Genomic DNA, 267,500 nt, shown 5'->3' with positions numbered 1-267,500 from the left:
GGGGGCACATGCCCGGGTTTCAGGCTCGATCCCCAGTGTGAGGCGTGCAGGAGGCAGCCGATGGATTCTCTCTCATCATGGATGTTTCTATCTCTCCCTCTCCCTTCCTCTGTGAAACCAATTTAAAAAATAAATTTTCTGCCGAAACCGGTTTGGCTCAGTGGATAGAGCGTCAGTCTGCGGACTCAAAGGTGGTGGGTTTGATTCCGGTCAAGGGCATGTACATTGGTTACAGACACATCCCCGGTGGGGGGGTGTGCAGGAGGCAGCTGATCGATGTTTCTCTCTCATCGATGTTTCTAACTCTCTATCCCTCTCTCTTCCTCTCTGTAAAAAAATCAATAAAATATATTTCTTAAATAAAAAAATAATAATAAAAATAAATAAATGTTCTTTTTTAAAGAAATCTCAACCTGCAAGGAAGCCCTTCTGAGAAACAGGCCTATCTATGGTTGGAGTCTTGCTCGAACCCAGCACCCTCAGGCCGTGAGCCTTTCGTGACCCGGGAGGCAGTAACCCGGCTAACCTCAAGACAGAAGCGTGAGCGTCTGCGGCGGCCGTGGTTTAACAGTTCGTGCCAGACACAGGGCCGCCCACGTGAGCCCCACTGCGACGCGCCGCCTGCATGACTGTGAGCAGAGACCACGCGCCGTCTGTCCCCGGCGTCCCCGGCACCCAGCCCAGCCCCCCTGCTCCTTCCCAGCGCGCTGAGCGATCTTTGCAAGCTCAGGCCTCACCGAGCCTCGATGCAATGAACATCATGCCAGCTCCCTGCCTCCCAAAGTGGTTGTGGGCACTCTTGTGGTCAGATTCTCCCATCAGCCTTTGGTGGCCAGGACACGGAGACCCAGGCCTAGACCTGGACCTCAGGGGGGAGGTCACAGTCAGCGAGGGCCACGGCCAATGCTCTAAACACCCCAGGAGAAGATCAGGAGCACTATTGGGGAGTTGGGGTGCATTGGGAGCCCCCAGCTGAGACCCAGTCCAGTCTGGGAGTTGCAGAAAGTGAAGTTGGAGCCGAAACGGGTTTAGCTCAGTGGATAGAGCGTCAGCCTGCGGACTGAAAGGTCCCAGGTTCGATTCCGATCAGGGGCATGTACATTGGTTGTGGGCACATCCCCAGTGCGGGGTGTGCAGGAGGCAGCTGGTCGATGTTTCTCTTTTATCGATGTTTCTAGCTCTCTATCCTTCTCCCTTCCTCTCGGTGGAAAAATCAGTAAAATATATATTTAAAAAAAAAAAAGAGAAAGAAAAGTGAAGCTGGAGCCTTGAAGAATGGGGAGGAGTTGAGAACAGAGACGACCTCAGGAGAAAGGGAAGTGCAGAGGGAAAAGGCTAGAGGCGGGAGGGAGCAGGGCCCATGAGGGGACTGCCTAGGGCTCAGGACAGCCGGAGGGGGCAGATGAGCCTGCAGAATTGGTACTGGCTGAGGAATGTGGCCTGGTCTCCAGGGGAGGCCTCAAAACAGGAGAGACAAGGTCTGATCTGAGCAATTAGAAAAATTGCTCTTACCCAGGGTCACCGAGGAATTAAAGAGGGTGGGGCGAGCAGGCAGCTGGCCCTCATTTGTCTCATTAGTCCAACAGCCCTCAGGGTAACAGGTGACGGGAATGGACAGATTCCCCCTGGCCAGGGAAGGGAAATGGGGGAGGGTGGGGCTGTATCATGCTTTGAGGACACCCCAAAAGGTGATGTTCCTCAGCAGTGAGACCAGCAGTCCCTGCCCCCCTCCCAATCATGAGAATGTATTGTTGCCTGGGTGGTCCATTTGGGGGCCCCTGCTCCAGGTCCTATTCAGCCCCGTGGACAGAGGATCTCCTACAACAGTGTTTCCCAAATTTCTCTCACGATGAGAATCCCCTGGTGGAGTTGTTAAACTACAGATTCCTGAATCCCAACTAAGAAGTGCTAAACTAGAATTTTTGGGAACATATAGGTAAAATTGTATACTTAAGCTTAGAGCACTAATTTTACCTATATGTTCCCAAAAATTCTAGTTTAGCACTTCTTAGTTGGGATTCAGGAATCTGTATTTTAACAACTCCACCAGGGGATTCTCATAGGGGTGTGTGTGTGTGTGTGTGTGTTGATGTTTTGGGTTATCACTGTCTTATTCTCAGAAATCCCAGTTCCCCCATTTACTCATCTAGAGTAATCCCCAGCTTTGGTTTTTCCCAGCTCCCTGGTCTCCTTTGTACCTGGCGTCCACTCCCGTAAGGGGAAGGCTTTGGGGGAGACCAAGATGCATGTCAGGGGTGAAACTCCAACTTCAGTCCTTTCTACCCGTGCAGAGCTTCCCATTCCTTGCCGAGAAGGCAGAGGCCCAGGCAGCGGCTTTAACAGCTTGGAGTCAGCGGGTCTGCGGTGGGGCCTTAGGGCTCGCGCTCCTAACAATTTCCTGCTGATGCCCGCCTCGGCCCACGTTTTCAGAACCACCGGCCTCAGCAGAGCAAGGGGACCAGGTGTCAGCCCTCAGGGTGAGTGCAAACCTGGGCTCCTGGGAGTTTTCGCTTTGGGCCTTGGGATGGTGCCCTCTCCTTTGTCCCTGGTTTCCCGCGATGGCTAAGCTGCCTCCCTCTGCAGCCAGTGAGACGGAACTGTCTGCAAGGTGTTTAAGGACGTGGAGCAGGCTTGCTCGGGGGGAGCCATTTGCAGGAAAGGGTCTGGTGCCATGAGAAAGCCAGGGCTCTCAAGCCGCTTCCAGCAGCAGCAGCAGCAGCAGCAGCAGCAGCAGCAGCGTGCCTCTTAAAGGGACACGCGGCCACAGGAAGTGGAAGCAGAGCCTCCCCGCCCTGCAGGAGGTTGCTGAATGAACTGGAGGCAGGAATGAGTGTAAGCTGACATTTCCCAGGCCTCGCCAGCCTGTGGGGTCAAATGGGGTCATATTACCCCCCCAAACACGCCTGAGAGTGGAGTTCTGTCTCCCTGCCAGGCCAGGCAAATGCCACATCATGATATGATCCCTGACAGGGGGCGTGGGGTGCCAGTGTGTTAGAGAGGCTTTCCAGAAAAACATCTTTCTTTTTTTTTTTTTTATTCCTCGCCCAAGGATATTTGATTTTTAGAGAGAGTGGGGAAGAGAGAGGGAAAGACAGAGAGAAACATCTATTTGAGAGAAACACATCAATTGGCTGTCTCCTTCACATGCCCTGAGTAGGACCCAGGCCTGGGAGGAGCCTGAAACCGAGGTATATACCCTTGACTGGAATCGAACCCGGGACCCTTTGATCTGCAGGCCTACTCTCTCCACTGAGCCATACCATCTAGGGCTGGGGAAACATCTTTTTTTGTGTGTTTACTTAAAGCCTGACCTCTACCTGGATCCAATAGGACCCAGCTGCCCAACTGGGAACAAAAGTCTCAGAACAGAATGGGGACAGCCTCCCCCAGCTGTGAGTACCCCCAGTTCATAGGCAGAAGGACTATGGCTCTGCAGTCAGAGTGCTTGAGGGTAAAGGCCAGTGGAGTCGACTTACTGTGTGATCTTGAGTAAGTTACTTAACTTCTCTGTTCCTCAGAGATCATAATAGCATAACCCTATGGCGTTGGTTTGAAGCATTTAGCAAGACATTGAGTGGTCAGCATGTAGCACAGGGCCTGCCACTCTCTAAGTGTGAGCTGTTGCTATTGCATAGACCCATGGTAGGCAAAATGTGGCTCGAGAACCACATGCGGCTCTTTGGCCCCTTGAGTGTGGCTCTTCCACAAAATACCACTGTCTGGTCGAGTCTATGTTGAAGAAGCAGCATTAGAAGAAGTTTAAGTTTGAAAAATGTGGCTCTCAAAAGAAATGTCAATTGTTGTACTACTGATATTTGGCTCTGTTGACTAATGAGTTTGCCGACCACTGGCAAAGATCCACTCTACATATTAGTTGTTGGGTGCACGTATTTGTGCAGAAGTTGACTGGTGAGTAAACTGGACATAGTTTTCACTCATTGGGTTCACCATTCTCGAGTTCATCCTTTTATAAGATCTCTCTTAGAAAAAGAAGCCTCCTTCAGGCATGGCCACACCCAGCTATCAAACCATCATAAGCATCTAGATTCCAGAGATTGGCAAATGGTACCCCAATCCAGACCCCTGGGTGATCAAAAGATAGGTATGAGAGGGTGTGTAAACCCTTAAATTATATGCACCGGGTTTGTGTGTCTATGCAGGTTTCTGGAAGAGGGGCCATGGCTTCCATTAAACTGGCCCTCACCAGGTTCCCTGGACAGTGCAGCCACGCCCACAAATACCAGTTCCTTTCCAAAACCGAGACACTGAGCCAAAGATGGGAGCAGCCCAGATCTGCATCTCCTCCCATGAGGGCCAGGCTTTCTCCAACGTGAGCAGGGAACGTAACACAAGAAAAACGGTGAGAGCAAATTAGAAAGTGTAAAGCCTCCGGCAGAAAATGTGATGACAATTAGCCGTAATAACAAACTGTCCGCAATGTTGTCAGGGAGATAAGACTCGTGGATCCGTGAGCAGACCTGCCCCATCACAGCCCCAGCGAATGGCGTGCGGGGCGGCGTGGCCATAGAGGCCAGGAATCAAAGGCGGAAGGGCGTGTGGAGTCCATGGTGCAGCTCCTGCAGAAATGGCCAAAGCACTTGCAGAATGGGTGAGTCCAGGCTCTGTTGCTCCTTAGCCACATGAGCCTTTAGCTTCTCTGAGCCTTTCTTTCTTTCTTTTTAATATATATGTACTAGAGGCCCGATGCATGAAGATTTGTGCAAGAGTGGGCTTTCCTTCCCCTGGCTGTCAGCACCGCCTTCGCTCCGGCCGGAACTACCTTTCCGCTTTCCCACTCTGCCCAGAGGCCCGGAGTGGCTGGGATGGTGCTGAACGCCTGTGTTGTCGCCATGGCCACTTTTGTTGGGTTAATTTGCATACTTATTCCTGATTGGCTGGTGGGTGTCATGAAGGTATGGTCAATTTGCATATTTTTCTTTTATTAGTGTAGATTAGGGGTGTCGAACTCAATCAGAGAAGGGGCCAAAATCTAAAATCCAGCCTAAATCGCGGGCCGAATGGTTTACTGAACAGTCATAAACTGTCATGGTGATGGAAACGCAGCGGAGTGCAGTGATGACAGCGCGGTGCGGGCCACATTGCAAGGCCTGGCGGGACGGATTTGGCCCGCGGGCCTTGTGTTTGACACATGTGGTGTAGATAATATATTTTATTGATTTCAGTGAAGAAAGGAAAGGGAGAGAAATTGAAACATTAATGATGAGAGAGAATCACAGATTGGCTGCCTCCTGCACACCCTACAGTAGGAATTGAACTCATAATCTGAGCATGTGCCCTGACCAGGATTCAACCTTTGACCTCCTGGTTCATAGGTCCCAGGTTCGATTCTAGTCAAGGCACATCCCCAGGTGGAGGTATGCAGGAGGCAGCTGATCGATGTTTCTCTCTCATTGATGTTTCTAACTATCCCTCTCCCTTCCTCTCTGTAAAAAAATCAGTAAAGTATAGTTTTAAAAAAATGAAATCTCAGCTTTGTGGCCATGGTAAGGTTCCTTTTCTCAACTCCTCACAACAATCTCCAATGAACTCTTTCTTGATGCCTGGTGGAATGGCTCTGTTTTGAGCCCAGGGCCTCCATTACTGAGCGCGGGTGCTGCTTGCCTGCCTCTCCAGGAAATAGTCCCACCGCACCTGTGGAGAGTGCCCTTTGTTTTTCCTGAGGCAGCTGGGGCGTGGAGGGCCCTGCGATGAGTAAGAGATGGGTCCATTAAGGGTTTGTTACGGGCTTCCTGGTATCTGTCACTGGGCTAATGGGGCAGAATGAGGACACAGCCAGGGGCTGGCAATACCCAGAACACCCCCTGCAGCCTGGCCCCACGCCATGAGGGCCCCAGCCCAGGCCTCTCATCAACCAGACGTGGCCCAAACTGCTCTGCAGCCCCTTCCCTCTCAGACCCAACCCCTCTCCAGTGCTAGCCCCACATCCCCCACTTTCCTTTTTCTTTAAAAAATATATTTCTATTGATTTCATAGAGGAAAAGAGAGAGAGAGAGAGAGAGAGAGAGAGAAACATCAATGATGAGAGAGACTCGTTGATCGGCTGCCTCCTGCATGTCCCACACTGGGGATCAAGCCTGTAACTTGGACATGCACCCTTGACCGGGAATCGAACCGTGACCTCCTGGTTCATAGGTTGACGCTCAAGCTCTGAGCCACGCTGACGGGGCTTCCCCACTTTTCTGATGCTGCTTTCTAAACAGGATGGCTCCATTGCCACCTGGCCCAAGGTCATCACCAGGCCCTCCTCGTGCTAAGAGCAGGGCCTGGTGATGACCTTGGGCTGCCTAGCAGGGCTGCCAGGCAGTGGGTGAATGGGGTGAGGCAGGCATGAGGGGAGGTGGGGTCATTCCTCCGGGGAGTGTTCAGCTTAGTGGTTGCCTCCTCTCTGGCCACACCCCAGTGGGGCTCAAAATTCCCTAGGGGCAGGGCTCCAACTGTGTCCTCTCTCCGAGACCCAGAGGTGAGAGGTCGCTTCCTGCCGCCGACAGAGCCCTTCCTGCCGACGGGTTAGGGTACGCTGATCCCCCGTCTCCAGCTCTGGGGTCTGGCATTTCCAGCCCTTCAAGCCCGTCTGTGGCTAATCTGCTGTGTGATCTTGGGCAAGTCACTTCCCCTCTCAGTGCCTCACCAATAGGATGAATGGTCCCATTTGCCCGCCCGCCCGGACATTCCAGAACTGTGAGATGTTCAGAGTCAGGTCATCCCTTTAATCTGACAAAAATGCAAATGGCTCTGGTAGATGACTCAGCAGTCCCCAGCCCCGAGGCTGCACACCCACAGGGCTCTGGGGGTGGAGGGACAGGCCTCACCCGGAACCACAAGATCAGAATCTCTCTGGGCCTCTGGGGGAGCAGCACCTGGGGATGTGCATTTTTTGTTTTGCTTTTAAATATATTTTTATTGATTTCAGAGAGGAAGGGAGAGGGGGAGAGAAATAGAAGCATCAATGATGACAGAGACTCGTTGGTTGGCTGCCTCCTGCACACCCCCTACTGGGGATCGAGCCCACAACCCTGGGCACATGCCCTTGAACAGAATTAAACACAGGATCTTTCAGTCCAGAGGCCGGTGCTCTGCCTACTGAGCCACACCAGCTCGGGCAAGATGTGCAGTTGTAAGAGGCCGCCTAGCAGAAGACTACAGACTTCAGAAAGCAGATTGAGCCCTGACCGGTTTGCTCAGTGGATAGAGCGTTGGCCTGCGGACTCGGGGGGCCCCAGGTTCGATTCCCGTCAAGGGTATGTGCCTTGGTTGCAGGCACATCCCCAGTAGGGGGTGTGCAGGAGGCAGCTGATCGATATTTCTTTCTCATCAATATTTCTGACTCTCTATCCTTCTCCCTTCCTCTCTGTAAAAAAAAAAAAAAAAAAAAAAAAAAAAAAAAAAAATCAATAAAATACATTAAAAAAAAGAGCAAAAAAGAAGGCAGAGTGAGGGGAGAACATGCTCTCCCTATCTCAGTACCTGACACGGCGCGTCACAATGATAAATTGTTTATGAAAAGAATGTGCTAATGAACCAGGAGACAGTTTCCACAGCGGCAGCCTCCAGGGCCCTCCGTCCGCCCGATCCCGGCCGCTCTGTGGGCGAGTAGGACACGCTGCCCGCTGGACAGGGGGCCCGGGGAGCAGAGTGTGTCGGGGACGGCAGGCAAGCAAAGACCTGCGGACCCCAGCGAGGGTGGCCTCGGCGGGCGGCTCTCCTCTCCCCGCCTCCGGGGCATCGGAGGGGAACGAAGCCCAGTTCCTGTATCAGAATGAGTAGGGTGTCTGCAGGAGTTGCCACATTAACGGAGCGAGAGGGAAAGGACATGCAAGGCCACCCCGCCAACTGCCGGGAAAGGGAAGGAAATCACATGAGGGCACGAGTTGAAAGGGATCAAAAGCAGCTTCCTCGAAACGAATGGCTTCAGGATAGAGAGACACGTTAACAAGAGTATGCATTAGACATAAGAAGAGACGGTTTAAAAAATAACATCGTGTGTGGCTCAGTGGATAGAGCTTCGGCCTGCGGACTGAAGGGTCCCAGGTTCGATTCCGGTCAGGGGCATGTACCTTGGTTGCGGGCACATCCCCAGCAGGGGGTGTGCAAGAGGCAGCTGATGGATTTTCTCTCTCATTGATGTTTCTAACTCTATATCCTTCTCTCTTCCTCTGTAAAAAAATCAAAATATATATACTTTAAAAAAAAAATAACATCAGGTCAAAACTGGTGTGGCTCAGGGCATAGAGCGTCGGCCTGCAGACTGAAGGGTCCTGGGTTCGATTCTGGTCAAGGGCACATGCTCTGGTTGCGGGCTCGATCCCCAGTAGGGGGCGTGCAGGAGGCAGCCGATCAATGATTCTGTCTCATCATTGATGTTTCTATTTCTCCCTCTCTCTTCCTCTCTGAAATCAATAAAACTGTATTTAAAATATATATAGATATAGATAGATATATATATATATATATATATATATATATATATTTGGACCTACTTACCTTTCTCTCTACCTAAACCTCTCTCCCTCTCCATAGTGCTCTGTGGAAATGACAGTCGGCCAATGTTAACGCTGCGTGATGGGCTTATGAAGCACCTACTCTGAGCCAGGCAGGCCCAGGCGCTGGGAAGACAGCAGAGAACAGAACAGATAAAAATCCACCTCAGGAAGCGGCTTTCTAAGAGGTAGGGATGTGTTGCTTCCTTCTTTGTACTTTTCTATATTGCTTGTTTTGTTTGAGAGTTGAGCATGTATCATTTTTTTTTAAATATATTTTATTTATTTTTACAGAGAGGAAGGGAGAAAGATAGAGAGCTAGAAATGTCAATGAGAGAAATCATCGACCAGCTGCCTCTTGCACACCCCCCACCAGGGACGCGCCCACAACCAATGTGAGCATGTATCATTTTTATAAAAACAATGTTCACTGCTTTCACACACACACACACACACACACACACCCCTCAGATGATTGTTCCAAACAGCCAGAGTTGAGAACCACTACATTTTAAGATGTATATGTCATTGATACCTCGGTGTAAATACAATACCTTTTCAAAAAGATAGCATTTGTCTGCCTGAGGCGCCTCTCACTGTCATCCTTTGAAAAGAGATAAAATCACCTGAGCTGGTGTGGCTCAGAGGACAGAGCACTGGCCTGTGGACTGAAGGGTCCCGGGTTCAATTCCAGTCAGGGCACATGCCTGGGTTTCAGGCTCGATCCCCAGTGTGGGGTGTGCAGGAGGCAACCAATCAATGATTCCCTCTCATCTTTGATGTTTTTGTCTCTCTCTCCATCTCCCTTCCTCTCTGAACTATATATATATATATGGTAAAATCACGACTGTCATATATATATATATAAAGTGAACACGTGTTAAAGAGTTTATTATAATCCTAAATTGGTGAGAGAACCAAGCAGATATTATTGAATGTGAAGAACAGACACACTTATTGATCTGGAATATTGAAATGAATGTGCAAATGGAGGCAAAACTGGGGAGGGGGAGTCAGTTGGTTTTCCATAGGACAGCTCAGAATCTGCAGTCTATAGACAAGAATGGTTTGGTGTCAGCCTGCGGACTGAAGGGTCCCAGGTTCGATTCCGGTCAAGGGCATGTACCTTGGTTGTCGGCACATCCCCAGTAGGGGGTGTGCAGGAGGCAGCTGATCGATGTTTCTCTCTCATCGATGTTTCTAACTCTCTATTGCTCTCCCTTTCTCTCTGTAAAAAATAAATAAAATATATATTTTTAAAAAATACGTATCCCTGTTCTCTCTCCCAATTTTTTTTTTGGGGGGGTGGGAGAGGCAACCAAAATTTTTGGTTGGCCTTGCTTTGGTGAGGCTTAAAAAAAAAAAAAAAATACGTACCCTGCGAGTGCCTGGATCAGGATGCTGTGTGCCGCCTCAGCGCTCCTGTGGCCTCGGATCAGTCCCCTAACGTCCCCACGACCCACTGCCGCCCTCTGTAATGTGGAGCCAGAGAGAGAACGCGCTCCTCGATGCTGCTGGGACGATTTAGTGAGGCGTTGAGAGGGGAACGCTTGACACAGAGCCTGGGACAGTGCGTACCCAATAAATGTCAGCCGTGAGAGCACAAGGTACCACTTATTACTGCCTCCTCTTGCCTGACCCTCGCCACAGCCCTGAGGCCGGGGGAGGAAGAGGAGGCAGAGGAGGATAGAAACCATGGGAGGCGAAGCCCCTGGCTCGAGGCCTTAGAGCTGGCAAGTGGCCCAAGTCCTTGGACCAGGCTCAAGGCCCTAAGAAGAAGCCAGCCGAGGGCTTGGCATGAAGGAGGTGCTGGATAAAGACTGTATTTTTTCTTTCTTTTCTTTTCTTTTTCTTAATATATATATTTTATTGATTTTTTTACAGAGAGGAAGGGAGAGAAATAGAGAGTTAGAAACATCGGTGAGAGAGAAACATCGACCAGCTGCCTCTTGCACACCCCCTACCGGGGATGTGCCCGCAACCAAGGTACATGCCCTTGAAGGGAATCGAACCCGGGACCCTTCAGTCCGCAGGCCGACGCTCTATTCACTGAGCCAAACCGGTTTCGGCTAGACTGTATTTCTTCACTCCTGCCCTTCTCCCTCCTTCCCTTCCAGCCAACAGCCATGCCAGGCCCCCATCTGAGGGTCACCTCTGGCCAGGGCTAAGGTGGGGATGGACAGTGCTCAAGACCAAGGCTCCCAGGTGCTTGGGCAGGGCAAGACATAGGCTAAACCCGACCTCCATCCCAGCTGAGGTCCACCCTTCCTTCCTCTTTCTCCTCTTCCTCATGCCTCACCCTCTGAGTACTCCCTCAGGTATTATATTTGGGAATGTGAGAATCCAGGGGTCCCTCCTCTTCAGCCATGGCAGGGCTCCACTCTCAAAACACAGGAGGGGCCAAAGCCGGTTTGGCTCAGTGGATAGAGCATCGGCCTGTGGACTGAAGGGTCCCGGGTTCGATTCCGGTCAGGGGCATGTACCTTGGTTGCGGGCACATCCCCAGTAGGGGGTGTGCGGGAGGCAGCTGATGGATGATTCTCTCTCATCGATGTTTCTAACTCTCTATCCCTCTCTCTTCCTCTCTGTAAAAAAAAATAAAAATAAAAAATAAAGAATCCTGGACCCAACACGGAGCCAGGGGCAGGGTGGGGAGGAACTGGCACCCAGGCAGGGAAGATGCCCCTCCCCCCCAGCAATGACAGTCATTCTTGGGGACCGTGACCCAGATGCACTAAAAGAGCTAAATTGTGAAACAGGGGTAGTGCTTCATCCTCCCGAAGACTCAGAAGTAAGGGCTGCAGGGAAGTGGGCGGCATTGCCCTCACTCACCACCACCCGCCCCCCACTCCTCATTCACCCTTTCTGTCCTTTATTTTTTTTATTTATTCATTTTTTACAGAGAGGAAGGGAGAGGGATAGAGAGTTAAAAACATCGATGAGAGAGAAACATCCATCAGCTGCCTCCTGTATGCCCCCCGACTGGGGATGTGCCCGCAACCAAGGTACATGCCCTTGACCTGAATCGAACCTGGGACCTTTCAGTCCGCAGGCCGACGCTCTATCCTAGGGGTGTCGAACTCAATCAGAGAAGGGGCCAAAATCTAAAATCCAGCCTAAATCGCGGGCCGAATGGTTTACTGAACAGTCATAAACTGTCACTGTGATGGAAACGCAGCGGAGTGCAGTGATGACAGCGCGGTGCGGGCCACATTGCAAGGCCTGGCGGGACGGATTTGGCCCGCGGGCCTTGTGTTTGACACATGTGCTCTATCCACTGAGCCACACCGCTTATGGCTGTAATGAAACTTTTTAAAGAAATGAAGCAGACCCACTTGGGCATCCGGCTCTAAAGAGATGAGATGAACAGAAGAAGGGCCCAGGGGCAGAACTGGGCACAGATGAGAACTTGCTATGTGACAGTCAGCACCAACCAGTGAGGAGAAGACCTGCTCTTATAAACGGTATTAAAACAAGCGGCGATCCACATGGAGGAAGTAAAATTAGATCCCCACCTACGCCCACACACATCTCCAGGTGCACTCAAGGCTTACACGTGACGAACAAAGTTTAACACATTGAGGAGAAAATCTAGGAGAATATCTTGATGGCCTCGGGATAAGGAATGATTTTTAAATAAATGTCTTGTTAGTTACAATAGGCGCGACAAAAATGCATGTCGTCAGTGTGCAGCTCAGTGAAATTTCACCATCTGAAAAGAGAATCCAAACGCAATACATACAACCAGCAGGAGTTTAGTTTCCAGAATATGTAAAGAATGTCTGCAAATCAAGAAGAAAGATAGGAACCTTTGTAATAATATGAACAATAAAGATTGATTTAAAAAAAAAATTAAAAAAAGAAGAAGAAGAAAGACAAAGGACCCAAAAGCTAATCATAAGTTATGAATAAGCACCTCATAGAAAGAGAGACCCAGAGGGCCCTAAGAAGTTTGGCTCAGTGGATTGAGAATCAGCCTATGGACTGAAAGGTCCCAGGTTCGATTCCGGTCAAGGGCATGTACCTTGGTTGTGGGCACATCCCCGGGGGGTGGGGGGGGTGTGCAGAGGCAGTTGATTGATGTTTCTCTCTCATCAATGTTTCTAGTTATCTATCCCTCTCCCTTTGTAAAAAAAAATCAATAAAATATATATTTTTTAAAAAGAACAAGAGATTATGTCTCATCCACTAGATTGACAAAAAAAAAAAAAAAAGAATTTGATGCCACCACTTGGACCCCGCCCGGCCTTAACCATGCTGGGACGCTGGGTAGAGTGGCACAAGGTGACACCTTGCCAGGTTGGAGGTGAGCATATCTGTGACTCAGGTCTTCTTTCTCCAGGTACGGACTCTCACAGGAGTGCACCCGGAGGGGAACTGGACGCACGGCTGAATTCTGACTCGGTCACAGTCACGCAATGGAGATGGATGGCCTGGCGAGTCAACACAACAAAAGTGAGTAGTCAAGCCTTAACGGATCCGGCTCAGTGGATAGAGCATCGGCCTGCGGACCGAAGGGTCCCAGGTTCAGTTCCGGTCAAGGGCAATGAGACAGTCTTGCATGAAGAATTATCCCCTCTCCCCCCCCCGCAAAATGCCAAGAGCATCCATCATGGAACAGCTGTGCAGCTCTCTGACCTCTGCAGCAAAGGCAGCGGAGAAGGAAGGGCTGGAAGGAGGGTTGGGTCCCCCAGCCCGTGGCACCCACCCCTGCGCCCACCTCCCGGGCTGCCGTGAGGAGCCTGGGTTGGTGCTCAGGTCCGTGCACAGGCAGATGCTGGGGTGCCCTAAAGATCTAGAGCACATGTGTCAAACACAAGGCCCACGGGCCAAATCTGTCCCCCCAGGCCTCGCAATGTGGCCCGCACCGCGCTGTCATCACTGCCCTCCGCTGCGTTTCCATCACAATGACAGTTTAGGACTGTTCAGTAAACCATTCGGCCCGCGATTTAGGCTGGATTTTAGATTTTGGCCCCTTCTCTGATTGAGTTCGACACCCCTAATCTAGAGGCTGCAGAGGAGGTGCTCAGAAACCATCGGGGGGCAGAGGGACCTGCTGGACCTGTGGCCGAGGCCTGAGGGGAGGCACTTGCAAAGAACAGCCGCCGCAGCCCGGGAGGCGGATGCACGTGGGACCGCGTCGCTGCTCGCTCTCGCCGTCCTCAGGGCTTCTCGCCTCTCCGGGGCCTGCCTGGCACTCGATGGCCGCCCAGCGTGCCCTGCCACATCCGACAGTGTCACGCCCCATCTCTCCGTCAGCCCCCAGAGGGACCCTGACTCAGCAGGCTCGGCAGGGCAGGGCAAAGGAAGTGGGGAAAACGTCACTGCAGCTCGTCACCACGTCCGTCCATCTGGCCCGGTTCCCGGCAGGCAGGGAGTCAGCCCCCCCCCATGGGCGGGCGTGGGCCAAAGCCACAGCTCCGCCCGTGGGCCAGCCACGTGGCTGCTGGCCCTGGGGACGGGAGAACCGTGGATCTGACACACACACACACACACACACGCACACGCACACGCACACACACACACACACACACACGCACACGCACACACACACGCACACACACACACCGCCTCAGGGCTGCTCCTCAAAGAGAGCCAGTGGTTCAGTGGCTGTGCATCAACCTATGAACCAGGAGGTCACGGTTCGATTCCCGGTCAGGGCACCTGCCCGGGTTGGGGGCTCCATCCCCAGTAGGGGGCATGCAGGAGGCAGCTGACTGACGATTCTCATCATTGATGTTTCTATCCCTCTCCCTTCCTCCCCGAAATCAAAACAGATTATATATATATATATGTATATATATATATATATATATATATATATATTCCTAATTCCCTGACTAGTAAATTGCTTTCAAAATAAAAGAGAGAGCACCCTAATCTCTTCTGCCCTTCCCCAGACTCAGGAGGAGAAATCCGCGTTCTCCCCTCCAAACGTGGCCACGTTCTGGTGACTGCCGAGCCGGCGTGAGATGGTGGCTTTCCCACGGGAAGCTGAGGGTCACAGGCGGGGTTCTGGGAGCCGGAAAGCCCTCAGGCCATTCCTGCTGCCCTCCCTCAACACCTGGCGTGCGCAGGGCCCTGTGCCAAGCATTTTACAGCATTAGTTCATCCCATGCTTACGACATATGACATACTCGCAGGGGAGGGGTCACTGCCCACATGCGATGGATGAGGAAACCGAGGCTCCGCCAAGTTCAGCCACGGGTTATCGTCCTCGTTGATGGATCAGGCCTCTGAGGTTGACCCGCCCCACGTGGGGACCACACAGCAAGGCTTGTCTCCCTGGGGCTGGGGCTAGCTGATCGGTCGGAGGACATTTGTCCTGGACAGAGGCCAGGCACTAAGGCCCGAATGGACATGTTGGGCCAGCAGCCAGGGTCCAGGCACCAGGCCTCCCCGACGTTGACTCACGGAGCCCAGAAAGTGGAGATTTTATAAGGTCAACCCCAAGTACCCGGGGCCTTTACACTCGCCGCTTGTTGTTGACATGCAGGGCTAGAACAGCTTCTTCCCATTGGGTGTGTGGACATGGCTCACACACGTGCTCTCTGTCTCGTAGACCCGTGGTCGGCAAACTGCGGCTCGCGAGCCACAATGAGGCTCTTTGGCCCCTTGGGTGTGGCTCTTCCACAAAATACCACGGCCTGGGCGAGTCTATTTGGATGAAGCGGCGTTAGAAGAAGTTTAAGTTTAAAAATTTTGGCTCTCAGTCGCTGTCCTGTTGATATTTGGCTCTGTGGACTAATGAGTTTGCCGACTAATGAGGCTGTCCTAGACCAACATCCAGTCATAGGGGACAACTTCTGGGCCAGGCGTGGAAAGACCAGAGCTTCAGGCCCAGCTTCCCCCTCCAACCCTGACCCGGGCCAGGTCTCACTGTCTCCCTGAGCCTCAGTCTGCTCGTCTGAGGAAGCCTAACCGGTGATTCCCAAAGGGCGGGGAAGGTGAAGGCACCCTTCTCCTTTTGTTAAATATATTCTTATTGATGTCAGAGAGGAAGGGAGAGGGAGAAGGAAAAGATAGCTGTAGAAACATCAAGGATGAGAGAGGATCATGGATCAGCTGCCTCCTGAACACCTCCACTGGGGATCGAGCCTGCAACCCAGGCAGGTGCCCTGACCCTGGGTCGACACTCAACCGCCGAGCCACACCCTGCTGGGCTGGAGACACATTTCTTTTGTTCCACCCTCAGCGAGGTCTCTTGCACCACAAATAGCCATTGCATCTCACCTCCCGTGCAAATGCTGGTAGGTTAGTAGTTTGGGAGGCTGGGGAGAAGGATGCCGCAGCGGTTTGGGGATGGATTAGCCATGTCTGTCGTGGGCCGGGACTGAGGGGTGGCCGATAAGTGTGCCGTGCGTTTACCGTAACTGCGATCCCCGAAGCGTGCCGTCCGAAGTGAGCCCTCAGGGAGTTCCCCGGATGCTCCCCAGAGATAAGGTGCCCCGGTAACCCCATTTCTGTGAAGGCCGAGTCCTTGGAGAAATTACGCAGCCGCTGAGAGGAGGGTTTTGCATCGGCTCAGGCCTCGCTTAGCCACTTCCTGTTCCAGATAACCGGCCCCAGTGGCTGCTCTGGGGTTTATCTGTGAGGTCACAGCTGCTGCCTCGAGGCTTCCAATTTTCCTGTCGGAGAACAGTGCTCACAGGCTGCCTGCTTTCCTGGCAGTGCCCCCGCTTCTAAATGCCCCCATGACCCAAATGGCCCCCCCCACGCCCCGCCCCGTGACCCATTCTCTGCTCACATGCAAACGTAGACCTGGTTTATGGGGCCAGAGGTGGCAGCTGCCTTCTCAAGGCAGAACCCCAAGTCTCTCTAACGATGGAATGCCAGACATTGTGACGGGTCCGCGGGGACACCTCGGAGGCTGCGGGGGCGGCCTGGCATTCCTCAAATCGGCCAGGCTGGTGAGTGTCCAGGTCGGCCTGACCCCGCCTGGCACTGTTTGCCAGCCCCGAGCAGGTCTCTGCCGTGCTCCCTCCTGGGACAGACTGGCTCGGTCCTGATGGGAGATCCCACTCCACCCTGTTCCCCAAGCTTTCTGGGGCGAAGGGCTCCCCACCCAGAGGGCCGAGGCCCAAGGGGAAAAAGCCATGTGCTGGTCATTGGCTCTAAATCACAGACAACGCCCTGGCCGGTTTGGCTCAATGGTTAGAGCGTCGGGCTGCAGACTGAAGGGTCCCGGGTTTGATTCCGGTCAAGGGCACGTGCCTGGGTTGCGGGCTCCATCCTCAATAGGGGGGTCATGCAGGAGGCGGCCAATCAGTTATTTCTCTTTCATCTTTGATGTTCCTATCTCTCCCTCTCTCTCCCTCTCTGAAACCAGTAAAAACATACATGTAAGTAAATCACAGAGAATGACTCGGGGTGGTGGGGAACATTTTGCAGGATCCCAGAATTTTCCTTAGAGAAGGAACCCATCTCCACCCCTTGCACCCGTCCTTCCCACAACCCCTCGCCAAATGGACGTTCAGCTTCCACTTAAATGGCTCAGTTGGGAGGGCTGGAAATTCTAGGCATTCCTCTTTTTTTAAAACATATCTTTATTGATTTCAGAGAGGGAGAGAAACATCCATGATGAGAGAGAATCATGGATCAGCTGCCTCTTGCACGTCCCCTTACCGGGACCGAGCCCACATCCCCAGCATGTGCCCTTGACCGGAATCGAACCCGGGACCCTTCAGTCCGCAGGTCGACGCTCTATCCACTGAGCCACACCAGCTAGGGCCATCGTATGGCTTTTGTCATGCAAGAAACCAATTTTTTTTTTTTTTCAACAGGAAAGAGTTGGATTCTAGTAGAAGCTCAAACCCAAACAAAAAGAAAACCCAAATCCGGTCCCAGAGGGTCAGGGTAGCTGAGTGTTTAGGATCAATTGTATCGATCCAGGAAAACGGAAACCAGAATGACTCTGTGAGGGAAGAGGCCTGACGGAAAGGGCTGGGCTTCCCGGGGCACAGTGGGGGGGTGCAAGCGGGAGGGTGTCAGCATTCTCAGGCCTGGACCTGAGGAAGGGGGCGGAGGTGGGCATGGACTGGTGCCCTCCCCTGCCCGCTTGGGCCAGTGAGTGACTCCCAGGGCCAGTCTTTGGCAGGGTCCAGGCGTTCGTTACGTGAACCTTCGTATGAGCCAGGCCCAGCAGCCAGGCCTGCCCGGGGATCCAGACCCCTGGGGGCCAAACCCCCACCCTGGGCGGCCACCACTGGGTCTTCATGTTCTGTACCCGACCATTGATACGCTCACTGACCAGGAAGCGCAGGCCACTTCGATGGGCTCCTTGGAGCTAGCCTAGGCGGTGACAGGGAACAAGGACAGGCCCCGGGGACAAGGAACAAGCCAGCGGGCAGCAGCAGGAGGGACGGTGGGCGATGACGAGGCAGGGCAGGAGTGGAGGGAGGTGGCCGGCCACAGGGAGCCAGCCGATGGCCACAGGGCAGCCGGGCAGGGACCGCGGGAGAGAACGTTCAGAACTCCCAGTCCCTCGCCAGGAGCGAACAAAAGTCATTGTTACGGTCACGGACACAGATCCTTATCTCCTAAGTGGTATATTTTGGCGTGTGCGTGTTTATTCTCTTCGATGTTGGAAGAGAGGAGGCGGGGTCACGTGGCCAGGCTTGGCACACTCTCACCCGGAATGGGCGCCGGGCAAGAGTTGGAGGCCAGGCCCTAACGGGGACCGGGGATCCCACGCTCCCCTCTTCACCCTCTGCCCGAGATGCCAAGCATCCTGCCCAGGGCCCGCCCCGCAGGGCACAGACCGTGAGCAGTAATGGCCAGGACCCGAGTGCCAGTGAGTCCCTGCCCCAGCCACCAGCCCTTGGCATGGTCACTGGGGTCAGCCTGGTACGGGTCCACCTTCTGGCAGTGCCACGTTCTGAACACACGCTCCCTTGACAAGTTTTTTAGTTTTGTTAATCCTCAATCCTGAGGATATTTTTCCATTGATGTTTTAAAAATATATATATATATTTTATTGATTTCAGAGAGGAAGGAAGAGGGAGAGAGAGAGAAACATCAATGAGGAGAGAGAAGCATGGACCGGCTGCCTCCTGCATGCCCCACACTGGGGATCAAACCTACAACTGAGTCACGTGCCCTTGACCGGAATCAAGCCTTGGACCCTTCCGTCCACAGGCTGATTGCTCTATCCACTGAGCCTTGGCAAGTTCTTTATTTTATTTTAATATATTTTTATTGACTTCAGAGAGGAAGGGAGAGGGAGAGAGAGAGATAGAAACATCAGTGATGAGAGAGAACCATGGATCCGCTGCCTCCTTCACGCCCCCTACTGAGGATCAAGCCCGCAACCCAGACACGTGCCCTTGACCAGAATCAAACCCGGGACCCTTCAGTCCGCAGGCCGACGCTCTATCCACTGAACCACACCGGTCAGGACATTGTCAAGTCCTTTCATCCAAATGCCCTCCTCTGTGAACCGGGTGTGCATTATAGGGTTGTTTGTAAGATTACATAAGACCGCGCAAGGGAAGCACTCAGCCCAGTCCGGCCAAAGAGCGGGTTCCGAGTGACTGTTGCCATCACGCTTATTTTCATCATCACCGCTGCCGGCGTGACCACCTCACCATCTACTGTTGACACAGGATTTCACTGCCCGCGTGTGCGTCTGTGTGGATGATTTATGTTGGCACCGGGCAGCCCTTTTTAATTGCTGCTGGCTCACAGGAGAGGAGCAGAGGCGGGCTTAATGGGTAAATGATGTGGGGAAGCCAAGAGGAGGCCAAGGGATGGCACAGCCAGCGCGCCCCCCCCCCCCCCTTGCAAACAGACGTGTCGCGGCCATTCAGAGAGAGAAAGGGAGCGGGAGAACTGAGTCAGCCCTGCACGCGGCAGCACCCACAGGCCCGTCATGTTCCACAGGGGCCGCCCGCTCTCATTGGCCAGCCCCCTGTCTCCGTGTGCGGCAATTTGGTCTCAGCCAAACAGCATCCTCCTTCCCATTGAATGAATTGTGTTGAGTTTGTCATTTTGTTTGTTTTTACGGTGTCAGTTTCTCTAGAAAGTGTGGCTAAGTAAAAATAAAAATTAAAAAAAAAAAAAACAGCTTAGCCGAAACCGGAGTGGCTCAGTGGATAGAGCGTCAGCTTGCGGACTGAAGGGTCCCAGGTTCGATTCCGGTCAGGGGCATGTACCTTGGTTTCAGGCGCATCCCCAGTGGGGGGGCGGGGGGGGGCGGCGTGCAGGAGGCAGCTGATCAAAGTTTTTAACTCTCTATCCCTCGCCCTTCCTCTCTGTAAAATATCAATAAAATATATTTTAAAAAGTAAATTAATGCCCGGCTGGCGTGGCTCAGTGGTTGAGCATCACCCTATGAACCAGGAGGTCATGGTTCGATTTCCCGGTCAGGGCACAGGCCCCAGTTGCGGGATCCATCCTCAGTGGGAAGTAGCCCATCTATGATTCCTTCTCATCATTGATGTTTCTATCTCTCTACCTCTCCCTTCCTCTCTGAAATCAGTAAAAAAAATATATTTTTTTTTTTGTTGTTTAAAAAAAGGTAAATTAATGGACACAAAACTCTGGGGAGGGAGAGGATGTGTGGGAGGGAGGGAGGGGGGCAAAAAAAATCAATAAAATATATTAATAAATAAATAAATAAATAAATAAATAAGGTAAATTTATGAAATTCTCCAAAAACTGTCCACTGCTCTGAGAATTTAATTCAACATCCTGGCCGGGCTGCCACATGCTCCAGGCTCTTGTCCTCGTCCACCCCTCTCCCCCTCTCCACACGCTTTGAGAAGTGTCTGCTCGCCAGGTGCATGAGCGCACGTGCCAGGCCTGCCGTGGACGCCCTCTCGTCACACCTCACATATCACTTCCTCCCCAGCACCTTCGCTGACCACCCAAGGGACAGTCCCAGGCATAACCGCATCACCCTCCGTGTGATTTTTCCCCAGAGTGCTTCCGACGAACTGAACTTTCTCTGATGAGCTGGTTTATGGTGGTGCCCTCTGCCTCCCTCCCCACCACTGGAGCCCTGGGGGGCGTCCCGCACCCAGCGGGCTCTCTGTCAGTGTCTGAGAGGTGAGTGATGCACTGCCTGGGGCACCGTTCACTCTCCACAGAGGTTCTTATTGTCACCCATAACATATCCCCATTCTAAGCCCTCTTTTTTTTTTTTTTAATATATATTTTATTGATTTTTTTTTTTTTTTTTACAGAGAGGAAGGGAGAGGATAGAGAGAAACATCATTCAGCTGCCTCCTGCACACCTCCTACTGAGGATGTGCCCGCAACCAAGGCACATGCCCTTGACCGGAATCGAACCTGGGACCCTTACAGTCTGCAGGCCGACGCTCTATCCACTGAGCCAAACCGGTCAGGGCCCAAGCCCTCTTTTTTTTTTTTTTTTTTTTTAATGTATTTGTATTGATTTCAGAGAGGAAGGGAGAGGGAGACAGAGAAACACCAATAAAGAGAGAGAATCATTGATCAGCTGCCTCCTGCATGCCACCCACTGGGGATCAATCCTGCAACCCGGGCATGTGCCCCTCCCTCACCAGAATCGAACCCGGGACCCTTCAGTCTGCAGGTCGATGCTCTATCCACTGAGCCACACCAGCTAGGGCCCAAGCCCTCTTCTTGCTCCTAAGCCTCCCTCGAGCCTCTGGGAACTTCGGTGGAGGTCTCCTTCAGCTAAAAAAGCACTCCCCTGTCCGTGAGAGGCCCTCACCGCTTGCCACCCACGGCGCTCTCACCTGGCATGGTTGGCACCCTCTCCGCCAAGGGCAGCCCCTTGGGCACCAGCCGTACTGGTGCCCGTTCACGGTCTGGTGGCTCAGGGCGGACTGACTGCTCCCCAGGTGTTTGCACCGCTGAGCCCAGGGATTAGCTGACGTTCCCCCCAGCAATGTTTGTTTTGGGGATTCAGGTTATAGCGGTAGGCCTATCATTTCCAGAATCATTTCTTCCTTCCCTGGCAGCCTGCAGTACATTTGTTATTTTATTTTCCCCAGACCCTGATCACAGCGCCCCAGGCAAGTTAGTTGATAACATTATCCGATGGAGGAGAAAACTTGCCAATGCTGCGCTTAGCCACGGGCAGACTTGCTGACTTCACGAGGTGGGAGGCCTGGACCCAGAGTGGCACCCCTTTCGCTCCTCTTTCGCGTCAGCCCTCCTGAGGCCCAGTCATTTCCCCCTCGTTTCTCTTTTTCTTTTTTTAAATATATTTTATTGATGTTTTACAGAGAGGGATAGAGAGCTAGAAACATCGATGAGAGAGAATCATCGACCAGCTGCCTCCTGCACACCCCCCACTGGGGTTGTCCCCACCACCAAGGTCCATGCCCTTGACCGGAATCGAACCTGGGACCCTTCAGTCCGCAGGCCGACGCTCTATCCACTGAGCCACACCGGTTTCGGCTCTCTTTTCTTTTGAGGTAGTGCAGTAACCCCCACCCAGACACACCGCCTTTATCTGGTCCACTGCAGAAATGGGCTGCCCCAGCCGGTTGGGCTCAGTGGATAGAACATACCACAGTGGCAGGCTGCTTCCCAGCCGGGGCCGTGGTGTGTGTATATAACGGTAGGGGTGCGTGTGTAGGAGGCAACCAATCAATGTGTTTCTCTCACATCGATGTTTCTCTCTGCCTTTCCCTCTCTCTCCCACTCTCCCTAAAAATCAATGGGAAAATATCCTCAGGTGAGGATTAACAAAACAAGCCAAAACCGGTTTTGGATCAGCGGTAGAGCATCGGTCTGCAGACTGAAAGGTCCCAGGTTCGATTCTGGTCAAGAGCATGTATCTTGGTTGCGGGCACATCCCCGGTAGGGGGTGTGCAAGAGGCAGCTGGTGGATGTTTCTCTCTATTCGATGTTTCTAGCTCTCTATCTCTCTCCCTTCCTCTCTGTAAAAAAATCAATAAAATATTAAAAAAAAAAAAACACACAAGAAACTTAACTCTAGAAGAAAATTAAAGAAAGGACACGGACTATGCCATGTTAGTAAATTTTCAAAATAATATCTTTCAGGCACCAACTCTTGGGACAGATATATTTTATAAACAGCCTTGCTGAGGTGTGACTGACACGCCGTACACTGACGTGTTTACCGTGTACAGCTTGATCCGTGTTGACATCCCTGTACACCCGTGCAGCCACCACCACCCTCTAGATTAGGGGTGTCGAACTCAATCAGAGAAGGGGCCAAAATCTAAAATCCAGCCTAAATCGCGGGCCGAATGGTTTACTGAACAGTCATAAACTGTCATTGTGATGGAAACGCAGCGGAGTGCAGTGATGACAGCGCGGTGTGGGCCACATTGCAAGGCCTGGCGGGACAGATTTGGCCCGCGGGCCTTGTGTTTGACACATGTGCTCTAGATAATCCCCAAGAGGCTCCTTCCGCCCCTCGGCCCCCCTCCCCTCCGCCTTCCAAAGGCACATTGGACGCGGATCTACCTCACCCACTTCCCCACCCTGCACCGAGGGCGATTCGCTCCATTGTTCCCGCCCTGGCTCGGCGCAATCATTAACGTTACTGAGAGCCGTGTCCTCAGATGTCGGGGAGAGGCGAAGGCTGTTTGCCGCACGCGCTAAATGGCCCCATTGTTGCCCTGCCATGCCTGGCAGTTTGGGGTTTGGGCGTTTCTCCCTCGCTGCCAGCTATCTCGGCGGCAGCAGAATTCCCAGAGGACCACTCCTGGGGCCTCGTGGGCTGCCCACCCCCACCTCCTCCGCCCCATTCCCACTCCTCACTCCCCGCTAGTGGTCCTTTTGCCCCCCAGGGGACACTTGGCAATGCCTGGGGGACATGGTTGGTTGTCCTAATGGCGGTGGGAGTGCTGCTGGCATCTCCCAAGTGTTGAGAGACGGAGAGGTGTTGCTAAATATGCTACGCGCACAGAACGGGCCCACTCCGAGGAAAAAAAACAGTGATCCAGTCCAGGATGGGAGAGTGCTGAGGTTGAGAAACCCCTTCCAGGTGCCAGAACTCGCCGGGAAAGGGGACAAGAAGTCATGACAAATTGGCTGCTTTGCTTTTCTGGATCAAGAGGGAGGAGCCCTGGCTGGTGTGGCTCAGTGGGTAGAGCGTCGACCTGTGGCCTGAAGGGTCCCCGTGATGGTTCCGGTCAAGGGCATATGCCCAGGTTGTGGGCTCGGTCCCTGATAGGGGCCGTGCAGGAGGCAGCCGGTCCATGATTCTCTCTCATCATCTCTCTCTCTTCCTCTCTAAAATAAATAAAAATATATTTTTTAAAAAGGGAGAAGGTAGCCGAAACCGGTTTGGCTCAGTGGATAGAGCCCGAAACCGGTTTGGCTCAGTGGATAGAGCGTCAGCCTGAGGACTCAAGGGTCCCAGGTTCGATTCCGGTCAAGGGCATGTACCTTGGTTGCAGGCACATCCCAGTAGGGGTTGTGCAGGAGTCAACTGATTGATGTTTCTAACTCTCTCTGTAAAAAATCAATTACATATTTACATATATATATATATATACATATATATATATATATATATATTATTTATTTATTTTTTTTTTTTTTAAGGGAGAAGGCAGAGGTTTATTGGAGCTGCAAGGCCACACAGTAGGACAGGGTCAGGAAGACCTCACCTGCCTCAGCTCCCCCTTCCAGGCGCTGGCTTCCAAGGACTAGCTCTGAGGGACTGAGCTTGAAGCTCCAGGGCCCAGCACCCAGTAGGTGCTCAATGAATGTCTATCCGATTGTCTCATTGCACCCAACACACCTACTCGGTGCCCGGTCCTGGGGAGCAGTGGCTAGCCGTTGGTGGCAAGGCAGGAGACCCAAAAGGGAGCCTTTAAACGGGCCAGCGGGCGTGGGGCTTGGCAGAGCCCGCCGAGGCAAGATCAGTGCGGCCCATCCAGTTACCGGGAACAGGAGGGCCCGCGGGATGGGATCCTGGCCCAGTGACCCAGCTATTTCACCACCGGGCCCCTTCTGGCTCCTCCCCCCGCCCACAGGCACCCTTCTGCTTGTCATATAAAGGAGACTTTCCCAAAGCCGTTCAGCCAGAACGGGCAAGGCCCTGCCCAGGCTGGGGGTGGGAGGAGCCTGGCCGTTGCCCAGCAGCACTCAGGAGGGACTCCAGGTGTCGGGAGCTGGATGGCGACGGGATGGCGAGGTATGGGCATGCTTTCTTCCAGTCTGCACGACTTCCAAGGTTTTATGGCTTTATTATAACTTCCTGTAGACCAGCGGCCGCCCACCTCTCAGACCTCACAGACCACCAGTTGGCGACCCCTGCTGTAGACGCTCCCGGAAACGCACGCAAGCAAAAAAAAGAAAGCTCACAGATCCTACCCTTTCAGAGAAAACCATTTTTTAAAAATATATATATATTTTGTTGATGTTTTACAGAGATGAAGGGAGAGGGATAGAGAGAAACATCGACCCGCAACCAGTGTACATGCCCTTGGCCGGAATCGAACCTGGGACCTCTCAGTCTGTAGACCGACGGTCTATCCACTGAGCCAAACCGGCTTCGGCGAAAACCATTTTGTTGTGTGGCCTTCTATGCAAGTATGAAGGTGGTGTAGACATTTTTAATATACATATACATACATATATATATATATATATATATATATATATATATATATATATAAATTGATTTCAGAGAGGAAGGGAGAGGGAGAGAGAGAGAGAAACATCAATGATGAGAGAGAATCCTCGATGGGCTGCCTGGCATGTGTCCTGACTTGGAATCAAACCGTGACCTCCCGGTTCCTAGGTCGATGCCATGGAGCATTTTTATGAAAACCAGGGGTGGGTGCTGCTACCAGAAGCTTGAGGTGCGGAGAGGGAGGAGGAGGTTTTGAGAGGAGGGCACCACCCAAGAGCACACCACAGGAACACTGGCAGTGCCCGGGGTGGTGAGTGTGACCGGGTGGGTTTAGCTGGGTGCTCGCTCTACAGAGCCTCCCCCAAATCCGGAGTGAAAGAGGCCTCGCAGGCTGGGTACCTCTCTCCGGGTCTCTGCGGGAAAGGTGAGAACTCCCTCACAGCCTTCCTTCCTTTGGGCCTTCACTAACCATCAGGCCCTGCTTCTCCCCACAGGTGGTCACCCCTCCGGTTTGCCGGGCTTCTGTCACGCGGTGCCCCATCCTACTGACCTCTATGTCCAACTGATCAAGCGGGATCCACAGGTCAGTATTGCTCCCACAGCCCCACGTCCAGACTCCCGGGCTTCGGAGGAGTTAACGTCCTACGAGAGCATGTCAAACTCAAAGGCTAACATGGGCCAAACAAATGAGGCATTCGGCCCTCGGGCCGGTGAGTTTGACATGCTTGTCCCTAGGGCCTTAAGGCCTCTGATACAGATATCGGATATCCGATGGGAGTGACAAAGAGAGCAATACCTGCCCACGGGATTGGCTCCAGTGAGATATAGGACCAGTTGAAGCCAGCTGGGACTCCCTGCAAAGGGGTTTCCAGGAGAGTGGCTGTAACCTCAGAACTGTGGTAAAACACCCCCCCATGCGAAACCCTGGGTGAAGCCGGGACAGGTGCTCACTTGCTCAGTCCGAGCCTCGCCCCTCCCTCCAGCAATGCACCTTGGAGCAGCACCGGTTCAGGATTTCATGTCAAAGTGCCACAGGCAGGCCTCAGGGGCCAGGCTTGGAGGATCTGGGACATTCAGTGCTGCCTCTTCCTTCACCCAGACCCCCCCCCCCCAGAGGCTCCCCTGGGGACCAGCCACCCGGATGGGCGGGGCGCCTGGAGGCGGCCAGTGCTGCTTTCTCTCCAGCTTGACCTTCTATGTCAGAGGACCAGTGGGAAGGGCACTGGGAGACTGACTCCCAGGCGAGATGGGGCCAGCCCTGGCCCGGTTTCCCCTCAATGGGGTTCTCTTGCTCAGACTAAGGAAGAACCGTTGACTCACTTCCTGCCTCGCTGGGTCTGACAGCAGGAGTATTGTTCCCACCAACAGCGGCGGCGGCTGCTGCTGGTGGGGCTACCCCAGGGTTGCCCCTGCCAGCCAGTCCCTTTTTGGGGGGCGTCCCCACTCCCAGACTTCTCCCCCAGCTAAGCTTTTGGAACCCCTCCTTCTTCCCCAAGTTTCCATTTTTTATTTTTTATTTATTTATTTATTTTTTTTGCAGTCTTTGTAAGGATGCCTGAATGGTACCTTATCCTGTTACCTGAATATTATCTCCATTTTTAAAATTAATTAATTTATTTAAAAATACCCAAGGAGCCGAAACCAGTGTGGCTCAGTGGATAGAGCGTCGGCCTGCGGACTGAAAGGTCCCAGGTTCGATTCCGGTCAAGGGCATATGCCTTGGTTGCGGGCACATCCCTGGTAGGGGGTGTGCAGGAGGCAGCTGATGGATGTTTCTCTCTCATTGATGTTTCTAACTCTCTATCCTTCTCCCTTTCTCTCTGTAAAAATATCAATAAAATATCTTTAAAAAAACATACCCAAGGATATTTTTTCATTGATTTTTTTTAGAGAGAGTGGAAGGCAAGGACAGAGACAGAAGCTCCCCCGACCAGGGCCACAGGGATCAAGCCTGCCCTCGAGGTACATGGACATGCCCTTGTACCCTTGACCAGAATCGAACCCGGGACCCTTCAGCCCGCAGTCCGACCGTCAAACCGGCTAGGGCTATTATCTCCATTTGAGAGGGGCAAATTGAGGCTTAGCGATTGTGTGTCTAAGGTGGCGCAAAACAGCACAGCAAGGGTTTGAACCCAGGTCTGCTGATCGCATGTGTCACAGGGTGAGTCCTTAGGAATGTCACTTAACCTCTCGGGCCCCAGTTTTGTTCCGTGGGAAAGGTCGTGATGCATAAAGCTACCTGAAGGAGCCTGGCCTGTGTTGCTCAGTGGTTGAGCATCGACCTATGAACCAGGAGGTCACGGTTTGATTCCTGGTCAGGGCGGATGCCTGGGTTGTGGGCTCGATCCCCCTTAGTGGGGGGGCATCAATGATTCTCTGTCATCATTGATGTTTCTATCCCTCTCCCTTTCTCTCTCTGAAATAAACAAAAAACATAAATATACACACGTATATACATATATGTAGATATATGTGTATATATTAAAGATACCTATAGGAAAATGTATTAATTACATCTATTTCATAGGGCTTGTAGTGAGGGAGAAACAAGTTACATGGAAAAGAGCATATTTTATTGATTTTTTTTACAGAAAGGGAGAGGCATAGAGAGTTAGAAACATCGATCAGCTGCCTCCTTCACAACCCCTACCGGGGATGTGCCCGCAACCAAGGTCCATGCCCTTGACCGGAATTGAACCCGGGACCTTGAGTCCGCAGGCCGACGTTCTATCCACTGAGCCACACCGGTGGATAACCTGGGCCCTGTTCATTTTTTTGTCCTTATCCCCAAACCTGTGTTGAGGAGGCCGCTGGACAGGACTGTGCCGCCTGCCCGGTTATCTCCCAGTTCCCAGGAAGGGATGGGCAGACTGCTTGGCGACCTTGGAATAACCCAGCCTGGGGAGCTCTTGGCCACAGTCCCCCCTCTTTTCTCTCTCTCAGCTCCAGCTGGGGTGGCCTGGCCAAGTGGCACAGACGTTTTCTAGGGCAGGGACCCAGGGGGAGAGCCCAGCCGGCTGGCACCTTTGCAGAGGACAGGGATCTATGCTCTGCCCCAGGCCCCTCGGCCGGCCTGCCTGCCTGCTGGTTTGGGGACTCGGGACAAGTTATTTAAACGTCGTCCGAGTCAGTCTCCTTATCTGCAAAATGGGATTAGCGTCAGCTTGAAAGGATTATGTGGGTTAAATAATGTACATAAAGAGGGAGATAATGCAAAGTGGCGGGCGGGCCCGGTGCCCATCTGGCGATTCCTGGAAAAGGCGGCGGGCTTCTCGTTCTGCTCTTATCCACCTGTCTGTGCACAGATAACAGGTTCAAAGCAGATCCTGGCTCCCTGAACCGGAGGTCCGAGGCTTGCCGCCTACTGCGCAGTCCGATCCCAGGTGGGGAGCAGTCAGAGCACACACAGGCCACCTCCCCTCGGTCATGCTCAAACTCACAGCTCAGCCGAAACCCATGTGGCTCAGTGGATAGAGCGTCGGCCTAAGGACTGAGGGGTCCCGGGTTCGATTCTGGACAAGGGCATGTGCCTTGGTTGTGGGCACATCCCCATTAGGGGGTGCGCGGGAGGCAGCTGATCGATGATTCTCTCTCATCGATGTTTCTAGCTCTCTGTCCCTCTCTTTTCCTCTCTGTAAAAAAATCAAAATATATTTCAAACAAACAAACAAAAAAACCTCGCGGCTCAGGAGTGGCAAGTGGGGGGCGGGGGGTATGTGAGGGCCGGTTCCCCCCACCATCCAGCCGCCTCTGGGCTCCCAGATGAACTCCTCCAGCCCTGCCCGGCCCAGGCCCAGGGTTTGCAGGTCCCGGCGCCTCCGGCCGGAGGAGCTCGCGGCGCGGAGAGCGGAGCCGGGGCGCGGGGGGCCTGGGGGCTGCCCCCGGAGCCCGCGATGGCGTGGCGATCGCTAAGCCCGTCTCCTCCCCGCCATCCCGGGGAGGCTGCAGGGCCTCGGCCGGGGGCCGGGCGGCCTGGGCGGCGGCGGGGCGGCCCGGAGCGCGGAGGTGGCGCCGCGCGGGGGGAGGGGCGCGGCGGAGGCGGCGGCGGAGGAGGAGGAGCCGGGGCCGCCGCAGCCGCTGACAGCGGCCGGAGTAAACAAGCCGCCGCGCCGCCCGCGGCCCGGCCACTGCTCCCCTCCCCTCCCCCGCCCTCCGCGCCGGAGCCCGAGCCCAGGCCGAGCCCTGCCCTCCTCGCCGCCGCCGGCCGCGCCGCCCGCCTCCGCGCGGTGACGCCGCTGCCGGGCGCGGGGAGCGCGGGGAGCGCGCGGAGCTCAGGCCCCGCCGCCCCGCCGGGCTCTCCGCTCGGCCGAGGGCGCCCGAGCCCGCCGCGGCGATCGCCCGGGAAAAGTTTCCCCGCCCGGGCTCCCCGAGGTAAGCGGCGATCGTGCCGGGGGGCCTGGGAGCCGGGGAGCCGGGGAGCCGCGGGCCGGGCCGCGCTGGAGAGGCGTCCCTCTCCCCCGGGCGCGCGCGCGGGGCCCGGCCTGGCCGCGTCGGTACTTTTCCGCTGGGGCCGGGCGAGCCCTCTGACCCCGGGAGCGAGCGCCGCGGGGCCGCCGGGGCGGGATGGGGAGGGGATTCCAGAGGCGCCGGCGGCCCCCCTCCTCCCGCCCCGCCGCCGGGCCCCAGGGGCCGCCCCCGGCTCGCCTCCTCCGCGCCGGGGCAGGAGGAGGAGCTGCTGTTGAGGGGCGGGGGGTGGACCCGGCTTGGCCTGGCCTCGCCCCGCCCGCCCCGCACACCTGGGCAGCCGGAGACTCAGGTGCGGGACCCGCGGCGACCGGAGGTAGGTGCTGGGCTGCCTCCCGCCGAGGCCTGGCCGCCCCGGACGGAGGGGAGGCCTGCCTGCCTGCCTGCCTGGCTGGCTGGCTGCGGGACAGGTCTGACAGCCGGCGGTCAGGTCGGGACCTGCTCTCCCTCCGTCCCTGCTTCCTCTTCCCCCCGGCTCCCTCCGGCCCTGCTTTCCCGGGAGAAGGAAGGGAGGAGGGTGTTGGAATTCTCTGGGACGTGGACACCGGCGATGTGGCCTAGCCGGGGCCGGGCAGCTGTGGCCAGGTGTGGACACGGCCAGCTCAGCCCCAAGTGGCCCCAGGGCTACTATCTGACTATCTGCTACACTGGGCTTCCACGTGTAAGATTTGATGATTTGATTTCTCCCCCCTTCCTCCCCCCCCCCCTTCAAGGATTCTGTGGCTTTAGAAAAAAAAAAGTTTGAAAAATCTCTTGGCTAGCAGTTTTCACCACTGAGGAAACTGAGGCTCAGAGAGAGGAAGTGACTTATCTAAGATCACACAGCATAAGAGTGAGCGGAGCAGGGCCTGGCGGTCACCATTTCAGGGGAGCCTGGCAGTGTGTGTAACAGGACCTGGCCTGGTGGGAGAGACCGGAAGGAGAGCCGGGATCAGGTTTCCCCGGGCAGCTCGGCCCGCGCCAGACCCCCAGCGCCTGGCAGACAGCGGCCGGACCGGACCCGGGGGCAGGTTCGGTGTGGGTGCCTCGGAGGGGCTGTCCGTTTCCAGGGATTCCCGGGGCTGGGAAAAGGGAGCACACAGCCGCCAGGAAGAGCACCCACGGCTCACTCTCTCTCTCCGGCCACAGCCGGGAGCCGGAGTCCCATGTGAGAGGGCATCACAGGGACTGGGGTGAGTCAGAGTCTGGGGTGGGGGCGGGGGCGAGGAGAGAAGCCCATTCATTCATTGTTCTCAGCGCCTGCTCTTTTGGGAAATGGGGGGGGGGGGGTCCCGGCTCCCTCGGGGATGCTGAGGCAGGGCTGTCTGGGGGGGCAGAAGGGGGGTGTCGGGGCTCTGTGGAAGCCGAACCCCCCCTTTCTGTGGTCCCCGCGGCGAGCACGCCCTTGCTTGGGGACTGTTCGTCAGCGCCTGTTTTCTTTCCGGGTGCTGCAAGGTAATTAAATAGTTGGTTAATCACCTCTAACGCCAAGCAGCTGCCGCTCGCTCGCTCCCTCCATCCCCAGTCTGCCTGCCAGAACTTGGGCTCGACCCAAATGAACCCCGTCTGAGGGTGGGGGTTCCAGCAGCAGGGCTCACAGCGCTTTGGGGGGCGGGGGGTGTCTTTGTGTGACACCTGGACCCAGGAGGCAGCTATCGTGGTGGGGAGAAGAGGCCTCTTTCCCACCTGTCCCCAGAACCCCAATATGCCCTGTGAATATTGGGGTCCCTTCGCCTCCTGGGGGTCTGGCTGTCCGGCCATTGCTTAGACCAGCTTTCTGGAACCTGGAACCCGAGTCTGTGGCTCCTGAGCCTGTCCCGGGAGCCGTTTGGACTTTGACCCTCCCGGGTGAGGAGCTGGGTGGTGGACGCCGCCCACCATCAGCTGTCAGGTTATTTTGGTGTGAACTGAAAATACGCCAGGAATAGCCCGAGGCCCCCCTGCCTGGCCTGCGTGGTGGGGCTGCCACAGGGGCGGCAGAGTAGCCGAGGACGGAGGCCGGTCTTGGCTGAGGGCAGCCCTGGAGAAGTGATGGGTTCTCAGGGGTAAGCCCTCGGGGAGCAGGGAGCTTCTGGCAGAGTGGCCTCCTGTGGCGCTGGGCCTTGGGAGGGCATCCTGGGCCCCGTGGGCAGGCCCTGGCACCGAGAGAGGACACCTTCAGCAGCCCCACAGGGACCTCCCCCAGCTCTTTCCCCCCCCCCCCCCAGGTGGCTGGCTTCTGGGTACTTAGGGGCCCTCTGCAGGGACAGTTATGTGGCCCTGGGCAGAGAGGTCCCCCCTGTCTGTTTGCTGAAGGAGGAAAAACAACACGGGGCCTATTGATTCAGCCTCACCTTGGTGCCCCTGGCTCGGCAGCCAGTGTTTGCCCTGGCTGCCCGCTTGCCGGGATTGCGAAAGGCTGGTGGGCGTGGGAGGAGCAGAGGGGGTGGGGGCTGCTGGCGACCTCCAGGCCCAGGGGGGCATGGGGCTGGGCAGCCCCAGCGTTCCCCAGGAAGCAGGAAGAAGGAATCTGGGCCCTTGACTTTGATGTTGGCCGAGGGTCCTTGGAGATCCCTGCCCTTACCCCCGGCCAAACCCCCCTCCCACGTGGGCTCATCAATATTTCTCCCTCTTTGCAAGGTACTCGGGGGCTGGGGCTGCTGTGCCGAACCAAGAAACCCCAGTGAACTTGGTAGAAACTTTTAAAACGCCAACATTTTATTCCTTTATAAAACATACCTGGCAATTTGGGAAAGCAAAAACAGTGACACAAAGGAGAAAACACAGTTCCTCGTCGTCCTCCCCATTTTGAGAGGGGCATTGTTAACGTTTCAGCGTGTGTCTGCCAGACTTCGTTTTGTGGCTCTCTATAAACATACGTGTTGTATAAATAGTTTTTTTTTTTTTTAAGACAAAATGGAATCACTTGTGCACGCTGCTTTGTACAGCCCATCCTTTTCTGCTTCGATTCTGGCGAGCGCTTATGTAGCTGTTCTCATCCCCAGTGACTCAAGCCTCGATGTTCTCCGTCCCACTTGCGTGTTCTTGCGTGGAGAGAGGCTCGGGAGCTGCGCGTGTGTCTGTGTGTGTGTGTGTGTGTGTGTGTGTGTGGAGGGGTCCGTCTGCCTGCCTCGCTGGCTGACCTTGGGGGCTGGTGTTCACGCCTCTTCCCCCAAGGCCGCGCCCGGAGGCCTGCACATGTGGGGAAGGAGCTTGAGCCCGGGGCTGTGGGGGGCTCACTCTCTTCCCCTTTCTTTCCTCCCTTGTCCCTCTCAGAGCCTGCAGCCCGCGTCCTCCCGCCACAGCCCTGCCCGTCTCGGCCCCATGCCCCCGCCAGCCGGCCCCGGGCCACAGGCAGAGCGTCGTCGTAGGCACGTGGGAGCCGCGGCCCTGTGACCAGGCCGAGCAGGCGAGGGCTCTGCGGTCCCAGTCCCCTGTCCCCCCCATGGAGCTGAGGCCCTGGTTGCTATGGGTGATAGCAGCAGCGGGACCCCTGGTCCTGCTGGCGGCTGGTGCCCAGGGCCAGCAGGTCTTCACCAACACCTGGGCCGTGCACATCTCCGGAGGCCCGGCCATGGCCGACCGCCTGGCGCGCAAGCATGGCTTCCTCAACCAGGGCCAGGTAGGTGTTACTGCCAGGACCTTTGGGGGGAGAGAGGGGGGTGGTGAGGGCAGGGCTCTGGCACTGGGGCCTGTCTTCTCGGGGGGCGGCATGTTCCCAGCTTGCCCTGCCCCTGGGCTTCTGGCCTCTGTTGCTCAGAGAACCCGTGTGCCCCAGGCCGGGGGCAGCCCCCCTCGGCCTTCTGCACCTTCTTGCTGCATCCTGGGCAGGTGCCCCGCCACGCCCTGCCAGGGTGTGCCTCCCCGGAAGCCCGGTGCCCGCCCCCCCCCCCCCCCCCCCCCCCCCACCTCCCCGGGGACTGGCAGACGGACAGCCCCGCCCCCTCTCCCCGCTCGGTTGCAGATCTTCGGCGACTATTACCACTTCTGGCACCGGGCCGTGACCAAGCGCTCCCTATCGCCTCACCGCCTGCGGCACAGCCGGCTGCAGAGGGAGCCCCAAGTGAGTGCCGCCTCGCCCCTCCCACCCCGCCCTTTCCTTCCTCCCCCCCCCCCCCCCCCCCCGCCCCCGCTCGGGCACCCACACCGGCTCCCTCGCCCCTGTCCTCGCAGGTCCAGTGGCTGGAGCAGCAGGTGGCAAAGCGGCGGACCAAGCGCGACCTGTACCTGGAGCCCACGGACCCCAAGTTCCCCCAGCAGTGGTACCTGGTGCGAGGCTTGCTTAGGCTCTGGGTCCCCCCCCTCATTCTTCCTCTTTCTGCCTGCTGAGCAGCCTCTCCCTAACCTTCCCCGCTACGCTTTGGGGTGCCCTCCCAGAGGTGTTTTTTGTTTGTTTGTTTGTTTGTTTAAGGTAAACCATACTTTTTATTATTATTATTATTTTAATATATATTTTATTATTTTTTACAGAGAGGGATAGAGAGAAACATCGATGAGAGAGAAGCATCGACCAGCTGCCTCTTGCACACCCCCCACTGGGGATGTGCAACCAAGTAATAATATATTTCATCGATTTTTTTTTTTTTTTTTTTACAGAGAGAAAGGAAGAGGGAGAGAAAGTTAGAAACATTGATCCGCTGCCTCCTGCACACCACCCACTGGGGATGTGCCCACAACCAAGGCACACGCCCCTGACCGGAATCAAACCTAGGACCTCACAGTCCTCAGGCCATCACTCTATCCACTGAGCCACACCGGTTTCGGCAACCATACTTTTCTTTTAAAAAGTATGTTTTTATTGATTTCAGAGAGGAAGGGAGAGATAGAACCATCAGTGATGAGCGAGAATCATGGATCGGCTGCCTCCTGCACCACCCCAGCTGGGGCTTGAGCCCGCAACCCAGGCATGTGCCCTTGGCTGGGAATCGAACCCAGTGCCCTTCAGTGCTCAGGCCGACGCTCTATCCACTGAGCCACACCGGCCAGGGCTCCCAGAGGTTGGTGTTTTTTTTTGTTGTTGTTGTTGTTATATATTTTATTGATTTTTTTTTTTTTTTTTTACAGAGAGGAATAGAGAGTTAGAAACATCAATGAGAGAGAATCATTGATCAGCTGCCTCCTGCACCACCCCCCTCTCCCCCACTGGGGATGTGCCTGCAGCCAAGGTACATGCCCTTGACCAGAATCGAACCTGGGACCTTCCAGTCCGCAAGCCGACGCTCTGTCCACTGAGCCACACCGGCCAGGGCTCCCAGAGTTCTTTAACACAAATCCGTGGAGCCCAGACAGCCAGCTGTGCCATCCTCACGGGAGCAGCCGTGGGTGGAGGTGGCGGCGCTGGGATGGTGAAGGGACTCTCCCGGGTACCCTAACCGTCACCCCCGTTCACCACATCTCCTAAGCGCCGGGTGCCGGGGGCGGGTGTCCCCACAGTCGGGCGTCGCGCAGCGGGACCTGAACGTGAAGGAGGCCTGGGCGCAGGGCTTCACGGGGCGCGGCATCGTGGTCTCCATCCTGGACGACGGCATCGAGAAGAACCACCCGGACTTGGCAGGCAATTATGTGAGCAGGCGGGGGAGGGGGCCGCGCCGCCCGCGGGCGGGGCCGTCCGGGGCAGTCCTCCCCCGGCCCGCCCGGCTGGGCCGCCCCCGACGGCCGCCGTGTCTTTCCCCCCCAGGACCCGGGGGCCAGTTTCGACGTCAACGACCAGGACCCTGACCCGCAGCCGCGGTACACGCAGATGAACGACAACAGGTCAGAAGCCGCGGCCCCGGGCCTCTGCCTCCCTCCTCCCCGTGCAGACGTGTGCTCCCCTGACACGTGTGTCTCTCCTGCCGTCCGGGCCCTGGGGGAGGGTCTGGCCACAGCCCAGGCGGAGGGGGTGGCGGGGGACTTGCTCACACGTGGGACAGAGGTCATGGGTGGAGGGGCTTGGTGACCTTTCTGCTCTGTCCACATTGACACTGCGCGCTCGGCCCCGGCAGGCATGGTACCCGGTGTGCGGGCGAGGTGGCCGCCGTGGCCAACAACGGCGTCTGCGGTGTGGGGGTGGCCTACAACGCCCGCATTGGAGGTGGGTGTGGGCCTTGGGGCTCCCCCTGTTTTTTTTTTGGGGGGGGTGTCCCTCTGGGTGGGGTTTTTCTCTGTCCATTTTCCCACCTGGATCCTTGTGGCCATATGGCTAATCCTTAGACGGCTCTTAGCGACTCAGAGAGCCGAACCCCCAGTGCTGGAGGCCCTGGGCTGGGGTGGGTGAGTGTCTCTTAGCAGGAGTCTCCCTCCTTTCTCCCCATCCGTTCCGAGTCCTTACATGGCAGGCTCTGACCGCCACGCTCCTGATCCAGAGCCTGATCCAGAACAGTCTCTCCCTCCCCTCTCCCTGGGTCTGGTCTTTGAGAGGAAGAGTCAGGTGCGGGAGTTCAGGCTCCGGGTCTCCCTGCACAGGCTCTCTCCTCCCTGCCCATCCTCCGGGTGCAGGGTGGGGGTGCTCCGGGTGCAGGGTGGGGGTGCTCCAGGTGCCCCCGGCAGCGGGACCCATGCAGCCTCCCTCCCCCCCGTTGTGGCCAGGGGTGCGCATGCTGGATGGTGAGGTGACAGACGCGGTCGAGGCACGCTCGCTGGGCCTGAACCCCAACCACATCCACATCTACAGCGCCAGCTGGGGCCCCGAGGACGACGGCAAGACCGTGGACGGGCCGGCCCGCCTCGCCGAGGAGGCCTTCTTCCGGGGGGTCAGCCAGGTGAGAGTGCTCTGCTCCCCATGGCCTTCTCCCTCGTGCTTTTCCGTTTCTGTTTGTTTACTTTGGGTATTGATTTTTTACAGAGAGGAAGAGGGAGGGAGAGAGAGAGAGAGAGAGAGAGAGAAACATCAATCAGCTGCCTCTTGCACCGCCCCCCACTGGGGATGTGCCCGCAACCAGAGTATGTGCCCTTGATCGGAATCGAACCCAAGACCCTTCAGTCTGCAGGTTGACACTCTATCCACTGAGCCAAACCAGTTTCGGCTAGGGCTCCATTTTAATTGTACACAGAGCATGTTTATTAAAATGTTAGGCGACTAGAAGGACAGAAAAAGAGAAAAAGCAAGTTAAAATCACCCACAACGCCACCCCCCGGAACCACCGCTCTGAGCCTCTGGTGGTCCAGGTGTCCTGTTGGTCTGTGCACGGACAGACGGACAGACATCCGGGCGTGTTTACCCACCAGGGGGATCTGGGGCGGCGGGCAGGGGGTCTCTGAGAAGGAGGCCCCAGCCTTCCCCATCTCCTGCTGCGTCTCTTCCTGCCAAGTCCCCCTCCCTCCCCGCCAAGGCCCGTTCCCCAGTGACCCCATCCCCCCCTGTCCACAGGGCCGCGGGGGGCTGGGCTCCATCTTCGTCTGGGCCTCGGGGAACGGGGGCCGGGAGCACGACAGCTGCAACTGCGACGGCTACACCAACAGCATCTACACGCTGTCCATCAGCAGCGCCACGCAGTTCGGCAACGTGCCCTGGTACAGCGAGGCCTGCTCCTCCACGCTGGCCACCACCTACAGCAGCGGCAACCAGAACGAGAAGCAGATTGTGAGTCTCGCCCGCGGGCGCCGGGGAGCGGGCCGCCTGCCAGCTCTGCCCAGACCCATCTGCCTCCCACCCGCCCGCCCGCACGAGCGCGCGCCTGGTGGCTGCATCCTGGTGTGGGAGTCGGGGGGCTCGCTCAGACTCCTGGGGGCCGTGGAGCCCCTGAGAAGTGCAGACTCTTCCTAAAAACAGTCGGGGTTTCTTTTTGGTTTTAAAGTGTATTTTTAAAAAAATATATTTTATTGATTTTTTACAGAGAGGAAGGTAGAGGGACAGAGAGCTGGAAACATCGATGAGAGAGAAACCTTGACCAGCTGCCTCCTGCACACCCCCTCCTGGGGATGTGCCCGCAACCAATGTACATGTCCTTGACCGGAATCGAACCTGGGACCTTTCAGTCCGCACACCGACGCTCTATCCACTGAGCCAAACCGGTTTCGGCTTGTTTTCTTTTCTTTTTAAGTGTATTCTTTTAATTGATTTCACCGAGAAAAGGAAAGGGAGAAAGAGAGAGAAACATCAATGATGAGAGAGAATCGTGGATCGGCTGCCTCCTGCACGCCCCCTCCTGGAGATGGAGGCTGCAACCTAGGCCCCTGACCTCGATCAGAATCAAACCCGCGACCCCCTCAGTCCTGAAGCTGACTCTATCCACTGTGCCACACCGGCCAGGACCAATCGTTGCTCTTAATGATCTCCGACCCCTGGTGCAATCCTCGTGTTCCCTGGGAGACTGGGCAAGAGTCCAGCATTGGCCTGTCCCCAGCAGGGCAGCCCTGGGACACGGACTGGCCCTGGCTCACCACCCCCCACCCTGTGGGCTCAGGGCCTGTAGGAGAGGGAGGGCAGGCAGGCGGCCGCTCTGGCATCCACCCACCACGTGCCCAACGGCCCCGTTGCCCCTGCAGGTGACCACTGACTTGCGGCAGAAGTGCACCGAGTCTCACACGGGCACCTCGGCCTCTGCCCCCCTGGCAGCTGGCATCATCGCTCTCACCCTGGAGGCCAAGTAAGCGGTGGGAGCGCAAGGGGAACGTTCGTACGGCGCCCCCTGCAGGGCAGCCCCGTGTCTCCGGCGCCCAGAGACCCAGCCCCGCCTCTCCCTCCCTCCTTTGCAGTAAGAACCTCACCTGGCGGGACATGCAGCACCTGGTGGTGCAGACCTCAAAGCCAGCACACCTCAACGCTAACGACTGGGCCACCAATGGGGTGGGCCGGAAAGGTGAGGACGAGGTGGCCCGGGGGGCCGGATTGGGGGCCGGTGGGGGGCACTCTGTGCTGACCCCGCCTCCCCCCGCCACCCCCCCCCGCAGTGAGCCACTCCTACGGCTACGGGCTGCTGGACGCGGGCGCCATGGTGGCCTTGGCCCAGAACTGGACCACGGTGGCCCCCCAGCGCAAGTGCACCGTCGACATCCTCGCCGAGCCCCGGTGAGGCCTGGGGCTTGGCTGGGGGGCAGGGAGGGAGGCCCTCGGGCCCCTCCGGGCTCAGCTGAGGGACTCCTCCCCCCGGTGCTCTCTGCTCAGGGACATCGGGAAGCGGCTGGAGGTCCGGAAGACGGTGACCGCCTGCCTGGGCGAGGCCGGCCACATCACGCGGCTGGAGCACGCGCAGGCCCGCCTCACGCTGTCCTACAACCGCCGGGGCGACCTGGCCATCCACCTGGTCAGCCCCATGGGCACCCGCTCCACCCTGCTGGCCGCCAGGTGCCCGCCCTGCCCCCTACCCGGCCCGTCCTCCCCTCAGGCCCACACGCATTTGCTCATTCATTCACTCACTCATTCACTCACCTAGCCCTCATGGTCACCGAGTGCGCCCGCTGCTGGCATTCTGGCGGGGATGGCTTTGTCCCGTGGGACCGTCCTTATTGCAGGAACCCCCGATTCCGCCCACCAAATGCCACGCACGTCTGTGTGCCTTCCCCTGCGCACACATTTCCAGAAACTTCCTGTTAAGAATATCTGGCCGAATGGGAGTCGGGGCCAGCAGTCATTGCCAGCCCTGCGGTGGGAGTAGGGTGTGCGGTGGGTTTGGGGTTTGGGGCTCCCGGCTGGGGTCCCCCCCGGGGCTTGAGATGGCTGTGTGCTCCCCGCCTCCCCCAGGCCACACGACTACTCGGCAGATGGGTTCAACGACTGGGCCTTCATGACAACCCACTCCTGGGACGAGGACCCCTCTGGCGAGTGGGTCCTGGAGATTGAGAACACCAGCGAAGCGAACAACTACGGTACGGGGAGCCCCGGGGGGAGGGGTACTTGAGGGCGGTGTGGGGGGTGGAGGGAGAGAGCCAGGGTCCCCGTGGGGTCCTCATGCCGCTCACCCTGGCCTTCCCGCCCCCCCCCCCGCCCCCCCGCCCCCGCCTGGAATAGGTACGCTGACCAAGTTCACCCTCGTGCTGTATGGCACGGCGCCCGAGGGGCCGCCCACGCCGCCCGAGAGCAGCGGCTGCAAGACGCTCACGTCCAGCCAGGCCTGTGTGGGTCAGTGATGGGCGCTGCGGGGTCTGGGGCCCGAGGCTGGGGGACACGGGGTTGTTCTAGGAGGAGAGGGGGTCTGAAGGAATGCTGCATCCCATGGGGTGGCAGTGCCGGGGCTAGGGGCTCCGGGGGGGCTGCTGGGGCCTCACCCGCCGCCCCTCCCGCCGGCAGTGTGCGAGGAAGGCTTCTCCCTGCACGAGAAGAGCTGCGTCCAGCACTGCCCGGACGGCTTCGCCCCGCAAGTCCTCAGCACGCACTACAGCGCCGAGAACGACGTGGAGCCCATCCGCGCCAGCGTCTGCGCCCCCTGCCACCCCTCGTGCGCCACGTGCCGGGGGCCGGCGCCCACGGACTGCCTCAGCTGCCCCGGCCACTTCTTCCTGGACCCCCTGGAGCAGGTCTGCTCCCGGCAGAGCCAGAGCAGCCGCGAGTCCCCGAAGCAGCCGCCGCTGCCGCCCACCCCGCCGGCCCCCGAGGAGGCGGAGGCGGAGGCGGAGCCGCGGCCCCGGGCCGGCCTGCTGCCCTCGCACCTGCCCGAGGTGGTGGCCGGCCTCAGCTGCGCCTTCATCGTCCTGGTCTTCGTCACCGTCTTCCTGGTCCTGCAGCTGCGCTCCGGCTTCAGCTTCCGGGGCGTCAAGGTGTACACCATGGACCGCGGCCTCATCTCCTACAAGGGGCTGCCCCCCGAGGCCTGGCAGGAGTGCCCGTCGGACTCGGAGGAGGACGAGGGCCGGGGCGAGAGGACCACCTTCATCAGGGACCAGAGCGTCCTCTGACGAGCGCCCCTCGCACCCCGCCGCCAGGCCCCTCCCCTCCTCGGGCACTTTTTAACTCACCAAAGTATTTTTGTATCTCGGACTGGGCTCGGGCCCCAGCTGGCGAGGCCCGGGGAGCAGGGGTGGCTTCCCACCTCACTCCTGGGCCTCCTGGCTGCCTGAGGTGGGGGCCCGGGGCCAGCTGGGGGGGGGGCAGGGGAGGGCCCCCCACACACACACCCTCCGCACCCTCTCCGCGAGGGGAGGAGCGACACCTTAAGGACAGCTTCCCGAGCTCGTCCAGGCCCCAGCCGGAGTCCCTGGGGGGCAGAGGCGATGAGGGCCCCCCTCGGGGCTCCTGGCCCGGCCGCAGCTCTGGCTTCTCCCCGTCCCTCTAAAGCAATAACGGTCCCCAAGCAGGCAGCAGGGAGGCTGGCCCAGGGACACAAGGAGGAGGCGGCCACCTCTTCAAGGGCTTGAGCATCCCTGACACCGCCCCCACCTCCGATGAGCCTCAGGCAGAAGCAGTGATGGAAGGAAGGAAGGGACCAAGGCGAGGCAGGTGCTTCAAGGGTGCGGGGGCGCGCACACGTGTGTGTGTGTGTGTGTGTGTGCGCACGCGTGCTCACACGTGTGTGTGTGTGCGTGTCTCTGCTCACCACAGCTGGCTGCCCGCTGAGCGAGGCCGGCCCAGCCCCCCACGCCGGTGTCCTGACCACCACCCCCTCCTCCTGCCGGGGCCCACGTCCCTGTTTTTTTCTGAGCCCGGGGCTGCCCGGGCTGTGGGCACTCAGTCCCGGAGCCCCCGGGTGGGTGTCGGGGAAGGACGGTGGCCCAGCCAGCCTCCCCCCCGCCTCCCACCCAATGCTGCTTTCCCCTGTGGGGATCTCAGGGGCCGTTTGAGGATATATATATATATATATATTTTCACTCTGTGATTATTTCACTTTAGATGCTGATTTTTTTTTTTTTGTATTTTTTTAATGGGGGCAGCAGCCGGACCACCATCTCCCCACACCCACTTCTCCACCCTCTGCTGTCCCCCCAGCTGCTCTGACACCAGAGGTGTGTGTGGGGGGGGGCGCTGCAGCAGGTTGCTGGGAAAGTGCGGTGTAGCTGAGCCCCCAAGTTCTGAGGAGGCTGCCCAGGGGGGGTCCTTGGAAATGGGGGTCGCGGGAGGAGGGGCGACGGGTGTCCCGCTTCAGATGGGCCTCGCCGTGCCGAGCCGAGGGCTCATGGGTCACTGGTTCTCTAAGTGCCAGGGGCGGGCAGGCAGCGCCGTGCCCCCTCCCACACTGTGCCCTGGTGGAGAAAGCGCTGTCCCAGCCCGCCCCCCACCCCCCCGCCCAGCCCCCCGAGTTCCACTCTTCTGACGTGCCTTTTGCACCCCTCCCACTAGGACAATCAGTCCCCCTTCTGTTCGGGAGCCCTCTTCTTTCTCACCCCGAACCCCGTCCTGGCACCCAAGCCACCTGCCCAGGGGTGCCCGCTCCCCGCCCCCCTCCCCTCCCCTCGTGGCCAGCCCGGCTGGTTTTGTAAGATACTGGGTTGGTCCACAGTGATTTTTTTTTTTCTTTTCTTTCTTCCTTGTAATTTAAACAGGCCCAGCATTGTTGGTTCTATTTAATGGACACAGATAACGTTAGAAGTTTTAAAAAGCGATTAAACTTGCATACCTATGCAATCGAGACCCGGTCTTCTGGTGTGGTGGTACCGTTTCTTCCCGGGACCGCGGGGGGCGGGGGGATCAGCTGCCCAGCGTGACGTCCTGACTGCTGAGGGGTTCCAGGGCCTCTATTGGGGAGCAGAGGGGTCTCAAAGGAGCCAGCATCCCGTCCCACAGGCCTGGTGGCCAGCAGGGGGCGCCCCGTTGCTCAGGGTCTCCCTCGGCTGGAAGAAGGGGCCTGGCCCCCAGGTGTAGGCTGAGGTGTAGGGACCAGGAAGGCCAGCGTGCTCTTACTGGGGAGACCCTGAGCCCCAAGCTGGGTGAACCCTACTCCCCTCCCAGCCTCACCCCCAGGTCTCCCTGGAACAGGAAGCTCCTGTCTGGGACCTATGCTGGCAAGCAGGCCTCTCCTTGGTAGATTTCCTGGGAAGTCTTACGTACACGGAGCCTGCCCCTGAAGGCCCCTCGGGGCACCCCGGGGTGGGGAGTCCCTGGACTGCTCCCCGTCACCCTTCCGGCCACTGGGCAGCTGCTAGGACTGCCCACCTGCCCCAGGACTCCCAGGCTCAGAGGCCCAGCGCCTGCCCGCAGCCTCTCCCAGTGCCCGCCCCTCCTGGGCACCCTGGGGCCACCCTCCGCCCCCACCCCCAGGCCCTGGGGATCGCCGGCCCAGGCTGCCCTCTGCAGGGCTATTCTTCCCCGGCCCCTCCTCCCTTCCGTTTCCTCTGTGGCCGGAGCTGGGGCCGTGCAGGAGGGCCTGGCAGGCAAGGGGGCTACTGCCCGCCCCTTCCCCTCAGCGGCCCGCCCCGGGGCCTGAGCCAACTGAAACCGCTGGAGGAGGAAGCACCGAATCAGGAACTGGCCAGTCAGCCGGGCCTAAGCCAGCCAGCCCTCGGCGCCCCCCTGGAGCAGTTGCCCAAGCCGTGGGTGAGTGGGAGCTCCCAGCCAAGGCCCCGGAGGCAGGCGGAGGGGGGGAGGGTGGGGGGTAGCCCCGGAGCAGGGGGCTGAGGCTCAGTAGGCAGGCAAAAGACTTGACCAGGACCGGGTTGGGCAGGAGTGGGGTGCAGGGGCAGGGCCCGGGCTGTGGCTACCTGGGGCACCTGCTGAGTGGGAGAGCTTGGTCCTACCAAGGGCCCAGGGTGCATGTGCCCCTATAATGGGTGCTGGTGGGGGGAAGGGCCCGGGGAGGAGATCCCTCCTGGTGGCTTTGCTCCAGGACTGGGGAGCGGGTCCCTGGCCCCAGGCCTAGCCCTGGCACAGGGGAAGCAGAGAGAGTCGGTCCCCAGCCAGGTGACGTTGGTACCTAGCTCCCACCCTCCTTCCTCCTGCCTGTCTGCAACTTCTCTTGGTCCTCAGCCCCCAGGCCTCCCTGCCCTACTCCTCCGGCAGCCTGTCCTTCCCTTCTCTGTCCCCAGACCAGCGCCATGGGCTTCTCCTCCGAGCTGTGCAGCGCGCAGGGCCATGGGGCCCTGCAGCAGATGCAGGAGGCCGAGCTGCGGCTGCTGGAGGGCATGAGGAAATGGATGGCCCAGCGGGTCAAGAGCGACCGGGAGTACGCTGGGCTGCTGCACCACATGACCCCGCAGGACAGCGGGGCCCAGAACCGGCCCGGCTCCGACAGCCCCATCAGCCAGGTGAGCTCCAGTGGGGCCTCGGGCCTCCCCGCCCCCTCCCGGCTCTCACCCAAGGAATTCCTGTGGCTCCAGGGTTATCTGCTCCCAAATGCCCCTGGGGAGGGTGAGAGAGGGGCGGTCCCAGGCTCTACAGCCACGGTCCCCTCCCGCCCTGACCCCTCCTGCCCTGTAGTCCTGGGCAGAGATCACCAGCCAGACGGAGGGCCTGAGCCGGTTGCTGAGGCAGCACGCAGAAGATTTGAACTCGGGGCCTCTGAGCAAGCTGAGCCTGCTCATCGGGGTGCGCCAGCAGCTGCGCAAGACCTACAGCGAGCAGTGGCAGCAGCTGCAGCAGGAGCTCACCAAGGTGGGTGGGTGGCAGTCGCCTGGGCCTCTCTGCCAGGACTCGGAGCTGAGAGGGCCGGCTTTTGCACAACGGCCCCTGGATTCACAGGGAAGTGGAAGTCCTGACCGCAGGCCTGGCCCCCGCAGCTTCCTTTCCCGCCCGGTGTGCTGCCTCGCCGGCCTTCCTGTGCGTTTTCTGTCACTCCAGAGTGCTGGGAGTTCAAGGACGAGTGGTCCCACCATGGCCTGGGGAGTGCTGGACACCAGCTGGCTCTGGGGCTGGGAGACGGGGAGAGGAGTGAGGGCTAGCCTGTCTGTCCTTGTCCTGGGGGGGGGGGGGGGGGGGGATTCCTCCCAGGGCCCAAGAGACACCGCAAGGTGAATACAGAGGGTAAAGACTGGGGCTGTGGCCCTGACTGAGTTGGCTCAGTGGATAGAGCATCGGCCTGCGGATTGAAGGGTCCCAGGTTCGATTCTGGTCAAGGGCATGTACCTTGGTTACGGGCACATCCCCAGTGGGGGGTGTGCAGGAGGCAGCTGATCTATGGTTCTCTCTCATCGATGTTTCTAACTCTCTATCCCTCTCTCTTCCTCTCTGTAAAAAAAAAAATCAATAAAATATATTTATTAAAAAAAGAAAGAAAGAAAAAGACTGGGGCTGTGAAGTCAGCCTGCCTGCATTTGAATCCAGCCCAGCTCCTTCATCTCTTGATCTCCCAGCCCCTGGCGCTGTTGATCAACCTGCAACCCGGGCATGTGCCCTTGACCGGAATCGAACCCGGGACCCTTCTGTCCACAGGTCGACGCTCTATCCACTGAGCCAAACCAGCTAGGATGCAACAAGTATTTTTAGAATTGCAATACCTGACAGTTTAGTCAGGGGCACTGACCTCTTTCCCTTAGATTGTCAAGTAAAAAAAAAAATGACAGCAGCTATCCGGCGTGAATGCCTTGTCTGGAACCATAAATATATAAGTCATGTAATGGGGTGTGTCTTGCTGGTCATGTCACATAATAAGGTTGTGTCTGACTAGTTAATTCTTGGTACCAGAATCCTTATATACAAGTATAGACACCTGATTTTTTTTTTCCTCCTTTTTTTGGCACCTGATTTTTTTAAAAGTCACTTTGGAGAAAGAGGGCAGGTAATTACTTTTTTAAATCCTCACCTGATGTTTCCCATTCGTTTTTAGAGAGAGCAGAAGAGAGAAGGAAAGACAGAAAGAAATACAATATCAATGGGATTGAAATACATCAATTGGTTGCCTCTGGCACATGCCCCAACCAGGGCCAGGAAGAAGCCTCTAATGGAGGTGTATACCCTTGACCAAAATCGAACCCGACACCCTTCAGTCCGCAGGCCAGCACTATCCACTGAGCCACACCAGCTAGGGCAGTAATTACTACTTTTTATTAGTAGTAGTAGTACTTTGTAAGTCAATCAAAATTACCCCTCTTTCTCTTGTCAGACCGGCAAAAATATATTTTTCGGTGTGCCGCAGAGTTTTGGTGATGAGTTAATGTGTGCCACGAGATGAAAAAGGCTGAAATAGCCTTTCTAGTTCAATGTACCAGTCAGGTCCCTGTACCACCCCCTTCTACCAGCTCAAAAGCCAGCCTTGCTATGGACCCACAGCGGCCCCTGGTGGCCACTGTCAACCCACTTTTCTCTCTCCCCGAAAGCTTATCTAAAAAAACAGGGTTAGCCAGCCCTGGCTGGTTTGGCTCAATGGCTAGAACATCAGCCCTCAGACTGAAGGGTCCCAGGCTTAATTCCAGTCAAGGGCTCATGCCCAGGGTCGCAGGCTTGATCCGAGTAGGGAGCATTTAGGAGGTAACTGATCAAGTATTCTCTCTCATCATTGATGTTTCTAGCTCTCCCTTCTCCCTTCCTCTCTGAAATCAATAAAAATATATTAACAATAATAAAATAAAATGTTCGCCAGCTGGCCCTCCCTTGAAGGAAAAGGCTGTTACAGATGGGAAAACTGAGGCTCAAAGAGGCTGGGACTGGCCCGACAGCATCGCAGTATCTCAGCAGGGGAACTGGGATGAGAACTCTGGTCTCGACCATCTAGTGTTCATGCCATCTTGCAGGACTCAGTGCAAAATGAAAATGTGGGGCCCTGTCCAAGAATTATTTCCGCTCCCCCCCCCCAAGAAAGTCATTTTGGTCTCATGAACTATAATAAAACTATTTAAGCTATGCTATTTTGTTATGGCAGCCTGAGTTAAGTCATTCACTCTGCCAGACTCCTTTATTTATGGTGATTTTTTTTCTTTTCTTTTTTTTAGCATTTGTATAGGAATTTCTTTTCTTTTTTAATCTTTATTGTTGAAAGTATTACATATATCCCCTTTCTCCCCTCCCCCACCCATTGACCCCTTCTAGCTCGTCCCCTGCTCCAGTCCCTCATCACCCCATTGTCTGTGTCCATGGGCTATGCATATATGCTCCCCAGGTCTTGTCAAAGAATTATTGTTTTTTTTTAAATATATATTTTACTGATTTCTCACAGAGAAGAAGGGAGAGTTAGAAACATCGATGAGAAAGAAACATTGACCAGCTGCCTCCTGCACACCCCCTACTGGGGATGTGCCCGCAATCCAGGAACATGCCCTTGACCCGAATCGAACCTGAGACCTTTCAGTCCGCAGGCTGACGCTCTATCCACTGAGCCACACCGGTTTCGGCTGTCTTGTCAAAGAATTACTGATCATTTCAGGATGGCATCGGCGGCGAACGTGCCTCAGTGTGCAGTTCTGTGTGCCTGCAGTTGGGCCTGCTGCCACCAGATACCCCTCTGGGCCGAGGAGGGGCCGTTGTAACTACCTAGTCCTCTCCCTGCCTCCCCAGGGGCTGTCCTAGGCCTGGCTCCTCTGTCACTGCCTTGGCTGCAGAGGGCAGGCCCCGGAGGCCCGCCGGCACTTCCTGGGGGTCAGACAACCTTGGATTTGCTGCCCTCGGGAGCTGCTGGCCACACCGCCTCTTCTCTCTCCCCAGACCCACAGCCAGGACATCGAGAAGCTAAAGAGCCAGTACCGAGTCCTGGCGCGGGACAGCGCCCAGGCCCGGCGCAAGTACCAGGAGGCCAGCAAAGGTGTGTGTGTGGGGGGGGGGGGGGGGGCTTCCCTGGGACCCACCCCCAGGTGCCCAGGGAACTGGGACGGCTGCTCGGGCCTCTGTGCTGTCACTCACACCCTGTTTCCTTTCCCCCCCGGCAGACAAGGACCGCGACAAGGCCAAGGACAAGTACGTGCGCAGCCTGTGGAAGCTCTTCGCGCATCACAACCGCTATGTGCTGGGCGTGCGGGCCGCGCAGCTGCACCACCAGCACCACCACCAGCTCATGCTGCCTGGCCTGCTCCAGTCGCTGCAGGACCTGCACCAGGAGATGGCGTGCATCCTGTGAGCCCCCGCCCGCCCCGGCCCGCCCCGGCCCCCTCACCCCGCCACCCTGCCCAGGGGCAGGCTCCTGAGACTTCAGACCTGTACAGTGCTGGTTGTAGAACACATGTGTCAAACACAAGGCCCGCGGGCCAAATCCGTCCCGCCAGGCCTTGCAATGTGGCCCGCACCGCGCTGTCATCACTGCACTCCGCTGCGTTTCCATCACAATGACAGTTTAGGACTGTTCAGTAAACCATTCGGCCCGCGATTTAGGCTGGATTTTAGATTTTGGCCCCTTCTCTGATTGAGTTCGACACCCCTATTGTAGAATCACATGAGACAGGCCTCGGGTGGAGGGTTGGAGCCGTTCAATTTATATCTGAATTAACATTATCCCAGGGCCCCTTATTCCAGGGTTGGTTATATATACATATATATTTTTTAAATATATTTTATTGATTTTTTTTTTTTTTACAGAGAGGAAGGAGGGGAGAGAGAGAGAGAGAGAGAGAGTTGGAAACATTGATGAGAGAAACATCGATCAGCTGCCTCTTGCACACCCCCTACTGGGGATGTGCCCGCAACCAAGGTACATGCCCTTGACCGGAATCAAACCCGGGACCCTTGAGTCTGCAGGCCGACGCTTTATCCACTGAGCCACACCGGTTTTGGCTGTAGCTCACTTTTTTAAAAATGTATTTTTATTGATTTCAGAGAGGAAGGGAGAGGGAGAAAGAGAGAGATAGAAACATCAAGGATGACAGAGAATCATGGATCGGCTGCCTCCCACACGCCCCCTCCTGGGGAGTGAGTCTGTAACCCGGGCAGGTGCCCTTGATTGGAATCGAACCCGGGACCCTTCAGTCTGCAGGCCGACGCTCTATCCACTGAGCCACACCGGCTAGGACCGTAGCTCACTTGGAACCAGCACGTTCCTCATCGTGTGTGCCGCACACCGTGCACAGTCTCAGTGGGCCCCCATCCCCACTCCCGGCACCCCCCTTACACACAGACAGAGGGCAAAGGTCAGGAGGCGGTCCGTCGTTGGCCTTGTGGACTGGGAAAGGAGGAGGTGGGGGCTCAACCCCACTGCTGACTCCCAACCCGGAGTCGAGCCCCCCCACCCCCAGCTTCCCGGCCTTGCCAGACCCAAGGCCCTGCTGACCCGGTCCCGTCATGGGGGGGGGGGGTAGGAAGGAGATCCTGCTGGAGTACCTGGAGATCAGCAGCCTGGTGCAGGAAGAGGTGGCGGCCATCCACCAGGAGATGGCCGCAGCCGCTGCGCGCATCCAGCCCGAGGCCGAGTACCACGGCTTCCTGCAGCAGTACGGGTACGCCCCTCCCTCCTCGCCCTGCCCGGCCCCGCGCCCCCGGGGCTGCTGGCCTGTCCCCTGATGGGGCCCTGTGGCCCCCCCCCCCCGCCCCCCGCAGGTCCCCCCCTGATGTCCCTCCATGTGTCACCTTCGATGAGTCGCTGCTCGAGGAGGGCGAGGCGCTGGAGCCCGGGGAGCTGCAGCTGAACGAGCTGACGGTGGAGAGCGTGCAGCACGCGTGGGTGCCCAGCACGGGCGGGCCCTGTCCACACAGCAGGGGCGGCTGCTTGCCTGGCCCTGCAGGGGGCATCCTGGCCCTGCAAGGGGGCATCCGAGGAGCAGCTCCCAGGCTCCAACCCTGCCCTTCCTCCTGGCACAGGCTGACCTCGGTGACCGAGGAGCTGGCCGTGGCCACCCAGCGGGTGCTCAGCAGAGAGGAGGCGGTCACACAGCTGCAGCGGGAGCTCCGGCACGAGGAGCAGGCCGTCCACCCCCGGCAGCGGTGAGCGGTCCCACCAACAGCACCTCCCACCCCTCTCCCTCCCTCTGCCGGCCGCTGCTGCAGGCTGAGCCCCCCCCCCCCTCTCTCTCCGCCCCCCTCCACCGGCCTGCCTGCAGGGTTTACCTGCTGAGCAAGCGGCAGGTGCTGCAGGAGGAGCTGCAGGGCCTGCAGGTGGCGCTGTGCGGCCAGGCCAAGCTGCAGGCCCAGCAGGAGCTGCTGCAGGCCAAGCTGGAGCGGCTGGGCCCCAGGGAGCCCCCGTGCGTCCCCCTGCTGCAGGATGACCGCCACTCCACGTCCTCCTCGGTGAGCGTCTTCCTCCCCCACAACCCCCACCCACTTACCCCCGCTCACCCCCACGGGGCCGCCCTGCCGGCCTGCCCGGGCCGAGCTCCTCACTGTCGCCCTCCCCATCCCTCCCCAAGCCTGGCCACCCGCTGACGTCTGTCCCTGGCCCCAGGAGCCGGAGCGGGAAGGCGGAAGGACGCCCACCCTGGAGATCCTGAAGAGCCACATCTCGGGAATCTTCCGCCCCAAGTTCTCGGTGAGTGAGGGAGTGAGCAAGCGAGGCCTGGCCGGCCGGGGCCTCTGTCTGCCCCTTCTCCGAGGGAGTGGGCCAGCCAGGATCTCAGAGATGCCCCCTAAGCTAAGGTGACCAGACATCCTGCTTTTGGCGGGACAGTCCCGATTTTTAACAATTTGTGCCCTGTCCCGCGGTGTTTTAAAAAAGTCCCAATTTTTGGCCGAAACCAGTTTGGCTCAGTGGATAGAGCGTCGGCCTGCGGACTGAAGGGTCCCGGGTTCGATTCCGGTCAAGGGCATGTACCTTGGTTGCGAGCACATCCCCAGTAAGGGGTGTGCAAAAGGCAGCTGATCGATGATTCTCTCTCATCGATGTTTCTAACTCTCTATCCCTCTCTCTTCCTCTCTGTAAAAAAGCAATAAAATATATTTTAAAATGTAAATAAAAATTAAAAAGTCTGAATTTTTGGAAAGATTCTTTTAACTCTTTTGGACTTTTTTTTTCAGAGAGGAAAGGAGAGGATAGAGAGCTAGAAACATCGATGAGAATCATCCATCAGCTGCCTCCTGCACACCCCCCACTGGGGATGTGCCCGCAACCAATGCACATGCCCTTGACCGGAATCGAACCGGGGACCCTACAATCCGCAGACCGATGTTCTATCCACTGAGCCACACCGGTTTCGGCTCTTTTGGACTTTTTTAAAACACCGCAGGACGCGGGACAAATTGTTAAAAATCGGGACTGTCCCGCCAAAAGTGGGACGTCTGGTCACCTTACCCTAAGCCCATCCCGCGTGGTGTCTGGGTGGTTCCAAGAAGAGAGGAGGCTCTGCCCAGGCTGCTTTTATTGGGTGTCCGGGCGTAGGTGCCTCCCGATTCTGCCAGCCCCTCTCCCCTTCCTTCTGCCTTGGTTACCTCACTAGCTTTTTCTGCTTTGGGCGGGAGAGCGGGGAGGGGGGCTGTGGCCTGGTGGAAAAGGCAAAAGCATGCATAGTGTGGGGCCAGCCAGCCCGGCTTCCCACCGCAGCTCTGCCTGGAGCGAGCCGAGCCCGGCGCCAACCTCAGCAGCCTGCCCTGGGGCATGCGGACGGCTCTCCCCGCTCCCTCCCGGGGTGGTTTGGGAAGACTGAGGGGCACGCACGTGAGAGACAGACTCCCTGCTGACCCCACAGCCGGCCTCGTGGTCACGCCCCTCCTCGCTCTCCCTCCGCCCGGCCCCTCCCCAGCTCCCCCCGCCGCTGCAGCTGGTTCCCGAGGTGCAGAAGCCGCTGCACGAGCAGCTGTGGTACCACGGGGCCATCCCGCGGGCAGAGGTGACGGAGCTGCTGGCGCAGACCGGCGACTTCCTGGTGCGGGAGAGCCAGGGCAAGCAGGACTACGTGCTGTCCGTGCTGTGGGAGGGCCAGCCCCGGCACTTCATCATCCAGTCCGCGGACGTGAGTGCGCCCCCGCCCGCCCCGCCCCGCCCCGCCCCGCCCCAGGGGACGGGCCTCGCCACGGCGGGAGGGGTGCCCACAGAGACCCCCACTTCCTGCCGCCAAAGAGGCTTAGGCCTTCAGTGCGGGTTCCCCCCGAAGGAGGGGAGCAGGCATATCGGGAACCTTGAGGTTATGCCTGCCTTCCTTTTTAAAAAAAAAATATATATATATATATATATATATATTATTGATTTTTTACAGAGAGGAGAAGACAGGGATAGAGAGTTAGAAACATCCATGAGAGAGAATTGTCCATCAGCTGCCTCCTGCACACCCCACATTGGGGATGTGCCCACAACCAAGGTCCATGCCCTTGACCGGAATCGAACCTGGGACCTTTCAGTCTGCAGGCCGACGCTCTATCCACTGAGCCAAACTGGTTTCGGCCTCTTTTGTTTTTATTTTTTAACACATTTTTATTGATTTCAGCAAAGAAGGGAGAGAAAGAGAGAGAGAAAGAAACATCCATGCTGAGAGAAGAGAATCATGCACGCCCCATCCTGGGGATCGAGCCCACAACCCGGGCCTGTGCCCTGACCGGGAATCGAACCCTGACCTCCTGGTTCCTAGGTCGATGCTCAGCCCCTGAGCCATGCCTTCCTGCGGTGTCTCTGCCTTTCATCCTGGGCAGACCCTTTCTCCCTGCTGCTCCCCGTCCCCACCCCCGGGCTCACGTCCCCTCAGCAGTGGAGGCTGCTGACCAGGACCCCCTGCGCCCCCAGAACATGTACCGCCTGGAAGGCGACGGCTTTCCCAGCATTCCCTTGCTCATCGACCACCTGCTGCGCTCCCAGCAGCCTCTCACCAAGAAGAGCGGCGTTGTCCTGAGCCGGGCTGTGCCCAAGGTAAGCTGCACCACCCACCCCCCCCACCCCCGACGCCCACCCCGCCCACAGCAGGCCTGGGGAGCAGGGTCCAGGCCCCAGGATCCAGGGCAGGAGGGCCCTTCCAGCTCCCCCGTCTCTGGTCTCCGTACTGGGCAGCCACCTGCTGCATTTGCAAGGTCAAGGCCACTCCCCACCCACAAGGTGGCGCTCTCCCAGCCCCTTCCTGGTCCCCGAAGTTGTCCCAGTGGGATCCTGACAGGGCCCAACCCCCAGTGACACACCGAGGCGCCAGGACATGCCAGGTGGAGCCTTGGGGGGAGGTGTGCAGGCTCCGCAGGGCCCAGCACGCCTCCCCTTCACTAGCTGACACCCCCCGCCCCTTCCTTCCTCAGGACAAGTGGGCGCTGAACCACGAGGACCTGGTGCTGGGCGAGCAGATCGGGCGGGTGAGTTCCCCCCATCCCCAGCCCCTGTGAGTCACACCGAGGCCCCCCTCCCGGAGCTCCTTGGCCTTCATCTCTCTCTGATCCCCAGCTTGGACCCTGCTCCCCGCCCAGCCACCGCCATGCACCATTCTGCAGGAAACGAGGGAGGTCCCTCCTGCTGGCACCCTCCCCCCTATACCAGCCCTACCTCCCCACACGCACCTCACAGACCCTGCCTCCCCACCCCATAGGGCCCCTGCCCCTCCCCCGCCCCCCGGAGCTCTGCTGTGAGGGGCGATACATCGTGTTCCGGGAGCTATCAAACACCTGCCTAGGAAAGAAGGCAGTTTCCTAAAGATCACAGGCTTTTCCAGCCCAAGGAAAGGGGCTTTTGCTATTTTTGTTGTGTTTTTAAAATATATATATATATATTTTTTTATTTATCTCAGAGAGGAAGGGAGAGGGGAAAAGAGAGAGAGAGAAGCATCGATGATGAGCCTCCTGCACACCCCGCATTGGGGATGGAGCCTGCAGCCCCGGGCATGAGCCCTGACCGGGAATCAAACCGGGACCTCCTGGTTCATAGGTCGGTGCCCAACCCCTGAGCCACACCAGCCGGGCGGAACGTGGCTTTTGGGTGATCCGTGTCACTTCCTTTTAGTGCACCTGCTGGAGGTGGCATTCTCTGCCTGTCCCACGTGCATTCCCTCGGTCCCCCAGCTGGGGGTCAGCGCGAGAGCCGCCGGATGGCGCGCTGAGGGGCGGGCGGGCGGGTGGGGGGCCCCGGAAGGGCTGTCCCCCGAGAGGATGGCCTGGAACCCAGGGCCGTGCGTGCAGGGGAACTTCGGCGAGGTGTTCAGCGGGCGCCTGCGCGTGGACAACACCCTGGTGGCCGTGAAGTCCTGTCGAGAGACGCTGCCGCCGGACCTCAAGGCCAAGTTCCTGCAGGAAGCCAGGTAGGGGGCGGGGCGGGGCGGGGCGGCGGCCACGCTGGCCCACGCCAGGGCGTCCTCTCCCTGCGCACGGTGCCATAGCGAGCTTGGCTTCCTTGGTGTCGTGTCATCCTCACAGGGGGGATGCAACCAGGGCAGACGGGTTGGGGCTCGGTGACCCCCCCACCCCCGAGGTCACATGTCCAGGCCTCCCGACCTCATAAGCCACGTTCGCTCTTCTGCTGCCCTTTCCCGCCCTCCCTCGGGCTCCCTGGGGTTCCCTGAGGCTCCTTGAGGATCCCTGGGGGTCCCTGGGCTCCCTGGGGTTCCCTCAGGCTCCCTGGGGTTCCCTGAGGCTCCCTGGGGTTCCCTCAGGCTCCCTGGGGTTCCCTGAGGCTCCCTGGGGTTCCCTGAGGATCCCTGGGGTTCCCTGAGGATCCCTGGGGTTCCCTCAGGCTCCCTGGGGTTCCCTCAGGCTCCCTGGGGTTCCCTGGGCTCCCTGAGGATCCCTGGGGCTCCCTGGGGTTCTCTCAGGCTCCCTGGGGTTCCCTGGGCTCCCTGGGGTTCCCTGGGCTCCCTGGGGTTCCCTCAGGCTCCCTGGGGTTTCCTGAGGCTCCCTGGGATTCCCTGAGGATCCCTGGGGTTCCCTGGGCTCCCTGGGGTTCCCTCAGGCTCCCTGGGGTTCCCTGGGCTCCCTGGGGTTCCCTCAGGCTCTCTGGGGTTCCCTGAGGCTCCCTGGGGTTCCCTGAGGATCCCTGGGGTTCCCTGAGGCTCCCTGGGGTTCCCTGAGGATCCCTGGGGTTCCCTGAGGATCCCTGGGGTTCCCTCAGGCTCCCTGGGGTTCCCTGGGCTCCCTGAGGATCCCTGGGGCTCCCTGGGGTTCCCTGGGGCTCCCTGGGGTTCCTGAGGCTCCCTGGGGTACCTGGGGCTCCCTGGGGTACCTGGGGCTCCCTGGGGTTCCTGAGGCTCCCTGGGGTACCTGGGGCCGGGGCAGGATGGATCAGCACCCATGGTGGGAGCCTAAGCAGCGGTGCCCCCCCAGGATCCTGAAGCAGTACAGCCACCCCAACATCGTGCGTCTCATTGGCGTGTGCACCCAGAAGCAGCCCATCTACATCGTCATGGAGCTGGTGCAGGGTGAGCCCAGGGCCCGCTCCCCTGGGGCGGGGACCTCCGCCCCCTGGGTCTCCCCCGCCCTCCCGTCCCCCCTCCCCGCTGCCCTGCAAGGAGGCTCAGCAAGGCTTCCCCCACCCACCCCCAGGGGGCGACTTCCTGACCTTCCTCCGGACGGAGGGAGCCCGGCTCCGGATGAAGACGCTGCTGCAGATGGTGGGGGACGCGGCCGCCGGCATGGAGTACCTGGAGAGCAAGGGCTGCATCCACCGGTGAGCGAGCGAGCGAGCGAGCGGGGAGTGCCCTCAGGCCGCCCGCAGCCCCCGCAGCCCTCCGCGTAGCCCCCCGGGGTCCAGGCTGTGCTGCCACCCAGCACCCCTCGTTCACCGGCAGGTCCGGCTCCAGGTCCGGCTCCAGCGCTGGGGCTCGCCTCTCCTGTAGAGCATGAGTCCCAGGCCAGAGGGCATTCTTTCTTTTTCTTCTTTTTTTAAAAATATATTTTATTGACTGCTTTACAGAGAGGAAGGGAGAAGGATAGAGAGTTAGAAATCGATGAGAGAGAATCATCAATCAGCTGCCTCTTGCACACCCCCCTACGGGGATGTGCCCGCAACCAAGGTACATGCCCTTGACCGGAATTGAACCCGGGACCTTTCAGTCTGCAGGCCGACGCTCTATCCACTGAGCCAACCGGTTTCAGCTTTTTTAAAAAAATATATATTTTACTGCCGAAGCCGGTTTGGCTCAGTGGTAGAGCGTCGGTCTGCGGACTGAAAGGTCCCGGGTTCGATTCCGGTCAAGGGCATGTACATTGGTTGCGGGCACATCCCCAGTAGGGGGTGTGCAATAGTCAACTGGTCGATGTTTCTAGCTCTCTATCTCTCTCCCTTCCTCTCTGTAAAAAATCAATAAAATATATTATATAAAAAAATATATATATATATATATATATATATATTTTACTGATCTTTTACAGAGAGAAAGGGAAAAGGATAGAGAGATAGAAACATCCATCAGCTGTCCCCTGCACACCTCCCACTGGGGATGTGCCCGCAACCCAGGCATGTGCCCTTTGTCGGGAATCGAACCCGGGACCCCTCAGTCCGCAGGCCAGCTGGGGCAGAGAGCAGCCTTTGTTCCTGGGTGTGTCTCGTGGTGGGGGAGGCAGGTCAGGCAGGCGACAGGGGCAGCGAGGACGGCGGCTGAGGGAGCCCCTCTCCTGCTCCCCCCCCCCCCCCCAGGGACCTGGCCGCCCGGAACTGCCTGGTCACGGAGAAGAACGTCCTGAAGATCAGTGACTTCGGCATGTCCCGGGAGGAGGAGGATGGCATCTACGCCGCCTCGGGGGGCCTCAGGCAGGTCCCCGTGAAGTGGACGGCACCCGAGGCCCTTAACTACGGTAAGCTCCGGGCACGGGGGCCCCGGGCCTCCGGCCTCCGGCCGCGGGCGGCCCCCCCTCACGCCTCCCGCCCCCCTGCAGGCCGCTACTCCTCCGAGAGCGACGTGTGGAGCTTCGGCATCTTGCTCTGGGAGACCTTCAGCCTGGGGGCCTCCCCGTACCCCAACCTCAGCAACCAGCAGACTCGCGAGTTCATAGAAAAGGGTAAGGCACCCCTGCTGCAGGACAGCAGCCACGCGGCCACGTTTTTGGGTGGTTTTTGTGGGTTTTTTTTTTAAAGATATTTGTATATTTGAGTTTTATTTCCATTTTTTTATTTTTATTTTATTTTATTGATTTTGTACAGAGAGGGAGGAGGGGAGAGAGAGAGAGTTAGAAACATCGATGAGAGAGAGTCATCGATCAGCTGCCTCTTGCACACCCCCTACTGGGGATGTGCCCGCAACCAAGGTACATGCCCTTGGCCGGAATCGAACCCGGGACCCTTCAGTCCCCAAGCCGACGCTCTATCCATTGAGCTAAACCGGTCCCGGCTGTATTGAGTTTTAGAGAAGAAGGGAGAGGGAGTGAGAGAGAAACATCAATGGTGAGAGAGAATCATGCATCAGCTGCCTCCTGCATGCCTCCTACTGGAAGATGGAGCCCGCAACCCCGGGCAGGTGCCCTGGACCGGGAATCGAACGGTGTGACCTCCTGGTTCATAGGTCAGTTCTCAATCACTGAGCCACACCGGCCGGGCCCAAGTTTTTGTGTCTATGCTGCAGGGGGACGCCCCCGGGTCCCCCTCACCTTCCGTTCGTCTCACTGGGGCGGAATAAGATCAGTCCGTCCTGTAGCTGCCACTGCGCAGGCCCGGCAGGTGAGGCGGGGACACACACACACACACACACACAAACACACACACACGAATATGCCCCTTTCACAGAAGGAAAAACTGAGGCTTGCAGAGGTCATACGGCTTGCACACAATAGGGTTGCAATCGGGACTGCTGCGTCCTCATGAGAGAGAGAGGCCCCTTTAAGAGCGGCACGGTTTACTCCGTCCCCATGGCTCACGGGTTGCCCCGGGGGGCTGCGAGGGGACCTCAGCCCCCCTCCCCCCTCACGCCCGGGTGCCGTGCTCGCCCTCACAGGGGGCCGCCTGCCCTGCCCGGAGCTGTGCCCGGACGCCGTGTTCCGGCTCATGGAGCAGTGCTGGGCCTACGAGCCGGGGGAGCGGCCCAGCTTCAGCACCATCTACCAGGAGCTGCAGAGCATCCGGAAGCGGCATCGGTGAGGCCGGCCCGCGGCCTCCGCCCAGGGCGCCGTGCCTCCTTCCCAGCTCCGGCTCACCCAGCGTGGGGGCTCCTCACAGCTCTGGACTCCAGCCGTCCCCCGCGCCGTGGGGACGCGGGCGCCCCCGTGTCTGCTGTGCCCTCCGTGCTCCTGCCAGGGCCCCTCCTCTTCCAAGCAGAAATAATAAACCACTTGCGCCCGTCTAGTGCTCTTGGCATGTGCGCTGCCCTTGGAGGGCAGAACCCACGGGGTTCGAGGGGCCTGCGCGGAGGTCGGTGTGGCGTCCAAGTCCGGAGACGCAGACGCAAAGAGAGGCCTGCGCGTGAGGCCTGAACGCCGGGCGCTTGTCAGTGTGAGAGAGCCGCTGGCACTGCTGACGTGTGCATCCGTCACGTGAGATTGGGGGGAAGAGGAGCTGGTCGGGGGCAGTTAGAGGTTCCCTCTGAGACCGCCGTGGCTACAGGGGAAGAATTGGCTTCTCAGAGTGTCGCTCACACACAAGCTTACCGAGCAGTGGGGTACAGAGCCTGCCCCGCCTCCCTTGAGTCCCCCTGAGATCCACAAAATTATCTGAAACGGAACCAGCAGCACCAGTGAAGGCCCAGCAGAGGAGGAGTCTGAACGCACTGAGAAGCATCAACAGGAAAGATGTAAAGAAGAACTAAGTCCTGACCGGTGTGGCTCAGTGGATAGAGCGTCGGTCTGCGGACTGAAAGGTCCCAGGTTCGATTCCGGTCAAGGGCATGTACCTTGGTTGCGGGCACATCCCCAGTAGGGGGGTGTGTGCAGGAGGCAGCTGATGGATGTTTCCCTCGCATCGATGTTTCTGACTCTCTATCCCTCTCCCTTCCTCTCTGTAAAAAAAATCAATAAAAATATATATTTAAAAAAAAAAAAAAAAAAAGAACGAAGCAGAACTTTGAGGCCAAATGGCCATCCCCCCAAGATGGTTTAGGAAGTAGTTGACATCTCTTGTCAAAGACATAAAAGGCCCTAGGACTTCTTTCAATAAGAGGAAGCGAGTTCGCGTGTGACTATGTGGAAGTGTTAAGAAGTCAAACCCCGTCTTCGTTGGAAGTGGAAGAAAGCAGAACTGAAGAACTTCTGCTTCTGAGTCGAATGTGGTAGGTCCGTGCTGGCCGCCGCGCTCATTGCAACAAGGAGGACGAGACAAGATGACAACCACCATTTCTTAAAGAGAACGGAGAGTGTTAGGAGATGTAAGAACCCGATGAACTCCAGTGTCAAGTTGGAAAGGGCCCTGCCTGGGTGGTTACTCAGATCCCTGAGACATTCCATGACCAGAATGGCCCCAAACAGAGAGACTGTAAGGAGCAAAGGAGCAGTGAGCCGTTTCTGTGTTAATGGATTGGGCCCAAGAGGAGGATAAAACTGCAAAGCCAGTTTTTCCCTGGGTTCTGGAGCCCTGGGGCCATTGGAAAGGGGCTGGGCTGGGAAGACAAGTCCCACAGCCTTGCAGAATTTAGAGGGGGAAAGCTGAAACAGATAAACCCCCCACTTAAGAGATTGGCCAGATCTTGAACCTATGGATTGGGAGGCCAAAGAGCTAACCCTAGAATCTCTGAAGAGCAGAGTTTGAAAGCCGAGAGAGACGGAAGCTGGCCAGGTTTTCGACCCCCAAGTCCAAGAGGGCCACTCCTAAGGGACAGAGACAATCCAAGGGAGGGCTGAGACTCACAGAGTTTGTGACTCTGCCCCAACTTAGCTCAGTGCTTGACTGCTGACTACTACAGGAACAAGAAAAATATCTCCAGGTGGCTAGCTCCTCGGGGTTGGGAGGTGTGGGTCAGGGAGAAGAAAGGAATAACATAAGCTGAAGTCCCTAACCTTTTTCTTCCTTTAAAAAAAATGTTTTAAATTGATTTTAGAGAGGAAAGGAGAGGGAGAGAGAGAGAAACATCAATGATAAGAATGAATCATTGTTCAGCTGCCTTGTGCACTCCCCCTATTGGGGATGGAGCCCACAACCCGGGCATTTGCCCTTGGCCAGAATCGAACCTGGAACCCTTAAGTCTGCAGGCCGACGCTCTATCCACTGAGCCAAACCACCTAGGGCTCCCTACCCTTCTTTTACACCCAATATGCAACATGCAAACAAAAATTATGAAATGTGCGCCCCCCCAAAAAAGATAAAAATGGGGCCAACACCCAAGAGAAAACATAAACAACAGAAGCAAGACCACAGATGATCTAGATATTGGAGTTGGCAGGTAAAGATTTTAAAAAACGACGGTTAATTTGTTAAATTGGGGGGGGGGGTGTTGGACAAAATAGATGGAAATATGGAGACTTTTAACAGGATTGTAATTTACTTAGAATCGAAAGGAGCAGGTAGAACTGAAAAATGCCATCCCCCAAACTACAAACTCATTGGATGGGTTTCATGAAAAATGAAGGAGAAAGTCACACTTCTAGAGACTGAAGACAGATTTAGTGAACTTGAAGATAGATTAATAGAAGGTATCTAAGTTGAAGGTATCTAGAAAGAGAGGGAGAAAGAGAAACAAGAAGGGGGCAGGGAGCAGCCTAAGGCACAGATGGGACTTCATTATAAGAGTGATTGGAGCTGCAGAAGGAGAGAGAGAAGTTAGAACCAGAATAAACTGACAATGACTCCAACAGGAATAAGAAAGACCACGGATACACAGAGCAACACCGATGAATCTCAAAGATGATGAGTACAGAAGTCAGACATGTTTGAATCTCACTTATGAAATCTCATGCACACAAAAGTCAGACATGAAGGAGTGCAACCTTACAATCCCATTTCATGAAGTTCAAGAACAGGCAAAAACTAAGCAATAGAGAAGTCAACATTGTGGTTATGTCTGAGGGGTACTGCTGATGGGAAGGGGGGTGGAATTAATGGAGATATTCATTGCAGTATGATTTATTCTGCTTCAAAATTACAAAACTGCCTGGCTGGTGTGGCTCCGTGGTTGGGCATTATTAACCTATGAACTAGAAGGTCACGGTTAGATTCCAGGTCAGGGCTGGATCCCTGAGGGGGAGGAGGGGGCATGCAGGAGGCAACCGATCCATGATTTTCTCTCATCACTGATGTTTCTACTCTCTCTCCCTCTTCCTTCCTCTCTGAAATCAATTAAAAAAATAATTTTAGCCGAAACCGGTTTGGCTCAGTGGATAGAGCGTTGGCCTGCGGACTCAAGGGTCCCAGGTTTGATTCCAGTCAAGGGCAGGTACCTTGGTTTCGGCACATCCCCAGTGGGGAGAGTGCAGGATGCAGCTGATCGATGTTTCTCCCTATCCCTCTCCCTTCCTCTCTGTAAAAAATAAATAAAATAAAATAAAATATATATTTTTAAAATAATAATTTTAAAAACACCAAAATGAGAAAACCCAGACGCCCAGTAAAAGGAGAATCACCCAGACAATTCTATGATGTTTTAGTCGTTGGGTGTGTTGTGGGGTCAAACCCTGGAGTCAAAATAAGACCCCTGGACGCTGCTAATTGATTATTAAAAAAAAAAAAAAAAAAAAAAAAGCAGGCAAGGATTTATTGAACTGGCCAGGACCACCGTGAGAGCAGCACTCGAATGTGGACTCCACACTCACGACCGCACCATTCCAGTGTAGGCAGCCCTTTCAAAGGTCTAAACCACAAAAAATTTCCTTCGTTCTAAATTCTAAATGCTGGGAACAGCCCGCAGAGTCCTTCCCAGCCACATCCTGCTGGATGTTGGAATGTGGCCCTGTCTTGCGAAAGCAGACAGTACAGAAGCAGAACTGAGCAAAGGTAATCTCTAAAGGTTATCTGCAGTGTCTGTAACTCCTGGAGCTTCTGAGTCAGTGGGAATCCATCGCCCGTGGTCCTGGTCCACAGGCTCAGGAAAACTGCCTTAGCCTCCAGGTCTCCACCTGGAAGCGGAGATAACTACCCTATTGTTGAAGCAAGTTAGCAGAGTGCTGCAGCCAGAATAGCAGGGTTAAAATTCAAACAGCATGCCAAAACCGGTTTGGCTCAGTGGGTAGAGCGTCAGCCTGCGGACTGAAGGGTCCTGGGTTTGATTCTGGTCAGGGGCATGTACCTTGGTTGCGGGCACATCCCCGGTGCAGGAGGCAGCTGGTGGATGTTTCTCTCTCATCGATATTTCTAGCTCTCTATTGTTCTCCTTTCCTCTCTGTAAAAATCAATAAAATATATTTTAAAATAAAATAAAATTCAAACAGCAGTTTGTACCCAAGTATGGTTGCTCCCATACTTCAGGTGGCCAGCTGGGAAAGGACTGGGGCGGATGCTCCGCACCCACAGGAGGCAGCACCCCTGGGCCCTGAAAAAGTAGCATCCCCGTGAGGTTCTCTGGAGCGGAGCCGGCGGGCGGGTGCATCCAAGGAGGGATGTCCCCTCTGCTCTTTGCACCTAACGGTTCCGCTCTCCTGCGCGCCCGGGCCGGGCCAGGACTGCGCCTGCGCACTGTGGCCGGACTCGGGGCGGAAGGGAGACTCGGGGCGGAAGGGAGGCGCGCGGCTGTTTCCGCCCCGCACGCAGCTCCGCCTGCGGCCGCTGGAGGAAGGGCCGGGCGGGCGCAGGGGAGCGCGCCGGCGGCCCTGGCCCCGCGGGAGCGCGGCTGCGGCGCGCGGAGGAGTCGGGGTGACGGGTGGGCGGGCGGCCGCCTTCCCTGCGCCGCTGCCAGGCGCGGGGCCGCCACCCTCGGGGATGCGGGGGGCAGCGCGAGGCCCGCGGGGCCCGGAGCGGCGCGAGGCCGGCCGCGGACGGTAATGCCGCCGGGCGGACACTGGGGAGGGTCCTGCGGGCCCTTCGGGGTCGGAGGCAGCCGGCGCCCCGCATCCGGGCAACTGTCTCGGACCTGGGACCGGCAGGGTGGAGGGAGCGGGGCGGGTCAGGGACTGGCGGACCCGGCGCAGGTGCCTGCCTCCTGAGTGAACCCACCCGTGTGTCTCTCTCCAGCTCCACCCCCTTTGGCCCGGAACCAGCCTCCCAAAGGCTAAAAATACTGCCCGGAGGCCTCTGAGCAGAGTCCAGTCTGCTAAGTGGGGCAGGAGGCACCGGCCACAGCGCTCCCGGGCAGCCAGCGGCCTCTCTGCACGGAGCAGGCAAGTGGGGGGGCCTGTGGAGGGTGGGGGGGCAGCCGGCGGTCGCTGGTCGCCCCAAGTTAACCTTGCAATCCAATCCAGCCTGTCCACTCCCTCCCCAGGGTGGGGGATCCCCTCAGCATCCATCACTGCCGGCCTCCCAGGGGGTCCTCTACTTGCTGCCCAAGCGGAGCGTGCAAGCGACCTCCTGCGGCATCAGAACTAAACGGGGAAAGGGCGAGAGGACTCGGTCTGTGTGAGACACAGAAGCTGCTTGTTTTGAAATCCATTCTGTAATTTCAGGGAGAAAGAAGGCTTTCCTGTAAGCCTCTCTGGGTCTTTTAAATCCAAATAGATTAGTAGCTGTTTTATTCCTCTGGCACTAGACCCACGTGGTCACGGAGCCTGGGTGCCCGCCCGCTGCCTTCCCCCATCAGCTCTCTGGGGAGGCTGGCTGTTTGTCATCAGGAGGTTGCACGGTGACCTCTGGAGTCAGAGCTGGGAAGTTTGGTATCTCGCATGTTTGTTTTTTTATACTTGCCTCAGCCCTGGTGGAGAGAGATTCTGCTTCTCCCTAAGGGAAAGCTGCTCTCCTGAGGCAGGCGAGGCAAGACCAGCCTCGGCTAACAAGTCTGTGTCTCAGCAGAAAGAGTAAGATCCCGCTGGGGTGGGTGAGGGCGCACGCTCAGCGCTGGGACTCCCTGCTCCTTGCTCTTCTTGAGAGCTGGACCAACGAAGGTGTTTCTCTCTTTTGCGAGCATCCAGTTCCTGTGTAGAGGAGCTGGGGATTAAGAAACGAAAGAAAGAAAAGAGACCAGACACGGAGATAGAAAAAGCTGGGAGCCAGGTGGGATGCCGTCCTCTCTGATGGAGGGGACAGGGACCCAGAACCAGACAAAGCAAGTTTATTTTATTTTTATTTTTTAAATATATATTTTATTGATTTTTTTTTACAGAGAGGAAGGGAGAGAGAGAGAAAGCTAGAAACATCGATGAGAGAGAAACACCAATCAGCTGCCTCCTGCACACCCCCCACCGGGGATGTGCCCGCAACCAAGACACATGCCCCCGACCAGAATCGAACCCGGGACTTCTCAGTCTCCAGACCGACGCTCTTCCACTGAGCCAAACCAGCCTCGGCAGCAAGTTTATTTTATATTCTCCCAAATACCAGGGGGTTATTACCAGAACTTAGAATCAAAGGAGCTTATTTGCTATTCTTGAGTAGGCTCCAGCATTCCTGGGTGCTTGACTGGATTTTAAAAAATATATACCGTATATTTTATTGATTGTTTACAGAGAGGAAGAGAGAGAGATAGAAAGTTAGAAACATCAATCTGCTGCCTCCTGCACACCCCCGACTGGGGATTTGCCCGCAACCAAGGTACATGCCCTTGACCAGAATCAAACCTGGGATCCTTGAGTCCGCAGGCCGACGCTCTATCCACTGAGCCACACCGGTTAGGGCTTGATTGGATTTACATATCAAAGTCCCACTGCCTGGACCCCTGGGTAAAAGGTAAGAGTCAGTACTGATAACACATCTGCCTTTTTTGGTGAATGTGTATCTAAGTCACAGCTTTTGCCTGTCACCTCGGAATCACCTGACAATAACTTAAGGAAATGCCCGTAACAGTCTGCGTCTCAGCCAAGAGAGTAAGATCCTGCCGAAACCGGTTTGGCTCAGTGGATAGAGCATCAGCTTGGGGACTGCAGGGTCCCGGGTTCAATTCCGGTCAAGGGCATGTACCTTGGTTGCAGGCATATCCCCAGTAAGGGATGTGCAAGAGGCAGTTGATCGAGGACTCTCTCTCATCGATGTTTCTAACTCTCCGTCTCTCTCCCTTCCTCTCTGTACAAAATCAATAAAATATATTTAAAAAAAAAAAAAAAGAGAGAGAGAGAGAGAGAGAGAGTTAGATCCCCCAGGGTGAGCCGGGCAAACAGATGTCCCTTGGGAGCAGCTCTTGGGATCTCATCGGAGCATCGGGTGGCCAGATCCCCACAGGGATGTCGGCTGGGGGAGCTGAACAGGGCGCCCCTCCCGCCTGCAGGTGCGCGCGCGGAGGCCAGGATGAAGCTGAAGAAGCAGGTGACCGTGTGCGGGGCCGCCGTCTTCTGCGTGGCCGTCTTCTCGCTCTACCTCATGCTGGACCGCGTGCAGCACGACCCCAGCCGGCACCAGAACGGCGGGAACTTCCCCCGGGTGAGCACGCCCGCCCGGGGCCGGAGGTCCTCGCCAGCCCGGCCTCAGGGCGCAGCGCCCATCCGAGACGGGAACGTGCAGCCCAGGCAGGACGAGAACAATCCTTCCCCGGGGCAGCCTTTCTAGGAGGAGGCGGGGGCAATGGCACGATGGACTGCTGCTCTGTCTTAGGAGTTTTTTTTTGTTTGTTTGTTTTTAAATATATTTTATTGATTTTACACAGAGAGGAAGAAAGAGGGATAGAGAGTCAGAAACATCGATGAGAGAGAAACATCGACCAGCTGCCTCCCACACTCCCCCACCCCCACCCCACCCCGCACTGGACTGGAGATGTGCCCGCAACCAAGGTCCATGCCCTTGACCAGAATCGAACCTGGGACCCCTCAGTCCTCACTCAGGCTGACGCTCTGCCACTGAGCCAAATTGGTTTTGGCTGTCTTGAGACTTGTTTATTTTTATATATTTGTATTGATTTCAGAGAGGAAGGGAAAGAAAGAGAGAGAGAGAGAGAGAGAGAGAGAGAGAAACATCGATGATGAGAGAGAATCACAGATCGGCTCCCAGGCATATGCCCTTGGGCAGAATTGAACCCGGGAGCTTTCGCGAGCCGATGCTCTATCCACTGAGCCACACCGGCTAGGGCGGTCTTGGGGATTCTCGGCAGCTGTTGCTAACGGATGGCACTGCGCATTCCTACGGAGCCCCGATGCAGTCCTTGTGGGCACGTGATGGGCGTGTGAGGCGAAACCTCGGCCTCTTAAAGCTGGGGGGCGAGGGTGCTCCCCGCCCACGTGGATTGCAGTCCTCCCGGGCGTTTGCACCGCGCCCCTTCCCCGGCCGGGGCCCCAGCCGGGCGTCCGGAGGCGGAGCGTGACCGCGCTCTGCTCTCCCGGCAGAGCCAGATCTCTGTGCTGCAGAACCGCATCGAGCAGCTGGAGCAGCTGCTGGAGGAGAACCACGAGATCATCAGCCACATCAAGGAGTCGGTGCTGGAGCTGACGGCCAACGCCGCTGCCGCCGCTGCCGAGGGCGCGCCCGGCCTGCTGCCCTACCACACGGCCAACGGCTCCTGGGTGGTGCCGCCCGAGCCCCGGCCCAGCTTCTTCTCCGTCTCCCCGCAAGACTGCCAGTTTGCCCTGGGGGGCCGGGGCCCGAAGCCGGGGCTGCAGGTGAGAGCCGGAGGAGCCGGGGTGGGGTGGCGGGGTGGCGGGGACGGACGGACAGACGGACACACCCTCCGCGGCGCGAGGGGCCCCGCTGAGCCGGCCGGCGCCTGCCCCGCAGATGCAGGCCGTGGCGGAGGAGCTGCCCTTCGACAACGTGGACGGCGGCGTGTGGAAGCAGGGCTTCGACATCTCCTACGGCCCCCACGACTGGGACGCCGAGGACCTGCAGGTGTTCGTGGTGCCGCACTCCCACAACGACCCGGGTGAGGGCGGGCGCCCCCAGGTGGCGCGGGGCGGGGGGGGGGGTGGCTTATTTTTCAGAGAGGGAGAGGGACAGAGAGCCAGAAACATCCATCAGCCGCCTCCTGCACACCCCCCACCGGGGATGTGCCCGCAACCAAGGTACACGCCCTTGACCGCAATCGAACCCGGGACCCTTCAGTCCGAAGGCCGACGCTCTGTTCACTGAGCCAAACCGGTCTTGGCAACAGGCTTGCTTTAAAAAAAAAATGAAAATAACACACACACATATATATATATATGTATATATATATATATATATATATGTGTGTGTGTGTTATTTTCATTTTATATATATAAAATCAATATATATATTGATTTTATATATATAAAATGAAATTTTATATAAAAATTTATATAAAAATCAATATATATATATATATTGATTTATATATATATATATTGATTATATATATATATATATATATATATATAGATTGATTTTTTTACAGAGTAAGAGAGAGAGAGATAGAGAGTTAGAAACATTGATGAGAGAGAGAGAGAGAAACATCGATCAACTGCTCCTTGCACGCCCCCTACTGGGGATGTGCCCGCAACCAAGGTACATACATGCCCTTGACCGGAATCGAACCTGGGACCCTTCAGTTCTCAGGCCGACCCCGTATCCACTGAGCCAAATCAGGGCAGACTTGCTTTTTAAAAAATATTTTTTTACTGATATAAGAGAGGGAGAGAGAGTGGTGAGCAAGAATCATGGATCAGCTGCCTCCTGCACCCCCCCACACCGAGGATTGAGCCTGAAAAACCCGGGCCTGTGCCCTGAGCGGGAATCAGACCGTGACCTCCTGGTTCATAGGTGGACGCTCCACCACGGAGCCACGCGGGCCGGGCTCCGCGGGCTTTCTGGGGGCCGGGGGGACGGGGAGGCGGCGGAAGAGGGGGTGGCGTCCTCAGGGCGCCCCGTGTCTGTTGCTCGCTCCCCAGGCTGGATCAAGACTTTTGACAAGTACTACGCGGAGCAGACCCAGCACATCCTCAATAGCATGGTGACCAAGCTGCAGGAGGACCCGCGGCGGCGCTTCCTCTGGGCCGAGGTCTCCTTCTTCGCCAAGTGGTGGGACAACATCAGCGCCCAGAAGAAAGCCGCCGTGCGGAGGCCAGTGGCTGGCTGTGGGGAGCCGAGGGGGGGCCTGTCCTCTGGGCCCAGGAGGGGTGGGCAGTTTCCCTAAAGCTGTGGTCCCGCCGCCGTGGCAGGAGAGGCGAGGGGACGCATGGCGGGGGCGAGGCGTGAAGGTGAAAGGGCCCAGATGAGATGGGCGGGGCCTAGGTGAGGTGGGAGGGGCTGAGAATGAGATGGGAGGGGCTAAAATGAGGTGGGCCATGATGAAATGGGAGGGGCCGAGGTGAGGTAGGAGGGGCTGAGAATGAGGTGGGAGGGGCCGAGGTGAGGTGGGAGGGGCCTGGATGAGGTGGGCTGGCCCAGGTGAGATGGGAGGAAGGGGTTGTAGGGTCTCTGTGTGAGGAGAAGTCAGAGTTGTGTGAGCACAGGGAAGAGAAAGCCAGGAGCCAGGCCCCTGGACGCTCAGGTGGCGTCCATAGGTCAGCAGGACAGGGACAGCAGGGACATTGGCCAGCGGGAAAGACGGCCACGTCTGTCCCCTTGGTCCCAGGTTCGTGTGAGCTGGCTCAGTGAGGCCAGTGCGCTCAGGTCCCAGCCTGGGCAGATGCCCCCCACGCCCATGCCCACCCCGCACCCCACACCCCGCTGAGTGTGAGCCCTTCCCTGCAGGCTGGTGGGCAGCGGGCAGCTGGAGATCGCGACAGGAGGCTGGGTGATGCCCGACGAGGCCAACTCGCATTACTTCGCCCTGATCGACCAGCTCATTGAGGGCCACCAGTGGCTGGAGAAGAATCTCGGTGAGGCTGGGCCCGGAGGGCGGCCGGGGGCTCTGAGGTGCCGGGTTGGCAGATGGTGGTGCTCTGTGCGCTGATTCCCCCACCCAGGGCCAGGGTGCTGGCAGGAAGGGAGCCGGGCCAGGCCCGGGAGGCCGGCAGGGGGCGCTGAGGGCTCTGGCTTCCGTCCCCCTGCCCAGGGGTGACCCCACGCTCGGGCTGGGCCGTGGACCCCTTCGGCCACAGCCCCACCATGGCCTACCTGCTGCGCCGTGCCAACCTGACCAGCATGCTGATCCAGAGGGTGCACTACGCCATCAAGAAGCACTTCGCTGCCACCCACAGCCTGGAGTTCATGTGGAGGCAGAGCTGGGGTAAGGCCGGGGAGGGTGGGGGTGACAGTGGGAAGGGCAGGGGCCTCTGGATGGGGCCCCGGAGCCGCTCTGTCCCTCAGGGCAGGTGGGGGCCACGTTGAGCCGTGTGCCTCTGAGCCTGCCCTGTCCTCCCATTTTTTTTTAATCCTCCCCCGAAGATATTTTCCCATTGGTTTTCAGAGAGAATGGAAGAGAGGGGGGAAGACAGAGAGAAACATCGATGTGAGAGAAACACATCGATGGGTTGCCTCCTGCACGCGCCACCATCAGGGCCAGGGCCAGGGCGGAGCCTGCAGCCCAGGTACGTGCCATTCGACCGGAATCGAACCCACAGGCCGGCGCTCCAGCCACTGAGCCACACCGGCCAGGGCCCAGGCTCCCCTCCCTCGGGGGGGTGCCCCCGACGCCGCCGGCTGGGGGCTGGCTGACCGCCCGCCGTGTCCCCCGCAGACGCGGACTCGAGCACGGACATCCTCTGCCACATGATGCCCTTCTACAGCTACGACGTGCCCCACACCTGCGGCCCGGACCCCAAGATCTGCTGCCAGTTCGACTTCAAACGCCTGCCCGGCGGGCGCATCAACTGCCCATGGAAGGTGCCTCCCCGTGCCATCACGGAGGCCAACGTGGCCGAGAGGTACGGCCGCCCGCCCGCCCGCCCGCCCGGGCTCCGCTGCAGGGGGCTTCGCAGAGGGAGCAGGTGCGGGCGCTGAGTCTCCCCGGGGGAGTGGAGGGGCCCGCGTAGCCGTATTCCCTAAGTGAGCACGGCCCCCTTTGTCCTCACGATCTGTCAGAGCCCCGTGACTGCCTCGGAGGGAAATACTTCCCAGATTCACACAGTTCTTTCCAGCCTTCCCTTCGGCCCGACGTGACCTCAGGCAGCCGGGACCCTCCATGTCCCGGAACCCCCCTCAGAGGTGCGGGGGGAGCCGCCCAGCAGCCGCCAGCCCCTGAGAAAGCAGGCTCGTTCCCTCTGGGACCGGCACTGGGGACCCCGAGAACGTCCCTGTGGCTGACATGGCCCCCTGGGAGCGTGCAGGTTAAGAGGGATCAGAAACGGCCTCACGAATCCAGCAGGTTGGACTGGTTTTCGGGTTGCGGCCTCTGGTTTCCGCGATGTCCCTGGAGCGGTGGAAGCGCACGTGACCGGAGGGAGAGAAAGGGGCCCTTTGTTTCCAGATCCAAACACACAACCGGCCTCGGGCTGCGGAGGCAGGACTTTCCTTTTGTTATTTCTTTTAGTTAAAGAAAAATTATTATCGCCAAAGCCGGTGTGGCTCAGTGGATAGAGCGTCGGCCTGCGGACTGAAAGGTCCCGGGTTCGATTCTGGTCAAGGGCATGGACCTTGGTTGCGGGCACATCCCCAGTAGGGTGTGTGCAGGAGGCAGCTGATCGATGATTCTCTCTCAAAATTGATGTTTCTTTACTTTTTTTTCTTTTTTTTAAATATATTTTATTGATTTTTGTACAGAACAGAGAGGAAGGGAGAGAGATAGAGAGTTAGAAACATCAATGAAAGAGAGTCATCGATCAGCTGCCTCCTGCACACCCCCTACTGGGGATGTGCCCGCAACCAAGGTCCATGCCCTCGACCGGAATCGAACCCGGGGCCCTTCAGTCCCTAAGCCGACGCTCTATCCATTGAGCCAAACCGGTCCCGGCTGATGTTTCTTTTTTAAAATATATATATATTCGATATTTTATTTTATTTATTTATTTATTTTAAATATATTTTTATTGATTTTTTACAGAGAGGAAGGGAGAGGGATAGATAGCTAGAAACGTCGATGAGAGAGAAACATTGACCAGCTGCCTCCCACACACTCCCTCTACTGGGGATGTGCCGGCAACCAAGGTGCATGCCCTTGACCGGAATTGAACCAGGGACCCTTCAGTCCGCAGGCCGACGCTCTATCCACTGAGCCACACCGGTTTTGGCTGGTTAGGGCCTTGGGTGTGTTTGAAGGTGGATCACAGGGCAGGAGGACTGGTCTGTTGTGTGTGGGGGCAGGAGACGGAAGCCATCCCTGCAGCCCGGCCCAGGCCAGGCCTCTCTCTTCCGGTCAGCACCGCGGAGAGCGCCGGGCTCCAGGCCGGATCCCACCCCGGAGGCCCGAGGCCGGGCACCTGCTCAGCCTCCGGGCCCTCCCCGCAGGGCGGCGCTGCTCCTGGACCAGTACCGCAAGAAGTCCCGGCTCTTCCGCACCAACGTGCTGCTGGTGCCGCTGGGCGACGACTTCCGCTACGACAAGCCGCAGGAGTGGGACGCCCAGTTCCTCAACTACCAGCGGCTCTTCGACTTCCTCAACGGCCAGCCCGACCTGCACGTGCAGGTGGGCCTTTCCGTGCGGCCCCCCGTCCCCCACCCTCCCCCCGGGGCTTCGCTTCTCTCTCCTCTCTTTCTAAAGGTTCATTTTTTATTTACCTATTTATTGTGTTTTTTAAACCCTCACCCGAGGACGTTTATCCATCGGCTTTTAGAGAGAGTGGAAAGGAGAGGGAGGGAAACATCGATGCGAGAGGGACACCTCGGTGGGCTGCCTCCTGCTCGCACCCGGACCAGGGAGGGGGAACCTGCCACCGAGGTCCGGGCCCTTGACTGGAATTGAACCTGGGACCCTTCATTCCGCAGGCTGATGCTCTACCCACTGAGCCAAACAGGCTAGGGCCATACTTTGTTTGTTTTTTTTAATTACTTTTAATGTTAATTTTTTAAAATACATTTTTATTGATTTCAGAGAGGGAAGGGAGCCAGAGAGAGAGATAGAAACATCAATGATGAGAGAGAATCATGGATCGGCTGCCTCCTGCACACCCTCCACTGGGGATCGAGCCCACAACCTGGGCATGTGCCCTTGACCGGAATCGAACCCGAGACCATTCAGACCGCAGGCTGATGCTCTATCCACTGAGCAACCCGGCTAGGGCCGTATTTTTTATTTTTTTTAAGTAAACTTTTTATTGTTGATAGTGTAATAGATATTTCCCCTTTCCCCTTTTTTACTCCCATCCTCCCAACCCTTAACCCCCGCCCCTCAGGTCTTCCCCACCCCATTGCCCAGTCCATGGGCTCTGCATATAAGTATATAAGTTCTTTGGTTTGTCTCTTCTCGTCCCCCCAACCCCACATCGAGCTGTGTCAGGATGTCCGTGCCTCCTATTTTGTTGGTCAATTCATTCTGTTCATTCGATTGCACAGATGAGCGGTGTTTGTCTTTCTCATCTCCCAGAATTCCCAACCAGGCCCCCAGCCGGGGCGTGGGGCCAGAGGGCGCCCGGCAGGGACAGGGCCTGCGCCGGCGCCATGGCACTGAAGGGCGGCTTTTCGGGGTCCCCGCAGGCCCAGTTTGGCACCCTCTCGGACTACTTCGACGCCCTGTACAAGAGGACGCGGGTGGAGCCGGGGGCCCAGCCCCCGGGGTTCCCCGTGCTGAGCGGAGACTTCTTCTCCTACGCCGACCGCGAGGACCATTACTGGACCGGCTACTACACCTCCCGGCCCTTCTACAAGAGCCTGGACCGCGTCCTGGAGGCCCATCTGCGGTGCGCGGCGGGGAGGGGAGGAGGGGCCCTGAGGCCTGCGGGCGGGCGGGCGGGCGGGCGGACGGGCGGACGGGCGGACGGGCGGGCGGACGGATGGGCGGACGGGCGGGCGGACGGGCGGACGGGCGGGCGGACGGGCGGGCGGACGGGCGGACGGGCGGGCGGACGGGCGGACGGGCGGGTGGACGGACGGATGGTCGGACGGGCGGGCGGACGGATGGTCGGACGGGCGGGCGGACGGGCGGGCGGACGGACGGATGGTCGGACGGGCGGGCGGGCGGATGGGCGGGCGGACGGATGGGCGGGCGGACGGGTGGACGGACGGGCGGGCGGGCGGACGGGTGGACGGGCGGGCGGGCGGACGGGCGGACGGGCGGACGGGCGGATGGGCGGGCGGAAGGGCGGGCGGACGGATGGGTGGGTGGATGGGCGGGCGGACGGATGGTCGGACGGGCGGGCGGGCGGGCGGGCGGATGGGCAGACGGGCGGATGGGCGGGCGGGCGGATGGGTGGGCGGACTGGCGGGCGGGCGGATGGCAGACGGGCGGGCGGACGGACGGACGGTTGGGCGGACGGGCGGCGGGCGGCGGGCGGACGGGCGGACGGATGGTGGGCGGATGGTCGGGCGGGCGGGCGGACGGGCGGGCGGGCGGGCGGGCAGGCAGACGGATGGTCGGACGGGCGGGCGGGCGGGCGGGCGGGCGGGCGGGCGGACGGCGGATGGGCGGGCGGGCGGACGGTTGGGCGGGCGGGCGGACGGATGGGCGGGCGGGCGGACGGATGGGCGGGCGGGCGGGCGGATGGGCGGGCGGGCGGGCGGATGGGCGGGCGGGCAGACGGACGGGTGGGCGGATGGGTGGGCGGGCAGGCAGACGGATGGTCGGACGGGCGGGCGGGCGGGCGGACGGCGGATGGGCGGGCGGACGGACAGTTGGGCGGGCGGGCGGCGGGCGGGCGGACGGGTGGGCGGACGGGCGGGCGGATGGGCGGGCGGGCAGGCGGACGGATGGTCGGACGGGCTGGCGGGCGGGCGGGCGCTGACTCCCCTCTCTGCACAGCGGGGCGGAGATCCTCTACAGCCTGGCAGCCGCTCACGCCCGCCGCTCCGGCCTGGCCAGCCAGTACCCGCTCTCCAACTTCGCCCTCCTGACCGAGGCCCGGCGCACCCTGGGGCTCTTCCAGCACCACGACGCCATCACCGGCACCGCCAAGGAGGCCGTGGTGGTGGACTACGGCGTCAGGTGCGGCCCTGCCCCCCACGCCCCCAGAGAAAGGCCGTGCGGGCGCCCGTGGGCAGGCCGCCCGGAGCCGTGTCCCGCGGGCGCGTGGACAGCGTGTGAGGCCGTGTCCCCACGGTCCCTCTCGCCCCCCAGGCTGCTGCGCTCCCTGGTCAGCCTGAAGCAGGTCATCGTCAACGCCGCCCACTACCTGGTGCTGGGGGACAAGGAGGCCTACCGCTTCGACCCCGAGGCGCCCTTCCTGCAGACGGTGAGTCCGCCCTGCCCTGCTCGGCCCCAAGGCAGGGCGTGCGGGTCTGTCCCCCTTCCCTGCCCTGTCCGGGGGCGAGTGCAGCTGCACACGGGTGGGGAGGCGGCAGGATGCTGCCTCAGGCCGAGCCCCCTGATGGCTGTTCCCTGCCCATCATTTTTTAAATACATCATTTTATTGATTTCAAAGAGGAAGGGAGAGGGAGAGAGAGAGAAACATCCATGATGAGGGAGAATCATGGATCGGCTGAATCATGGATCGGCTGCCTCCTGCACGCCCCCCTTCTGGGGATCGAGCCCGCAGCCCGGGCATGTGCCCTCGACTGGGAATCGAACCTGGGACCCTTCAGTCCACAGGCTGACGCTCTGTCCATTGGGCCACACCAGCTAGGGCCTTCCCACCGTTTAATTCCAGGATGACACCCGCTTAAACCATGACGCCCTGCCGGAGCCCACACTGATCCAGCTGGACGCCTCGCCCAGGTGAGCCGGCCCAGGCTGTGCCCAGGGCAGAGCCGCTCCCTGACCCCCCACCCCCACCCCACCACCGCCCCCACAGCTGCCCCGGGCGCAGAGGCCTGCTGGCAGCTCCCCTTCCGCCCGCAGGTACGTGGTCCTCTTCAACCCGCTGGACCAGGAGCGGCTCAGCGTGGTGACCCTGCTGGTCAGCTCGCCCCGGGTGCGCGTCCTGTCGGACGAGGGCCAGCCCCTGGCCGTGCAGCTCAGCCCGCACTGGAGGTCCGCCACCGACGTGGTCCCCGAGGTCTACCAGGTGACCCAGCCCTCCTGGCCTCCGCCCGCCTCCCTCCGCCCTCCCCCGGGGTGGGGCCGGGCCCTGGGGGCAGGGATTGCCCAGAGGAAGGCGAGGTCTGGACTAGCCCTGGAGAGAGGGTGGCTTTGTGTTGCCTGTCACTCGTTCTTTCAGAAAGAGATTCTTTGTTGTTGTTGTTTTTATTTATTTGTTTTAAATAGCAATATTTACTTTTTTTATTTTTATTGATTTCAGAGAGGGAGAGAGAGAGAGAAACATCAATGATGCCCTGACTGGTTTGGCTCAGTGGATAGAGCGTCGGCCTGCGGACTCAAGGGTCCCAGGTTCGATTCTGGTCAAGGGTATGGACCTTGGTTGCGGGCACATCCCCAGTGGGGGGGCGTGCGGGAGGCAGCTGATCAGTATTTCTATCTCCTCCGTGTTTCTAACTACCCTTCTGCCTTCCTCTCTGTAAGAAATCGATAAAACATATTTTTTAAAAAAGAAAAAGAAACATCAATGATGAGAGAGAATCATGAATCGGCTGCCTCCTGCATGCCCCCTTCAGGGGATTGTGCCCGCAATCCGGAAATGAGCCCTGACCGGGAACCAAACCCGGGACCCTTCAGTCTGCAGGCCAATGCTCTATCCACTGAACCAAACTGGCCAGGGCTCAGCAAACCTCAGCTTTGGGGTTTGCCACTTCGTAGTTTTTCCAGTGTCATTTGAGATTCGTAGCAGTCTGACGGGGACAGTAACACCACCCCCCCCTTGCGGAGGAGGGACGGAGGCCCCAGGACCCGAACCCAGGCCTGCGCCCCCACTGACGCCGGCTGTGCCTTTCCCCCCCCCGCCCCCCCCCCCCCCCCCCCCCCCCCGTGCCGTAGGTGTCTGTGCCCGTCCGCCTGCCGGCGCTGGGCCTGGGCGTGCTGCAGCTGCAGGCCGGCCTGGATGCCCACCGCACGCTGCCCTCCTCCGTGCGGGTCTACCTGCAGGGCCGCAAGCTGGCCGTCAGCCGGCCCGAGGCCTGCCCCCTGCGCGTCAGCGACTCGGGCCCTGGCGACTTCGCCCTCAGCAACCGCTACCTGCAGGCGCGGTTCTCGGGCCCCAGCGGGCTCCTCAAGGTGTGGCCCGGCGGGGGCGGGGCCGGGGCCGGGGGCTCGCGGGAGGGTCCGCCCTCCCAGGGGGCAGGCCTGACATGCCGGCGTGGGGCCAGGGGTCAGGGCTGTGTTTCTCGGCAGAGCGTCCGGAGGGCGGACGAGGAGCGGGAGCAGCGCGTGGACATGCAGTTCCTGGTCTACGGCACCCGCACGTCCAAGGACAAGAGCGGCGCCTACCTCTTCCTGCCTGACGGCGAGGCCCAGGTACCCGGGGGCGGGGCCGCCTGGCTGCCTCTGGGAGGTGGGGGGAGGTAAGGGGGTGGCCCAGCTCAGCAGGGTCTCAGGTCACTACCCCTCCCCGGCGGGCCCTGGGCTGGTCCCCCCCGCTTTGCTCTGTGCCGGGCTCAGTGCCACCCGCTCGCTCGTTGCCAGCCCTACGTCCCCAAGGAGCCCCCCGTGCTGCGCGTCACCGAGGGCCCCTTCTTCTCGGAGGTGGCGGCCTTCTACGAGCACGTCCACCAGGTGGTCCGGCTCTACAACCTGCCAGGTGCGCCCGCGGGGGGGGGGGGGGGGAGGGGGAAGGGGAGGGGGGGAGGAGGAAGGGGAGGAAGAGGGGGAGGAGGGAGAGGAGGGGGGGAGGAAGAGGAGGAAGAAGGGGAGTGGGAGAGAGAGGAGGGGGGGAAGGGGGGGAGGAGGGAGAGGAGGAAGAAGGGGAGTGGGAGAGAGAGGAGGGGGGGAAGGGGGGGAGGAGGGAGAGGAGGAAGAAGGGGAGTGGGAGAGAGAGGAGGGGGGCGGGGGGGGAGGAGAAGGAAGAGGGGGAGGAGGAAGGAGGCGTGGGCCTGGGGCTGTGACACTCACTTCCTCCTGCGGGGGGCGTGGGGGGGGGCGCAGAAAGGTCATCCAGGGAGAGATGGCCCGGGTGGCACCGCCCGCCCAGCTGCCTCCCGCCTCGCTCGGCCTCACACGCTCCCTCTGTCCGGGCAGGCGTGGAGGGGCTGTCGCTGGACGTGTCCTCGCTGGTGGACATCCGGGACTACGTCAACAAGGAGCTGGCGCTGCGCATCCAGACCGACATCGACAGCCAGGGCGCCTTCTTCACCGACCTCAACGGCTTCCAGGTGACGCCGGGCCCGGGGGTGAGGTCAGGGGTGTCCCCGGTGGAGAAGGGGAGCCAGGCGAGAGGCCAGGGACCCCCCAGACTGGGGTCCCCGGGCCCCGCCGGGCCTGGTGCCCTGACCGCTGGCCGTGCCCACAGGTGCAGCCGCGGCGGTACCTGCGGAAGCTGCCCCTGCAGGCCAACTTCTACCCCATGCCCGTCATGGCCTACATCCAGGACGCCCGGGACCGGCTCACGCTGCACACGGCCCAGGCCCTGGGCGTCTCCAGCCTCGGCGACGGTGAGTGGGAGCAGGAGCCGCATGGGGGCGAGGGCGGGAAAGGAAGCACACCCTGCCCCAGAGCCTCTCCGCTCTGTAGTCCCCCCTCCCCTTCCAGTTCGCACCCCCCCCACCCCCGTCCTGTCCCCCATTTGCTAGGGGTGAGCCATTACAGCTGCCAGTCACAGGCGCCTCTGTCACCCCCCCCCCCAATGGAGGCACCCCTCAAGAGCCATCAGAATATCGAACAGTGATTCTTTTTTTAAAGAAAAAAAAAATTGTCCTAACCAGTTTGGCTCAGTGGATAGAGCGTCGGTCTGCAGACACGAGGGTCCTGGGTTCGATTCTGGTTAAGGGCATGTACTTCCCCAGTAGGGGCTGTGCAGGAGGCAGCTGATTGATGTTTCTCTCTTATCAATGTTTCTAACTCTATCCCTCTCCCTTCTTCTCTGTAAAAAAATCAAAACATATTTAAAAAGAAGAAAAAAAGAAGAAAAAAATTTTAATTGATGTCAGAGAAGAAGGGAGAGGGAGAGAGAGAAACATCAGTGATAAGACAGAAGCGTGGATCAGCTGCCTCCTGCACACCTCCTGCTCAGAATCGAGCTGCAACCGGGCATGTGCCCTGACCGGGAATCGAACCTGGGACTTCTTGGTCCATGGAATGGCGTTCAATCCACTGAGCCACCACAGCCGGGCTGAACGTGGCTTCTCAGCCCGGGTGTGCAGTCCCCTCCGGCCGGGGATGGGAGAGGGACCGTTGGGAAGGGCATTGGTGTTGGAATGAATTATTTAGCAAAGGAGAAAAAGACGTACCGTCTTCCTGCTCATGGTCATTAAAAAATGAGAATGATACTTTTTTTTTTAAGATATATTTTATTAATTTTGTACAGAGAGGAAGGGAGAGAGATAGTCAGAAACATGGATAAGAGAGAAACATTGATCAGCTGCCTCCTGCACATCCCCCACTGGGAATGTGCCCACAACCAAAGTGCATGCCCTTGACCGGAATCGAACCTGGGACCCGATTCTCCAGGTTTGACACTGGCCGACACTCCATCCACTGAGCCAAACTGGTTAGGGCTGTTTCACTTATTTATTTTTATTCATTTGAGAGGGGGAAAGGGGAGAGAGAAAGAGATAAAAACAAACAAATAGTAATTCTTTCTATCACTTATTTGTGCACTCTTCGATTGATTCTTGTCTGCGCCCTGACTGGGGATTGAGCCCACAGCCTGGGCACGTTGAGGTGATGCTCTGAACAGCTGTCCAGCCAGGGCCCAAGAAATGGCTGTTCTATATGCCGGGAGGCCGTTTCAGGCTTTCTGGCCACCTTTCTGTGATTGCCTGGGGAAGACTGCAGGACCTCCCACATCAGAACCGGGGCTGGGAGGGGGGAGAGGCGGAGGGCCGTGTGTGTGTGTGTGTGTGTGTGTGTGTGTGTGTGAAAACCCTCTAGAGTAGGGGTGTCGAACTCAATCAGAGAAGGGGCCAAAATCTAAAATCCAGCCTAAATCGCGGGCCGAATGGTTTACTGAACAGTCATAAACTGTCATTGTGATGGAAACGCAGCGGAGTGCAGTGATGACAGCGTGGTGCGGGCCACAGTGTCTCTCAGTGTCTCTCAGAGAGCGAGCGAGCCCAGGCCACCTCTGCCGTCTCTGTTCCCCTGGGCAACCCGAGGACCCCTCCTCCCAGCCTCTGCCTGGCTGTCCTCCCGCTGCCCTCCTGCCCGGGAGACACGGGGCCGGGCTGAGGTCTGCCAGGCCTCGACTCCGGTGCCCTCCTCTGCGAGGCCAGCCCTTCAGGGACACCCCCCCGCCCCTCCCAGCTCCACTCCCAGGGCCTCTCCCCCTCCCAGTGACTCGGCTTCCGGCCACCCCCACCCCCGCCCCCGCCCCGGCTCCCCCGGCCCCTGAGGTCACTGTCTGCGGGGACTCGCCGTGCGCCCCGCAGGCCAGCTGGAGGTGATCCTGGACCGGCGGCTGATGCAGGACGACAACCGCGGCCTGGGCCAGGGGCTCAAGGACAACAAGCGGACCCGCAACCGCTTCCGCCTCCTCCTGGAGCGCCGCGCCCTGGGCAGCGGGGTGAGGGCCGTTTGTGTTTCATTCTCTTATTTGTTTGTTTGTTTGTTTGTTTGTTTTATGCGCTTTTTATTTATTCCAGAGAGGGAGAGGGGGAGAGACACATCAATCGTGAGGGAGAATTACTGAACGGCTGCCTCCTGCACGCCCCACCCTGGGGATCCAGCCCGCAACCCGGGCCTGTGCCCCGACCGGGAATCGAACCCTGGCCTCCTGGGTCCTAGGTCAGTGCTCACCCACTGAGCCACCCTGGCCGGGCAAGGAGCCCTTTCCCAGTGGTGTGCGGTGGGAAGTGGCCCTGGAGCCGGACCCCTGTATCCAGACCCATCAGGGAAGCTCTCTCCAGAGGAACTGGCCTGGTTGTATTTCTTTTTTTTTTTTTTTTTTTTTTAATATATATTTTATTTATTTATTTTTACAAAGAGGAAGGGAGAGGGATAGAGAGTTAGAAACATCCATGAGAGAGAACCATCGATCAGCTGCCTATTGCACACCCCCTACTGGAGATGTGCCTGCACCCAAGGTACATGCCCTTAACCGGAATCGAACCCGGGACCCTTCAGTCCACAGGCCGACACTCTATCCACTGAGCCAAACTGGTTTTGGCTGGCCTGGTTGTATTTCATCCTCACCGTCCCCCTCCCCCTGGCTCTGTCCCCTCACCTGCATCTCGGGCCCGTCTTGCAGGTGCCAGACGGCCGCTCCACCAGCTACCCGTCCCTCCTCAGCCACCTGACCTCCGTGTACCTCAACGCCCCGGTGCTCGCCCTGCCCGTGGCCACGCGGCAGCCCCCAGCGCCCCGCCTGCGCCCCTTCCAGCCTCTGGCTTCCTCGCTGCCCTGTGACTTCCACCTGCTCAACCTGCGCACGCTCCAGGCCGAGGTGAGGATCCGCCCAGCCTGCACCTCCGGGACCAATCCGGCCTGTCCTCACCCAGCTCCTCTGTCCCAGCACCGCCTTCAGGCAGAGGTGCTGCTGCACCTGTGAGCCCCGGGGAGCAGCTGTGAGCTCCCGGGGAGCACCTGTGTGTGAGCCCCAGGGAGCACCTGTGAGCCCGGGGAGCCCCTGTGAGCCCTGGGGAGCCCCTGTGAGCCCCCGGGAGCATCTGTGAGCCCAGGGAGCCCCTGTGAGCCCGGGGAGCCCCTGTGAGCCCCCGGGAGCATCTGTGAGCCCGGGGAGCCCCTGTGAGCCCGGGGAGCCCCTGTGAGCCCCCGGGAGCATCTGTGAGCCCGAGGAGCCCCTGTGAGCCCCCGGGAGCATCTGTGAGCCCCCGGGAGCATCTGTGAGCTCCTGGGGAGCCCCTGTGAGCCTGGGGACCCCCTGTGAGCCCGGGAGAGCCCCTGTGAGCCTGGGGAGCCCCTGTGAGCCCCGGGGAGCCCCTGTGAGCCCGGGGAGCTCCTGTGAGCCCCCGGGGAGCCCCTGTGAGCCCGGGGAGCACCTGTGAGCCCCCGGGGAGCATCTGTGAGCCCCCGGGAGCATCTGTGAGCCCCCGGGGAGCCCCTGTGAGCCCGGGAAGCACCTGTGAACCCCCGGGGAGCATCTGTGAGCCCGGGGAGCCCCTGTGAGCCCCCGGGAGCACCTGTGAGCCCGGGGAGCACCTGTGTGTGAGCCCCAGGGAGCACCTGTGAGCCCCCGGGAGCACCTGTGAGCCCCCGTGACCCCCCGGGAGCACCTGTGAGCCCCCAGGAGCACCTGTGGGTGAGCTCGGGGAGCACCTGCGAGCTCGGGGAGCACCTGCCTCACTGCCTGGTGCTGTCTGTCACCAGGATGAGCCCTCCTTGCCCTCGGCAGAAGCCGCACTCATCCTGCACCGCAAAGGCTTCGACTGCAGCCTTGAGGCCAAGAACTTGGGCTTCAACTGCACCACAAGCCAAGGCAAAGTGAGCGGGGCCCCGGCGTGGGAGGGGGCCGAGGAGAGGAGGCGGGGGGGGGGGTGAGGCTGCAGTGAGGTCAGGCAGGGGTCAGCGGGGGGCGGGGGCAGGGGTCACTGGGTATTTTAGAAAAGTGGAAGCTGCTAACATTTGTTTTCAAAGCTACGGAGGCCCGGTGGGGCAAGTTCTAGACGAGAACAACTGTTCTAGCTGGACCACTGCTCACGCGTAGGGATGTCCGTCTGACACAGAAATTAAAAACCAGCAGCACCGCGGCCGGTGCGGCTCAGCGGACAGAGCGCCGCCTGCGGGCCGAAGGGTCCCTCCCGGCTCAGTTCCGGATATCTGATCGCAGGCTCCTCCCCAGCTCGGACCCTGTTCTGGGCTCATGCAGGAGGCAATCCATTGATGTGTTTTTCTCACATTGATGTTTCTGTCTTTCCCTTTCTTTTCTATTCTCCCTTAAAAAAAAAAAAAATCAATAGAAGAGGATTAACAAAAAACAAACACACAAAAAAAACCCCAAACCATCAAACTGTATTTGTTGTTTGAGCCGGCACCCACAAATGCCTCAGAAGAGGACAGACGTGGCCCCTGCCCCCCGAGAGCTCCCCGCAGTGGTCCCGACCTCAGGCCCAAGGTCAGGCTCGGGCTGAGCACGCCCCGGTGAGCCCGAGCCTGAGTACGCGGGCACGGCGCCGCCGGCGGGCACAGCGGGCCTTGGAGGAAGGGCCGTCCCCCTGGCGGGTCAGCACCCAGCGCCCTCTCTCTCCCCCCCTCTCCGCACAGGTGGCCCTGGGGAGCCTCTTCCACGGCCTGGACGTGGGCTTCCTGCAGCCGACCTCGCTGACGCTGCTGTACCCGCTGGCCGCGCCCTCCAACAGCACGGACGTGTCCCTGGAGCCCATGGAGGTGGCCACCTTCCGCCTCCGCCTGGGCTAGGGCTCCGTGGCCGGAGGGGGAGCCGTCTTCAGAGCCGCCGCCACCGCCGGCATCAGCTGGGGCGGACCAGCCGCACCGGGCCCGTCCCGGTCGGCCTCTCAGAACTGACGGACTGAGCCCGGCCCGGCTTCCTGTGTGCCGGGCGGCCAGGGCAGACGCCGGTGAGCCCCGGGAGAGAAGGCCCTGGTCAGAACGGGCAGGACCTGCCCCGGCTTTGGGGTGAATGGCCGCCCCATAAGGCACCGGCTCAAGCGCCCATCCTTTTCCCGAAATGGGATGGAGGAGGATCAGGAGAGGTGGGGGGACTGGAGGGCTCACCTCCAGCCTCGGTCGCTGGTCCTGGGGGATCCTGTGGTCGTGTAGGGACTGTGTCCCGGGGTGACGAGCAGGAGCAGAGGGGTGCTGGGAGGAGGGGGTGGGGCCCGGAGCTGGCAGCGGGTGGAGGAGCAGGAGGACTCCTGCTTCCTGTGAGGGCTCCGCTCTGAGTGCTCCCTGCCCGCACGCCCTGGCCAGGGGCTGCAGCGTGGTGGAAGGTGCAGAATCCCCAGCTCAGACGGGGTGCCTGGTCTGAGTGTGATCTGGGGAATGGTGGCCAGGGCCTGGGGGCTCTCCCCACTGGGGATTCCTCTCTGGTTCCTGTCCTCTGCACACCACGGTCCCCGCCAGCCCCTTCCTGCCCCTTCCAGCCATGGGGGTTGTGACTCGGTGCGTCTCCGGGAGAATCGGGGTCCTGGCCCAGGGACCAGGGACATGTGGGTGACGGGGGCCCCGTGGCTGCTCAGCAGCCTTCCCCTCAGCTTCGATCAATAGAGAGCCTTTTGTGATAGTCTCTATAGACGCTGAAACGGCATTTGGCAGAATTTACAATCTCTCCCTTATTAAAACTCTTCAGATTAGAAAGAGACGGGTTTCTCTGGGCAAAGGTCTCTGAGAAACCAACAGGTTATGGCATCCTAAAGGGGCCGACTCCGGGCGTTCCGGTTCAAGCCGGAAACTGGCCGAGGGCTCCCGTTACTGGGGAAGTCCCTGCCCGGCTGACCCCGCGGCAGGCAGACGGCGGAGAAGAGAAAGTGGCAGTTGTCCTTGGCAGACGATAGGAGGGCCGGCCTGTAAAATCTGAGTGTGTCCGTGGAAGGCCCACTAGCAGCTTCCTGTAAGCTGACCCAAATGACACACATCCATTTCCCGTATAGATTCTGGCTCTCTCCACCCAGCCCGTTCGTTCATGCTGTCCCCGTGATTTGGGTACTTTTTGGAATGTGGCAGGCTCTAAAGTTCATTTGGAAGAGTAAATGTGTGAGAGTACGAAGCGAATCTGAGTCCTGATGAGTCTGGGGGGCGGGGGGGGGCTCCGTGCTGGGGTGGGGGTGGGGGGGCAGCCGGCACGTGTCCTTGGGGATTCCCCAAAGGACGCTCAACGCGTGTCGCCTGGAGTGGGAGCCGCGAATGGACGGGACACACACACACACACACACACACACACACACACACACATGCGCAGACCGGATATTTGGGGATTTAGGATAAAAGGGGTATTTTAATAAAGTTAAACTATAAAATTCCTGAAGAAAATACAGGATCTTTTCAAACCTCTGCTATGGAAAGGCCCGTTATAAACATGACAGGAAACCTAAGAGGGTCATAATCATAAGGGAAATGATATAATGAGGGGAAAGAAAGATTTTACCACGAAATATCCAGGGTTTCTGTATGACGGAAGATATCAGGGTTAAAATGCAAAGGACAGGTTTGGGAGACAATATTTGCCCTAGCCTGTTTGGCTCAGTGGATAGAGCATCAGCCTGCAGACCAAAGGGTCCCGGGTTCGATTCCGGTCAAGGGCACGTACCTCGGTTGCAGGCTCCTCCCCGGCCCCGGTCTTGGTCAGGGCTCATGCAGGGGGCAACCAATCAATGTGTTTCTCTCACATGAATGTTTCTCTCTGTCTTTCCCTTTCTCTTGCATTCTCCCTAAAAATCAGTGGGAAAATACCCTCAGGTGGGGATTAACAAAATAAATAAATGGGTGAGTACCATTATTTTAGGGGAAAGCTTGCTGTGGGGCCCTTACAGAGAGCCACTGGGCCTGCTAAGCTGCTGCCTGAAGTTTTGGGGAGACAGCAGAGTTCTTCAGGCCACCTGAAAGGTCCCGGGTTCGATTCCCGTCAAGGGCATGTATCTCTATTGCGGGCACATCCCCAGTGGGGGGTGTGCAAGAGGCAGCTGATGGATGATTCTCTCTCATTGATGTTTCTAACTATCTCTCTCCTTTCCTCTCTGTAAAAAATCAACAAAATATATTTAAAAAAACAAACAAACAAAAAAAAAACCCACACACACAACAATCCTCAATCTCTAAAAGGTACTGCACCTGGCACTGCCTTACGAGGTAAGAGGATTACACTGAACTTGTGAACTTGATCGGTTTTTCAGGGACTGTCCGGAAACTCATTTCCTTCTTGTTAATCCTCGCCAGAGGTTATATTTCCCTCCATTGATTTTCTTTTTTTTAATCCTCACCCAAGGATATTTTTCCATTAAATTTTTTTTAAGAGGGAGTGGGGGTGGGAGAGAAATTGTGATGGAAGAGAGCCACAATAATTGCTTGCCTCTCACACAAGGGATTAAACCTGCTATTTTTAAAAAATTTAATCAATTTTTTCCATTGATTTTTAGATTGGAAGAGACAGACACCAATATGAAAGAGACATATCAGTCCTGGCTCAGTGGATAGAGCATCAGCCTGCGGACGGAAGGGTCCCAGGTTCGATTCCCAATCAGGGGCACATGCCCCAGGTTGTGGGCTCGATCCCCAGTAGGGGGCGTGCAGGAGGCAGCCGACCAGTGATTCTCTCTCATCATGGATGTTTCCCTCTCCCTTCCTCTCTGAGATCAATAAAAAAATATTTTTTTAAAAAGAAGGAGAAATATCAATTGGTTGCCTCCAGCATACCCCTTCCCCGCCCCCTCATCCTCCCAAATCAGGGCTGGGAGCCTGCAACCAGGGCATGGAATGGAAACTGGCACCCTTCAACCAGCCAGGGCGAACCTGCCATTCTTGAACGGAATCGAACCCAGGATCCTCCTGGAGGCGGATCAAGGCTCTAACCACGGCAAAACTAATTTCCTTTTAAAGTCATCATTTTGTTGCCCTTTGTCTTTCCCCCCTCCCCCCCTGCGGAGTGCACTGGGCCTGCTTTGGGCAGAAAGAAGTGGCTGTGAGCTAAGGGCCCCCCAAGTGCACCCTTCCCAAGGGGCTCATAAACTTCAGCGGCTCCTTAGACCCCAAAACTCCTCGTGCGATAGGCCCGCCCCCCAACGCACTTGCCACTCACAGCGCCGCAGCCGCCAGGTCCCGCCCACCCGGGCTAGGTGGGAGGGGCCGCTTCCGGAGCAACCGTAGCTTAGCAACCAGGTGACAGGCTGCGACGCGGGCCTATCCTGTGGCTGGGCCGGAGCTTGGAGCAAGCCGGCGGGCAATCGCCTTTCCCAAGGAGGACGACTCCCATTCATGGAGCATCCGTCAGGCTCCTTCAAACACGTCGCGCTATGGAGCCCTGGGAGTTCACCGCCCGCCTTTCTCAGCGATAGGAAACGGGGCTGAGGTGAAGGCCCTCGACCCGAGGGACCTGGCTCAGGGCGGGAATCCCACCTGCGGGTTCGTCCTTCCAGCGTCTCGAGAAGGAGCAGCAGCTCAGACTTGACCGGAAATGCTTTATTTTCCAAAAACGACTTTGAAACGAGCGTCCATCTAAGCCCAAGTTCCCCGGGGGGACCAGAGGTCCCACTTCTGCAGAAATGGCCAACAGACCCAAGGCCTGCAGGGCAGTGGATGCATCCGACGTGGACGGGGTGCGGCCGACCCCCACCATCCAGGCTCAGTTTACTTGGCAGGAGAACCCTCAGGGTGAGAAAGGGCAAATGTTTTTGGGGCCGCTGGGCTCGAGAAGGCGCCCAAAGGCTGGAGAATGAGTCCAATGAGGCTGGAATCTGCGATGCCGGCTCCGGGCTCCGGGCTCCGGGCTGCGGGCTGCGGGCTGCGGGCTGCGCTCACAGGGCCAGCCCCCGCTCCCTGAACAGCTGCTTCAGCGCCTCTTCCAGCTGCGGGTTCGTGCCCTGAAGCCCCTTCACCACCTGTGCCGCCCACTCGAAGTATTCCTGGACCCGGTGCTCCGACCAGCCTGCAAGTGAACGGACAGAGAACGGCTCGTGCAACGGACAGAAAACGGACTCGAGCAACGGACAGAAAACAGACTCGTGCAACAGACAGAGAAAGGCTCGTGCAACGGACAGAAAACGGCTCGTGCAACGGACAGAGAACGGCTCGTGCAATGGCTCTGCCCACTTCCTGGAGGGCTCGGTGGCGGGCCTTGTCCTGAAATTCCCCCTGGGGCCCAGCTCCTCTGCGTTTTTGCCCGATGCAAGCAGATCAGTGTGGGGCCTCGTTTAGGGAAATGGACCAGAACGCCCAGGAGGCTGTCCCCTCCTCCTCACACCCCCCCCCCTCAGGGGGACGGAGCCACCTGGGCCTCCAGAAGATGGGCCCTCCCTGTCCCCTCCGAGCAGGTGAGGGGAAGGGAGGGGACAGGCTCCTACCCGTCGGGGTGCAGCGGTTCAAGTCCCTCAGGTTGTACAGCTTGTCCGCCAGCTTCACCAGCTTGGCCCCGGGGCTGCTGTGGGGGGCGTGCTCCACCTGCAGCCGCTTCCTCTCGGGCTTGGGCAGCGTCTTGTCGTCCGTCACCTCCTCCACCAGCCGCCGCACCCGCGCCCCGAAGCGCAGCTCCAGCTCGTCCAGGGTGGTGTCCGTGTCCTCCACCGTGTCATGGAGCAGGGCGGCCTGGGGACAGGCCCCCGCTCAGCCCTGCGGCGCCGGCCGGGGCCGGGGTGTGTGCCCAGGGCTGAATGGGGGGGCGGAGGGTTTACCTGTAACACCGCAATGTCAGTGATCCCCGCCTCGTGGGTCAGGATCCGAGCCACCCCTGCCGGGCAAAGCAGGAAATCAGACCGGATAAGGGGGGTGCGGGGGGGGGGTCCCAGCCCGCGGGTGCTGCTGGGGTTTTCTGGAGCCAGAGGAGGCCCCTCACTCACGGGGTGTCCTCGGACCTGTCCTGCACTGAGTGTCCATCGTGCACAGGGAACAGCCATGCACACCCACACCCACACCCCAGATTGTTGGAGGTGTCACCACCCCCAATGTGTGGTGCAGAGTGGGTGCTCCATGAGGTGCACGATCCCACTCACCCCGTCCCCTCCCACCCCCCGCGCCGCCGAGGTTCCTCCCGGGGCTGCGCGCCCACCGATGGGGTGGTTGATGTATGGGGTCCCTTCGGGGTCCATCCGCCGCTGCCTCCGGTGCTTGTGAGCCGCGAAGTCGGCGGCTTCCAGCAGCTGCGCCACCTCCGAGCCCATCGCGCCGGTGGGGCCAGTGGCTGGGGGTTCCGAGAGAGAAGCTGACCGAGCGCCACAGCGCCCCCTGGCGCCGCGGAGGCCGCGGGGATGGCGGAATGTCGTTCAGAAGACGTCCTTTTGGGGGTGCCGCTCCCGTGGGGTTGTGGGGGGCCGGGGGTGGGCAGCCCCCGGTTCAAGAACACGTCCTGGGGCTCTGAGGCCACCCAGTGTGCGGATTCCAGGGCTGGAAGGCACAGGCGGCTGTGACGGAGGCGGCAGGGCAGTTAGGCCTAACCAACCTCAAGGTCAGAGCCAGCTTTTCCCAGGAGGGACTTGTGACCCCGCCAGGAAGACAGTCTCCAACTTATCCATGCTCTGGAAAATTCCCAAAGCGCTCTAAAAATAACTCTCCCTGCAGGGCCGGGCCTGGTTGCTATGGGCACGGACCAGAAGACCGACCTTCTAGAAATGGGAGCCTTTGCTGGGAGCCCTGCTGAGATTCAGGCTCCCAGCCAGCAGTGATAACTGTCTTTCTTTTCTTTAAAAAAAATATATATATTTCTTTATTGGTTTCAGAGAGGAAGGGAGAGGGAGAGAGAGATAGAACCATCAATGATGAGAGAGAATCATTGATTGGCTGCCTTCTGCACGGCCCCTACTGGGGATGGTGCCCACAACCCAGGCCTGTGCCCTTGGCCAGAATCGAACCGGGGACCCTTCAGTTCGCAGGCTGACACTCTATCCATTGAGCTAAACCAGCCAGGGCTCTTTTTTTTTTTTTTTTTTTTTTCTTTTTTTCTTTTTAAGTTAGTGATTAACATTGGAGTTAGTTGCTGATTTGTTAAAAAATATATTTTTATTTTTATTGATTTCAGAGAGGAAGAGAAAGGAAGAGAGAGATAAAAACATCCATGATGAGAGAGAATCATTGATAGGCTGCCTCCTGCACGCCCCCCCTTCAGGGGATTCGGTCTGCAACCCAGGGCATGTGCCCTTGACCGGGAATGGAACCGTGACCTCCTGGTTCCCAGGTGGACGCTCAATCACTGAGTCACGCTGGCTATTACAGGAACTGCCTGCTTTTCTCTCAGGTGCCGGGACAACATTTGCATGTCTTGTGCCATAAGAGTTCGTGCTTCAGTCCCCGGGCACTGACTATGGGCTCTGGGGTGATGTGTATTGCCACTGCTGTGATTCCGGTCAAGGGCATGTACCTTGGTTGCAGGCACATCCCCAGTAGGGGGTGTGCAGGAGGCAGCTGGTCGATATTTCTCATCGATGTTTCTAGCTCTCTATCCCTCTCTCCCTTCCTCTCTGTAAAAAATCAATAAAAAAAAAATATATATATATATATATATATATATTTATTTATTTATTATTATTTTTTATTATTTTTTTGCAGCTCTGAGGTAAACTTTTATTTCTTGGCTGACAGGACTTTCACACCCACACTCCTCCCAGCACCTTTTACCTGCCCAAGCAGCGGCAGCCTCGTCCAAGGGTGCCATGGCCAAAGAGTTGGGAGTCATTTCACATTCTAAGCTGGAGGAGTGAGGGGGTTTGCAGATACTCCCCCCCACAAACCTTTGCCAGCAAGAGGCCATGACTCACCTCAATCCCAAATCCTGCATCCTGGTGGGAGGTGACAATGCTCCCTTCCAGCTCTCCCCACCTGAGGGGCATGACTAGGCAGGGCAAGACACAGGCCCCAGCTCCAGTAACGGTAGCTCCCCGACACTGCCCCTGCCCAGGTCACAGCCCCAGCTCCCATCACAGGGCAGCACAGGTCTCTCCCCTGCTTGGTCCTCAGCAACTATATAGATATATTTTTTTTTAAAAAGGGAACTCCCAAGTGTGCTCGAGCTCTCTTTAAAAAAGAAAGTAGTCCTTCTCAGGGGAAGGCGGCTTTGAGGTATGAGGGGTAAGAGCATCTGCAGTCTGCAGGGGCTCTGGATGCCCCTGGGCTGACCTGTCCACTCCTCAGCCTCAGCCCATCCCCAGGTGGCAACTCCAGCCCCAAAGCCCCGGGTACACTGGGGCCAGGATCTGAGGCTCTAAATTCCAGGACGGGAGGCTTGTAGCTTACAAACTAGTGAGACAGACAGACCTCACACCTAAAATCACGAAAACACACGGATTGCAAATTCAATTCGGTGAAGAAAAAGTTCCGGGCCCGGAAAGCAGGTAACAGGAGCCATGCATACATTGTGGGGGCGAGGGTCAAGGATATTACACACATGATAGCCGGGGGTTGCAATCCTGAATCTTCCCGTGGATGGCTGCAGGGCACCTGTGAGCCCCTGAATTAGTGTTGACAGCTTCTGCATTTAATCCGGGGAGGGGCCAGATTCCTCCGAACTCGCACCTCTCGCCTGGCCAGTGGCTGCCCTAGCGAGAGCCAGCCTCCCGGCACTGTCTCCTCTCCCACGGGCCTCCACAGGCTGCTGCTCGTGACCTTGGTGACCGCGGACCTCCTGCACGCTGACCTCGGTCGGGGCCGGGTCCCGAACCAGGGCCGCTGAGCATCTTTCTCCGGGTGTTCCCACGCGCGCCCCCTGCAGGTCTCTGTGGGAACAGCCGAGGCGCGCCCCCGGCTCCTCTGCGCATGCGGAGCCGGCCGGGCGCCCCGCCCCTTTCCTCCCGGCGCGCGCGCGCACGACGTCGCCTCTGACGTCACGAGGGCGTGGTCCCCTCAGCGGATTCGGAGCCTGGACTCCGCCCGCCTCAGAGTCCGCGAGACGGCGCGCGCCCCCGGGGAGCCCTCAGCGATGACGGTGAGTGGTCCTGGGACTCCCCAACCCCGGCCACCGTCCCGGGGACCCCCCCAAACCCGGCCACCGTCCTGGGGGGTGGTGGTGAGGGTGAGTGTGCCCATCCCCCGCGCCTGCACCCCTTCGCACCTGCTCGGACCACTCCCGGCCGCCCCCCTTCTCCCCTGTCTTGGCCCTCCATGGGGAGCGGGGGGATGGTCCCCGACCCCCCCCAAACCCCAAGCCCACGCCCCACGCCGACCTTTGCACCGCCCCCCTCCGCAGGCCAGCTCCGTGGAGCAGCTGCGGAAGGAGGGCAACGAGCTGTTCAAATGCGGGGACTACGAGGGCGCCCTGGCGGCCTACACCCAGGCCCTGGACCTGGGGACTGCGACGGCCCAGGACCAGGCCATTCTGCACCGGAACCGGGCCGCCTGCCACCTTAAGCTGGTGAGGGAGCCCCCTTTCCCCCCCACTCTCTCTGCTCTTCCCCCCGGGGCCTGCCTGTCCGCCTTGCATATCTCGCCGCTGCGAGGGAGTCCTGACTGGACATTCACCTGTGGGATGTCCTTTTTAAATATATTTTATTGATTTTGTACAGAGAGGAAGGGTAAGGGATAGAGAGCTAGAAACATCGATGAGAGAGAGTCATCGATCAGCTGCCTCTTGCACACCCCCTACTGGGGATGTGCCCGCAACCAAGGTACATGCCCTTGACCGGAATCGAACCCGGGACCCTTCAGTCCCCAAGCCGACGCTCTATCCATTGAGCCAAACCGGTCTCAGCGTGTGGGATGTCTTTTAAAAAATATATATATTTTATTGATTTTTTACAGAGAGGAAGGGTAAGGGATAGAGAGCTAGAAACATCGATGAGAGAGAAACATCGATCTGCTGCCTCCTGCACACCCCCTACTGGGGATGCGCCGCAACCAAGATACATGCCCCCAACCGGAATCGAACCCGGGACCCTTGAGTCCGCAGGCCGATGCTCTATTCACTGAGCCACACCGGTTTTGGCTTATTGATTTTTTACAGAGAAGAAGGGAGAGAGATAGAGAGTTAGAAACATCGATGAGAGAGAATCATCGATCAGCTGCCTCTTGCACACGCCCTACTGGGGATGTGCCTTCAACCAAGGTCCATGCTCTTGACTGAAATCGAACCTGCGACCCTTGAATCCGCAGACGGACGCTCTATCCACTGAGCCACACCGGTTTCGGCTGATGCTCTTGTTTTTTTTTCCTTTTGCAGGAGGATTACAGCAAAGCAGAAACCGAGGCCTCCAAAGGTAGAGACACGTGCCCTGTGTGTGTGGAGGGGGCCGTGGGGCTTCGGTGGCGGGCCAGGCCCTGGGACCACTGCACCATCACCTTCTCCTCTCTGCCCCCCCTGAAGCGCACCTGCCTTCTGTCCCACTTCCTCGGGCCTTTCCTTTTCTGCAGCTACCCTCACCTTCTCTGAGGCTGGAGTGCTGAGCCCCCCCACGCGTCCCCCCGCCACCTTCCTCTGGCCCTCGAGACCTGTCCCTCCTGCTCCCGCCTGGAGACGGGGGCCTCCCTGGCGCTGACCGGGCTCCCGTTTGTGCTCAGCCATCGCCGAGGACGGCGGGGACGTCAAGGCGCTGTTCCGGCGGAGCCAGGCCCTGGAGAAGCTGGGCCGCCTGGACCAGGCCGCCCTGGACCTGCAGCGCTGCGTGAGCCTGGAGCCCAGGAACAGAGCGTTCCAGGAGGCCCTGCGCAGCCTGGCGGGCCAGATCCAGGAGAAGGTGCGTGAGGGAGGGGCGTGGGGAGCACGGGGGCGGAGGGATCCCGGTGAAGGGGTGTGGGTCAGGGGCGGAAGGAAATAGTTCTGCACAGTCGAGGGACAGCACGCCAGCTTACAGAACGATGCTCAGCCTCGCCAGCGGGTAGGGAAATGCAAACTAAAATAAAGGCAAGGGCCTTAGAGCGTCGGCTTGGGGACTGAAGGGTCCCGGGTTCGATTCTGGTCAAGGGCATGTACGGTGGTTGAGGGCACATCCCCAGTAGGGGGTGTGCAAGAGGCAGCTGATCGATGATTCTCTCTCATCGATGTTTCTAACTCTCTCTCTTCCTCTCTGTACAAAATAAATAAAAAATATATTTAAAGGCAAGGGCCAAAACCATTGTGGCTCAGTGGATAGAGCATCATCAGCCTGTAGACTGAAAGGTCCCGGGTTGGATTCCGGTCAAGGGCATGTACAATAGCTTGGTTGCGGGCACATCCCCAGTAGGGAGTTTGCAGGAAGCAGCTAATTGATGTTTCTAACTCTCTATCCCTCCCTGTAAAAAACAAACAAACAAAAAAACCATATTAAAAAAAAATAACATAAAATACCGGCTGACTTCTTGTCGGTCTGTCTGGCACTACTTATTTTTATTTTTATTTAAAAAAATATATTTAATTGATTGTTCCAGAGAGGAAGGGAGAGCGATAGAGAGTCAGAAACATCAATGAGAGAGAAACATCGATCAGCTGCCTCCTGCACCCCCCCCACTGGGGATGGGCCCGCAACCAAGGTACATGCCCTTGACCGGAATTGAACCTAGGACCCTTCAGTCCGAAGGCTGACGCCCTAACCACTGTACCACACTGGCTTCGGCTCCGCATCTCTCTTAAAACAGTAAATAAGCAGGCGCCGTGCTCCGGTGTGTTTACCTGTTGCACCTATCGCCTTCCCCGTGTACACGAGCTGGCGTGTGTGTTTATGGCAGCCTCGTCGGTCTCAGTGGAAACCTGGAGCTCGCCTAAATGCCCGGCGGTAGGGGGATGGCTGACTTCGCTGGGCGGCGTCCTACCCGGCAATTACCGAGAGCAGAGAGTAGGTGTATCCACATGCGTAGACATGGAAGGCTGACGCTTAAATGGAAAGAAAAAAAACATGCAATCACACAGGATGATGTCATTTGTGTCAAACTGTTTTTCCCACATACACACCCAAGAACATGCCACATTTTTTCTGCACGTACACTTGGGTATTTAAGTAGGGAGAAAAATGACTTTAAAAATACATGTCAAGCCGAAACCGGTGTGGCTCAGTAGGTAGAGCGTCTGCCTGTGGACTGAAGAGTCCCGGGTTCGATTCTGGAAAAAGGCGTGTACCTTGGTTGCGGGCACATCCCCAGCAGGGGGCGTGCAAGAGGCAGCTGATCAATGACTCTCATTGATGTTTTTCTCTCTCTCTCCCTTTCTCTCTGTAAAAAATCAATAAAATATGCTGGAACCGGTTTGGCTCAGTGGTAGAGCGTTGGTCTGCAGACTGAAAGGTCCCAGGTTCGATTCCGGTCAAGGGCACGTACATTGGTTGCGGGCACATCCCCGGTAGGGGGTGTGTAAGAGGCAGCTGGTCGATGTTTCTCTCTCATCGACGTTTCTAGCTCTCTATCTCTCTCCCTTCCTCTCTGTAAGAAAAATCAATAAAATATATTAAAAGAAAAATACACATCAAAATGTTACACAGAGCCCTGTGTAGAGCAGGATCAGGGAGCGCCTGGGCCGGGCGGGAGCGGGTGCTGTGACTGATGAGTCATGTTTGCTGTGGGTGCCAGAGGGCAGGGAGCCAGGACCGTGGGGAGGGAGAGGCCTGGGGTGATCTTGATCGTTTAGATTATTTTATTTTATAAAATATATTTTATTGATTTTTCACACAGAGGAGGGAGAGGGATAGAGAGTTAGAAACAATGATGAGAGAGAATCATCGATCAGCTGCCTCTTGCACACCCCCCACTGGGTATGTGCCTGCAACCAAGGTACATGCCCTTGACCAGAATCGAACCTGGGACCCCTCAGTCCGCAGGGCGACGCTCTATCCACTGAGCCAAACCGGTCCCAGCCGTTCAGGTTATTTTATTTTATAAAATATATTTTATTGATTTTTCACAGAGAGGATGGAGAGGCATAGAGAGTTAGAAACATCCATCAGTGCCTCCTCCCCACTGGGGATGTGCCCGCAACCAAGGTCCATGCCCTTGACTGGAATCGAACCTGGGACCCTTCAGTCCGCAGGCTGACGCTCTATCCACTGAGCCACACCCGTCAGGGCTGTTCAGATTATTTAAAAAAAAACAAAAAAAACTCCAAAGGAGGACGCTCTGCCCTCACCACCTGCTGGCTCCCAGCAGAGATGGCGCCGCTGGGCGGGGTGGGCCCTGTCTGAGAGGATGCCTCCTCGGAGTGGCACTGCCCTCCGCACGGTGCCCAAGCAGAAGCCGCTCAGGAGGAAAGTGGCCGAGGGGAGAGGGGGAGAAGCTGCCAGGCGAGTCCCTTCCTGCCCGCGGGAGCAGGAGCCGGAGCCGGAGCCGGAGCGGGAGCGGGGTGCCAGCCCGAACCGGGCACCTCGCCTGGCCTCCCCCGGCGGGAGCCAGGCCCGGGAGGGGCCGTGCGTGTGTGTGTGTGTGTGTGTGTGTGTGTGTGTGTGTGAGTGTGTGTGTGTCTCTGTGTCTGTCTGTGTGTTTCTCCCTGTGTGAGTGTCTCTCTCTGTGTGTGTGTTTGTGTGTGCGTGTGTGTTTCTCTGTGTGAGTGTGTGTGTGTCTCTGTGTGTGTCTGTGTGTTTCTCTGTGTGAGTGTCTCTCTGTGTGAGTGTGTGTGTGTGTGTGTGTGTCTGTGTGTTTCTCTCTGTGTGAGTGTGTGTGTGTGTGTGTTTCTCTGTGTGAGTGTTTCTCTGTGTGAGTGTGTGTGTCTGTGTGTGTCTGTGTGTTTCTCTCTGTGTGAGTGTTTCTGTGTGTGTGTGTGTGTTTCTCTGTGTGAGTGTGTGTGTGTGTCTGTGTGTGTGTGTGTTTCTCTCTGTGTGAGTGTTTCTCTGTGTGAGTGTGTGTGTGTCTCTGTGTGTGTCTGTGTGTTTATCTCTGTGTGAGTGTTTCTGTGTGTGTGTGTGAGTGTTTCTCTCTGTGTGTGTCTGTGTGTTTCTCTGTGTGAGTGTCTCTGTGTGTGTGTGTGTTTATCTCTGTGTGAGTGTTTCTGTGTATGTGTGTGTGTTTCTCTCTGTGTGTGTCTGTGTGTTTCTCTCTGTGTGAGTGTCTCTGTGTGTGTGTGTGTTTCTCTCTGTGTGAGTGTTTCTCTGTGTGAGTGTGTGTGTGTCTCTGTGTGTGTCTGTGTGTTTATCTCTGTGTGAGTGTTTCTGTGTGTGTGTGTGTGTTTCTCTGTGTGTGTGTGTGTGTGTGTTTCTCTCTGTGTGAGTGTCTCTGTGTGTGTGTGTGTGTGTTTCTCTCTGTGTGAGTGTTTCTCTGTGTGAGTGTGTGTGTGTCCCTCTGTGTGTGTCTGTGTGTTTCTCTCTGTGTGAGTGTCTCTGTGTGTGTGTGTGTGTCTGTCTGTCTGTCTCTGGCCCACAGTGGCGATGGCCCACGCCTGTCGCTGTCGCAGGTGCGGTACATGTCCTCCACGGACGCCAAGGTGGAGCAGATGTTTCAGATCCTGCTGGACCCCCAGGAGAAGGGCACCGAGAAGAAGCAGAAGGTGAGGGCCCGGGCCGAGGGCGAGCTGGACTTCCGGGGGGCTAGCCTGCTGAGTGCCCTGAGTGCTGGGCTCCTCCCAGAAGCCCCCGGGCCCTCGTTCCTGCCAGGGGCTCGGGACCCACGTTCTCTACCTACCAGCCCCGAGAGCAGGCTCTTCCCCTGCTTACAAAAAAGGGCCCGGCCAGTGTGGCTCCGTGGCTGAGCGTCAACCTATGAACCAGGACGTCACGGTTCGATTCCCGGTCAGGGCACATGCCCAGGTTTTGGGCTCAATCCTAAGTGAGGGGCGTGCAAGAGGCAGTATATCAGTGATGCTCTCTCATCATTGATGTTTCTCTCTCTCTCTCTCCCTCTCCCTTCCTCTCTGAAATCAATGAAAAAATATTTTAAAAATTCAGAGAAAAGAACAAACCAAAGAGCTGCACTGAGGTTGGTTGAGGTCACATCCGGGCCGGAGTGCGGGCCTCTGCCTGCCCAGTCCTGTTTGCGTGCGCGTGTGTGTGCGCGCGCGTGTGTGCGCGTGCGTGCGTGTATGTGTGCGTGTGTGCGTGTGTGTGTGTATGTGTGCGTGCGTGTGTGCATGCGTGTGTGTATGCGTGCATGCATGCGTGTGTGTATGTGCGTGCGTGTATGTGTGCGTGCGTGCGTGTATGTGTGTGTGCGTGTGTGTGCGCGCGCGTGCGTGTATGTGTGCGTGCGTGCGTGTATCTGTGCGTGCGTGCGTGTATGTGTGCGTGTGTGTGCGTGTGTGTATGTGTGTGTGCGTGCGTGCGTGTATGTGTGCGTGTATGTGTGTGTGTGTGCGTGCATGTGTGTGTGTCCCCGCGCTGAGTCCGTGTCCCCGCGCGCCCCTCCCCCGCAGGCCTCCCAGAACCTGGTGGTGCTGGCCCGCGAGGAGGCGGGGGCCGAGAAGATCTTCCGGAGCAACGGCGTGCCGCTGCTGCAGCGCCTGCTGGACACGGGCGAGGCCGACCTCATGCTGGCCGCGCTGCGCACGCTGGTCGGCATCTGCTCCGAGCACCAGTCGCGGGTACGTGGGGGGGGTCTGCCGACAGCCCGCCCTCCGTCCGTGCGTCCCTCCATCCGTCCCTCCATCCATCAGTGCGTCCCTCCATCCGTCCCTCCGTCCCTCCATCCGTCCCTCCATCTGTCCATCCTGCTTTCCCCTCCTCGTCGTACTCCAAAGACCGCTTGAGACAGAGTACACGGAGAGCCATCAGAGGAGAGGAGAATACAACACAGCTCCAAAAAAGCCAATATAATGCGGGCCGGGAAAGGGCACAGCCACCCGCCGAGACCAGATCGCAGGGGCCTGTCCCTCAGCCGCCTCTCGGCGCAGGCGCGTCGCGGTGGGGGGACAGGCCGGGCGGGGAGGCCGGCCCCCGGGGCCGGGGCGGACCCTCAGCCGCTGCGCTGTGCTCTCTCCGCAGACAGTGGCTACGCTGAGCGTGCTGGGGACGTGGCGGGTGGTCTCCGTCCTGGGCGCAGAGAGCCAGGCCGTGTCGCTGGCCGCCTGCCACCTGCTGCAGGTGATGTTTGACGCCCTCAAGGAAGGCGTCAAGAAGGGCTTCCGCGGCAAAGAGGGCGCCATCATCGTGGGTGAGTGCAGGCGGGCCGTGGCCGCCGGGGTTGGGCATGGGGGGCCGGGGTTGGGCATGGGGGGCCGGGGCTGGGCATGGGGGGCCGGGGCTGGGCATGGGGGGCCGGGGTTGGGCATGGGGGGCCGGGGTTGGGCATGGGGGGCCGGGGCTGGGCCGCCAGGCCTTCTGGGAAGTGGCCTGGTGGCTGTTTCCCTCCACGTCCCGAGCAGCCGGGGCTGGCGGGGAAGCAGGATGGGGTCCCCTCCCTCTTTTTAAATTTAATTTAATTTTATTTTAAATATATTTTATTGATTTTTTTTTTACAGAGAGGAAGAGAGAGGGATAGAGAGTTAGAAACATCAATGAGAGAGAATCATCCATAAGCTGCCTCCTGCACACCGCCCACTGGGGATGTGCCCGCAACCAAGGTACATGCCCTTGACCGGAATCGAACCCGGGACCCTTCAGTCCGCAGGCCGACGCTCTATCCACTGAGCCAAACCGGTTTTGGCTATTTTTTTTTCCGGCTATTTTTTTTTTTTTTAATATATTTATTGATTTTGTACAGAGAGGAAGGGAGAGAGATACAGAGTTAGAAACATCGATGAGAGTCATTGATCAGCTGCCTCGTGCACACCCCCTACTGGGGACGTGCTCGCAACCAAGGTACATGCCCTTGACCAGAATCGAACCCGGGACCCTTCAGTCCCCAAGCCGACGCTCTATCCATTGAGCAAAACCGGTTTCAGCCGGCAATTTTTTTTTAAAAATATATTTTATTGATTTTTTACACAGAGGAAGGGAGAGGGATAGAGAGCCAGAAACGTCGATGAGAGAGAAACATCAACCAGCCGCCTCTTGCACATCCCCTACCGGGGATGTTCCTGCAACCAAGGTATATGCCCTTGACCGGAATCAACCTGGGACCTTTTAGTCCGCAGGCCGATGCTCTATCCACTGAGCCAAACCGGTTTCGGCTCTGGCAATTTTTTAAAAGATATTTTTATTGATTTCAGAGAAGAAGGGAGAGTGAGAGAGAGAGAGAGAGAGAGAGAGAGACATCAGTGATGAGAGAGCATCATGGATTGGCTGCCTCCTGCACGCCCCACACTGGGGATGGAGCCCACCACCCGGGCCTGTGCCCTGACCGGGAATCGAACCCTGACCTCCTGGTTCACAGGTCGATGCTCGACCCCTGAGCCACGCCGGCCGGGCCCCCTTGCTCTCTGTCTCTGGCCTCTTGGGAAAGCTCAGAGGTCACTCAGGGCTGGGCCTCCGGGTAACCTCGTCTTCTCGCTGGCAGACCCCGGCCGGGAGCTGAAGGTGCTCATCGGCAGCCTGCTGGAGCTGCTGGCCGAGGCGGGCGTCTCGGCACAGGGCCGGGACCACGCGCTGGGCCTGCTCATCAAGGTCGTGCCCCGCAAGTCTCCCAAGGACCCCGACAACAGCCTGGCCCTCTGGGTCATCGACCAAGGTAGGCGGCGCTGCTTCAGAGAGAGCCGGGACCGAGCCCCCGGGGCCTCTTCGCCTGGAGGGGCCGCGCCAGTCCCGGGTCTGCCCCGAGCACAGCCCGAGGCCTGTGAGGCAGACCCTCCAGCTGGCGCTGTGCCCACGCACGCACCCCGGGCAGGTCCGCCAGCCGGTTTCCGGGAGGCGGGATCCGCTCTCTGTGTCTGAAGGCTGTTCAGGGAGCGAGTATTGCTTCTGTACTGGGGGAGGAGGGGAGAGGGAGTGAGAGAGAGAAGCAGCAATGATGAGAGAGAACCATGGAGCGGCTGCCTCCTGCACGCCCCACACTGGGGATGGAGCCTGCAACCCAGGCCTGTGCCCTGACCGGGAATCGAACCCAGGACCCTAACCCAGGACCCTTCAGTTTGCAGGCCAACGCTCTCTCCACTGAGCCAACCAGCTAAGGCTGTGATTGCCATTTTTCCCTTCAGTTTTTATTTTTTAAATACATATATATATAATATATATTAATAACTTTTAATATACATACATTTTAGCCGAAACTGGTTTGGCTCAGTGGCTAGAGCGTCTGCCTGCGGACTGAAAGGTCCCAGGTTCGATTCCGGTCGGGGGCATGTACCTTGGCTGCGGGCACATCCCCAGTAGGGGATGTGCAGGAGGCAGCTGATCGAAGATTCTCTCTCATCGATGTTTCTAGCTCTCTATCCCTCTCCCTTCCTCTCTGTATAAAAATCAATAAAATATATTTAAAAAAAAATAAAATAAAATACACGGGGTGGCTTCTCAGGTCTGAAGAAGATCCTGGCGGTGGGGGGCGCCCTGCAGGAGCCGGCCGGGGAGCTCGCGGTGACCGCCAACAGCCGCATGAGCGCCTCCATCCTGCTCAGCAAGCTCTTCGACGACCTCAAGTGCGACGCCGAGAGAGAGAACTTCCACCGCCTGTGCGAGAACTACATCAGGTGAGCGAGCGGGCGGGTGAGCGGGCGGGCGGGCGAGGCGCCGGCCCCAGCTCCCGGGGGTGGGAGAGGGATGGGGGGCAATGAAAGGCTTTCCACTCGGGCAGCGGCTTGGGGAGGCCCCACAGTGGCCACGTGTCCAGGCCCACGCCTGTCCCCACGGGGGCCCTCTCTCTCAGATCTCTGTGAGGCCGCCTCACGCCCAGACTCAGCGTTCACTGGGCACTCGCTGTGTCTCTCTGAACACAGCAGTGCCACATGCCAGTTCTCTCCTCTCTCTCTCTCTCTTTCTCTCTCTCTTTTTTTTTTTTAATATATTTTATTGATTTTACACAGAGAGGAATTGAGAGAGATAGAGAGTTAGAAACGTCAATGAGAGAGATACATCGACCAGCTGCCTCCTGCACACCCCCCACTGGCGATGTGCCCGCAACCAAGGTACGTGCCCTTGACCGGAATCGAACCCGGGACCTTTCAGTCTGCAGACCGACGCTCTATCCACTGAGCCAAACCGGTTTTGGCTCTCTCTCTCTTTTTTTTAATAATTAAGAAAAATATATTTGGCCCTAGCCAGATTGGCTCAGTAGATAAAGCGTCGGCCTGCAGACTGAAGGGTCCCAGGTTTGATTCCGATCAAGGGGCATTTGCCTTGGTTGCGGGCACATCCCTGGTAGGGGTTGTGCAGGAGGCAGCTGAATCGATGTTCCTAGCTCTCTGTCTCTCTCCCTTCCTCTCTGTAAAAAAAAAAAAAAAAAATCAATAAAATATATATTAAAGAAAAAAAAAGAAAAGAAAGAAAGAGGGGCAGTTTCAGATCTCACTGGGCACAGGGGACAGGCAGGCGGCGTGGGCAGAAGGCGGGAAATGGCCATGGTCCCAGCCCCGGCGGGAGGGAGGGGGGGTCCCTGTGCGGGGCCCGGTGTGACGGCCGCCCCTGTGCCCGCAGGAGCTGGTTCGAGGACCACGGGCTGGCCGGGAAGCTGCGGGCCATCCAGACGGTGAGCTGCCTCCTGCAGGGCCCCTGCGACGCGGGCAACCGGGCGCTGGAGCTGGGCGGCGTGATGGAGAGCGTGATCGCCCTGTGCGCCTCGGAGCGGGAGGAGGAGCAGCTGGTGGCCGTGGAGGCGCTGATCCACGCGGCCGGCAAGGCCAAGCGCGCCTCCTTCATCACGGCCAACGGCGTCTCGCTGCTCAAGGACCTGTACAAGCGCAGCGACAAGGACAGCATCCGCATCCGGGCGCTGGTGGTGAGGCGGGGCCACCGGGCAGGGTTCCCTCCCCCCGGCCCCCCGCTGGCGTCTCCGGGTGCAGCCCCAGCTCCCGCTAGGGGATCTGCAGGGTGTGTGTCCTGTGGCCACCCAGTCTCACCTCCTGCTGCCAGATGCCCCAGGGGGCGGCCTGGCGGGGGGCATGGCCTCCGAGAGCCTGGCAGGGGCCAGGGCCGGCCCACCCCGGGGGTGCAGCTGCCCAGCTCTGCCTCCGTCCCCCGAGGCCCACCGGCCCTCGCCTCTCTCCCCAGGGGCTCTGCAAGCTCGGCTCGGCCGGAGGGACGGACTTCAGCATGAAGCAGTTTGCCGAAGGCTCCACCCTCAAGCTGGCCAAGCAGTGTCGCAAGTGAGTGGCTCTCGGCCTGCCCTCAGGAGGGGCCCTGGGAGGGGGTGGGGTCTCCCCCGGGGACTCCCCCTGGTTTTGCCCTGTGAGCTGGTTCCTGTCTTTTTTTTTTTTTTTTTTTTAATATATTTTATTGATTTTTTACAGAGAGGAAGAGAGAGGAATAGAGAGTTAGAAACATCGATGAGAGAGAATCATCGATCAGCTGCCTCTTGCACACCCCCTACTGGGGATGTGCCCGCAGCCAAGGTACATGCCCTTGACCGGAATCGAACCCGGACCTTTCAGTCCGCAGGCCGACGCTCTACCACTGAGCCACACCGGTTTCGGCTGCTTCCTGTCTTGAGCAGGTGCCCAGCCTCTGGCGTCCCCTCCCTCCCATCCCGGTTGTCTGACGGCTGTTCCCGGCCTGGCCCGTCCCCCCCCAGGTGGCTGTGCAACGACCAGATCGACGCGGGCACACGGCGCTGGGCCGTGGAGGGCCTGGCCTACCTCACCTTCGACGCCGACGTCAAGGAGGAGTTCGTGGAGGACAAGGCGGCCCTGAAGGCTCTGTTCCAGCTCAGCCAGGTAGCCCGGCTCCTGGTCACCGGGCGCCAGCAGGCCTCCCAGCGCTCGTGGCCCCGGGAGGGAGGGCTGGTGTCTGGAGCGGTCCCACTGCGTGGCGTCCGGGGTGGTCCCACTGTGTGGCGTCCGGGGTGGTCACACTGCGTGGTCACACTGCGTGATGTTTGGGGTGGTCCCACTGCTTGGCGCCCGGAGTGGTCCCACTGCGTGGCGTCCGGAGCGGTCCCACTGCGTGGCGCCCGGAGTGGTCCCACTGTGTGGCGCCCGGAGTGGTCCCACTGTGTGGCGCCCGGAGTGGTCCCACTGTGTGGCGCCCGGAGTGGTCCCACTGTGAGGCGTCTGTAGTGGTCCCACTGTGAGGCGTCTGTAGTGGTCCCACTGTGAGGCGTCTGTAGTGGTCCCACTGTGTGGCGTCCGGGGTGGTCCCACTGTGAGGCGTCTGTAGTGGTCCCACTGTGTGGCGTCTGGGGTGGTCCCACTGTGTGGTGTCCGGGGTGGTCCCACTGTGTGGCGTCCGGGGTGGTCCCACTGTGTGGCATGGACATACTGGCCGCCCCACGGTGTGGAAATGATGAACACTCCAGAGGAGTTGGGGTCACGTGCTGGAGCTCCCACTCTCGAGCCAGGCTGGGCCTGGGCACGTCCCCACATTCATGCTGGTGCCATGCGGTGCAGCCAGGGGCCGAGCTGGGGTCCTGGGCGCGGGCGGCACTGGTGTCAGCGCGGTCTCCCCCCCTCTCCCATTCCCCCCGCAGTCCGAGGAGCGCTCGGTGCTCTTCGCCGTGGCCTCGGCGCTGGTGAACTGCACCAACAGCTACGACTACGAGGAGCCCGACCCCAAGATGGTGGAGCTGGCCAAGTACGCCAAGCAGCACGTGCCCGAGCAGCACCCCAAGGTGAGGCCGGGAGGAGCCGGGGGGAGGCGCTTCCCGGGACCGTGGCCCGGGGCACCCACAGCAGACCAGCCTCACCTTAGGGGGTTTCTCCCCTTTGTTAGCATGTCCGTCCATCCGTGCTGTGAGGGGGTCCCCTCTCCCTGGCTAATGAGCCCACCCCCTTTTGTTCTCTTTTAATACACTTTAGTGATTTTTCACAGAGAGGAAGGGAGAGGATAGAGAGTTAGAAACATCGATGAGAGCTGAAACCGGTTTGACTCAGTGGTAGAGTATCGGTCTGCGGACTGAAAGGTCCCAGGTTCGATTCCGGTCAAGGGCATGTACGTTGGTTGCGGGCACATCCCTGGTTGTGGGTGTGCAGGAGGCGGCTATTCAATGTTTCTCTCTCATTGACGTTTCTGGCTCTCTATCTCTCTCCCTTCCTCTCTGTAAAAAATCAATAAAATATATATTAAAAGCAAAACAAAACAAACAAAAAAACATCGATGAGAGAGAAACATCCATCAGCTGCCTCCTGCACACCCCCCACTGGGGATGGGCCCGCAACCAAGGCACATGCCCTTGACCGGAATGGAACCTGGGACCCTTCAGTCCGCAGGCCGCTGCTCTATCCACTGAGCCACACCGGTTTCGCCTGAGCCGAGCCCCTTGCTAAGCCGCCTCCCTCCCCAGGACAAGCCGAGCTTCGTGCGGGCCCGGGTGAAGAAGCTGCTGGCCGCGGGCGTGGTGTCCGCCATGACGTGCATGGTGAAGACGGAGAGCCCCGTGATGACCAGCTCCTGCCGGGAGCTGCTGTCCAGGTGAGCCGCGCCGTCCGAGGGGGCAGGGCCCGGGGCCGCCCCTCCCCTGAGCCCGCCCCCCACCGCCGCCTTCTCCCGCAGGGTCTTCCTAGCTCTGGTGGAGGAGGCGGAGGACCGAGGCACGGTGGTGGCCCAGGGCGGGGGCAAGGTGAGCCGTCCGCCCTCCCTCCCTCCCTCCCTCCCTCCAGGGTCTCCCCTGCAAAGCCTGACTCCTGGTCAGTGTCAGATGTGGAGCAAAAAGCATTATAATGGGCCCTGGCCAGCCCGGCTCAGTGGGCAGAGCGTCGGCCTGCAGACTGAAGGGTCCCGGGTTTGATTCCCATCAAGGGCACATGCCCGGGTTGCGGGCTCGGTCCCCAGCAGGGGGCGTGCAGGAGGCAGCCGATCAGTGATTCTCTCATCATTGATGTTTCTTTCTCTCTCTCTCCCTCTCTCCCTTTTTCTCAGAAATTAAAAAAAAAGAGCATTATAAACTGGGGTGGGTGGGGAGGAAGGCCCTGCTGTTGAGTGGGTGATGCTAAAGGGCTGGGTCTCCTGTGAAGATGCTGAGTTAGCTTTTCCCTGTGTGTCCTGGACCTCCTTAGCCCCCTGCCCGGCCCAGCCATGTCCAGCCCTTACATGGTGTTTCAGGAAGTGCCTGGGTGGCCTAATGGGACCTCAGAGGCGATGGACGAGGGTCTGAGCCCCGTGATCGGCAAGCCTTGGTGGGGTGCAGCGTGGGGAGGGGGCGGGGAGAACAGTGAGGCGCGCAGTCGGGGCCTCGGGGCCTGGCAGCGTGGGCCTCGCGCCCGGGCTCGCCGTGACCCCCGAGGGCCTGTCCCCGCAGGCTCTGCTCCCGCTGGCCCTGGAGGGCACGGACGTGGGGCAGACGAAGGCGGCCCAGGCCCTCGCCAAGCTCACCATCACCTCCAACCCCGAGATGACCTTCCCTGGAGAGCGGGTGCGTGTCCTCCTCCCGGCCCGGCCCCCGCCCCCCCCCTCGCTGGGCCCTGGCGGCCTCTGACCCGCGCTGGCGGCTCCTCCTCGGGACCCACAGGAAGTGGGACGGGGCGGGCGGCCTGCTGCTGGTGTGTGTGTGTGTGTGTGTGTGTGTGTGTGTGTGTGTGTCCGTGGGCTGGCGGGGGCTGGGCCGGAAGCCCTGACAGCAGGGGCCACGTCGCAGGTCTATGAGGTGGTCCGGCCCCTCGTATCCTTGCTGCACCTCAACTGCTCAGGCCTGCAGAACTTCGAGGCGCTCATGGCTCTCACCAACCTGGCGGGGATCAGCGAGAGGCTGCGGTAAGGGGGCTCCTCCTCGGGGTGCGGCCTGGGCGGGCTTCAGGGCGCAGGTTACCCCCCCCCCCCCCCCCCCCCGGGAGCACCTTGCCGTCTGGAAAGCAGTCTTTTTTTGTCATTTTATTGGTTTGTTTTTTGTTTTGTTTTTTTACAGAGAGGAAGGGGGAGAGAGGGTTAGAAACCTCAATGAGAAAAACATTGATCTGCTGCCTCCTGCACGCCCTCTACTGGGGATGTGCCCGCAACCAAGGTACATGCCCTTGACCGGAATCAAACCTGGGACCTTTCAGTCTGCAGGCCGACGCTCTCTCCACTGAGCCACACCGATTAGGGCTGGAAAGCAGTCTTTGTGCTTGTATATGTGAGAGCCCTCTTCATGCCGCCGAGGGGATAGTTCCATGAGGTCTGGGTTCTCAGCCATGGACTGGCCCGTAGGGCTCAGCGGATGGAGTGTCAGCCTGCAGCCCGGAGGGTCCCGGGTTCGATTCCGATCAAGGGCATGTACCTCAGTTGCAGGCTTGTTCCCCGGCCCCAGTCAGGGCACATGTGGGAGGCAAGCAACGATGTGTCTCTTTTACATCGATGTTTCTCTCTGTGTCTCTCCCTCTCCTTTCCACTCTCTTTAAAAACACACACACACACACACACACACACACACACACACAAAAATCAATGGAAAGGTATCTTTGGGTGAGGATTAATGAAAAGAAGAAGAAAAAAAAAAAGGGTATTGGCCATAACTGCAGGCTCCAGAGTCAACTGCCTGGGTTCGAATCCTGGTTTCTCTGGTTACTGGCGTGTAACCTCACCCAAGTTACTTCATCACCCCATGCCTCGGTTTCCCCTCTGTGAAGCGGGATGGTTGTAGTACCTGCCTCGTCGAATCGTGGTGAAAAGAATCCAATGAGAAAGAACATCTAAAAGCTCTTAACGCGAAGGTGCCTGGCTCCCAGCGATGTGCCCGGCAGATGCGTATTAGCTGTTATTACTTACGCCCAGCTCGCTCCACAGCCTTGGCTTTCTCTTCCGCAAAGTAGTCATGCCAGTCACACCAGCAGGGGGCGTGGGGAGGCTGAGGTCAGACAGCCCGAGGGCCAAGTCCGGGCTAGGGCTCCAGGTCCGTGCCAGCAGCGCCATCACCCCCACCCTTGGCCCTGAATTCCTCATCCAGAGCCTTTCCCACGGTCCCACGTGAGCTCCCAGGCCTGGTGAGACGGTTGGAAGCCACTGCCGTTCACACCTGGTGCCGGAGGGCCCGTGGACACGGCCCCGGGAAGCCCGGGGTCCGGATGGCATGGGGACACCCCAACCCGCCCGCCCTCGGCCCCGCAGGCAGAAGATCCTGAAGGAGAAGGCCGTGCCCATGATCGAGGGCTACATGTTTGAGGACCACGAGCTGATTCGCCGCGCGGCCACGGAATGCATGTGCAACCTGGCCATGAGCAAGGAGGTGAGGCGCGCCCCCGGCCGGCCGGCCCGGGGGCAGGGAGGGGTGCAGACGGGCCGTGCTGAGCGGGCATCGCCCCCCCCCCCCCCCCGCCCTCTTCTGGCCGCAGGTGCAGGATCTCTTCGAGGCCGAGGGCAACGACCGCCTGAAGCTGCTGGTGCTGTACAGCGGGGAGGAGGACGAGCTGCTGCGACGGGCGGCGGCCGGGGGCCTGGCCATGCTCACCTCCCTGCGGCCCTCCCTGTGCAGCCGCATCCCCCTGGTGGTCAGTGCCTCTCCTGGAGGGCGAGGGGGGGCGGGCTCGGCCCCGGCTCGGCATCGGTGGGTGGCTGTGCCCCCTGCCGGGCTCTGCCTGTGGCTCGGAGCTCACCCGACTGTCCCCCCGCAGACCACGCACTGGCTGGAGATCCTGCAGGCCCTGCTCCTGAGCCCCAGCCAGGAGCTGCAGCACCGGGGCGCCGTGGTGGTGCTCAACATGGTGGAGGCCTCGCGGGAGGCGGCCGGCGCCCTGATGGAGAGCGAGGTGCTGGAGATCCTGTCCGTGCTGGCCAAGGGCGCCGAGGGCCCCGTCTCCAAGGCGGCCGCGGCGTGCCTGGGGAAAGCCGTGGAATACGGGCTCATCAAGCCCAACCAGGACGGGGAGTGAGGGGCTGTGGGCACCACCGCGCTTCGCAGCCCAGGGGACCAGCAGCCAGGGGACCAGCACAGCAGCTGTGGCCAGGGGGGCTGGGCTGCCCTCTGAAGCCCTCTGTCCTAAGTCAGGGGCCACACTCCACAGCCCTGCTGCACCAGCACTACCTCCGGCCTCATGCAGAGGGCTTTCCTGCCACCACAGACACTGGCACAGACGGGGCACTGCTCACCCAGCCAGGGCTCCCACAGCCAGCGGCACATCCTCACAGGCAGCGAGCATCACCGAGCCGCTAGCAGGACTGCCCGCCCCAAATAAAAGCGTGTGGAACTCAAGCGTGTGCCTGGAGGAAGGCCGGCTGCGAGTCCGGCTCTGGAGCAGGAGCTGGTGGGCCCAGTGCCCCCCGTGGGAGCCACTCTGCCAAGGAACCCCATGGATTCCCCATCCCGGGCCAGTGGGTCGCTGCGTAATCCCGTTGGAGGCTCAGGGGCTAAGCCTGGAATCGAACCAATAAACAAAGGAATGGGTACAGACTCCCGGGTTACAGACTCAGCGGCCACACTCAGTGCTGGGGCTCGGGTGGGCGTGTCCCCGGGCTGTTCCTCCCGCCCCTGGGCCGGCGGGCCACGCCCATCCGAAGCTCATTGGCTCATCGGGATAGATGACAAATCTCGGAGCCAATGGGAGGTTTGGCGGCGGAGGCGCCCGCCTACTGCAGCTGCTTCCGGTCGGGCAGCAGTCCAGACGGCGTGAGGGAGCCTGGGCGGTGGGGTGCTCCCTCCCTCGGGTCGCTGCTCGCCACTCTTTCATCTCCGGTCCTTAGGGAGCCCCCTGGGCTTCTAGTCTGTGCCCCGCGGCGGCCGGGACCCACGCCCACCGGAGGTTCGCCCACTTAGCAGCTTGCGACCGACCGCAGGCACCGAGGTGAGCACCGCCCGGGCGCTGACGTCACAGCCGTGCGACAGTCAATGGGCGCCTCGCACGGCGCGGGCTTTCCTAGCTGCACCCCCTGCGCGGTCCGCAGGCCCTGGGCAGGTGACCCCTTCCTGGGTGCCTCCCGCCCCCCGCCCTGCATTCTGCCCCCCGGGGGGGCTGCCTGAGGGGATGGAGGGCACCGGGTCAAGATCAGTCATCCCGTGCGCCGGGGTGGACCCGGAAGGAGTTAGGGACCCAGGTCCGAGGCTAGGAGCTTTGGTCTCAGGGGAGACCCAGGATCCGACCCCAAAGTTCTGATCACGCTGCACGGGAAAAGCGGGGTGCTGCTGTAAACCCTGGATGCCTGTCTTCTCCACCGATGTGTGGGCTCCTTGGGACAGACAGCCGTCCCTCTCGGGCCAGAGTAAAAAGATCAATACATGGGTGCGGAATGAATAAAAGACTAGATGGGGTGCAGTTGAGAATGTGCTTATAGAGGTCCCTGGAAACCCTACAAGCACCCGGTCATTTCAATCTATTCGACGGACTGGATGGAATGGTTGTGGCAGCCCTCGAACCCTTTATTTGCACCCAGTCCACAAAAGGGTTACAAATATCCCCCCCTCCCCCACCTCCGCCTTTGCCAAACCAAAGAAACGGAATTGAGCCCAGAGAGCTTAAGCATAGCTGAGGACACAGGCCCTGCCAGCTGCAGAAGCGAACATGTGAACCCGGGATTGAGGGGGGAGGGAGGAGAGGAGGGCTGACTGTCTCCCTGTGGCTTACAGCTCAGATTCTCGTCCAAGGCCCGAGGAAGAGGGCGCTTAAAGCCCGTGGGCCCACTTTGTGGGACGCTGAGCTTGCTTGAGCCAAAAGGGAGGACAGGGACATGGCCCCACTCCACGCAGCTGAGTCCTCCTGAGCCTGGTGGGACCTGAGCCGAGGCTCGGCTCCGCGGACGTGTGGAATGGCCGCCGTCTCGCTCTGTGGTCAGGGGGGTGGTACTCTCCCCTTTCACAGGTTCAGCCAAGGGCCGCCTGCGAACGAGGTTCCAGTCCTGGCGCCTGCCCAACCGGGTGGCGGCCAGCAGAGCGCGCCCGCGGGCATGGCCGAGGAGCGCCCAGGGTCCTGGTTCGGCTTCGGTTTCTGCGGCTTCGGGCAGGCGCTGGGCTCGGGCCGCGGGCGCCAGGTGCTCAGCCCCGAGCCGCTGCGCGTGCCGGACGCGGGCACCGACATCTGCGACATCGGCAGCCTAAGCGCCGCCTGGAGCTACACCGCCATCGTGAGCAGTGAGCACCCCGTCCCTTTCCGGGTCTGCCCCTCCCGGCCACGCCCACTCCAAATTCGGCCCTGCCCACTCCGCAGTCAGGCCCCGCCCCCGCTATGTGTCCCCGCCTCCTGTCCAACCCGCTCCCTTCAAGGCCCCGCCCCTCTACGTTCCCCGCCTCCTGCTCTCCTGCTCACCTGCTCTCCTCCAGGCCCCGCCCCCGTTATGTGTCCCCGCCTCCTGTCCAATCCGCTCCTCTCTCGGCCCCGCCCCTCCAACCTGGCCCTGCACCCTAGGGCCCGCCTCCTGCTCCCCTCCAGGCCCCGCCCCTGCACGTGTCTCCGCCTCCTTACCCGCCCGGGCGTGACGTCGGCCCAGTTCAGCCAATCCGCTCCCCTCCAGACCCAGCCCCTCCCTCCAGGCCCCGCCCCCGCACGTGTCCCCGCCTCCTCAGCCCGCCCTTCCCTCAGGTGCGGGCCGGCTGCTGCTGTCGGGCTCGGCGCGGGGCGCGGCGGACGGCTGCCGGGACGCGTGGGCCTCGGAGACGCTGCGCGCGGTGCTGCGCGACGGGCCGGGGGGACCCGGGCCCGGGGCCGAGCTGCAGGCCTGGGCGCCCGGCGCGGCGCTGCGCGGGGAGCCCCTGTGGGCCCGGCCCGCGGGGCCGGAGGAGGCCGGGCGGGAAGACGACGGGGCGGCCTGTGAGACCCGGGCCGGGCCGCTGCCGCTGCTGCCGGGCGCGCGCGCCCACCTGAGCCCGCGGCCGCCGCTCTGCCGGCCCCTGTGCCCGGCGCTGCGGGCGCGGCGGCTGGCGCTGGGCGCGGAGCACGCGCTGCTGCTGGACGCGGCGGGCCAGGTGCTGTCCTGGGGCGGCGGCAGGTGAGTGGCCGCGGGCGGGGCGGGCGGCGCGGGGCCCCGGGTGCGGCGGCGCTGACGGGCCCCTCGCGCAGGCACGGGCAGCTGGGCCACGGGACGCTGGAGGCGGAGCCCGCGCCGCGGCTGCTGGAGGCGCTGCAGGGCCTGCGCGTGGCCGCGGTGGCCGCGGGCGGCTGGCACTCCGTGTGTGTGGGCGGTGAGTGACGGGGCGCTGGGGGCTTGGGGGGCCTCGCCTTCTCCCTGCCAACTCATCCCACGTCCTCCTCTCCCAGGTTTTGGGGGGCCCAGCCAGTGCTCCTCGCAGGCTCATCCCACCCCCTCCTCTCCCAGGTTTTTTGGGGGCCCTAGCTAGTCCTCCCTGCCAGCCCATCCCACATCCTCCTCTCCCAGGTTTTGGGGGGCCCAGCCAGTCCTCCTTGCAGGCTCATCCCACGTCCTTCTCTCCCAGGTTTTTTTGGGGACCAACCAGTGCTCCTTGCAAGCTCATCCCACATCCTCCTCTCCCAGGTTTTGGGGGGCCTGGCCAGTCCTCCTTGCAGGCTCATCCTGCGTCCTCCTCTCCCAGGTTTTGGGGGGCCCAGCCATCCTCCCTGCCAGCTCACCCCACGTCAGTCGGCTCGGTCATTAATGACCCCAAAGCCTCTCGTACTGAGCTCCTCGGCCACCGCCGTCGCCTGCTCCCACTTCCGGCTTCTGTCGGGGTGTCACCACCCTGTCCGTCCGCCTCCAGCTGGGGCCGTCTTTCTGAAACGCCCCCTCAGGGTGCCCGGCTGGTGTGGCTCAGTGGTTGAGCGCCAACCTGTGAACCAGGAGGTCGTGATTAGATTAGATTCCCCTGTCCCGGCACCTACCGAACTCCATCCCGGTGTGGGGTGTGCAGGAGGCAGCCGATCAGTGATTTTTTTCTCATCGATGTTTCTAGCTCTCTGTCCTTCTCCCTTCCTCTCTGGGGGGAAAAAAAAAAAAAAAAGCAGTAATTAAAAAAAAATTAAATGGAAAAATATCCTTGGGTGAAGATTAACAACAACAATAAAGATAAAAACCAATGGAGGTGAGGATTAACAACAACAACAAAAACCAACAAAAAATAAAAGTGTCACCTGCAGGCACTTTAGGGGAAGGGACCCTGTTAAGACAAGCTGTTGCCCTAGAGCCGTGGTCGGCAAACTGCGGCTCTCGAGCCACCTGCGGCTCTTTGGCCCCTTGAGTGCGGCTTTTCCACAGAATACCACAGCCTGGGGCGAGTCTATTTTGAAGAAGTGGAGTTAGAAGACCTTTACATTTTAAAAATGTGGCTCTCCAAAGAAATTTCAATCGTTGTGCTGTTGCTATTTGGCTCTGTGGACGAATGAGTTTGCCAACCAGTACCCTAATGGATAGAGTGTTGGCCTGGGGACTGAAGGGTCCCAGGTTCGATTCCGGCCAAGGGCACATGCCCTTGTTGCGGGCTCGATCCCCAGTAGGGGGCGTGCAGGAGGCAGCTGATCCATGATTCTCATCATGGCTGTTTCTCTGTAAATTAATAAAATAAAAAAAAATTTCCAATAAAAAAAGATAGACACTGCGGGTCCTGGGCTGCTGACTGGGGCAGGGCTGGCCTCAGTCGTCCCCAGAGAGCTAGTGGAGTGGAGCGGGGGGGTGTGGAGAGATGCGAGGGGCTGAGGAGGCGGAGGGATCCACAGCCTGTCTAACGGGCCCCCTTTCTCCCTCAGAGACGGGCGACATCTACGTCTGGGGCTGGAACGAGTCGGGGCAGCTGGCCCTGCCCGCCAGGGGCCTGGCGGAGGACGGACAGACAGATGCAGGGGAAGGTGAGTCTCAGCTATTATTTTTTTTTAATGATTGATTGATTGATTTTAGAGGAGAGGAAGGAGGAGAGAAACGATCGTTTTGTTCTGTTTATTTATGCATTTGTTGATTGATTCTTTTTAAAAAAATAAGTTTTTATTGATTTCAGAGGAAGGGAGAGGGAGAGATAGAAACACCAATGAGAGAATCATCATTGGTCGGCTGCCTCCCACATGCCCCCTACTGGGAATCAAGCCCACAACCTGGGTATGTGCCCTGATCGGGAATTGAACCGTTCATAGCTGGATGCTCAATCATGAGTCACACTAGCTGGGCTATTGGCTGATTCTTTTTTTTTTTTTTCCCCCATTGGTTGGTGTTTTTTTTTTAAATTTAATAAATCTTTATTGTTCAGATTATTACAATAGTTCCTCTTTTTCCCCCATAGCTCCCCTCCACTCGGTTCCCACTGCACCCTCTGCCCCTACCTCCCCCACTGTCCTCATGCATAGTTGTGCGATTTTTGTCCAGTCTCTTCCTGCACCCCCACACCCCTTTCCCCCCGAGAATTATCAGTCCACTCCCTTTATATGCCCCTGGTTTTATTATATTCACCAGCTTATTCTGTTCCTCAGATTTTTAATTCACTTGATTTTTGGGCTCGCTTGTTGAGAAATCAGCTGACAATCGTATGGGTGTTCCCTTGTAGGTAATTAACTGTTTTTGGCTTGCTGCTTGTAAGATTCTCTTTGTCTTTTGCTCTTGGCATTTCAATTACGAGGTGTCTTGGTGTGGTCCTCTTTGGATTCCTTTTGTTTGGGGTTTTGTGCGCTTCCTAGATTTGTAAGTCTATTTCTTTCACCCGGTGGGGGAAGTTTTCAGTCATTATTTCTTCAAATAGGTTTTTAGTATCTTGCTCTTTCTCTTCTTCTGGCACCCCCATAATTCGGATGTTGGTACCCTTGAAGTTGTCCCATCCCAGAGGCTTCTTACACTATCTTCAACTTTTTCTTTTTTCTTTTCTGGTTGAGTGTTTTTGCTTCTTTGTATTTCAAATCTTTGACTCGATTCTTGTGTTCCTCTAGTTTGCTGTTGGGTCTCTGTATAATATTTTTTATTTCAGTCAGTGTATGTTTAATTTCTAGTTGATCCTTTTTCATATCCTTGAGGGTCTCACTAAATTTATTGGCCTTTTCTAGGAAATTATTGAAAAACCTTATAACTGTGGTTTTGAATTCTATATCCAGTCGTTTATTTTCCTCCATTTCTTTCGTTTGTGATATGTTACTTTGTCTCTGCATTTGTGCTGCTTCCCTGAGTTGGTAGGGTGGCTAGGTGTCCTCTATGGCCCAGTGGGCCAGCCTCCCCAGTCACCTGAGGTGGACACCCTTTTTAAAAAATATATATATATTTTATTGATTTTTTACAGAAAGGAAGGGAGAGAGAGATAGAGAGCTAGAAACATTGATAAGAGAGAAACATTGACCAGCTGCCTCCTGCATACCCCCTACCAGGGATGTGCCCGCAACCAAGGTACATGCCCTTGACCGGAATCAAACCCGGGACCCTTCAGTCCGCAGACTGACGCTCTACCACTGAGCCAAACCTGTTTCGGCGAGGTGGACACTCTTGGTGCAGCCCTTTGTGGTCTGTGTGTACAGCCTTGGTGTAGTTAAGCCTTGATTGTTGTTGGTATCACTGGGAGGAATTGACCTCTAGGTCAATGTCTATGTGCATCGGCTGTGTCTACGCCGGGAGACCTTCTGTGTTGGAGACAGCCTTATAGGACCAGACTTGCAAAATTGCAAAAGCCTCTGTGCTCAGCTTGGGTGGGGCGGAGTCTCAGGGCTGAGCAGACAGCCTTGGCTTCCCATCAGCCCTGCCCTTGCACCCGTGCCTCTGGACCTGTGCCGTCTGTGGCTCTCCTGAGTTTCCGCCTGACAGTCCAGATTCCCCCAGGCTCGCCCGGAACGGGTTCAGTGCAGTCAGAACTGGGGTTCAGTGCAATCAGGAGCTTCCAACTCCCTCTCGCTAGAGAGAGCTAGAGGCAAACTCAGCAGTCAGTCTTCTCTGCACTCACTTCTGCGTGCATGCGCTTCCTGACCCCTGCCCACCACGGCTTCCCCGAGTCTCCGAGTCTCCATGTGCCTTTCTCTCTACTGACAGTCCAGACTCCCCTCATATGAGCCTCCATGTCTCTGTACCTCAGTCCTTTGCGGCTCCTCTGACTCTCCGTGAGCTTTCCTCTTTCCTTCTAGCTGTAGAATTCCCACTCAGCCGGCCTTCCTGTGGTTCTGGATGATGTCTGCTCTGCCTTTTGGTTGTCGTTTTGAAACTGTTGTGCGAGACAGCAGATTAGGTGCCTACCTACGCCGCCATCTTGGTTTCTCTTCCCCATTGGTGGATTCTTGTGTATGCGCTGTCTCGGCCAGGGAACAAACCCGCTAACCTTGGCGTTTGGGACGATGCTCTGAGAGTCGAACCAGCTGAGCTACCCTACCCGGCCGGGGAGTCTCAGCTCCTGGCTCCCACAGGTCTCCGTCCTTCCCGGCTCCTGGCCACAGGCTGGCCTGAGAGCTTACGGTGCTCGGAAGGGACACGTGACGTCCTGGGGGCCCAGGACACAGGGGACCGAGTCCCTCAGGGGAGGGCGCGCAGCGAGGCCGACGCCCATGCCCACGCCCCACGCACGGCAGCTCTTCCTGGGGGCGCGTTAGACCCGGCGTCAGCCCTCGCGACCCTCCTCGCTCTCCCCTCTTCAAGCCCCTGCGCTGAAGGAAGACGGTGCTGGGCTGAAGGGGCCAGCGGGGCCTGAGGACGCAGCCGCCGCCCCCTTCATCGCCGTGCAGCCCTTCCCGGCCCTCCTGGACCTGCCCCTGGGCGCCGACGCGGCCGCCGCCAGCTGCGGGTCCCGGCACACGGCCGTGGTGACGCGTGAGTGCCCGAGGGCGGTGCAGGTGTCAGCCCGCCCCGTCTCCGTCTGGTGGCTGCGGGGGCTGGTGTCCCCTAAGAGACCTCCGTCCGTCTTACCGTCCGACGTGCAGAGGAGCTGCCCCGGGGGTCTCTGGAGGCTGGGCTGGCGGCCTCTGGTCAGCGCCCGCCCCGTCCGGCTGCGAGAGGCCTGGGCTCAGGAGCTGGGAGGGGCAGGCCGCGGGAGGCGTGGGGGCGACCGTCTCGGGCAGGTCCTTGGCCAGCCGAGGGGGTTGGCTGGTTAGAAAGAGCCGAGCCTGTGCAGAGAGGTGCTCTGTCCGTCCCCGATGGGCGTTGTGGGCTCAGGCTGCGGGCCGGCCGGTTGGCAGCCACGGAGCCAGGCAGCACGGTGACCGCCCCCCCTTCCCATTGCAGGGACCGGGGAGCTCTACACCTGGGGCTGGGGTAAGTCCGCTCGGCCGCGGCGACCTTACGCCGAGGGGCGGGGAGCCGGGCCGGGGAGCCGGGGGCGGGGGGCAGGCCCGGCCGAGGAGCCGTCTCTGGAACAGGCTCAGACGCTGTCTGCTTCCCATCGGCCTTGCTTTTCCTTCTTCCCAAGTGTTTCCTGTTTATGTATATACCAGAGGCCGGCTGCATGAAGTTAGTGCTCTGGGGGGGGGGGGGCGTCCCCTCAGCCTGGCCTGGGCCCTCTTGCAGCCCAGGACCCCTCACTCCTTACGCTGCTGCTGCTGCTGCTGCTGCTGCTGCTCTGGCCGGCCGTGAGCCTGGCTTCTGGTGGGCGGTGCTCCCCATGTGGGAGGACACTGTCTTCAGTGTCTGCCCCCTGGTGGTCTGCGCACGTCACAGCAACCAGTCGTTCCACCATTTGGTAGATTTGCATATGTATTAGGTTTTTATTCTATAGGATATAGACTTTTTCCCATTGATTTTTAGAGAGAGGGAAAGACAGAGAGAAACATCGATGTGAAAGAAACATGTTGATTGGTTGCCTCCCGCACGAGCCCCAACCGGGGTCCGAGCCGGGGAGAAGCCTGACCGGAACGGAACCCGGGGCGCTTCAGTCCGCGGGCTGATGCTCTACCCACTGAGCCGCACCGGCCGGGGCCCCGTCTGCCTTTCTGGAGGGCCGTTTGTCTTAGGGAACACCTTGTGGCCTGGCACCGGGCTCGGAGCCCCCGGGGGCCCGGGAGGCAGCTGGCCGGAGGCCGGCCTCCTGGACCCTCGGCGGAGGGCGCGGGAGCCGGCTGGGGCCCACCCCGGGCGGGTTCCCTGCCAGCGGGGGGCAGCCCGGGGAAGGCCCTCGGAGCGGCCGGCCACGGGTCCCGTCTCCCGCAGGCAAGTACGGACAGCTGGGCCACGGGGACACGGCCAGCCGGGACCGGCCCCGCCGGGTGCAGTGCTTTGTGCGCGAGCAGCTCCGGGTCACGGCGGTGAGCTGCGGGCCCTGGAACACCTACGTGCGCGCGGTGGAGCCGGGGAGGAGCTGACGCCGCAGACACGGGCGCGACGTCACGCGAGTGGGCAGCAGGGCAGGTCAGGGCCCACGCCTGGGAGGCCCCGCCCGGCCCCGCCTCCGCCTCCGCCTCGCCCAGCTCGGCTTTCCCCGGCTTCCCCTCCGACCAGTTCTCAGCGTGGTCCTCGGCTTGGAATCACCGGAGAGCTTTGGACACGGGGCCCAGGCCAGCACCAAGGCCCTGAGACCAGGCCGGCCGGCGTGAACCAGGAGGTGACGGTTCCATTCCCGCTGGGAATGTGCCCAAGCTGTGAACTCCATCCCCAGTGGGGGGCGTGCAGGGGGCAGCCGATCCACGATTCTCATCCTGGATGTTTCTGTCTCTCACGTCCACTGTGAAAGCAATAAAAACATGCTAAAAACAAACATGTGCCGAAACCAGTGTGGCTCAGTGGATAGAGCGTCGGCCTGCGGACTGAGGGGTCCCAGGTTCGATTCCGGTCAAGGGCATGTGCCTTCGTTGTGGGCACATCCCCAGTGCGGGGTGTGCAGGAGGCAGCTGATCAGTGATTCTCTCTCATCGATGTTTCTAACTCTGTATCCCTTCTCTTCCTCTCTGTACAAAATCAATAAAATATATATTTTTTAAAAACGCAATGTTAATTCTTCCTATCCATGAACACAGTATATGCTTCTATTTGTGTCTTCTTCAATTTATAAAAACAAAAAACAAACAAACCAACGTGAAATCAGAACCTGGAATCCCGTGTCACCGTCCTCTGTCCCCCCCCCCCCCCCGGGTGGCTTTCGGCAGCGCCAGGACTGGACCCACTGGGTCTTCTCCTTGCCAGGCGTCTGCTTTTATGAGAATGTGCCCCCTGTGTGCGCCCTGTACAATCCCGTGCAATGCGTCTGATCTTGGACTCGAGGTAAATGCATTCATTCCGTGTGTGTGTGCTCCTGTGTCTCATATTTTTATTCAGCAGCATCTGGCCTCCGACTGCGGAGTGTGCCTCAGTCACATCTTCTTTGGTTGATGGTCATTTCAACCTATTGTTTTTTGGTTAGTCTTATATGCATGCACACAAGTCCTTTGGTTGATCTCTCCCCCTCACCCCCACCCTCCCCTACCTTCCCTCTGAGGTTTGAGAGTCTGATCTCTGCTTCTCTGTCTCTGGGTCTGCGTTTGTTCACCAGTGTATGTTGTTCATTATTTCCTCTAGATGCGTGAGGTCATGTGATCCAAGAAAGACCCCTGTAAGAACGGAAACTGAGACAAGCCATATTATGGTTATGCTGAGAGGCAAATGAATCATCTGTAGTGAGTTTCTTTCTGGGCCAACAGTTCTTTTGAGTCCCCATTTCCATGTCAAGCAGTTGCTTATGTGTACATGACAGCCGTGCTATTTCAGATCTGTTTGGTGGACACATGGTGGTGATGCAGGTCTGACCATCTCTGGTTTGGTCCTGGGCAACCTGCAGTGACACACAGCTGCTGTCTGCTGGTATGGCGAGGTGTCGTCAGCATCTTCCATCTCTGAATTGTTTCTCTTCTTCTTTTTTTTTAAAAAAAATATTGTTTTTTTACAGAGAGGAAGAGAGAGGGATAGAGAGTTAGAAACATTGATGAGAGAGAAACATCCATCAGCTGCCTCTTGCAGTCCGCAAGCCGACGCTCTATCCACTGAGCCAAACCGGTTTCAGCTGAATTGTTTCTCTTCTGTCTTCATGGCTGGAGCACTCCTGTCAATTCCTCTCTGTTGCAGGAATCCAGATAGTCTCAGAGTTGTTTTCTGGAAATATACAAACATATTCTCGACCAAAAGTTAATAAATATTTTCTATAAGTTTGAACCAGGCTCGCCCAGGGTCAGCGTCCCCCGCGTTCAGTGTGGTCTCGTGTGCGCGCTTAGAATCAGGGACCCTGCCTGTACCACACGTTGGCGTGTGCCGAAAATGAGTCCCCTGGTGCGTGCCAGGAGATCGTTTCCCCGTGCCTGCACCGAGGATCGCGTGTCAGGGTCCCTGTGTGCGGTGCACCAAGAATGGGAGCCACTGGCTCTTCGTGTGAGTGCGCTGTGAGCAGGGGTCCCAGGCAGCTGTGCCCCGCGCCCCAAATTCCCCAAGGGGAGCTGGGTCCTGTGCACCCTCTCAGGTTCCCATTTTTTTAAAATATATTTTTATTGATTTTTTTTACAGAGAGGAAGGGAGAGATATTGAGAGCTATTGTAGAAATGTCGATGAGAGAGAAACATTGACCAGCTGCCTCTTGCACACCTCCTGGGGATGTGCCCACAACTCAGGTACATGCCCTTGACCGGAATTGAACCCGGGACCTTTCAGTCCGCAGACCGATGCTCTACCACTGAGCCAAACCGGTTTTGGCTCAGGTTCCCATTTTTAAGTGCGCAGTTCAGGGGCGTTAAATGGCATTCACACTGTTGTGTGACCACCAGCACAACCATCCCATCTCTCTCAGCTTGTAAACGGGAGACGCTCTACCTGTTAACCAATAACTCTCCCTCCCCCCTCCCTCCTCCCCAACCTCTGGCAGCCACCACTGTACTTGTCTTTATGCCTTGACTACTCAAGTGCCTGATGTGAAGGAATCATTTGGTACTTGTGTCTTTGTGATTCAGCATGTGCCATGGGTCAGAATTTCCTCCTTTTTCAGGCCCGTGTCATATTCCACATTTTGCTCATCTGGGTTGCTTCCATGTTGTAGCTGATGTGAGAAGCGCTGCTGTGAACGTGAGGGTGCAGAGACTCTGTAAGACCCCGTCCTCAGCTCCTTTGGCGGTGTACCAGCCGTGGAATTGCTGGGCTGTGTGGTCATTTTTTTTTTTTTTAATATATTTTATTGATTTTTTACAGAGAGGAAGGGAGAGATATAGAGAGCTAGAAACGTCGATGAGAGAGAAACATGGACCAGCTTCCTCTTGCACACCCCCTACTGGGGATGTGCCCGCAACTCGGGTACATGCCCTTGACTGGAATCGAACCCGGGACCTTTCAGTCCGCAGACCGACGCTCCACCACTGAGCCAAACCGGTTTCGGCTGTGTGGTCATTTAAAAAAAAAAAAAAAAAAAAAAAAAAAAATATATATATATATATATATATATATATATATATATATATATTTTTTTTTTTTTTTTTTAATGATTTTAGAGAGGAAGGGAGAGGGAAAGAGAGACACACATCAATGATAAGAGAGAATCACGGATCGGCTGCCTCCTGCACGCCCCACATTGGGGATGGAGCCCGAAACCCGGGCACATGCCCTGACCGGGAATCATCCGTGACCTCCTGGTTCACAGGTTGAACACTCAGCTACTGAGCCACACCGGCCAGGCTGGTAATTTCACTTTTAATTATCTGAGGAGCCTGCACACTGTTTCACGTGGCGGCTGCGCCATTTCACATTCCCACCAGCAGTGCACAGGACTCGCGTTTCCCTCTACCTCATCGGCATGTACTTCCTGGGCACGTTGTCTGTTCGCTGTAATCGCCGTCCTCACCGGGGGAGAGGAGTGTCACAGTCCCCGTCTGCCTTTCCCTGCTGCTCAGCGGTGTGGAGCGCCACCTGCTGGCACGTGTGCCCCGGCCGTGTGTGTGTGTGTGTGTGTGTGTGTGTGTGTGTGTGTGTGTGTGTGTGTGTGTGTGTGTGTGTGTGTGTGTGTGTGTGTGTGTCTGTCTGTCTGTCTCCGGGGAGATGGCGCGGCCCTGTGTGTGCACAGTCTGGCCACGGGCCCCTCATCAGATACGTGACTTACCGTATTTCCCCGCTGTGCGGGCTGGCTCTTTACTGTTGATCGTGTCACTTGATGTAAAAAAAAAACTTAATTTCGTTAAGTCCGGGTCAGGTACGTCTCCTCTTGTGTCCTCGCAGCCCAGACCCACGGCCACGTCCAGTGCCGAGCTCCTCTGTGACTCCCCGTTGAACGTCTGAGGTCATACGGTCCTCTTGGAGTTCATGGTTAGTTCGCTTTGGGGCCTGGTGACCGGGACGTTGGTCGAAGCCGGACAGGGACAGGAGCAGCAGGAGAGCTGGGCAGGCGCCTGCTCCCTGAGGAGCTGAGGAGAGGGTTTGGGGGGCCGGGCCGCTGCCCCTGGCTCCCCCGGCTTTGAGTCTCGGGGGGGGGACCCTGGAGTTTAGGGGCTGCATGCCTGTGGGGCGTCGGGGGAGGGGAAGGTGCAGGTGTGCCCGGGAGGGAGAGCGCCCCAGGGAATTGAGGGAGAAGCTTTGAGGCAAGTGTCCACGCTCTTTGCTGTTGGATGGCCAGCTGCCCAGCACCTTTGGTGAAGAGCCTGTCCCCTTGCCCATTGGACGGCCTTGCACAGTCATCACCGGGGGGGGGGGGGGGCGCGGGCAGCCCTTGCCGGTTCGGCTCAGTGGTTAGGGCATGGGCCCCTGTGCCAGAGGGACTTGGGTTCAATTCCAATCAATGGTTCCATCCCCAATCCGGAAGGGTGAGTGAGGAACACAGTCAGTGTGTCTCTCACATCGATGTTTCACTCTCCCTCCTTCCCTCCCCCTTCCACTCTCCAGAACTCAGTGGAAAAACATCCTCAGCCCAGCGAGGGCGGCTCAGTGGTGGAGCATCGACCATACACCACGAGGTCCCTGGTTTGATTCCTGCGCAGGGCACATGCCTGGGCTGTGGGCTCCATCCCCAGTGGGGAGCATGCAGATCGATGTTGATGATTCTCTCTCATTGATTATTCTATTTCTCTCCCTTCCCCTCCCTCTCTCTAAAGTCAATAAAAATGAAGTTAAAAAAAAAAAAGAATAAAAGGCTTAAAAATATCCTTGGGTAAGGAGTAACCAAAACGAAAAAGGAGTGGGTTTATTCCTGGGCTCTTCATTTTATTCTTTTCATCTCTATGTCTGTTGTTAGGCCATTGTCCGTCCGCCTGCTTTGATTACTCTAGCTTTGTAGTAAGTTTTGAAGTCAAAGTGTGAATCTTCCAACTTTGCTCTGCTTTTCCAAGATTGTTTTGGCTGTTGGGATCCCTTGCAATTCCATATCAACCTGATGACCTGCTTTTGACTTTTAGGGGGAAAAAGGAGAAAAAAAGAAAGTCGGTGGGATGCGGATAGAGATTTTATTGAATCTATAGGTCAGTTTGGGGAGTATTACCGTCTTAATTAAGTCTTCCACTCTGTGACGATGTCAATTTATTTAGGTCTTTAATTTCTTCAAGCAATTATGTGTAGTTTTCAGTGTACAGGTCTTTTATTATCTCCTTGGTTAAATTTATTCCCAAGTGTTTATTCTTTTGGACACCATTGTAAATGGAATTGTTTCCTTAATTTCATTTTGGATCATTATTACTAACATATAGAAATACAATTGATTTTGTGTGTGTGCTGATCTTGTATCCTATAACTTTGCTGAATTTATTAGCTCAAATAGTTTTTCTTGGTAGATTCATTAGGATTTTAGGATTTCCTATAAGGTGTCCTCTAAAAAAGGTATACATACTTTGAATGATTATAAAATCAGTGTTTATTAACATACAGTTCATTTTCAAAATTTAAAAGAATTTACAGAAACGAATCTTTTTCTCTCTATGTATCCCCATAAAAGTCTAATGACACTTTTTTTTAAAATATATTTTATTGATTTTTTACAGAGAGGAAGGGAGAGAGATAGAGAGCTAGAAACATCGATGAGGGAGAATCATCGACCAGCTGCCTCCTGCACACCCCCCACTGGGGATGTGCCCGCAACCAATGTACATGCCCCTGACCGGATTCGAATCTGGGACCCTTCAGTCCGCAGGCCGACGCTCTATCCACTGAGCCACACCGGTCTTCGCTCTAATGACACTTTAGGATAAATTGTCTTTGTTCAAAGTTTTGGTATCCGTCTGGCTTCCCCCATTATTCCAAATCAGTTAAACCTGAAAACTAGTACAAATTGAGTTGTCAGCTGTTATGGAGTGTATACATTTTTGGAGAACACCCTATATAAAATCACTACAGGCCCCATGCAGGAAATTCGTGCAAGGGGCTCGGCCTTCACAGCCCTGGCTGCGTCCTGAAGGACCTTGGGAAGGCCGTTCGGCTGTCCGGTCTAATTAGCATATCATGCTTCTATTAGCGTAGATGTCTGTGTGAAGAGACATAGCTTTTCCTGACCAATTTGGATGCCTGTGTTTATTTGGATGCCTCTCCCTGTCTCATCTGTGCTGCGTAACTGGGCTGGCTAGGTCTCCTCGTGAAGTGTGGAATGGACATGGGACAGTGGGCCCTTGCCTTGTTTCTGATCTCGGGACGAGCCCCGAGGACGAGGTTAGCTGCGGGCTTTTGAAAATGCCTTTTGTCGTGTTGAGGAAGTTCTGTTCTCCTGCTGGCTTGTGAGTGTTTTCACCATGAGAGGGCGCTGGCGTCTGTTCCCCCCTCTGTCCTATGAGACGGTAATAGATTTTGGTAGGTTGAGCCATCCTTGCATCTCTAGGTGGGTCCCACTTGGTCAGGGCCTGTGTCCTCTGAATGCTCTGCTGGACTCTGTTTGCTGGTGTTTTGTTGAAGCTTTCTGCCTTCCTATTTATAAGGGTTATTGTTGTGTTTTCTTGTGATATATCTTTGTCAAGTTATGGCATCAAGATAATGCTGGCCTTTGAGAACAAATTAGGGAGTGTTCCCTCTTCAATTTTTAAAAATTTACATACTTATTCTTTTGCTTTTTATTTTAGTTATTTTTAAAATATATTTCTATTGACTTCAGAGAGGAAGGGAGGAGAAATAGAAACAATGATGAGAATCATCGATCAGCTGCCTCCAACACACCCCCTGTTGGGGACTTGACTACCAAGCCACACCAGCCAGGCGTCAGTGTTTTTGGGAGAGTTTGAAAAGTATTGGTGTTATTTATTTATTTTTTTAAATGTTTGGTAACATTCACTAGGGAAGCCATCTGGTCCTGGGTTATTTTTGTTGTGAGGGTTTGAGTACTGACTCAAGCTTGTTACAGTTCTATTCAGATTTCCTTTTATTATTATCACTCTTATTGATTTTAGAGAAACATCTACTTGGTTATAACAGTTATTTTATTTTTTTAAATGGCTTAGTGTTTAAGTGACTGTATAACAGATCACACAGTGATTCATCACTTCACTCACTGGGCGGAAAAGTGTGGAGTATTTCTGTTATACACCTGGTTGGGACAGGGAGAATGAAAATCTAGCATTTAGATGGTTGAAGAAATTCTCATTTAAAATTTGGGCATGCCTAAAAAGACAATCAGCACCTTATTTATGTGGTTCTGGATCGAAAGGAAAGACTATTTTGACGTGTATTATAATTTCAGATGTATTCTTACCTCTGCTGACAGGGAGGGCTGTGTTAACGCATTGCCGACCAGTAGTTTTATTGCTGGCTTTCCCCGGTGGCCAGGGGAGTGTCTGTTGCCAAAACGTTTACATAAATGTTAGAGGCACGCTTTAAAACGACCTACCCATTGCACTTTGAAGTTACTTATTACATGTTCTTACAAGCTGGTATCCTTTTTTTAAAAAAATATATATTTTATTGATTTTTTTTACAGAGAGGAAGGGAGAAATATAGAGAGCTAGAAACGTCGATGAGAGAGAAACATCGACCAGCTGCCTCCTGCACCCCCCCCCCCCACTGGGGATGTGCCCGCAACCCAGGTACATGCCCTTGACCGGAATCGAACCCGGGACCCTTCAGTCCGCAGGCCGACGCTCTATCCACTGAGCCACACCGGTTTCGGTGAAGCCAGCGTCCTTTTAAAGTATTCTTGTGATCGGCCACAAACCTTAGAAACACGGGGACTAGATCTTTCTCCTTTCGATTGTTTTTGACTTTTATTTGTGTGCACTGTGCGGTACATACAGGTTTGGGGTGCCTATGTCTTCTGTAGGTTGCCCCTTTTTATCATGAATTCTCTCTACCTTGTGGGGGTGCAGGAGCGTCCCCCCCCCCCGGCCGCTCTCCGTGGTGCTGATCGCTCCCCCCCACCCCCGGGGCCTGGGCCTGTGCCCTGGTGGGTGAGTTCCCTTTGGGCTCCTCTGTCTGGCTAACACGTGTGCAGTGTTCACACCGCTGTGAGCGGGCTGAACTGTGACTCTAGCCCCATGCCCACACTGGCTTTCTGCTCTGTGGACACCGCCCCACACGGTCCTCCCCCCTCCCTCTTGGGGGGTGGGCAGGCGGGAGGCCCGGTCCCCCTGGGGCCCCGAGAACACGACCCTCTTCTCAGCAGCGGGAGAGGAGCTGGAGGTGCCGCCGTGTGGGAAGTGGTAGCTGCCAGGCCGGGAGGCTGAGGCCACCCCGCCGTGCCCCAGGGCAGCCCCAACAGGCGCTGTTAGCAACCCCACCCCATCCAGGGCACCCAGGGGCCTCCCCTCCGGGCGGCCTCCCCCAGCGCGTCGTGGGGCTGGGCTGTCAGGTTGGAGGAAGGAGGAGGAGGAGGAGGACAGGAGCGTCTGGAGGGAGTCAGGTCCCCAACACTGTCATCAGGGGCGAGGACTGGAGTCGGGAGGTCAGAAGTCAAAGGTCAGATGCCATGGTTGAGGACCTGAGGGGGGACCACAGGCCTGGGCCTGGGGCCGGGGGCTGGAGCCTCCGCTCTGCTCCTCATCCTGGCTGCAGGGCCGAGGCCTCCCTGGAGGCGGTGCTGGGGCCAGGGCTCCGGGATGGGCAGGAGCCGAGGAAGTCACTGCGCTGGCGGGTGACAACTGGGACAGGCAGAGGTGCCCGCAGGCTCTCAGCACCGCCCCCTGCAGGCCTGGGGTCTGCGATGGAGGCCAGGGAGTGGGAGTCGGGTGGGGGAGGAGTGCGGGAAGGGTGCCGGTCCAGGGGAGCCCACCCGCCCGGTCGCACCTCTGGTGATGCCCATGCGGGTGCGTGTGAGTGCGGCGGGGCTGGAGCTGGGGCGGGCGATGTGGCCACGGAGCACATGCCCCCTCCTCGCGCCCGCGCTGGCCCTGCCCCCCCCCCCCAGCCCCTGCCTCCTGGTCCTCAGGGTCCTGGGCGGGGCTGGGGGCTCAGGACCTGGGGCGTTTCACATGCGCAGGAGCCAGCACGTGCCCGGCGTGAGGCACCTCACAGGGAGTTACGGGGACAGGGAGGGCCGGCGAGCCGGAGCCTGGCCGGTGGCCAAGGGGGCGGGTGTCCGGGCTGGCATCCCGCCCTGCACGGGCACGCGAGGGTCTGCAGTGGCCAGGGCGTGTCCGGGTGACTGTCAGGGAGCGTCTGTGCACATCGCGCCTGCCAGGGGGCGCCCTGCAGAGCTCACCCCCAGCGAGCAGGGAGCGAGGGAGAAGGCGGGGCACTGACCCTCACCGGGCCTCAGTTTCCCTTTGGGGAAGCGGATGCTGGCGGACAGGATTAGCGGAGCAGAGCCGCACAGCCCAGGACCTGTCTCTGCAGGAGCAGCTGTGTTCTCCTGGGAGAAAGTGGAGGCAGGTGAGCACACGTGTCCTGACCCCGGGAGGCAGAGGGGCTGCTGGGGGCGCTGCCTGTGGGATGGAGGCGGCCAGTTCCATCTCCCAGCACAGCCAGGGCCCCGTTGTTTGGGGGCTCCCCACTTTGGGGCTCCCCTAAGGCGGCCAGGACCATGTGTGGCCTCAGGCTGCGGCCATGAAAGGAACAGCCCGGCTGCGGCCATGAAAGGAACAACTGCGCCCTCGTGTGGCCTCGCAGGTGCGGGCGGGGCGCTGCTGCGGCCGGAGGGCGCGGAGCTGGGCCTGGAGCTCGGCCTCCACAAGACGCGCGTCCTGGGGGGCTTTGAGCTCGAGGGGGTGTGTCGGCTGCCAGACCAGTCCCCTCCGGGAGCTGGAGACGGGGTGCCCGGGTCCGAGGAGGCCGCCTCCTGGAGGCCGTCCGGGTGGGGCTCCCGGAAGAGGCTGCTGTCCCCCGAGGACACGGAGTGTGAAGCCAAGAGGGCCTGTGAGCCGCGGGGAGAGGCCCCGGAGGCCCGGGGCGAGGCCAGGTCTCCAGGCAACGAGGAGCCGTGGGTTCTGGGTGAGTGTGACCCCGGGACGGGGGCGGGCCTGGCTGGGGGCGGGGCCCGGGGCCGCGCTGACCGCCTCCCCCCTGCAGGCTCCACGCCCCCTCCTGGCCGCGCCGTGCGCAGCGGCCTCTCCGCCCGCGGCCTCCAGGCCCTGACCCAGTCCCCGCTGCTGCTCCCCGGGAGGACGCCCGCCGCACAGGGCACCGCCGCCCCAGGTAAGTCATGTGCCGGGGGGAGGGCAGTTTTGAGGGGGCAAAGGGGCAGGGATGTGCGGTGCCACCCAGGGAACCCCGTCCTACCAGGCACTTGGGGTCCTCCGTGTCTGCTGGTTTCTCAGCAGAAACCATGCAGACCAGGCGGGAGTGGCAAGAAACATTCCAAGTGAACAGTGAGTACCCACAGCCGTTACTCTACCCAGCAATGCTATCCCTCAGAATGGAAGGTCAGATAAAGAGCTTCACAGATTAAAAAAAAAAAAAAGCTAACAAGAAGAAGGTAAAGACAAAAATTATGAGCAAATACTTGATATCTATCAACAAGTGAATCTAAAAATCAAGTGAATAAAAAACCTGATGAACATAATAAATCAGGGGCATAGAAAGGGAGTGGACTGAATTCCAGGGGGAAGGGGTGTGGGGGTGCTGGAAGAGACTGGACAAAAATCGTACACCTACGGATGAGGACGGGGGGAGGTAAGGGCAGAGGGTGCGGTGGGAACCGGGGGGAGGAGAGCTATGGGGGGGAGGGGGAAGAGGAACAATTGTAATAATCTGAACGATAAAGATTTATTAAATCTTTCCCAATCTCCCCAGGCCCATCTAGACACGACCAGAGGTGGCCGTGGGCACCGCCCTGGGAGGAGGGAGTGGCAGGATCCGCTTCGGAGGAACGGAGGCCAGCTCCCGGCCGGCTGTCAGTGAGGCAGGACTCTTTCGTGGTGGACGAACACGGCCCCGTACCGGTCAGGCCCGGCCCCAAGGCCACTGTGGACCACAGCGGGCTCCTCTGCAGGTAGGTCAGGCCCAGCTGCAGGTCCTATGGAGGCACAAGGAAGAGGATGAGGCGCAAGGGAGAGGGGCTCAGGGGGGCGCACAGGGGAGAGGGGCAACACTGTCTTGTTGTACAAGCTCTGCGCCCTTACAGTGTACACGCCCTGCTCCCAGCATACGGTGCACTGTGTGGCCACACTGATGAGGACACAGTGGTCACCGCTGTCTGTAAGAGCCCGGACCGGCTTCAGCGGGGTCTCAGGCTGCACGTCGCTCCGAGAGACAAGCCCCTGACCGCTCTGCTGTGAGCCTGAGCCACCTGCGGCCGCCCGTCTCTGTCCTTCAGTGCGCTCCGCCGGGTGGCCTTTGCCGGAGCCCAGGACCCACTGGAATCGGTAAATACACCTGTGTGAGTGCACACTGAGTGTGTGTGTGTCATGTGTTCCGGTTCGGCTCAGCTGTCTAGACATTGAAGCACCAGGGGACAGGCCATTATTGCTGACTCCTGGTCACCTGCCTTAGTCCGCTGAGTATAGGCACATAAGTAATTGGGGCATAATTGGGACACTTGGCATAGTGGGCAGGATTCCAAAACAAATTTCTCCGAAGTGCAGGCAGATAAGTATTTAAAACTGGCAAAAACAGAGTATTAAGGAAACGACCACCGAGTGTAAAGGGGATTAACCTGGCACCAACCAAGAGAACTGGTCCCTGAGGACACGGGTCAGAGGTCACCCACCGCGAGGGTCCTAGCCGCCTCTGTGTGCACGCGGGGCCTGTTGGCGATTACACCAGCCGGCCTGTTCCCAGCCAGAGACTCGACATCGGAGCATGTCGCCTAGGTTTGGTCCAAAAGCGAAACTCCCCTTCAAATTCAAGGAATTAAAGTTAGGGAAACTGAAAGTAAAGGAAAATGAAACTTTTTGAAGGATAAATTTACAGCAGAGCCGAACTTACGAGCAACATTTTGAAGCAGCCATAACAACTCTCCTAGAAAGCACACACTGCACACATACACAGGATTCTGTCCGTCTGGTAGGTTCGGACCAAGACTCCGTCTCACTTAACACCAGGCAGAAAGTTAAAAACTTCTTTAACAAGCTTTTCAAAAGAAACTGCCTACCTAGCCCAACAAACCACCAGGAAGCAATGCTGGCCGGGAGAGGACGCCCTGAGGCCAAATATAAAACCCAGACAGCCCTGGCCTCAACCAAAACATAGCAGATCCTAACAATCTGATCCAGTAACTGGATAAGCGCCACCACAGGAGCAGGAGGGATATTACTGCAGTAATAGGTTCATAGCGTGTTAGGTATGGACATCCTACCAACATTATTCTGTCACATTTCCCACACCCAGGCTCCATAAAATCACAACTTTCCTCACTGCACTACACATACCTCCATTAACATTACCAGAACCAAACACATTCATTCACACCTCAATACCTTCTAAAGGAGAACATGAGGATGTAACCAAAGCACTTAAACTTCCGGGAGAAGATAGAACCAGGCAGATCACACATTTATAACAGGCTTTGGCTAACGGCACCCACAGGATCACCAGTGACTATCGCAGCCTGTCTGAATCAGGCCTCACCAAATGGATGGCTGCCTGCCTGATGCACAAGCAGTAATCGATATTATCCAGACAGACAACCCGGGGTTTATGGCAACTGATCTCAGACATTTGCTTTGCAGTACCTGTAGCTGAACAATCCAGACCCTTTACCACATTTATACAGCAAGGCAAACACCAATTCAAAGACCCACCGTCGCACACAACCTACTTGCTAACATGGACCCCACAAAACACAAATCCACAATCATACAATACACAGATGACATTCTCCTCTAGAACCATGAAAACAGATTCTACAACCTGATCTCTAGTCACTAGTAACACACCTGAGATCACTAGGCTGGCCATTAATCCAGCCCCCAGATGCCACAGCAGCATCTTCCGGCTCCACTGGAGCTCGGAGGCAGGAACACACCGAACTAAGTGACAGATAAATCACTAAACTTAAAAGCCAACCAACGGAAAAGACGCACAACAATTAATGGGACTTTTGTTCTTACAGATCTCATTACACTACCTGTATTTGAAAATTTCAACAACCCTTTATTTCAAATTAATAACCTTAAATTTGGTAAAATAGCTCACATATGCTTCATTGCATTTATCCTGAATGGCAACCAGTCCAACATTTATTTATATTTAAACAAAATAAAAGATGACTTTGAATTCTTGGAGCATATGTTGAACTTCTTACTGTTCTCAATTGCTTTCATGCCATGGAAAAAAATCCCTCCTCAAGTCTACGGCTTCCCCAGGCACACACTGTCAAACAATATGAATATTAAATAAAAAATATCCCAACCCACATTCTGGGGATTTTGGGAAACCTCACCACACCACATTTCCCAGGAGTCATATCCAATACACACAGATCACTAAAAGATGAACCTATTTACTCTAACACTCCAGCAACACAGAGCATGCATTCCTGCCAATCTCGCTAACATACCCGTCTTCCAACTTTCACCACACACACCCTAGACTCCCCACCGTGAACACCTCCACTGCCCTCAAACACTGCTAGACCCGGATGGAGGCCCCTCCACATGGGGAAACGTCTCATGGTCACGAGGAAACTACACATCTCCAGTCTCCCCCTTAACAGGCCTACGCCCCAAATAACCTCACCGGTGGCCGTGCCTCTAACCCCAATCCACGAGGTCCAAACTCCCCTACCTACTCCAGACACATCAGACCTCTGCTCCTTCCTTCAATTCTCTCCCCACCAATCCGTATTCTTACGGCCCATTCCCCATCCCCTCCTGGACCAACTTTCCTGTTCCTTTCAAATTCACCGCTGCAACATCCTAGACACCCGCTTCACCCAGTAGCTCCACCACACACGTGCCAATCCCCTCAAACGGGATCAGACCTGACACACCATTCATGTGTAAATACTCAGGGTCCCTCACAGGGTCTGAAACCTGTGGCACGGTGCTACAATTATGGAGCGAACATTAATCCAACAAACACGCACAGACTTCCAGGAACCCTATCTCAGGAACACCAACAATACATGCTCCACTACAGGGATGGCACATGGAGCGAATTATACCTACCCTCTTACCCATTACAAACCACACTATTACCCACCATGGATTGTTACCACACACAGTCTCTTTCGCTGACTGCTTCACAAAAACCCTCTTCAGCCTGCGTTATTCATAGAGGACGTTATGACAGCACAGGATGCCTTAGAACATCCCACTGCCAACCAGCATTCTCTTAAGGCATCACCAATCCTCCACCTTCCACATCCCCACCACCGATTATAACCCAGACAAGCAACCAATCAGAATTACTTAGACCTATCATCCACTCTACAACTATGGTATTTACGAAACAAGATTTCCTAGCGACCACCATCACTCCCCAACGTGCACCCCGAAGAAATAACCTCCAGGTTAACCTTCCGTCCCTGCCATCTACTGGACAGACAAACCTCAGATGTTTGGGACTCGCTGCAATAGCGAGTCTATCACTAACGCTGTCAAAATTGCGGAAATATCTTTAGGCCTACAAAAACACACCAAACATGCCCTAGCCAGTTTGGCTCAGTGGATAGTGCGTCAGCCTGGGGAATGAAAAGTCCCTGTTCCATTCCATCCAAGGGCACGTGCCCGGGCTGCGGGCTCCATCCCCAGTAGGGGGCGTGCAGGAGGCAGCCGATCACTGATTCTCATCACTGATGTTTCTATATCTCGCTCCATCTCCCTTCCTCTCTGAAATCAATAAAGAAACATATATTTAAAAAACAAATAAAAATACACCAAACTTCAAAACTCTACATGTAATGAAGTCTTCACCTCCTATCTAGAAATTTCAATTCATCCTATGAATTAGCAATCCAAACCCAACAACTAAACCCAACTCCGCCTACTTCATGCTGAGCCTTCCTTCCCCGAAATGCCCTTGTGAATTCACACCTCACAGCTGCCACCTCCTCAACTACCCCTCTTCTCGGTACCCGCGCAGCCCTACAGCCAGAAACCCTCATATATAACTTAGGCCACTTTTATTTCCTCCCCTGCTTTGTGAATATCACATCATACGACCACACCTCTAACTGACCTTCCTCTTGATTCTTCTACCGTTTCCCCGAAAATAAGACAGTGTCTTATGTTAATTTTTTCTCCCAAAGTTGCGCTAGGTCTTATTTTCAGGGGATGTCTTATCTTTCCAGGCGCTAGGTCTTATTTTGGGAGGATGTCTTATTTTCGGGGAAACACGGTAGGAACTGCACCCTTCTTTCTCACACTATGAATATTCCATATCTTAATCACACCCAATATTCCTCCTGTGTTGAAAGAACTTCCCTATATTTCCATCCCTCTGTACCTGTCCATTCTCTATCTCCTGAAGCATCACCCCGCCCCCCGGTTCCAAGAACAGCACCATTTCTACGTTAAAACAACTCCAGAAACGCTCCTAGGACGCCCTCAGGAAACTTGGAGCAACACCCAAAGCCATGGACCATCTGCTCCTGACACCCAGCAGCGCGACCCTCAGCACAGGGGCCCGGCCGCCTCGATAACACCGACTCCGGGGCCGTGTACCCACAGTGGAATCTTAACCCCCATCACATCCGGACAGGATGGAACCCCGCACCGCTGCTGGGCAAACACCAAGACCATCTCATTTCTCTTAGCCGTCATCTCCCTCCTCTCCCCTCATCAGCCTTCCGCTGCAGAAAGAATAAACTAATTTTGGCCTCGGGTCCCCTCCATACATGTCCCTCGGGGACCATGGGGTGGAATGTTAAAATAACGTAACCGCTCTAACGTATGAGGTCATTATTGTGTGAAATGTTTGCTGTATGGAAACCCCAATACTCTAACTTCCAACATTAATGAACACCCCACTATCCTGATGTCCAAGCTCTGCGCCCTTAAAAGTGTAAAGGCCCTGCTCCCAGCACAAGGCGCAGTCAGGCCACGCTGATGAGGACACAGTGGTCTCCGCGTCTATGTGAGCCCCGCCCGTCGCTCTGAGAGACCAGCCCTGACGGTGTGGGCCTGAGCCAGCTGCTGCCGCCCGCCCACCTGCCTTCGTCGTCCGCCCTTCGGTGCGCTGCACCCGGTGGCTTTGCCGGAGCCCAGGACCCACTGGAATCGGTGAATACACCTGTGTGAATGCACACTGAGTCTGTGAGTGTCATGTGTTCCGGTTCGGCTCGGCTGTCTAGACATTGCAGCAGCAGGGGACAGGCCGTGACTGCCTTTGTCAGCTGATTGTAGGCACATAATTAACTGGGCATAATCGGGACAGGAACAGGCGGAGGCGCAAACAGACGGGAAGCCGGAGGATGGGCCTCGTGGTTTGGCTCAATGACAGAGCATCAGCCTGCGGACCGAGGGGTCCGAGGATCCGCTTCGGAGGGGCTGAGGCCAGCTCCCGCTGGCTGTCAGTGAGGCAGGACGCGCCCGGCACGTACCTGTCAGGCCCGGCCCGCCAGGCCTGCTGGGTGGCAGCGGGTTCCTCCCAGGTGGGTCAGGCCGGGCCGGCGTCCCCGCTCCCCAGGGGTTTGTCCGATTTATGAACTCCGGGCTAGCGTCCCTGGGAGAGAGAGAGGAGTCACATAAGCAAAATGAGACACAAACCCGGTGCCACAGACGTTAGAGAGACGCCAATCATCAGGTGAGAACACTGACAGCCCTGATGCTGCCAAACTCAATGACCCAGATCAGTGGTCGGCAAACTCAGTCCACAGCCAAATATTGAAACAATTGAAATTTCTTTTGAGAGCCACATTTTTTTAAACTTAAACTTCTTCCAACGCCACTTCTTCAAAATAGACTCGCCCAGGCCGTGGTATCTTGTGCAAGAGCCACACTCAAGGGGCCAAAGAGCCAGTTTGCCGACCATGGACCTGGAAGAAATAGATACGTCCTTAGAAATACAGAACCACCTTCAACTGAATCAGGAAGAACTGGAAAGTCTAAATAGATCAGCAGTGGGGAAATTGAAGTAAAAAACAAAAACACATAGGAAATGTCCCCAGGCCCAGCCAATGTGGCTCAGTGGCTAAGTGTCAGCCCATGAACCAGGTCACAATTCCATTCCTGGTCAGAGCACAAGCGGGGCTGTGGGCTGGATCCGCGGTAGGGGGTGTGCAGGAGGCAGCTCCTCAATGATTCTCCCTCTTCCCTGGCACAGACAGATTAGCATGGCCCCCTCTTGTAATAACCCATCCTTTTAAAATTAACCGTCAGAACATCGCCGCTGTTATTACAACTCACTGCGCGTCCCCCAGCCTGCTGGGCCCTGTTTCCCCTCAGCCCTCACATCCCCCCTCGGAGGCAATGCCACCGTCACCCCCACTTTACAGATGGGGAGCCCAGGGCAGACCTTAGGCGCGTGGCCACGGTCTCCCGCGGACATGCTCTCCTGGAGGCGCTCGCTCAGAGCCCCCCAGGTCCACGAAGTGGAGCCTGGAGGTGAGCAGCTGGCCGCTGCGGGGCAGGGCAGGCAGCTCCTGACCTTGGAGGGACGGAGGGGAGGGGGGTCAAAGCTCAGAGCATCCCCTGTGCCCGGCCTGGGGCCCACAATGCAGTCCTACACGGCAGCAGGTCACGGCTCTCGTCCCTGCAATAAGGCCCAACTCTGCCCTGCCCCCCTCCTACCACACACACACACACACACACACACACACGTAAACACATGCATGCTGAGATTTCCAGTCTCTGCTTTGTCACGTCACACCCCCTTCCTCATCTTCAAAAGAGTCAAGAGATCTTGCCTGGCCAGTGTGGGTCAGTGATTGAGCATCAACTTATGAACCAGGAGGTCACGGTTCAAATCCCAGTCAGGGCACAGGCCCAGGTTGCAGGCTCAATCCCGGGTTGAGCAGCTGTCATGTGAAGGCAGCTGATCAATGATTCTCTCTCATTATTGATGTTTCTAACTCCCTCTCCCTTCATCTCTGAAATCAATATATGTATATATCCATTCCAAACCCCCCCCCAGAATAGTGCCAAACTCTCTCTCTCTCTCTCTCTCTCTCTATATATATATATATATATGTGTGTGTGTGTGTGTGTGTGTGTGTGTACACGTTTTTCCCTATACGTACATACCTATGATAAAGTGTAATTTATAAATTAAGCACAGTAAGAGATTAGCAACAACACCGAACAATGCAATACGAATTATAGCCCTGGCTGGTGTGGCTCAGTGGGTAGAGCATCGGCCTGCAGACTGAAGGGTCCCAGGTTTGATTCCTGTCGAGGGCACATGCCCAGGAGCCGATCCATGATTCTCTCTCCTCATGGATGTCTCTCTCTCTCTCCCCCTCTTCCTTCCTCTCTGAAATCAATAGAAAAGATATTATAAAAACAAAAATGCAAACGCCACCTTAAACCGGCCCCATAAGAGGCTCCCGTGGTCCTTGAGATTCTAACTGTCAGAGTTGCTAAACTATAAGGCCACAGTAAGGAAAACAGCATGGTGCTGGAATAACAACAGAGCCATTCATCCATGGAACAGAATACAGAGCCCAGAAATAAACCACACCTCTACGGTCAATTAATAAATGACAAAGAAGGCAAGAACATGCAATGGAGGAAAGACAGTCTCTTCAATAAATGGTGTTGGAAAATTGAACGAACATGCAAGAAAATGAAATCAGACCAACTTCTCACACCATACATAATAAACTCAAAATGCATTAAAGCCATGTGCGATCGAAACCATAAAACTTTTGAAAAATGCAGGCAGTAAAAAAGTGCTCATTACATTTGCTTCATAATAAGTCTAACCGTGTCCCTCCCCTTTAACTCCCTTCCCCGGCCCGCACTTCCCGTTTCTCCCGCCCAGCCTGCTGCATCCTCCGAGGACTTGTTTCTGACCCTGCTCAGCACCCAGCCTCTCTGCCTCTGGGCCCTTGCAGATGCGAAGATCGGTTTCTCTGCTTTCACTCTGCCCCACCCTGAACCCTGTCTGTTCTCCACCCAAAAGCCACACTGATTTAGCACCATAAAGCAGACTCCCTGCCTCAAAGCCCAGTGGTTTCAACTGCTACGCGACTATCACCTGAAGCCTGCCCACGCCTGAGCCGCGGTGACCGAGCCCAGCCTCCTCTCAGATCTCATCGGTGCTCCTCACCGGGCTGTGCTCCAGGCACCAGTGGTCCCTCCGCCCCTGAGGGAAGCCAGCCACCTCGCCTCCGTCCGGCTCGCTGTGCCCCTGCCTCCCCCCTCCCCCAGCTGCTTGCAGGGCCGGCTCTTTTCATGCCCCTAAGTGTCACCGCACTGGGCTGGCCTTCCCTAACCTCAGCTAACGCAGCTCCCGCCCCACGCAGGCGCCATTTTCCGGACAGCACTTACCACCGCCTGGGGGCGCTCCTGCTGGTCTGAGCCGGACGGCAGGGACTGTGTGCGGATCTTCAGAGGGCGGACTCCGGGGTCAGCAGATGCCTGTCGACTTGGTGGGTAAGTGAATGTGCAGGCCAATGACACACACACATGTACACGGGCTCTCACTCACCGCTCCCTCTGACGACCAAGGTGGCCGCTGTACCTGTTGCGCACTCACCTCCCGCACTGAGAGGCCTAACCGTATAAACACTTCACCCCACAACATGGACAGGTGTACACACACATACACGGTTTTCTGCAACATCTTACATTCCCACCAGCAACACAGACCCTGCCTTCCCTTGCCAGGATAGGCCTCACTGCACCATTATCTGTTCTTTTTTCCTAGCATGCCCCCCGCCGCTCCGGCTTTTGCCCACTTCTATAGCTTCTGCAAGAATCCACTAATCCCAGGTCACCACTGTGCCTCTTCGGGGACCACTTCCGAAGTCACAGAGATGGCTCACCACTCTACTGGACACCTGTAACTAACAATGTTCAATGTCAAATACAACCGAAACAGACAAATGATTTAAAAAAAAAAAAACCACATTAAAACTAAACCTATACTTTTCATTTCTTTTCACCCTATAAAACCTAGTCCTGTTTATGGCAAATACCAATGAAACTACAAGTTTCCTAACATTAACTCATCCCTTTATATGTCAAGACTTATGCTTGCCAAAACCGGTTTGGCTCAGTGGACAGAGCGTCAACCTGTGGATTGCAAGTTCCCGGGTTTGATTCCAGTCAAGGGCATGTACCTTGGTTGTGGGCACATCCCCAGTAGGAGGTGTGCAAGAGGCAGGTGATCGATGATTCTCTCTCATGGATGTTTCTGACTCTCTATCCCTCTCTCTTCCTCTCTGTAAAAAAATCAATAAAATATATTAAAAAAAAAAAAACTTAGCTTTTTTACTCTCACAATCCTGTTTTGACCAGCCCTGGCCAGGTAGCCCCATTGGTTGCAGCTTCAATCATCCCAATACACCAATGTGGCTGGCTCAATCCCCAGTGGGGGCACATACAAGAATGCACAAATAGGTGGAACCACAAATTGATGTTTCTCTCTCTCTCAATCCCACCCCCCAAATAAAAACAGAAAACATTTTTAAGTCCTTTTTATCAGATGAGGAGATGCTCTTCACTTACACATGCACAAAACACTAAGTATTACAAAAAGAAATCTCCAAGGGGAAGTAGAAATGTCCGCCTTCCACAGACCAAAGCGACAAACCTTATTTGGGGAATCTGGAAAACACAACCTACCGTTTTTGTAATCTTGCAGCACACGCACTGCTTTATTGTTAAAAATACATATTTTACAACAGGACAAGTATACACAGACTAAGACGGCAGGCCCCGTGCGCAGCCCGAGCCACACTGACGCCTGAGAGCCACTTAGTGCTCTGACAGCGGCTGCGCGGGGGCAGGAATAAATAATAGTGCTTCGGCGAGAATCGTAGTGACCAGTAGGTTAGTAGCTCGGGATGGGGCCCCACTGGGTACAGAGCAGTGGGAACAGCGCCCCCAGGACTGACATGTGCAAACTTCTAGATCCCCAACAAAGTGTCTAAGGACCCGCCAGGCCTGTGATGGGCTTCAACCCCTAAGCCAGGCCGTGGTAGCGGGCCGGCCCAGGGTTTCCAGCAGGCCCAGCCGGGAGAGGAAGGAGAGCCGCCAGGCTAGGCGCAGGAAGCCACGGCTGGCTGGTCAGGGCGTCTTAGGGATGGATGTTGGTTGAATTGAGGATTCGGGACGTAGCGTCAGATTTGGAGGCCTTTGAAAGTTCTCGCTGTGGGAAAATAAGCACCGTCAGTGCAATATCCCCTTCCATGCATGCCCGCCCTCGTCAGCCTGGGTTAGTGTCAGCGTGAGGCCCCTGAGGGCCGCTTCTCGGCCCCAGGTGCAGAGCAAGGCTGTTAGGAACGAACGGGAGGCACTTCGAGCGCCGTTCTACTAGTCATAGGCTACGCACGTGACCCTCCCCGCAGCCAGTCCACCTGTTAAACCCCACGGAAGAGGGATCCCTCTGAGTTGCTGAGCTGGGCTGGCAACAAGCTCTGGCGTCTGAGGCCTTTATAAAACCAGGGCCAGACCACATATCTACCAATCCCTGGGGCTGAGGGCCTTGTAACCTGGTGAGCTGATCTCATGCTGGAGCACATGGTACAGAGGAGGAGAGAGCACAGAGGACCTTGACAAGGACAGGAGTTAGTAGAGGTTAGTCTGCTGGCTGCAGCGCGGCCACTCACAGCCACCAAAACCACACGCACCTCCTGAGGCCTGACCACAGGAAGCAGGGACAGGTGCGCTCCGAGTGGGTGACGTGGGGCTTGACTGAGCAAGCCCAAGAGAGACGCCTGGACCCTCGGTCCAGAATTCAGCGAGCCAGAGCGCACCCAGGGAGAACCACAGCCATCACGTGACTTGAAAGAAGTGCCAGAACAGGAAGCTAACTTCAGGGCTCAGAGTGAGCTGTAGCCATTCTCCATCTCCCAGCAGGAAGCGAGCTGGCACCTGAGCCCGTAACCCCGAGGGAAAGGCAGCCCCATCCTCTCAGCAGGAAGACACTGAGAGAAGAGGGCACACCCCTTCCGGAAAGGGCACTGCAGGGAAGTGCTGGCAAATATGGAGGCCACAGGAGCTGAAGAGCATTCTGGGGAATGACTATCCCTTTAGCAGCTCACTGGGATAGGAACAGGCAAAGGCGAGGAAATGGCGTTGGCCAGCCCAGAGCGGACAGACGGGGCACCAGCCCGGAGGGTTAGTAAGGCACATACTCCAGGAGAACATCACGTAGGCCGAGCACCTCGTTCTAAGCAGCACACAGCTGGGGCTCCCCTCCCAGGCCACAGCTATTCTTTCCAGCACGTGGGGGCCCCTGGCGTCACCATGGGGACGGTGAAAGCTTCCTGTTGTGAGTAACGCGATACAAAAACTACGCCTGACTCTATGGGGGGCTGAGAATCCAATTCCGTCTGCACGCGACTGCTTGTTAATGGGCAGGTTAGGGCGCAGGAATGAGCCGGGGGCTGGTCATGCCGTCTGCCTCTGGAATGCCTGCCCCCTTTGTAAAAAGGCCTGCGGCTGCAGAGCTGACGCTTACTGGTTAGTGTAGCCCCGAGCCCAGATCGGAATGAAGCCAGCAGATGACAGACCGGCTTGAGGAAGGGACGTGGGACATGCAGAGGCTGCCATACAGACCTGAAGCCCACCAGCGGAGCTGTCAGAGAGGGACGGATCCTTCTAAGGACAGAGAATTAAGACAATTACCAAGAACTCCACCAAGAGAGCACCAGGGCAGGGATGCGAAGGGTCGCCTCCTGCAGCCAGGGAGTGGTATTTCTTAAGCAGAAGGATCCAGGTTACATGTCTGCTGCTGCTGTCAACTTCCTACGTACCCCCTCCCAGAACCGGTCCACCCCAGGCCACGGTCAAGGCGGGAAAGGGATTCTCAGCCTCCAAAACGCTGTCCCGGCTAAGAGCCCGGGCCCCATAGGAAGATGCCCACTGCCCCAACTGTGTGCTCCCAGAGACTGGCAGATATGAGAAAAGGTCAATTACCGCAAACTCAGAATAGGTGCTGGCAACAGAGTTAATGCTGAAGTTGTGCTGGAGGGGGGCTGAGCCGGGGTACCCACCGCTCAGCAGGCTGCCATTGAGCTCCATGTTCTCCTTGTCGGCTCCGTACCGACCAGCACGGGGGTTTTTCTTCCCTGAGCAGGTGGCAGTGAGGACTGGCTGCGGGGAAAGGAGCGATTGGTATGGTACTCTTATAACGGCCACACACACACACACACACACACACTCACACTATACCATCTTAATATCACTCATGTGTCGGTAATCCGATACAGCACTTCTGATGTAAAAAACAAACAATAAAAAGTCTTGCCAAAACTTGTTTGGCTCACTGGATAGAGCGTTGGCCTGCGGACTGAAAGGTCCTGGGTTCGATTCGGGTCAAGGGTTGCAGGCACATTCCCAGTAAGGGCTGTGCAAGAGGCAGCTGATCGATGATTCTCTCTAGTCGATGTTTCTAACTCTATCCCTCTCCCTCTCTCTTCCTCTCTGTAAAAAATCAATAAAAAATATATTTAAACACACACACACACACACACACACACACACACACACACACAAAACAACCCCTTAATGATTTTCAGAACACCTATCTTGGGCATCATCTGTAAAACACATCACAGCACAGACTCCCCATCTGTCTCCTTAAAGGGGACCTGCCTGCCTGCTGACGCCGTGTCAGGGCTGAGACCCGCGTGCAGGGCCCGTGCTCAGCAGCCACGGCAGCCCTGGCTCTGAACTGAGCCTGGAGACCCCAGCCCAGGGCTCCCCATGACGCCTGGCCACGCTCTTTTCTCTCTCATGCGGTTCTAGATGAACCAGCTTGCAGCTGCCACCTGCAGCATCTCAGTGATAACTGAGTCCGGGGGTCTGAGAAACCGGAACCAGCAGGCAGGGTCCCGGGATAAACAGGCTGGGGTGGTGCTGGGGACGGGCTTGTCCGCAGAACGTACTAACCTTGCTGCCAGAAGGCGGGAGTCGAGACACAGGGGAGCGGTAGACTGTTCCCCCAAAGGCAGGCCGGATGCTGCTGTTGGCCGTGGCATTGGACATGGTGGTGGTGTTCAGCTGAGGAGAACAGAGAGGTTACACATTCAGGTAACAAGCTCAGCCATCCACCCCCAGACTCAGAGAAAGGAGTCTGGGCAGCAGACTGACAGAGATGCATTTCCATAAAGAGCTTTGAAGAAACTTGTGAAAAGTGTTCAAGGCCTATCTATGTATAGTACATGGAACTATAAAATGGTATAATCACCTGTTTCTAAAATTAGACAGACACCTATCATATGACCCAGCCCAGGAGAAAGGAAAGCACAGCTCCATACAGAGACTCAGACATAAATATTTATAGCAGCTTTGTCTGCAATAGCAAACAACCAGAAACAAGCCAAAATATTCACGGATAGGCGGATAGATAGGCCAAAGCGTGAAGTCATACAGTGGAAACTGCTCAACAACAGAAAGTATGACCTTCTGATGCATGCGACACCATGATCCATCTCTCCAAATTACGCTAAATGAAAGAAATTATGGGCCGAAACGGGTTTGGCTCAGTGGATAGAGCGTCGGCTTGCAGACTGAAGGGTCCCGGGTTCGATCCCGGTCAAGGGCATGTCCCTTGGTTGCAGGCACATCCCCAGTAGGGGGTGTGCAGGAGGCAGCTGATGGATGTTTCTCTCTCATTGATGTTCCTGTCTATTCCTCTCCCTTCTTCTCTGTAAAAAAATCAGTAAAACAGATTTTTAAAAAAGTAATAAAAAATTAAAATTAAAATGGTTTTATATATTGTAAATCTCAAATGGACTCAACGGAAAGTCTCCAAAGACCCTCCATCCCTGCAGGACAACCTGCCGGAGAGATGGCAGGAGCCGGCGTGGCCCGCCCTCCACATGCCTCACCGCAGTGGTGGGAGCCCCTTACCCTGCGCACTTTGCCCGGGGTGGTGGGCGTCAGTCCCCGCCGCTTGTTGGGCGTCCTGGGAGTGCTGCCGTACAGCATCTCGGCCTCCGTCTGCTTCTTGTTCTTCAGTTGCTGTGTGACAGTCAGAGCGACAGTGACACATCCGGGAGATCAGGTCTGGGCCGCTCACGTGACCCCCCTTCCCTCTTCCCAAACGGGGCCCACGTACCCGCTCCTGCTTGGCTCGCTCTTTCTCTAACCGATGCATCTCCCACTGCTCAGCCACATACTCCATGAATTTCTGCCCGTGGACCTCAAAGGCTGTCGAGTGTTTCTGTTCCCACATTTCAATCTGGGCCTTCAATTCCTCTTCCAGCTGAGACCAGACACAAGCACATGTTATTTTATTTTATTTTTTTAAATATATTTTATTGATTTTTTACAGAGAGGAAGGGAGAGGAATAGAGAGTCAGAAACATCGATGAGAGAGAAACATCCATCAGCTGCCTCCTGCACACTCCCCACTGGGGATGTGCCCGCAACCAAGGCACATGCCCTTGACTGGAATCAAACCTGGACCTTTTAGTCCGCAGGTCGACACTTTACCCACTAGGCCAAACTGGTTAGGGCTATTTTATTTTTTTTACAGAAAGGAATGGAGAGGAAAAGAGTTAGAAACATCTATGAATCACTGATCAGCTGCTTCCTGGACACTCCCCACTGGGGATGTGCCTGCAACCAAGGTCCATGCCCTTGACCGGAATCGAACCTGGGACCTTTCAGTCCGCAGGCAGATACTCTATCCACTGAGCCACACCGGTCAGGGCTAAGCACGTGTTATTTACTTCAGACCTGAAGAAAATTATTTTCCCTAAAAATGATTACTCCTTCCCCAGAGCATCACCGGGCTGACTCGGGGGAGCCGGACCCATGTGGGGAAATGTCAGAGCAGCTGAAATCAAAGGCGAGGGAGGGTGTGCTCCCAGCACACAGGCCCGGCGCTGCCGCGGGTTTTGGTGCTGAAAGTGAGGGGACGGCGTGCAGCGCGGGCAGCACCGTCTGGGTCAGACCTGGGGCCTGCCTCCTGGGAGCCGTGAAAAGTGGGCGAACTCCGTAACTTCCCAGCGCCCCTTTCCTTCTGCAAAAAGGGGAAGCACTTGGAATATTACCTGGCCCTTCGTTCAGTATATACTACTACTATTATTATTATTATTATTATTAAGATAGGGAAGATACTTGAGCCCACAGAACTTGCTCAGATAAAGAGCTTGCTCTGTGTTATCGGCTGAACGGACTGACATACAGCCCAGCGTTCCTTATCCTTTGAAAGAGAAGCTTGGGGCAAATGATTCAAAGCAAAGAATCCACAAGAAGTGAGGTGTTTTGTAGCCAAGCACCAGACCATTGCCACTATTACCTTCGGGAGTGTTTTTTGGAGCCTGGCTCGCTGCTTCTCCTCCTTCAGAAGATTTCCTCCGCGATTTGTAAACCGACTTGGATCAGAGGCTTTTCTCTGTGGAAATACATTTGAATCAGAGTAAACCCTGGGACAGGCAGTCAGACCCATCACTGCTGCTAGGACTCCTTGCTGTCATACCCGGATGTAGATTATTAACCCACTGTACGCCATAAGCATCTGTAGACGCAAGTGGCAGACCTTCCCCACACACCTCACGCGTCTATAAAAAAAAACAAAAAAAAACAAACAAGTTTCCCTAAGTGATCTTCCCTAGGTCCGCAGGCCGATGCTCTATCCACTGAGCCAAACCGGCCAGGGCAAGGACAGGCTTTAATACTTCATTGTCCTGAGGAAAACAGGAAAGTGAGGGCAGTACCTCAAAATCCAAGAAAAGCCTCCAGCTTTCCTCCCACTTCTGCACGCCTTCGAAGAGCTCTCTGTGCACCTCGAAGTAGTTTCTCAGCCGCACCACCTCAGCGTCGTGGGCCTGGAGCAGACTTTCCGTGTAGTCCTCTGCAAGACAGAAGCCCAGGAGGTTTCAAAAATCCCTCTAGCGTTTAGTTTCTTACTTTCTAACCCCTCATTCCCTAAGCTGGAACTAGATTATTCTTCACTATAGTAAAAATGCTCCATGAATAAGTACACCTTGTGGATAATAAAAATCGGGTTTGGCACCATGAGCCCGGAGGGACCATGGAGTAAGGACCTGACGTGGGGACTAAAATGACTAAGATTCGCAAACCTCTGTGTCATCTCTCGCTTCTCTTAGCTTTCTTTCATACCTTTCGTTTCCACCCTGCTCAGGAGTGGTGTGGGTCCCAGAGCATGTCCCCAGTGTGGAATCTGGAAGGTAACCTCATCTTTATACTCAGTTCAGGTCAGACTACAATTCTGTGGGCTCCGGGGTCAGACTCTGTGGCCTTAAATGTGCCTCTGCTTCAAGTTGCTCAACAGTTATGCACCTTTGTGTCTTCATCTCTTCACTTGAGATTGAGATGTTATTGCTAAGTTTGCCATTGCACCTGGCATACACCAAGCGCTGATAAACCTGAGCGTCACATCCGCAGGCTACAGTGATAAGCTGCTTCAGAGATCAAGACATCCCTTATTTCCCAGAAGCATCTGCAAATGCTCACTGATGCAGCAATGGCAACTCATGGTGAAAGGCTTGAGAAGGCAGTTTTATCTGCTCAGCAGAGGAAACTTTCTGGTGACACCTGCACTTCTTTACAAGTATATGTAAATATAAAGGCCAGCGCTCCGGTACTGACCGTCATAGTACGCAGCGAACGCCTGCCTCTGCTCCTGGCTGTAGAAACACTGGTCCCAGTACTTGGCCAGCTCCACACGTATCGCCTCAATCACTTTCTTCATGTTTTGCATTTTCAGTTCCTCCAAGCGATCCACTTCCAATTGCAGCTGAAACGCAGATATCTGGTCAAGGTGCTTGTTCTACATTACATTCAGAGCTTTGCAAAAGTTTTCCATTTTTATTTATTTATTTTTGTTAATCCTCACCCAAGGATATTTTAAAAATATATATTTTTATTGATTTCAGAGAGAAAGCGAGAGGGAGCGAGAGACAGAAACACCAATGATGAGAGAGAAACCTTGATCAGCTGCCTCCTGCACACCTCCTAACGGGGATTGAGCCCGAAACCCGGGCATGTGCCCTTGACTGGAATTGAACCCGGGACCCTTCAGTCAGCAGACTGACCCTCTATCCACCGAGCCCAACTGGTTAGGGCCAAGGATATTTTCCATCCTTTTTTTTTTTTTTAAGGGAGAGTGAAAGGAGAGGGAAAGACAGAGAAACACTGATGGGAGAGAAACACATCGATTGGGTTGCCTCCTGCATAGCCCCGATGAGGCCTGGGCCGGGGAGGAGCCCGCAACCAAGGTGCATGCTCCTGACCAGAATCAAACCGGGACCCTTTGGTTCGCAGGCCGACGCTCTATCTACTGAGCCAATCTGGCTAGAGCAGAATTTTCCTTTTTAAATAAAATTATTGCACAAAATCACAGGGGTAAGTGGACACTCTCACAATGCTATCAAAGGAGCCAGAAACCTAAGAATGGTACAGAAAGCCGAAACCGGTTTGGCTCAGCGGATAGAGCGTCGGTCTGCGGACTGCAAGGTCCCGGGTTCGATTCTGGTCAAGGGCATGTACATTAGCTGCGAGCACATCCCCAGTAGGGGGTGTGCAAGAGGCAGCTGGTCGATGTTTCTCTCTCATCGACGTTTCTATAATAGCTCTCTATCCCTCTCTCCTCCTCTCTGTAAAAATTCAATAAAATATATTTTTTAAAAAAGAAAGGTACAGGAAGATAAAAGATAAGTGGGTTACTGCCACCTTTTTCTAATGCTGAGTTTAAAATAGACTTGCTCGCCCTGGCCAGTGTGCTCAGTGGTCAGAGCATTAGCCTATGCACCGAAGGGGTCTCAGATTTGATTCCTGGTCAAAAGCAGGTGCCTGCGTTGCTGGTTTGATCCCCAGTCTGTCAGGGTGCATGTGAAGGCAACTAATTCATGTCTGTATCACATCAATGTTCCTCTCTCTCCCTTCTACTCTCTAAAAATCAATTGAGAAAATATCCTCGGGTGAGGATTAACAACGACAAAGAGACTTGTTCAAGGCAGACATTGATAAAGACATGAGATCAGACACAAAAATGCCTGCAGAGACTACGGACCCACACCCTATGCGTTTCCTACCGCTTTCTTAACTTTGGCCTTCGACCCAGTCATGGCCATGGCCTCAACAGCTTCTCTCTCTTCTTCAGGTATTTGCAGCCTGTCCCACAGCTCCCGGATCTGAGCCCGCAGCCCCTCACACACTTCTTCGTTCTGTGATTTCCACACTTGCAGCTGTGGAAGGAGACAGTGGTTACTGCGAAGGCAGCAGCCGAGGCTAGCTCTCTGGCCTCCCAGAAAGCAGTATCTGGACCCGATGCAGAGTAAGTACTGTTATAAGACTGTGAAGAGGTGTTTTCATGACTTCTGAACACAAACTTAAGCCTGTCATTTACAGCAGGATCTCACACCCCAAGAATTAGGATGCAAATTTTGAAATAAATTTTTTTTCTAATGGAGAAGGGTAATAGGGGAAAAAAGAGGGACACCTGTAATAATTTCAACAATAAAGATTAAAAATTTTTTTCAACTAAACACTAATTCAATGAGTATTATTTCATCCACCATTTCAATTTCATATTCTTAGAGCAACATATATATTTTTCGCTTTAAAAAATCATGTTTGTATGTATGGGGGGGGGGGCAATGTTAAAATATGTACAGATAATTATTTAATTTAAAAATAAATAAATAAATAAAATAATAAAAAATCATGTTTGTATATCATATACTATCTTCATTCTCCCTTCCTCATTCTCTTAACCTACACTGGGTCCTAAAAAACACTGCAGGGGGGAAAAAACTGTCCCTTTTTTTCAAATTGCTGGAAACGATGGAGACGAGATCACAGGCCATGTTCGGAATGGCCGTTACCTGCTGTAGCAACTTCTGTAGCGCTGCAATGTTTTCCAAAGACAGACAAAAGGCATCTTCATCTTCGCACACCACATCTCGCTCGAAGCTTGTATCTGGGGTGTGATCTAACTCTTCCATGCACAGTATGATCTGTCTTTTGATGGTGACAAACTCCTCACGCCGAGACGCCTGTAAAATCGAATGATCAGAGGACGCCCACAGGGAAGTCAAACTGACTTTCAGGAAGTATGGAGGCGAGGGGTGTACCTTTGTTTCCCTCAGAGTTGCCAGATGCTGTCTGAACTGGTTCAGCTCCTCCAGGCTGGGAACAGCATCGCTGTCGATGTCATATGGCGGCACGCAGAGCACTTCACACAGCTCTTGATCCTGTTCCGTAAGCAGCTTCAGTTCCCGTTTCCTGTCCTTTTTCTGTTTGCGCATCAGCTCCACCTGAGTGCGCAGGTCTTTTTCGAGTTGCAAGATGGTCGGCTCTCCTTCCTCCTGTAGGAGAGGATGTACCACTGTTACAAGTTCCAAGTGCATTTCCTCAAAGGAAGAGTAGGACGACTGACAAATACATCAGTCCATGGCACAGTATCATCTCTGCCTAACTTTTCCTGAGAGTTAAAAATAAAAAGTTGAGCCGAAACTGGTGTGGCTCAGTGGATAGAGCGTCAGCCTGTGGACTGAAAGGTCCCGGGGTTTGATTCCGGTCAAGGGCATGTACCTTGGTTGCGGGAACATCCCCGGTGGGGGGTGTGCAAGAGGCAGCTGATGGATGACTCTCTCTCATCGATGTTTCTGACTCTCTGACCCCCTCTCTTCCTCTCTGTAAAAAATCAATAAAATATATTAAAAAAATAAAATAAAATAAAAAGTTGTAGTATATGCCTCACAGACAGATAGCAGGAGGAAGTGTTTTAGACTAAAGTACTGCCAACACTCATAGCGGATTCACCCTGGCAAGCTGCCCCTCCTGGGAGCACAGCCACGCCTCCCCCTCCCCCTCCGGGGGCCTCTCCGGACTCTGAGTGCCCAGGAGACTTACAATCAGGGGAGCGATGGGCAGGGTCTTGTCCCGGGCCGACCCCCTGCACCTGTCTCCATGGCCCCCTTTTCTCTAACTTCCCAAAACAGCTCCCGTGAGACTCTCTCCTATTTCTTCTATCCTAGGCCCTTCCTTGTTTTGAGGTCCCCAGCTTTAATAAACAAACTCTCAAAAAAAGAAATTAGCTGCTTCACCTCTCAACGGGGCAACTCTTTATGGCAGTAAAAATGCCTGCTGGGCCCTGGCTGGTGTGGCTCAGTGGCTAGAGCGTCGGCCTGGGGCGCTCAAGGGCACATGACCAGGTTGTGGGCTGGATCCCCAGTGGGGGACTTGCAGGACGCAGCCGATCCGTGACTCTCTCTCATCATGGGTGTTTCTCTCTCTCCCTCTTCCTTCCTCTCTGAAATCAATAAAAAATAAAAAAATTAAAAATGTCTGCTGGAACTGGTTGGCTAGTCAGCACATTTCCCCAACTTCTCGTGTCCAAGACCACCCTGATACAGAAACCCTCCACTCAGCCTAAAGGCAAAGCTCCTGCCTCAATCTCAGACCCAAACAGGAGCCCAGACCCTGTGTACCTGAAATGGCTCAACATGCAACTCGCTGCACAGGACAGCCAACTCTTTTTGACAGTTGCCTATGCTTTTAATGAGCCTTTCCTTCAGACTTTCCTCTTCAGCAATCATCATGTCCAGGAGGTCCTACCAAAGGGAAGACAGCCCCATAAAACCTGGGACTAAGGGGGGGAAAAAACCCCAAACAACAAGTAACACCCAAACACCAATCGTTTCAAAAATGTAAGACCCGTGTCCTCCTGCCAAGGCACCAGCACGAAGCTCACCTTGATATGCTTGTGCACCACCTGGGTTCTCTGTAGCCGCTGGTCCTCGGGAATCCCAATCAGTTCCCATATCTCCCGAAGGTGACTCAGGGCTTTCTGGAGACACAGTATGGAGTCCTCCGCAATCACCTCACTGCAAAGCAAACGGGAAACCAGCTGAGTGAGCCACTACCTCTGACATACTAAGAGAAATAGTTACCGCCCTGGCTGGTTTGCTCAGTGGTTAGAGCATTGCATCACAGACCAAAGAGCCTCGGGTTCAATTCCCCTTTATTCCCAGGCAAGGGTACAGTGTAACCAAGTGATGTTTCCCTTTCACATCAATGTTTTTCTCCCTCTCCCCTCCTCTCCATTCTCTCTCTCTCTCTCTCTCTCTCTCTCTCTCTCTCTCTCTCTCTCTCTCTCTCTCTCTCGGGGGGGGGGGGGGGAGGGAGGGAGGGGGCCTGTCCTGCACTAGAGATTGAGGTGCAGAGCAAGCATGTCAAACTCTCAGCCCACAGGTTGCATGCCTCATTTGACTCGTTAGCCTTTGAGTTTGACATGTTTAGGATCTACCTAATACATAGGCACAAACCCCAAACAGAAAGCCACATGGAGACAAACAAACACACCCCAAATGAAAGAGAATTCTCCAGAAGAAGAGATAAATGAAGCAGAGATAAGAAATTTATCTGAATCAGAGTTCAGAATAATGATGGTAAAAATGCTCAACAGCATGAAAAAAGATATACTGGCAGTAACAATGAAAAAAGTACAGTCTGAGATAAAGAATAACATAACAAATAAAGAACACATTGGAAGGAATACACAGCAGATTAGGGGAAGCTGAGGATCAAATTAGTGAATTAGAAGACAGAGTTGAAAATATTACTCAATCAGAGAACCAAAAAGAAAAAAACAGGAGAGCTTAAGGGAGCTGTGGGATAATGTGAAATGTAACAATATTAGAATAGCAGGCATGCCGGAAGAGGCAGAAAGGGAGACAGACAGAGAGAAGGTGTTTGAAGAAATAATGGCAGAAATCCTGCCTAACCTGGTAAAGGAAAAAGTCACATTAGTGCAGGAGGCACGGAGAACCCTAAACAAGAACCCAAACAGGCCCACGCCCAGACACATAATAATTCAAATCCAAAAAGTAAAGACAAGAGCATCTAAAAGGCAGCAAGAGAAAACTGTTACCTATAAAGGACTTCCCATAAGGCTGACACCAAACAAACTAACTCAGCAGAAACTCAATAGGCCAGAAGGAAATGGCATGAAGTACTCAACATAAGGGAAAGCAAGGATCTGAGACCAAGATTACTATACCCAGCAAGGTTATCATTCAAAATAGACAGTCAAATACAGAGCTTCCCAGACAAAAAAGGTTAAAGGAGTTCATCACCACCAAGCCAGCATTACAAGAAACGCTAAAAGGATTGCTGTAATGAGAATAGAATTACCTAGCCATACAGAATTAAAATGGCAATAAATAAGTACCTCTCAAAAATAAACCTAAGTGTAAACGGATTACATACTCCAGTCAAAAGGTGTAGGGTAGCTGAGTAGATACAAAAACATGACACAACTATATGCTGTCTCCAAGAGACATACCTTGAAACAAAAGACACACACAGGATGAGAGTGAAGGGATAGGAAATTTTTTCCCATGCAAATGGAAAAGAAAAAAAAGCTGGAGTAGCAATACTCATATCTGACAAAATAGACTTTAAAATGAAGGCCATCACAAGAGACAACAAAGGTCACCACATAATACTAAAGGGATCGACCCAACAAGAGGATATAACTCTGGTAAATATATATGCACCCAATGGAGGCACACCTAAATATATTAAAAACAAACAAACACAAAAAACAACAAAACTTCTAGAGGACTTTAACGGAGAAATTGACAACTATACAGTCATAGTAGGGGACTTTTAACACCCTTCTGACTTCACTGGATAGATCTTCCAGACAAAAACTTAACAAGGAAACAGCGACTCTAAATGACACAATGGATCAGATGGATTTAATTGACATTTATAGAACATTTCTCCCCAATGCAGCAGAATATACATTCTTCTCAAGAGCACATGGATCATTCACAAAGATAGACCTCATGTTAGAACACAAAACAAGCCTCTATAATAGGGGTGTCGAACTCAATCAGAGAAGGGGCCAAAATCTAAAATCCAGCCTAAATCGCGGGCCGAATGGTTTACTGAACAGTCATAAACTGTCATTGTGATGGAAACGCAGCAGAGTGCAGTGATGACAGCGCGGTGCGGGCCACATTGCAAGGCCTGGCGGGACGGATTTGGCCCGCGGGCCTTGTGTTTGACACATGTGCTCTATAAGTTGAAGATGGTATCATAGTAGAATAAAATCAACTACAGTGAAAACGCCCCAAAACATCTAAAACATGGAGACTAAATAGCATGTTATTAAACAGTGAATGGTTACCAATGAGATCAAGAAAAAGTAAAAAAGTTCCTGAAAACAAATGAAAATGGAACATATAACAACTCCAACTCTCTGGGACACAGCAAAAGCAGCCCTCTGAGGGAAGTTCATAGCACTACAGAATTCCTCAAAACAAACAAACAGGCAATAAACTATTTAACCCTACAACTTAAAGAACTATAATAGAAAGAGAATAATAAGAAAAACCCAGAACAAGTAGAAGGAAGGAAATAGTAAAGATTCGAGCAGAAATAAGTACCATAGAGACTAAAAAAATAATAATAATAAAATAAAAATCCGTGAAACCAAGGGCTGGTTCTTTGAAAGAATAAACAGAATTGATAAACCATTAGCCAGCCTCATCAAGAAAGAGAGGGGACCAAATAAATAAAACCAGAAAATGAAGTGGAGAAGTAACACTGACACCACAGAAATCCAAAGGACTGTGAGCAAACACTATGAACAACTACATGCCAACAAGCTGGACAATGTGGACGAAAGAGACATATTTCTACAAAAATACAATCTCCTAAAACTAAATCATGAAGAATAAAAAGAAACCTGAATAGGCCAGTAACAACTGAGGAAATAGAAGCAGAAATCAAAAAACTCCACCAAACAAAAGCCCAAGTCCCAATGGCTTCATGGGGGACTTTTACCAAACATTCAAAGAACTCACACCAATACTCCTCAAACTATTTCAGAAAATCCAAGAGGAAGAAGGAACACTCCAAACTCTTTTTATGAGGCCAGCATTATCCTAATTTCAAAACCAGATAAAGACACTGCAAAGAAAGAGAATTACAGGCCAATATCCCTAATGAACACAAATGCTAAAATCCTCAATAACACACTAACAAATGGCATCCAGCAATATCAGTCATACACCATGATCAAGTGGGATTTATTCCAGGGGTGCAAGGCTGATACAATACTTGCAAATCAATAAATGTGATACATCACATAAACAAACTGAAGGACAAAAATCACATGACCATGTCAATAGACGCAGAAAAAGCATTCGACAAAACCCAACACCCATTTTTGATAAAAACTCTCAGCAAAGTGGGAACACAGGGAGCATATAGCAACATGATAAAGGCCATGTATGACAAATTTACAGCCAACATCATACTCAATGGGCAAAAACTAAAACCATTCCCCCTAGAACAGGAACAAGAAGGGCTGCCCACTCTCCCCACTCCTGTTTGACATCATATTGGAAGTGCTAGACATAGCGATCAGATAAGAAGAAGAAATAAAAGGAATTCAAGTTGGAAAAGAAGTAAAACTGTCATTATTCGCAGATGACATGACATTGTACATAGAAAACCCCAAAGACTCCATCAAAAAATTACTAGACTTAATAAATTCAGCAATGTAGCAGGATACAAAATTAATACCCAGAACTCTATGGCTTTTTTTACACACCAATAATGAACTCACAGGAAGGGAAACTAAAAAAAAAAATTTTTAAGTCCCATTTACCGTTGAAACAAAAAAATTAAAATACCTAAGAATAAACTTAACAAAGGAGGTAAGAGACCTGTTTTTGGAAAACTATAGGACGTTAAAAAAAGATAGAGGAAGACATAAACAAATGGAAAAATATAAAGTGTTCATGGGTTGGTAGAATCAACGTCATTAAAATGTCCATACTACCCAAAGCAACCTATAGATTCAGTGCAATCCCCACGAAGCTACTGTTGGAAACCGGTCATTGTCCCACTAGCAGAAAGGTGTGGACAAGGAATGGGAAAGCTGGTTAATCTTGGAAGCTCTGGAAGGTCAGAGCTAATCACTCACTGTTTAGCTGAGACATTTGTAGCCGAAGCAGCCTCGACCTGTTAGTCCTGTGTAAATTCCTGCTGATTGACTATGATTGGAATTGCCTGCCTAAAGGCTATGGGTGCATCCCATAATCTTAATAAAAGGGATGGCAAGGCCAGAGTGGGTTGTAGTCCTCTCTTGGGCTTCCACCTGACCCCCATTTCCCAAATTAATACATTTCTCGTTTCTTTCATTTGTGTGCGGCCTGGCCTCCTTTAGGACCCGAACCCTGAACCTGCACCCTGAACCACGCAGGGCGTGAAAGGGGTTCCCACAAGATAACGATGCAATATCTCACAGATCTAGAACAAACCCTCCAAAAATTATCTGGAATAAAAAAATACCCTGGCTAGCCGAAGCAATCCTGAGAAGGAAGAACAAAGTTGGAGGAATCACAATACCAGATATTAAGCTATCTTACAAAGTCACTGTTTTCAAAACTGCCTGGTACTGGCACAAAAACAGACATATAGACCAAATGGAACAGAACAGAGAATCCAGAAAACAACCAAAGCCATTATGCTCAATTATTATTTGACAAAGGACCATACAATGGAGGCAAGATATTCTCTTCCTTGCCCTAACCAGTTTAGCTCAGTGGATAGAGCGTGGGCCTCCGGACTCAAGGGTCCCAGGTTCGATTCCGGTCAAGGGCATGTACCTTGGTTGCAGGCACATCTCCAGTAGGGGGTGTGCAGGAGGCAGCTGATTGTTGTTTCTCTCTCATAGATGTTTCTAACTCTCTCTCCCTCTCCCTCTCTGTAAAAAAATCAATAAAATATATATATTTTAAAAAAGCTAAGTCTCTTCCATAAATGAAGTTGGAAAAATTGGACACATGCAAAAAATAAAAATAAAAAATGTGAAACTAGATCACTAACTTACACCATACACAAAAATAAACTCAAAATAGATAAAGGACTTAAATGTAACACAGGAAACCATAAAAATCTTAGAAGAATCCATAGGCATTCAGACATATGTCGTAGCAATAACTTTATATATAGCTCCTAAGGCAGGGGAAAACTAAGGAGAAAATAAACAAATGGGACAACATCAAAATAAAACGCTTCTGCACAGCAAAGAAACCATCAACAAAACAAGAAAGCAAGGGGAGAACACATTTGCCAATGTTATATCCGATAAGGGTTTAATCTCCAATATTTAAAGGGAACTCATACAACTTAAAAGATTAATAATCCAATAAAAATATGGGCAAAGAACTGACACTTTGCGAAAGAGGACATACAGAAGGCCAAGAGACGTGTGCAAACATGCTCAAAGTCACTAATCATCTGAGAGAGGCAAATCAAAATGACAATGAAATGACACCTGTCAAAACGGCTATCATCAAACAAACACCAAGTGCTGGCGAGGATGCAGTGACAAAGGAAGCCTCGCGCACTGCTGGTGGGCATGCAGACTGGTGCAACCACTTGTGCGGAAACAGCATGGACTTCCTTAAAGCAATTAAAGACGGAACTCCCGTTTGACCCAGTAACTCCACTTCTAGAAACGTATCCCCAAAAATTAGAAACACCAATCAGAAAGGACATAAACACCCCTATGTTCACAGGGGGCTGCCCAGCCTAGCGCAGGGGCCAGGGGGGCAGGGGAGAGGGTGTGAGCGGCACCTGGTGAGACGCAGGTGGTCTGGGGCATCCGGGGCCGACCAGCCCCATCCATGGGCCACACCTGCTGCTGCCGCTGGTCAGAGAGATGGGGCTCTGGCCCCTTCAAGGCTAGGGGAGGCCTCGCAGGCCCCGTAGTGGGGAGCCGGGAAAGAAATAACACCCCCCCACCCCCAACACACACCCACAGCAGGAGCCCAGGGAGCAGTATGCCCGCTGCAGAGGGAGGGGGGACGCTGCAGGGGCAGAGGTGGCCAAGTGGGAGGTCAGTTCTCCCAGGGAGAGCAGGTGAATGGTCGCACCTGGTGAGAGGCGTGGCTGGGAAGCGAGACGCAGCCGGTGCCAGGCGGTGCCCAGAGTGGCCTGCGGGGCTGGGCCCGGCCCGCCCCGCCACCCACAACCCATGGGACGTCCCCTGGGAGCAGAGCCAGCGCCCAGAACATCGGGCTGGGAGCCCCGAGGAGGGGACCTGCTTACTGTAATATCAAATTGTCGTGTAACTTTCATTTTATTTATTTATGCATTTTAAAGTACAGCTTTCTAAATTAGCCTTATGCATGTCTTCTTACTGAAATATATATATGTATATATAAACATATATATATAAAACTTTTTAAATTAGCCTTATGCATGTCTTATTGAAATATGTATATACACATGCCTTTTTAAATTAGCCTTATCCATGTCTTTTTATGAAATATATATATATAAAACTTTTAAAATTAGCCTTATCCATGTCTTCTTATTGAAATAATAAGACATGGATAAGGCTAATTAAAAAAAAATATATATATATATATACACACACACACACACACACACACATTTCAATAAGACATCGATAAGGCTAATTTAAAAAGATTTATGTATTTATATATGTATAAATTTAAAATATATATAATTTCAGAGAGGAAGGGAGAGGGAGAGAGAGAGAAACATCCATGAAGACAGACCATCACACTGACCAGCTGCCTCCTGCACGCCCCGCACTGGGGAGGGGTCCAGCCCGCACCCCGGGCAGGTGCCCTTGGCCGGGGAATCGAACCCGGGACCAGTGCCAAGGCCGACGCTCTACTATCCGCCCAACCAAACCGGCGAGGGCGGGGAACGTTTATCTTAAAAGGCGAGAAGCCACGTTCCCCTCCGGCCCCAAGTCACAGGCTGGTCCATGACAGGGTGACGCCGAGGGTCCCGACCCCCCAGTCGGGCCTCCTCCCCCGGCGCCGAGTCGTTAAAACGACCGGAAGGGGAACCCCACACGGAGTTCCTTCACTTGCGAGGACCCCAAGCTCCCTTTCCGTTCAAGTCCGACGAAACGGAGCCCGAGGAACGGAGACAACACGGGCGTCCGGGTCCGGGGTGGCCTCCGCCCAGCCGGGCCCGCTACCCGCGCGTCGCCCGCCGCCGGCCCTGCCCGGCCGCGCCCCGGCCTCACCCGAGCGCGGGCCGAGGTGACACCCTCTGGAAGCCCCCCCACCGGCCCGGCACCCGGGACGGGCGTCCCCGACTCCCCCACACAGCCCGCACCTTCTCCTCATGATGGAAGTCTCCCGGTCACCGGACGGAAGGCGAGGTTCCCCGACCGACTCCACCCGGAACCGAGCGCCGCGACCCGCTCCCGACACCGGCTCGCACGGGATCTGCCAACTTCGCGAGCCGTTAGGCACCCGCGGGATTTCAAACCAAGCACCGTGGCGGGAACGGGCCTGCGATTGGTGCTCCGGCCTGTCGCTCCTCGCGAAACCCCGCCCCCACGGCCCCAGCAGAGTGTCGCGAGAGCTGCACGGATGCGGAGCTTGGGTTCGCCTCCTCCAGCGCGATCGGCCACGCCCGAGGGCGGGGCGCTTTCCTCGCTCGGCCACTGGGGGCGCTCTGGAGTAGCCGGCCCTGCCCCAACCCTGGGACGGTTTTGTTTTGAATTTTTTGTTGTTTAATCATCACCACAGGATATTTTTTAAAATTGATTTTTAAAGGGGACAAATGCAATACTTTCAACAACAAAGATTGAATTAAAAATAAATTTATTTTTTGCCCTGGCTGGTTTGGCTTAGTGCATAGAGCGTCAGCCAGTGGACTGAGGGGTCCCGGGTTCGATTCCGGCCAGGGGTGCATGCCTGAGTTGCAGGCTCAGTCCCCAGTGGGATGTGCAGGCAGGAGGCAGCCAGTCAGTGATTCTCTCTCATCATTGATGTTTCTGTCTCTCTCCCTCTCCCTTCCTCTCTGAAATCAATAAATATATTTTAAAAAATATAAAAAAATATGCCGAAACCGGTTTGGCTCAGTGGATAGAGCGTCGGTCTGCGGACTGGAAAGTCCCAGTTTCGATTCCGGTCAAGGGCATGTACATTGGTTGAGGGCACATCCCTAGTGGGGGGTGTGCAGGAGGCAGCTGGTCGATGTTTCTCTCTCATCGATGTTTCTAGCTCTCTACCCCTCTCCCTTCCTCTCTGTGAAAAATCAATAAAATATATTTAAAAATAAATAAAAATTAAAAATAGATTTTTAGAGAGAAGAAGGGAAAGAGCTCAATAGGGCACCGGACAGGGAATCAAACCTGCATTCTAGGCTGTGCCCTGACTGTGAATGGAATCCACCCACAACCTTTTGGTGTATCACGCAAGCTCTAACTAACTGAGCCACCGACCAGGGCGGTTTTTTATTTATATTTACCGGGAGCTAGAGAAACGTGGATTCATTCATAGTTGTGCATTCATTGGTAGCTTCTTGTGTGTGCCCTAAACAGAGATCCAACCACGCCCTGGCAGATAGGGGCTAAGCTCTAACCAACTGAGATGCCAACCAGGGCTCCCTGAAGGTTTGATTCCAAGTGCATCAGCGAGCCGACTGCCCAGGCGCTGCCCATAAACGCTTCCCTCCCACAGCAGCTGGGTGTGGCCGGAGCCCGTTACTAGAAAGGGCTTTCCTAGCCTCGCTCATCTGAGCAGCGAGCCTGGGAACTGATCTTCGGAGGCAATATTTCCCAGATGTAGGAAAAAGTGGAACCCTGCTCAGGGCCAGGAACTTTCTAGACCAGTTATCCCCTTTAATCACCACAATTCCATTCAGTGAATATGACCCCTATTTGACAGAGCCAGGGAACATTCTCAAAAAGATTTACCAGTTTTCTTCAGTGATTTTTGGTTGCACAATATCCTGGCATCTGGATATCTCATAATTCAGCTATTTTGTGTTGATGGGTACTTAGATTGCAGTTTTTACAAATAAACGTCTTCAGACATAAATCTTTGCACCATGTATTGTTCTAAGGTTGATTCCTACAAGTGTAACTACTGAACGCTCTTTCCAGAGAGGTTTAGCTATTCACTAGAGGCCCAGTGTATGAAATTTGTGCACAGGTAGCATCCCTAGGCCTAGCCAATGATCAGGGCCCACCCGGGGCCTTTCTTTGTTCCGCCCCCTAGCGGTCAGCGCACGGCATAGAAGGCGCTCAAACTCCTGGTCGGCAGAAATCCCGAGGGGATAAATTGCATATTAGCTTTTTATTATATAGCAGTGGTCCGCAAACTCATTAGTCCACAGAGCCAAATATCAACAGGACAACGATTGAAATGTCTTTGGAGAGCCACATTTTTTAACCTTAAACTTCTTCTAACGCCACTTCTTCAGAATAGACTCGCCTAGGCTGCAGTATTTTGTGGAAGAGCCACACTCAAGGGGCCAAAGAGCCGCATGTGGCTCGTGGAGCCACAGTTTGCTGACCACTGGGCTAGGGCAACAGACACATTTTGATGCGTAAGGAGTTGCAGAATTTTAGAAGTGGAAGGGTGCTTACTGATCATCGATCTGATCCACGTCCTCATTTGATGGTTCAGCAAAGGGCGAGTTTCCAGGGAGGCCCAGAGCAGGCCCAGAGCCACGAGGGTCCAGTCCACAGAGCACGTGAAACCCCCCAGGAAATCCCCTGTGCTTTCCGAGCAAAGATGGGAGAGCTGGTCCGGCACAAAAGCACGTGACATTGAATGTGAGGCTTTATTTACAACGGGACTCACCCAGGATATAGCAAAACATGTCTCGCTCATGTTTTCTCAGCATGGGCTGTACTTCATCACCAAAACAGGAGAACCACCTTGTGGAGGGTGACCCCCTCCTCTGATGCGTCCCCGCAATCCCAAACAAGTCCCGCTGCCCGGCCCTGAGCAGGGCGGCTGGGGGAGGGGCGTGGACGCGGCGGCTGAGGCCCCTCCTGCAGCCCCTGGGCAGCGTGTCCAGGGGCGGCGTCAGGCTTTCACCTCGCTCATGGCCTCCATGAGGCGGGCGCTGTTGGTGATGGCTGTCGTCAGGAAGATGAACCTGAAGCCTGAGGGGCCGAGAACACCAGCCGGGTGAGCACGGGCAGATCGGTGGCCCCTACCACGGGCCACGCTACGTAGAACCCCACCCCCCCACCCCCGCACCCCCGCTACAGCCCGGGCTGGATCCGAGAACCAGTGCGCAGGCCCAGACGGGACGGTGCCACGCTGCGGGCACAGCGACTGGCCACGCCCTGGACCTGGGCTCCTCACTCTGCAGCCCACGGCAGGTGCCACCCAGAGGGCAAAAGAGAACCTTCCAGAGTGCTGTCCTTTGCAGCCCGGAGCCCGTCCACAGACCTGCTGTCGCCCTCCCGTGCCCGCTCACCTTTCTCTCTGCCCAGGAACCGCAGGGCGGAGATCTCAGAGAAGGTGCAGCCCCCCAGGAACACCACCAGGATGAGGCGCAGGGACTCGCTGGGAGCCTTGTCGTCCTTGGTCCCGCCTGTGGAGGGCAGACTGGACTCTCCCTCCCTCCCTCCCTCCCTCCCTCCCTCTCTCTCTTTAAATATTTTTTAAAATTATATTTTATTGATTTTTTTTACAGAGAGGAAGAGAGAGGGATAGAGAGCTAGAAACATCGATGACAATCATCAACCAGCTGCCTCCTGCACACCCCCCACTGGAGATGTGCCCACAACCAAGGTACATGCCCTTGACCAGAATCAAACCCGGGACCTTTCAGTCTGCAGGCCGACGCTCTATCCACTGAGCCAAACTGGTTTCGGCTCTCCCCCCTCGCCCCCCTCTCTCTCTTTTGTTTAATCCTCATATGAGGATATTTTCCCATTGATTTTTAGGGAGAGAAGAATAGAGAGGGAAAGACCGAGAAAAACACACCGATTGGTTGCCTCCTACACAAGCCCCGCCCAGGGCCGGGGCCAGGGCGGAGCCTACGACTGAGGTACGTACATGTGCTTCACCGGACTTGAACCAGGACCCATGGGTCGTAGGCCAACGCTCTAACCACTGAGCCACACCAGCTAAGCCTGACTCAGCCCTTGCCTGGCCCCTGGCACCAGGGACGCGCCCAGCCACCTCTGGCCCGCCCGGCCCGCTGCCAGGGCCACGCACCTGTGAAGGCCAGCTCGCTGCAGTTGAGCAGCCGCAGCACCTCCTCCAGGCCCTGCCAGCTCCTCCGCTCCAGCACCTGGGGGGGGGGGGGGCACGAAAGTGAGTTTCAGGTTTTATTATTTATTTTTAAAAATATTTTTCCTGTTTTCAGAGATGGAGAGAGAGATAGAAACATCAGTGATGAGAGAATCATGGATCAGCTGCCTTCTTCACACCCCTCACTGGGGATTGAGCCTGCAACCTGGGCATGTGCCCTTGACCGGAATCAAACCCGGGACCCCTCGGTCCACAGGCCGATGCTCTATCCACTGGGCCAAACAGGCTGGGGCTGTGGTCAGCAAATGGCGGCTTGCGAGCCACATGCGGCTCTTTGGCCCCTTGAGTGTGGCTCTTCCACAAAATACCACAGCCTGGGTGAGTCTGTTTTGAAGAAATGGCGTTGGAAGTTTAAGTTTAAAAAATGTGGCTCTCCAAAGACATTTCAATCGTTGTCCTGTTGGTATCTGGCTCTGTGGACTAATGAGCTTGCTGAACGCTGGGCGAGGGCAACAGGATGGAGTTTGGGAAAGGAAGGTCGCAGTGGCCCAACCATCTCATTTCTTTTCTTTTTTAAAATATATTTTATTGATTTTTTTTTACAGAGAGGAAAGGAGAGGGATAGAGAGTTAGAAACATCGATGAGAGAGAAACATCCATCAGCTGCCTCCTGCACACCCCCCACTGGGGATGTGCCCGCAACCAAGGTACATGCCCTTGACCGGAATCGAACCTGGGACCCTTGAGTCTGCAGGTCGATGCTCTATCCACTGAGCCAAACCCGTTAGGGCCCAACTATATCCCATTTCTTGCTCGTTGGCAGGACGGTCAAAACTTGGGACAGGCCAGGGGCCAGGAGAAAGCAGAGAGAGTGAGACGCCTGGGAGTGAGGGTGCCGCGCGCTTACCTGCTCGATGACGCGGCAGCTGAGGGGCACGTAGGCGCCGCTGAAGACGTACGCCATGTCGCGGGGCACCTTCAGGTCATACTCGCCGTCTACACGCGGGATCTAGAGGGCAAAGCGGGCGGCAGCTCAGCTCTCCAGGCGTTTACAGGCTCGGAGAGGAGCGGCAGGCCCCCAGGCATGGTTCTTCCTTCTCATCCATGTTTCTAGTTCTCTATCCCTCTCCCTTCCTTTCTGTGAAAAACCAATAAATATACTATATATATATATATAAAAAAAAAAAAAGCTGCAAAGTTTTTTTTGTTGTTTTGTTTTTTAAATATATTTTATTGATTTTTCACAGATAGGAAGAGAGGGGATAGAGAGCTAGAAACATCGATGAGAGAGGAACATCGACCAGCCGCCTCCTGCAACCCCCCCCCTTCCCCTTCTGGGGATGTGCCTGCAACCAAGACACATGCCCTTGACGGGAATCGAACCTGGGACCTTTCAGTCGGCAGGCCGACGCTCTATCCATTGAGCCAAACCGGTTTCGGCTACTGCAAAGTTTTTTGTGGACTCAAAGCACTCCACCAAGGACCGAACCGGCACACCCCCCCCCCATCATCCCCGCTCCACGTACCAAATTCAGCTTCTTGCTGATGGCCCGGAAGTTGCTCCTCTTGGCCAGAGAACTGAAGGCATCCGTAATCTTTCCTGGGGAAGGAATCTGGGCTGGGTTTAGTGTTTCCCAAACTTCTGACATATGGGTACCCCTTCTATAATTTTCGTAACGCTGAGGACCCCTCGTCCTCATGAGAACGTAGAATTAGGCGCAGCTAAGCACCGTGCAGTGCATATCCCCACCAAACTCCAGTGCAACGCGTACCCCCACCAGACTCTTCCCCCCGTACCCCTGGGGGTACGCGTACCACACTTTGGGAAACACTGATAAGTTAATGGATTCATGAAGCTGCCACATGGGATTCCATTCCGGAAATGACAGGCCACCTCTTGTCAAGTAGGCGGACCCATCACACCTCTAAGCGGTTCATCCACAATTCCCTGGATCTCACGAGACATTCCCCACCCTCTCCCACCCCTCTCCCTCCTCCTACACGGTGCCAGTTGTCTACTAAACGCCACCTATAGGGCAAACACGCAGAGGTATGGGCTGTGGAGTCACAGTGACCGGGGGTCCAACATGACTTACTCTTTGAGGGATCTTAGACAAGTCACTTATCCTCTCAGCCTCACTTTCCTCATCTGTACAATGGAGGTAAAATTAACCTTTGTGCCAAAACCGGTGTGGCTCAGTGGATAGAGCATCGACCTGCGGACTGAAAGGTCCCAGGTTCGATTCCGGTCAAGGGCATGTACCTTGGTTGCGGGCACATCCCCAGTAGGGGGTGTGCAGGAGGTAGCTGATCAATGATTCTCTCTCATCGATGTTTCTAGCTCTATATTTTATTGATTTTTACAGACAGGAAGAGAGAGGAATAGAGAGCTAGAAACATCGATGAGAGAGAATCACCGACCAGCTGCCTCCTGCACACCCCCCACTGGGAATGTGCCGGCAACCAAGGAACATGCCCTTGACCGGAATCAAACCCGGGACCTTCCCGTCCGCAGGCTGACGCTCTATCCACTGAGCCAATCCGGTTTTGGAAAAAAAAAAAAAAAAAGAAAAAAAAAAAATATATATATATATATATATATATATATATTTTTTTTATTTTTTTTAATTAAAAAATATTAAAGAGCTTAGCACGTGGTTTGTGTCCAATAACCGGGAACAGCTCCCCCTAGTGGACATGGCAGGAATGACAGTAACAGTAGAAATCGCACTGCGCTTCCGGCTCCTCTCTCTCCAGGGGTGCTGCCCCTGTAGGGAAGAGGAGGGGAAGGGTTCCCCGTGCTCCGCGCTCACCTGCAGCCTTGTCCGTCACCAGCTTGCTCACTTTACTCTCCACAGCGGTGAGGGTGTCCCCAGGGGCCTGCTCGGTCAGGAGCCCCGCCCGCCGCAGGTTGGAGAAGGTCAGCAGGTGCTCGGAGCCATAGCTCTGCAGGAGATGCAGGGGAGTCCCTACTGAGCGCCCAGCAGGGGTCTGGCACTGCTGGGTGGCATGGAGGCGAGGGCCGTAAGGGAGGCGAGGGACGGGAGGGTTGGGCAGTCTATGCATACTTGTTCATGTAAAAGGTTTTCTTTTTCTTTTCTTTTTTTAAAAAAAATATATATATTTTATTGATTTTTTTTTACAGAGAGGAAGGGAAAGGGATAGAGAGCTAGAAATATCGATGAGAGAGAATCATCCATCAGCTGCCTCTTGCATACCTCCTACTGGGGATGTGCCCGCAACCAAGGTACATGCCCTTGATCGGAATCGAACCTGGGACCCTCCAGTATGCAGACCACATTCTATCCACTGAGCCAAACCGGTTTTGGCTTAAAAGGTTTTCTTATCAGAAATATGCAAACACCAAACCCAGAAGGAGAAAAGCACATGAAACTCTTAAAGCCCAGGCCGAAACCGGTGTGGCTCAGTGGATAGAGCGTCAGCCCTCGGAATGAAAGGTCCCAGGCTCACTTCCGGTCAAGGGCACATGCCCGGGTTGCGGGCTCAATCCCCAGTACAGGTGGCAGCCAATCAATGGTTCTCTCTCATCATTAATATTTCTCTCTCTCTCTCTCCCGCCCCCTTCCTCTCTGAAATCAATATAAATATATATATTTTAAAATGTCCAATAAAAAAAATAAAAATAAAAATAAATAAATAAATAAAATGTCCAATGAGCTCCCTCCATAAAGTTCCTCACAAAGACATTCTTTTGAAGCCCTGGCTGGTTAGCTATTGGTCAATGCCATCCCCATACACCAAGGTTGTGGGTTCGATCCCGGTCAGGACACATACAAGAAGCAACCAATGGATGCATAAATAAGCGAAACAACAAATCGATGTTTCTCTCTGTCTCTCTCTCCTCACCTGCTCCCCGACTCCTCTCTTGCTAACATCAACACGTTTAAGAAGACATTCTTCTGGCCTTACCTGTAGGTACTGTGTTTTCAGGGATCGGTAATCCTTGGGGATCAAACCTGAGGGTAAGGGGAGACAAGAAACATTCGTGAGCCAAAACCGGTGTGGCTCAGTGGATAGAGCGTCGGTCTGCGGACTGAAAGGTCCCAGGTTCGAGTCCGGTCAAGGCCATGTACCTTGGTTGTGGGCACATCCCCGGTAGGAGTGTGCAGGAGGCAGCTGATCGATGTTTCTATCTCTCTATTTCTCTCCCTTCCTCTCTGTAAAAAAATCAATAAAATATATATTCTTTTTAAAAAGAAAAAAGAAAAGAAACGTTCATGAGCCAGCTAAGATGTCCTAAAATATGCAACCAAACCAACCAACTAACTAACCCTCTTCCCCCAAGAAACCCTGGACCAGGAGGAATGATTCAGGAAAGGATATTAACCTTGCATCCTACACAGATGATTCTGATCTAGGGCACGTTACAGCTTGATCCCCAGGAGGGGAGTCCAGGAGGCAGCTGATCAATGATTCTCTCTCATCACTGATGCTTCTCTCTCTCCCTCTCCTCTATGAAATCAATAAAAAAACATATATTTTTAAAAATTAGCCAAAACCCGTTTGGCTCAGTGGATAGAGTGTCGGCCTGCGGACTGAAGGGTCCCAGGTTCGATTCCGGTCAAGGGCATGGACCTTGGTTGCAGGCACATCCTCAGAGGGGGGTGTGCAGGAGGCAGCTGACGGATGTTTCTCTCTCATCGATGTTTCTCTCTATCCTTATCTCTTCCTCTCTGTAAAAAAATCAATAAAATATATATATATATATTTTTTAAAAATGTAATCCTTCAAAATTACAGGGAAGTGTCCTGTCCGCTAGGACATTTATTCCTGTGGCTCGCGAGGATGTCCTCTCTCCTATGGCACAGATCTGACCGGCATCTCCAATCCTGGGGGCTCACCGTTCTCGGTGATGGACAAGAGGCACATGAGGCGAAGGCTTTCTATGGGCGACACCTGTACAGGAAGAAAGAGCCGAGGAGGTTCAAGTTCGTCCTCTCCTCTCCCTCCCGAAGGCCGGCCGGGCAGCCGCCCACCTGCCGGTCGATGTGCTCCTCGATGTAGCTGGTGCTGTCCCGGATGCTGAAGCCCTCCAGCAGCGCTGCGGGGAACCAGAGGGCAGACAGCCTGTTACCGGGAGCAGCGCTAATGGGCGTCTGTCTCCCCATCTCCTTCTCCGTCCTGGGACAAGGGGCCCCCAGGCGTCTAACAGGAACCCCAGTTCCTCGCAGCCGGCGTGGGCTGGGAAGAGAGCCGGAGCGCGGCTCCCCGGGGTGGGGGCGCTGGGAGCCGGCAGGCCGGCAGTCACCGTGCTCGGTCTTGATGAGCTCCTGGAAGTTCTGCTTGGTCTTCTTCTTCATGATGGACTCGCAGGCCCCGATGTCTGCGGAGAGGACAAAGCCACCTGACGCACTCCTGGCTCCACAAGGACAGCCCTCCATTGTCCCGAAGAAAAAAGGCCTCGCCCTGACCGGGGTGGATCAGTGGATAGAGCGTCGGCCTGTGGACTGAAGGGCCCCAGGTTCCATTTTCAAGGGCACATGCCTGGGTTGTGGGCTCGATCCCCAGTAGGGGGCATCCTGGAGGCAGCTGTACAATGATTCTCTCTCATCACTGATGTTTCTTTTTTTAAAATATATTTTATTGATTTTTTACAGAGAGGAAGAGAGAAGAACAGAGAGTTAGAAACATCGATGAGAGAGAGTCATCAATCAGCTGCCTCTTGCACACCCCCCACTGGGGATGTGCCCGCAACCAAGGTACATGCCCTTGACCGGAATCGAACCTAGAATCCTTCAGTATGCTCTATTCACTTAGCCAAACTGGTCTCGGCTCATCATTGATGTTTCTATTTCTCTATCCCTCTGCCTTCCTCTCTAAAATCAAAATATATATATATATTTTATATATATATATATATATATATATATTTTTTTTTTTAATTAGCCCGCTCTATTTGATCAAACATTTAACTCACTCACCCCTAATGCCTGGGCAGGGCCAGATCCAATGATTTCACAGGGTTTATACGACCCGCGGGCCGGACGCCCCCCACCCCGGCTTTAGACCAAACAAGAGCATCATCTGCCAAGTGGACAGGGATCCCCTCTCCGGAGGCAGATGTCCCCTCACATACCCCTCCCCAGCACCCAACCCCACCCCTTAACCCCCAACCCCCAGCCCCCGGCCCCCAGCTCCCAGCCCCCAGCCCCCTGCCCCCAGCTGAAACCTACGCAGACTCAGCAGGCGGTGCTCCTGCTTCAGGCCCTTCAGCTCCTGGGACACGAAGTTCTTCATCTGCTTGATGTCCATGCCTCTGCGGCGCTGCGGGCAAGCCCCAAGGTCACGGCCGCCCGCCCAAGGTCACCACCACGCTCCCTTGGTCCCCGCCGACCCCGGAAGAAGGCTGGGACCCCGCCCTGGTCTCAGAGGGCTGGCCGAGGGGCGGTGGCCTCGGGAGACGGAACGGGGGGTGGGGGGGGGCCGGGGCCGGAGCCTCACGTCGTACTGAGCCTGCAGGTTGCGGGCCTTCTGGCTCAGGAAGCCGAAGACGTTGGAGAAGTGTTCGTTGCGGATCTCATGGAACACCTGTGCGGGGAGCGGGAGGGGGAGGACGTCTGTGCACACTGCGCCCGGCCCCTCCTCCCTCCTCCGGGTCGGACAGCACGGGAAGGGTGCGCAGTGCTTCCAGAAAGAGGAAGAGGAGAGCCCTGGCCGGTGTGGCTCAGTGGATAGAGCGTCGGCCTGCAGACTGAGGGGTCCCGGGTTCGATTCCGGTCAAGGGCATGTACCTTGGTGGGGGTTGTGCAGGAGGCAGCTGATCGATGTTTCTCTCTTATTGATGTTTTAACTTTTTAAAATTTTTTATTTCTAAATATATTTTTATTGATTTTTTTAAAGAAAGGAAGAGAGTTGGATAGTTAGAAACATCGATGAGAGAGAAACATCGATCAGCTGCCTCCTGCACACACCATACTGGGGACGTGCCCACAACCAAGGTACATGCTCTTGACCGGAATTGAACCTGGGACTCTTGAGTCCCCAGGCTGACGCTTTATCCACTGAGCCAAACCGGCTAGGGCTATCTGTCTTTTTTAATCAATCAATCAATTAAATAATTTAGATTTCTGTCAATTCTCTCTCGAGGATATTTTTCCATTGTCTTTAGGAAGAGTGAAAGGAAGGAGGAGAGACAGAGAGAAACATCGATGGGAGAGTGACACCCTAACCCTGCAATCAAGCCTGCAACCAAGGCATGTGCCCTTGACCGGAATCAACCCCGGGGACGTGCCCGCAGCCAAGGTACATGCCCCTGACCGGAATCGAACCCGGGACCCTTCAGTCCGCAGGCCGACGCTCTATCCACTGGGCCACACCGGCCAGGGCCTGGGGGATGCTCTTCCGGGGTGGGGGTCCCTCCGTCCTGGGGACTCAGCTTCCCCTCCCAGGGCGGTGTGCCCCCGCCGAGTGGGAGCAGAGCCCGGGGAACCCCTTCCAGCACCCACACCTGCACCCACCTTGTCGTCGGCGTTAAGCAGCACCTTCAGGCTCCTGTCGGAGGAGGTGACTTCCGGGCCAAAGTCGACGCTCCCTTCGAAAGCAGGGGGACGGCGGTGAGGGTCTCCCCCGGGCCACCCGCCCAGCGCTGCCCTTAGAGGGCCTCCACGCGATCTGAAGCCTCCGTTCTCTCGCTCTATCTTTTTTAAAAAAATATATTTTATTGATTTTTTACAGAGGAAGGGAGAGGGATAGAGAGCTAGAAATGTCCATGAGAGAGAAACATTGACCAGCGGCCTCTTGCACAACCCCTATTGGGGATGTGCCCGCAACCAAGGTACATGCCCTTGACTGGAACCGAACCCGGGACCTTTCAGTCCGCAGGCCGACGCTCTAGCACTGAGCCAAACCGGTTTTGGCTGAAGCCTCAGTTTCTCTCAGCGCCCGGGTGCCCCCTGCCAGCCCCGTGCCAGGCGGGAAGCCCAGGAGCCGGGGGCCCCTCGGGGGTGCCACTCACCACACTTGATGCGGAACGTGTCGTCCACCAGCCCCTCGTAAACCACCTGGGAGCACAGCGCCGTCACAAAGTCCACGTCTGCAACCCAGAGGCTGACCGTGAGGGCCCCGGGCACGGCCGGCTCCCCAGGGCGCTCAGGATGGGCGCCAGTGCCTTCCCCAGGCCCCCGACCACCGCTGCCCGAGGGTCCAGTCCGGGCCACCGCGGCTCCCACGTTCCCGCTGCTTCGGGGCCAGAGGCAGAGGGGCGCCAGCGGCGGCGGGAGTTACCTCTGTCCAGGAGGAAGATGTGGCCGATTTCTGGCTTCCGGCCTTTGGTCTCACCATCCTCCTCCTCCTCCAGGTTCCTCCACAGTTCATGTGACATCTGCCAGGGACCAAGACATGCTTTTTTTTTAAAAAAAAAAATATATATTTTACTGATTTTTTTACAGAGAGGAAGAGAGAGGGATAGAGAGCTAGAAACATCGATGAGAGAGAAACATCGACCAGCTGCCTCTTGCACGCCCCCTACTGGGGATGTGCCCTCAGCCACGGTACATGCCCTTGACCGGAATCGAACCTGGGACCTTTCAGTCCGCAGGCCGAAGCTCTATCCACTGAGCCAAACTGATTTCGGCTCAAGACATTCTTTAAAAAAAAAAAAAAAAAAATAATTTTTTTGTTTTAATTATATTTTTAGACTACATATATTTTTTATTGATTTCAGAGAGAGGAAAGGAGAGGGAGAGGGAGAGAGAAAGAAAGAGAGAGAGAGAGAGAGAGAGAGAGAGAGAGAGAGAGAGAGAGAGAGAGAGAGAGAGGAACATCAATGATGAGAGAGAATCATTGATCGGCTGCCTCCTGCACACCCCCCACTGCGGATGGAGCCCACAACCCGGGCCTGTGCCCCGACTGGGAATTGAATAGTCACCTCCTGGTTCAGAGGTCGATGGTCATCGACTGAGCCCCAATTATGCTTTTTTATTTTGAGATATTTATAGATTCACATGGAATTGTAAGGAATACAAGACATTCTTGTCCTGACCAGGTAGCTCAGTTGGCTAGAGCTGAGGTTTGCCACTCTATTGACTAAAGAGTTTGCCAACCACTGGGCTAGAGCATCGTCTCAATAATGCCAAGGTTGTGGGTTCGACCAATGACCCAATGGAGTACCAAAAAGATGTTTCTCTTTCTCTCAAATCAACAAGCCAAAAGGAAGAGAGAGAGAGAGCGCGAGCGAGAGAGAAAGAGAAGAGAGAGAGAGAGAGAGAGAGCGCCCTAACCGGTTTGGCTCAGTGGCTAGAGCGTCTGCCAGCGGACTGAAAGGTCCTAGGTTCGATTCCGGCCAAGGGCATGTACCTTGGTTGCAGGCATATCCCTAGTGGGAGGGGGTGCAGGAGGCAGCTGGTCGATGTTTCTCTCTCATTGATGTTTCTAACTCTCTATCTCTCTCCCTTCCTCTCTGTAAAAACTCAATAAAAAATATATTAAAATAAAAAAGAGAGAGAAACATTCTTAATCTCGTGTCCTTCCTATAGCCCCACATCCACAAAATCCAACCCCTTCCTATGGGACTTACTGAGACAGATCTAGTTGTGCCCCAAAAAGAGGGGAGCTAATAATTAACAACATCACCTGCTCAGGCCCCATCTGTTCCTATGGCTCCCGTCCATCCCCATTCCAAATATAAAGAGATTCAGGAATGCTGCTCGGCCTGTGTGGCTCAGTGATTGAGTGCCAATCTATAAACCAGAAGGTCACGGTTCGATTCCCATTCGGGGCACATGCCTGGGTTTTGGACTAGATCCCCAGTGTGGGGCGTGCAGAAGGCAGCCGAGCAATGATTCTCTCTCATCAATGAAGTTTCTATATCTCTACCCCTTCCTCTCTGAAATCAATAAAAATACACATTAAACAAAAAGCAATTCAGGAATGCTGCCTTAGAGGCACTAGCTTTGGCGTCTCTCTTAGCCACAGCAGCTCCCGTCTCTGAGGCCTGTGTTGCAACAATGAAAGCCGAGGAGAGAAGATACCCCTTGTTACAGATGCCCAGACAGAGGACAGTCCACGGTGGGGGAGAACAGGGGGAACAGGCCCTGCCAGTGCTCACCTTGGCGCACCTGCCAATCCCGTAGCAGTTAGGGAAGGGGCCGTAGAGCGTGCTGAGGAGGTGCAGGGCCTGGGCCACCGTGTTGATCCAACGCTGGTCTCCTTCCTGCGGGGACCACAGAGGCGACATAGGGGGGGGTCAGCCCAACAGACCCATCAGGATGGTGCTGGCCCTGGGACCCTGGGGCAGAGGCAGGGCGTGGGGAATGCTTGAAAGAGTTCATTTTGCCCTGACCAGTGTGGCTCAGTGGATAGAGCACTGGCCTGTGGACTGAGGGGTCCCGGGTTCGATTCTGATCAAGGGCATGGACCTTGGTTGTGGGCACATTCCCGGTGGGGGGGTGTGCAGGAGGCAGCTGATCAATGTTTCTCTCTCATCGATGTTTCTAACTCTCTCCCCCTCTCTCTTCCTCTCTGTAAAAAAAAAAAAAAAATCAATATAATATATTTTAGAAAAAAGAAAAAAAAAGTTCATTTTGACTGGCCCCAAAGGACACAATCAGTGGCATTCAATCTCCCAATAAATCTCATGCTTAATAAAATGACGGGACTGCCCCAGCTAGTTTGGCTCAGTGGATAGAGCATTGGTCTGCAGACTGAAGGGTCCCTGGTTCGATTCCAGCCAAGGGCACATGCTTGCGTTTTGGGCTTGATCCCCAGTGTGAGGTGTGCAAGAGGCAGCCGACCAACGGTCTTTCTCATCATGGATGTTTCTCTCTTTCTCTCCCTCTCCCTTCCTCTCTGAAATCAATAAAAATATATTTAATAAATAAATTAAGTAAAGAAATAAAATGTTTTTTAAAATGTTTTTTAAAAAAATCAGGGGATTTGCCAAAACCAGTTTGACTCAGTGGATAAAGCGTCAGCCTGCGGACTGAAGGGTCCCAGTTTGATTCCAGTCAAGGGCATGTACCTTGGTTGCAGGCACATCCCCAACAGGGGGTGTGCAGGAGGCAGCTGATGGATGTTTCTCTCTCATCGATGTTTCTATCTCTTTATCCCTTTCCCTTCCTCTCTGTAAAAATCAATAAAATATATATTTTTTAAAAATCACGGGACTTGGATGAAGATGCATCAATATTGCTAGCCCCCTGGTCCCCCTGCTTGTCCCCAGCCATTGATGCCAGACCCAAGGGCCCCCGCCTTTACCAGGAAGTAGTCCCTGAAAAACTCCGGCAGCTCCATGCTCAGCAGATCCACGTCCAGAGGCAGCAGAGAAAAGGCCCATTCGTCACAGCTCACATCTGTGGGGACAGAGACCATCGGTCTCTCTGTAGCAGGCACGGGCCTCCACCTGCTAGGGGTGCGCCCACCGGTTGCCCAGAGACATCTTAGCGCCCCCTTCCCCCACCCGCCCCCAGGCCTGCCCTGCACTGAGCACGGTGCTCGGAAGGCGAGCAAGACACAGCCTGGCCCCGAGGAGCTCAGTCTGGGGACAGAAGGAGACGTGTACACGACATTCACTCCTGAAGTGGCAAATACCAGTGGAGTGGAGACGCGTGCAGGCACTGGGGTACACAGAGGAGAAGGGAGTGGACGTGACCCGGTTCCTGCGGAGACCGTTAGGGCCTAGTGGGAGGGCCGCACACAAGGCAGATCTAACTACAGAGAAGCAGACCAGCCATCCGTGAGCACAGACATCTCAGGGTCTAACCTCACGCAGGGTGCAGGAGAGACTTCCCTAAAGAAGTGACTTTTAGCCCTGACCCGTGTGGCTCAGTGGATAGAGAGTCGGTCTGCAGACTGAAAGGTCCCGGGTTCGATTCCGGTCAGGGGCATGGACCTTGGTTGCGGGCACATCCCCGGTAGGGGGTGTGCAGGAGGCGGCTGATCGATGTTTCTCTCTCATTGATGTTTCTAACTCTCTATCCCCCTCCCTTCCCCTCTGTAAAAAAATCAATAAAATATATATAAAAAAAAAAAGAAAGAAAGAAAGAAAGAAGAAGTGACTTTTAGGCTGTGACTCTACATAAGATGTGGTGGCCGAAACCAGTTTGGCTCAATGGATAGGGCGTCGGTCTGTGGACTGGGGGTGGGGGGGGGTGGGGGGGGTGGTTCCCGGGTTTGATTCCAGCCAGGGGCATGTACATTGGTTGCAAACACATCCCCTGTAGGAGGTGTGCAGGAGGCAGCTGGTCGATGTTTCTCTCTCATCGATGTTTCTGACTCGCTATCCCTCTCTCTTCCTCTCTGTAAAAAATCAATAAAATATATATTTTTTTTAAAAAAGTGACTTTTAGGCCGTGCCTCTAAGATGTGATGGGTGAAGCGTGTAGGCTGGGGAATATTCTGGAAAAGCACGTGCGGCCTCCCCAGGGCTGGAGGGCTGGGAGTCAGGGGAAAGGAGAGGCACGTGACACGTGACAGGCAAAGGGGTCTGGAAGGGACCAGATGGCAGAGGCGGGGGGCCCCTGGTGCAGGGCGCCTGAGGGGGTGCAGCCCCGAGGGGGGCGCGTTTCAGGGAGAACGCAGTGAGGGGTACACAGGGGAGGGGAGGGGAGGGGAGGGCAGAGCAGCTGGCGATTGGCTGCGGTAAGCCCTCGCGTCCCCTCCCACTGTCCCCCTACCCCCATTCCCAGCATTCCCAGGCGCCTCTCCTCCCGCCGGGCGGGGGGCGGGGGGGGGGGGGGGCGGGGGAAGGACACTGTTCCTCCTGCGCGCGCAGCCCCTTCCCACGCCCCCGTCTCCTCTCACCTCCATAGATGCCCTCCTCCTCCAGCACCATCTCACAGGCGTAAAACTGAAAGGGAAGAGGAGGCCCGTTAGCAAGCACCGCTCCCCTCTGCCTCCCTTCCTGGGAGGTCCCCCAGGATCGCGGACCAGGACAACACTCCCTGACCCGGCCAGAGCACCCGGGCGCTGGCATCTAGAAAGCGACATGGCTCCGTGGTTGAGCGCTGTCGGCCTATGAACCAGAAGGTCACGGTTCGATTCCCCGCCAAGGGCGCAAGCTCAGGCTGCGGGCTTGATCCCCAGTAGGGGGCGTGCAGGAGGCAGCCGATCCATGATTCTCTCTCATCATTGATGTTTCTCTCTTTCTCTCCCTCTCCCTTCCTCTCTGAAATCAATAAACATATATATATTTTTTTTAAAAAGGAAGGAAGAAAGGAAGAAAGGAAGGAAGGAAGGAACGAAGGAAGGAAGAAAGGAAGGAAGGAAGGGCACTGGAATCATGGAGCCTAACTCTTTGTTCCCTGGAAGAGCTTTTTTTCTTTTTTTTTTTTTTTAAATAAAATGGATTTATTCTCTTGTTTATTTTTATTTATTTTAAATATATATATATATATATATATATATATATATATATATATATTATTGATTTTTTTACAGAGAGAAAAGGAGAGGGATAGAGAGCTAGAAACATCGATGAGAGAGAAACATCGACCAGCTGCCTCCTTCACACCCCCCACCGGAGATGTGCCCGCAACCAAGGTACATGCCCTTGAGCGGAATCGAACCTGGGACCCCTCAGTCTGCAGGCCGACGCTCTATCCACTGAGCCACACCGGTCTTGGCTGTTCCCTGGAAGAGCTTTGCAAAGCAGGCCCCTCAGCTGTCACGGAAGGGCCCTGCGGAGGCCAGCTCTCCCGGCCCACTGTATTCGGGGCAGTTTGCTGACAGACCCCCTGCGGGACAATCAGGCCGACCCCAGTGAGACGGCGGCAGGCGGTCGCCATCACACCTACGTTGTTGCTTTAATGGAGATGGAGCTGTAGGCCTTGGCTCCTTCCTCACCCCGAGTCCTGTCCTGCCTCACGTCACTGCCATCGGGACCCTCACTCACCTTCTGAGGGCTGAAGATCACTTTGTATTTTCGCGTTCGGCCGGCCAACTTGTCAGCATTGACGAGATCTACGGGCAGGAGGAACGCGGCCCAGAAGGCCGTGGGCCACGTGTCACGGGAGAAGCAAGGGCGCAGTTATCCTCTTATTGACTTACTAGAGGCCCAGTGCACGGAATTCATGCACAACAGGAGGGAGGGGGTCCCTCAGCCCGGCCTGCGCTCTCGCAGTCCTGGAGCCCCCTTCGGGGATGTCCGACTGCTGTGGAGGTGGGAGAGGCTCCAGCCACCGCTGCTGTGCTTGCCAGCCATGAACTTGGCTTCTGTAAGGCGGTGCTCCCCACACGGGAGCACACTGATACCAGGGGACAGTGCCTGCATGAAGCATCTGCCTCTTGGTGGTCAGTGTGTGTCATAGCGACTGGTCATTCCACGTTTCGGTCAATTTGCATATTAGCCTTTTATTCTATAGGACTTTTTAAAAAATATATATATATTTTTTTTATTTCAGAGAGGAAGGAAGAGGTAGAGATAGAAACATCAATGATGAGAGAGAATCATGGATTGGCTGCCTCCTGCACGACCCCCTATTGGGGATGGAGCCTGCAACCCGGGCATGTGTCCCTGACCGGAATTGAACCTGGGATCCTGTTCAGTCTGAAGACTGGTGCTCTATCCACTGAGCCAAACTGGCCAGGGCTCCTTTTATTTTAGTTATTTATTTATTTTATATATATATATATATATATATATATATATATATATACACACACACACACACACATACACACACACACACATATATATATATATATATATAAATACATATTATTCATTTTTTACAGAGAGGAAGAAAGAGGGATAGAGAGTTACAAACGTAGATGAGTATCATTGATCAGCTGACTCTTGCACACCCCCTACTGGGGATGTGCCGGCAACCAAGGTACATGCCCTTGACCAGAATCGAACTCGGGACCTTTCAGTCCGCAGGCTGACACTCTATTCACTGAGCCAATCCAGTTTCAGCTCCTTTCATTTTTTAAAAAAATTCCTTATTGTTGGAAGTATTACATATGTTTCCTTCCCCGCCATTGACCTCTCCTGGCCTGCTTCTGCCCCCAGCACAGGCCCTCACCTCCCTACTGTCTGTGTCCAAGGGAGCAGTTGACCTCGACGTGGTATGGCCACCCCAACCCCCCTTTCCTTACGAAAGGGTCCCTGCGGCCGAGCCCCTGAGACCCCACCACCCCTGCCCAGGTCTCGGTGGCACGGCGCACCACGGCATACTCACTGGCTATATACCGCATGTTCTTGATGCGGGGTCTGACCAGGAAGCACAACCTATGGGGAAGGAGAGTCATGAGGCTGGTGACAGACAGCACCGCCTGAAGAGACTGAAGCAGCACCCCACTCTTTCACCATCTGCTCCCCTTGGCCGGCCTCCAGTTCCCAGACTCGCCACAGATTCCCCTCCCGACAGCAGGGACACTGCGCTTAGCATAGGACCCCTCTGGGGAACCCGGAGTTCCTGTTCTCCAATAATTCCCAATCTGTCAGGCGAAATAAGATGCACACATGTATAAAGCATGAAGCATGTGCTCAAAACAACACAAGGCCGAAACCGGTTTGGCTCAGTGGATAGAGCGTCGGCCTGCAGACTCAAGGGTCCCGGGTTCGATTCCAGTTAAGGGAATGTGCATTGGCTGCGGGCACATCCCTGGCAGGGGGTGTGCAGGAGGCAGCTGGTCAATGTTTCTCTCTCATCAATGTTTCTAGCTCTCTATCCCTCTACATTCCTCTCTGTAAAAAATAAATTATATATATTAAAGAAAACATACATTCTTAAAAAACAAAACAAAACAAAAAAACAAGAAGTGCCTGGCCAGCGTGGCTCAATGCATCGAAACTAGGAGCCTGTAAATCACAGTACGATTGCCAGTTGAGGGCATATGCCCGGGTTGCAGGCTCAATCCCCAGTGAGGGGGGAGCAGGAAGCAGATGATCCATGATCCTGTCTCATCATTGATGTTTCTTTCTCTCTCTCCTCCCTTCCTCTCTGAAATTAATTAAAAAAATATTTTTTTAAAAATACCAGAAGGTATGTAAAATGCTTTTCTAGCCCTGACTGGTTTAGCTCAGTGGATAGAGCATCGGCCTGCGGACTCAAGGGTCCCAGGTTCAATTCTGGTCAAGGGCATGTACCTTGGTTGCAATCCCCAGTAGGGGGTGTGAAAGAGGCAGCTGATCAATGTTTCTCTCTCATCAATATTTCTAACGCTCTCTCCCTCTCCCTTTCTCTCTGTAAAAAATCAATAAAATACATTAAAAATATATATGTATATTTTTAGTGATTTCAGAGGAAGAGAGTGGAGAGAAAGATACAGAAACATCAATGATGAGAGAGAATCAATGATCAGCTGCCTCCTGCACACCCCCTACTGGGGATTGAGCCCAAAACCCAGGCATGTGCTCTGACGGGGAATCGAACCCTGACCTCCTGGTTCCTAGGTCGGCGCTCAAACACTGAGCTACGCCAGCTGGGCAATGAAAATATTCTTGAAAGCTTCATCAATCTGGGTAGAGGTGGCAGACTGGACAAGAAAGAAGAGCACACCGGAGGGAGAAACTGCAGAAAGGAAGACAGCATAAGGGGCTAAAGCATAACCTCGCCAGAAGCTGTCAAAGGGCAGGGCGAGCGTTTACGCTGCCTGATCTCAGCTACGGGCACGTGGAGGGCAAAGGGCAGGGATGTCCCCCTGCTGGGAGCAGAGCCGGGTGCCCCCACACACTCACTGTTCGCTGGAGCTCAGGACTGGCTTGTTCTCCACCTTGTACAGCTTGTCCACTTCGTGTTGCTGCCAAGAGAAGCCAGTAAGACAGGGGACTCAGAGAGCTTGGAGATCAAGAGCAGGGCACAGAAGCAGGGAACTTGGGCTCCCATTCAGGCTAATTCTGGGGATCAACCTGCCTCCCTGACAGCCGTTCACCAGACCTTCCTCAAACTTGTCCACAGGAAAACCAAAAAATAAAGCAATTCAAAAACAACAGACAATAGAATCCATTCCGACTACCCTCTATTTAGCCTACCACATTAGTCACACTTCAGTAATCTGTACTGTTCATCAAAAGAAAAACTGGCCAAAACCAGTGTGGCTCAGTGGATAGAGCGTCGGTCTGCAGACTGAAAGGTCCCAGGTTCGATTCTGGTCAAGGGCATGTACATTGGTTGCAGGCACGTCCCCAGTGGGGGGTGTGCAGGAGGCAGCTGATCGATGTTTCTCTCTCATCAATGTTTCTAGCTTTCTATCCCTCTCCCTTCCTCTCTGTAAAAAAATCAATAAAATATATTAAAAAGAAAAAAGAAAAACTGGCCAGGCTGGCATGGCTCAGTGGTTGAACCTATGAACCAGGAGGTCAGGGTTCGATTGCTGGTCAGGGTACATGTCCGGGTTGTGAGCTCAATCCCCAGCGAGGGGCATGCAGGAAGCAGCTGATTGACGATTCTCTCTCATCATTGATGTTTCGCTCTCTCTCCTTCTCCCTTCCTCTCTCTGAAATCAATAAAAAATATATTTTAAAAAAAGAAAGAAAAGACTCCGTGGTTGGGTCACATTCAGACTTGGGGTCCACTTGGACCCCAGACTCTTCTCTGCTGCCCTCACCACAGCTCACCAAGGAGAAGAGGATTTCTCCTTCCTTCAGTGACCCAGTCTGACCTGCCCTGGCCCATGATAACCTTCTTGCTTTGAGAGTCACCTGCAGAATCCTGATACCCACAATGGGCCAGGCCTAGGGAGGACTGTCTTAGGGGCTAATAAATTGTTTCAGGGGAAGATCCCCCTAGATTGTAGGGGCGAAGTGACTTTTGAGTGGTTTTAAAGGGGTCCACATAGTTTTCTAGCAAATTGGTCCACACATCAGGGGGCTGAGGTTGAACAGAAGTTGCAATAATGGTTCCCATCCATCTAATAATAATAATAATAATGATAATATTGAGAATTGAGACTTGCTATGTGTCAGGTACTTAAAAAATGAAGGAAGGAAGGAAGGAAGGAAGGAAGGAAGGAAGAAAGGAAGGGAGGAGGGAAGGAAAGAAACCGAAACCCGTTTGGCTCAGTGGATAGAGCGTCGGCCTGCGGACTGAAGGGTCCCGGGTTCGATTCCGGTCAAGGGCATGTACCTTGCTTGCAGGCATATCCCCAGTGCAGGGTGTGCAGGAGGCAGCTGATTGATGTTTCTCTCTATGCCTCTCTCTTCCTCTCTGTGAAAAAAAAATCAATAAAATATATTTTGAAAGAAAGAAAGAAAGGAAAGCCGTTGAGTGAGGAAAGAATCTGCTGCAGGAACGGGCAGGTACCTTTAGGATGGAGACGCTGGCGATTCGATCCAAAGGGCTCATGAGATCCGCCTCAATGAACAAGTCCTTTTTCCCTGGAAGCTGAAGACACACAGAACCTTGGGTCACCCCGAGGTCACACACGCTCCCTCAGCTGCCAGCTCACACGGCCACGTGTCTACCAGAACCCCAGTTACTGCCCTCTGGTTTTCCTCCCTCCAATGCTTCATTTTGGGCCTGCCACAGAAGATCCAAGGACAATACTAACGACCAAGAACAGGCTCCAAGGGATTAAAAAGAACTGTGTGGGTGCAACCACTGTGGAGAACAGTATGGAGATTCCTCAAAACACGGAAAATGAAACTGCCATTTGACCCAGTCATCCCACTCCTAGGAATATATCCCAAGAAACTAGAAACGCCCATCAGAAAGGATATATGCACCCCTATGTTCATAGCAGCACAATCTACGATAGCCAGAATTTGGAAACAGCCTAGGTGCCCGTCAGCAGATGACTGGATCAAAAAACTGTGGTACATCTACGCAATGGAACACTATGCTGCCATACAAAAGAAGGAATTCTTATCATTTGCAGCAACCTGGATGGAGTTGGAGAACATCATGCTGAGTGAAATAAGCCAGTCAATGAAAGAGAAACACCACATGACCTCACTCATTTATGGATAATAAGGAACATCATAAACTGATGAACCAAAAGATAGATATGGAGACAGTAAAGCAACAAGCAGACTGTCAAATTACAGCGGGGAGGGGAGGGAGATCTTGGGGAGATAAGAGATGGACTTGTATACATGCATATAAGTACAACCAATGGACACAAAACTCTGGGGAGGGAGGGCATGTAGGGGATGGGGGGCAATGGTAGGATATGAAGACAGATAATAATTTAATTAAAAAAAAATAACATGATACATAAAAACAACAACTGTGTCCGGTGCGTGCAGTCAAGGGCCCGGCGTGGCGGGCACTGACCTGCTCCAGCAGATAGATGAGCTGGTCTCGGGCCAGCCTCTTGAGCATGGAGAAGTCAGGCAGCTCTGGGGCGTCCGGCCGGTGGTGGAAAGCCATGGCCGCGGTCACCTGAGCCGCGGGGAGTACGACGAGGGTCGCCCTCGGCTCTCCGCAGGCCGGCGGCAGCCCAGGGTGGCTCCTTCAGGGCTGGGCACGGAGGGAGGGGCCCTCCCACTTCAGCTGCGCTCGAGGAATGAATGGCCACGTCCCGGCCAGACAGCGGCAGCTTTGGGGTACCCTCGCCTCAGGCCTGCAGTCCCCCCCACCCCACTCCCACCCCTACCCCCCAAGTCCCGACCCGGCACTCCCTGCTCCACTCCGCCGGTGAGCAAGCAGGATTCCGGGATTCCCTGCAGCAGAGAGAACACCGCCTTTCTGACAGGCAGACGCGACTTCCGGGACTTTCCGGAAGTCCCATTCCCAGGACAGGCGCTTTGCGTACCGGGAAGTTGGACGGCGTCCGGGAAGGGACATTTTAAACAAAAGTCAACGCGTCGACGTTGCAGTCTCATTTCTGGCCTGCGGGGGGAGTGTTCCCATGATAAAACTAGTATTTTAAGGGCGTATTCCATTCTCCAGGAGCACCCACGCGGGGGTTGGGCATTAGCTCGAGTTTCTCATCTTTATTACAATGGGTGAAACCTATTAAGGATGAATGAAGGGTGCTGATCATTAGGGATCTTGACTGTCAATCAAACCTACTCCTCTTCAGCTTTGGGCGAGTTAAAGGCTCTCAGGCTTCCGAGCTGCAGAGAGATGCGGACAGATGGAAGTGGAATTGGGTGGAGGTAAGAGGAGAATGCTAACTCCCGCTGACTGCGACCTTTGGGTACTGGAGTTTTGACTCATCCATGCCAATGGGTAAATAAACTGTGGCATGTTCATAAAAATAAATGAATATACGAAAGCAACCGGAACAAGTGGCATCTAGTATGTCATTTACGTGAAGTTACAGAACAGACCCAACTAATTTAGGTTGAAAATTTTTCAGAAAAGTGATTGACTTCGGGATGGTAATTGACTAGAAAAAGAATTTAGGGGATTTTCAGGGGTGATGGAAATTATGTTTTGTGGGGGAAGCTTTTGAGAGACTTAAGGAATAGAGCTGCTGAACTCACTAATCAATTATCACATCACATCCTTATCTGGTGATAAGAGCATCACCCATTGCCAAAAACTGAGACTTGATCAAGACTCAAGACCAAGCTATCAATTGGTTCATAGGAAATAGAGGGTAGTGACATGTTAGAAGACATCATAAGGATGAAATCAAAATGCAGGAAATTTTATGGGATAACCTGTCAAATGGTGAGAAAATGGAAGTGGAAGGAGTAACCACTTTAGAGACTTCTGGAACATGTCAACATAATGCAATGCTACAATGTGGACCTTGTTTGGATCCTAATGGGAAGAAATAAACCATAAAAACTATTTTAAAAACAATCAGAAAATGCTATCCGGCTATTAGTGGCAATTAAGGAATTACTAAAATTTAACACATTGTGGATGGATCACGAGAATTCTTGTTTCATATTAGTGTTTTACAAAGTATCATACTTGAAAAAGATACTGTAAGAACATATAACTTAAAAATACAAGGGGTAATTTAAAGCATGCCTTTAACATTTATGTAAAACGCTTTTTGTACTTGTTCAATAGAAATTTATCTGGCCACTGGTAAAACTAGCAATTGGTCCGCAGTGTTGGCTTATATATCTTTGTTAAAAAGGAGTCCTTAGGCCCAGCAGGCATGGCTCAGTAGTTGAGCATTGACCTATGAACCAGGTCATGGTTCTATTCCCAGTCAGAACATATGCCCAGGTTGATGGCTCGATCCCAAATGGGGTATGCAGAAGGCAGCTGATCGATGATTCTTGCATCATTGATGTCCCTCTCCCCCCACCTCTGAAATCAATAAAGATTTTTAAGGGTCCTTTTGTCTTTGAGATACATAAGTACTTATAAATAAGATTGAGACTGGTCATTTGTTAAATGTAACCCGTGTGATAGGTACACAGTTCATTGCATTACAATACTCTTCCTACTTTCCTAAGTTTGAAAGATTCTGTAAGATGAAGCAAAAAATTTTTGTGCTCACTGAGCTTGTCTAGAATTTTATACCGACTTTCCCCCACCTCCCTTTGATTGAATCTCAGCTGCAGAGGTGGAGGCTTCCAATACATATTACCCCTCCTCCCCCCAATTCCCCAAGCTCAGGGACTTAATTCCCTTGTTATCCAGTTTGCCAGGCTCTTGGGCTTAGACTCAAGGTCTCTGCTGGAGTTTCCTTTGACCTTATCTCCCTCCCATAAGGACAATAAACCCTCTTCCTCACCCCTTCCCTAAATCTTCAGATTCACAGGTAAACCCTCCCACCCCACAGAGCACCCATCAACAGACTGCTACATTTCACTTTATTTGCAAAATGAATACAAATGATTAAGCAACTCTAGAACTATTAGTGTTCATGAATCAAGAAGTAAATGTCAGAAGGAAAACGTTTCAATTCCTCCCAAACTCATATTGCAAATACAACAAACTCCTAACACATGCAACCCAGGCTGGTTTCAACATAGAAAGCGTAAGCAAGAAGGGTGAGGACTGAAGATACATGTGGGCCAGACCAGGAGCCACGCTACCCCCCGCCAGTTATTCACGCTGCCCGCACATACACCCGCCCTGTGAAGTTCACGGTCCCTTGTCAGATTGAAATCCAAGCAGCTCCTTCCGTTTTCAGGCTCATCGTTTCCAAGGTGGGACAATCCAGACACGGAAATCCGGGCAGCTCAAATATGCTCGCTCAGCTGTGTTTTACGAATTTGAACTTGACTCCATCAGCCAGGGTCAAGTTCAAATTCTGTACAGGAAGTTCCCGTTGTCGTCAAAGAACTCTCGCCCCCTCTGCACCACCTTGCTGCTGAAGTTCTGGCCATCCAGTTCTCTTGCCTTCAACGCTTCCAGCTCCTTCGCTCTTGGCAATGCATCACGGTCAGGGCCTCTGGTGCCCTCATAATCACTGGTGGAGTAATTCTGCCGCTCTCTCTGCTGACCTTGGGCTGCAGCAACAGGCACAAAGCTTTCCTTCTCCAGGCTCTGGACTCCTTTATTCCCTCCCTTCTGTCTCCTCGGGGTGTTTGTACTCGGAGCATTCGGTTCTACCACCCTCAAAGCCGTGCTGTGACCTTGGCCTTGGGATGAGGCTGCACCTCCCGACACAGGGCAGCCGGCAGAAAGCAGCTCCCGCGCACCCCCAGGGCCCGGAAGCTGGCGGGGCGAGTGGGCAAGCCCAGCTTTCTGAAGGACTTTCTGATCCTGCTTCAGTTTCCTCTCCAAGGTGGGTACAAACTTGCTTCTTAAAACCCTTCTGATCACATCGGGGCTGACGTCAAAGCCTTCAGCCAATCTGGGGACTGACCAGGACTCTGGAAACTCTTCATGCAAATACCTAGAGGAAAACGAGGCAGTTTTTCAAGTTGTCAAAAAAGTGTCCTACCAGAACAGCCTGACAGACATTAGTGATGAATTCGTGAGAAGAGGTGCAAACGTAGGCTGGGTTTTTCATGCCTGCATGCTAACAGCAATACCCAACTGCTCTTATATCAATGTATTTCACATCAACTATTTCCTGCCACTGATCACCGGCCCCAGTTAAGTCCTGGAGAATGCATGAAGATGGTCCTTCCCTGTAAAGAACATGCAATCTGCCCTGACTGGTTTGGCTCCGTGGATAGAGCATCGGCCTGCAGCCGTCAAGAGTCAATGTTTTTAACTCTCTATTCTTCTCTGTAAAAAATCAGTAAAATATATTTTAAAGAACATGCAACCCAGTGGTAGAGACAGATGTAAACATACTGTATCGCCCTAACCAGTGTGGCTCAGTGGATAGAGCTTTCGCCTGCAGACTGAAGGGTCCCGGGTTCGATTCCGGTCGAGGGCATGTACCTTGGTTGCGGGCACATCCCCAGTGGGAGATGTGCAGGAGGCAGCTGATTGATGTTTCTAACTCTCAATTCCTCTCCCTTCCTCTCTGTAAAAAAATCAATAAAATGTATTTATATTTACTTATTTATTTTTAAATATATTTTATTGATTTTTTTTTACAGAGAGGAAAGGAGAGGGATAGAGAGCCAGAAACACCGATGACAGAGAATAATTAACCAGCTGCCTCTTGTACACCCCCTACTGGGGATGTGTCTGCAACCAGGGTACATGCCCTTGACTGGAAGGAATCGAACATGGGACCCCCCCACCCCCAGTCCGCAGACCAATGCTCTATCCACTGAGCCAAAACAGGTTTCGGCAATAAAATGTATTTTTATTTTATTTATTTTTATATATATTTTATTGATTTTGTACAGAGAGGAAGGGAGAGAGATAGAAAGCGAGAAACATCGGCTGCCTCTTGCACACAACCTACTGGGGATATGCCCGCAACCAAGGTATATGCCCTTGACCGGAATCGAACCCGGGTCCCTTTAGTTCCCAAGCTGACGCTTTATCCATTGAGCCAAACCGGTCTCGGCAATAAAATGTATTTTTAAATGAATAAATAAACTATAGTTAATAAACTATGAATAACTATGACTTCTATAAAACTCTCCTGAAGCAAAAGATATTAAATGAAAAGAAGTACAGGTAGCATGTATTTATAGTCTTCCACTGTTTGATTAAGGTGAAAACAACATCTATATTCATAATCACTGTATTTGCACAAGGAAACTTGGCAAAAGGCTTAAAAAAAAGAACTATTAAAAATAGCACTCACAGCCGAGACCGGTTTGGCTCAATGGATAGAGCGTCGGCTTGGGGACTGAAGGGTCCCGGGTTCGATTCCAGTCGAGGCATGTACCTTGGTTGCAGGCATATCCCCAGTAGGGGGTGTGCAAGAGGCAGCTGATAGATGATTCTCATCGATGTTTCTAGCTTTCTATCTCTCTCCCTTCCTCTCTGTACAAAATCAATAAAATATGTTAAAAATATATATATATATATAAAAATAAATAAAAATAAAAACAGCACTCACAGGAGCCTGCTGGAGTTAACACTTCTCAATATGTAAACCACTTTACTCTGTTCTAATTTCAAACCACACACACACACATACACACAAAAACTTTAAAATTTAAGAAAGGATCTCTTTAAGATTAAAAAAAAAATTCTAAATTAAGTGTTATGGCCTCAGAAAAGCGTGCAAAACCATGGAAGCTCTTATCCCTGGATCTTAGGTTAAGAATGTCCTGATTTACTATTTAGGGTTTAAATGTTGTGATGCCTGCAGATTACTCTTCTAGAAATTTCAACAAAATAAACTATTACCATGTTAAAAAAACACACACAAAACTATTAAATCAAGATGACGGGATTACGGAAGACCGTTCTATTACCTTAAAGAAAATTTAAGCTAAAAAAAAGTAATAGGAAATACAAAAACAATACTATCGTGGGCCCAGGAGCCTGCACCCCGCACTGCCCCCCTCGCAGCGGAGCCGAACCCCAGGGGTCTCACCGGATCTGCTTCATGGCTTCCCTAGTCAGAGTCCTGGGCGGGGCCCCGCGCGGCTCCATTTGCCTCCGAATTTTCTGGAACTGGATGGCTTTTTTCTGTCGTTTCAGGGCGCTGGGGGAGAGAAGCAATGGCAGACGCCATGCGTGGGAGCAACATGGGTGGTGCAAGCGGCTCGGGCTCAATCAGGGGGCGCCCAGGCCTCGTGTCTTTGTTCGCTGCCCGGGAAATCTAACACCCACAATGGCTGCCCCGAGCAAGGCGAGCTCTCTAAACGGGCGGTGAAATAAATGCGTCCCTGGTGAAGGGACCCGGGGTCCCAAAGGAGCCGGACACCGGCCCCTGCGCCTCGGATCGGGGAAGCAGCAAGGGACGCCCGGCGCCGAGGGGGCGCGGCCTGCAGCGCCGGGGCGCGAGGCCCTGCTTTCAGGCCGAGGGCCCGGGGAGGAGCCGGTACCTCTCCACCTCCTGCAGCTCCCGCTCCTCTGGTTCCCAGTCGGAATCGGGGTCCGGCTCGCGGCCGGGAGACCCCGGGCCTGCCACCCCCTGGGTCGCGAACCCGCAGCGAGACACGACAGCACGGACACGAGTCCCGAGAAGGAGACTTAGCGCGCGCGCCATGTTGAGCTAGCTGCTTTCAGCGCGAAACGCGGCGGTGCCGGAAGTTGATGGGCGGGACCCGGAAGTGACATCACCGCGTCAGGCAGAAGGCGACCTATCAGAGCTAGAAGGGCCCTGTGGCCCGCCCTTTCCGGTGTAAACAAGGGGAGAGATTTCCGGGGACACGCGAGTCCGAATAAGGTGAAGGATGCTTCTACAAAACTGCATAAATTTTAATAAAATGACGGGTTCGCTTGCCAAGCGTCAGCCCTTCGTCCCAACGGCAGCGCAGGCCGGCCCGTTCCCCCCACAGAGGCGGGAAGGACTTCGCCTCGGCGATCCTGTGATGACGACAGCCCCTTGCCTTGGGGGCGCTCCGGCCCCGGCCGTACCCCGGGTTCAGACCCGTCTCCTCGCGACTTATCCAGGCTCAGGTTAGAAGGGCGGAGACGAGTGCATGGCCGGCCCTGGCACCTCTTCCTTCACTTTTTAGTCTTTTCTGATCCGAAAATAATCTTGGGGGATTGAAGAATTCTTGGCATCCTACGTCTGGAGCCTTATGCAGACCGGGGTCCTGACCAAGGCTCTTCCGACTCGAGCTCGGTGGCATTCTTTGGTGAAAGAGCAACGGTTCAAGGTCCTTTGCCCCTTAGGACACCCGAGGGGGGTTCTCCAGCAGAGGTGGGGCGCTGGGCTTCCGTCCTGCGTTTACCTGTGCTGGCCGATGTCCAGGAGTGCAGTGGCGCTCTGCGTCAGGGATGCCGAGGAAGGGCAGAGGGGGAGGTCCTGGGCCTTGGCTGCTCTGTGCTCAGAATTGATCACAGAGGGCAAGGGGCATTCAGTCCAGGGGTTACTTACCACTCTTTCCCGTTGCAGGAAATAGCCCTGCGTTGGGGTTAAAGAGGATGGCACGGATCCTGCCATGGCTCTGTTTATGGCTTCTAGCCTTCTGCTGGCCTGGCCTTCTGCAGTGGAAACATGGGGGGAGGGGTACCCAAGTTGCTACTTGACAACTTTCCCCATCTGTCGCCCAAGTACCAACCCAGAGGCATGGCATCCTATGCTAACCCCCTCCAGCGTCTTTTTTAAAAAATATATATATTTTATTAATTTTTTACACAGAGGAAGAGAGAGGGATAGAGAGTTAGAGACATTGATGAGAGAGAATCATTTATCAGCTGCCTCTTGCACACTCCCTACTGGGGATGTGCCCGCTACCAAGGTATATGCTCTTGACCGGAATCGAACCCAGGACCTTTCAGTCCTCAGGCCGATCCTCTATCCACTGAGCCAAACTGGTCAGCGTCTTTACCACCCTTTACTGTCCCTGGTATGTGGATGTGTCCATTTCCCTGTGAGGTGAGTGTATTTCTGCCATTTCTATCACCAGATTCTAGTACCTTGGAGGAGGCAAATACATGGGACCACTCCCCCCCCCCCCCCCCCCCCCCAGTGCTGCAAGTCCCATCTATATTTGGGGAGCATCTTGGCTGTGGTATTTGCTAGTGGAAATGCCCACAAGTCAGAGCTACCAAGGCTAGTTTTGTATACATACGGTTAGTAAGCCTGAATCTGGACATGGGAAAGCAGCGCCTTCCAGACTTCTTCAGCGACACCGAACAGGGGCCGTAGTTGGCCGGGTCCCTCGTCCAGTTGAAGGTTCTGGGCTGGAGGTAGCACCCGGACTGGGGCAGGAGGGCAGGGTGGCCTGGCAGTGGCCCTAGGATCCTGGGGATCAGCTCGGGCTGGACGACGTGCAGGAAGCGAGGAGGATCCTCCTCCTTGTAGGCCCCTCTCAGGAGGACCAGCGGGAACAGGCTCAGAGACGGCAGCTCTTGGCTGCTCAGCCCGTCCTGGTGCGATCTAGGCTGGAGGAGAGAAGGAGCCTCTTACTGCGTTTCCTGCGAGGCTGGAGGGAGTGGCGGGAGAAATAGGTGACTGAGCCCTAGCTGGTGTCGCTCAGTGGATAGAGCCTCGGCCAGCACCGACTGAAGGATCTTGGGTTTCAGTCCAGTTGCTGGCTCGATCCCCAGTAGGGGGTGTGCATGCAGGAGGCAGCCGATCAGTGGTTCTCTCACATCATTGATGTTTCTCTCCCCCTCTCCCTTTCTCTCTTAATCAATAAAAATGTATTTTAAAAAGAGAAATAAATAACTGAAAAACCTTCCAGGCCATAGCCACTACGGAAGCAGTTACCCAACAAAAACAGGACCCACAGTGTTGCTACTAGTCCAGGGAATGGTGAATGTGGCAGCTGTTTCATTGGCCCAAGACTTTATTTACCTCCTGCTAGCACCACGGCACTGGCTGTGCTAGGGAGGGATTGCACGGGAGCCACGGAGGGTGGGGTTACAGCCAGATGGGAACATAGGTTGTGAGAAGGTTGGGAGCTGCACTTGGCTGGATACCAATGCTAAAAACAAGGGAGCTTGGGAGCGGACGTAAAAAAAACCCAAAAGACTGCCCTGGCCGGTGTGGCTCAGTGGCTAGAGCGGTGGCCTGGGGCCTCAAGGGTCCCAGGTTCAATTCCGGTCAAGGGCATGTACCTGAGTTGCCGCCACATCCCAGTAGAAGGTCTGCAGGAGGCAGCTGATCGATGTTTCTAACTCTCTATCCCTCTCCCTTCCTTTCTGTTAAAAAAAAAAAAAATCAATAATATATATATATTTTTTTTTTAAAAATATATTTTATTGATTTTTCAGAGAGGAAGAGAGAGGGATAGAGAGTTAGAAACATCGATGAGAGAGAATCATCAATCAGCTGCCTCTTGCACACCCCCTACTGGGGATGTGCCCTCAACCAAGGCACATGCCCTTGCCTGGAATCGAACCCGGGACCTTTCAGTCCGCCAGCCAACGCTCTATCCACTGAGCCAAATGGGTCCCGGCTCAATAAAATATATTAAAAAAAAGAAAGAAGAACCAAAAGGCTCCTTCCTAAGACCCAGCATGCACTGCTTCCCCAAGCTCTCCTGCCAGATTACCGTCCCATTAGCCTCCAGGGCCGCACGCAGCAGCCACCAGCACGTGCCCCCTTGCCCCTCACCCGGTAGTTGGGCAGCTTTTTCTGGCTCTGCTGGCTGGCCTGCACGATGGTGCTGATCTGCTCCACAATGCCCAGGCTCCGGATGAGGTTCTCCCTCCGCAGCAGGGCGTTCAGCCGCTCCAGCTCCTCCTCCTCCACAATGGCTTGAGGCCGCATGGTGTCCGGGTCTCCTGGGAGCAGCTACGAGGCACATGGGAGATGCATGCAGGCTCCTCCCCAGTGAGGAGTCCCAAACCATCAACACGTCAATCAACACGTCAACCGCAGGACTGACTCCTGCCCACTCTCCCACCATCCCTCCCCTGACCCGAGGGCCAGGTCCCTTTGCTATACCCATTCTCTCACAATCTGTTCTCAAAAGTCAGATTCCAGCCGAAACCGGTTTGGCTCAGTGGATAGAGCATCGGTCTGCGGCCTGAAGGGTCCCGGGTTCAATTCCGGTCAAGGGCATGTACCTTGGTTGCGGGCACATCCCCAGTAGGGGGTGTGCAGGAGGCAGCTTGTTGGTGTTTCTTTCTCATTGAAGTTTCAAGCTCTCTGTCCCTCTCCCTTCCTCTCTATAAAAAAATCAATAAAATATATGTATTTTTTAAAAAGTCAGATTCAGCCGAAACCGGTTTGGCTCAGTGGATAGAGCGTTGGCCTGCGGACTGGAAGGTCCTGGATTCGATTCCGGTCAAGGGCATGTACCTTGATTGCGGGCACATCCCCAATAGGGGGTGTGCAGGAGGCAGCTGATCGATGATTCTCTCTCATCGATGTTTCTAACTCTCTATCCCTCTCTCTTCCTCTATGTAAAAAATCAATAAAATATATTTAAAAAAAAAAAAGTCAGATTCAGTGGACTCATTAGGTACGCCTCTCTCTCTCTCTCTTTCTCTCAAGCGAGGAGCAGAGGACAGCAGATGCTCGTCTCTACTAGTTCCAATCCGTTTTCCTGCAGAAAGGCGGGAGCCACAGAGCCCCTGACCCCCTGACACCTTTCGATCCCGTTTCCGGTTCCTGTAAGCCAAGTGGGTGGAGAGGCCCTGGATCCTGGGCCTGGGCTGCCTCTTCTCCCCGGCCGACTCCCCCTGGCTCAGCTCCTTGTTTTCCCTTCGCTTCTTCGACTCTAAGACCTCCCGCTGCTTCTGCTTGAGGCGGATCTCTTCCCGTTGCTGCCTGACAAGATACAGCGGCTTCAGACACTGGAGAGATTGTGGAGGGGAGGTCATAGGGGGATGGGAAAAGAGGAGGACGTTATGATCCGTTCCGGGACTGACGGGGAGAGGAGTGTGGGGCAGATCGGAAACCTACTGAGCTGAACCAGGAAGTCTGACGGGGTTTATAACGCCCTCCCCCTTTGCTCAAGGGCCTGGCACCCTGTCCACCCTGCCGGGGAGCAGCGCAGCTGCAGGAGCCGCCCACACCCTCGCGAGGAGGAGTACCTGGAGCACTCCTCTCTGGCCTTGGAGGCGGCCGTCTCCTGGAAGAGGGAGCCGCTGTGCTTAAAGAAGGGGGCATACTTCTCTGTGTCGGGCCCCGGGTAGATCCGCCGGTACCCCCCCAGGTGGGAGTCCTCGTAGCACTCCTGGTCTTGCAGTGCTGCCTGGGACAGCTCCGTTTGCTCCCGCCTAAGACAGTGGTGGGCAAGCTCATGAGTCCACGGGGCCAAATGCCAACAGCACGACGATTGACATTTCTTTGGAGAGCCACATGTTTTACACTTAAACTTCTTCTAACGCCACTTCCTCAACACAGACTCACCCAGGCCGTGGTATTTTGTGGAAGAGCCACAACTCAAGGGGTTGGGGCCACATTCCCAGTGGGAGGTGTGCAGGAGGCAGCTGACTGGTGTTTCTCTCTCATCGATGTTTCTAACTCTCTATCCCTCTCTCTTCCTCTGTGTTTAAAAAGAAAAAATCAATAAAATATGTATTTTTTAAAAAATAAAAAAACAACAACAACAGCTGATCAAACCACATAGAGCTCCTTTATGGTGCTAATTATGAAATAGCTCTAACGTTCACTGTTAAGCAGGGTCCAGAGAGCGGGAAAGTTATGCTCCTGTCTGGGCAGTAAAAGGAGAAAAACAACTTGCATCAATACACGTGTGTGCATTAAATGTTTGTGAGAATATAGGCATGAGCCGAGGAACAGTGATGGGCTCGGGGGGAAACGGAGTAGCTGGAGGGAGAAGGGCAGGAGACAGGCTAATCACTGCATCTTTTTTTTTTTTTTAAATATATTTTATTGATTTTTTTTTTTTTTTTTTTTTTTTTTTTTTTTACAGAGAGGAAGAGAGGGGGACAGAAAGTCAGAAACATTGATCACGATCAGCTGCCTCTTGCACACCCCCACTGGGGAGGTGCCCGCAACCAAGGTACATGCCCTTGACCGGAACTGAACCTGGGACCTTTCAGTCCGAAGGCCGACGCTCTATCCACTGAGCCACACTGGTTTCAGCAAATCGCTGCATCTTTTGCACTTGAACATACTTGTCTGTGACAGATGATGTATTATTTATGCAAAAACTTGTTGTTAATAGCTCATCAGCCCCAGGTTTTCATTCTCAGGAAAGTGATAATGAAGAAGATAAGTGACACAGCTTGCCCAGCAGGCATGGCTCAGTGGTTGAGTGTTGACTTATGAATCAGGAGGTCACCGTTGGATTCCAGGTCAGGGCACATGCCCGGGTTGCGGGTTTGATACCCAGCGTGGGGCGTGCAGGCGGCAGCCAATCAATGGTTCTCCCTCATCATTGACGTTTCTCTCTCTCCCTCTCCCTTCCTTTTTGAAACCAATAACGTATTTTCTGACATGTACACATATTACCGTATTTTTCGGACCATAAGACGCACCAGTTTTTAGAGAAGGGAAATGAAGAAAAAAAGATTCTGAAACAAATAGTGTCCTAAAATATTTTATGTGCATTAAAACCCAACATCACAGTCATAAACACATGTAATCAACCCTGTAAAGTAAACAGCAGCATTTAGAACCATTTTAGAGCCGGGCAAGCACACAGAGACCACACAGAGCCGGGCAAGTAAAAAAACTTTTTTTTTAAAGTATATGTGTAGGCTATATTTGGACCATAAGACGCAGGGACTTTTCCCCCCCCACTTCTGGGGGGAAAAAAGTGCGTCTTACGGTCCGAAAAATACGGTCTGTGTCACATAAGGAATTATTCGACATTGAAATTGGGTCTCAAAAGAACTGTTGGCCCAGAAAGAAACTCACTACAGACTGATTCATTTGCCTCCCAGCATAACCATTACGGCCTGTCTCATTTTCGGTTCTTTTAAGTGTATTTCTTGGATCACGTGATCTCACACATCGAGGGGAAATAGTGAACAACATGAACTGATGAACAAAAAACAGACCCTGAGACAGGGAAGCATCGATCAGATCATCAAACCTCAGAGGGAAGAAAGGGGAGGGTGGGGGGGAAAGAGGGAGAGATCAACCAAAGGACTTGTGTGCATGCCTATGGGCCTGGCCAGTGGTCACGGACAACAAAGGTGTGGGGGCATGAGTGGGGAGGGGTTTGGGGTGGGCATAGGGGGATCAGGACAAATATGTGATACCTTAATGTAGGGGTGTCGAACTCAATCAGAGAAGGGGCCAAAATCTAAAATCCAGCCTAAATCGCGGGCCGAATGGTTTACTGAACAGTCCTAAACTGTCATTGTGATGGAAACGCAGCGGAGTGCAGTGATGACAGCGCGGTGCGGGCCACATTGCAAGGCCTGGCGGGACGGATTTGGCCCGCGGGCCTTGTGTTTGACACATGTGCCTTAACGAATAAAGAAATTTTTAAAAAAACTTAATAAAAAACAAACGTGTTTTAAAAACAGTGAAATGGACACACGGCGTACCTGGCCTCCCGCCGTATCTCTTGGTGGCACTGGAACAGCCGCACTTTGACCCGCCGCTTCTCTTCCTCCATCACCTTCCTCTTGTCACAGCCCCGGAGGTTGGCAAGGATCATGGCATCTAAGAGGAGGGCGTCCTTCACTTCTCGGTCGAGACGCGAGTCCGTGGTGAAGCTTGGAGAGTGGTTCACCTGCCAGGAGGAGCCGTTATCCGCCCCCTTGCTACGCCCCCTGAGCAGGTGGCCATCTCTTGCAGGCCCAACTGGGGGGGAGGGGGGGAAGGGGGGGGGAGGGAGTCTCGTAGGAGGGTTTAGCAAAGACATCTCCGCCACTGGCCTCAGCCAAGGAGGCCGGATGCTCTGACTTCCGAGGCCACAGAAAGCCCTTTAACCCAGGGGTCGGCAAACCAGGGCTCACGAGCCACAGGCGGCTCTTTGGCCCCTTGAGTGTGGCTCTTCCACAAAATGCCACGGCCCGGGCGAGTCTGTGTTGAACAAGTGGCGTTAGAGGAAGTTTAAGTTTAAAAAATGTGGTTCTAGCCAAAACCGGTTTGGCTCAGTGGATGGAGCGGCGGCCTGCGGGCTGAAAGGTCTCGGGTTCGATTCCGGCCAAGGGAATGTGCCTTGGTTGCGGGCGCATCCCCAGTCGGGGGTGTGCAGGAGGCAGCTGGTCGATGATTCTCTCTCATCGATGTTTCTAGCTCTCTATCCCTCTCCCTTCCTCTCTGTGAAAAATCAATATATTTAAAAATAAAAAGAGCCGAAACCGGTGTGGCTCAGCGGTAGAGCGTCGGTCTGTGGACTGAAAGGTCCCAGGTTCGATTCCGGTCAAGGGCATGTACGTTGGTTGTGGGCACATCCCCGGTAGGGGGTGTGCAAGAGGCAGCTGGTCGATGTTTCTCTCTTATCGACGTTTCTAGCTCTCTATCTCTCTCCCTTCCTCTCTGTAAAAAATAAATATTTAAAAAAATGTTTTTTAAATAAATAAATAAATAAAATAAAAATAAAAAAGATCTGATTCAGCAGGTCCAAAGCACAGAGATCTATCCCTGGTGCTCACCCCCCCAGCTCCCCCCCTCCCTGTGCGGCTGTATCCCCGTTCTCTGTTCTGCCACCTGAGTGTACACCAGCCCCCGGCGTCCGGTCCGAGGAGGACCTCGGTTTTGGGGAAAGCCCGGGAGAGAATCCTCACCTCCAGCAGCCAGGGCTTCAGCTTGTGGTCCAGTAAGATGTCAAAACCAAGGATCTCAAAACAGGCACAAGTCCCTCCATTGAGATGCTGGGGGAAGCAGGTGCGGTAGTTGTGGCGGAGGATGGAGTGGGCCGAGATGATGGTCTTGATGATGATGTCCTCGATGTCCCCCCACATCTCTCGGGGGTCGTAGCTGTGTTCTCGCAACCAGGCGTTGAGCGTCGACAGCTTCCTGCGAGGCCCCAGGGCTCAGAGGGGGGGGCCCACGTCTCGGCCCCTGCAGGGCCAGGCTGCAGGCGAGGTTGATATCCCCAAACACTAACCTAACTCCGTGCCTCAGTCCCTTGTGTTTTAAAGGGCCGATACCAGCCGAAACCGGTGTGGCCCAATGGATAGAGCATCAGCCTGCGGACTAAAAGGTCCTGGGTTCGATTCCGGTCAAGGGCATGTACTTTGGTTGCAGGCACATCCCCAGTAAGGGGTGTGCAAGAGGCAGCTGATCGATGATTCTCTCTCATTGATGTTTCTAACTCTCTATCCCTCTCCCTTCCTCTCTGTACAAAATCAATAAAATATATTTTAAAAAAAAAATGAGCCAAAACCGGTTTGGCTCAATGGATAGAGTGTCGGCTTGGGGACTGAAGGGTCCCGGGTTCGATTCCGGGCAAGGGCATGTACCTTGGTTGCGGGCACATCCCCAGTGGGGTGTGTGTGCAAGAGGCGGCTGATCGATGACTCTCTCTCATTGATGTTTCTAACTCTCTATCTCTCTCCCTTCCTCTCTGTACAAAATCAATAAAATATATTAAAAAAAAAAAAAAAAGAAAGGTCCCAGGTTCGATTCCAGTCAAAGGCATGTACCTTGGTTGCGGGCATATCCCCAGTGGGGGATGTACAAGAGGCAGCTGATCCATGATTCTCTCTCATCGATGTTTCTAACTCCCTTATCCCTCTCTCTTCCTCTCTGTAAAAATAATCAATAAAATATATATTTTTTAAATAAATAAAAAATAAAGGGCCACTACCAGCTTGGAGCCAGGTTTGTTACCCGGGTGGGTTGGGCACCCCCCACCCCCCCCAATTGGTGGACGGGCACAGGACAAGGGTCCGCAGAGTTTTCCTGAGCAGTCAGCCGGCCTCCCGGGGAGCCAGGCAGCCTGCCTCAGTTTCCCTCCTGGGCCGCTGAGACTGAGGCTAAGGGGCAGAGGGAGAAAAGGGAGCGGGGCATACCTCTTACTGCCCACGGCATCGTCCTGGACAAAGTTCTCATTGTGCTTGTTGATGGCGTAGTTGGTCAGGTGCATGCAGACGTCATCCTGGGGTTGGGGAGAGCGGCCTGCGGTCTCATCCTGCGTCTCTCCTCACCACCCTTCACTGCTCTGAGCACCCCATCCCCTTCCGCCCCTCCTCCCCCCCCCCCCCACTCCCCATCTCCTGTCCCGCTTCCCCCAGGACTGTCCTGGCAGCCGCTGGGGAAGAAGGGATGCTGAGGCCGCTCACTACCCCGTTTCCCCGAAAATAAGACAGTGTCTTAGGTCAATTTTTTCTCCCAAAGTTGCGCTAGGTCTTATTTTCAGGGGATGTCTTATTTTCGGGGAAACACGGTAGCTTCTTCCTCCTTGTGGGTGAGGACCCGCTGGCGTCTCCATGGAGACCTCAGCGGCGTCTCCATGGAGACCGCAGCCCGCGGCGGCGGGTGCGGAAAGGGCGCCATCTTACCAGGTTGCTGTGGTTGGGCTCCATGTAGGGCATGGTGGCGAAGCGGGCCAGGCCCTCCTCGTACATGAAGATGCGCAGGGGGTCGCAGGACGTGAGCAGGACGTAGATGCGCATGTCGAACTTGAACCCGTCGATGAGGAAGGGCTGGGGGGGGCGCGGGCCCGCCGGGGAGAAAGGACAGCAGCGCTGTGAAGCGCTCGCTCCGTGTCACGGGAGGCCATGCGCGCTTCAGACACATTTAACTTCCACAGTGACCACGTGACACCGTTGTGTCGTTACGCCCAGTGACAAGTGAGGAAACTGAGGCACGGGGTAGGGTAAGACAGCTGCCCGAACCCAGATGTCTTAAGAAGTGGGGAAACTCAGGTTCAAACCTAGGCAGGCTAGCTCTGAGCCAGGGCTCCCTCCACATGGCCTCCAAGGTGGGGGGGGAGGGGGGAGGCCGGAACCGGTGTGGCTCAGTGGATAGAGCATCCGCCTAGGGACTGAAGGGTTCCAGGTTCGATTCTGGGTCAAGGCTGTGGGCACATCCCCAGGAGGGGGTGTGCAGGAGGCAGCTGGTGGGTGTTTCTCTCTCACTGATGTTTCTAGCTCTCTATCCTTCTCTCTTCCTCACTGTAAAAAAAAAAATCAATAAAATATATTTAAGCCAAAACCAGTTCGGCCCAGTGGATAGAGCATCGGCCTGTGGACTGGAAGGTCCTGGGTTTGATTCCGGTCAAGGGCATGTACCTGGGTTGTGGGCACATCCCCACTAGGGGGTGTGCAGGAGGCAGCTGATCGATGATTCTCTCTCATCGATGTTTCTGACTCTCTATCCCTCTCTCTTCCTCTTTATAAAAAGTCAATAAAATATTTAAAAAAAAAAAAAAGATAAGGGGAGTAGGAAGGGTAGGAGCTGGAAACCGGCTTCCTCCCTGGCTTTGGGAGAGACGGGGTACCCAATGCCGGTGGTACCCCAATGCCGGCAGAGGGGCCCGGTGGCCCCGGGGCGCCCCTCACCTTGGAGATGTACTGCTGGCAGATCATATGCTCCCCGATCTTGATCTCCCGGGGGTTCCGGGTGATGAAGATGCCGCGGCCCTGACAGCCGCTGTCGGGCTTGCAGATGAACGTCCGGGTCTTCCGCTGACGGCCGCAGGCGTGGAAGTCCCCGTAGCTGCGTGCACACCAGACGGGGCGGGTCAGAGGGTCCCGGGGTCCCGTGGACCCCTCCTGCCCTCCGCCCCGTGCTCTTCCTGGAGCCCTCCGCCTCAGACCACTCAGCCTCTGTCCCCGAGACGGTCAAGGTCAAGTTCAAGGTCAAGGCCGAGCTCACTCGGCGGGGAGGCACCAGGTGCGCGGGAAGATGTTGTACTCCCGCGGGTAGATCTTCTGCATGCGCTTCAGGTTCCGGGCCAGCAGGTCCTTGCGGCAGATTTCCGTCATGCCGGGAAAGTGGTTGATTTTCTGAAACAAGAGGCAATTCGTTAAACTAATTAGACAATTCGTTAAACTCCCCTCCTTCCACAGAGGAAAGCGCTGTTCCTGGGGCCTGGGCATCCAGGAGAAGGCCTGGGAAGGTCCCAGGTTCGATTCCGGTCAAGGGCATGTGCGTTGGTTGCGGGCACATCCCCAGTAGGGGGTGTGCAGGAGGCAGCTGATGGATGATACTCTCTCATCAATGTTTCTATTTTTTTTTTTAAATATATATTTTATTGATTTTACACAGAGAGGAATTGAGAGGGATAGAGAGTTAGAAACGTCGACGAGAGAGAAACATCGACCAGCTGCCTCTTGCACACCCCCCACTGGGGATGTGCCCACAACCAAGGTACATGCCCTTGACCGGAATCGAACCCGGGACTTTTCAGTCCACAGGCCGACGCTCTATCCACTGAGCCAAACCGGTCTCGGCTCATCGATGTTTCTAACTCTCTATCCCTCTCTCTTCCTCTTTGTAAAAAATAAAATATATATTTAAAAAAAATAAAAATATGCATGCAGACCCTTTTCGGTTATTTTATTGCTAGCCACCACAAAGACCCAATTAGGGGAACACAAAAATACGATGGAGAGTTAATATTCTTCTTGAGGACCCTGGTCTTTCTTTCTTTTAAAAAAAACATATATTTTATTGATTTTTTACAGAGAGGAAGATAGAGGGACAGAGAGCTAGAAACATCGATGAGAGAGAATCACTGATCAGCTGCCTCTTGCACACTCCCTACTGGGGATGTGCCCGCAACCAAGGTCCATGCCCTTGACCGGAATCGAACCTGGGACCTTCTGGTCCGCAGGCCGACGCTCTACCCGCTGAGCCACACCGGTTTCGGCCCACCAGCCGATATGGAGACAGGACGTGCCCAGCAGACACTTCCTCTGATAACAGAACGTCCGGAGAGCCAAGAGGAGAGTATTTCCATTGGGGTGGAAGCCCCTGGCCATGGCCTTTCCTGCCCTCAGCAGGCGGATGGCCACAGAGGGACAGCCTCGGGGGGCCGGGCCCTCAGGGCAGGGGTTAGGGGTGAGGAGCAAGCAGTCATTCTGGGGCCGCAGCCCCTTTAGGATCATACCTGAAACCGCTTCATGTCCATCACGCGTTCCAGGGACACGGAGCAGTCCGTCCAGTACACGTTCCACTCCTCGTCCTCCCCCGCCTCCCGCAGGCCACACATCTGGGCCGCGCGACGCACTGCGGGGATGGGGAGGGGGTCAGTGAGGCCCGGGCGGGCCCGAGAGGGAGGGAGTCACCTCAGCTCTGCATGCGAGTTGCCAGGGGCCAACTCCAAGTTCGCCAAGCTGTCGGGGGCCCTTCCACACGCTGACAGAGAAAACGAGAGAGTCTGGCTCGCGCGCGCGCGCTCGCTCTCTCTCTCTCTCTCTCTCTCTCTCTCTCTCTCTCTTTTTGTGCCTGTTACTCTCAATCAGGACGGGTTCTAGCCAGCAAAGCTAGCCCTTGGCAGGGATCACACCAGCACCTCACACTCTGGGGGGGGGGTCTTGCACAGATGACCGGGGGGTAAGAGGGAAGAAAGAGATGGTTGACCTAGCGGGGGATTTTTAAAAAAATTGCTGAAGCCGCCGAAACCGGTGTGGCTCAGAGGATGGAGCATTGGTCTGCGGACTGAAAGGTCCCAGGTTCAATTCCCGTCAAGGGCATGTACCTTGGTTGCAGGCACATCCCTGGTAGGGGGTGTGCAGGAGGCAGCTGGTCGATGTTTCTCTCTCATCGACGTTTCTAGCTCTCTATCCCTCTCCCTTCCTCTCTGTAAAAAAAATCAATAAAATATATTTCTAAAAATAAGTAAATTGCTGAAGCCACCTCAAGAGTTTCCTTGAAAAAATGGTTTTAGTTGCATCTTATCTGATTAAAAAAAAAGAAAAGAAAAGAAACCCCCCCCCCCCCCGGAAAATTGGCCCTAGTCGATTAGGCTCAGTGGGTAGAGCGTCAACCTGCAGACTGAAGGGTCCTGGGTTTGATTCCGGTCAAGGGCACATGCCCAGGTTACAGGCTCGATCCCCAGCAGGGGGCGTGCAGGAGGCAGCCCATCAGTGATTCCCTCTCATCATAGATGCTTTTTTTTTCTCTCCCTCTCTCTCTCCCTCCCTCTCCCTTCCGCACTGAAATCAACAAAACGATATTTAAAAAACAAAACAAACTGAAAAAGGTTGGGGCAATGGTGACTTCCAATCATTTTAAAAAAATATATATTTTATTGATTTTTTTTTTGGCAGAGAGGAAGGGAGAGAGACAGAGAGCTAGAAAGGTCGATGAGAGAGAATCATCGACCAGCTGCCTCTTGCACACACCCTACTGGGGATGTGCCCACAACCAACGTACATGCCCCTGACCTGAATCGAACCTGGGACCTTTCAGTCCGCAGACCGACCCTCTATCCATTGAGCCACACCGGTTTCGGCCTTTTTTTTTTTTTTTCTTCATGTTGGCTATTGAGAAGCCCACCCTACCGGAAATTAGCTGAACGGTGATGTGTCTCAGCTGCTAATGGCTGGGCCAGGGCGCTCAGTGCAGGCTCCAGCCAGACTCACACCATCCAGGGGCTGAGAGGCTGATTGGGGGGGCGGGGGAGCATCCCCAGAGCGACACTGACAGCAGAGCCGGGCGCTTACCGCTCTCATATCTGCAGTTGGTCAGGTTGATGGCCAGGGCTCTGCAGGGAGGAAGAGCAGCCATCAGGCACGGCGGGAGAGAAGGGCGGACCCCTGGCTGTCAGGTGCTCGGATAAGAGACACCCAACAAGTCCACAATGCAGCCCAAACCGGTGTGGCTCAGTGGATAGAACGTCGGCCTGCGGACTGAAAGGTCCCAGGTTCGATTCCGGTCAAGGGCAGGTACCTTGGTCGTGGGCACATCCCCGGTAGGGGGTGTGCAGGAGGCAGCTGGTTGATGTTTCTCTCTCATCGATGTTTCTAGCTCTCTCTCCCTCTCTGTAAAAAATAAATAAAATATATTAAAAAAAAAAAAAAAAAGTCCACAATGCAGTTGGTTTCCTCCGGAAGCCCCTTGAGGACCCAGATGACACACACATGCTGAAATTCTACGCTGAGCCACCATCATGATTCTTTTTTCTTTTTCTTTTTTAAATATATTGATTTTTTACAGAGAGGAAGAATGATAAGAGAGTTAGAAACATTATGAGAGAATCACCAATCAGCTGCCTCTTGCACCCCCTACTGGGGATGTGCCCACAACCAAGATATATGCCCTTGACCGGAATCGAACCTGGGACCTTCCAGTCTGCAGGCCGACGCTCTATCCACTGAGCCACACCAGTTTCGGCTACCCTCATGATTCTTAATCTTGTTTTTGTTGTACCCAAAGGTTAAGAAAGGTCCGGTATTCCCTGTCATCCTTCCCAGGCAAAAGGGAAGACCTGGGGTCCCGGCCCAACTGCAAAAGGGAAGCTGGGGCGGGATGGGGGGGGGGGGGCCTGCAGAGCCGGGCAAATGAGGGGGTTCGGGGAACTGTTACCTGCGTCTCCGCCTTCTCTTCCTTCTCCTAACCTGTCCTTCCTCTAAGGCACCTGGGGCTCGGGCTGTTTTGGGGATTTTCGTGGCCACAATGGATAAGGCGAGCTCCCTGTTGGCCCTGGAGCGCGCCTGCTGTGTGGGGTCCGGAGAGATGGTAACATCCTCCTTATCACTTTCCTCCTCCTCCTCCTCCTCCGACTCTTCGTCTTCGCCAGAGTCTTCCTCCGACTCACTGGTCTTGGAGGGGCTTCGCTCCATCCTTTAGATTCTGGGGGGGACAGGGGTGGGGAGGAAATAGACTCAGACTCCCCTCCACGCCTGGGAAGGCCTACAGGCATCCAACGTGAGGACCTCCCTGGTGTGCAAAGGGATTGTGGCTGCTCCTCAGGAACGGGCAGTTTCCAAGCGGGCAATGGGGGGGGGGGGGTTTGGGGTGCCCCTGACAATGCTGGGTCCGCTGGCAAACCCCAGTCATCCAAGGTCACTCCACACAACATCCTGAAGTGCAGCAGGATCTGAACGGAGCTGGCAAGCACCTGTGCTATCACTTCTTTTGTTTTGTTTTGTGTTTGAATGAGAAGAGGGATGGCTGGAGGAGGGTTTGGGGGGTAGGGGGGCGCTTTGCTTTTAAAATAGAGCATATCACCGAAATCCATGTGGCTCAGCGGATAGAGCGCCGGCCTGCGGACTGAAAGGTCCCAGGTTCGATTCCGGTCAAGGGCATGTACTTTGGTTGCGGGCACATCCCCAGTAGCGGGTGTGCAGGAGACAGCTGGTCGATGTCTCTCTCTCTCTCATCGATGTTTCTAGCTCTCTATCCCTCTCTCTTCCTGTCTGTAAAAAAAAAAAAAATCAATAAAATATATTAAAAAATAAAAATAAAATAGAGCATACGCCCAAAGGTCCACCAGACCAGCCTCAGTTTCTCCATGCGTACACACGGGCCAGGCACCCGCTAGCTAAGAAAGACCTCTTAGGTTCTGACAGCAGAGGAGGAGCCCCCTGTGGACTCTGCCCACCGGGAGTCGCGAGGAGCGTGGAGGGACTACTGAGGAGTCCGCTCCTAGCGGCCTGGGACTGGGCTCAGCTGGTCGCTCATGTCCACCCTTCCTTCCCTGGGCATGGCTGGGCCTCAGGGACCGACCGCCTCCTGGCTTCCTTCCACAGGACGTGCCGTCCCCACTGATCACAAGGGGGCGCCCGTTCCCCACGGGGGGTCCACTCTTAGCTGCGCGATCCGGCGGGTGGTGGCTCCTTCCGCAAGCGGGCTGCCACCGCCCACTGTCGCCATGGACACGAGTGACCCCCATTGGAGCAGCGTTCTGGGGGCGGGGCCTCCTGGGAGCCACACCCATTCGGCTGCGCGTTCTCTGCCCTGGGGAAAGGGAGCAGGGGTGAGGGGCTGGCTGGCAGTAGAAGGGCCACCTAGCCTGAGGCCCTCTTCCTGTGGCAGCTGACAGACTGCATCATGGGACTTGTAGTCCAGTAGGCTCTACCCCACTCCCACTCTTTCTTGTACCACCAGGCTAAGGGCAGAATTTGGCCAACTCTGCTTGCCTTTGTTATATATATATATATATATATATATATATATATATATATATATATATATATAATATATAAATATATAAATATATAAATATAATTTTTTTTAACAGAGAGGAAGGGAGAAGGATAGAGAGTTAGAAACATCAATGAAAGAGAAGCTGCCTCCTGCACAGTCCTCACTGGGGATGTGCCTGAAACCAAGGTACATGCCCTTGACCGGAAAACGAACCTGGGACCCTTCAGTCCGCAGGCCAGTGCTCAATCCACTGAGCCATACCAGTCAGGCTCATTTTTTTCTTTCTTCTTTTGACAAATATCTAGTATTCCAGGCACTGGTCTAGGACCTGAGCCATCATTTCTTGCCTGAATTTCCACCATTCACCAACCTCTTAATTGGATTCTATTCATCCATCCATCCATCCATCCAATACAGCTAAAGCAGTGGTCGCCAACCTTTCAGACCTCATGGGGACCACCACCAGTTAGAAACATTGATGAGAGAAAAACATTCATCAGCCTCCTCCTGCACACCCCCTGCTGGGGATGTGCCCACAACCAAGGCACATGCCCCTGACTGGAATCGATCCCAGGACCCTACAGTCTGCAGGCCGATGCTCTTATCCACTGAGCCACACCAGTTTCGGCAGGAGTTATATACAGGCTGGGCATCCCTGGGGCTTGCCCAAGAAGAAAGGAAGAAGCAGATACAGCCAGAACCGGTTTGGCTCAGTGGATAGAGCGACGGCCTGCGGACTAGAAGGTCCCAGGTTCGATTCCGGTCAAGAGCATGTACCTTGGTTGCGGGTCACATCCCCAGTGGGGGGTGTGCAGGAGGCAGCTGGTTGATGTTTCTCTCTCATCAATGTTTCTGACTCTGTCCTTCTCCCTTCCTCTCTGTAAAAAATCAATAAAATATAAATATTTTTAAAAAGCAGCAGATACATCCATGAGGGCTCACTCATTCCATTTATTCCAAGGTATCTCCTCGTGAAAGAGACCACTGTTATCAGTTCTTTTTTTTTTTTCTTTTTTTTTTAAATCTTTACTTGTATTGAACAGTTTTGTTTTTTAAAAAAATATATATTTTATTGATTTTGTACAGAGAGGAAGGGAGAGAGAGAGAGAGTTAGAAACATCAATGAGAGAGAGAGTCATCATCGATCAGTTGCCTCTTGCACACCTCCCACTGGGGATGTGCCCGCAACCAAGGTACATGCCCTTGACCGGAATCGAACCCGGGACCTTTCAGTCCCCAAGCCGACGCTCTATCCACTGTCACACCGGTTTCGGCTGTTATCAGTTCTTGATCCCTCCTCTGAGGCTAGGACAGGGGAGGGAGCCTCCATCACTGCTCCTCCTGAGCTACCAAGGCCACCAGTGCCGCCCGTACCTCCGCCGCCTGCGCTGGGGGCAGCAGACAGTCCTGGATGAGGGCCAGGGCGGCCGCCTCGGTCAGGCCGCTGAAGTCCTGGGCCGTTTTCACAGGCAGGTGCCCGGCCAGCTCGCAGAGGGCCACGTTGAACGCCTCCCCTTCCTTTACCCCGAAGCTGGGCTTGCGGGGCCAGAGGATCACCCGGACCCCCGTGAGGGTCGGGGAGAAGGATGCCTTCCCAGGGGGTGCACCCCGGGTCACAAACACGTTATGGGCGATCTCGTGGTCCGTCAGATAGTCCGTGGCTCGACACACCCTGCTGATCAGGGATTCCAAACCCGGCCCCGGCCCGCGGGTATAAAAGAGGAAGCCGGGGGCTGGGACAGCCTGGAGCAGGTACACACGGCCCCCAGGGTCCAGGGGCTCGCTTGGGGCCCCCTCGACGGGCAGCCTGTGGGCCAGGTAATAGCCGTGCAGGTGGAGGTGGTTGACGGAGGCCAAGCCGCCCAGGCTGTTGAACCCGACGCGGAAGCCCGGGTGCGAGCTCAGCAGCACGGCCTCCAGCCCGGCCCGGAGCGTGCAGGGCAGCAGGCGCTGCGGGAGCCCCCGGGCGGGCTCGGGCACCAGCAGCACGTGGCCCCGCTCCAGGGGGCTCACGTTGATCATCACGAGCACATCCTCATCCTGGGGACCCCCCGGGGGATCGGGGTCCCGGCGGCGCAACCGGAAGAGGACCTCCCCCGTCCGGATTTTGTTGAAGTTGAACTCTTGGGGGTCAAACGCCTGCCTGACGCTCCTGATGTTCTGGGGGCGCCTCCTCTGCACCCCTCGTTCCACGTTCAGCTGAGCCACGAAGCCCACGGGGCCGGGGAGCGTGCGGGTCTGCAACTCCCCCAGGCGGTAGCGGAACAGGCCCAGATCCATCCGCTGTCTCCAGGCCGAGCGGAGCGCAGAATCGAAACGAGACGGAGGAGGCCGTGTGTCCGGGGGGCCGGGAGGGGTCCCCGGCCACTGAACCCCTTCCCGCGTGAGCTCCTTCTGTCCATACACAAAGTCAGGGATGCCTCGCTCTTCCCAGGCCTCCCGGTTTGGAGGCAGCAAATAGGAAGTTTCATTGAAACCCGCTGAAACAGCCATGGGCCGACCTGAAACAGTCATCAGAGGGGGAGAAACACATGATGCTAACCCTTTCCAGAGATTTCTAAAAATATATATATTTTTAATTGATTTTTTAAATGTATTTTTTTTGATTTTTAACAGAGAGGAAGGGAGAGAGATAGAGAGCTAGAAACGTCGATGAGAGAGAAACATCGGCCAGCTGCCTCTTGCACACCCCCCACCACCGGGGATGTGCCCGCAACCAATGTATATGCCCTTGACCGGAATCGAACCCGGGGCCTTTCAGTCCGCAGGCTGACGCTCTACCATTGAGCCAAACAGGCTTTGGCTTGTTTTTTTTTTTAAAGAGAGGAAGAGAGAGGGATAGAGAGCCAGAAACATCAATGAGAGAGAAACATCCATCAGCTGCCTCCTGCAGACCTCCAATTGGGGATGTGCCTGCAACCAAGGCACATGCCCTCGACTAGAATCGAACCTGGGACCCTTGAGTCTGCAGGCCAACTCTCTATCCACTGAGCCACACCGGTTAGGGCCATTTCCAGAGATTTTATTTTTATTTTCAGATAACCTTTACTTGTTCTTCTGGTTACAAAAGTAATATATACCTTTGATGAAATACAGGAATGACTCAAGATCCTTTAGATTAGCATACATTTTTTGCTGAATTAAAAATAGCTCAGTGGTTGAGCATCAGCCTATGAACCAGGGGGTCAAGGTTCGATTCCCAGTCAGGGCACTGATTGGCTGCCTCCTGCATGCTCCCCACTGGAACCCAGGCATGTGGCCTTGACCAGAATCAAACTTGGGACCCTTCAGTCTGCAGGCCCATGCTCTATCCACTGAGCCATACCAACTAGGGCAGTGGTCGGCAAACTCATTAGTCCACAGAGCCAAATATCAACAGGACAACGATTGACATTTCTTTGGAGAGCCACATTTTTTTAAACAACTTCCTCTAACGGCACTTGTTCAACACAGACTTGCCCAGGCCGGGGTATTTTGTGGAAGAGCCACACTCAAGGGGCCAAAGAGCCGCAAGTGGCTCGCGAGCTGCACTTTGCAGACCGCGGAGCTAGGGTAATCACACTGAGTGCTGGTCAAACTAGTCACTCAGTAAACATTTACCCAGCCAATGCCACATATCCTGGAGTGCATGCCACTCATACTCATGGGGCTCACAGCCTAATGGCGGGGAAACAGTCATCACATGAGCAAATATAAATTGCAAGCAAGATACCTGCCGTGCAGGAGAAGCACTGGGAACTCGGCAAGTGTAAGACAAACTCCTAATCTAGTCCGGACACTCAGGAAAGGCTTCCGTGAAGGTAAGCCGTTAGAGGAACTACTGAATGCCCATGGCTAAACCACAGAGGCCCTGAGGAGATGGCAGAGAGAAGCTGAAGTCAGATTACCGGGCCCGAGGGTTTTTTGTGTGTTTTTTTAAATATATGTTTTATTGATTTTTTACAGAGAGGAAGGGAGAGGGACAGAGAGCTAGAAACATCGATGAGAGAATCATCGATCAGCTGCCTCTTGCACACCCCCCACCGGAGATGTGCCCGTAACCAAGGTACATGCCCTTGACCGGAATCAAACCTGGGACCTTTCAGTCCGCAGGCCGACGCTCTATCCACTGAGCCACACCGGTTTCGGCTGGAGGGTTTTTTGTGTTTTTTTTTTTAATTGACACGCTCACATTTAGACTTTACAAATCAGCAAGATTACATTGGAAACATCAAGAATTAATTCCTACAAGTGCACCTGTCCATTATACCTCAGCAAAACTGGAAACGAAAGGAATCATCTCACTTTCACCTCCTCCTCTCAAGCCTCGCCCTTTGGAATAGCGCCGTTTCATTCATTCATGCATTGGACACTGGGGCACCTACCTCGCAGGGCTTCCTTACAAAACTCGAAGCAACTCCGCACAGCGTTTGGCCCCCGCTGGGTGTGAGGAAACAGCTTCCCAGGCAGGAAGGGTGCGGGTTTGTCTGAGGAGGCGACGCGGGGGCTGCCACACGCGAGGCGGAGGGCCGGGTGGTGACGTCGGGATGCAAACGCCGTCCTCAGGCACAGGGGCAGCGGCGGCCCATGGCCAGAGAATTTTCCAGACCCCTCTGGCCCCAGACTTCCCTGCTGCCCCCACCCGAGGCCGCCGCCGCCGCTTCCTGCAGGAAAGAAGGACGCTCCGCGCGAGCGACCACCAGCTTCTGCAGCCCCAGCACAGCGAGGACGCGGCGCCCTCCGCGCATGCGCACCCACCTGCGCGCGCGCGCACGCACGCACGCTCGCGCGCCGTCCGCCCCCTCCGCTCCGGAGGCGGGGCCTGTGGTTTAGCCACGCCCCTGGCCACACTGGCCACGCCCCCCATCTCGCCAGGGACCGCCCAGAGCGGGGATTGGCGGGGAACTTCGGGGCGCTGCGAGGAGGAGGCGGGCCTCGGGGATGGGGGCGGAGCCCCCCTCCCTCAGGGGCGGTTGCCACGGGGACGGGGCGGGGACGCTCGGCCCGAGGGCGGAAGTGAGAAAGTTGCCGGCTGTCCCGAGAGGAGTTGGCGGAACTGTTGCTGCGCGCGGCTCGGCGGCGATGGGGGGCTCGGGCAGCCGCCTGTCCAAGGAGCTGCTGGCCGAGTACCAGGTGCGCGGGACGCGGCGCGGGGAGCGCGCGCGCGCGCGGGGCCTGCGCTCGGGGATCGGGTCCCGGAGCGGGCGGCGTGGGGGGCGAGGGCTCGGCCTCCCGGGCGGGCGGCCCGCTGACCTCGGTCCTGCCTGCTTTGCCTTCCAGGACCTGACGTTCCTGACCAAGCAGGAGATCCTCCTGTAAGTGCTGATCTGAACCTCTCTGTCATCGGGATCCCCTAGAGACGGCTTCCGGGGGGGGGGGGGGGCGTTCTGTCCTACCGATGGGGAAACTGAGGCCTCCTGGAGGTCGGCGGCTGAGCCGGAACCCGGAGTCCCGCGGCGCCCCAGCCCTGGAGCCTGCGCCCCGCCCATTCTGGGGGCCCAGCTGTGCTGTCTGCAGCCAAAGCTGGGTGCCCTTTGACCTTTGCGCTCCCCAGACTTCTGCATAACAGAACCTCCAGCCCCGGGTCCTTGGGGAGCTTGGTTCCTTCTCCCAACCTTACCTGAATAATACACCTACCCTGGGCCAAGCACGTGCTAAATCAGCCTGTATCACCTACTTTAAAGACACAGGGGACAGTGACACAGGTCCGGAGAAGTCTGGCAAATTGCCCAAGACTGACATCCCCAGAAAGGATTTGAACTGGGTTAGAAATCCCTTTCCAGCCACCTGCCAGCTTTTTTTTTTTTTTTTTAAATATATTTTATTGATTTTTTACAGAGAGGAAGAGAGAGGGATAGAGAGTTAGAAACATCGATGAGAGAGAATCATCGATCAGCTCCCACCTGCATACCCCCCAACTGGGTATATGCCCTTAACCGGAATCGAACCTGGGACCTTTCAGTCCGCAGGCCGACGCTCTATCCACTGAGCCGCCACACCAGTTTCGGCCACCTGCCAGCTTTAAGTGGCCAGGGCTTCTTCCGCTTGGCTAAAGTAATCCCCGTGGTGAGGAGGTGGTGCTGGGGAGGAGAAAGTTCAGGTCAAGGTTAAACTGCTTAAAAGAGAGGGAGGCCTTGAGGGGCAGGAGATCCCTGTGGAGTTTTGCTTAATTTCTCCCAGTTCATCCGAGCCAACTTCTGGCTCCCAGTACACCCCAACCTCTCCACCCCTCGTGGACCTACTGTGCGCTCGAGGCCCTGGCACACAGTAGGTCTTCAGAAAATTACCCATTGCAAGGACGAACTCCCAGCCTGTGCTGTCTTGTTGGCATGGCTCCCGCTGGCTTATCAAGCCTCATAACGCAGAAATTTTCTGGGCATAGCTTGGCATAGCTTGGCATAGCTTGGGCGCCTCACCTGGTGTGTGATGGGTAATGCACACGGGAAGGCGGGCCAACAGGTTTTCCTGCTTGTGCCAGAGCCCACAGGCGGTTCTGTGAGCTGTTGCCCCAGGAGTTCCGGAGCATGGAGGAGTCGCTGCAGGCCAGAGTGTCCCTGGAGCAGATCTTCAGCCTTCCAGAGCTCAAGGTGCCAGTTCCCCCAACACCCCCCCCCCCCCGGGGGGAATCAGGCAGTCACTGTCCCATTCTGGTCTTTCCTCTGGTTAGCCCTAACGTCCCCGGTGGAATGATCTGGAATGGTGTTTTTCAAATCGGGATTCTAGAAACATATTCTTGGCGTTTGGTCCTTTAAGAGGAGTTGAGTCGCCTTTAAGTTTGCGAAACCCTCTTCCAGGGGCTGATGGCCTCTCCTGAGGGCTGTGAAAATGCAAAGGGCATGGCCTAGTGCCTATAGCAGGTCTTTATTTTAATGAATGAATGTTTATATATTTTATTGATTTCAGAGAGGGAGGGAGAGATAGAAACATCAGTGATGAGAATCACTCATCAGCTGCCTCCTGCATGCCCCCTCCTGGGGATGGAGCCCACAACCTGGGCATGGGCCCTTGATTGGGTCCACAGGCTGATGCTCTATCCACTGAGCCAAACCAGCTAGGGCTATTTATCTTTTTGTTAATCCTCACCTGAGGATATTTTTCCAATGAATTTTAGGGAGAGTGGAAGGGATGGGGAGGGAGAGAAACATCGATGTGAGAGAAACACATTCATTGGTTGCCTCCTGCATGCGCCTCAACCAGGGCCCGGGCCAGGGGAGAAGCCTGCAACCAAGGTTCACGCCCTTAACCGGAGTCCAACCAGGACCCTTTGGTCCCCAGGCGTCGGCTCTATCCACTGACCCTAACAGAATAGAGCACAACATGTTTAATTCAATGTTCTCTTTGGCCGAAACCGGTGTGGCTCAGTGGATAGAGCGTCGGCCTGCGGACTGAAGGGTCCCAGGTTTGATTCCGGTCAAGGGCATGTACCTTGGTTGTGGGCACATCCCCAGTGGGGTGTGTGTGTGTGTGTGTGCAGGAGGCAGCTGATCGATCATTGATTCTCTCTCATCGATGTTTCTAACTCTCTCTTCCTCTCTGTAATAAATCAATAAAACGTATATATTAATAAATAAAGAAAGAAATAAAAGAAAAAGCATTGGTCATTCCCCCTGCCCCCTCGAGCCTGCACTCATGGTGCGGGTTCTGGGACCCGTCTCCTCCGGTCCCTCTGGGGTTTGAGTGCGACCCAGGCTGCGTCCTATGGCGCTGACGGAGGCTCTCTCCCTAGGCCAACCCCTTCCGGGACCGCATCTGCAGGGTCTTCTCGACCTCTCCGGCCCGCGACAGCTTGAGCTTCGAGGATTTCCTGGACCTCCTCAGCGTGTTCAGCGACACGGCCACGCCAGACATCAAGTCCCACTATGCCTTCCGCATCTTCGGTGAGGACCCCGGGGGGAGAGGGGTGGGAGGAGAGGGGAGCCTATGGGAGCACAGGGCCTGCCCCAGGGTCTTTGGGCCAGGTCTGCCCGGGCTCTGGGGTCATCCCAGTCCCCCCCCCCCCCCCCGCCATATCTGCTCTAGATTTCGATGACGATGGCACCTTGAACAGAGAAGACCTAAGCCAGCTGGTGAACTGCCTCACGGGAGAGGGCGAGGACACCAGGCTCAATGATTCCGAGATGAAGCAGCTTATTGACAATGTGAGTGGCTGGGCCCAGCGGGGTGGGGTCGGGGGGGGGGAGGGCGGGGGAGGAAGGCGAGCCGGGCCAGGAGCCTAGGGAGGGCCGGGGACTGACACCCACCCTTTGCCCAGATCCTGGAAGAATCCGACATCGACCGGGACGGGACCATCAACCTCTCCGAGTTCCAACATGTTATTTCCCGCTCACCGGACTTTGCCAGGTAGGGCTGTCCTGCCCTGTGGCATCTGGGTCTAGGATGTTCTTTTTTTTTTTTTTTAATATATTTTATTGATTTTTTTTTTTTTTTTTACAAAGAGGAAAAGAGAGAAAGAAGGACAGAGAGCTAGACACATCGATGAGAGAGAAACATTGACAGGCTGCCTCCTGCACACCCCCCACCGGGGATGTGCCCGCAACCAAGGTCCATGCCCTTGACCGGAATCGAACCTGGGACCTTTCAGTCCGCAGGCTGACGCTCTATCCACTGAGCCAAACCGGTTTCGGCTAGGATGTTCTTATAGAGGGGAAAAGGGGGTACTGGGGAAAGCTCCCTCTCCCCCCCTGCCTCCTCTGAATCTCTCAGGGTAGCTATTCTCCCAAAGGGGACAGACAGACGGGAGACACAGCCCATTCCAAAGGGTCTGGGGGGAATGGGGGAGAGGTGGGTGCACTTGGGTTTAGTGTCCTCACCCTCCTCTTCCAGCACCAAATCAAACCCCCTGTTCTCTCTCATCCAGCTCCTTCAAGATCGTCCTGTGACAGGAGCCACACAGCTGCTTTCCCAGCCGCCCGTACAGTGACCTTGACACTTGCCGAGCCTTGGCCAAGGTTACGCCTGTGTTGCCAGGGCTGGCCGAGCTGGCCCGGAGGAGCTGGCGCTGTGAAGCCTTGTCCCAGGCAGGGAAGGGCGCCCCCAAGCCAGTGCCTCGACGCCCCTTCTCACCGCCATTGTCACCACTCCGTTTCTACTCATCAGCAATAAAGTTTCAGACGTTTCGATCCTGTGTGTGATCCTGGAAATGCTGGCTAGGAGGAAGGGCTGGACTTCCAGGAGACTTCAGGGGCTGGCAAAGCTCCAGAGAAGGGACCAGCAGGCAGGCAGAGCGTGGCACGGAATAGGAGGGGGTCCGTGGGGCGAGTGGGGAGGACCTGCCGAATCCTGATTGAGGTGGTGGTGACATGAATTTCTACATGAACGTTATAGGGCCGTTTACCAAAAGAAAAAAAGAACTTACTGTAGCCTGGCCGGTGTGGCTCAGTGGTTGTGAGCATCAACCTATGAACCAGGAGGTCATGGGTTTGCTTTTTCTTTTTTTAATATGTTTTATTGATTTTTAAAAAAATATATATTTTATTGATTTTGTACAGAGGAAGGGAGAGAGATAGAGAGCTAGAAATATCGATGAGAGAGAGTCATCGATCAGCTGCCTCTTGCACACCCCCTACGGGGGATGTGCCCGCAACCAAGGTACATGCCCTTGACCGGAATCGAACCTGGGACCCTTCAGTCTGCAGACCAACGCTCTACCACTGAGCCAAACTGGTTTCGGCGGTGGTGACATGCATTTCTACGTGAACGTTATAGGGCCGTTTACCAAAAGAAAAAGGAACTTACTGTAGCCTGGCCGGTGTGGCTCAGTGGTTGAGCATCAACCTATGAACCAGGAGGTCACGGGTTTGCTTTTTTTTTTTTTTTTCTTAATATGTTTTATTGATTTTTTTACAGAGAGGAAGGGAAAGAGTTAGAAACATTGATGAGAGAGAAACATCGACCAGCTGCCTCCTGCACACCCCCCACCAGGGATGTACCCGTAACCAATGTACATGCCCTTGACCGGAATCGAACCTGGGACCTTTCAGTCCGCAGGCCGATGCTCTATCCACTGAGCCAAACTGATTTCGGTCAGGAGGTCACAGTTTGATTGTCGGTCAAGGCACATGCTGGGTTGTGGGCTGGATCCCCAGAGTGGGGCGTGCAGGAGGCAACCGATCCATGAGTCTCTCTCATCATTGATGTTTCTCTCTCTCCCTTCCTCTTTGAAATCAATTTTAAAAATACATACATTTACACCTTTTTAAAAAAAAGAATTTACCGTATGAGCATTTTAAAAATAAAAAGAATTTTAAGAGTGAAATAAAAAACCCTGTTCCCTGTGCCCTGACCCCTGACCCGAACTGAACCCAGGACCCTTTGGTCTGCAGGCTGACGCTCTATCCACTGAGCCACACCCACACTGAGCCATGGCTTAGGTCAACAGTCCTTTAAGAGGAAGGGCCGAGATTCAATTTCAGATCCTTAGGTTTTATTTAAAAATACAAAAAAACAAATGTAAAGTGCATCTGACTTAAAAAAAAATATAAAACCCACATAAAGTCAGGTCCTTGTGCCGGGCAGTGTCAAATCCCTTAGATCGGAGGCAGGTAAAGTGTGGGAGTGAAGGAGGACTGGAGGGGGATACGGGACGAGGGAGGGGTTGGGGGAGACACACGGATTTGAGTCTGGACAGAGGAAGGCAGCCAATGACAGTCTCTTCCTAGAATTCCGAGGGGAAGGTGAACGTCATCGTCGTAACACTCCTGAGCTCATGATGCCTGCTGTCCCGTGGCCACGGCCTGATGCAGGCCGGAAAGGTCCAGAGGTGGCCCGAGCCCAGGGCCCCGTGAGGGCCGGCGTAGCCCTCGGTCCCTGAGGTGACGGGATGGTGGCCCTCACAGCCTGGCCCGCGGCCAGGCAGGACCCACGGAGCCTGAGCCGGCCCCTGGCCCAGCAGCGCCTCGCTGCCCGTGGCAGCAGCATGAGGCCCGAGGTTCCCACCTCTGTCTGCACCCACCGCGGCGGATGCTTCCAAAGACCCCGAGGCTGGGGGGGCTGCGAGCTGGAGCGGCCGTGCTGCCCGCGGCCTTGTGCTGTCTCCTTGTCATTTCACATTCTCAGTGGGGGTTTTTTTCTTTTTTCTTTTTTACACAAAAGGCTCAGCTTACGTAAGGAGCACTGCTCTGCCCACCGAGGCAGGTGCCCGCTCGTCTTCCCGGGATCATGGCATCTGGGCTGGAGGGGCCTCACTCCTCCGAGGGCCGCCGGCCAGCTCCGGAGGGCTGGGCACAGCACCGGGCACCGCCAAGAGCCGAAGTCCGGCCGGCCCCTCTGAGCATCCACGACCCTCTGCAGGTCGCCTGTCACACCACCGAGTCCCGGATCTCGGAGCCCAGGCGGACCCGTGGCCGGGGGCACACCGGGGACACCTCCACGAAGCTGTCGTGGATGCTCAGCGGCCTCTTCTCGGACTCGGTGAAGGCCTGCGGCCCCGGCGAGTTGTCCGACAGGGCCTGGTAGCCGCGGTGGTCCGGCAGGATGCTGGGCGGGCCGACGCCGTTGAGCGGCCGGGTCTCGGGGGGCGCCACCACCGGGTGGGTCTTGGGGTGCATGCTGGCGCGCTCCCCCTGCTTCAGGAACAGCTTCATGCTGTCGCGGTGCCGGTAGAGGAGGAACAGGATCACCAGCAGGATGACCAGCGCGAACAGCACGCTCATCACCAGGAACTCGGTCCAGTAGGACGGGCCCGCGCTCCGGCCGGCCTTGCCGTGGGCCACGGGCGCGCTCACCCGCGACGTGTTGATGATGACGGGCCCTCGCCCCTGCCGGTCCGCCGCCGTGTCCAGCACCGCCGGGCAGTAGCTGGCCACCAGCTGCTGGAAGCCCCCCTCCAGCGACCAGCACTGGAACACGCCCAGCTCCTGCTGGCTGCCCACCAGCAGCAGGTCGCCCGTGGGCAGCACCCGGCAGGAGGCCGAGCCGTTGACAGGCAGCCCGTCGCGCAGCCAGCGCCGCGTCGCCAGGTTGGAGAGCAGCGGGCAGGCCAAGGTGTTCACCGTGTTGGGCTCCAACGGGACTGGCTCGCATGGCTTCTCGCCTGCGGGCAGGGGAGGCACAGGCATGAGGCCAAGGGGTGGGGGGGACTTGGCGGGCACCGCAGCCCCAGCTCACCCGCCTCCCGCTTGGGCAGTGCCCATCATGCCACACAGTGGCAACGCTGAGGGACTCCGGGGACTGGCACTTGCACTTCCCAGGCTGGAGGGTCAAGGACGGGAGGGCATTTATGGCTGTCGGTGCCTGAACTCAGGAGCCTTCTAAGCCACGGGGCCCCTGCCTCCCTCCATCCCCCGACGGGCACCTTACCTGCTGGGGCAGCCAACCGGGGCTTGACGAAGGAAGCGTTGCAGAGATCCCTGGCGTTACCCCCCTCGATGTCCTGGACCCACCGCCTGAGGACCAGAGAGAGCCTGATAGGCCAGGGTGCCCCGTGCGTCTGCACCCTGATCCCCAGGGGCAGCCCTGGAGGCAAGGGCCCAGAGCTCAGGGACCACCAGGCCCAGAGCAGGCGGGAAAGGCAGGCCAGCATCCCCCCCGTTCCCCAGTATTTATTTCCAATAAAAGGTACTGTAATACTCCCTAAGAAACAGGAAGAACACCTGGCTCTGTATGTATAAGCTTTGTGTGTGTCTCTTTTTTAAAAAAAAATAAATTTTGTTGATTTTTTACAGAGAGGAAGGGAGAGGGATGGAGAGCTAGAAACATCGATGAGAGAGAAACATCGGCCAGCTGCCTCCTGCACACCCCCACTGGGGACGTGCCTGCAACCAAGGTACGTGCCCTCGACTGGAATCGAACCCGGGACCCCTCAGTCCGCAGGCTGACACTCTATCCACTGAGCCAAACCGGTTTCGGCTCGGGACTTTAGTTTTTAAAAAATAACAATTACACCTGGACAGTGGACGCCAATGAAGCTGCGCGGGGGGTCTCAGAGGGGCCAGGGAAGGCGCCCCGAGGCCGTGCACAGGGATGGACGTGGGAAGGCCTGCTGGACTCTCACCTGGAGGCCGGCTGCTGGTGGTAGAGGCTGACAGGACGGCACCGGTTGACGCTCCAGGCGCAGTAGGGGTCCCGGGCGAGGAGGCAGTCCCCGCAGCTCCGGTACAGGTCGCAGTTGGCCACGGGCACCTGGACTACTCCGGAGTGTGAGGCTGCGTACACCAGGCCCTGCACAGACATGGCGATCAGAGCCAGGGCCACCCCCCGCAGCCAGCCCAGAGCCCCTTTCCCAGGGCCTCCTCCCAGGCTCCCACTTTTTTTAAAATATATTTTATTGATTTTTTTTTTTTACAGAGAGGAAGGGAGAGAGATAGAGAGAAACATCGATCAGCTGCCTCCTGCACACCTCCCACCGGGGATGTGCCCGCAACCAAGGTACATGCCCTTGACCGGAATCGAACCTGGGACCCTCCAGTCCGCAGGCTGATGCTCTATCCACTGAGCCAAACTGGTTTCGCGCGCGCGCCCCCCCCCCCCTTTAAAAAAAATGTATTTTTAAATCCTCACCCATGGATATTTTTTCCATTGACTTTTAGAGAGAGTGAGAAGGGGAGAGACAGAGAGAAACATCGACGTGAGAGACGCATCAACTGGGTGCCTCCTGCACGCACCCGGACCAGGGCCTGTGCCCGGGAGGAGCCTGCAACCGAAGTACGTGCCCTTGATCGGAATCGCACCCGGGCCCCTTCAGTCTGCAGGCCGATGCTCTACCCACTGAGCCACACAGGCTGGGGCTTGGACACTGACTTTCTAAGAGCTTACCCACCGAGGGGCACCCCACACGCCTCTGCCTCTGCCACACACTTACCCGGTGGGGGTCCAGGAGCAGATTCTGCACGGGCTGCCCGGGCGGGAAGATCTGGAGTTCCTCGATGACGTGCACGCCGGAGCCCCCGTCCACCGCCTTGTGCAGCCGGCCGTCCTCTGCAGCAAGGACAGTGCTCAGGCCCCGGGCGGAGCCTGTGCCCACGCCCCACGCCCCACTCGCCCCTCGGCCACCCCCCCCCTCCGGCCCCCGGCCTGCCCGGCTGCAGACACTCACTGGTGCCGAGGAAGAGGACGTCGTAGGTGCGGTGCAGGCCGGCCACGCGGTGCACGGCCACGCGCTGGTAGCGGGCCTGCGGCTGCAGCAGCAGCAGGCGGCTGCGGACCTGCCCGTCCATCAGGAAGTGGTCCTTGAGGAAGTTGAGCACGCGGTCCGGGAGCTGCAGGGACGAGGTGATCCGCCTCTCCCGGGTGCTGTTGGTGATGCACTGAAGGAGAAGGTGGTGTGGCGTGAGGCCAGATCCTGCCGTCCACCCTCGGAGGCCGTGGCACGTCACGAGCAGGTCTGTGGGGGCCGCAGGGCAGAGCCCAGGCTGTGGGCACCACCCAAGGGCCCCGCCGGCCAGGGTCCCTGCTCTGACGCTCCCAGCCCCGCCCCCAGGCCTCGAGCAGCACAACCGCACCACCTGCTCTGTGAGCATCCTCTGGCTGGCCAGGGGTCCCAGTGGTGCCCACCGTTAGTGCCTCATTCTCTCCGTAAGAGCCCTAACTAGGACTTGGTACCCAGGAGTGACCCTCCACAGATGAGGCTCAAGGGCTGGAGATAAGCACCCAGTAGGAAAAAGAGAAAAAAGAAAAAGCACCCAGAAGGGCAATGCTGAGATGTGCTCCACACACCCATGCCCTGGCTCAGGGCTGCTCTGGGGCTTCCCTCGGGCGGGAAGGAAACGAGAAAGAACTCCAGCCCGGCCAGCGTGGCTCAGCGGTCGAGCGTCAACCTAAGAACCAGGAGGTCACGGTTCGATTCCCGGTCAGGGCATAAGCCCAGGTTGAAGGCTTGATCCCCAGTGGGGGGCGTGCAGGAGGCGGCCAATCCATGCTTCTCTCTCATCATTGATGTTTCTCTCTCTCTCCCTCTCCGTTTGAAATCAATAAAAATATATTTTTTAAAAGAATACAACTTTCTCAGGGCCTGCCCATTTATTACTCAGATAAATAAGGCGCTCACGGCCCGGGGGGAGGCACCGTGAGCACACAATGACAAAGGCACTGTGAGTGCCCTGACGGGGACACCCCTGCTCCCCTCCCGCACCACCCCCCCAGCTTGGAAGGCATCCCACAGTCACGGTCACATCTAACCAGGTGGGACAAGCAGGCCTGGGCTTCTGTCCCCACTTTCTTTTTCTTCTTTTTTTCTTTTTAAATATATTTTATTGATTTTTGACAGAGAGAAAAAGAGAGGGATAGAGAGTTAGAAACATCGATGAGAGAGGATCATGGATCAGCTGCCTCTTGCACACCCCCCACAGGCGATGTGCCTGCAACCAAGGTACATGCCCTTGACCGGAATCAAACCGGGGACCCTTCAGTCTGCAGGCCGACGCTCTACCCACTGAGCCAAACCGGTTTCAGCTGTCCCCACTTTTTTTTTTTTTTTTTTTTAATATATTTTATTGATTTTTTTTACGAGAGGAAGGGAAAGGGATAGAGAGCTACAAACTTCGATGAGAGAGGAACATCGACCAGCTGCCTCTTGCACATCCCCTACAAGGGATGTGCCCGCAACCAACGTACATGCCCCTGACCGGAATCGAACCTGGGACCTTTCAGTCCGCAGACCGACGCTCTACCACTGAGCTAAACCGGTTTTGGCTGTCCCCACTTTCAAGGTGAGAAAACAGACGTGACGGACTCGGAGGAGCCCAGTGACCCCAGGCTGGGAGAGGCCCTGTCCCCCCCCCCCCGGATCCCCGCCCAGCGCAGGGAGCAGGCCTCACCGAGCCAGGCCGGGGCGTGGGCACCTCGTAGGCCACGGTGTACCACTGCAGCGTCTCGCGGTTCACCGCCTTGTAGAAGCCGTCGAAGGCCCTCTGCACGTCCCTCATGCTGAAGACGCAGACGGCGGAGCCCTCCGTGGTCCCTCGGTGCCTGCGAATGCCGGGGGCTCAGGATGAGGCGGGCTCCCCCCGGCCACCCCTCGCCCTAACCCACCCCCCCCCAGCCGGGTCCTGGGCCCTACCACTGGGACGTGAAGACCCCGTAGAAGAGGGTGTCCCGCCAGTCCTCGGGGCCGGGGCTCAGCGTGAAGACGTCCTGCAGCACGTTGAAGGGGAAGCCGTCGCCCGGCCTCAGGCACAGCAGCTGGGCCTTCAGGAAGGACGTCCAGCGCTGCTGCAGGATCCGCCCGCCGCCCTCGTCGCCCTGCGGGAGGGAGGGAGGGAGAGAGAGAGGCCGCTCAGGCGCGTAGTAGGCAGGTCGGGGGGCTGGGTGCTTCTCGCTGCCCCCTCCCCAGCTGTAGCTGGGAGGGTGGGCAAGCCACAGCCAGGCTGGCGCTCCGCTGAAAATCAAGAACACCCACGCCCACCACATCCCCAGTAGGGGGCGTGCAGGAGGCAGCGGATGGACGTTACTCTCTCACCAGTGTTTCTAGCTCTCCATCCCTCTCCTTTTCTCTCTGTAAAGAAACAAACAAACAAACAAACAAAAAAATAGCCTTAGCCAGTTTGGCTCAGTGGATAGCGTGTCGATCTGCGGGACTGAAGGGTCCCGGGTTCGATTCCGGTCAAGGGCGTGTACCTTGGTTGCGGGCACGTCCCCAGTAGGGAGTGTGCGGGAGGCAGCTGATCGATGTTTCTCTCTCATGGAAGTTTCTTTTTTTTAAATATTTTTTTATTGTTTTTTTTTTTTTTTTTTTTTTTTTTTTTTTTAACAGAGAGAAAGGGAGAGGGATAGAGAGCTAGAAACATCGATGAGAGAGGATCATGGATCAGCTGCCTCTTGCACACCCCCCACTGGCAATGTGCCCGCAACCAAGGTACATGCCCTTGACCGGAATCAAACTGGGGACCCTTCAGTCCGCATGCCAAGGCTCTATGCACTGAGCAAACTGGTTTTGGCATCATGGATATGTTTCTAACTCTCTATCCCTCTCCCTTCCTCCCTATAAAAATCAAATTACATATAATACAGTAAGAGGTATTTTGATTTAAAGGCCCGTGAGCTAAGCTGTTCTCCCGGGAAGTTAAGAGAAGGTCACCGGCTGAAACCGGTTTGGCTCAGTGGATAGAGTGTCGGCTTGGGGACTCAAGGGACCCGGGTTCGATTCCGGTCAAGGGCATGTACCTTGATTGCGGGCATATCCCCAGTGGGCAGTGTGCAAGAGGCAGCTGATCAATGACTCTCCCACATCGATGTTTCTAACTCTCTATCTCTCTCCCTTCCTCTCTGTATAAAATCAATAAAATATATTAAAAAAATAAAAATAAAGAGAGAAGGTCACCGAAGCAGGACCTCCTGGCGCTTCCTGACCCCGGACCGGTGGAGCCTTGGGGGGACTCTGGGCGGCCCCCTCACCTTGCAGATGCGGGCGATGCGGGACACGATGGTGTTCTCGAAAAACTCGAACTCCTGGCCGGTCTCGCTGAAGAAGAAGTAGATCTTGTCGTCGTCCCCCTGCGCGCTGCCCACGCTCTCGGGGATGTAGGCTGAGGCCACGAACGCCGGGTCTGCGGGGGTCGGCAGGGAGCACAGAGTCAGCCCGGGACCCCCACACAGGCATCCCGGACAGGACAGGCGAGGCTCTGTGCTCAGGCCCTGGGGGAGGATGGGGGGGGGGGGAAGAGGAGGACGGGGAGTGCCCTTCCCAGGGCCCCTGGGCCTGCCCTCGGGTGGGCGGTGTGGGGGTCTGCACCTTGGAGCCAGTTGAGGGAGCCTTCGGTCTTGATGGGGCGGCGGCTGTGGCTCCGGGAGATGGCCGGGTCGTTCCCCTGGAAGTTGCCCACGGTCCCGGTATAGAGCTCGCCATCTGCCAAGAACACATTCCCATGGCAACAGCCTCTCAGTGGGACCTCCCCCCTCCCGCCCCCCATAGGCCTGCAATGACCCTGGTCCTGCCCACTTCCCTCAGGTGCACGGAGGAGGGAGCAGGAACCCCAGGGCAGCTCAAGGTCATACCTGCACATCACACACACACACACACACACACACACACACACGCCACAGAGCCTCCCCAAGGCCATCCGGCCCCCCGTACTCACCAACCATTAGGGCCGTGGACTTGAAATTGGGGTCAAAGGGGCAACGGCCCTTGCCATCTTCCAGGAGGACTCTCCCCGCCTCGTCCTGTGCCAGCGTGAAGTTCTCCACATTCTGTGGGGGTGGGGGGGCAGACGGGGGGAGGAGGTCAGGGGCACACCAGGGCAGGGGTGTGCTCTGCAGGAAAGGCGGGGGATGCTGGGAAAGACAACTCAGAGGGGGAGGGGGAGGGGGAGGGGGAGGGGGTGGGGGCAGAGGTCAGGCAGGCCGTCCTCCCCATCCTAGTGCTCAGGGCACAAAGCTGGCATCGTCTGGCTGTGAGCCCTGCAGTGGGCGCCAGAAGTCCCAGGTGGCAGAGGGGAGACGAGGCTTAGAAAGGTGTGAGCCAGCCGAGACCAGTTTGGCTCAATGGATAGAGCGTCGGCTTGGGGACTGAAGGGACCCGGGTTCGATTCCGGTCAAGGGCATGTACCTTGGTTGCGGGCATATCTCCAGTAGGGGGTGTGCAAGAGGCAGCTGATCGATGACTCTCTCTCATCGATGTTTCTAGCTCTCTATCTCTCTCCCTTCCTCTCTGTACAAAATCAATAAAATATATTAAAAAAAAAAAAAAAAAAAAGGTGTGAGCCAGCCCTAGCCGGTGTGGCTCAGTGGATAGAGCGGCAGCCTGTGGACCAAAAGGTCCTGGGTTCGATTCTGGTCAAGGGCACGTGCTCAGGTTGCGGGCTCAATCCCCAGTAAGGAGCATTCAGGAGGCAGCCGATCAATGATTCTCTCTCATCACTGATATTTCTCTCTTTCTCTCCTTCTCCCTTCCTCTCTGAAATCAATAAAAATACTATTTTTTAAAAAATATTTTTTAAATTGATTTTTCATAGAGAGGGATAGAGAGTCAGAAACATCGATGAGAGAGAAACATCCATCAGCGGTCTCCTGTACACCTCCCAATGGGGATGTGCCCACAGCCAAGGTACATGCCCTTGACCGGAATCGAACCTGGGCCCTTTCAGTCCGCAGGTCGATGCTGTACCCACTGAGCCACACCGGTTTCGGTAAAATACTTTTTTGTTTTTAAAGAAGAAATATATGAGCCAGGAAGGGGCAGTGCCATGATGTAAACCCAGGTATGTCTGATTCCAGGTTGGTGCTCCGCTAAGGTGTGTGCGGGGGGGGGGGGGGGGGGGAGCAGAGACACATGGGTGTGAGGGGGTGAGGAGGGTGTACAAGGCTGTAAGGACTCGACAGGGTGTGAGCTGTGGGTCAGCGGGGAGATTCGGGGCCTGCAAGGCGGGGGGAGGGGGACGGGCACTCACGATGTAGGCGCAGAGGGGGCTGAAGGCCCCGGTGCCGCAGGTGAACAGGTGGCTGCTGTTGAGGGGCAGGAGGATCTTGATGTAGTTCTGGCAGTCACGCTGGGGAGAGACGGGCAGGATGTCATGCTCAAGCCAGCCACCAGGGGGCACCCCCGAGACCCAAGGCCAGGGCTGGGGTGGGGGTGAGGCCTCAAATCAGGGACCACACACGTGTGTAGGTGGGACCTCCGGGCTCAGCCAGCTCTGTGGTCAGCAGCCTTTAGTTCCGGCTGGGGTCAGGGACGGAAATGCCCCCTCTTGGGCTGCCTTGGCCCCTGAAGGTCCTCAGTGCAAACGGATGGTCCCTCCCAGGCCACAGGAAAAGGAAGCGACAGCCCAGAGCAGGAGACCCTGGGTCTGAGGCCCGGCCCCAGACTCACGGGCAGCCACCGAGAGTGTGTCTAACTTAAGGTGACCAGACGTCCCGCTTTTGGCGGGACAGTCCCGATTTCTAACAATGTGTCCCACGCTCCGCAGTGTTTTAAAAAAGTCCCGATGTTTGGAAAGAATGCACGACAAGCTAGGGAACGGCGGGAGAACGGGAAGGGAATAGACGGTGTTCGGCGGCCATGTGGCTATGTAGTCAGGATAGGAGTTTTATATTATTTTTGTTCATTTTATAACGTTACACTTTAATCATAACAAATAATGGTTGAGAACTGATTATCGAGAACTGCTTATCCAAGTTGGCATGGTTGATCAGTAGTTAGAATTCACTCAAATGAGAAATATGCCAAAGAATAAAATAATACTATACATAATTTTTTTAATTTATTGTATTTGTAAATGGTACTTAGGTTGAAATTTAAAAAAAATATATTACAATACTATTTTTGCGTTCTATGAAAAATTTTGTTGCTCCATGTAGACCAAATTTTTAGTCAAGATCCCCACCACCCCACCCCACCCCCATCAATGGTTGTTCCGCTTTACCAATGTTAAAATCTGGTCACCTTAATCTAATAGCACCTCCCATCCGCCCTCTGATTGCTCCCCACACGCTTCTCCTCCGAGGTCTCTCCTTTTCATTCATGGCAACTCCATCCTCTCGGCTGCTGAGGCCCCAAACCTCCCAGCCAGCCTCAAATTCCCACCTGGCACACCGGCATTCCCCATCAGGAGACCCCCCACAATGCACCGGGAGTCTGACCACGTCTCCCTCCCCGGTCCAGGCTCCCAAAACCTCCCTTCCCTCGCTGGTCTCCCTCCCTCTGTCCTCCCATCACTCCTGACAAACGCCAGGCCGGGCCAACTCCTCAGCTCGGCCCTCCAGCGGCTCCCCCAAACACCCCACTCCGAGTCAAACCCACAGGCCCGCTCCTCCTCCGCGCACCCCGAAGTCAGCTCCCTCACCGCCTTCTCCCCTCAGCTCGGATGTCACTCTTTCTGAAGGACGCGTGTAACCTGACTACCTTTCCAACGGACTGATTTTTTTGCTCGCTGTTCTCCTCTTTCACAATGAAGTCTCCAGTGTCTAAAAGCACCTGGGCTTTACAAAGCAAGTGCTGCCCAGCGAGTGTGGCTCAATGGTTTGAGCATCGACCTATGATCGAGGCCTGGTCAAGGGCACATGCCCAAGGTTGTGGGCTGGATCCCCAGTGGGGGGCGTGCAGGGAGCCGATCAATGATTCTCTCTCATCACTGGTATTTCTCTCTCCCTCTCCAAAATCAATTATATGTAACATATACATATACATATACATATATATATATATATATATTTATTGATTTCTTACAGAGTGGAAGAGAGAGGGATAGAGAGTTAGAAACATCGATGAGAGAGAATCACCAATCAGCTGCCTCCTGCACACCCCCTACTGGGAATGTGCCCGCAACCAAGGCATATGCCCTTGACCGGAATCGAACCTGGGATCCTTCAGTCCGCAGGCCGACACTCTATCCACTGGGCCAAACTGGTTTCGGCTAACTTTTTTTTTTTTTTTTTTTAGATACTATGTGCTGAACGGGAGAAGTCAGGGATGTCAGCACTTGAACTTGTGTCTTGATGCCAACCCCGGCCCTTTTTTTGCCATCTTCTTAGCTGCTCCTGCTTCACTCAGGACCAGCGGCCTCTGGGAATAACGGGGAGCCCTCCAGAAGAACCCCGGGAACTGGATGAGACCCGCACCCACTGGTCTGGCCAAAACCAAACCAGGATCTGTCACACCTGCCACGTGAGGCGCCATCTGCAGAGGGACACGATCGCTGTCCCCACCCGGGGGCTGCTCCTGCTGGAAGCCCACGTCCACCTGGCACTTCCTTTGCGCCGATGCCTTATTGGATCCTCGCTCATGGTGGGTACCGTGAGACAGGCATCACTATGCCCATTTTATTCACTTTTATTTCTTAATATATTTTTTTATTGATTGCGGAAAGGAAACATCCCGCACGCCCCGCCTCCGGGGGGTCAAGCCTGCGACCCAGGCCTGCGTCCTGGCCAGCAATTAAACCACGACTTCCGGGTTGAATGCCCAACCACTGAGCCACACCGGCCGGGGCCACTATACCCATTTTACAGATGGGAACACCAAGGCCCGGAGCGGCCAATCTACTGGTGCAAGACTCAGAGCCAGATCTGGCCACCTCAGAAGGTTTATGCCCGCCCACCGCAGCCGGCTGCACCTGCTCCCACTCCTGCTTCGGTCCCGGGTCCGGGACCGCCGCCCTCCATTCCACCTGCAGCCCCGGCCGCCGTCAGGGGCCGGCTCACCTGCGGGTCCTTGCCCTTGAAGCTGCACTGGTACTTCCTCTCGGCATCTGCGCTCCACAGCAGCTGGGGAACGAGGCAGCAGGTAAGCGTGCATGGAGGGATGGAGGGTCCAACTCCCCCCCCCCCACACACACACACCCCCACCCAACTCCTTCCCCCTCTCTGTTTGCATCATCCCCAGACCCAGGAGATGTCAGTCTCCCAGTTCGCCTTCCCCACTGCCACCCTCTGCGCAGCTTCCCCAGCCCCGGGGGCGGGCATCGTCTCTCACCTCCTGGTACTCCCCGCCCGGCAGGAAGCTGGCGCTGCTGTTGAGCGCGAACAGGGCCTCCCGGGCCCCCACGTACAGGGTCCCCCCGTCGCGGCTCAGCAGAAGGGCTGTGTAGTTGGAGACGTTTTCGGCTTGGAATCTGAAGACTGGTCGCTCCTCAGAGTCTGGGGAGAGGGAGGTGGGCGTTAGCCGGGAGGCCACCTCTACCACAAAACCCCGTTTCTAGCCGAAACCGGTGTGGCTCAGTGGATAGAGCATTGGCCTGCGGATTGAAGGGTCCCAGGTTCGATTCCGGTCAAGGGCATGTATGTACTTTGGTTGCGGGCACATCCCAGGTGGGGGGTGTGCGAGAGGCAGCTGATCGATGTTTCTCTCTCACTCACTGATGTTTCTAACTCTCTATCCCTCTCTCTTCCTCTCTGTAAAAAAATCAATAAAATATATTTAAAAAACAAACAAACAAACAAAAACCCCGCTTCTAGAACGGCCAACACAGGCCAGTGAGGCAGAGATTGGCAAGGGACCGTGGACCAGGGGATCAGGCTTACAGGGAGTAGTGTTCCCGCCTCGCAAACATTATGCAAGAAACAAAGGCATGAAGGTGAACGGAAGAGAATGTTAATTGTATTTTTTTTTTCTTTTAAATCAAAACAACCTCCATGTCCCCAGCACAGAGGGCTGGGAATGAACATCAATCCTCATCCTTCACGGGGCAGAACACAGCAGCTGGTAGAAATGATGCTTTTTTGGAAGCCCCAGAAAAAAAGAGCAATGTTTCATAAGAAAGGCACGGTCAAACTACCACGGGAACTGCCCTAACCGGTTTGGCTCAGTGGAAGGGTTCTGGGTTCGATTCTGGGCCAAGGGCACGGACCTCGGTCGCAGGCTAGTGCAGGAGGCAACCCATCGATGTGTTTCTCTCACATCGATGTTTCTCTCTGTCTCTCCCTCTCTCTTCCACTCTCCCTAAAAATCAATGGAAAAATATCCTTGGGTGAGGATTAAACAAACAAACAAACAAAAATAATATACAAAACAACAACAACAAACAGCCCTGGTTGGTTTGGCTCAGTGGATAGAGCGTCGGCCTGCGGACTGAAGGGCCCCGGGTTCGATTCCGGTCAAGGGCATGGACCTTGGTTGCGGGCACATCCCCAGTAGGGGGTGTGCAGGAGGCAGCTGATCGATGTTTCTATCTCATCAATGTTTCTAACTCTTTCTTCCTTCCTCTCTGTAAAAAATCAATAAAATATATATACATACATTTTTTAATATATTTTATTGATTTTTTACAGAGGAAGAGAGAGAGATAGAGAGTTAGAAACATCGATGAGAGAGAGACATCGATCAGCTGCCTCCTGCACACCCCCTACTGGGGATGTGCCCGCAACCAAGGTACATGCCCTTGACCGGAATCGAACCCGGGGCCCTTCAGTCCGCAGGCCGACGCTCTATCCACTGAGCCACACCAGTTTCGGCAATAAAATATATATTTTTAAAAAATAAAAACAACTCAGGAGTTCAGAATCTAGGAGCAGAGGCCTGGGTTCAAATCCAGCCCCGGGCACGCACGCGCCCTCGGCCACCAGGACAAGCCACTTACCAGCCTCACTTTCCTTATCTGCAAAGTGGGGATAATAGCACCTCGCCTCACGGGCTTGTTATGAGAAGGGGTGAGATTACGCGTGTAAATAACAACACACATAATGAGCCCCGTTTGCTGACTGCTGACTCCCAGCGGCGGCGTGCACGCTACCTGCCCAGTGCTGGCGCGGCGTCTGGCACACGACCAGCGCTTGCTGGAGAGGATCAAAAACAAAAGCCCAGGGCCCTGCAGGAAAATCCAGCCTGGTGAGCACGTCCGGGGAGCAGGGCGGAGGTGAGGGTGGGGATTGGGGGGGGAAGGGAGGCGAGGAGCAGCGCCTCCCTCATCCTCCTGCATAATTAAAACACTGGCACCCAGTGATGCCAACCCAGGCCTGCACCTGGTCACTCGGAGCCCAGGCTGATCTCAGGGCATCCGCTCCGAGGCCGAGAGATGCCAGCCGCACGTGTGTGTGTGTGTGTGTGTGTGTGTGCGTGTGTGTGCGTGTGAGCTGGTCCTGGCTCCGTGTGATGGTCTCCCCCAAGTGGCCAGTGCCCGGGTCCCCTCCAGAGTCACAGCCCAGACGTCTGTGCCGGCCCTGCCTGAGCTTGCCCGTGTGTGCGCGTGTGCGTGTGCGTGTGCGTGTGTGTGTGTGTCTGCCTGAGCCCCACCGCAGGGCTTGTCCGTGCTTGTGTGCTTGCTCCGGGGTGCTGTTTGTGCAGAGGTGACAGGGACGGGGTGCTCGGGCGCTCGGCTCCCTGCGCACACTGGCAGATCTTGAGGTCGCTCTTTAGCTGCTGCGCTGTTTTTTGTTGTTGTTTTAAATATATATATATATTTAATATATATTTTATTGAGTTTTTTTTTTACAGAGAGGAAGAGAGAGGGATAGAGAGTTAGAAACATCGATGAGAGAGAGTCATCGATCAGCTGCCTCTTGCACACCCCCTATGGGGATGTGCCCGCAACCAAGGTACATGCCCTTGACCGGAATCGAACCCGGGGCCCTTCAGTCCCCAGGCCGATGATCTATCCACTGAGCCAAACCGGTTTTGGCTTAAAAATATTTTTATTGATTTTTTACAGAGAGGAAGAGAGAGATAGAGAGTCAGAAACATCGATTGGCTGCCTCCTGCACGCCCCCCCACTGGGGATGTGCCCACAACCAAGGTACATGCCCTTGACCGGAATCGAACCCGGGACCTTTCAGTCCCCAGGCTGACGCTCTATCCACTAAGCCTTGTGTGGTGGCGGGTGCCTCGCCGGGCCATCCTCACCCGCTAGCTACGAGCAGGTCAGCCCGGCACCGAGAAGGCCAGGCCGAAACCTTTGCGTCCATCCTGCAGACCAGAGCCGGGGCCGGGGGAGGCCGGATGGGGGTGACAGGAAGCAGGGCATGTCAGAGACACGGGCGAGGCCCACTCCCCAACTCCGGACCGGTATCAGCAGGAAGTGATGCGGAGGCAGCTCAGTCCCCAGCCTCATCCAGAGGCTCACCTGCCCTGTGTGACTCAGCCGGAAGTGGGGAGACTCTGGAGTGAGCTGGGAATAGGATGGGCACTGCCCACACCCCGGGAGGTCCTGCCCAGGCCAGCAGCAGGGCTGTGACTCAGAGCCCCACCCCACCTTTCTCCTCTCGGTGGCTCCTGGCACCTCCCGGCTGACCTGGCCCTGGCATCCCGCCCTCCACAGGCCCCAGCAGGAGGAGGCCGGCAGCAGGTACCATCTTCCAGGGCGGGCAGAGCCGGGGAGGGTCCCCAGCAGGGGATGGCAGCCCCTTCTCCCTTAGCTGGAATCTGGGCCCCACAACCGTCCGGGGGAGCCTCCCAGATGCTCAGCGGGCACACCTGCTCCCTAGGACTCACTCTGGACTCTTGGACCCGCGGTGCCAGGGCGGGGGTGCTGACTCAGCGACGGACGAAGGCAGCCAGCGACCTAGACACACGTCCTGCCCGCTGCACCGCCCCGGCGCTGGGCAGGGCAGCCTGCGGGGCCCGAGGCAGTGGGCACACTCTGCTCTCACCAAACCAGAGCCAGGCAGAGTCCCCAACAGGGAAGCGGGCGCTGGGGGGCTGGACTAACAGACCTCCCTGTAGAGGTCACCGAGAGAGAGGCAGGAAGGACTAGGATCCCAGCGCACGGCAACCGGCATTCCGGGGCAGATATACAAAGGTCCCTGCTTGCCGAAACCGGTGTGGCTCAGTGGATAGAGCTTCGGCCTGCGGACTGAAGGGTCCCAGGTTCGATTCCGGTCCAGGGCATGTACCTTGGTTGCGGGCACATGCCCAGTGGGGAGTGTGCAGGAGGCAGCTGATCGATGTTCCTAACTCTCTATCCTTCTCCCTTCCTCTCTGTAAAAAAATCAATAAAATGTATTAAAAAAAAAAAAAAAAAAAAAAAAGGTTCCTGCTATTGCCCCCACCAAGCAGGCCCTGCCAGCACCCCCAGATGGCCCAGCCCCTCCCAGCCCTCCCTGTGCCCATCCGGCCAGGGCACCCTCACCCATGACTTGTCATGAGCCCCATCCCCTGGGAGCCTGCTCTCCCACCTGCCCGCCCAGGACCCTCCTCAGGGGGGCTGATAGCTTCATGACCCCTCTCTCCTGACGTCTCCTCTTTCCCTAAGAAAATTGAGGGGCCCCCCGGGCATAAACGCTCCACTTCCCACTGCTCCCCGACTCCGCAGAGCCTGAGCTCTACGCCACTGACGGCTGCCTCACAGAAAGCGGGTTCTCCCTGCAATATTTACCCCCAGAAACATGCGCGCCGCCCTCCCGTCCCCCGCTTTCTCAGCCACAACCGTTCCGAGAGAGAGCCGGCGGCGCCATCTCCATCTCCGACCTCCCACTCACTGCAGCCAGGCCTCCGCCGGCCCCGTGGCACGTGGCACGTGGCCGTGGCCCCGTGGAGGCGCCCTGTCGTTGGGTGTCTGCCACACCAGCCTCAAGGTCACTTCCTGTCCCCGACACACACACACCCCTGGGCCTCCCTCCCTCCCGCCAAGAGCTAAGGCCCTGAGGCAGCACTTCCCAAGCACGCGGAGTGACCAGCGCCTGGCAAGGTCCTGGCAAGGTCGCCGTGACACAGGCGTCACCACCTGCATTTTTCAGAGGAGAAAGGGCCCAGGCACGAGGCAGGTCACGTGCGCGGGTGCCCGTCTGGAAAAGTGGGGAGCCGGGCTTCGAACCCGGGCTGCTGGGTCCAGGGCTGTGGTCCAACCACCTTGCAGCCTCTCCAGGGTTTGCTTAAAAAAAAAAAAAAAAAAAAAAAAAAATATATATATATATATATATATATATATATATATATTATTGATATTTTACAGAGAGAAAAGGAGAGGGATAGAGAGGTTAGGAACATCGATGAGAGAGAAACATCCATCATCTGCCTCCTGCACACCCCCTATTGGGGATGTGCCCGTAACCAAGATACATGCCCTTGACCAGAATCGAACCTGGGACCCTTGAGTCCGCAGGCCGACGCTCTATCCACTGAGCCAAACCGGTTTTGGCTTTTTTAAAAATATATTTATATTATTGATTTTTTACAGAGAGGAAGGGAGAGGGAGAGAGAGTTAGGAACATCGATAAGAGAGAAACATCCATCAGCTGCCTCCTCCTGCACACCCCCCACTGGGGATGTGCCCGCAACCAAGGTCCATGCCCTTGACCGGAATCGAACCTGGGACCCTTCAGTCCACAGGCCGAGGCTCTATCCACTGAGCCACACGGGTTAGGGCTCCAGGGTTTGCTTTTTTTGAAAAGTATTTGTTCTTTATTGATTCCAGAGAGGAAGGGAAAGCGAGAAGGAAAAGAGAGAAACATCGATGATGAAAGAGAATCATGGATCAGCTGCCTCCTGCACACCCCACCCTGGGGATGGAGCCTGCAACCTGGGTCTGTGCCCCTGACTGGGAATCAAACTGTGGCCTCCTGGTTCCTGGGTCGATACTCAAACCACTGAGCCACACTAGCTGGGCTCCAGGGTTCGCTCTTGAATACCCTTGTTCCTTGGCTCCTGCCCTTGGCCTCAGGGTCCCTGTACCCATGCCCAGTGCTTCACTGACCCGGACGCTGGCGACTCCCAAGGCTCTTCATCCAATCAAGTCCTTCCTCCGACATGCCACTGCGGGGGTCCCTCCCTCCTGCCCCCGCTTCGGCCTGGGGTCTCCGGGCACCACACACCCAGCTGCAGACCTTGCCCTGTCCTTCCTCCCTCCCTCCCTGCCACCCAAGGACATCCAGTCCCCAATCAAATCCTGCCCGTGTTTCCTGCTCAGTGCTTGCCAAGCGTATTCTCATTCCTGTGCTCCAAATCTCCATGGGCCGAACCCAGCCAGCACCCCCACTCCGACCCCAACCTCTGCAGCAGCCTCGCCTAGCTGGCTCTGCCCCCAGCCCCGTGGCTCTGCCAAGAGGGCTCCTGGGTAAACCCTCAACCGTGCCCCACTGTCCAAGCCCCTGACTCACCAGCCCTTGCTTCCCCCTCCCGTTTCTTTCTTTCTTTCTTTCTCTCTCTCTCTCTCTCTCTCTCTCTCTCTCTCTCTCTCTCTTTCTTTCTTTCTTTCTTTTTAAAAAAAAAATATTTTATTGATTCTTTACAGAGAGGAAGAGAGAGGGATAGAGAGCCAGAAACATTGATGAGAGAGAAACATCGATCAGCTGCCTCTTGCACACCCCCTTCTGGGGATGTGACTGCAACCAAGATACATGCCCTTGACCGGAATCGAACCCGGGACCTTTCAGTGCGCAGGCCGATGCTCTATCCACTGAGCCACACCGGTTTTGGCCCCCTCCCGTTTCAACTCAGTGACACCAAGGTCCCATTTCCCCTCTCGGTCTTTGCTCAGGCAGCGCCCCCACCTGGACTGACAAGAGTCCTAAGCCCCAATTCGGATGCTCCAATCCAGCGAGGGGCACCAGATTCAAAAGGGGGCAGCCGGGCCCTAGCAGTATGGCTCAGTGGAGAGAGCACTGGCCTGTGAACTGAAGGGTCCCGGGTGTGATTCCGGTCAAGGATACATGCCTGGGTTGTGGGCTTGATTGCCAGTAGGGGGCATGCAGGAGGCAGCTGATCCATGATTCTCTCTCATCATGGATGTTTCTATCTCTCTTTTCTTCTCCCTTCCTTTCCAAAATCAATTAAAAGATCTCTTTTTTAAAAGTGGGGAGGGGGCAGTCTGGAGACCCTGAGGCCTCACGCTCACACTACCCCTACTTTGCCCCCCACCCCCAAAACACCGATCACGCTGTCCTAGCTGGAGCCCCAGGGTGCAGACGGAAGTGTGACAGCTCAAGGCACTGCAGGGAGGCAGGAGAGCTACAGGGACCGGGAGGCTCATGCCCGAGTCCTGACTTGAATCACCAACCAGCTGTGCAACCCTGGACAGGCACCTGCCCTCTCTGTGCCAGGAAGACCCAATACCTGCAGCCCTGCTCCCAGGCTACAGAGTCACCAACAGCCATGCCCCAGCCATGCCCCCGACACCTCAATTGCCTTCCTTCCATGCTTGCTGCTAATGGGGTGGGCCCCCGGCTTTGCCAGCCTACCTGGATTTTCTTTTTTAATGTATTTTATTGATATTTTACAGAGAGGAAGGGAGAGGGATAGAGAGTTAGAAACATCGATGAGAGAGAATCATCCATCAGCTGCCTCTTGCACACCCCCCACTGGGGATGTGCCCGCAACCCAGGTACATGCCCCTTGACCGGAATCGAACCCGGGACCTCTCAGCCCGCATGCAGACCGACGCTCTACGACTGAGCCAAACCGGTTTCGGCAGCCACCTGGATTTTCACAGAAAACTTCCCGAGTGTTAAATATCGGTGACCGCTGCAAGTTTTTCTAAAAACACTCGAAGGCCAAACAAAACACATCTGCAGCTGGCCCTGGCCCGCTGCCCCCGGGATGACACGCCTACCGGAGAGTTCTGCATCCGTCCGCCATGCACCTCGACCCTGGCCAAGGCTGCTGGGCTGGTCCTATTTCCGACCCGGCAGCACCATCGGGGCCCTCGGCCGGATCTGTGTCCCAATCAGGGTGTGACCTCCATAGAGCTCTTTGCCAGAGGGAAGTACCTAGCTTATCCATTATTCAAAGCTGGGCTGGGTCCCTTTGCTGCCTTTTTTTAAAAAAAATGTATTTTGTTGATTTTTTTACAGAGAGGAATGGAGAGGGAGAGAGAGTCAGAAACATCGATGCGAGGGAAACATCGACCACCTGCCTCTTGCACACCCCCTACTGGGGATGTGCCCGCAACCAAGGCACATGCCCTTGGCCGGAATCGAACCTGGGACCCTTCAGTCCGCAGGCCGATGCTCTATCCACTGAGCCACACTGGTCTTGGCACCTTTGCTGTTTTTGGTAGATTTCACAGGTGATGGAAGCAATGGGGCTCTCGTGGCAGGCAGCTGTGGCTCAAGGCTTGGCGCCCAACTTTTCTGGCTGGGTTACCATGGCAACGGGAATCGACTTCTCTGAGCCTCTGTTCCCTCCCCTGTGCAAGATGGAATAACGCCAACCCCCCCTCCCCCCACAAACCCCCACAAACCCAAGGGCAGCGCCTGGCACACAGTGGGGCATCCTGGGAGGTTTCCTCTCCCTGGCGGGGAGCGTCTGTCTCAGAGGATGGAGAAGCGGTAAGATGGGGGGCAAACAAGAGGCGGCGAGTTGGTTCATTTGGCCTCTCTCTGTTTCTTTTGTTTAATCCTCACCGAAGGATATTTTTCCGTTGATTTTTAGAGAGTGGAAGGGAGAGGGAAAGATAGAGAGAAACATCGATGTGAGAGAAACACATCCATTGGTGCCTCCTGCATGCGCCCTGACCAGGGCCTGGGCTGGGCAGGAGCCTGCAACCGAGGTCCATGCCCTTGACCGGAATCGAACTCGGGACACTTCGGTCCGCCGGCTGATGCTCTACCCACTGAGCCACACCGGCTAGAGCCACTTGGCCCCCCTTTTAGAAATTCTGATAAAGCCGAAGCCGGTTTGGCTCAGTGGTAGAGCGTCGGTCTGCGGACTGAAAGGTCCCAGGTTCGATTCCGGTCAAGGGCATGTGCTTTGGTTGCGGGCACATCCCCGGTAGGGGGTGTGCAAGGGGCAGCTGGTTGATGTTTCTCTCTCATCAACATTTCTAGCTCTCTCTCTCCCTTCCTCTCTGTAAAATATCAATAAAATATAATATATTTAAAAATTAAAAAAAAAAGAAATTCTGATAAAATTAGGTCTCTGTCTACTGTCCCCATCGAGACCCCCTCGCCAGAGAACACCCCCCACACACACTCCAAACCCCATGACGCCATCAGGATGGGCTTCTCAGAGGACCCACAGTGCAGACCAGAGAGGTCCCAGGGAGACTGGGTGGAGCAAGATGTCTTTGACAAAAATACTTACCTTCTCTGAACCTCAGCTGTCTGATCTGTAAAATGGAGGTAACTGCAACTAAATAAAGCCTGGGGCCCCCAAAGCTCTATACCTGTTACCCGCCTTCTCCCTTCTCCCAGGGGCTCAAGAGTGACCAAGGAGCCCGGCCGATGGCTCAGGGATTGGGTGTCGACCTACCCACCAAGAGGTCACGGTTCGATTCCCGTTCATGCCCGGATGTGGGCTCCATCCCTAGTCAAGGGGCCTGCGGGAGGCAGCCAATTGATGAGTGATTTGCTCTCCTCATTGATGTTTCTCTCTCTCTCTCCCTCTCCCTTCCTCTCTGAAATCAATACAGACATATTTTCAAAAGGTAGAAAAAGAGGGACCAGGGAGAGGATACAGGATTAGGAGCAGAGAAAAGGCTTGTTGCGCCGATACCGATTTGGCTCAGTGGCTAGAGTGTCGGCCTGCAGACTGAAGGGTCCCGGGTTCGATTCCGCTCAAGGGCACGTACCTTGGTTGCGGGCACATCCCCAGTGGGAGGTGTGCAAGAGGCAGCTGATCGATGTTTCTCTCTCATCGACGTTTCTAGCTCTCTATCTCTCTCCCTTTCTCACTGAAAAAATCAATAAAATTTTTTTAAAAAATCATGTGCTGATTGTATTACATTTGCAAAAAAATTATTAAAGAAAGGACTTGGGAAAGGTAGGAGATGGCATGATGGTGCCTCAGGTTCATGTCCCAAGACGGCCGCCTCTGAGTAAGCCGCTGTCACCCTGTGCCCAGGATAGCAAGCCAGGACGGGGAGGTGGGGGCAGGGGCCAGCTGGGGCCAGCCTGGACCACCTGGACCTCAGGAGTCTTATGTTCTGTTTGCTCCTCTCCCCCCTCATCCCCCATGGGAAGGATCATATCAGAGAGCTCTGTCCATCCATCCTGAATATCCATGGGGATGGTGGCCGGGGGGGGGGGGGGGGGGGAGGAAGAGGGCACAGGCACTAAGAAGGGGAAACAGGAAGGAGTGATTGACAACACAACCCCACCCCACCTTGCCTCCAGGCCCCGGGGCCACCCGCCTCTCTAAGACTGGAGGAGGAGCGGGGAGGTGTGCCCCCAAAATTGTGCAAGCTCAGAGCTCACAGGCATGTCCACACCCAGCTGAGCGTGGGTCACGCAGCGGGCAGAGTGGAGCCGCAAGGGGCAGGGAGGGGGGCGGTGCAGCCCAGCCCCCGGCAGACGAGGAGGCATTTGGAAGAGCTGAACCGGGAGCACCTGGACAGGGGACCAGCCCAGTGGTCGGCAAACTCATCAGTCCACAGAGCCAAGTATCAACAGCAATTGACGTTTCTTTGGAGAGCCGACTTTTTTTAAACTTCAACTTCTTCTAACGCCACTTCTTCAGAATAGCCTCGCCCAAGCCGTGGTATGCTCTGGAAGAGCCACCCCCAAGGGGCCAAAGAGCCGCAGGTGGCTCGCGAGCCGCGGTTTGCCGACCACGGGACTAAATGAAGCATCATCATCTCTGCTTCTCCCCCAGGGCCACGGTGAGGAAGTCTGAGGCACTTCCTGCCCGGCTGGCCGCCTTGACACCTTGCAGGGGGCCTGGACCCAGCCTGGCTCAGACAGTGTCTACCCAATGAATACAACCACCTCGCCAGGCTGGAAATTCCCACCAAGGGGAGCTGGAGCCGCTGCCTATATATAAATATATGTGTCTGTATGTGTGTGTGTGTGTGTGTGTGTATTATTGATTTCAGAGAGGAAGGAAGAGCGAGAGAGAGAAACATCGATGATGAGAGAGAATCACTAATCGGCTGCCTCCTGCATGCTGGGAATGAAGCCCACAACCCGGGCACGTGCCCTTGACTGGAATCGAACCAGGGACCCTTCAGTCCGCAGGCCGACGCTCTAGCCACTGAGCCACACCAGCCAGGGCTTTTACTGGGGACGCCGCCCGTGCCAGACTTCATATCCATTAACCCCGTGAAGGTTCCTGTTACGATTCCCATCTCGCCAATTCGAAAAGGGGCCTAGAGGCAGCGGGAGCTCACCGGGCTGTGGTGGCTCAGTGGTTGAGGGTTGACCTAGGCACCAGGAGGCCACGGTTCGATTCCCGGTCAGGGCACCTGCCTGGGTTGTGTGCTCAGTTCCCGATCGTGCAGGGGGCAGCCGATCAAGGATTCTCTCTCTTGCCCTCTCCCACTCTCTTCCTCCTAAAATCAATAAAAATATATTTTTTAAAAAAAAACAATAAAAGGAGGGCTAGCTAGTCTGCAACGCCAGGCCAACAACACGCACACTTGTGGCTCCGTCCATGCGGCTTCCCTGGAGGGAAACGAGTTACCATCCAGAACAAGACCTCAAAAGCGGCCTGGCCTGGCCGGTGTGGCTCAGTGGTTGAGCATTGACCTATGAACCAGGAGGCCCTGGTTTGATTCCCAGTCGGCGCACACGCCCGGGTTGTGGGCTCGGTCCCCAGTGTGGGGCGTGCAGGAGGCAGCCAATCAATGACTCTCTCTCAACATTGACGTTTCTCTCTCCCTCTCTCTCTCTCTCTCTCTCTCTCTCTCTCTCTCTCTCTCTCTCTCTCTCTCTCTCTCTCCTTTCTAAAATTAAAAAAAAAACACAAAAAAACAGCCTGTACTGCTGCAGGCTTCTCACAGCAGACTGACCCTGGGTGCCCACTCCGGGGTCAGAGGCCAAGTGACTGATTCGTGCCCCATTCTCTGGACTCAATGGGGTTTTGTTCCGGTCTGGTTTGGAAACACGGAGTCCGAGGCTTCCCGGGCAGGCACTCCGGGGCAGGGTGACAATGAACAGCTCCTTTTAGCTGCCCAAATAAGGGGACCCATTAAGACTTCCCTGACGCACTGGAGCTGGGTTTCGTTTCTCCCCTCGAGGCTGGCTCACACTCCCCGGCCCTCCTTTCCACTCGGTGTCTCTCCTGCTCCCGACGCAGCGGCCCCCTGGGTCCCGCCGCGCCACGCCACCCGGCTGCCAACCCAGCGGAACCCAAATCCCACGCGCGTTTCCAAAGCGCCTCTCCCAGAGACCGGCCACATCCTCGGAGGGCCCCCCAGGCCCCTCTCCCCATCCTGGCCATGAGCATGCAACCCCCCCTCCTGGCGGCCCCAGGAATCTGATGGACAGTCCTGAGGGTCCCATGGGAAGGACGCTCCACGTTAGGGGTTTATGTCAAACCACAGACACAGCCTGCTGTGTCCAGGCATCCAGGCCTTGGGGGGAGCAGGATTGGGGGGGGAGAGCAGATGGCAGGGAAGCGTGTGGGCTCTAGCTCCATGCCTTCCTCCCTGTTCTGAGAGGCAGGTGCCCAGGGGCCTGGTGCCCGGTGTCCCATGGTCACCATGGTCCTGCCCAGGACCGGCAGGCTGCCAGGAACATCTAACGAGCCCCCAGGGGTGAGGCAGGAAGGAGAGCCTGGCCAGTCACTGGAGAATTCCCCTCGGGGGTACCCAGCCCTGCAGGACACGCTGCACACAGACCGGAGGGGGAGGGGGGGTGGCCAGGGCCAGGAGGAAGCCGGGGGGGGGGGGGTGCGCGGGCACTCCGGGCAGTGGTGAGGCTCAGTAAAGCGTGAATGCGTGCTCAGCTCACAAGGTCAGGTGCCAGGGAGCCGCTGATCTCTGCCAGGCTTTGTGGGACCAGAACAAGGAGTCCCCTCTGGGCTGACCCAGGCTCAGAGGCACGGGGGGAGGGTCTACTTCCTCTCCAGGAGTCACTGCATTTCGATCCCTCAGCGGTGCCCCCCAAATGTGTCATCTCGGGGATCCTTCCAGTCCTCCCAGGGTTAGGATTTTTAACATGATTTGTGTGTGTGTGCGTGGGGGGATTAATCGTCACTCAAGGATAGGTTTCCACTGATTTTTAGAGCGAGTGGAAGCGGGGGGAGAGAGAGAGAGAGAAACATTGATGTGAGAGACACATAGCAACTGGTTGCTTCCCACAAGCACCCTGGCCAGGGCCAGGGACTGAGCCTGCAGCTGAGGTCCGTGCCCCTTGGTTGGCATGCCTCCGACTGGAATGGGACTTGGGACCCTTCAGTCCTCCGGCCGAGGCTCTGTCCAGGAGCGACAGCAGCTAGAGCTGCCATGAATCTGAGGGCGACACAGACACGCTGACCACAGCGCCAAGTGCCCTGAGCAGGGGGTGCCGGCGTGAGGCAGCCGTACTGCGGCCTGGCGGTGGTCACCGGGCTGAGGAAGTGGCCAGATCTCGGAGCCGCGTGGGGAAATCACCCCCAAGTATCCCAGCTGCTCTCAGAAAAAGCAGGTGCTCTCGGTTCCTTCTCCCGGCTCCCCAACTTGGGGACCCCCCCCTGCGTGGTCCCCCGTGGAGCTCCAGAGCGGGTCACAAGACCTGGGACCTCTGACATGACCCTGGGGCCATCCGTACATGGAGTGCCTTTGAGCATCAGTCCCCACCGCCTCTCACCTGCTCCCAAAGCCGAGCAGAAGGGAGAAATGGCCCAGCTCGGGATACGGGTGCACCCAAGGGGCTGCGGTCCAACCACAGGCCAGCAGCGCCCCACCCCGGGCAGAATCGCCCCAGATCTGCAGGACGTGCCAGGCTGGAGTGCCAGGCCGGAGTCGGTGCCCAACACAACAGCAATGACAGCGAGCACTCCCTGTCCGCTTCCTGGTGCCAAGCCCCGTCCTAAGGACTTTTCAGATACAAACGGGACGGGACTCCTCACCGCCCTGTTCTCCCATTTCACAGATGAGGAAATCGAGGCCCGGGGAGGCTAGGCGTCCTGTCCGAGGTCACGTGGCCCCTACGCGAGGCTGGTTTGCAGCCAGGCCACCTTCCCAGCACTCCCGGGCCCCGTTTCAAGCTGGGGTGACTCGGGGCCACGAGAGCTGATCCGAGTGCTGATTCTGCGCCTCTTTTCCTCCTGCCAATGGGATCGCTCTTAGGGGTGGGGATGCTATACGCACAGGAAGTCTGTCGCCCGGAATGTGACAGGGTCCTTTATTCTAACTCACGCAGTGTGACAACCAGCGAGGGAAAGGGCTTGGAAAAAAACAACACCTATAGACGTAACGCCCACGCAATACACCTGGTTTCACCAGCTCTCCGAGACGAGGTAGCTTTGACCGCGGGAGTATTTTTGCAGGCCAGCGACCCGGGGCTTGGGGAGGAAGGGCGGACTTGCCTGGTTGTAGAAATGGGTTTAGCATCCTAGTGCCTCTGGCTTCAAAGAGAAATCGGAGAAGCAAGCAACCAGGATGAGGGGAGGGGGGCGGTGTAAGGAGAGGGGAGAGCAGAGGGCTGCAAAGGGAGGGGGCCACAGAAGCAGCTGTGAGCTCCAGGGGAGAGAAACTGGTCCAGGAGGATGGTCCTCCTGGCGCACCCAGAGTGCCCCCCTCCCCCGTACGACCCCTCCCAGGTCCTGGGGGGATCCCACCGCGGCCATTAAGATGAAGGATGATGGGGCGCCGGCCCTTCCTTCGGTGACTTGGGCTGGAATAACCAAACCCCAGTGTTTACGGCCGCCAGCACAGCCCCCTCCCTCTACCCCGCGCTGCCCTGGGGGCGGCACCGCGGCTGGCTCTGGCCAGCATCAAAGACAAGCAGATGCGCAGGCGGAGCGGCGGTCAGCCAGCGCCAGGGGTTGGGGGTTGGGGTGTCCCCGCCGAAAGGGGACCCTAAAGAGGCAGCAGGGGGTCTCGGATTCCCCCCTCGCATTGAAAGAATGGAAGAAAGGAGCCCGCGGCCCCCACAGCTCCCCTCTCCCGCCCGCCCCCACCGCGCGCGGCGCTTTCAAAGGAGGAGGAGGGATCCTCGCGAACCCCACGTCTCCAACGGGCCCCCTGCCCTCCTTTGTCACAGCGCCGTCCGCACGAGGCGCCGGGGCCGCCTCCCCGCCCCGGGCCCGCGCCCCGCACTCACCCAGCGGCAGGCTGATCCGGGGGACGAGCGCCCAGGTCGCGGGCGGCGGGAGCAGCAGCGGCGGGAGGAGCAGCAGCAGCAGCGGCGGCGGGAGCAGCGGCGGCGGCCGGGTCCCCGGGGCCATCACGGCGCGCGCGGCTCCGACAGCTACGGCGTCCTCCGGGCTGGGGCTCAGGTGGTTCCACTGGACGCGCGGGCGGCAGCCCCGCCCCCGGACCTGGGGGGGTTGCGGGGGGAGGTTGGGGTGCGGGTCACGTGGCCGCCGGGAGCGCGCCCCTCCGACCCCCGCCGCGCGGTCCCGCTGGCCTGGCTCCCGGAGGAAAGCTCTCCCGGGATCGCGGGGCGGAGGGCGGCGCCGGAGGAGGAAGTGGACGGCGTCAGTCCTGCCTCTCCCAGCTCCGATTCCCCGATCCCCGCCCTCCGCCCCTTCCCCCTTCCCCTTCCTGGGCGCTGCGGCCGGCCTCGGGGGCGCCAGCTGGGGGCGCGCCTGGAGAGGCCGCGTGCGTCGGGGGATCCCCCCCTCCCCGGACACGGAGGCGGCTGGATGGGGGTGGGGGGCGCGCAGGGAAGCCGGGGCCACCGATCCCCGCCCCTTACCCACCCTCAGACCCTCCCACCGCCGCCCCGGCCCCTTCCGGCGACTCCTAGACCCTCGGTGGCGAGCGGGAGGTTTGGGGGAACCTATGGATCTCTCCATGGGGCGCCCCGTGGGGTCTGGCCAGGGTCTTGGCCCCCCCCTTTTTTAAAAAATATATTTTATTGATTTTTTACAGAGAGGAAGGGAGAGGAATAGAGAGTTAGAAACATGGATGCGAGAGAATCATCGATCAGCTGCCTCCTGCACACCCCCCACCGGGATGAGCCTGCAACCAAGGTACATGCCCCTGACCGGAATCGAACCCGGGACCCTTCAGTCCGCAGGTCGCCGCTCTATCCACTGAGCCACACCGGTTTCGGTGGTCTTGCCCCTTTAGTCCTTCTCCCCCCGCCAATTCTCCTGGCACCCACTTGTCCGTGACCGAATCCACGCGGCCAAGCTGGTGCGGACGCAGGGGCTAGTTGCTTCTTTTTAATATATATATATATATATATATATATATATATATATATATATATATATATTTGATTTTACAGAGAGGAAGAGAGAGGGATAGAGAGTTAGAAACATCCATGAGAGAGAAACACCGACCAGCTGCCTCCTGCACACCCCCTACTGGGGATGTGCCCGCAACCAAGGTACATGCCCTTGACCGGAATCGAACCCGGGACCTTTCAGTCCGCAGGCTGACGCTCCATCCACTGAGCTAAACCGGTTTTGGCGGCTAGTTGCTTCTGAAATCAATTTCGTTTCTGCTCAGATCCGTCCCCCTGAGGTCCTGGCTGCACCCACACCACTCAGGCGGGTGCCCTGCGGGGGGGGGGGGGGGGGGGGGGGGCCTGTCCGCGCTTAGGATTCTGCCCACACGCAGCCAGGAAGAGGGTGGGAGGAGCGGTGCAAGATTAATGTACGTGGGATAATAGGATTGAAGACACAGCCAGGGAGGGGAGACAGGAGACAGGACTCCCTTAGAAGAGGCACAGTCCACCCCCCCCCCTCAACCCACCCCCATTCCTGCTTCCTAACATCCCCCGGGATGGAATAACCTGAACCCCTAAGTAAGCCCCAAAACCAATGGAGTGGCTCCCTCTCAACATTAAAAAAAAAAAGAAAGAAATACACACAACAGAACGTATCAAGCTGCAAAGATCATAAAAAGGAAAAGTAAAAAAAAAAAAAAAAAAAAAAAAAGTGGGGGAAAGTAATGCCCTGACCGGTGTGGCTCAGTGGATAGAGCGTCGGTCTGCAGACTGGAAGGTCCCGGGTTCGATTCCGGTCAAGGGCATGCACCTTGGTTGCGGGCACATCCCCAGTAGGGGGTGTGCAGGAGGCAGCTGGTCGGTGTTTCTCTCTCATGGATGTTTCTAACTCTCCATCTCCGTTCCTCTCTGTAAAATAAATAAATAAATAAATAAATAAATAATAATAAATAATATTTTTTTTTAAAGGAAAAGAAATGCCCTGGCTGAGTTGGCTCAGTGGATAGAGCACTGACTTGCGGAGGAGAGAATCGAACCAAAGTGTCCTGGTTCGATTCCAGTCAAGAGAACATACCACGCTCTCCCCGGAAGCAACCAATCGATGTGTCTCTGTCACATGGATGTTCCTCTCTGTCTTTCCCTCTCTCATCCGCTCTCCCTAAAAAATCAATGGGAAAATACGCTCGGGTGAGGATTAACAAAACAAAACAAAACAAAACAAAACAAAAGCAAGCTGAAACCGGTTTGGCTCAGTGGTAGAGCGTCAGTCTGAGGACTGAAAAGTCCCGAGTTCGATTCCGGTCAAGGGCATGTACCTTGGTTGCGGGCACATCTCCGGTGGGGGGTGTGCAGGAGGCAGCTGATGGATGTTTCTCTCTCATTGATGTTACTGACTCTCTGTCCCTCTCCCTTCTTCTCTGTAAAAAAATCAATAAAATATATTAAAAAAATAAATAAAATAAAAATAAAAGAAGAAGAAGAACAAGAAGAAGAAGAACAAGAAGTAGTAGTAACATTTGGGAAACGGTTCAACTTTTCCTACGAGCGCCCAGGACCACGGTCAGATGTAATTCTCCCTGGATTCCCCTTGAAAGCAGTCATTTCCATGGCAGTGGGAACAGCCGGCCCAGGAATGAGCTGCTATCCTGGGAGAGTTCCTCCTCACCCCGGCCAAGAGGAGCGTCCTCGGAGCCAACACCTTTTGCTCTCACCCCACCCCCAGGACCGCCGCGTCCTGGGCCACAGGGCGGCTGTCAGCGTGGGTACCGCAATCACGTGGTCCCCACTGTCCTCTCTTACGGCCCAGCTTCCCCACGTCCCGTGACGTCTGCATCTTTACCATCCCCACACCCATCCACGGGCAAGGGCCAGGCGACAGGGGCCCCCAAGGAAAAAACAACAACAAAGAAAAAGAAGAAAAAAATTACACACAAAAATAAAAAAAGAAAGGGTTTCTCCCACTTGGCATGGCTCAGTGGTTGAGCGCCGACCTATGAACCAAGAGGTTACGGTTCCATTTCCGGTCGGGGCACACGCCTGGGTTGTGGGCTCGATCCCCAGGGTGGGGCGTGCAGGAGGCAGCCGATCCATGATTTTCTCTCATCATTGGTGCTTCGATCCCTCTCTTTCTCTCTCTTCCTACCTGAAATCAATAGAAATATATTTAAGCCAAAAATGGTGTGGCTCAGTGGATACAGCATGGGCCTGCGGACTGAAGGGTCCCAGGTTCGATTCCTGTCAAGGGCATGTACCTTGGTTGCGGACACAACCCTAGAGGAGGGTGTGCAAGAGGCAGCTGATGGATGTTTCTCTCTCATCGATGTTTCTAGCTCTCTATCCCTTTCCCTTCCTCTCTGTAAAAAAATCAATAAAATATATATATATTTAAAAATAAAAGAAAATAAAGAGATCTCGGCATCGGACACAGAATCGCACATGGGATGTGGGGAGCACCAAGCATCCCACTTCTAGCCTGGCCAGGCCTTGGACACCACCTCTATCAGTGCCATCCATCCACCCACCTGCAGCCAATGATGCCCAGCCCTCCGGCTCCACCCCAGGACCTTTGCCCTGGCTACTTCCTCTTCCTGGAGTCTTCTCTCCCAATAGCCACCATGTTGGGACCCTTCCTCCAAGTCTTTGCTCAAAGATCATTTTTTTTTTTTTTTTTTTTAATGCTAGGGCATCTGTGTGTGTTCTTTTATTGTTGATAAAGAGGAAGAGAGAGAGAAACATCAATGATGACAGAGAACCATTGATCGGCTGCTTCCTGTACAACCCCTACTGAGGATGGAGCCCACAACCCAGGCATGTGCCCTGACTGGGAATCGAACCGTGACCTCCTGGTTTCATAGGTTGATACTCAAACCACTGAGCCACACCGGCCAGGCAAAAATCACCTTCTTGAAGAATTCACACTTCCCCCAATATTCCCCTTACCCTGAGGTTGCTTTTCTTTCTTTCTTTTTTTTTTTTTCTTTCAAGGCACTCCTCAACTAATAACATTCTGCTGTAGATGATTTGCTTCTTTGTTGTGTTTTTTTTATTTTTTTTAATATATTTTATTGATTTTTTTACAGAGAGGAAGAGAGAGGGACAGAGAGTTAGAAACATTGATGAGAATCATCGATCAGCTGCCTCCTGCACACACCCTGCTGGGGATGTGTCTGCAACCAAGGTACATGCCCTTGACTGGAATCAAACCTGGGACCTTTCAGTCGCAAGCCGACGCTCTATCCACTGAGCCACACCTGTTTCGGCTGTGGTTTTTCTTGATTGCCTGCCCCTTCGTCCCCAAAATAATGACTGAGAAGGGCAGGGATTTTTGCTTATCTGCTTGGTAGTTATCCCAAGCCACCAAAACAGTGCTTGGCAGGTAACAGGCCCTCAAAGAGTGTTGGCTGAATGAATGAATGAATGAATGAATGAATAGATGGATGAAGGATGCAACTTAAGGATCATAGATGCTGCTGGCACCCATCCACCAACAAAGCTATATCACCTTTGGTCCAATAGAGTTCCTTCCAAACATGAAATGATGCAATGTCTTTCTTCAGCCAAAGCACAGCACTTCCTACTGACCTTTTTTTTTTTTTTTTTAATAATATATTTTATTGATTTTTTACAGAGAGGAAGGGAGAGAGTTAGAAACATCAGCTGCCTCCTGCACACCCCCTACTGGGGACATGCCCGCAACCAAAGTACATGCCCTCGACTGGAATCGAACCTGGGACCTTTCAGTCCACAGGCCGACGCTCTATCCACTGAGCCAAACCAGTTTTGGTCCTACTGACCTCTTTTAAAGCTATTGGTCCTGGTCCAGATTTCATCCTATGGAGGTCATTCTGAATATCTACTCTATTACGACACATTTTGCTTTTCCTCCCAGTTTTCAATCATTTTTAAACGTGATAAGCATTCTTATGCCTTTAATTCAAGTCTCTGATAAGAATACGAGGCGAGCCCTAGCCAGTTTGGCTCAGTGGATAGAGCATTGGCCTGCGGACTGAAGGGTCCCAGGTTCGATTCCGGTCAAGGGCATGGACCTGGGTGACAGGCTCCTCCCTTGGACCGGGCCCTAGTCGGGGCTGGTGCAGGAGGCAACCAATCACTGCCTTTTTCTCTCTCTTCCACTCTCTCTAAAAATCAATGGAAAAATATCCTCAGGTGAGGATAAAAAACAAAGAATATTGGATCAGCACACCTAGCACCCAGTTCTTGGTTTCTAACTATCTCTTTCCAATAAAAGGTACCAGGACTGTGGAGAAATGAAAGAGAAAGCAAAAGGTAAGCCAGGGATATTTTGTTGGGCCAGAAAGCAAGGAAGTTAAAGACTAATGGGATTATATCAAAAGGACATATGGGCCAGCTTGTTGACCCAACGTGGGACAAGTTGCGTATCCAAACCAATGAGGAAATAATGGATTCTAATGCATGAAGTGAAAAGCAATCCATCCGTCCACAGTGACATTCAGAGAAACACCGAGGAAGGGAAGGGGCAGAAAGGAAGCTTTCTTGGACAGAAATAAGCCAGGCAATAAATGTAGAAGAAATGATAGAATTGGAAAATCTAGATTCAAGCCAGGAGCATCGCTGGCTGCTCAGCCACTGGTGGAAGGGTGTTGGGAAATTGTATTAACAAGATCTCAAAGCCTGTCCCTGCAGGTGGCTCAGTGATTAACAAAGAGGAATTGTACCTCTAAGGGAGGGCTTTGGCTTTCCCTATCTATCTATCTATCTATCCATCTATCTATCTATTTTTGATTTTTTACAGAGAGGAAGGAAAAGGGATAGAGAGTTAGAAACATCGATGAGAGAGAATCACCGATCAGCTGCATCCTGCACACCCCCCACTGGGGATGTGCCCTCAACCAAGGTACATGCCCTTGACCGGAATCAAATCTGGGACCCCAGTCCACAGGCCTACGCTCTATCCACTGAGCCAAACCAGCCAGGGCGCCTTTCACTATCCTAGCCAAGCAATTTAAATCAGCATCACCAGATCTTTGCCAGGTACCTCAGTTGGTTAGACTCTAACTGTTACAGCATCGTCAGCTATGCCAAGGTTTCAGGTGCTAGCCCAGCGAGGGCACGTACAAGACTCAACCAGTGAATGCGTAAGTGAGTGGAATAAACCCAAGCGTGTGCCCTGGACCCTTCAGTCCGCAGGCCAGCGCTCTCCATGGAGCTAGACCGGCTAGGGCTGGCTGCAACATTTCCTTCTTCCACCTTCTGCTTACGGCTGGCACCTAGGCACTGGCTAGAGCTTGAATCCCAGCAGCAGGTACCCACTTAAAGGGCAGCAAGGCTGGTCGGCCTTCGTGGCTGCCATGCTTATCCCTGAGGAGGAGAGGCAGGGGCTGAGGGGGCCTCGCTGGTGGTTAATTTTATCCCACTCATGGCTGCTCAGATGCTCTAGGACTGTGGTCGGCAAATTCATTAGTCCACAGAGCCAAATATCAACAGGACCAAGACTGACATTTCTTTGGAGAGCCACATGTTTTAAACTTAAACTAGATAGCTAGGTACGTTGTTATGAACTTAATTAGGGTACGTGGTATTTTGTGGAAGAGCCACACTCAAGGGGCCAAAGAGCCGCATGTGGCTCTCGAACCACAATTTGCCGACCGCTGCTCTAGAAGTCTAGTATGTCCTTTAAAAATTTTTTAAATATATCTATATTTTTATTGACTTTAGAGAGGAAGGAGGAGAGAGAGAGATAGAGAGAGAAACATCAATGATGAGAGAGAACCATTGACCAGCTGCCTCCTGCACGCCCCCCACTGGGGATCAACCCAGGCAAGTGCCCTGACCGGGAATCGAACCGTGATTCCCCTAGTTCAGTGGTCGGCCAACTCATTAGTCAACAGCGTAGGCAAACTGTGGCTCAAGAGCCGCACGTGGCTCTCGAGCTGCAGTTTGCCGACCACTGCCCTAGTTCACTCACCCACTCACCCATACCAGCGGGGTCCAAGTATGTCTTATGCCAAGTGGGTGGCAAACCCCCTGAGGACAGTGACGGGTCTTCCGTCTTCAAAAGCCAAGGACAACACTTGGGGACAAAATAAGGGAGCCAGCGGTGGGCCTGGAGCGACCTCGGCCTCTGAGAGCTCCATCCTCCGTCTTCCCTTCCTGTGCCAACTGGTCCTCCCCCAAGCTGGGAAAACACAGGAGGATGGCGACAGAAAAAAAACCCCTCCATTCGAGCTGACTTCCTGTGGGCCAGAGCGGTTCCCAAGCCAACACGGCGTCTCCCGCTCCCCTTTGCCCCTCTTGGACCGGGGCGAGACTTTCTCAGCCAGGACGTCCGTGATGTGGGTAAAGAGCTCAAGGGACGGCCTGGAGAGAGAGGACAGAGAGAGATGGAGAGCCGAAGCCGGTGTGGCTCAGCGGATAGAGCGTCGGCCTGTGGACTGAAAGGTCCCAGGTTCGATTCCGGTCAAAGGCATGTACCTTGGTTGCAGGCACATCCCCGATGGGGGGGTGGGCAGGAGGCGGCTGATCGATGTTTCTCTCTCATCGATATTTCTAGCTCTCTATCCCTCTCCCTTCCTCTTTGTGAAAAAAAATCAATAAAATATATTTTAAAAAAGAAAAAGAAAAGAAAAGAAAGAGATGGAGAGAAAAGCAGTACTGCCTCTGTGCGCCCCCGCTCCTGCCCCCCCGACGGCAAGATGGAGTTGTCATTAAGCCTTGCCTTCCTCTTCTCCTCCCCTCCTCCCCCTCCCCTGTCTCTCCCAGGTACCCAGACACACGTGTAAGGACTACAATGTGAGACTGAGCCCTCGCCGGTGTGGCTCAGTGGACAGAACATAGGCCTGTAATCTGAAGGGTCCTGGGTTCGATTCTGGTCAAAGGTGCGTAGGAATACATACCAAAGGCCAAACCAAGCTTGCCTATGGTGGGAGAGGCGAGACCAGGGGGCTGACGCCTTGCTGGCAAACAAGGAAATCCCTCAGAATATTCTATCTCTTGGGCTGGGTACTGTTTTCCCAAGCGTGTACCAATGTTAAAATGCTCCGCGCTGTACGCTTCGGATGTGTGCATTTTCCTGGATGTGAATGTATGCCTCCTACCTGTCATCATGGGGAAAAATTTAAAAGGCAAAAAGGTAAACAAACAAAAACATACCCCACCTGTAGGATCAGGTAGAAGAAAATTAAAATAATGAGAAGAGCCATAGAAAATGGAGAAAGACTACAAGAGCCCTGACTGATGTGGCTCAGTGGATAGAGCGTCAGCCTGCAGACTCAAGGGTCCCAGGTACGATTCCGGTCAAGGGCATGTACCTTGGTTGCAGGCACATCCCCGGTGGGGGGTGTGCAGGATGCAACTGATCGATATTTCTCTCTCATCCATGTTTCTCTCTACCCCTCTCCCTTCCTCTTTGTAAAAAACTACAATAAAATATGTTTTAAAAACGAAAAACGAGTGCTGGGTGTTTTTTTGTTTGTTTGTTTGTTTTTCTTTTTGTCTACCAAGAGAAAGAGAAAATGAAAGGGAATCAGGGGGAAATGAAAGGGTTAAAAACACAAGGCGCCCAGCAGGCTGTCATGGTTCAGTGGTTGAGCCATCGAACCAGGAGGTCACGGTTCAGTTCCTGGTCGGGGCACAGGCCCGGGTTGTGGGCTTGATCCCTAGCGGGGTGGGGGGGGGAGGGGGGCGTGCAGGAGGCAGCCCATCCATGACTCTCTCTCATCACTGATGTTTCTCTCTCTCTCCCTCTCCCCTGCCCTCTGCCTCGCTAACCTGCTCCGCACCCAGGAGAGGGGCCGTGAACACAGGCCCTGGGCAAGGGCAATCAGTACTCACTAACCTCTGCCCAGGTGGAGGCCAGCCACGTGCGTGGCCATGGATGGCCTCTGCCAGGTGGTCCCCGGGGCCAGGCCCGCTGCCCTGTTCCCACCCAGGGCAGCTGGCTGTGCAGCTCCCTCAGCTCTGCCCTGAAAGTCACCGCCTTGTTTGCTGGCCGTGGGGGAGGGGCCTCCTACCGAGCCCAGTGGAGCTTGAACCCAAAAGTCCCCCCCCCCCCCCCTTCAGAGGCGGCACCCCGGGTTCTGGTTGGCAGGCTCACCCTGGCGTGGGCCCAGCCCCCTCGGGCCTTGGCCCCCTGCCTGCCAGGGTCCCCTAGAAGCCTGAGCCTTCGTCTTAAGTCAACCTGCAGCTGTAGCTCCCCGCCCTGCCCTGGCGGGTGTCTTCTCCCCATGGGTACATGCTGATAAGGAAACTGGCACTGCCCTTTGTGTGCTTTTAAACCAGCCAATGGCTTCCAGATCCTGGTGGCTGGCAGCCTCCCCAGGGCAGTGCCCTCCGCAAGCAGAGGGCATTGCCAGGCCAGCGCCTACACGGCCTCACGCCCCACTGGCAGCTGCTCACCAGGTCTGGCAAGGCGCCTGCACGGCCCCACCTCTGCTCCCCCGAATTGTGTGAAACGGTGTGACTCCCCTGCACGGGTCCCCGTGTTTCCTGCTCTGGGAAGCGGTAGAATCCAGGGCTCAGGCACCCTGGTTCTTCCATCAGAGGGAGAAGCTCAAGCCCTAGCCGGTGTGGCTCAGGGGCTAGAGCGTCGGGGCCTGCGGACTGAAGGATCCCGGGTTCGATTCTGGTCAAGGCCACGTGCTCAGGTTGCAGGCTCGATCCCCAGTGTGGGGCGTGCAGGAGGCAGCCGATCAATGATCGTCTCTCATCATGGATGTATCATTCTCCCTCTCTCTCTCTCCCTTTCCCTTCCTCTCTGAAATCAATCTATACTATTAATAATAAAAGGGTAATATGCTAATTAGACCAGATAGACTGGATGTCTTCCAGACAAAGCCACAGTGGCAGGTGCTGAAGCAGAGGTGGGGTTAGGGGCGATCAGGCAGGCAGGCAGAGTGGTTGAGGGGCAATCAGGCCACCAGGGGTGAGCGGTTAGGGGCGATCAGACCGGCAGAGGAGAGCCGTTAGGGGCAATCAGGAGGCAGGCAGGCAGGTGAGTGATTAGGAGCCAGTGGTCCCAGGTTGCGAGAGGGATGTCGGACATCCCCCAAGGGGTCCCGGATTGGAGAGGGTGCAGGCAGGGCTGAGGGACCTACTCCCCCCCCACCCCAACCCCATGCACAAATTTCAAGCAGCGGGACTCTAGTAAAAATATATGTTAAAAAAGAAAAAAAGGAGAAGCTCGTTGGGACCATCGGTACTTTATGGACTGGGAGCAAAAGCCACACACTGTCTGAACCACAGCTTCCTCTTCTGAAGGTGGGAACGCCAGGGGCCGCCGAGAGAGCCGCTATGAGCGCACGGAAAGGGATTGGCACGTGGCGGGCGGATGCTCCTCGGACAGAGCCACGCCATGAGGTTACCAGATCCCTCCGCACCCCCCTCACTTCGGTGCTCAGCCCCGAGGACCCTCCTTCTGGGTCCAGCTGCCTCCTGCTTGCCACTGTCGTGCTGAGGCAGCAACTCTCGCCGGGAGATGAACCAGCCCGCCCAGCTCAGGCCCGGGTGTGCCTGCAAGCGGGCCTGTTGGGGCCTGAGCCGGCCACTCCCTGGGTGGGGATCCCCCGCCCCATGGGGCTGTGGTGCCAGCAGCAGGGTTCAACCTGCCCCTGCCCCGACAGGGTACAACACGCCGCTGCCCCTGCCACTCCCCTGCCCCCAACGCAGGTTCAGGAAGGGCTGTATGCCTGTGGCCCCATGCCTGCCGCTCCCCTGGGAGCCAGGCTCTGCTGATGCTCGGCACCTGTCCCCCTGAAGGGGCAACCATTACTGCTTAGTGACTCTCTTTGTCCCGAAACCACCGCCGCCATTTGCAGGAGGGAGGTGGGTGCTCCCGGCCAGGGGAGGGTGGGGGTAAGGGCCTGGGAGAGAGATCTGGCTTCCAGGCTGGCTTATCGGACACGATGCCTCTCCTCCATTCCTAGGGTCCCGAGAAATCAGGCATCAATGCCCTCCCCATTTCCCCACCCCGTTCTTCCTCCTTAAGTCCGTCTCTGAGGCCCAGGCCCTGGCCAGGAAGGTCCCTTTCTCCATGCTGCTGCCTCAGTTCCTTCATTATAGTCCGTAACGGGCCAGCAGAGCAGGGCCCCTGAACCCTTGGGTGGACTTCGGGGAGCTGGGAACTGAACCCCGAGAGTGATATGCTGTTTAGTGAGAGGGGTCATAGAGGGACCATCTGATTTCAAAAAGATCATTGTTGCCCAAACCGGTTTGGCTCAGTGGATAGAGCATCGGCCTGCGGACTAAAGGGTCCCGGGTTCGATTCCGGTCAAGGGCATGTACCTTGGTTGCGGGCGCATCCCCAGAGGGGGATGTGTAGGAGGCAACTGATCGATGATTCTCTCTCATCGATGATTCTGACTCTCTGTCCCTCTCCCTTCCTCTCTGTAAAAAGATCAATAAAATATTAAAAAAAAAAAAAAAGAAGAAGAAGAAGAAGAAGAAGAAGAAGAAGAAGAAGAAAGAACTTGCTAAGCTTACATAAGTGCTGGCACCAGAACCCACATAGACACTATACTGAGAGTTGGGATCTCAACCTGGGTTTCGTCTCCAGTTCTAACCATGCTCATCTTGGTAACACAAGCTGCTGTTCCTCTCCTCCCTCCCTTCTTCCCATCCTTCCCTTCCTCTTTCATTCACTCCAGGAGGATTGCTGGTGTTCTTGCTGCCTCCTAGGAATTGCTGAAATTGAAGGAGACGGACAGGGTTGCCTCCTTCACAGAGCTTACACTTCAAAAGGATCCTGAGCCGGTGTGGCTCAGTGGATAGAGCGTCGGCCTGCGGACTGAAGGGTCCCGGGCTCGATTGCAGTCAAGGACACATGCCTGGGTTGCTGGCTCCATCCTCAGTGTGGGGCGTGCAGGAGGCAGCCGGCCCATGATTCCCTCTCATCACTGATGTTTCTGTCTCTCTCTCCCTCTCCCTGTCTCTCTGAAATCAACAAGAGGATATTTAAAAGGATCCCTTAGGCTCCTTTTTCCAGTGAACACCAGTTCTTGCCTCATTTTCTTGGATGCCTCATTCATTCCAGCCTCCAGCACAGGTAGGGGCCAGGGCCCACCTGGCAGAGTTCCAGCTGTGCCCCAGGCCTCCCCGGGCGAGTGCTGTTTTCAGCCCATTTCCGGAGTCCGGCTCCCTCTGCACAACGCTCAAATTTCCACCAAGCACTCATTATGCTGCAGGGAGATGCTCATTTGCACGTCACAACCCTCTCTCCCACAAGCTCCCTGAGTGCACACACCCACTGGCCAGCCTGCCTGGGGTTTTCATTCATCTATTGATTTTTATATATTTTTTATTGATTTCAGAGAGGAAGAGAGAGGAATAGAAACATCCATGATGAAAGAGAATCATGGATCGGCTGGCTGCCTCCTGCATGCCCCCCACTGGGGATGTGCCCGCAACCCCGGGCATGTGCCCTGACCAGGAATCGAAGCCGGACCCTTCAGTCCGCAGGCCGATGCTCTATCCACTGAGCCACACCAGCCAGGGCCTGACTGGGGTTTCTCATCTCCGGCCTCCAAGCGCTGAGCTTGCAAACAGCAGGCGCCCCATAAATGCTCTAGCTGACTGTCTCCGATCCCGGCCAAGTGATTCATTCTAGCATTCCTTCCTGGCGGGTGAGACCTCTATCCCCACCTTCCTCTTTTCCTTTTCAAAGGCAAACGCACTGCACTGAGGTGGTGGGAAGTCCCACTTCCTGGCTGCAGGGCAGCCAAAGCGTTTCTCTTTCATACCGTCCCAGCGGGGGGTTTTTTTGGCTTCAGAAGAGAAGGTGTTTTGGGGGCGCTGGGGCATGCTGGGCTCCCTGGGATTTCCGGAGGGCACTCCTCTAAGGGCTGCATGAAAGCAAAGCCCCCCCTCTCTTCCCCCCCCCCAACCCGCACGGGATCTACCCCGGAGATGGGGGGGCCTTCTTAGTCTGAGCTCCCCAACCCCCAACCCCCTCCAGCCTCCTCTCATCTTCATTTCACCCGAGGCTCCAGCCTCCTTCTCTCATCCTTATTTCGCCTGTTGCCAATATCCTGCCTTTATTTATTTTTTAAAATCATTTTAAAATATATTTTGTTGATTTTTTTACAGAGAGGAAGGGAGAGGGATAGAGAGCTAGAAACATCGATGAGAGAGAATCATCGACCAGCTGCCTCCTGCACACCTCCCACCGGGGATGTGCCTGCAACCAAGGTACATGCCCTTGACCGGAATCGAACCTGGGACCCTTCAGTCCGCAGGCCGACGCTCTATCCACTGAGCCAAACCGGTTTTGGCCTGTCTTTAAAAAAAAATATATAAAAAAAAATTGTTATTTGTTGATTTTAATATGTACATGTTATTGATTTCAGAGAGGAAGGGAAAGGGAGAGAGACAGAAACATCAATGGAGAGAGAATCATTGATCGGTTGCCCCCCCACTGGGATGGAGCCAGCTACCCAGGCATGTGCCCTTGACCGGAATTGAACCTGCAGGCTTGACGCTGTAACCACTGAGCCAAACCAGCTGGGGCATCGTCCCCATCTTTAGATCACCAGTCACCCAGAGCCTGAACCCCAGGCCACAAGGAGACAAAGCACCGATTCCCCTGAGTGTCAGTAAGAATGATCATCAGAGGAAACAGCCCCGGCCTGGGAGTCAGGAGACAAGTTCAAATCCTGACCTTCCCAACTCACTGTGAAGTCATTCCCCCGGGGCCCCTTTCCCTATGACGGCATGGGGACCCTTCAGTCCGCAGGCCGATGCTCTATTCACTGAGCTACACCAGCCAGGGCCCAGAGGGATTCTTAAGTCTCTTCCAGTTCTAAAGCATTCATTGGGGGGATTCTAATTGTGCATTTCCCTGTCTTTTTAAAAAAATATATATTTTATTGATTTTTTACAGAGAGGAAGGGAGATTGATAAGAGAGTTAGAAACACTGATGAGAGAGAATCATCGATCAGCTGCCTCTTGCACACCCCGTACTGGAGATGTGCCCGCAACCAAGGTACATGCCCTTGACTGGAATCGAACCTGAGACCCTTCAGTCTACAGGCCGACACTCTATCCACTGAGCCAAACCGGTTTCAGCTTCCCTGATGAGAGAGAATCATTGACCGGCTGTCTCCTGCACACCCCTACTGGGGATCGAACCCACAACCCAGGCATGTACCCTTGATCAGAATCAAACCTGGGACCCTTCAGCCCGCAGGCCGACACTCTTGACATATGTGTACCCCTTCTATAATTTTCGTAACGCTGAGTACCCCTCGTCCTCATGAGAAGGTAGAACGAGGCAGCTAAGCACGGTGCAGTGCATATCCCCACCAAACTCCGGTGCAACGGGTACCCTCACCAGACTCTTCCCGTACCCCTGGGGGTACCCGTACCACACTTTGGGAAACACTGCGGACTGAGCCAAACTGGCTAGGGCCGCTTTTCTGTCTTTAGGGCGCTGGAGCCTTACAGGAATTCTCTGATCTGGGGGTCAAAGGGCAGACTCACTTTGGAGGTGAGGAAATGGGAGAGGAGGCTGATGGCTCCTGAGTCCCAGGGCTCCTGAGTCCTGTTGCCAGACCACACTGGCTCCAGGTGGGGCCATCAGAGCCCCCTCTTTTCCAGGATCCTAACTTCCTTTCCCTCCTGACCCCTAATCCACCTGTCACTCCGAGAGAAGCGGCGCTGCCTGCAAGCCTAGCTCAGAGGTCACATCCAGGACGATTTCAAGGAGAGGCCCAGGACTAGCCCGGATCCCAGACCATTTCCCTGCAGAGCCAGGAGCCCTGGCTCTGGATTCCAGTGTGGAGTAGGGGTTGTGGCGTGGGACAGGCTGAAGGGATCGGGCGCGGAGGCCCATCTGGCCGGGAGAGTGCAGGCCCAGGCTCCTGCGCTGCCCTGGCAACAGGCTCCCCCGGGGGCGGGGGCATCAGAGCGCGCAGGTGGCGGCCACTTGGGGAGACCAGACCCAGAGGCGGGAAATGGGGGCGGGCAATGGGGGCGGGCAGTCTCACCAGCCTCACCCCGGCCCGCCCCCTCCCATCCAGGCCTCGGCTCCCGCCCACCCTGTCCCCTTTGCGCCTACCTGAGCGTCCTGCCCAACCAACTGGCGACCACCGGCCACAACGGAAGACCCTCCTCTGCGGCGCGCCCCCTCTTTCTCGGGGTCTCCGGACTCCTCCCCGCGGCCACGCTAGCCCCGAAGCACTCCCTGGGGGACCCGGAGTGTCCCTGAGAGCACCCTGGCCCTGGCACAGCCTCCCCGGAAACGCAGGGCTGCTGCCAAGCTCCGCCCCGCCTCGCCCGTGTTTACGGGAATCGCCGGGAGGCGCCAGCAGCGCCCCCCTTCTTCCCCCCACCACCACCGCCCCCAACTACCACCCGCCTCAGGGCGTGGACGGCCACTCCGGACTGGCTGCTCTCCGCCCATTCCCCCCTCGGGATCTGCACCCAGGACAGCTCTGCTGGCCTGCAAAGTGCAAAGGCTTAGGGGGTGTTGTGTGGGGCTGCGCCCTCCCGCCCTGACCCAGCGGAGGGTGTCCCTAGCTGGGATCTTAGGACTACTGCCACCTGACTAGCTGTGTGACCTAGGGCGAGCTCCTTAACCTCTCTGAGCCCGCAGATCCTCTGCACAGCGGGTCTCCGGACAGCTGGGACCTCACAGGTTGCAATTACGCAGGCACACACCCTGCACGCGGCCAGCTCTCCAAAGCGCAGCGCTGTTGGCGGGGGAGGCAAGTGAGAGCCGGCAGCCACCCTGTACGAAACCACCCACATCTCTGCCCGCCCAGGCTGGGCTGCTGGCCGCGTCCGACTCAGCCTAGGCCGGGGCAGCCGGGACAGTGAAACTGAACGGTTAGAAACATCTAGCATTTATCTAGTGGCCTCGGTGCGTCCCTCCCTCCCCGGCACTCGAGTCCCGGCTCTGCTATCTTCCAGGAAAGGCACAGCCACTCTCAGGGCGGGTCCTGAAACAACGAGTTCTGGGTGTGTAGGTGGCTGAGCTGGTCCAGCGGCTGGAGGAACCGGAGGCCACAGGCCAGCATCAACCGGAGCTGGGTGAGGAGCCACCACACTCCCCAGGCAGCGGTGAGCCCTGGCCTGTTTGGCTCAGTGGATAGAGTATTGGCCTGTGGACTGAGGGGTCCCGGGGTTCGATTCCGGTCAGGGGCACATGCCCACATTGTGGGCTTGATCCCCAGTGGGGGGTGTGTGGGAGGCAGCCGATCAATGACTTAAATATATTTTATTGATTTTTTTTACAGCGAGGAAGGGAGATAGAGAGTTAGAAACATCCATCAGCTGCCTCCTGCACACCCCCCACTGGGGATGTGCCCACAACCAAGGTACATGCCCTTGACAGGTATCGAACCTGGGACCTTTCAGTCCACAGGCTGGCGCTCTATGCATTGAGCCAAACTGGTTTCAGCAAGAATATATTATTTTTTTAAAAAAATAGAGGTGATTTTATTTTTATTTTTAAAATATATTTGTATTGACTTCAGAGAGGAAGGGAGAGCGAGAGAGAAACATCAAGGATGAGAGGGAATCACTGATCCGCTGCCTCCTGCCCCCCACACTCTGGGGAATCAAGCCTGAGAGCAGACAGATGCTGGGACCAGGAACTAAATGAACCCTGACTTCTTGGTTCATAGGTTACGCTCAACCACTGAGCCACGCCTGTCCGGCAAAACGGTGATTTTATTGCCTGACTACCAAAGTGAACACATATTTACTACAAGAAGGTTGGAGAACAGAAAAGCAATACAAATAACGATTACCCATAATTTCACCCTCCCGGGAGACCACCAGTGTTAGTATTTTCTAAATCTTTTTAAAAGATAAAATGGCCGAAACCGGTTTGGCTCAGTGGTAGAGTGTCGGTCTGCGGACTGAAAGGTCCCAGGTTCGATTCCGGTCAAGGGCATGTACATTGGTTGCGGGCACATCCCCGGTAGGGGGTGTGCAAGAGGCAGCTGGTCGATGTTTCTCTCTCATTGACGTTTCTAGCTCTCTATCCCTCTCTCCTCCTCTCTGTAAAAAATCAATAAAATATATTTAAAAAATAAAATAAAATGGACGTGCAAAGTGCCCAAGTCTTAAGTTGACAGGTGCTAATATTTTAGTGACTACCCTCCTGTCTCTTTTCTATGCAGTTACCCACTTTTTCAGAAAAGGAATTATTTTGCACACAATGGCAACCTTTTCCCGAAGGTGGCAATATATTAGACAACGTTAAAAATTCTCACACACCTTCATTTTTTAAAAAAATGTCTTTTTCTTAATTTTAGAAAGCAAGGGAAAGGGAGAGATAGAAACATCAATGATGAGGAAGAATCATGGATCGGCTGACCCCTGTAAGACCCATATCCCACACCAGGGATGGAGCCTGCAATCCAGGCATGTGGCCCGACTGGGAATCGAACCCGTGACCTCCTGGTTCATTAGGGTGACGCTCAACCACTGAGCCACACAGGCCAGGCTCATGTGCCTTCGTTTTTCATGTATTCCAGCAGAGTCATCATACATTCTCAATCGAGTCTCCACGATTAGGTCTTTAACTTGTTTCTAATTATTCATTATGGTCAGTAATGTCCAGATGACCATCCTTGTAAGCACTTCCTCAATTATTTCCACTTGCTCCCTGTAATTTTCCTTCCTCTCACGGTCAAACCATTAGTATAGAACAACCCCGCTCATAGCTGTAGTCCAACGTGTCACTGTACAAATCACGTGATCATTTTTTAAAAAGGTTTTTTAAGAAAATATTTTTTATTGATTTTTTATAGAGAGGAAGGGAGAGAGATACGTCGATGAGAGAGAAACATCGACCAGCTGCTTCTTGCACACCCCCTACCGGGGATGTGCCCGCAACTAAGGTACATGCCCTTGACCAGAATTGAACCCGGGACCTTTCAGTCCGCAGACTGAAGCTCTACCACTGAGCCACACCGGTTTCGGCAAAATCACATGATCATTTTATTGGCTCTGCCTTCCAAGCAATGCAGGGGAGGTGGGGGGAGAGGGATGAGGGCAGGGGGATGTGCTAGAGTTCATCAAGTCCACGCTCCCACAGAGCAGACTCTGTCTTGCTGAGCACACGCTGCCCAGAGAAGCTTCTGCAATCCAGCTCCCCGCGCCCCCTTCCCCCCAATCCCAAACCCCAGGGGCCTCAGAACTCCGAGGGCTTAGATAACTAGGGTCATTCTGTCTCCAGCCCACAACCTCTCGCCCCTCCTTTCTCCCCATCATCCTTTCTTTCTATCTATTGTATATTTATTGAGTTTAGAGAAGAAGGGAGAGGGAGAGAGAGAGAAACATCAATGATGAGAGAGAATCATGGATCGGCTGCCTCCTGCACGCCCCACACTGGAGACTGAGCCTGCTACCCCGGGCATGTGCCCTGACTTGAATCGAACCCTGACCTCCTAGTTCTTAGGTTGATGCTGGGCCCCATCATCCTCTCTTCTTTCTTCTCTGTCCGCCCTTTTTTATCCCTTCTCCCTGCCCCCTTTTCCTGCTTCTCCTCCCCCTCCCGCCTCCTTCCAGCCTCCTATTGAATGGAGGGGGAAACCTTTTTAATTAAGGCACTGAAAAAAGGTCTGATCTTTCATGTTATTGATCCCGCTCCTCCCACCCCCACCCCACCCCCTTTCCTGGCTGTGGACCGTGGACCGCAGGTGCAAAGGCTGGAGTTAATCACCCTCTCAGTTCACAGCCCCGAGCTGGGCCTCTTGACGAATGTAGCTGCTCATTCCCTTTTATCCTCCTCAACTCTCCCCCCACTCCCTCCCCCAGCAGCGGCCACTCCAAGGAGTTCAGTATACTCGCTTTGTTCTTGTGCGTTCTTGCAAAAGGTGTATCGTATACGTTATGCCCGTACTTTCCTTTACCCCTTTGTCTGGACGTAATTATAGATCCACAGAAAGTGAAGAAACAGTACATAGCGTCCCATGGACACTTCATCCAGCTTCCCCCAATGGTGACAGGATAATACTGTAGTTCCAGGCAACACTAATTGATAGGAATACAATAATATCATCAACTAATAGACGACAGACCTCATTCAGTGTCACCAGCGCTTGCATGCTGTGTGTGTGTGTGTGTGTGTGTGTGTGTGTGTGTGGTTCTATACCATTCAATCCCCTGAATATATCTGTGTAACCACCACCACCACCACAACTGAGATACAGAATGGTGCATTACTGTAGTCACACTCCCCCCACCCAGGGTTTCCCATCTCTGTCGTTCTGTCATTTTGATAAAGTTATAGAAATGGGGCCTTTGGAGCTTGGCTAGTCTCACTAATTACAGTGCCCGTGAGCTACATCCAGATTCTTTCCTTCTTTTTTTTTTTTTTCTTCTTCTTCTTTTTTTTTAAATATGTTTTATTGATTTTACACAGAGAGGAATTGAGAGGGACAGAGAGCTAGAAACGTCGATGAGAGAGAAACACCAACCAGCTGCCTCTTGCACATCCCCCACTGGGGATGTGCCCGCAATCAAGGTACATGCCCCTGACCGGAATCGAACCCGGGACCTTTCAGTCCGCAGGCCGACGCTCTACCCACTGAGCCACACCGGTCCCGGCCAGGTTCTTTCCTTCTTATTGCCAAGGAGTGCCCCCTGGCATCGCTATCCCAGAGTGTAACTATCCACGCACTGCTGTTTCCAGTTCAGGGCTATTACACATGCAGCTGATGTGAATATTCATGTACGGGTGTTTATACGAAAGTAAGTTTCATTTCTTTGGGATATAGGCCTCAGGGATGCCATTGCTAGGTCTTATGGTATTGATAAATACATTATATATATCCATATCCATATACATATACATATATGCATATATATATATATATATATATATATATATATATATATACACACACACATACCAACACACACACACACACACACATATATATCAGAGGCCCAGTGCACGAAATTTGTGCACTCAGGGGGAAAGTTCCCTCAACCCGAATTGTGAGAGGGTGCTGGGCAGATTGAGGGACCCCCATCGGTGCACTATCAGAGCCTGGGAGGGCTATGGGAGGGTTCCAGGATATGTCTGGCCCGTCTTGCTCAGTCCCAATCGGCCAGATCCCAGCAGCAAGCTAACCTACCAGTCAGAGCATCTAACCCCTGCATGGTGGCCAGTGCATATCATAGTGAGCGGTTGAGTGGCCTTAGCATATCACTAGCATATTATGCTTTGATTGGTTGAATGGCCAAATGGACAACTGGACACTTAGCATACTAGGCTTTTATTATATTGGTTATATTTTAGTTGATTTCAGAGAGGAAGGGCGAGGGAGAGATAGGAACATCAATGATGAGAGAGAATCATTGATTGGCTGCCTCTCGCACTGGGGTCGAAGCCCACAACGCCGGCACATGCCCTGAACGGGAATCAAACTATAACCTCCTGGTTCACGGTCGATGCCTAACCATTGAGCCGCACTGGCCAGTTACAGGTTTAGTTCTATAAGAAATGGCCACACTCCTTTCCCGAGTGTCTGTACGATGATACATCCCATCGAGAGTGATTACAAGACTCAGTTTCTCCCCGTCCTTGCCAGCTCTTGGTGTTATCACTGTGGTAGGTGTTAGCCGCCTTGATAGGCAGACAGTGATATCTCACTGTGGTTTCAGCTGGCATCTCCCTGGTGGCTATCTGACGCCGAGCAGCTTTTCATGGGGCTTGTTTGCCATCTGTGTCTTCTTCTCTGTGGTGAGAAGTCTGTTCGCGCCTTTGGCTCAGTTCCTAAGTGGATTGTTTTGTGTATTTTAATTAATGGCATAAATGGCATCCTGTTATATTTCCTAGTGGGTTTTATTTGTTTTTGCTTTCCAATCCCTCAGACACATCCGAGTTGCTCTGGGCACATGTAACCTACTGTTTCTAGCTGCTGCGCGGGTCTCCGAGGGATGCATCGGCCACATTTTACCCATCTGCTCCCCCAGGAACGGACACTCAAATTCCTACAACTCCCCCTTCAAATAACTCTGCAGTGAATGTCTTCTTGCCTTATGGGTCATGTGAGAATTTTTTTTTCTTTTTTTAAATTCTTTACTATTTAAAGTATTACATTCAGTATTACATATGTCTCCTTTTTCAACCCCGGCCACCCGATTTCTCAAGAATTTCTTTTTTTAATATTTATTGATTTTTAGAGAGTGGGGCAGAGAAATATATATATAGTGGTCAGTGTGTGTGTCATAGTAACCAGTCGTTCCACCATTCAGTTGATTTGTATATTAATCTTTTATTATATATGCTAGAGGCCCAGTGCACAAAATTCAGGGGGTGGTGTCCCTCAGCCCAGCCTGCACCCCCTCCAATCTGGGATCCCTCTCACAGTCCATGACTGTTGACTCCCAACTGCTCGCCTGCCTGCCTTCCTGATTGCAACTAACTGCTTCTGCCTTCCAGCCTGACCTGATCACCCCCTAAATACTCCCCTGCCAGACTGATTGATGCCTAACTGCTCCCCTGCCAACCTGATTGGCCCTAACTGCCCTCCCTGCAGGCCTATTCACCACTAACCGCCCTCCCCTGCAGGCTTGATCACCCCCAACTGCCCTCCCTTGCAGGCCTGGTCCCTCCCAACTGCCCTCCCCTGCTGGCCATCTTGTGGTATCCACATGGGGGCAGCCATCTTGTGTGTTGGAGTGACAGTCAATTTGCATATTACTCTTTTATTAAATAAGATATATTTGTTGTTCCATTTTTTTTATGCATTCATTGGTTAATTCTTATATGTGCCCTGACCTGGGATCAAATCCACAACTTGGCATATCGGGATGATTCTTTAACCAGCTGAGCAACCCAGCCAGGGGGGAATTTCTCTGAGATTATTTGAAGGATATTTGAAGATTTGCTCTCTGGTCACAGGGCACTCTGTCCACTTGCCAACCAGCTGTGGACTCTTGCACTCTCTCTACTCCTGGCATTATCCAGCTGTCTAATGTTTCCAGGCTTAATGATATAAAGTTTTAACTTTAAAAAAAACACACACAAAAAAACAAAAAAAAAACAACTTTAGCCCAGCCGCCATAGCTCAGTGGTTGAGTGTCAACCTATGAGGTCATGGTTTGAATTCCTGGTCAGGGCACATACAATACATGCCCAGGTGGCGAGCTTCATCTCCAGTGTGGGGCGTGTGTGTGTGTGTGTGTGTGTGTGTGTGTGTGTGTGTTGATTTCAGAGAGGAAGGGAGAGGGAGAGAGAGAGAGAGAAACATCAATGATGAGAGAGAATCATGGATTAGCTGCATCCTGCATGTCTCCCACGGGGGACCCAGTCTGCATCCCAGGCCTGTGCCCTTGACCGGAATCAAACCTGGGACCCTTGGGTCCGCAGGCTGACGCTCTGTCCACTGAGCCACACCAGCTAGGGCTCCGCTGTATGTTCACTGAGCGCCACCGGGAATGAGTGTCCAGGAAGGCACGGGACATACCTATCTGGGTTTCCCCGGCCACGTGTCACCAGAGACTGACACAGTGCCTGGCACTTACTAGGTGCCTAATCAACATATGTAGGATGCCGAAACCGGTTTGGCTCAGTGGATAGCGCATTGACCTGCGGACTCAGGGGTCCCAGGTTCGATTCCAGTCAAGGGCATGTACCTTGCGGGCACATCCCCAGTAGGGGGTGTGCAAGAGGCAGCTGGTCGATGATTCTCTCTCATCGATGTTTCTAACTCTATCCCTCTGTCTCCGTCTCTGTAAAAAAAATCAATAAAAATAAAAAAAAGAAATACATTGCTCAGTCAGTCCAAGATGCCGGCTTTGTTCCCCACTCAGCTTCTCTCTTCCCTCTGGGCCCTCTGTCCCCCTCGCCCAGGCCTCCAGCCCCTGAGACTGGGAACCGAGAAAATGATGCTGGAAGTCTCTGGGCTAAAAGTCTCTTCTGTGCCTCCCTCCCCCGCCCCACCCCCACCCCTCAGCATGATCCACCTCCCTAGACAACCTACAGGAAAACAGGCCCAATACGTCTCTCTAGGCCCTCGGAAACTGCTCTCTCTCTCTCTCTCTCTCTCTTTCTCTTTTTAAAAATATATTTTATTGATTTTTTTACAGAGACGAAGGGAGAGGGATAGAGTTAGAAACATCGATCAGCTGCCTCCTGCACACTCCCCAGTGGGTATATGCCTGCAACCAAGATACATGCCTTTGACCGGAATCGAACCTGGGACCCTTAAGTCCACAGGCCGACGCTCTGCCCACTGAGCCAAACCGGTTAGAGCGGAAACTGCTCTCCCTTGCTTTGCCGGGCTGGCCAGGGCTGCGTGGAAAGGGTTACAGCACTCACAGGGAGCGGGGGGCCCTCCCTCAGGCCCTCCCTAACAACTCTTGAGATTCTCCGCAAAAGGTCAGATGTTTCCAGAATCTCAACAGACTGCCTGTGTCTGTTTAAAGAGAAAGACGAGTTCTCGGCCCCCAGCCAGCCCTCGTGGGCACTTCTCCCCGGGTTCTACGGGCACCGGGCCAGATGCCCGGCAGAGAGCGCCTCCCCTCCCCCTCCCGATGGCCCCGGGCAGGCTGCTGGAGTTCTCCAAACCCAGAGCCTGGAGTCCCAGGGCCTGGGGAAGATGGGCACCCCCCAAACAGGGCACAACACCAAAGGTCAGGGCCTGCCATGCACCAGGGGCGATGGGGGAGGGGAGCTCTCTGTGGACACTGGATATTTTCAGCTGGAAGGGACTGCATTCTGACCTGTCATTATGGAGATGAGGCTCAGAGGGGGGTGGCTGGGATGTCTGGAAGAGAATCCTGGAGCCTGGCCCTGGCCAGGGAGCTCAGCTGGTTAGAGCATCATTAAGTCCCAAGGTTGCAGGCTTGATCCTTGGTCAGGGCACATACAAGAAGCAACCGATGAATGCATCAGTACGTGGAACAACGAATCAGTGTCTCTCACACTCTCTTAAAAATCAATAAATTGCCCTAGCTGGTTTGGCTTAGTGGATAGAGCATCGGCCTGTAGACTGAAGGGTCCCGGGTTCGATTCTGGTCAAGGGCATGTATACCTTGGTTGCGGGCACATCTCCAGTAGGGCACATTTCTATCATCGATGTTTCTAACTTTCTATCCTTCTCCCTTCCTCTCTGTAAAAAAATCAATAAATATTATATGAAAAAATAAAATAAAAATAAAAATCAATAAATTAGCTCTGGCCAGTGTGGCTCAGTAGGTTGGAGTGTCGTCCTATACAAAAAAGGTTTCAGGTTGGATCCTCGGTCACGGCACAAACCTGGGTTGCAGCTTTGATCTCCAGTATCTTTTTTTAATTTTAATTTTTTTAACAAACATATTTTATTGATTTTTTTTTACAGAGAGGAAGAGAGAGGGATAGAGAGCTAGAAACATCGATGAGAGAGAAACATCCATCAGCTGCCTCTTGCACACCCCCTACTGGGGATGTGCCCGCAACCCAGGTACATGCCCTTGACCGGAATCGAACCTGGGACCCTTCAGTCCGCAGGCTGACACTCTATCCATTGAGCCAAACCGGTTTCGGCTAGTATCTTTTTAAAAAAATTATTTTTAAATCAATACATTTTTAAATTACCGCAAAGCTACTATGTAGATCATTGTACACAGAAGGGCCTGGCATGGTGCACTTGTAGGGGTGGGTGGCAGGCATTCCCAGGGTTCACCGCTATCTCCAGCTCCCTTGCTTCTGGGCACGTGGTGCATTAGACTTCCACACGCTCTGGGGGTTAGGTGTAGCCACGTGACCTCCTCTGGCCAGTGCGACGTGGGGAAAAGTGACGCGTGTCCCTAGCGGGGCCAGTGTGTGGTCCTCATGCTTTCTCCCCTTGCCAGTGGTGACCATGGAAGCTTCATGCTGGGATGGTGGCTGTCTAAGACGACAGAGGTGACTCAGGTGCTGACTCAGGTGAGCCTTTGCAAGCCGCATTGGGAATGAGGCTAAGAAATACATCTTGGCTGTTCTAAGCCGCTGAGACGCTTAGAGGTGCTTGTTACTGCGGCATAACCTAGCTTGTCCTGACTGATGCTAAGTGGTGATGGGGGAGTGTCATGTCTTCGCCTGAATTTTCCTGTCATTTTCATCCCTTTTACAATGAGAAGATACCCATCTGCAATTTTGAAAATGAGTCGCAGTTCACATCTGCACACGTGGGAGCATGTTGTATGCACTGCCATGCAATGTCCCTCTTATTCTTAAAAGAACCATTTCCTATTTCACTTTATATAGTTCTACCCCATTTTTTTTTTTAAACATATTTTACTGATTTTTTTACAGAGCGGAAGGGAGAGGGATAGAAAGTTAGAAACATTGATGAGAGAAGAACATTGATCAGCTGCCTCCTGCATCCCCCCCCATCAGGGGATCGAGCCCATAACCCCGGGCATGTACCCTTGACCGAAATAGAACCCGGGACACTGCAGTCTGCAGGCTGACGCTCTAGCCAGAGCCAAATCGGCCAGGGCCCTCATTTCTTTACATAGCTGCATAGCATTCTATTCCTCGGGTATATACCATTACGTATTAAAACTGACCACTATGGAGAGACTTCTTTATCTACCCTCTAAGCTACGGCTGGACTGTTGCAACATTTATGGGAAAGGAAGTACTGATATTTATTTTCCCGTTTCTGGTTATCTGGCAGTTTACAGCTCAGCGATTAAGAGGGTACACAGATGAATAAGCCAAGCGTGCCCGCACCCTTCCCAGGATACACGCATGAGGGGCTGGTGAGTGCTGACGTGTGCATACGTGGCGCTGGGAGCCAGCCCCGGGAAAGCGGGGCAGAAAAGCACGTATTTACGCAACCTGGGCTGGAATGAACCTATCTCGTAGGTTCAGGCAGATCAGTTAACGGCCTGGAAACTCCAGGGCTCTGAATGAGTTCTGACTCACGGACCTCCAGTCACCCAGAAACAAGTCATCCTCGCTGGTTTTCTCCCAGCTCACGCTGCAGTCTTTGGGAAGAAGGCCTGATGACATTAATCATGATAAGCCTCAAAAACACAGATTGAGGCCTCTTCCTGTTCCTTTAGTTCTATTTAGGGACTTTTTTCCATTGCTTTTCAAGATGAAAAGTTGTGTGTGTTTTTTTTCTTCCTGATTATAAAGGAAATGTTTGCTCACTGTAAAAAATAAATAAGTCAGCCCAGCCAGTGTGGCTCAGTGGTTGAACCATGTCACAGATCAATTCCCGGTCAGGGCACAGGCCTCGGTTACAGGCTTGATCCTTATTAAGGGTCATGTAGGAGGCAACCGATCAATGATTCTCTCACATCATTGATGTTTCCCTCTCCCTCTTCCTTCCTCTCTGAAATCAATTAAAAAAAAAAAATATATATATATATATATATATATATATTTTAAATCAGACAATATCAAGCCAGGAGGGCGTGGCTCAGTGGTTGAGCATCAACCTATGAACCAGGAAGTCAAGGTTTGATTCTGATCCAGGGCATAGGCCCGGGCTGTGGGCTCCATCTCCAGTGTGGGGCATGCAGGAGGCAGCCGATCAATGATTCTCTCTCATCGTGGATGTTTCTCTCTCTCTCTCCCTCTCCGAAATCAATTTTTTTAAATATATTTTATTGATTTCTTACAGAGAGGAAGGGAGAGGGATAGAGAGTTAGAAACATCAATGAGAGAGAAACATCCATCAGCTGCCTCCTGCACACCCCTCACTGGGGATGTGCCCACAACCTGGGTCCATGCCCTTGACCGGAATCGAACCTGAGATCTTTCAGTCCGCAGGCCGACGCTCTATCCACTGAGCCAAACCAGTCTCAGTGGAAAGCAATTTAAAAAAATACATAAATCAGACAATGCCAAAATGCATAAAGAAGAGAGTGCAAATCACCTAGAGATGCCACCATTGGCACTTCGGTCCCTCCAGACTTTCTCTGTGCACGCCTGCACACCCACACTGGCCCGTGGGTAAAGGTGCCAGCCCTCTAGGTTTCTGTCCTCCCAGGGAGGGCTGCCAGGTACCCCATTACCCCTGTGTACCTCAGAACATCTCATCTCGTCTCCTCCCTCCTGATGCCGACCTAGCAAGACTTAATAAACCCTTAATGAGCTTAATAGAGGCGCCTCAACACGGCGTTATGATTCTAACCATTTACTCCGCCGTGAAGGACTCCACCTCCCGTGTCACTGGAAGTGAAAGGGATGGGAAGGACGCCCTGCTCCGGTCGGACCAGCTGGTTCTGGTTCTATCGCTGAGTTCTAGCCCCGCCTTGGCCACTTTCCCGGCGGGCAAGTCCCTCCCCTCTCTGAGCCCCACCTGCACACGCGAGTGTGAGGGACAACTGTGCAGAGTACTAAGTACTAGGCGCCAGATACTAAATAAAGGCACTGGGATTCCACTGGTTGGGCTCAGTGGATGGAGCGTTGGCCTGCAGCAGTGGTCGGCAAACTGCGGCTCTTGAGCCACACGTGGCTCTTTGGCCCCTTGAGTGTGGCTCTTCCACAAAATACTACGTGCGGGCTCGCACGTACAGTGCGATTGAAACTTCGTGGCCCATGCGCAGAAGTCGGTGTTCGGCTCTCAAAAGAAATTTCAATCCTTGTCGTGTTGATATTTGGCTTTGTTGACTAATGAGTTTGCCGACCACTGGCCTGCAGGACTGATGGGTCCCGGGTTTGATTCCTATCAAGGGCATGTACCTCGTTTGCAGGCTCCTCCCGGCCTTGGGCCCTGGTCGGGTGCAACCCATCAATGTGTTTCTCTCCAATCCATGTTTCTTTTTTTTTCTTTTTCTTTTTTTTTAAATATAGATATATTTTATTGAGTTTTTACAGAGAGGAAGAGACAGGGATAGAGAGTTAGAAACATCGACCAGCTGCCTCTTGCACACCTCCCACCGGGGATGTGCCGGCAACCAAGGTACATGGCCTTGACAGGAATTGAACCCGGGACCTTTCAGTCCGCAGGCCGTCGCTCTATCCACTGAGCCACACCAGTCTCGGCTCTCCCGTCTTTCCCTCTTTCTTCCACTCTCTTTCTAAAAAAAAAAAAAATAAATGGAAAAATATCCTCCAGTGAGGATTTAAAAAAAGAAAAGACAGACATGTGGATTCTCTCTCTCTCTCTCTCTCTCTTTTTTTTTAAAATATATTTTATTGATTTTTTGCAGAGAGGAAGAGAGAGGGACAGAGAGTCAGAAACATCGATGAGAGAGAATCATCAATCAGCTGCCTCCTGCACACCCCCCACCGGGAATGTGCCCGTAACCAAGGCACATGCCCTTGACCGGAATCGAACCCGGGACCCTTCAGTCTGCAGGCCGACGCTCTATCCGCTGAGCCAAACCGGTTTCGGCCGGATTGTCTCTCTTAAGGCGTTCCCGTGTCTGACTCGGGTCCTGGAAAGAACTTGCTCCCTGAGCCCGGGCTCTCCTGATGCCAGTGGCCTGGGGCAGGTGCGTAAGCCTCTGGGAGCCTCACTTTCCTCACCTGGCCTGGCCCTACCCGTCCTGCAGGTCGGCCGGCCAGCCGGTGTGAGGCAGCACCTGGCAAAGTGTTCTGGAACTCTCTGCGTTTTCACTCGGGGAAAGCTGCCTCATCACATCTGTGGGCCGCTGCCCAGCGCAGGCAAGCGTGACGGGAGCACTCGCTGTGACTTCCTTACACGGGGTTTCCAGGGGGGGAGGGAAGGGGTGTCCACCGGAGCGCTGAGTGCCAGGCTCTGCCCTGGGGCTGGGAGTCTGTGCACCGAAAAACAGACACTCCCAGAGCTTAGGTGCCGGGGGAGAGGCAGACAGCACAGAGGGTGACAAAGGAGAAATAAGATACGGCCAGGGGATGGCCAGTGCTTCATGGAAAGGACAGGCAGGGGCGAGGGCAGAAAGCTTCTCTGAGGACTTCGCACCTGAACGCCAAGGACAGCTGTGCCAACGCCTGGCACACAGCGTTCCGGTGCGAGGGACCAGGGCAGAGGCCCCGAGGCAGGGACACATGCCAGGTCAAGGAGGGGGCGGAGGAGGGAGGCAGGAGGTGGGCCCGGGTTTAAGCAGAGACGACATAGGATCTAGTTGGTGTTGCATTTTTTAAAATATATTTTATTGATTTTTCACAGAGAGGAGGAGAGAGGGATAGAGAGTTAGAAATATCGATGAAAGAGATTCATCGATCAGCTGCCTCTTGCACACCCACTACCGGGGATGTGCCCGCAACCAAGGTACATGCCCTTGACCGGAATCGAACCCGGGACCTTTCAGTCCGCAGGCCGACGCTCTATCCACTGAGCCACACCGGTTTCGGCTAGTGTTGCATTTTAGAGGATCCAGTTGGTGTTGCATTAAGGTCACCCTCCGGACCTGGAGAGCATCGCGATAAGAGCAATAAGTCCGCCAGAGAAAGACCAGTGGCACAGGATCGCACTCAGATGTGGAATCTTTTAGCAACAAAATAAACTGATGAACGGAGCGGAGCGGACCCAGAGACGTGGAAGCGGGGAACAGAGCGAGGAATGTCAGAGGGAAGGCGAGGGAGGGTGAGTGGGTGGGAGGTAATCAACCAAAGACCTTGTATGCATATACTCATGGCCCATGGACACAGACAGTGGGGTGGTGAGGGCCTGGCGGGGGTGGGATGGGAGGGAGGCAGGCTGGAGGGGGCCAAAAGAGGGAAAAAGGGGGACATATGTAATACTTTCAACAAGTAAGAATTATTTAAAAAACAAAATAATAGCCGAAACCGGTGTGGCTCAGTGGATAGAGTGTCAGTCTGCGGACTGGGGGGGGTCCCAGGTTCAATTCCGGTCAAGGGCATGTACCTTGGTTGCGGGCACATCCCCAGTGGGGGGGTGTATAGGAGGCAGCTGGTTGATGTTTCTCTCTCATCAACATTTCTAGCTTTCTGTCCCTCTCCCTTCCGCTGTGGAAAAATCAATAAAAAAAATATATTAAAAAAAAAATAGGCTGAAGCCGGTTTGGCTCAGTGGTAGAGCGTCGGTCTGAGGACTGAAAGGTCCCGGGTTCGATTCCGGTCAAGGGCATGTACCTTGGTTGCGGGCACATCCCCAGTGGGGGGGTGTGCAGGAGGCAGCTGATGGATGTTTCTCTCTCATCGATGTTTCTAGCTCTCTATCCCTCTCCCTTCCTCTCTGTAAAAAATCAATAAAATATATTAAAAAAAAAAAAAAAGAAAATGCATCGCCCAGCTGGGCCTCGTCCGCACTGCCGGGCCCAGCCCTCCGCCCTCGGCTGGCAGGGGCAGGGAGGAGGGGCGGGTCTCCGGGCCCAGCCATTGGAGAGAGCAACCTGATCCAGCAGGAAACGGGCCCGCAGCCAGACAAAGCACCAGCCCAGCACCTGG

The 267,500-nt window shown here is 55.3% G+C and overlaps 14 protein-coding genes and 1 long non-coding RNA gene across 47 annotated transcripts; 7 read left to right on the top strand and 8 right to left on the bottom strand.

Annotated features, from left to right (window-relative positions):
• The first annotated feature begins 25,613 nt into the window (after positions 1-25,613).
• On the top strand, positions 25,614-41,955 carry FURIN (furin, paired basic amino acid cleaving enzyme). 6 transcript variants are annotated; one of them, XM_045573457.1, is made up of 16 exons: positions 25,614-25,630; positions 32,746-33,091; positions 33,434-33,532; positions 33,643-33,738; positions 34,903-35,031; positions 35,147-35,223; positions 35,454-35,542; positions 36,037-36,209; positions 36,818-37,030; positions 37,936-38,036; positions 38,146-38,249; positions 38,341-38,458; positions 38,555-38,734; positions 39,131-39,255; positions 39,398-39,508; positions 39,677-41,955. In XM_045573457.1, exons 2-16 carry the CDS (start codon positions 32,915-32,917, stop codon positions 40,279-40,281), a joined length of 2,397 nt encoding a protein of 798 aa, XP_045429413.1. In that variant the 5' UTR covers positions 25,614-25,630; positions 32,746-32,914; the 3' UTR covers positions 40,282-41,955. The 6 variants fall into 6 exon arrangements, with proteins under 6 accessions (XP_045429413.1, XP_036271438.1, XP_036271437.1 ...); XM_036415545.2 differs by lacking the exon at positions 25,614-25,630 and adding an exon at positions 29,270-29,418; XM_036415544.2 differs by lacking the exon at positions 25,614-25,630 and adding an exon at positions 29,738-29,828 and having other exon boundaries at positions 32,737-33,091.
• A 391-nt stretch (positions 41,956-42,346) lies between these two features.
• FES (FES proto-oncogene, tyrosine kinase) lies at positions 42,347-57,261 on the top strand. Of its 3 annotated transcripts, none has more exons than XM_036415551.2 (19): positions 42,354-42,849; positions 43,342-43,560; positions 43,733-43,906; positions 46,889-46,985; positions 47,110-47,293; positions 48,469-48,606; positions 48,707-48,826; positions 48,968-49,090; positions 49,207-49,393; positions 49,548-49,631; positions 50,839-51,048; positions 51,813-51,935; positions 52,310-52,363; positions 53,180-53,298; positions 54,317-54,411; positions 54,536-54,659; positions 55,629-55,786; positions 55,868-55,990; positions 56,920-57,261. In XM_036415551.2, the coding sequence occupies exons 2-19, from the start codon at positions 43,351-43,353 to the stop codon at positions 57,060-57,062; spliced, it is 2,466 nt and encodes an 821-aa protein (XP_036271444.1). In that variant the 5' UTR covers positions 42,354-42,849; positions 43,342-43,350; the 3' UTR covers positions 57,063-57,261. The 3 variants fall into 3 exon arrangements, with proteins under 3 accessions (XP_045429417.1, XP_036271444.1, XP_036271446.1); XM_036415553.2 differs by having other exon boundaries at positions 42,358-42,853; XM_045573461.1 differs by lacking the exon at positions 55,868-55,990 and having other exon boundaries at positions 42,347-42,853.
• A 4,349-nt stretch (positions 57,262-61,610) lies between these two features.
• MAN2A2 (mannosidase alpha class 2A member 2) lies at positions 61,611-82,504 on the top strand. 4 transcript variants are annotated; one of them, XM_045573455.1, is made up of 24 exons: positions 61,611-61,819; positions 62,013-62,158; positions 64,192-64,343; positions 65,240-65,512; positions 65,628-65,772; positions 66,755-66,926; positions 67,560-67,687; positions 67,864-68,037; positions 68,488-68,674; positions 70,194-70,371; positions 71,379-71,581; positions 72,640-72,822; positions 72,955-73,069; positions 73,484-73,551; positions 73,675-73,840; positions 74,707-74,943; positions 75,061-75,183; positions 75,352-75,466; positions 75,904-76,037; positions 76,175-76,316; positions 78,252-78,391; positions 79,070-79,264; positions 80,149-80,262; positions 81,043-82,504. In XM_045573455.1, the coding sequence occupies exons 3-24, from the start codon at positions 64,212-64,214 to the stop codon at positions 81,193-81,195; spliced, it is 3,477 nt and encodes a 1,158-aa protein (XP_045429411.1). In that variant the 5' UTR covers positions 61,611-61,819; positions 62,013-62,158; positions 64,192-64,211; the 3' UTR covers positions 81,196-82,504. The 4 variants fall into 4 exon arrangements, with proteins under 4 accessions (XP_045429411.1, XP_045429409.1, XP_045429408.1 ...); XM_045573453.1 differs by having other exon boundaries at positions 75,037-75,183; positions 78,252-78,385; XM_045573452.1 differs by having other exon boundaries at positions 75,037-75,183.
• Positions 82,505-84,888: 2,384 nt separating this feature from the next.
• HDDC3 (HD domain containing 3) lies at positions 84,889-86,648 on the bottom strand. The gene is made up of 4 exons (XM_036415572.2): positions 86,492-86,648; positions 86,118-86,173; positions 85,791-86,031; positions 84,889-85,375 (listed from the first exon to the last, which is right to left on the bottom strand). Exons 1-4 carry the CDS (start codon positions 86,601-86,603, stop codon positions 85,245-85,247), a joined length of 540 nt encoding a protein of 179 aa, XP_036271465.1. The 5' UTR covers positions 86,604-86,648; the 3' UTR covers positions 84,889-85,244.
• Positions 86,649-89,225: 2,577 nt separating this feature from the next.
• UNC45A (unc-45 myosin chaperone A) lies at positions 89,226-106,371 on the top strand. Of its 2 annotated transcripts, XM_036415546.2 has the most exons (20): positions 89,226-89,356; positions 89,618-89,782; positions 90,587-90,623; positions 90,925-91,100; positions 94,712-94,804; positions 95,666-95,833; positions 96,234-96,402; positions 97,687-97,857; positions 98,641-98,812; positions 99,756-100,056; positions 100,329-100,423; positions 100,849-100,990; positions 101,743-101,883; positions 102,556-102,683; positions 102,765-102,831; positions 103,510-103,623; positions 103,846-103,961; positions 105,291-105,408; positions 105,515-105,670; positions 105,794-106,371. In XM_036415546.2, exons 1-20 carry the CDS (start codon positions 89,351-89,353, stop codon positions 106,049-106,051), a joined length of 2,793 nt encoding a protein of 930 aa, XP_036271439.1. In that variant the 5' UTR covers positions 89,226-89,350; the 3' UTR covers positions 106,052-106,371. The 2 variants fall into 2 exon arrangements, with proteins under 2 accessions (XP_036271439.1, XP_036271440.1); XM_036415547.2 differs by lacking the exon at positions 102,765-102,831 and having other exon boundaries at positions 102,540-102,683.
• A 272-nt stretch (positions 106,372-106,643) lies between these two features.
• On the top strand, positions 106,644-115,669 carry RCCD1 (RCC1 domain containing 1). 5 transcript variants are annotated; one of them, XM_036415566.2, is made up of 8 exons: positions 106,696-106,960; positions 107,972-108,240; positions 108,689-109,094; positions 109,166-109,287; positions 110,804-110,902; positions 113,643-113,813; positions 114,225-114,254; positions 115,146-115,423. In XM_036415566.2, the coding sequence occupies exons 2-8, from the start codon at positions 108,057-108,059 to the stop codon at positions 115,295-115,297; spliced, it is 1,164 nt and encodes a 387-aa protein (XP_036271459.1). In that variant the 5' UTR covers positions 106,696-106,960; positions 107,972-108,056; the 3' UTR covers positions 115,298-115,423. The 5 variants fall into 5 exon arrangements, with proteins under 5 accessions (XP_045429390.1, XP_045429392.1, XP_036271460.1 ...); XM_045573436.1 differs by lacking the exon at positions 113,643-113,813 and having other exon boundaries at positions 106,674-106,960; XM_036415567.2 differs by lacking the exon at positions 114,225-114,254 and having other exon boundaries at positions 106,676-106,960.
• Positions 115,670-124,694: 9,025 nt separating this feature from the next.
• Positions 124,695-131,735, top strand: LOC123651419. 3 transcript variants are annotated; one of them, XR_006740124.1, is made up of 5 exons: positions 124,695-125,261; positions 125,340-125,465; positions 126,063-126,261; positions 126,394-126,634; positions 130,683-131,735. XR_006740124.1 is itself a non-coding variant. In XM_045573451.1 (4 exons), exons 1-4 carry the CDS (start codon positions 124,904-124,906, stop codon positions 126,545-126,547), a joined length of 837 nt encoding a protein of 278 aa, XP_045429407.1. In that variant the 5' UTR covers positions 124,695-124,903; the 3' UTR covers positions 126,548-126,767. The 3 variants fall into 3 exon arrangements, 1 of the variants encoding a protein (XP_045429407.1); XR_006740125.1 differs by having other exon boundaries at positions 124,704-125,261; positions 126,414-126,634; XM_045573451.1 differs by lacking the exon at positions 130,683-131,735 and having other exon boundaries at positions 126,394-126,767.
• On the bottom strand, positions 126,174-135,434 carry LOC123651420. Its single transcript, XR_006740126.1, has 3 exons — positions 134,645-135,434; positions 131,755-131,876; positions 126,174-126,285 (listed from the first exon to the last, which is right to left on the bottom strand). It is a non-coding gene; the product is annotated as an uncharacterized LOC123651420 (long non-coding RNA).
• Positions 135,435-135,822: 388 nt separating this feature from the next.
• On the bottom strand, positions 135,823-154,591 carry PRC1 (protein regulator of cytokinesis 1). Of its 6 annotated transcripts, none has more exons than XM_036415556.2 (15): positions 154,430-154,591; positions 146,997-147,129; positions 146,734-146,856; positions 145,375-145,608; positions 145,126-145,296; positions 144,334-144,486; positions 142,889-143,036; positions 141,994-142,130; positions 141,576-141,671; positions 140,388-140,534; positions 140,180-140,290; positions 139,217-139,327; positions 138,242-138,418; positions 137,882-137,923; positions 135,823-136,469 (listed from the first exon to the last, which is right to left on the bottom strand). In XM_036415556.2, exons 1-15 carry the CDS (start codon positions 154,438-154,440, stop codon positions 136,398-136,400), a joined length of 1,866 nt encoding a protein of 621 aa, XP_036271449.1. In that variant the 5' UTR covers positions 154,441-154,591; the 3' UTR covers positions 135,823-136,397. The 6 variants fall into 6 exon arrangements, with proteins under 6 accessions (XP_036271449.1, XP_036271450.1, XP_036271454.1 ...); XM_036415557.2 differs by having other exon boundaries at positions 137,882-137,920; XM_036415561.2 differs by having other exon boundaries at positions 138,319-138,418.
• Positions 154,592-156,873: 2,282 nt separating this feature from the next.
• Positions 156,874-177,895, bottom strand: VPS33B (VPS33B late endosome and lysosome associated). 6 transcript variants are annotated; one of them, XM_045573486.1, is made up of 24 exons: positions 177,723-177,869; positions 177,498-177,689; positions 176,526-176,606; positions 174,962-175,023; positions 173,460-173,509; positions 172,172-172,239; positions 171,082-171,127; positions 169,537-169,631; positions 168,389-168,493; positions 166,567-166,663; positions 166,298-166,375; positions 165,801-165,874; positions 164,785-164,871; positions 164,517-164,607; positions 163,592-163,666; positions 163,320-163,384; positions 163,185-163,239; positions 162,253-162,299; positions 161,136-161,268; positions 159,849-159,922; positions 159,230-159,331; positions 158,287-158,362; positions 157,541-157,657; positions 156,874-157,220 (listed from the first exon to the last, which is right to left on the bottom strand). In XM_045573486.1, the coding sequence occupies exons 2-24, from the start codon at positions 177,591-177,593 to the stop codon at positions 157,141-157,143; spliced, it is 1,854 nt and encodes a 617-aa protein (XP_045429442.1). In that variant the 5' UTR covers positions 177,594-177,689; positions 177,723-177,869; the 3' UTR covers positions 156,874-157,140. The 6 variants fall into 6 exon arrangements, 5 of the variants coding, with proteins under 5 accessions (XP_045429442.1, XP_036271456.1, XP_045429443.1 ...); XM_036415563.2 differs by having other exon boundaries at positions 177,498-177,831; XM_045573487.1 differs by lacking the exons at positions 176,526-176,606; positions 177,498-177,689; positions 177,723-177,869 and adding an exon at positions 173,580-173,696.
• A 2,038-nt stretch (positions 177,896-179,933) lies between these two features.
• Positions 179,934-183,700, bottom strand: NGRN (neugrin, neurite outgrowth associated). The gene is made up of 3 exons (XM_036415569.2): positions 183,497-183,700; positions 183,043-183,153; positions 179,934-180,981 (listed from the first exon to the last, which is right to left on the bottom strand). The coding sequence occupies exons 1-3, from the start codon at positions 183,658-183,660 to the stop codon at positions 180,387-180,389; spliced, it is 870 nt and encodes a 289-aa protein (XP_036271462.1). The 5' UTR covers positions 183,661-183,700; the 3' UTR covers positions 179,934-180,386.
• A 369-nt stretch (positions 183,701-184,069) lies between these two features.
• TTLL13 (tubulin tyrosine ligase like 13) lies at positions 184,070-201,499 on the bottom strand. 4 transcript variants are annotated; one of them, XM_045573478.1, is made up of 16 exons: positions 201,364-201,499; positions 198,427-198,693; positions 197,565-197,605; positions 196,007-196,125; positions 194,770-194,900; positions 194,454-194,610; positions 193,452-193,595; positions 192,963-193,048; positions 191,733-191,964; positions 190,545-190,732; positions 188,112-188,297; positions 187,665-187,845; positions 186,685-186,864; positions 185,195-185,507; positions 184,352-184,604; positions 184,070-184,250 (listed from the first exon to the last, which is right to left on the bottom strand). In XM_045573478.1, exons 2-16 carry the CDS (start codon positions 198,681-198,683, stop codon positions 184,070-184,072), a joined length of 2,649 nt encoding a protein of 882 aa, XP_045429434.1. In that variant the 5' UTR covers positions 198,684-198,693; positions 201,364-201,499. The 4 variants fall into 4 exon arrangements, with proteins under 4 accessions (XP_045429434.1, XP_045429433.1, XP_045429435.1 ...); XM_045573477.1 differs by lacking the exon at positions 201,364-201,499 and adding an exon at positions 199,445-199,713; XM_045573479.1 differs by lacking the exon at positions 201,364-201,499 and adding an exon at positions 199,445-199,713 and having other exon boundaries at positions 184,108-184,604.
• GDPGP1 (GDP-D-glucose phosphorylase 1) lies at positions 201,149-204,709 on the bottom strand. Its single transcript, XM_036415568.2, has 2 exons — positions 204,354-204,709; positions 201,149-202,490 (listed from the first exon to the last, which is right to left on the bottom strand). Exon 2 carries the CDS (start codon positions 202,480-202,482, stop codon positions 201,319-201,321), a length of 1,164 nt encoding a protein of 387 aa, XP_036271461.1. The 5' UTR covers positions 202,483-202,490; positions 204,354-204,709; the 3' UTR covers positions 201,149-201,318.
• Positions 204,710-204,889: 180 nt separating this feature from the next.
• CIB1 (calcium and integrin binding 1) lies at positions 204,890-209,084 on the top strand. The gene is made up of 7 exons (XM_036415571.2): positions 204,890-205,101; positions 205,249-205,283; positions 206,447-206,555; positions 207,695-207,845; positions 207,988-208,106; positions 208,220-208,308; positions 208,826-209,084. The coding sequence occupies exons 1-7, from the start codon at positions 204,910-204,912 to the stop codon at positions 208,845-208,847; spliced, it is 717 nt and encodes a 238-aa protein (XP_036271464.2). The 5' UTR covers positions 204,890-204,909; the 3' UTR covers positions 208,848-209,084.
• A 2,132-nt stretch (positions 209,085-211,216) lies between these two features.
• On the bottom strand, positions 211,217-252,421 carry SEMA4B (semaphorin 4B). 3 transcript variants are annotated; one of them, XM_045573482.1, is made up of 15 exons: positions 252,276-252,421; positions 237,169-237,385; positions 222,311-222,474; positions 222,040-222,102; positions 219,291-219,389; positions 217,980-218,091; positions 217,634-217,747; positions 217,297-217,448; positions 215,963-216,144; positions 215,721-215,871; positions 214,001-214,211; positions 213,767-213,882; positions 212,960-213,126; positions 212,266-212,369; positions 211,217-211,999 (listed from the first exon to the last, which is right to left on the bottom strand). In XM_045573482.1, exons 2-15 carry the CDS (start codon positions 237,290-237,292, stop codon positions 211,266-211,268), a joined length of 2,493 nt encoding a protein of 830 aa, XP_045429438.1. In that variant the 5' UTR covers positions 237,293-237,385; positions 252,276-252,421; the 3' UTR covers positions 211,217-211,265. The 3 variants fall into 3 exon arrangements, with proteins under 3 accessions (XP_045429438.1, XP_045429437.1, XP_036271442.1); XM_045573481.1 differs by lacking the exon at positions 252,276-252,421 and having other exon boundaries at positions 237,169-237,521; XM_036415549.2 differs by lacking the exon at positions 252,276-252,421 and having other exon boundaries at positions 212,266-212,351; positions 237,169-237,520.
• Positions 252,422-267,500: the final 15,079 nt, after the last annotated feature.

Source organism: Pipistrellus kuhlii, unplaced genomic scaffold (genome assembly GCF_014108245.1).
Source record: "Pipistrellus kuhlii isolate mPipKuh1 unplaced genomic scaffold, mPipKuh1.p scaffold_m20_p_50, whole genome shotgun sequence".
Lineage (NCBI taxonomy): Eukaryota > Metazoa > Chordata > Mammalia > Chiroptera > Vespertilionidae > Pipistrellus > Pipistrellus kuhlii.
Note: the sequence above shows the minus strand (reverse complement) of the source record. Positions and strands in the feature narration are given on the sequence as shown.

Bases quoted from the DNA above. Each gene is read 5' to 3' on its own strand.
- FURIN (XM_045573457.1), top strand. From the start codon at position 32,915: ATGGAGCTGAGGCCCTGGTTGCTATGGGTGATAGCAGCAGCGGGACCC. The intron at 33,533-33,642 runs GTGAGTGCCGCC...CTGTCCTCGCAG, and splicing joins GGCTGCAGAGGGAGCCCCAA to GTCCAGTGGCTGGAGCAGCA. The intron at 39,256-39,397 runs GTACGGGGAGCC...CGCCTGGAATAG, and splicing joins CAGCGAAGCGAACAACTACG to GTACGCTGACCAAGTTCACC.
- FES (XM_036415551.2), top strand. From the start codon at position 43,351: ATGGGCTTCTCCTCCGAGCTGTGCAGCGCGCAGGGCCATGGGGCCCTG. The intron at 43,907-46,888 runs GTGGGTGGGTGG...CTCTCTCCCCAG, and splicing joins TGCAGCAGGAGCTCACCAAG to ACCCACAGCCAGGACATCGA. The intron at 55,991-56,919 runs GTAAGGCACCCC...TCGCCCTCACAG, and splicing joins TCGCGAGTTCATAGAAAAGG to GGGGCCGCCTGCCCTGCCCG.
- MAN2A2 (XM_045573452.1), top strand. From the start codon at position 64,212: ATGAAGCTGAAGAAGCAGGTGACCGTGTGCGGGGCCGCCGTCTTCTGC. The intron at 65,513-65,627 runs GTGAGAGCCGGA...CCTGCCCCGCAG, and splicing joins GCCCGAAGCCGGGGCTGCAG to ATGCAGGCCGTGGCGGAGGA. The intron at 73,552-73,674 runs GTGAGCCGGCCC...TTCCGCCCGCAG, and splicing joins CAGCTGGACGCCTCGCCCAG to GTACGTGGTCCTCTTCAACC.
- HDDC3 (XM_036415572.2), bottom strand. From the start codon at position 86,603: ATGGGCTCGGAGGTGGCGCAGCTGCTGGAAGCCGCCGACTTCGCGGCT. The intron at 86,174-86,491 runs GTGGGCGCGCAG...TTTGCCCGGCAG, and splicing joins ATACATCAACCACCCCATCG to GGGTGGCTCGGATCCTGACC. The intron at 85,376-85,790 runs GTAGGAGCCTGT...GTTCACTTGCAG, and splicing joins GAACCGCTGCACCCCGACGG to GCTGGTCGGAGCACCGGGTC.
- UNC45A (XM_036415546.2), top strand. The intron at 102,832-103,509 runs GTGAGCCGTCCG...CTGTCCCCGCAG, and splicing joins TGGCCCAGGGCGGGGGCAAG to GCTCTGCTCCCGCTGGCCCT. The intron at 105,671-105,793 runs GTCAGTGCCTCT...GTCCCCCCGCAG, and splicing joins GCAGCCGCATCCCCCTGGTG to ACCACGCACTGGCTGGAGAT.
- RCCD1 (XM_045573434.1), top strand. From the start codon at position 108,057: ATGGCCGAGGAGCGCCCAGGGTCCTGGTTCGGCTTCGGTTTCTGCGGC. The intron at 109,095-110,803 runs GTGAGTGGCCGC...TTTCTCCCTCAG, and splicing joins CTGTCCTGGGGCGGCGGCAG to AGACGGGCGACATCTACGTC. The intron at 110,903-114,224 runs GTGAGTCTCAGC...TTCCCATTGCAG, and splicing joins ACAGACAGATGCAGGGGAAG to GGACCGGGGAGCTCTACACC.
- LOC123651419 (XM_045573451.1), top strand. From the start codon at position 124,904: ATGAAAGGAACAACTGCGCCCTCGTGTGGCCTCGCAGGTGCGGGCGGG. The intron at 125,262-125,339 runs GTGAGTGTGACC...TCCCCCCTGCAG, and splicing joins CGAGGAGCCGTGGGTTCTGG to GCTCCACGCCCCCTCCTGGC. The intron at 125,466-126,062 runs GTAAGTCATGTG...CAATCTCCCCAG, and splicing joins ACAGGGCACCGCCGCCCCAG to GCCCATCTAGACACGACCAG.
- PRC1 (XM_036415556.2), bottom strand. The intron at 145,297-145,374 runs GTACACCCCTCG...TCGATTTTACAG, and splicing joins CAACTCTGAGGGAAACAAAG to GCGTCTCGGCGTGAGGAGTT. The intron at 144,487-145,125 runs GTAACGGCCATT...CTCCTTCCACAG, and splicing joins TACAGAAGTTGCTACAGCAG to CTGCAAGTGTGGAAATCACA.
- VPS33B (XM_045573486.1), bottom strand. From the start codon at position 177,593: ATGGCTTTCCACCACCGGCCGGACGCCCCAGAGCTGCCTGACTTCTCC. The intron at 165,875-166,297 runs GTGAGTGGCACC...CTGCTTTCGAAG, and splicing joins CACGTTCCGCATCAAGTGTG to GGAGCGTCGACTTTGGCCCG. The intron at 164,872-165,800 runs GTGGGTGCAGGT...CTCCCCGCACAG, and splicing joins TGCTTAACGCCGACGACAAG to GTGTTCCATGAGATCCGCAA.
- NGRN (XM_036415569.2), bottom strand. From the start codon at position 183,660: ATGGCGCGCGCGCTAAGTCTCCTTCTCGGGACTCGTGTCCGTGCTGTC. The intron at 183,154-183,496 runs GTACCGGCTCCT...TCTCTCCCCCAG, and splicing joins GAGCTGCAGGAGGTGGAGAG to CGCCCTGAAACGACAGAAAA. The intron at 180,982-183,042 runs GTGAGACCCCTG...GTTTTCCTCTAG, and splicing joins GAAGCCATGAAGCAGATCCG to GTATTTGCATGAAGAGTTTC.
- TTLL13 (XM_045573478.1), bottom strand. From the start codon at position 198,683: ATGGAGCGAAGCCCCTCCAAGACCAGTGAGTCGGAGGAAGACTCTGGC. The intron at 193,049-193,451 runs GTAAGATGGCGC...CCCCAACCCCAG, and splicing joins AGCCCAACCACAGCAACCTG to GATGACGTCTGCATGCACCT. The intron at 191,965-192,962 runs GTATGCCCCGCT...GGGGCCTCGCAG, and splicing joins GATGCCGTGGGCAGTAAGAG to GAAGCTGTCGACGCTCAACG.
- GDPGP1 (XM_036415568.2), bottom strand. From the start codon at position 202,482: ATGGCTGTTTCAGCGGGTTTCAATGAAACTTCCTATTTGCTGCCTCCA.
- CIB1 (XM_036415571.2), top strand. From the start codon at position 204,910: ATGGGGGCGGAGCCCCCCTCCCTCAGGGGCGGTTGCCACGGGGACGGG. The intron at 205,284-206,446 runs GTAAGTGCTGAT...TGCTTGTGCCAG, and splicing joins ACCAAGCAGGAGATCCTCCT to AGCCCACAGGCGGTTCTGTG. The intron at 207,846-207,987 runs GTGAGGACCCCG...TATCTGCTCTAG, and splicing joins CTATGCCTTCCGCATCTTCG to ATTTCGATGACGATGGCACC.
- SEMA4B (XM_045573482.1), bottom strand. From the start codon at position 237,292: ATGGCCCCGGGGACCCGGCCGCCGCCGCTGCTCCCGCCGCCGCTGCTG. The intron at 218,092-219,290 runs GTGAGTGCCCGT...CCACCCCCACAG, and splicing joins GCCCCCTCTGCGCCTACATC to AATGTGGAGAACTTCACGCT. The intron at 215,872-215,962 runs GTAGGGCCCAGG...CGGCATTCGCAG, and splicing joins GGGGTCTTCACGTCCCAGTG to GCACCGAGGGACCACGGAGG.